The sequence below is a fragment of the Bombyx mandarina genome, chromosome 05 (genome assembly GCF_030267445.1).
Source record: "Bombyx mandarina strain Sakado chromosome 05, ASM3026744v2".
NCBI lineage: Eukaryota > Metazoa > Arthropoda > Insecta > Lepidoptera > Bombycidae > Bombyx > Bombyx mandarina.
In genome coordinates this window covers 14,103,910-14,392,267 of record NC_143212.1, presented here as the reverse complement: position 1 = coordinate 14,392,267, position 288,358 = coordinate 14,103,910, and the positions used below count along the sequence as shown (strand labels likewise).

Below are 288,358 nucleotides of genomic sequence, written 5' to 3'. Positions count from 1 at the left end.
TTTTCAATGTACATATTTAGTTTTATTAAAAATTTATTAATTTATTCGTAGGCGTACAAAATCACGTACGAGTCACAAAAATATAAATATATTATATTAGTACGTGAAGTAAAAACTTTGTATCCCTTCTTAGAAAAATTGCGCGGACGGAGGAGTATGAAATTTTCCACACTTATAGAGAATATAGAGAAGAAGTGCACAATGCTAATATTTTTTTCAAATAATCCGTAAAGGATACATTAAATCAATAAAGAAAACATTACACACACTACCATGTATTTGACACACACACACATGTATATATACTCTTTGTTTATTGTCAAACTTGTGTAGTCTTGGCGAAATCTGTAACAATAGGACCATAATAAGGTTGAAACTTATAATTTCAATTAATTATAGTCGAATTTCGACTACTGCGGGACCACTAGTAAATATTATTACATAATCAATAAAACAAAAAGAGGTTTTAATTTACACAAATATAGTTTTCCAATGAAACCTAGAGCAGTATGTGTGTAGCTCAGTTATAGACCCCACTCTTGTTGTATCGATCGCGGTCGTTATATAACCTCGCCCCGCGCGCCGTCGCCTTCCGCCGCCCGCCCAACACCAGCAAACTACCAGCCACCGACCATTCATATATAAGGTTCTGTAGCCAACAGGTTCTCGGGACGATCTTTCTGTACCTTTAAACTTAGGATAGGAGACGTCGCGCACCATCCCCTGCGCAGTTTACCCCCAGTCTAGGCAGCACAGTTGTTATTCAAGAACCGGTGGGTGCAGACGCTTCATATTCAGTCTCTGGTGTTTGTTGTGGAAATGTATTGAGGTGAGTCATACAAACATATAGATACAAATTATATTTTAAAAAAAATTGTGTTATTCAATTACATCGACTCTGATACTAAATTACAATACACAAAATGTTAATAATTGTTGTTAGTGAGCGTAAACTTACTGTGGATTGGCTGATTCTGGCCAGACCTGTGCTTATGAACAACAATAAGTAATGATTACCCGTAACATCTGCATACAGAATACCGCTCATTCTAGCTGACACAGATGCGTTCTTTCTTCGAGTTCAAGTAATTCTTTATTCATAGAGTAAATAAAATAATTGTTTTGAAACATTATCGCGTATAACTTGAAAAACGCGTGACTCGCATAGACTTTGCCAACAATAACCTCAAACAATCAGGAGTGCTGGAGATTTTTCTGCCTGTATTCGAGATATAACATTTAGACACGTTTTCGGAAATTCAAATTCATATTATTAAATAGACATATACACGGAGGTATTTCTAAAACGGATTTCTCATGCATATTTATTATTAATGTTAAATATGTGTAAAATAGTCATCCTTTATATAGTTCTAATACAGAGCCAAGTATTCTTCAAAATTATTCTAAAAGAATTTGCAAGTTGTACACAATATGTGCCGTTGATGGCTTCATTAAACTTTTAGAATTGCCTCCCACGCTTTCAATTATCAGTACATTTGAGTTAATTTTCAACATCAAATACATACATCAATACACCAGTAAAACATGGTATGGTGGAAGCAGACAGTTCATTATTGAATTGGCTTACACTATAATGATTATTTGTTTTTACTGATTCGCTGTATTTAAGGTATACTTTTGAGGCCATGCAAAACAAAGCATAATTTTAAATTTACTTTAGTCCAAGTACTTCACTGAGCTAGTTAGCCTAGATGTTTAAATGGACAAATTTGATGATGCGGAAAGTGAAGCTACCATTATGGGATTCTGAAAGCATTCACTACTCATTTGTCATCTCAATCCGCTATTCTTGCCCTTAATGCCTCTTTTGACCTTAATTTTACTGATTGTGGGAAAAATTCAGGTCCATACTGGTTTTCCAAACCCCTTCCGTATAACTTTTCTGCGATCCTGCCTAAAGTACAACATTATAAGCAGTATTATAATCGTTGTAAATGAGTGTATAATCTATGATTGGCCCGCAATTTATTATGTTCTCAGTTATATGGGTCATGATGGCGTGATGGGCAATGATGCCATCATCACACGTAAAGAAGTCGCATCGGCTGCGGAAGGGTGTGCAGCATTAAATAAAAAGTTATCTTGTTCTCTATTACTCCCGTTAAACCTATCCGTGGCTTCAATGACTAGACTAGGATTTATTTGTGGAAAAGTTACAAACTAACATTTTGAATTCGTAAAAAACGAACCTTGTCAATAAGTATGCAATAGTGACATCGTCAATGAAGTAATCATTGTATATTAATACTTGCAACATTCGCCCGCTTGGCTGGGCATTTAAAATTAACATTATTATTTATTTTCATTATTATTAGGGAGTCCAACACTCATATAAATATTAGCCTATCCATTAAGTACATGTAGTTTCTACATGGATACCAAGTTTCAAATCAATCGGATGCATGGTTCAGTAGTTATAACGGAACATCCGTAAAAACCACTGTAGATTTATATATTAGTATAGATACACAATCGTAGAAGTTTTCATTTTATAGTTTTCTATCAGTTTCAGCTTACGTTATTGTAGTGAGAATTTTTGACATTTACAAATACTGTTCCTCCAATCCTGTCAAGGTTTTGCCTGTCTTTTGTCTGTCAATTTACAAGGCACGTTATAACCAGACAGGCACCCTTTAATTAACGAGCCGAGGGCAAAAGTCAACATATTACTTTTTTTAATTTTGATTTTAAGTCTTTAAGAGAAAAAAAAGATCGGTAAAATGAAGAACACGGTCTTTACTAAAGTTCGATTTTAGTTTCGTCAGTTTTATTGAAACACTAGCTGTACCCGTCCGCTTCGCTGGGCATTTAAAATTAACATTATTATTTCTCACCCCCGCAACTGGTGTAGGGAGTCCAACACTCATATATTAGCCTATCCATTAAGTACATGTAGTTTCTACATGGATACCAAGTTTCAAATCAATCGGATGCATGGTTCAGTAGTTATAACGGAACATCCGTAAAAACCACTGTAGATTTATATATTAGTATAGATACACAATCGTAGAAGTTTTCATTTTATAGTTTTCTATCAGTTTCAGCTTACGTTATTGTAGTGAGAATTTTTGACATTTACAAATACTGTTCCTCCAATCCTGTCAAGGTTTTGCCTGTCTTTTGTCTGTCAATTTACAAGGCACGTTATAACCAGACAGGCACCCTTTAATTAACGAGCCGAGGGCAAAAGTCAACATATTACTTTTTTTAATTTTGATTTTAAGTCTTTAAGAGAAAAAAAAGATCGGTAAAATGAAGAACACGGTCTTTACTAAAGTTCGATTTTAGTTTCGTCAGTTTTATTGAAACACTAGCTGTACCCGTCCGCTTCGCTGGGCATTTAAAATTAACATTATTATTTCTCACCCCCGCAACTGGTGTAGGGAGTCCAACACTCATATATTAGCCTATCCATTAAGTACATGTAGTTTCTACATGGATACCAAGTTTCAAATGAATCGGATGCATGGTTCAGTAGTTATAACGGAACATCCGTAAAAACCACTGTAGATTTATATATTAGTATAGATACACAATCGTAGAAGTTTACATTTTATAGCTTTCTATCAGTTACCAATACACAATAAACAATTTATGAATAAAACGTTTCTAAAATTTCAACAACAGTTCGAAAATAAATTTCATTAATTTAGACCAACGAAAGCCGCTACTCTCGTGGGTGTCATAAGCTGCGTTATCGTTTAATGAAATCTGTTTTAATTCGAAACAGGCAGGCTTCAATAATCTCAATGAAAAACTAGGGGTATCTGAGCCTTGGGGTATTCACCTAAAAAAGCACCACACCCTATTTTTCCTACGGGGATCGCAGAGGCAGCAAAGGCAACAAGAATGGGTAGTAGAATTATCCACTTCGACCAGCGTTTACTGTTAAAGGGTGTATTTTAAACCGGCTATCCTGTCCGCTGCAGAAATATCTGCCGGCTAGTGTCATTCACTTTTTGTGTCAATGAGCCCTTAGCCGCTAAGCACGAAGTGGTTGTGAGCTCGAATAGCTGTCTTAAAACAATGTAAGTAACAATGTATTTTGAATGTGAATTGAGAATAAAACATCCGGTGCATATGTAGGTAGCGATGCATCGGTGTTCGAATCCCGCCGGCAGTTACAAAATTTTCTAATGAAATACGTAATTAACAAATGTTCACGATTGACTTCCACGGTGAAGGAAGAACATCGTGTAATAAAAATCAAACGCGCAAAAATTATAATTTGCGTAATTACTGGTGGTAGGACGTTTTGAGAGTCCGCACGGGGTAGGTAGCACAACCCTGCCTATTTCTGCCGTGAAGCAGTAATGCGTTTCGGTTTGAAGGGCGGGGCAGCCGTTGTACTGTTAAAAGTGAGACCTTAAAACTCATGTCCAAGGTGGGTAGTGACATTTACGCTATAAATGTCCATGGGCTTCGATAACCACTTAAGATCAGGTGGGCCGTGAGCTCGTCAACCGATACAAATAATAAAAATAAAAAAGTAAAAACCTACAATCCATCACTAACCAGTAATCTCAAATCCTAACAGCGAATTCACAAATAAAGAGGCTTCAACATTAAATAAGGTTTATGGTTCGATAACATAATACCTCAAGGGAAAAACATAAAATGGAAGGCGCATTACAACCTTTATGCGTAGAAAAGGGCTTTGTGTCTCCTGCCGACCGCGACCTGTACGAAATATGGGACGTCATACTACGGCTTTCCCGAAACGACATTGATTAAATTTTCTGAGGCTTCTAAGCCTGATTACACCTATCTGTTGACTGATTTTAAATGTTAATTGTCATCATCATTCTTTCCTATTACCCTCTGCTGGGGTGTAGGGCTCGAATAATTTTTTTCCATTTATATCGGTCTTGGGCAGGCTGTTCTAGCTCCTCCCAGGTCATGCCTAAGACCCCTAGCTCCTGCTCCACCGAGCGACGCCAATTTGTTCTGGGGCGGCCTCTCTTCCTTTTGCCAGACACTTTTCAGGTCAGTGCTCTCTTTGATAGGTGGGTATCGGGCTTTCTCAAAGTGTGACCAATCCAATGCCACTTCCGCGTAAGGATCTCCTTCTCCATTGGTGTCTGCTTAGTGATCCTCCACAGCTCTTTGTTAGTGATCTTCTCAGGCCAAAAGATTTCAAAATCTGACGTAGGCACCTATTCACAAACACTTGAAGTTTTTTGATCAAGTCCCTGCGAACAAACTAAGTTAATTGTGTTTCAAATATTATTTTTTTTATTCAGCATAAATGAAAGTACACATATTTGTTGAACGTCAAATAGAACTACCGCCAATTCACAAAAACTAGCCTCCGTCCTGAGAAGAACTGGCAAGAAACTCAGCGGGCATGTCTTTTTTTTTAAATATTAGATTTTTTTTCTTAGATTTAGATTATATTAGATTAGATTTAGATTTCGGTGTGAAATAAAGTATTATTCTCTTTTCTCTCTCTCATCGAAGAGCTCAGATTGAAATATGAATTTGAGTTATGCTGATTTTTTTGTTTTCGTTTTTGTCTTCTTTTCCGTATTTATCCTATGGTATGAGGACGGCAATAACATGCCAGACATAATAGATATAATCGAATAGAAAAACTCAATAACCACATTTATTTTACAAAGAGACTAACTTTGATTGAGTATCGAACGTAGACTCCCATATTAGAGTATGTTTTGTAATCTTGTATAAATTTGAGTTGCTGTGGGTCAAAATCCAACCATAAAACTTGAATGAGCTTTTTTTTTAAGTCCAGTTTACGTTGGAGGGTATTTCACGGTAAGCTGCAGTATTGGTATACTTTTAATAATCCCACGTAATCAGTGGGTAGTAGTGATCGCTGCCAATCTGGCCACCCACACTCTTACCCACCTCCACCAGAAAGCATACTTTAAGAAATTCTTGAAGCATAAAAAGAACTGTGGTTTATTTTATAAATTTACGTAACTAATCAAAGCGTTTCAACTTGGTTATAACTTGGACGTTGAAGAAAAAGAAAACTTGCTCAAAAGAAAACGCGCTCAAACAACTTTTAGGAAAAACGAAATTCGGAAGGGAAGTAAGGATACATTAAAACGTTCCCAAGATGGCTCAAGTTTAATAATTCGAAAGTCATTAATAAATAAAAAATTGTCATATGAATTCGTGATCATTGTTCACGTAATGGAATATATGTACATATACTTGATTGACGCTAATTTGTAAATTTTAAATGTGAATAACTTGTCACTGCCTATAGACAGTATACAACGCAAATAGATGCTCGCACCATTTACTCGTAGAATCCACCGAAGATTTCGACATGATCCTATTAATCGATCTCACGACCCTCGGCCCAGCAATCAGGGGCGCTATCTAACTATTACTACCGAATCCGTCGAATTTCTACCGCAGATTGTGGTGATTGTACCTTTTATACCGGACGGGATGTTGAACATTTTTTTTTTTTTTATTGCTTAGAAGGGTGGACGAGCTCACAGGCCACCTTATACTAAGTGGTTACTGGAGCCCATAGACATCTACAACGTAAATGCGCCACCCACCTTGAGATATAAGTTCTAAGGTCTCAGTATAGTTACAACGGCTGCCCCACCCTTCAAACCGAAACGCATTACTGCTTCACGGCAGAAATAGGCGGGGCGGTGGTACCTACCCGTTGGGACTCACAAGAGGTCCTACCACCAGTAAATTTTCTTTTAACTATTTTCTTTTAATTTATATGAATTACTTGTAAATGCTATGAAACCAAAGCTTGTGAAAAAGAAGAAGTACCTATAGCAGCATTTAAAAATACAGTAAAAATACTACCATAAAAGTTCAGTAATACGTTTGCTATCTGACCACCTGATTCCTAATCCTCCAAACCGATCTTAAATACTATCACTAGTAAGCACGCGCTCTTCTAATGAGAGGTTTTTAGTAACAAGTTTTTACAGGAATTAGAAGAATGAATTTAACGTGGATAATCGCTTTGGTCGCGTGCACTGTGGCGTGTGCCAACAGTGAGCGCGGCGGTTCTTCACTCCGGGGAGCCCTTGAAGCCCTACAACGTCGTCAGCGAGGCCGCACACGTGGCCCCATCATACCGGAACCAGACTACGATGCCCTGTATGAGTTTATACCGCCTCAAGCATACCCAGGTCGGTAATAGATTAAGTACTGGTGGTAGGACCTCTTGTGAGTCCGCACGGGTAGGTACCACCGCCCTGCCTATTAGTGCCGTGAAGCAGTAATGCGTTTCGGTTTGAAGGGTGGGGCAGCCGTTGTAACTATACTTGAGACCTTAAAACTTATATCTCAAGGTGGGTGGCGCATTTACGTCGTGGATGTCTATGGGCTCCAGTAACCACTTAACACCAGGTGGGCTGTGAGCTCGTCCACCCATCAAAGCAATAAAAAAAAGACAGTAATAAATTGAAAAATGTTTATCGTAACATTAGTATTAGGTACTTGGAAAATATTTCTTTAATTACCAGTCAAATGGAAGCTGAGTTTTTATGTTAGTGATTATATATTACTAGATCCATACGCTGATGATAATACTTTGATTAATTAATGAATACCTGCAAAGTTCGTAAATGGCTCGCCCAACGCTACACTCCGTTAATAATCATGTGATTTTTATCATAGAATATTATAACAGAATATAAATGTAGTCCCTTATTTTACAATTTGTTCAAATGAAAAATATTAGAACAGTAGGTAATATAACAGTCAGGTCATAAGTATTGTCACACAGTAAAAACTTTTCTTTTAGAATGCTGGCCACAAAAAAGTTTATTGAATTCGAATCTCGAATTGTTCATGAAAATAAAAATGTATACTTTTAGAATTTTACTCATTTTTAAATATGGAGTGGACGCTTAAAGAAGACCGTGTTGCAGTTATTGCGTTGCATCGTTGTGGTTACGCGCCAATTCAAATTTTTAACATACTGAAAAATTTGAATATAACCAAAAGATTCGTTTATTGTACCATCAAACGATACAATGAAGACTCTAGTGTAGATGACAGGTCAAGAAGTGGTCGCCCTCGGTCTGTTAGGACTCCAACAGTGATAAAAGCTGTGAAGGCGCGAATTCAAAGAAATCCCAAACGTAAGCAGAAACTGTTGGCCCTTCAGATGGGGTTAAGCAGAACCACGGTGAAAAGGGTGTTAAATGAAGACTTAGGGCTTTGGGCATATCGAAGAAAAACAGGAAATCGTTTGAATGCTCGTCTAATGGACCTGAGACTGAAGAGATGCCGCGCTTTGTTGAAGCGGTACGCGGGAAAAAAATATCGGGAAATTCTTTTTTCGGATGAAAAAATTTTTACCGTAGAAGAGAGCTACATCAAACAAAATGATAAGGTGTACGCACACAGTAGTGAAGAAGCAAGCAACCGTATTCCGCGTGTCCAACGAGGTCATTTTCCATCCTCGTTCATGGTATGGTTGGGAGTTTCTTATTGGGGCTTAATAGAGGTACATTTTTGTGAGAAAGGTGTAAAAACGAATGCAGTTGTGTATCAAAATACAGTCCTGACGAACCTTGTGGAACCTGTTTTTCATACCATGTTCAATAACAGGCACTGGGTATTCCAACAAGATTCGGCGCCAGCTCATAGAGCGAAGAGCACACAAGACTGGCTGGCGGCGCGTGAAATCGACTTCATCCGGCACGAAGACTGGCCCTCCTCCAGTCCAGATTTGAATCCGTTAGATTACAAGATATGGCAACACTTGGAGAAAAAGGCGTGCTCAAAGCCTCATCCCAATTTGGAGTCACTCAAGACATCCTTGATTAAGGCAGCCGCCGATATTGACATGGACCTCGTTCGTGCTGCGATAGACGACTGGCCGCGCAGAATGAAGGCCTGTATTCAAAATCACGGAGGTCATTTTGAATAAACTTTAGTGTCATAAGAATCTATGTTTTGTTAAGTTCATTTTGGTATATGAATGGTTACATAATGAATAAACTTGTTTCAATTATTTTACATTAAACATGTGACAGAATTTATGACCTGACTAGGTAAATAATATAATAAAAACTAATTAATCGGCAGTTAAGCAATAAAATTTTTTTGGACCCAACCATACATGTCTGGATTTCGTTAAATCTGTTTATATAAAAAAAACAAATATTTGGTCTTTTTAGAAATAAGCATTTGTAGTTAGATCTGCTCAAATCCGATATATAAACAGATCAGATGTATAAACAGATTTATATCTAAGCAGATATACTTATTTACGTCTATTTCTTATTATTCTACTATACGATCAGAGTATACAATCTGAACAGATATAACTATCAAGGAAAATCAAATATTTGGATGCGTTTGGATATAAACGGATATGACGAGATCAAAACACACATATTATATTATAAGGTTGGATCGAAATGCTTTTTATCAGGTCTAACAAATACATACGAATGATACTTATTAAAAATCAGAAAACAGCTTATTAATTAGGTAAAGCAAAACGATACTGTCTTGATTCTGATCACCACAGAAAAATATATTTTAAAAATTAGTGAACATCACTAGTGTGTAAAATATAAGCCTTATTGTAGAAGTTTTAGATTTATAATGACATTTTGTTTGTTCAAAAAAACCTTTATTTTTAGATCAAGATTACCCCATGGATATAGAAGACCTTGATGAAGAACCCAATTCCAAATATATGGTTAAATTACTCGATGAAAACGACAGACCTCCGGGCGCTTACGAATATAAAGTGATTAGAAAGAAGAACTTTCCTGAGTCATCCTCAAAAAAGGAATCGGCATTCCGCGAAAGAGCTCAAAGTCCAAGCAATGAAAAACTACGTGATCTATTCATGGAGAAAGGAGAAGCTGAAAACAAAAACGATCCTACAGATATCAACAAGAATGATGCTGAATACGCATTATTGCTCGGAGAGCTGTGGTCAAAATACAAATACAACAAAAATCAACCTAAGAATACGGAAGCTATGCCGCAAGGTGTCGTAAAGCTATACAAGGATAAAGTTGTCAAAAAACGATACCCTGATAATTGGGGACCCATTGCCTTTAAAAAGAAGCGCAGTTCGAATTCAGAAACAAATCAGAGGATTTTAACCGAATACGATGAGGGAAAACAGAGACCAGTCACTGTGGACCCCATTTATAATGGCTATAATATTGATGATGACGATAAGGACGACTTACTTGAGGAATACGCAATTGCTTTTCAACCGTTAGATGACGACAATTTGTCTGATTTAGCTGATGATGATCAGTATCCCTATGATAACGTAGAGAAACGATTCCCGGTCTCGAAACGAAGCAGCGGTCCGTATGATTACGGAAATCAAAACAAAAAATTCACCCAAAATCAAAATAAGCGAGAAACGTCAAAGACATTCCGAAATACCGGCACTGATCCTAGGGTCATAAAAGATTTATCAAAAATTTTTGGAGAGCAGGACATAATTAAAAACCCAGTTAAACGTAGCAGTGACAACATAGAATTACATGAAACCAAACCACCTATATTACCTATACCACACAACAATACTCTACTGGATAATTCGTCGAAACAAGATGACGACAGTCACGAACATCAAGGACATAACATGCACCATCCTGGAACATCCGGTAAAGAAGCAGAACCCGACAACTCTACTGATGACCATAGCGATGGAGAAAGTGAAAAGCCAATTACAGTTAGAAAGAAGTCTATCGATTGGTCCGACTACTTCGGTATCGATAAGCGTAACAAAAAGACAAAAAAATTCGTTAACGATTTAACTCAAGATCGTTTAAGAAAACAATACTTTAACACGTTCAATAAGGAAGTCATTTATCCATTAACAACGTTTCGCAAACACGACAAAGTGAAGAGAAACTTTATTCAGCCTAATTCTAACGAAGAAACAGAAATACAGATCGATCGCACACATTCTATTGCGCTTAAGAATGATAATAAAAGAATTGCAAAGGACAACGACTCCAAATTAGATAACATTGACAAGAAACTAAGGAACATGGAAGGTTTGATTGTTGATGAAGCCTTACACTATTCCAATGGCGGGGAAGAACTGGATTCTAAGGAAGAACAAGAAATGAAAGAGAAGCTGCTATCCCGTTTGGCTGCAGCCTATAGCTTGGAAAAAATGAGAAAAGCCTTAAAAGAATTTAAGCAAAGCCTACAGACACAGAAGTTAACAGCATCCGCCATTCCTGTTGAGGAAGGTAAATCTAAAAGGGTTGCTGTAAAAAAAGAGCTTTTGGACAATGAAATATCGGCATCAAAGCAGCTAAACGATGACTTTGAAGAAGAACAAGGCGCTGGACATTATTTAAATGGAAAAATCGACGAACAATTTTCAGAGGGATACATGGGCGGTAGCGGCAGGCATCGGGTCCCGGTAATCTCAACAGGTAATTAATTATTTTGCAGCTTTATGTCTAAACAAAAGTAAGGAGAATGAACTAAAAATATTTTTTTAAATCTTGTATTCAGTTTTTAAATAATAAGTTACATTACACAGGTGGACCATCTGGATCATGTCCTGTGTTAGCAAAAATTATACAACGATGCCGTGGAGTAGACTTGCTGGCTGGTGACAGAGGCCAGTTGTTCCTCCCCCTTTGCAGTCTACATCAAATCTGTTATTTATGCGTAAGTATACTTCAACACAAGTCTCAATGATTAAGCTTCCACGTATTGAAGATTTCACCTCAATTCGTAAATTATGTTTAGGGCGAAGCACCACCTACAACCTGCGACTTGGTATTTATATCTGAAGCTGACACTGCATGTGATGGAGATTCGAGCTGCCAACGAGCAGCCAGATCTGCGCTCATGGCTCTTCGAGAACTACATGACAATTTGGCCGACGAAATGGATGGAGAATGCGAGGCAAGCCCCTGTCTCCCGGCAACCCTTAAATTAAACCTCGGCTGGCAGAGAGCCCTTCGACGATAGACTATTCAATAATGGTTTTGAGAAGATCTAATAATCACAACAGCTTAGGCCATTGCGTTCACGTGGAATATTAGAAAAGCATTTTCGTCTTAATGACTTATGCGCCATCTTAAAATGAAAATTTTGCAAGAAGATAGAAAACAGTATTTTCTAGATCTAATATTTCGCCATTAACTCATAATAATAGAGTATAATATTTATCGTAAGAGTTCAAACGTCATTTGTTATGTTCGTACGAGTCTAACCAGCCATAGGCCCGTACGGATACATAATTAAGTCACAATATTGTTCTCTATATTAAAGTCAGCTAGTGTGTATTTATGCGGTACTCCCACGCTTTGATTGTTATATGTAATTTTTAAATGAAATCAATAGTTTAGGAGTCATATATATGAATTGTTGTAAGACAATTTTATTAGACAAGTTTTATGCTATTGTGTTTCAGATAGGAATTCGATTTTATAATATGCGGTTGGGCGGGAACTTAAGACATTATAAGTGTTTGTGGAATGTATTGAGATAGTAAATTTATCGTTGTTAACATTGTATTTTATTCGACACGATTCAAATATGTCGAAACAAATATTAAACTTATTCTTATTGTCTAAATGTCGTATTAAAATATGGTGTACTGTCGAAACAGTGTTTTATGAAAATTACGAGAACTACAATAAACTCGATGGGTGCATTTGAAATTATTCACGCAGGCTTCTATATATTTTATATTTACTTAAACTTATATTAAACAATTTACTCGTCTGGATATGGACTGGATCACCTCAACATTATGTTTTAACTGTAATCACGTATAAAATCGCATAGCGCATTTAATTCTATGTCGGCACTTTTAACTATACTGTATACTAGGACAATAAAAGTTGGGTTCACACTAATGACTAATTTACATTAGTCATGTTCATAAAGTGTATCTTTATGAGAGTGAACTGTTTTACTCTTTCCTCTAAGTCTTCCGAACAAAATTTTTGGCTAAAAACGTGTCCTTTACCGAGAATAATCGACCGAAAATTTTACAATAATCAACGAAGGAATATTCGAAATGTTTGAATTAATATTTATAAAATTGTTATTGAAATACATTTAAATGAAGTTGAAGTAGTTAGTGTAAACATAAGAAAATGAATGTAACTCAATAATTCATGAAAAAATAAATAAATTACTATCATAAATTTTATCGATCTTTTAAAAAACGTAATATTTCCAATGAATACACGCGAATATAAATGGTTTCTAATAAATTTTGTTTCAATCTGATGCTCTTTTAATACCTAATATGGCAAACATATCTACTATATATTGTCTATAGAAAACAAAGTACACTAAATGTGAACGATAATGAAGCGATGTTAATGATTACGTTTGTGCACTCAACGCTACACAGTATCGACGTGCGGCTATAGATAGTGCTGAATTATCTTTTTATTGATAATTCGATAAGTGAACAAGTGCAAAACGTGGATGTTGTAGTGGTAAAACATATTCATAACAAACAACATCTTTGTGAAAATTTTACAAACAATTGACAAGAATTCGCATCTGCTGCTATAGATGGATCTGAAAGTGTTTGATCGTGAAACTGGAGTGGGCGATCGAGGAATCGATAATCCAGCTGCCACGGACGGTATTAAACCTTTTTGTAATCAAACAGATTAACTCAGTCAATTAATTTAGTACTAAAGATTGTTAAGGTTGTACCGTGTAAAATTTATTTCCCTTATTTAGGATATACCAAATATATTTATTTAAATAGCGATAGATTTCTTACTAGTTTCGTTACACAATAGAAAAAGTGTTTTGTAAAATCTTTTTAGGAGTTACATACATTTGTATTGAAAGCTGTAGGTGTTGTGTTTACCGCCACTCAGTGACTCGAGCAATTCCAGAGGCACAACCAAACTGCTGCACACCACGGAAGCTGATTTAAAAGAGTTCTAGATTCGATCACATTTATAATGAAAATCGTAACTCATTGCCGCTTACTAAAATAGATGAGAACGTTCTAGACATATATAATCAAGGGCCCATCGACGGAATTGGTCTATGCGTAATACCAGGACGTGAGTGTCGCCGTCTTCGTCGTCTACATAAAAAATGACAACAATAATATGGAAAGATAATTTCAGATTATGGATCCCACGTAAGACCTGATTTGGTAATTAGCGTTCAGCCGCAATCACATGGTGAGTTTTCAAATACTGTTTGACATTTAAAATTACGTTTTAAATTTATTGTGGAGAGCCATTATTTTCTAGAAGAAGCCACATATATTCAAATGCAAGAACTGTTTTAAAAAAAAAACAGAAAGCTAGTTAATACTCTTTCTAACATTGTCGATCCCAAAGACTACTGCGACACAGAAGCTGGTGATTATCAAACCTCCACGCATTAACGTTATAGTTTATTTTATACTAATAAACTTAAATTGAATTCAAACCTAAGTTGTATTCAGTTTAAAATTTTACATTACGAAACATAACAATTACCAACAAACTTAAAGGAACTCGTGCAGAATTACCAGTGACCACAGTCAACTGGCGCTCCAACCCTCGAGGTCAGTTCATCCCGGTACATGGATTGGACTTTCTAATTGGAGTTTCCAGTCTTCTAATACAACAGACCGTTGAGCTTGATGATCGTAAGTGTATACATTTTTATGACACATTGAAAAGAGTGCTGGATGTGAGAGGCTCAGTGGTGTGGAATTGGAAGAACCTATGTCCAACAGTGGACTGCTGATAATGATGATGATGGTGATTGAAAATATGTAGTATTTTTGAGAAAGATTTTGTTTAGCCCATATTATTGAACGTAATTGTAATCATGACGGAATTCTATTACAAATACGTGAATTCTGTAGTGCCGCTAATGTTAAAAACCTTTAGTTCACTACTTTGGTAATATCGTTCCGGAATAGTCTTAGATTTGATTTTTCCAAGTTGTCATAAAATAGAATTTAATTAGAGTAACCTAATAATCATTTGGCTTCGAAATAAAAGTTGACGCTTTTTCAGTGACTTCAAAAATAGAATCGGAGAATCGTTACATAGTGAGGGTACCGAATGGAGAAGCTTTGTACATCGGCAATGAAGTGTCGTGTCCAACCCAGAGATGTATCTGTGGGAATGGTCGAGCCTTCATGATGCATCTTCATGACAACACGAGGCAAGAGGCCATGGTGCTGAAGCGAAGATTGGCGGGGGCATCTTGTTTGTTGCCTTGTCGACTGCAAGTGAGTTGAAGCTAATTCTTTAGTGGAAGACGTTAACAACTTTCGGCCTATAAATAGAGAAAGTCTAGACGTCTGACAAAAATTTAAAAAATATATAAATGTACAAAAATTTTTTAAATGTAACCAAATATGAACAAAGCATACTTTATCTGAAGCTACCGTTGGAAGTCAGAAATTCCATTAATATTCGCACTACGATTTAACTTGATGAAATGTTATCAAATTTAATCAGTCAGATCAGTCAATCAGAGTCAATCTTCAAAAAACTGTCTTTCAGGAAATGAAAGTGATAACGCCTCCAGGCGACTACGTGGGACGTATCCAACAAAGCTGTACATGGATGATACCAGAATACCGGGTTAGGGACGCCAACGACCAGACCCTGTTCATTATTGAAGGTCCAACCGTATTGAAGAGAAGCGCTTTGATGTTATCCGAGTTTAAGGTATGGTAAATTATTTAATTGAATTGTCCCACATACCATACAAAAAATTTATTCTTGTCCTTATCCCACATTATGTGGGTGGGGCGCAGCATGTCTTCTTAATATGCTGCACAGGAATTTATCATATTTTTCAAAACCGAGCGTCTGCCTGACGTCAGCCTTCCTGGAGTTATATCTCCAGTAGTACAACCATTATATTGCTGATAATTGCTTTTTACTGCCTTCATAATAAAAAATATATCTAAGCGGGCCTAGGTAACTTTGTTGGCGCACCCTTATTAGATTAGAGAATAGTCCATTTTCCATTTACATTTGTATCCATTTACTTTAAATTCATCTTTATTTAATATTCTAGACAACCGAATTGACGGCCCACCTGGTTTTAAATGATGTCCAATAAATATTACAAAGCCAATTCGACCAAATTATTTTTTATTTATCTATATTATTAATACGTGAAGCAAAAACTTTGTATCCCTTTTTATGAAAATTGTGCGGACGGAAGAGTATGAAATTTTCCACACTTATAGAGAATATAGAGAAGAAGTGCACAATGCTAATTTTTTTTTTTAAATAATGCATAAATGATACATTAAATCAATAAAGAAAACATTACACACACTACCATGTATTTGTCGCACACACGCATGCATATTATTTATTTATTGTCAAACTTTTGTTCTTGACGTCTGTGGTCAAATTCAGAATAGATTAAATATTGTTTGTCTTTATTAATATTTTTCTATAGTGTAGTCTTGGCGAAATTTGTGATTATAGAAGTATAATAGTCTTTGAAAATAGAATCATAAAAGTGTACAAACTTATAATTTCAATTAATTATAGTCGAATTTCGACTATTGGGCGACCACTAGTTTATTTAGTTGCACTAACAAGGTGATCATCAATACAAAACATTGACAAGTTGACAGTACGTACTTAACATGGCAGATGTTTACCTCAATTATTGGTGCAATCGACAGTACAATAGTTGACAACAACATGAAATTAGAAAAGTAAAATAAAAATACAATGAGTAATTTCAAGAAATATGAAACACAGAATAATACTTAGTCACTCAGCATCACAATATTTAATATCTACACTTATAAGAAACTAAAACTTGATTAAATTTGTTAAATTATGGTGGTTATGGTTTAATTATGGATTAGGTTATATTTCGTTGGGAAATAGTCCGCGCCAGATTTATAGTATACTAATTAATATTAGTATTAATACGATACATATTATTATACAGAAAGCCGCAAATCTACGCATTGAGCATGGAGCATCTCTCAACTACTCAACCTACCCGAAAATCACGGCTTCTAACAAAAATTTAAATAACACTCAATTCAATAAAACGCATTATTTATTTTCAAAGTTTCTGGTTAATATTTAATTAAAAGATTCAGTACATAAGTCTGTTAATTTCTGTGTGATAAAATATAATCGTATCAAGAAATTCACAACATTTCTCACATGAAATATAGGTTACATGCGTTTCTAACAAACGTAATCTTTAACATCATCTTTCACATTCCACAATTTTATCTACGATACGATAAAGGTTACAATCCATTGTATTACATATGTACATATATTTTCTATAAGCTTTACATATTAACTGATGAGTCATTATTTTAACTTCTCCAGAAATAGATCGTATTATCTTACAAAATACTAACTATATGTACATTGTACATTGCCGTAGACTTATGGATAAGAAGCCCGCTATACTCGTATCAAGCGATGTGACTATAACCGTTATGAAGCGTTATTACTGGTAACCAAACATTGCTGATCCTGCGAACCGAATGGTAAACAGTCGATGTCGCCCAAAACCCGTAATTTCGGATATTCCCGATCCACTAGCATTTTTCTAGATACCTCAAGCACCGATCATCGTTCTCGTCGAACCCGTCGCTTGCGACAAAGGGCTCAGCGAGTAAATTAACTCTCACACAGACACAGCCACTGAGTTTCTCGAAGGATCTTCCCAGTGAGTCGCGTTTCGGAACCGGTGGTAGATTCTGCGAAGCACTGCTCTTTCTAGGGTTAGTGTTAGCAACGTCGTCAGGTTTGAGCCCCGTGAGCTCATCTTCTTGTTAGGGCTACGCTGAAATGACCTCTCAATGCCTTCAGCTGAGATAGGAAAAAAAAAAAAGTAACTGAAACAGAGGGGTTCACGCTAATCTAAATTAAAAATAAATCAATTAACAACAAAGTAGTTAAATAAAAATAATAGAATAATAATAATTTATAAATGATAAAAAAGGTGTGAAATAAAAGCTTTTTGATTGTTATTTAATTTTTTTACTGGTAAGTTCTTGTGGTAAATACTTTTTGTAGCTCGTGTGGGTAGACAGTGTCAGCATGCTTTTTTTTTCGGTCAGGCGCCCCTTGCACTCTCTCACCCGACGTCCGATTTCCGGCCGGGGTCAGAAACTAAGCAGAGTAAGGGGTTCCGCGGGTCAACACTCTAACCATACTCGCGGCCCCACTCCTGGTACGCCCAACTGACGGGTCATCGAGGTGTTAGTCGATGAATTTACGGCGGCCATCTCAGTACGGCTGCCCGTCAGGCCGCCCTGGGCGTTGCCATTTGTGTTCCGCAATACTCCGCTGGAGATATCCTGCCTATTTATGCCACGAAGCAGTCATGCGGCAGTATCTACGTTGATATCTCTATAGACTTCGATAACTACTTAAAGATGAGCCGTCTGCTCGGCTACCTATCCAGTAAAAAAAAAAAGATAATTTTACAATACCGTGTTTTACAATATTGTTTAAAAAAATCATTTCTATTACAGATTCTGACTGCCGATTCCTCGAGAATCGTGGGACGGATAGCCCACGGCTGGGATCGTAATCTCGTCAGCTTCGCGACAACTCTCCAAATCCCTGATACAGCTGTACAACCTAAACATAAAGCATTGCTACTGGCCGCTACGTTTTTATTGGTTAGCTTAAATTTCGATCCTGATGATAGGTTTAGATCCACGTTTTTTTCCTCCCTATACTGGTAATCTCGAGAGGTTATGCCAGCTTAACTAAACGAGTACGTGAACTCACGGAGCTCTAACCTGGTGAAAGGCCTAACTTGAAATTTAGCGGTTACTGAAGACCACAGACAAACCAACATATATACTAAATAATTTTACGTCAGTTCTTTTTAGCTAATAAGCTTTGTAAGATTTCACCCACAGCTTAATATGTACTATCCTAGCAATAATAACATCCTATCAAAAAATATTGAATATCATTTAGCATTTCAGCTATCCAAAAGTCTGGTCCATTCCATTTTGATTCTTCAATTTTTTACAGGAGTACACATATTTTGAAAGAACAAAATCGAGTTGTACGAGATGCCTTTTTTGCTGAACAAAATGTCCAACACACGCTGCATTATTTTTTTATATATTTTTAATAAAAAAAAAACACATTAAGCACATTGTTTCGTTGTTATTTGTTTGTTATAATAATAGCTTTAGATGATCAGGCTCGGTGAAGTGATGATCTGTGCAGGAGCTGGATGAGAGAAGCCGAGGTTCGTGCTCAGTGGCGAGCAATTGGAGAGGCCTATGTCCAGCAGTGGATTACTGCTATAGGTATATATGATGAAGGTGTATATGATGATGAAATGCTTATAGAGCATTTAATTATAGAACAATGCATATATATCGTCGTGTTGTTACAAAAACTACCTTCATTTAGTGAAAAAAACGCGTCTATTTATGCAGAAACCTAGATTAAATCCTCGTCATAGCCGGTAATATATTGTCTTTGCAATTCTATAAATACGATAGTTTGTGAAAAGCAATGTCAATGTCAAAATTCAATTTCGTTTCACCAGTTATCCTTGAAATCCTTCAATCGGAAATTTACTATTATTTTAATTTTTATTAATTATGGGGTCATTCAATAAATTGACTGCACTTATTGATGTATTTACGACTAAAGATAAGTGCTGGCCATATGTTCAATATTATATTGGAGATAAAGACAAGCATCAAAGGAGCGGATTTGGAGAGAATCATTGGAGTGGTGCAATAGTAGAGTATTAAATATATTTAACAATACTCATAATGATTAAAACGTTTTAAAGAAACGAAATTAGCAATATATAATACAATTACTTTATCTTACTTTATTCTCCTTGCAGATAAGTTTATTTTAAGAACATTTGAAATAATAGATCAATATCTTTAAAACTCAATCTCAATTGGTTAATGTACTATATGAAGTTCACAGTCACATTCTTGTAGCACTGATTTATCAAAGTATCTATACACATCATACTTATACACTTGATACTTCTTCAAGGTATCTTCAAACAAAGGCTTTTAAGCTTGAACATTATATTCAGATTGATTTCCAATCAAAATGTTATCTTAGTGCCAAGGATTTTATTATCTACTTTTTGAGTAGCTGCGTCAGAGAGATCGTAGGGTACGACAGCTGGTGGATCGATATAATTGAGAATCTAGTCCAATGTCTCATAAGTGCGTTGCGGCGTTCATGTTATCATTTATTCCACTGCCCATCTTAGATGAATCTATGTTCGTCTACACTCTATGGAAAATTCTAATATTTACTTTATTACTTCGTTCTTCGTCTTCCTAGTAAGATATTAAAAAAAAAATTAATCTAAAATTACTTTCTAGTCTCTTGAATGCTATATAGGCCGATTTGTAAAAAATACTATGCACGGAATGGGCGAATATAAATGGCAGCATCAAGGTCCGAATGATATATTTGTTAGCTACGAAGGATATTTTTACGCCAATACAATGCATGGATACGGCACTATGTCATATGCAGACGGACGAGTTTTTAGTGTTAGTGGTTTTATTATTTATATTACGACGGCTTCTATTAAGTTCTATCATACGTTTTTCTCGAAATTAAGTTTTGACTTTGCAAAGTTTAATGCATGTGAATGATCGTTCAATTTAGATTCCATATGGTAATGCTACCCTAATATTGCCTTTTCGAATTTCAAATTAACGAAACAAATAAAGGAACAAAATAAAAAATATGAATAATCCAACTACTTGTTTAAATAAAGCCGCTACTTGCTTAAGTTCGTTGGTCACAACTATCGGAACGGAACGCGATGTCTGAATTGGTCGGATTGCTATTTTTTGTTTGTTGTACGCGTCTGCAGTGTACTAATGTTGAATTGTACACTTGCGGTCGTTCCGATGCCAAAAATGTTCTTCATGATTTAAATTGCGCGCCAATTCATAATAAAAATCAAACCCGCAAAATGATAATTTGCGTAATCACTGGTCCACCACCACCACCTATTTCTGCCGTGAAGGAGTAATGTGTTTCGGTCTGAAGGGTAGGGCAGCCGTTGTAACTATACTGAGATCTTAGAACTTATATCTCAAGGTGGGTGGCGCATTTACGTTGTAGATGTCTATGGGCTCCAGTAACCACTTAACACCAGGTGGGCTGTGAGCTCGTCCAACCCTCTAAGCAATAAAAAAAAAAATGTATATATTGTAATATAGCGGTAAATGATACAACTTTTATGCAAATTTATTTTTTGTTCTAAGTATTCGATTTTACAGGGATTATATTATAACAATATGCGTTGGGGGCCAGGTATTGAATCCCATATTAATTTACAAGAAAACGTGGGATTGTGGCGGGGGAGTCAGTTGATTCGTTTGGCCTGGCGACCACCAACACCAAGCATAACCCTGGACCTGACCTCGGCCGCTAATGGAAAAGATTTCGTTGAATGCTCCTACCAAAACCAAGTACAGTTAAGTCTGGTTTTTAAAACTTTCTACAATTCACAATGTATTGGTGTTATGAAATATTTCCTCCTTAAATTTTCACACGGGACTGACGCTTTGAAAAGATGTCTTAATAACTCGTACATTAAAATATGAGTATAACGCATGATTACTTATTGATGGATATTATTATACTTAAGTCATAATATCTGTTAATTTTCCGTTTTGTCGGATTCTTTGTCCGTTATATATTGTTTTGGCCTTATTAGTGTTTTTTTTTTTTAATTAATAGTATTTGAAAGGCAACAAAATCGTTAGCATAATTCTTTACTTTTTTTAAAGGAAGCATTTTTTTTTTAAATAATTAAGACTAATCGTTTTGTGAAGGTTGATGAAATAAATAGTGCTGTAGACTTATTGAAGGATTCCGGGTGTGACCCGTTGCTAGCGTCAAAAATATGGCATAAATTATATCCTAAAAATTGCACCAACGTGAAAAGTGCTGCTTGTAATATTCAACTGTTTGAACGTAATTACTATACTGAAGGCTGTTATTCTTTAGAAGAATTACACGAATGGAATGGTGAGGTAATATTGATTGACTCCGCTTTGATGAGGTAATATTGATTGTTTGAGTTTAATGCTAAACTAGAGACGGGGGGTGAGCTTGTTGCCCTTAAATAGCATCACGGGGCTTTGATGATTTCAACTTGAAGCTTAGAATTACATTGAAGGAACCTCTCGAACACAATCATAATATCGTTAATTTAAATAGAATGAACAGATTGCCAATGGAATTTCTGAGAGTAACGAATGTGCAGTGTAGATATGATTATATATTTTTCAAGGGAAAGGCGTATCGGTGTGATGGCTCAAGGAAAAACAAAAAACCTTTCAATAAACTCATGCCGGGTGTCATAATTATTATCAGTCACATTTCTATTCGAATGATGACTGACAAATTGCGCTCCGATACCAACAGCCTAATACTTATATTGTACAATACATTTTTTAATTTATGTAATTTATTTGACAACATTTTCGTATGACATATAATTTATAAACCTCATCCTAACCTATATTTTGATGTACAGTTATCAGACGCAGAAACAAATCTAGAAATCTATTACGCTTGGAATAATAGTAAAACAATTTTGCACATTATGAAGCATTGCTATAGACATGAAAATCAAAGATCGACTTATAACATAAATATAGCGAGCATACTAAGTGGACAAAGATTATTGTTTAAATCTCCCGGAATACACGAATTAAATTGCAGGTAGAGTATTATTAGCGTCATAAGTTTCACAAGCTGACTAAAAATTGTCAACTGCGTCGTAATCTTATGCCGTGCCATGGACACTGATTTACCAAATGGACTCGTTTACCACGTGCTACAATTTAAATATTTTCAATGTTTCGAATGATTCCTTAAGTTCAAGGTATAATAATAGTAATAAATTATTACTGCGGCCTCTGGTTGCGTAATAACCCCATAGACACAGCCCACTGAGTTTCTCGCCGGATCTTCTCGGTGGGTCTCGTTTTCGATCCGGTGGTAGATTCCGCGAAGCACTGCTCTTGCTAGAAATAGCCTCTCAAGGCTATCAGCATAGGTAGGAAAAAAAAGCGTAATAAGGTTAACGCTGATATAGCCTCTCAAGGCTATCAACATAGGTAGAAAAAAGTTAAATAAGGTTAGGTAAATAATAAAATATTCGTACAAAGTTACCAGAGTATTCTTAAAATTTTAAATTAAATTTACGACCTGACTGTCAGGGATTTAGTTTTAAAAAGTAGTAAAAGTGTCCCACGTTGGAAGTATAAGTAAAGTTTAAATAGCTTCGGTAATTTAAGGACGCTTCTGATGGCCTCTTATCTCGGATACCTTTCCAAAGTAGCTCAACTTGTAATAGAGAGCAACGTGCATCCAGATGTAGCAGATTGTCAAGGGAATTCAACCATTATGTACGCAACTGTAAGTATGAAAATGTCATTAATGAAAAATAAAAACAAATACCTACGATAATCATAAGCGAGGTTTTTTTTTTTTTTAAGGGATTTTATGACCTGGTAACTAAGACCTTTAAGTCATGTCTTATTTTACTTTATTTTCTTAATTTTATGAAAAATGATAATAATATGGAGTGAAATGAAATGAAGATGATTAATTTGAGACATTAATCAACTGGGATGAAATTTAATGAAATGAAATGATATGGGATGAAATATAATCGCAGTAAAATGGTGGTCATTTACTGAGATTTTTTCAGTGGACTTTTTGGAGGAACCTGAGAAGTTACGTCCAGCAGCTTTGTTTCATTTTCCCACATTTGTGCACTTTCACAGATATTAAGCAGTTAATAAACCACCATTATTACACATTTAAACCTGAAGAAACACTAAATAGACAAAATAAAACAAATCACACAACTTCACTCCTCGCGTTCCCGCCAAAAAGTCCATAGCGAGGTATTTATTGAAGTGTTGCCATGTTACACAACGTTTGGAATACTTTCTCGTATTTTTGGTATCCTTCACGGGAGAAGTTCCTTACTTGAGAAAAATGAATTTGGAACTTCAATATTTGTGTAATTTTTAAAATAGCTATAATGCTTTTTTGCCAAAGTTCACAAGTTTGGGTTACGTACGTTTTAGGTGATGAATGATTGTAAAATATATTATTAAGAGTTGTATGAAGATTTCCTTACCCACTTATAACATAAAGTGCTTAAATGTTTGCCTTTTATAAAAATTAAATATTTTTAGGCCGGTGAACAAGTCGAGATAATCCAATTTTTGGTGGAGGCTGGCGCTGACATAAATTGTTATAATGACTCATGTTGTACGCCGCTTGGTTTAGCTTTGATGAAGTTGCTATGTATCCAAAATGATATACCCATATCGACAATAGTTCAGTCTTTATTACCACCAACTTCTACTCAACAGTCATGTTAGTTTTCGTCATTGTACTTTTTTTAAATCTCGCAATAGAATTAACGTTGAAATTGATATCGCACTAAATTTAGGTACAGATAAAATAGAAAATGTGTCGGAATGGAATATTGTGAGAGAGACACCTGCTCTCAGCCCTGGTCGACCTTTTACAAGATCTCCAAGTAAAGTTAAAGCATCAAACACGAAAAAGCTTAAGTCTTCTATTTCACTAAAGGACGCACCGAAAAGGAAACAAGAATTATTGTTTGAAAAAGAAATGAACTCCGACACTAACTCTTTTGAGTCATTTTCTGATATCGAAAGGCTTTATACCAGTATAAACAGTGAATTTATACTAAAGATCGATGATTTATTCCAACAAACAGCCAACAATATTCCATCCTATCTTTTCGAAGTGCGTGATATGGTCAAAGAAGCAATTGAAAACGATGAAGATCATAAAAAAGCGACCGAGAAAAATCCAAAGAAAGCATTGTCTAAGGAATATAAAGTCAAAACGAAATTAAGTAAAGAATTGTTTCCGCAAATAGTTGAAGATTCTTCATCTATCACTAGCGCGGATAAAGTTAAAAAGGCGACGTAATTATGGATTAAATTATGTTATTTTTTTGAGCAGAGAATTATATTCAAGTTCCTTAAACCTTTTTATTAACTTTAAATAACATCTTCGGTTGTTTTCAGTTTAGATAGAATTAAGCTTACGATACTCCAGTTATGTGATAATGGCGCCGATCCTTGCTTAGTGAACTGTCCACAGCCATCCCTGGTAATGGCGATACTCGCTAGTTGTCCGGAAATAATTTCTGAGCTTGTAAGCCGAGGAGCTGATATAAATATAAACTATTCCAATGTAAATAACACATATTTATGTAGAGATTCTGATTTGTTATAAAATACAAAGTTAATACGCACGCTCAATAAAATTTTCAGTTTAGAAATTACACCGCTTTAGACTTGGCAATTTCACTTCCGTTTACATTTGTGAATTTAGAAATGATTCGTACCATTTTGAAAGCCGGCGGAAAGGCAAACCATTTACTGCAAAGTATGGAGTATCCAGAATACGATAATAATGGACCGACATTGTTACACGTTGTTCTTTCAAAGACGACAGAAAGTGATACTGAGGAAGAGGTTTGACAAAAGAGTTAAGCCAAAAACACATGAAAATAATTTTAGTAAAATCAAGATGTTTAATGAAGTTATTTTACAGATACGTGGTCATATTATAGCGCTCCTTCTAGAGCATGACTGTGATCCAACCATTCAGTTCAAAGGGAGGTCACCTGTGGACATTGCCCTTTCAAAGAGTTTGGATATTTTTGATATATTTGTAAAATCACCGAAGACCAACCTTAATACTATTATTAATAATAGCAATCAAAATGTTCTAGTGAAGTTGTTTGTCGCAAATTTTTGTAATACTTTATCATTGACGGATAGATTACAGATCGTAAGTGTTGTAATTATTATCGATCATCTTAAAATCGTGGTGACCGTTGTAACATTGCAAATTACAAATAGGTACCTTATTTTTACGTTATTAGGCCATTAACAAAACTGAAAAGGTATGTTTTAACTTTCTTTATAAAAATATTCGGGCGTCAACTCTTTCTTATAAAATTAAAAATAATCATGCATCTGTTGAATCTATTTCATATAAGCACTGCTTTCAGTTAACGAATTTAATGCAACGCGGCGCGAACCCATTGCTGGAATGTTACAATGGCTCTGAAAAATATCAGAATTTATTTGTTTTTGCAAATAAAATTATGGAAAATTTTGAATCGCAGCCGAAACAGCACGGTGTGTACTAACTGTACTTTAGAACCCTAATAAACTATATAACGTTGACATCTATGAATGTCTCATTAATTATTATTTTTAAATAGATACAAAAACGAAGAAAGCTGATAAACTCAAGAAAGAGGACAAGCTAGCTAGTAAATCTTTAGGAAAATTAACCTCTGACGAAGTTGAAGATTACAAACAAGCACTACAGTTGGTTAAGGAATACGCCAGATATTTACATATCACGTGGATACAGATAAAACTGGTTAAGGAATTGTCAGACATAGTCCAAAGGTATATATAACATTCGTGACCCAAACAAAGACGGTGTTTGGTTAATTATTTTTCATTTCGAGGAACAAAAATTTTTGCAGTTACGCTGTAGCCTAGACATTTCGACTTCTGCGAGTGCACCATCTCGCAGACGGAGGCGGCGTGGCGCGTGAGAGACGCACAAGCCCGACGCCGTCGAACGGGGGCAGGGAGGTGGATCTCGTCCAACGGTGGTTCTAATCCAGTGGGGTATTCCGTAGGATAACCCACTCTAACCAGCGCTATCTAGGCGGGCTTCGGATAACCTGCCAACCAAGAGGACTGGTGGTCACGGCGCCGATGACTGCCGGTCCGGCGTCCCGAGGGGAAGAGTGATGGGAAAGATATACTCCGTACTAAAGACTTCACTTTCCCCCCTTTGCCTTTTCATGAATTCTGACTCATGCGAGGTTCAGACGTGGGTTGTTGAGCGACAGGAGGTTTTATTCAGTTCGACTCCGACATGCCCCGCCCCCATCCCCAGTGGAGGGCGGAAGTCCGGCGACTTCCTCCTGACAAAAAAAAAGATATTTGTTTTCTATAACAAAAACTGCTCATGCTTTTCTTTTTTTCATGCTCATGCTAAAGCATGGGCAAACGTAGTACCCGCTTAGAGTAAAATACAATTGCTGATTATTGTACAACAATTTAATCTTCCCCTTTAGATATAAACACCGACACTGGAGCATGATCATTAAGGAACATAAAAATTGGAAACAAATGAAATTATGGGTAGCAACACGAAGATGTTTGGAGATATGGAACGTTTTAAGAAGTAGTCAGAAATTTATAAATGGGAAGAATATTTTAAAAAAACTTTTGTGCATTGTTGAATTTTATAATGTTACGCCATTTGGAAAATCATTAACAAAAATAACGGCGGAATTAAAAGACAGCGTAGAAAAACAAGTTAAAGGAATTCTACATGAACAAAAACTTAGTAAAGTGATGTCAGATTCCACGTTGTCTTATGTTGCATTTGAGCTGAAGGAAGATGCAGTTAGTTTTTTTTTTAGCTAGGTTTCTTCTCTATTTCACGGGGGCCTTGAGGAGCTGTCAAGGGTGACACGAACATCTTCTTTAAGCAGATGGACGTAATTTCGTAGATGATGAAAAAATCCTTTGATGAACACTCAACAGCTATTTTAAGTATATTAAAGTAAAGTATATTAAGTAATTCTAGGCGTAAGGGCAGATGTTAGCAGTCTCCCAGGCCCCGTGAGCTTCGTGAAGCAATTTTTTATTTATTTATTGCTTAGTTGGGTGGACGAGCTCACACCTGGTGTTAAGTAATTACTGGAGGCCATAGACATCTACGACGTAAATGCGCCACCCACCTTGAGATATAACTTCTAAAGTCTCAAGTATAGTTACAACGGCTACGCCACCCTTCAAACCGAAACACATTACTGCTTCACGGCAGAAATAGGCAGGGTGGTGGTACCTACCCACGCGGACTCAAAAGATTGATTTTTATTACACGATGTTATTCCTTCACCGTGGAAGTCAATCGTGAACATTTGTTAAGTACGTATTTCATTAGAAAAATTGGTACCCGCCTGGGATTCGAACACCGGTGTATCGCTCAACACGAATGCACCAGACGTCTTATCCCTTAGGCCACGACGACTTCAAGCCCATTGAGGTTATCAGCAGTTGGTAGACAAAAATGCCTTAGGCATGCTATTCTCCAGATTGAGGTAATTTTACAATAATGTTTTAGGATCAATGTTTCAAGGTCTGTTTTGAATGTGCAATGCCATTTCAAGTTGAAAGAATCGAATGTTCATGTTGTAAACTTGTTTCGTTCTGTTGCGAAAATTGTGTCAAAGTAAACAAAGAATGCATTAATTATCATCCTTGTATTGCTATTGTGAAGAAGTAAATGGATGAAATAAAACATTTCTACGGTATTTTCTTTAATCAATTCAAAATCACGTGCAAAAAAGTATGTAAATTTAGGCAAATAGTAATATTGTTGTAGAACAAAATAATATTTCATCACTATTTATGAGGTAGGTACCTAATATATTATAATGGTAGCTTACTACCCCTCTATGATCGGTAAAATTCTGTAGGTATAAGGTGAGAAAGTCGCATGATGTAGCTTAACGGATTCAAAATTTTTGATGTACTTTGTAAATTCTTACCATTTTATTGAAACATTATTTCTTTTTATTTCATCTTTTGTCGTTTAATCAACTTAATTAATCTGTTCCATTTTAATTTTTTAATAAAACAGGCATGGTGGTCGTTTAGAACAATAGATTAGTCTGTACAATAACATGGACTCTCCTGTTTAAAAAAAATCACTACCATTGTTGGGAATTTCTGTACATTGGTGTTCAACAAATATAGCTATGTATAATATCTATGCTCAACATTCAATATTTAAATCAAATAATACCCATAATACGATTTGACTTTTTGACGAAAACGAGAGGAGCGAAGCTGTGTGAATTGTTTTATTTTGTTAATTTCGGTTATGTTACTTAGTTTATGAGGAGGCAGTCTCCTCCCGGTGATGGTCACGGGGCGACCTAAGGGGGTTGAGGCTGCGCCGCACGCTACCGTCACTCTAGCGCGCTGGCACCAAGAGGACGGGACGGCGCGTCGGCGGCTGCGGACTGCAATGCGGTCCGCATTTTCGTCATCGCTGTCGTCGCCGAACATACTGTGGAAGAGCAACCCGGTCGGCGGTGTATCGCGTTCCGACCCGGCAGGCTGGTTCTGGCCCAGCGGGATATCCCGGAACACCAGCGGCATCGCCTGGGCGGCCTGGTAGGGCCGCCGTACCGCGGAGACCGACGTCGTTGGTCGTCGACTATCGCCTCGACGACCCGTCGGTCGGGCGTTCTCGGGGTGGCGCCGCGTGTCTGGTTGTAGTGTTGACCACGGGAATCCCCCTACTCTGACCGGGTTCTGACCCCGGACGGAGATCGGACGTCGGGTGTAAGAGTGCAGGGGAGTCGTTTAGTGGGTGGGCCCTAAAATCCTTGGGCCCGCGATCTGCTCTCAACACCTGCAGATCGTTGAGTCTCACAAACCCCGCGCGCCACCTAGGCGCGGGGACCTCGTAGGAGGATCGGCCCCAGGCCCAAAAAAAAAGGTTATTCAGTTTTAAATGTGTACAAACAGTGGTTATTAAACCATTCAGTATCTGTAAAAGTGCACAGATGTGGGAAAATTAAACAATTGATATTCTCAAAATAATCAATTCTATCTTATTTCGCTTCATATCATTGTTCATAAAACCCTGACTTAAATGTCTTGTTAAAAATCTATTAAATCTTAGAAGAAAAACCACTTCAATTTGATGTTTCATTTCAACTTTCAGATTCTGCATTTTTTTTTACCTATGCTGATAGCCTCGAGAGGCTATTTCAGCGTAACCTTAATTAATAGGTGAGCTCACAGGGCTCAAACCTGACGACGTTGCTAACACGAACCCTAGCAAGAGCCGTGCTTCGCAGAATCTACCCCCGGATCGGAAACGCGACCCACAGATGAGATCCGGCGAGAAACTCAGTGGGCTGTGTCTGTGGGTTAATTTACTCGTCGAGCCCTTTGTCGCAAGCGACGCGGCGGGTTCGACGAGAACGATGACCGGTGCTTGAGGTACCTAAAAGCACCGTTAGTGGATCGGAAGGATCCGAAATGACGTGTTTTGGGCGACGTCGACTGCTTTCCATTCTATCCACAGGATCGAGAATGCTGCATTTTTTTTCCTACGTTTGCTGATGCCCTTGAGAGGCTATTTCAGCTTCGCCCTAACATGTAGGGGAGCTCACGAGGCTCAAACCGAAGTGTTGCTAACACTGGCCTTAGCAAGAGCAGTGCTTCGCAGAATCTACCACCGGATCGGAAAGGCGACCTACTTAGAAGATCCGGCTAGAAGCTCAGTGGGCTGTGTCTGTGGGTTAATTCGCTCGTCGAGCCTTTCGTCGCAAGCGACGGGTTCGACGAGGACGGTAACCGGTGCTTGTGGTACCTAAAAGCACCGTTAATGGATCGGGAGGAGCCGTAATGACGTATTTGGGCGACGTCGACCATTTACCATTCGGTCTACAGGATCGGGTATATAATTTCCAGCGACCACAAGAGGGTTCTCATCTCGTGCCGCCTTCTCAAAGCGGCGCAGCTATTATTTTTTTTTTTTATGATTGAGAGATTACTGGTGGCCCGAAGGCCTTTCCAGTTTCACCAGGACAGGTGGGCGAGCAAAGGCTCAGCCAGGAGGGGTGGGATTTGCTAACAGCTGCCCGAGCGCCTCCGAAGGAGACCTAACAACTCAAAAGCAATTGCTTCGCGAATGAATCTACTACCGGATCGGAATCGCGACCCGCTGAGAAGATTCGGCGAGAAACTCAGCGGGCTGATGCATGGGCTAGGTTGCACGTAGACCTCTTTGTAGAGTTCGACGAGTACGGTTACTGGGGTCCCTAAGCCTGCTCCTAGTATTAGAGCTGAAGGCATCTAATGCAAAGGTTATTGGATCTGATGGATCCGTAAGGACGTGTCTAGGGCGTCGACGGTGACTGGCTCCTGCATGATCAGGATTCGGTGAGTAGTCAGCGGCGGCAACAATAAGGCGATTATCGTGACGCATAGCCTTATCGAAGTACCGTTCCGACGCTGACTTCATGTATTTCTGGATTGATTCAAGGCCTTGGTCGTCGTGTAGGTCAAGCGCAGCTACATTTAGCTTGTATCTATATAAATTATATTACTTTTTATTTTTTAAGGGATTTTATGACCTGGTAACTGAGACCTTTAAGTCTTGTCTTATTTTAATTTATATTCATATTTTTATGAAAAATGATATTATGGAGTGAAACGAAAATTAAATGAAGTTGATTATTTGAAACATTAATCAACTGGGATGAAATTAAATGAAATGAATTGAGATGATATGGGATGAAATATAATCTCAGTAAAATAGTGGTCATTTACTAAAAAATTTTTAGTGGACTTTTTGGAGGATCCCGAGAAGTTACGTCCAGCGGCTTTGTTTCATTTTCCCACATTTGTGCACTCTCACAGATATTAAACAATTAATAAACCGCCATTATTACGCATTTAAACCCGAAGAAACACTAAATAGGTAGACAAAATAAAACAAATCACACAACTTCACTCCTCGCGTTCCCGCCAAAAAGTCTCCCTTAAGGGTATTATCTATGAGATTCACCATAGATTACACTTAATATTTATGAAGCAATTTACTTTCAACATGTACCTACATAATAACTAATCTATGATTGTTGTAAATTGTATTGTAAGTTTGAAATTAAATGCTTCTTAATCCACTTGTAAATCAATTTAATACGGTTTTAAAACGCTATTCTGTATTCGAAATGGCATCGGCTTCAAAGAAACGCAAAACTTCCATTCCTATGGCATTAGGTAAAAGCAATGAAAGTACAAGCACCATTGAAGAGTTTCTGAAAAAACTACAAAAAAAGCGCGAAGAAACGGCTGAGTCTATTTTGAACTTCGATTTCAACAAAAAACGCATTCGAATAATATCTCAAGAACAAATTATACCTGACGATTGCGATGGTGTTGTATACTGGATGTCTAGAGACAGCCGTGTTCAGGATAATTGGGCTTTCCTTTTTGCACAAAAACTGGCCTTGAAAAACGAAGTACCGCTTCATGTATGTTTTTGTTTGATTTCGAAGTATCTGGATGCGTCCTTGCGACAATTTCATTTCCTTGTAAAAGGTAAATCTATATTATTTTATTAACAAAATATTCTTATCAATATTTATCTATAGTAATTAAATATTACAAGTTATATATATAGTTTAATGTAGTGTAAATAATTATATTAATTTCCAGGACTAGAAAAAGTAGCTGCAGAGTGTAAGAAACTAAACATACAATTCCATTTATTAGAAGGTAGTGGTGCCGAAGTGTTACCTCAATGGGTAGTAGATCATAATATTGGTGCGGTTGTGTGTGATTTCAATCCACTTAGGGTCCCTATGGGCTGGTTGGATGGAGTAAAGGGAAAACTTAGGAAAGATGTGCCTTTAATTCAGGTGACAAATCTTCAAGCATGCTTTTTATTAAAATTGCCTACATAAATTACTACACTTATATCTATATTGCATGTAACAAAAATGTATTACTTATTAAAAAGATTGATAGATTAATTTATTATTGGTTGGACCCAAGAATATGATGAGGTGAGCTGTTTTATTATTTATTGACATAGACTTCTTTATGCAGAAAATGAGATAAAAAAAGCTATGAAAGAAAGAGAAATGGAGGAGGTACAAAAGACTGCTTATATCTAAAAGCCACCTCTATCAGATAAATGGTGATAATCTAGCTGCGTACCAATCTAAAGCTATGAAAACAGTTCAAATGGAACACCTACTTAATAACAAAATTAAGAACATTTTGGTGCTTTTTTATAATAGAATAAATAAATGTTATTATAATGCTATAAAAAAAATTACAGAAAAGTAAATTATTGTTAGTTATTTGTAACCACAATTATACTTTTTTTGAAACAGGTAGACACTCACAATGTAGTTCCATGTTGGGTGGCATCAGACAAACAGGAGTATTCTGCAAGGACTATCAGGAATAAAATTAATTCAAAACTTGATGAGTTTCTCACAGAATTCCCCCCAGTTATAAAACATCCATATTCCAGCAAATTTGAAGCAGAGGTAAAATGTATATCCAATATGTTAATTCTTTATTGAAAATATATTCAATTACGTACTTAATTTATTAAAAACTTAAATTATTTTGCTAAAAAAGTTAACTGTGTTAATTAAAATGGTTTTATTGCAATCCCAACATAGTGTTTGTCTAAAACTATCTGTAATTGAAACCAACTTACTAAGTGAGATTTTGTGAGTATGAAAAACATCTAACAGTACAAATTGCAAGCAATATGTTAAATCTGTTTATAGTTTTTTCCTGAATTGACAGCCCATTGACTGGCATGAAGCCATTGAGACGAGAGAAGCAGATAAATCAGTTGGTCCTGTTGATTGGGCTAAGCCTGGTTATGATGAAGCTGTGAAAATGATGAAAAGTTTTCTTGACAAGAGATTAAACATATATGCTAGTAAAAGGAATGACCCAACTCAGGATGCCTTGAGCAATCTCTCACCTTGGTTCCACTTTGGTATGTAACACAATAAATATTATTTTATTTAAATTTTCAATTATTTGTATATATTATGTTGACTTCCTATTTCTCCTAATATGGCTATTCTTTTTTTTGGACAAAATTAATATTTGGTATATGTCTGTCAGAAGTGAAGTGGAGACAACTTGTGAGAGCTCTATGTACCAGCTGAGTAGCCGAGGACTACAACAACAACAATGTCTGTATTATATGCATCCACAATTGATGTAAATGGTTGATAAAAAAACTTTGTACAGTGTTTTTGGCACACCAGAGAGGTTTTTGTCAAAGTACCTACTATTATTGATCACAGTAAAGATGCTAGCATTTTTACCAAGTCAATTTATTTATGCATCACATACCACTCATCCGCACCAAACTTGATTCCGTTCTCTACAATGGTGTCAAATTAGCTAAAGACAAGATGAGAAGGCACAACGTTATGCAGACTACGGTCGTGGATGGAGGTGGTCACGACCCTCAGACGTGAGAAGCACAACTACAGGAGGAAAATGCCATCACGACAGAGGCTAGATTGTAGTGGCTAGTTATAGTTACTAGGATTGTGATAAATATACATTTTTTCTCTTTCCAGGTCAAATATCAGTACAAAGGGTAGCCTTATGTGTACAAGGATACAAATCAAAATTTACTGAAAGTGTGAATGCATTTCTGGAAGAAGCTATAGTCAGGCGAGAACTAGCTGACAACTTTTGTTTCTATTGTGAACATTACGACAGTGTAAAGGGTGCTAGTGCGTGGGCCCAAAAAACTTTGGATGATCACAGGTTTGTTATACTTCTTCTTCAACCCGTGTTAGCCCAATGTTGAGTGTAGGTCTCTTCAAATGTACCCCATTATTTTCGATCTCTAGCCTTTCGCATACCAATCCGCTAGACTTATATAATGAATATAGAAAAAAAAAACATTTTATTTGAGTCCGAGCCTGACAGTGTTAACTCCAGCTGGACTGAAAACTGTATAGAATTGTATACTACTGCTACTGCGCTGACGCTATGACCTTGAAGTGGGTCTTGGGCCAAGACTTGGCCTCCGACAATAAACTCCGCCATTCGTCCCGGCTCCGGTAACCACTTAACTCTGAGTTCGTCCACCCACCTATGCCATAAAAAAAAAAGCGTCAGACCTTTTTTTTTTCTCCACCTTATCCCACTAGGTGGGGTCGGCATAGCTAATTTTTCTCTTCCATTCTCTTCTATCAGCCGTCATCTCAACACTCACTCCTCTCTCTCTCATATCGTCATTCACACACTCCATCCATGTCTTCTTCGGTCGACCTCTTCCCCCTCTACCTTGTACTACCATTTCCATACATCTCCTAGTCACATGCATATTCTCTCTACGCATTACATGTCCATACCACGCTAACTAAAAAAACGTCAGACCAATGGTATAAAATTGTATGAATAAAAGTATTTTCTGCTGACAATAATCCTTACACTTTTACTTTGTTAATGACAGAAAAGACAAGAGAACTCACATTTATACTCTAGAAAAACTTTCTAAAGGTGAAACTCATGATGATTTATGGAATTCGGCTCAGCTACAACTTGTTAAAGAGGGCAAAATGCATGGCTTTTTAAGAATGTATTGGTGTAAGAAAATATTGGAATGGACTCCTACTCCGGAGGATGCTCTTAAATATGGAATATATTTAAATGATCACTATAGTATCGATGGGAGAGATCCAAGTGGATTTGTAGGTATGTCAATTCAAGTCAATCGCTTTTTCAGCATACTCTAGTAATACTCTAGTAAAGTTGATTTGAGGCAACATTACTATATTATGTTAAGTTCCTGAGGACTGTGAATATTTTTATCCAATTATATTGTTCCTGCTTTTTATTTTTTTAAAGGGGTTCCTTTATATGAAATTGCCTGTTACGCAAATCAAGATTTTGCTACATAACTATGTGGTGGTCCGTGTAGCGGGAGATACGGGGTTGTCCCGGCGTGTTCCAGAGTATATCCCAAATTAAACACTCCACCAACAGTTAATAGTTTGTATTTGGTAAGGAGCACAAGCACAGGAAAGCAGAAAGAAGAAGTGGATAATTAATTATAAGTTCAAAATGAAAAATATTTATTGGCGGTAGAACGATTGTTTACAATATTAAAGCAGTGTCACATGCGTCGCAAGCGAAAGCGTGGTGCGGACTGACGGGCGGGAGGTGACGTGACCGGCCGTCGTACGAGTCGAGCTTTTTACGTTTTGTTTATGCACATTACACCGTACGATTTTTTTGCATGTCTGCCACTGTGTGAAGGACGCCACAACTATTATAATTTCGTAAATAATTAAAAACATTTACGTACTTAACACGTTGACTGCCGTATATGTCACCGGTGCCCTACGCGCCGCACCGAAGTAATTATGATTTCCGTTACTAAAGCGCCTGAATGTCTGTAGACTCTAAGAAAGGTGTATGAGAAGTTACCGATAATTAATCTATTTCGAAGAAACCTAACAGACTAAAACATACATACAAGTTTAAAGTCGCTCAGCGAGCTACGGAGAGGGCTACGCTTGGAGTTTCTCTGAAAGATCGAATCCGGAACGAGGTGATCTGACAGAGAACCAAAGCTATAGACATAGCACAGCGAATTAGTAAGCTGAAGTGGCATTGCGCTGGCCCGATAACCGTTGGGGTAAACGCGTTCTTGAGTGAAGACCGCGAATTGAAAAACGCAGGGCAGAACGCCCTCAGGCTCGGTGGAGTGATGATCTGTGCAGGGTGACTGGCAGGAGCTGGATGAGAGAAGCCGAGGATCGTGCTCAGTGGCGAACAATTGGAGAGGCCTATGTCCAGCAGTGGACTGCTATAGGCTGATGATGATGATGGTGATGAAGGCAATGTTAGGCAATCCAGGCGCTTAACAACAAAAACCGACATAATAACTTCAGTGCGTCACGTAGGGTGGTGGTGATGGTACCGTGAGGGTCACCGGTGACCCTCACGGTAGTCAAAGAGTTAAATTCAACAGTGATGGCACATCTTGTGTCCAAGACTACTCTGACCCATAGACATGAAGGATAACATAAATGCTACTGCCCATATTCAGACTTCAGATTGTGGTATAGCAGCTTCGATAATGTTATGATAGCGAAATGAGGATAATCTATAATTTAGTTTGAGTTTTTTTGTGTTTGTTCTCAGGCTGCATGTGGTCGATATGCGGCATCCACGACCAAGGCTGGGCAGAGCGCGCCGTCTTCGGTAAAATAAGATATATGAATTACGACGGGTGTAAACGTAAGTTCGACATCAAAGCCTTCATTGCCAGGCACGGAGGGAAGGTACACAAATATGTACCTAAAAAGTAGGGTATTTGGACACGTTTTCATTTAAACGCTTTCTTATCTGTTCAGTACAAATTTTTGAATCTATTATAATATAATATTCAATTAATGTGATTTTTAACTTAAAAGCTGCTCAGAATTGAGCAATGCTATATTAAGGAATTTTAATAATTTTATTCAGGCAAGAATTAAAAAAAACCACAATTTTAAAAACTCGAAAAAAAAAAAAAAAAGATATTGTTTGTTTGTAAGAGCGCGCGTTACTCGTTATTTATTTATGTATCAATGATCTAAAGAAATTCCATTAAATAGATAGTTTCATGTAATCATAGCCACGAAAATAGTTGTAAAAAAGAACAAGTAATATTTTAAAGATGGCTCAAGAAGAGTGCGTTCGGCTCGGATGATTGACCGTGTCTTTCGCTGTCTTAAATGGTTCCTAATTCTGCAAATAATTTAGGAAGAAAGCAACAACAAATAGAAACAAATCTTATGTTAAAAAATATTTGCTCTATTGTCATTAACTGAAGGTCAATAGCCAATTGACAGTATATATAATAAGTATGTACATGGATGGAAAAGGTTTATCCCGCGTCTCTGTTTAAAATGAAACATTACATTTTGTATAAATTTTTTTTTAGTTTTCGCTAACATGTTCCTCAATCATCTCTTAGATTTTTGTTGCATATCTGATTTTCACAGGAAACTGTATTTCAGGGAAATTTAACTTTTATTTATTTTCACGGTCTAAACTGATTATTTAATTATTTAAAATGTTTGTTACAGATAATTAATTTTGTATACATATTTATTGCATAAGGTTTAAGCTTAATCGAAAAATATTATTATGTTTAAACTTCGTACTTTGATCCGGAAACAACTTAATCCTTTGATTGCCACGTGACGCAAACCTCACGTTAATGCGTTCATACTCGCTGGCGTCCATCTGGCCTTAATGAGATTCTTCACCTGAGAGCAGAGCATTATTCAATTCCTTGTTCATGTGCTAATTGAAGTTTTGCTTTTATATAATATGGCGGCAGTTTGGAAACGATCTGGGAACTGGTCCGAAGACGTATAGATTACTTTGTTATCATTATTTCACGGCAGGCCGCGGCTTGGCATTTCTAAAATCCATGGGCGACGGTAACCACTCACCATCAGGTGGAACGTACGCTCGTCTGCTTACAAGGGCAATAAAAAAAAACTTCCCATTCTTACTTCATAAGGCTGGTTACGATTGTCGGCAAGGAGTACTAAAGCTATTTCTTATAACGGTAATGATAAATCGGTTATGCCCAACTAAAGTCCACCCAAGACCCAAATTGGCCTTGACCAGTCCCTCGTGTGTAGGAATCGGTTTCTCTAAAGTCATGGTGGCTCCAAAGAGTTCGAGCGACCCCATCTATGGCCCCACTTTGACTATCGGCATTATTATATAACGCTAATTTTAAAACCCAAAAATTAAAAGAGTATGCATTAAATTTATAAAAAAAAATACCTACTATACAATACACAATTTACAAATATATAATACTAGCGAACCCGGCGAACTTTGTTCCGCCACACAGTTTGTTTTAAACACGTCAACTTCAAAATTCTACTATAATTAACAATAGAGTATATTACGTTTAACTGTCAGTTGCGTTTTGTTATACCACGTTTTATGTCACGTCCCACGAGAACGTGATAAAAAGTATCCTATGTCCTTCTCCTGGTTCTAAGCTACCTCCTCACCAATTTTCAGCCAAATCAGTTCAGCCATTCTTGAGTTATAAATAGTGTAACTAACACGACTTTCTTTTATATATATAGATAATAGTAAAAAAATAGGAGCACCTGAGATGCGAGGTTAATGTTGCCACTAACTGTATTTGTATTTATGAGTCTCATACAGAATGTACCTGTTACAAAATTTGTCTACCTCATTTTCTTAAATAAACTTTCTTACACATTCGTGGTTTTGTTTCTCCCAATCATTTGAAATGAGCAGATCAGCTAACTCCCTACCCGGTACTATCACAGTACCGGAGTTTGAAGCTGCATGTTCGATGCTGTCTACCTTACAGCCCGTTCACACATGGTCTCCGTTTTGTCGGATACGTTTTTTTTCATCGATGGAGCATGGAGTTGTATGAGCGACTTCATATGTAGTACAGTATTCAGTATACAGTAAAAAAAAAACGATTCGGTAAATTATGACATTCCGTTTTGTGATCGAATGCTGGATGAACGGAATACGTATCCGTCTATGTTACCGTACAATTTTACCGGATAGAAACTTTGCGGGGGTGATGGGGCCGGCGGGCGGTGCAGCTGGACAAACAAGTTTCATCCTGGCAGAATAGCGGCGGTATACTACGAATTTGCTTGTGAACATCGTATCTTGTGAACGTAGCCTTAGTAAACCATAAGGACGGAGTCTCAATTCAAGTCGAAGAACAACTATTTTATTACTTTCAAACCGAACCAAAATAACAAGCAGCGATGATGCTAACCTATACCAGGCTCACAAATTATATAATAAATTTAAATTTCCTATTTATCCTGTTATTCTATCCTGAATATCCTATTATTTTTCACATTTTGTGAAAAAATTTAAAATCCAAGAAAACAATCAGTTGACAGTACCATAACCCATGACATACCAACCCACGGCATTAAACTAGTACGATAAAAATAATAATTATGTTATTGTTCGATGAATAACCACTACTAAACAAATCAATGTCAAGGTTATGGGAAGTGTTAATACGGAAGTGTAAATGAGTTCTGCCTATACCATAAGTAAGTTGTCTTAACATAATATACGTACAAAAACTTTTATTTTTTCTGGTTTAGACGTGATTTTTCTGCTATGCCGAGTATATATGAAAGGTCTACTATACCTCTTAGGAGATATGAATAAGACTTGTGAAAACTGTGAAGTGTTTATGGTTTCCTTATCGTCCAGAATACATAACTATATAGATCTCTTCTCGCCTGAGTGTCGTAAAATGTGCAAGGGTTATTCACCGGAGAACACAACGAGCAGCATTGATTTGTGACCGTTATGTCGTATAATTGTGTTTGAATTTCAAATTCGCGAACAATACCCTAGCTAGCTACGAACTAATCACTTATTTTAAAGGCTTTAATAATCACAAAATCAGAAGTTGGAGAGAACCTAACGCTTTGGAAGCCGCTTGTACAAATATTACAAATATTTATTTTTGCTAGGTTTAAATCTAGTTTGTAACGAATGCAATATTGTTGAAAGCGTTTATAAATGTTTAATAGATAGGCATTTTCTATATTTTTATTTTTAAAAGTGGGCAATAGGTGCCACTTACTATGTTGATGGACTCTGCTAGCTACGTCAGTTGGTCTGCCGAACTAAGCTGGATGTTAAAACGGATTGAAAATTGGCTTTAATTTTGGTTTAAAAGTCGTCGTTGCCTAAAGGATAAGACGTCCAGTGCATTCGTATGTAGCGATGCACCGGTGTTCGGATCCCGCAGGCGGGTACCAATTTTTCTAATGAAATACGTACTTAACAAATGTTCACGATTGACTTCCACGGTTAAGGAATAACATCGTGTAATAAAAATCAAACCCGCAAAATTATAATTTGCGTAATTACTGGTGGTAGGACCTCTTGTGAGTCCGGACGGGTAGGTACCACCGCCTTGCCTATTTCTGCCGTGAAGCAGTAATGCCTTTTGGTTTGAAGGGTGGGGTAGCCGTTGTAACTATACTTGAGACCTTAGAACTTGTATCTCAAGGTAGGTGGCGCATTTACGTTGTAGATTTCTATGAGCTCCAGTGACCACTTAACACCAGGTGGGCTGTGAGCTCGTCCACCCAACTAAGCAATAAAAAAAAATCCTTTCGACTAACTACTTTTTTGTTTAATTGTGATCATTAACTGATTGTGTTTTAACGCAAATCCAGTTTATAGTTCTCATTGCTCGCACTGTCACGAACTTTCAAAGTTCTTGGCTAGAGGCACAAATAAAACATTAATATTGCTTATAAATATTTTTATTCATGAATGTGACTGTTCCGTAATTACAAGATCATTATTATATACTTTGACAATCATCATAAAATGAGAAATAGAAAAATAATATCAAAAAGCTATTTTACTTTATTAATTGGAACTTTTCATTGAGTCAAATGTACGTAAACATACTGGTTAACATTCTCTAAATTGATTAGAATTCACATTAGTTATATAAAGTCAAGAGCCGCGTTCTTTAAAGCGATTCGGTCGCTATTAATAATGCAAAACTCATAACAACCGTTACATTCGTGAAATTAAAACAAGCACAATTGATTACAATAACGAAACTCGTCAACTATATAATTCGCATTATGAAACACAACGGGTCCATTATGTCTCAAAATTATTACAATATTAAATCATTTTAATAGTAGTACACAAAAAGAGGACAGTACAGAGAAAAGATCATAATTTCACCACACTCCGGAAAAATAAAAATAAAACAATCTACAAATTAACTGACTGTGTATTTTATTATGGATATATTGTATTTTTTTCTTTCTTTCTTTATTATGATTAAAGTTATACATACCCGATAAACTGTTTCAACTATGAACACAAATCGTGGCTCGCTTCTATTAAATGTTCCACTGATACACAGTACTACTACACAAGGGTAATATGTCATTAAAATACAAAAGTCAGTTCAGAGGAGGATTCGGTTTTAAAATTTTTACAAACATTTGATGAACTGAGTACAGTAATTAAAGTCACGTTCGGATGGAGCAAACTTAACGGGAATGTGTAAATAACGAAGTTTCGAGTCGACGGAATACAATTACAACCTTCCAGAATATAATATTATTGATAAACTTAATAAAAAATATGATCGTCAAAAAGTAGCGACATACTAGGAATAATAAAAATTGATTTCTTGTCTATGCTCCCATGCTAGGAATAATAAAAATTGATTTGTTGTCTATGCTCCCCTGTGTTAGTGTGTGTGTGAAAGCAGAGCTACATTCGCTGTCTGGGCGCCGGCGGCACTACTGCACGCAGCAGTTGTTCTTGTGCCCATTCTTCTTGAGACGTGACTTCGGTCGGTACTTCTCCAAGTACGAGAGCTGCTTAGCGTTGATTGCGCCTCGACGTTGACTGGAACATTACATGTAGGGAGTTAAAGGCTGTTCACACATGAATACCGTACGCGCTTATGTCTTACTTCACAAATTTGGTATTTAACGTGTTACTGTAATTTATACGATACCAGCTGACCTCGCAAACGTTATTTGGCCGTATATGATTTGTAGGGAATTCCTAGTGTAGAAAAAAAGTAACTTATTGTGAGTATGTAAGGATGTGGTAAATGAGTGAAAGAGGCAGGGAATATAAAAATAACAAAACCTCATTCAACCACATAATGCCTCATTATAACAGACAAAAAAAATTGTCCAAAAAATAAAAAATAAATGCTAGGGGTGGACAACCCTTATCACGTAAATGATATGAAAAGTAGATAGTAGTCGATTCTCAGACCTACAGAACATGGATATAAAATTTCATAAAAATCGGTCAAACCATTTCAGAGGAGTATGGTAACTAACATTGTGACACGAGAATTTTATATAAAAGATAAATAAAAATATTATTCGTTATTAAACACTTATCAATTGAGAATGTATTAATAGGTTTATGTAGGAAATTTGTATGGACAATTGAAAAATTCTTAAATACCCCAATTTTTTTTATTTGGTCTTGTAGGCAGATAAGCACCTGATGGTGAATGGTTACCGTCGCTTATGGACATCAGCAATCCCAGGGGTAGAACTGAGCCGCTGCGACAACGACAACAACTTCACATTTTGCAAACAAATTGATTGAAATTTATTATGGAGCGTCTATCGGATCGACTACTATCGATTTTACGAGATTTTATTTTATAAATATATTTTCCACTTATTTCTTGCTTTATAGTAATTTGGAGAATAATTAAATTTTGCAAGTAAATCAAACGTTTTGAATTTGATTTAAGTAAATTACGTTGATAGATTCCTTTACCTACATAAGTCTAAAGAGAGACATTTAAGCAAATAAAATTCTCATAAAATGAGTAAACATTTCCATCGAAAAGGCATAATGAAGAGACATAATTAATTTTCGAACTTTAACATTTGTTTACGCTGACGCGGAATATTCTCTTGCACTCCATGTATCACTCAAGTGGAGTGCGAGCTAACATCTGATTCATTAAAACTGTTGCCCAACGATTTCATGAGGCAGTCTGACTCATTTAAAGATAACCCGACGACGCAAGTAAAAATAAAATGTTATTAATTTACGTATCGGGAGTCATAATCACAAACATTCCCTTTCTGTATTCTCTTACGTCTCAAAACTCGTTAAGATTGTTCCAGAACAATATAATACTACTAGAGGTCCCGCAGTAGTCGAAATTCGACTATAATTAATTGGAATTGTAAGTTTGTACGCTATTATGATTGTATTTTATAATCACAAATTTCGCCAAGACTACACTATAAAAAATATTTAAAAATATTAACAAAGACAAAAGATATTTAACCTATTCTCAATTTGACAACAGACGTCAAGAACAAAAGTTTGACAATAAATAGTATGCATGTGTGTGTGCGTTAAATACATGGTATGTAGTATGTGTAATGTTTTCTTTATTGATTTAATGTATCTTTTATGCATTATTTAAAAAAAAAATTAGCATTGTGCACTTCTTCTCTATATTCTCTATAAGTGTGGAAAATTTCATACTCCTCCGTCCGCGCAATTTTCGTAAAAAGGGATACAAAGTTTTTGCTTCACGTATTAATATATAGATGAGTGCGTCTAAGTTTTATTTGTGTCTGGTCGTCCACGCGTCAGTGATATAAACCAGTGAAGGTTAGTAGTGCACGCATGCGCGAACAAGGTTGCGATCTTAATACGATATCGTCCTTGTACTTATTTACGTTTCACAAACTGTATTATCTGCACATATCAGGGAAGATTTATTTATAGAAAACACTAATAGAAACATCCATGTTGCCGGCAAAATTTACTAAAAATTTCTTAAGATTAAATCGCTGTTTTGGTCGATTAAAACAGTTACCTTATGTATTATATATTTGTAATAAATAAATAAATAAATGTAATTTGGATGTAATTGTATGTCGACATGCTCCTCGTGATACTTAGTAAGCCAATAAGTCATCGGAGCCTAAAGAATAAGACGTCCGGTTCATTCGTATCTAGCGATGCAACGATGTTCGAATCCCGCAGGCGGGTACCAATTTTTCTAATGAAATACGTACTCAACAAATGTTCACGATTGATTTCCACGGTGAAGGAATAACATCGTGTAATAAAAATCAAACTCGCAAAATTATAATTTGCGTAATTAGTGGTAGATTGCGTGGTAGGACCTCTTATGATTCCGCACGGGTAGGTACCACCATCCCGCCTATTTCGGCCGTGAAGCAGTAATGCGTTTCGGTTTGAAGGGTGGGGCAGCCGTTGTAACTATACTGAGACCTTAGAACTTATATCTCAAGGTGGGTGGCGCATTTACGTTGTAAATGTCCATGGGCTCCAGTAACCACTAAACACCAGGTGGGCTGCGAGCTAGTCCACTCATCTAAGCAATAAAAAAAATAAAAACTCACTCCCTGATGGTCTCGACGGCCTCCTCGTACTTCATGCCGAGCTCGATGAGCGCGATGGCGACCATGACGGGCGCGCGGCCCAGCCCCGCCACGCAGTGCACCGCCACCGCCGACTCCGGCTTGTTCTCCGCCCTGAACAACAAACAACAGACACCATAACTCCATACTATTACGAATAAATAGGTGATTTAGGAATAATTTTAATATGGACAATAACTCCATGTTCGTGCTGAAGTAATTAGTATTCATACCTGTTATTGACTGTTAAAATATTTTATTTATTTATTTACTAGCCGTACTCGCCCGCTTCGCTGGGCATTTAAAATTAACATTATTATTAGGGAGTCCAACACTCATATATCTATCCATTAAGTACATGTATTTTCTAAATGGATACCAAGTTACAAGTCAATCGGATGCATGGTTCAGTAGTTATAACGGAACATCCGTAAAAATCACTGTAGATTTATATACATACATATTAGTATAGATTTATTCAACTTCATGCACAAAGGTACAATGGCGGACTTAATGGCCGAGTCATTCTCTACCAGTCAACCTAAGGGCGGTGTTAGAGTCCTGTGGTAGGTGCATTACTTACTGCGAAAATAACAAAATTGATAATAATATTACATACATATGTACACACATACATGGTATACATATATGTCATCACACACAACAACATACGCAATATTATATCATGATTATAATATAACAATCACTATCATATACTCATATATTCACATATATACATAATCATATATTATGAACAACATAAAAATATAATAAATTTATCAGAGAAAAAGAAGAATATAGTATAAGTTTAAGAAAATAGTATATTGCACAGAACAACACACTAGATTGCGAGTAAAATTTTTAAGTTTCCTCCAATTTAGTAGGAAATAAAAGGTTTTCTCATTTCTAATCAGTGCTCCTGATAGCGGTTTTGGGGTTCGATTCTCATATTCATGCAAACGATCTAGGGATGATCAGGTTTGTTTGCCCTTTGTCATGAGTGTTGAATATATATACATCTATATTTAAACGTATATAAGTATATCAATCAGTCTCTGGTTCCTAGTACAGGAGATCCTAGTTTGAGGTCAGATTACCGCGTGTAAATGATCCGCCTGCGTTAGTTGATATCTATTATAGACGTATCTATAATCCATTGGAGCCACATGTACATAACTTACATGACCTTTAGAATTATAAAGACCCAAGCCAAAAAAGTCTGTTTTGGAAAACATCAAACAAAGTTTTCAAACCGAAAGGAAGTAGATAGAGGAAGGGGGCGGAGTGAAAGAGACCGATGGATAAGTTTGTCCTTTTATAAGCTAATTTGAAATTGAACAGCCTTTTATAAGCAAAAAGGTTGTTTTTACTGGTGGTAGGACGTCTTGTGAGTCCGCGCGAGTAGATAGCACCATCCCGCCTATTTCTTCCGTGAAGCAATAGTGCGTTTCGGTTTGAAGGGCGGGACAGCCGTTGTAAATATACCTTAGACCTTAGAACTTATATCTCAAGGTGGGTGGCGGCATTTACATTGTAGATGTCTATATCGGTTACCACTTATCACGAGGTGGGCTGTAAACTTGTCCACCCATCGAAGCTATAATAAAAAGTCAATTTTTAAATTAAAGTCGAAATCCTAAATTTTCGAAGTGGGTTTGTATAATTCTAAAGGTACGATGTATCAACACATACGGAAATAAAGTTGATGCTCAATCGCGGGGTCTAGATTGAGAAGGCGCTTGATTAGTATTACGCAGATATTTATACGCACTTATCTCTGAGGATCTCGAACCAGTCGTCTACGACGTTGGCTGGCGGGAAGGTCCCGTCGTCGTAGGCGAGGTCGCGCACCTCGATGTTCTCGGCCTTCAGCGGCGCCGTGTCGTAGCTCGGCTCGCACACGCGCACCACCGTGCACACGTTGTGCTTCCTCAACTCCTATAATAATAACAACAACTCATATAATAATAATAATAACAACTCCTATAATAATAATAACAACTCCTATAATAACAATAATAACTCCTATAACAATAATAACAACTCTTACTGGTGGTAGGACGTCTTAAGAGACCGCACGGGTAGGTACCACCACCCTGCCTATTTCTGCCGTGAAGCAGTAAAGCGTTTCGGTTTTAAGGGCGGGGCAGTTGTTGTTTTGTTAAAAGTGAGACCTTAGAACTCGTGTCTCAAGGTGGGTGGCGGCATTTACGTTTTAGATGTCTACGGGCTCCGGTAGCCACTTAGCATCAGGTGGGCCGCCCATCTAAGCAATAAATAAAATATATACATTAGTTAAAAAAAATTCTTTGTTCGTTTTCTATATTACTGCCAGTTGAAGAAATCCTATAATTTCGATTTTACTAATGTTCTTATTGTAAAATTTATAACTGTTTGTCTGCGTATATAATCAAATAAATAATACCATGAGGATGTCATCGCTCAATTCAGCATATCAGTGTAGAAAACATGAGTTCCGATAAAGAGGGTAAGGTATACAATTTAATACGATAGATAATTATATCAATGGATTCTAACAAACGTTTGGTACCAGACAAACCAGACAAACTCATCGGTCGATCTACGTCAGTAAGCACTAACAGTGAAGCGTGAATTGGATTAAGTAGTGCCTATCAATATTTTTCAACGAAGATGAATGAGTTTACGATAGTACTTTACGCTGACATAGTCTCTCTCAAGGCTATAAGATTAGGTAAGAAAAAAAAAGTTCAATTGAATTACTGTTGCACGTCACTAGTTGCAGCGACAGTACCTAATCATTCATGACTTTTTGATTTTTCGGTTTTTTTAAATGTCGATAAATTGACAGATCCTATTTAGATACACGGCACTATATATGTAAAGAAAAACTTTTAGATTTTAAATAAAACCTTTAAAACTCTTTAGTTAAAAAAAAAAGGTTTTTCTTACACAGATTCACTGACCTGTCTGTCATTCAGTGAAGAGAATAGTTCAGTTTTTCATAATTTAATAATACTATTTACAATATTAATTTAAAAAGGTGATTAAAGATTAAATTAATCTTGTCATTCTAGAATATTCGATATCATTATAATATATCGCACATACGGTGCTATAAAGTCACTTGTTTAACGGTGAACTCAGTATGAGAAAATACATTTTTTAGTTATTGGTTATAGTGAGACGAGAGAGATGTTTACTTTTACTGATGAAGTTTGCAGTTTAAATATTATCATTTTATTTCTATAGTCTAGCAGAATTATATAATAAGATAAATTTTCCAACTTCTCTCATGAAAAATTATATAATTTGCATAAGTGACGTTATCGCACCGTATTTGCGATATGTAGGCACATTTGGGTTTGAAATGTTATTTTGACACAATAGAATTCATATTGTGGGTTACAAGTTACAAAAAATCTAACTTTTTTTTGTTCCTACCTATGCTGATAGCCTTGAGAGGCTATATTAACTTCGCCCTAACGTGTAGGTGAGCTCACGGGGCTCAAACCGGAGTGGTGCTAACACTGGCCCTAGCAAGAGCAGTGCTTCGCAGAATCTACCACCGGATTGGAAACGCGAACCACAGAGAAGATCCGGCGAAAAACTCAGTGGGTTGTGTCTATGGGTTAATTCGCTCGTCGAGCCCTTCGTCACAAGCGACGGGTTCGACGAGGACGGTAACCGAAAAATCTAACAAGTGCAACAAAATGGTATGCAATAAACAATAGTTATCTCTATACACGGGGTCAGAAAAATCAAAACGTAGGTAAAAACCGAGTCGGTCACCTGCAGATACGCCTGAATGGACACGTCCGATGGGCGGTCGGTGATGAGGAAGCGCATCCCCTTGTACTCGATGAGGGAAGGCGCCGGTCTAATGTCCTTCTGCTTCATGGTCACCGCTGCTTCTCTTCTGTTGGGCGAGATCGAAGCCGGCTCGGGCAGTCACTTCCGCACTCGGCTGGTATAACTTCACTTCACAACCCCCTAACGGTCCCGTCACAATCGAACAGACAAACTGTCACTCTATTTCCACACAACACACGACAGTCTCGTAGCTTTTGTTTTGAAAGGGTCCAATTATATAATGGGAACTGCCCGCATTGATGTCGTTTTCAACCACTCGAACGCATCCGAAAGCGATCAAACAAAAGTTCAGAATGTGGAAACAAATTAAATTAAATCACTCGGAAACATAGGCCCTTTAAAAACTTCAGCAACTGAATTCTTGGCTGTGCTCAACAGCAGCGGGGCTCCGAATTTAAGGTAACTGAAACAAACAAAAAAACAAGTCACGCGTTAGAACATTTGAGGCGAACCCAATATTTTGTTGATTTATTTCGCATTTCATTTTCCCAACGACCGTGCGTCAAAGCCAGACCTGGCGACTGAAGTGGAATAAAAAAATAACTTCTAAAAATAAAAAACGGGATAAAACGAAGTTTAGGTCATGCGAATGTCTGAAGTACCACCGAACGTCTTGTGCGCCATCGGCAACGGTATTTATGATCTGATCCGCGGCCAACTGAACGTCACGATCTGCACTCTCCGCTCAACTGCGTGATAACACAAAACGTAAACACGAAGCAGTCTGCACCCCGCCCTGATAATATAATAATACCTGCGGCCCGAGTTAACATAGTGATGTAACTTTTTAAATAAAGTTATCACGACGTTGCGGAGAACCAGAAAATACGTGTCTTATTGTGCCGGCGCGTTTGATTTAATTTTATTACGTGATAAGGAAAAAAAGTGCATTTTTGTTGTATTAATTCGAAATGGAGAAAAGATTGCAAATACAATTCAAAAAACACTTTGTCATAACAGATCGTCTTTTCGCATTAAAAGTGTGTAATTTCCAAAAATATTCGAAATTTTAGTTAATATGCGGAGAATCATTTGGGAGCACCAGTATTTTTCTCATAAATACTGTCAAAAGAGCGTAGTTTAGTTGTAGTTTTTTTTTTTTAAGGTTACCTATATTTTGACTACTATTAACAAAATTAATACATAGTTTTATCTTACTTTAAAAGACAGATAATGTAAATGGTAAAAAATAAAAAATAAATGTTGCAAAGATGATTAATATAGAAAATATCACATGTTAAGCCTTTCATGTTAAGCACTCTCCTGTAAAATTAGTAAGTTTTGAGATTATACAATTTTAATGCGAGAAGACGGGATCACAGAAAAAATGAGGCATTAGCTGGTAATCTAGTTTGAACCATAAGCGATAAGTATTTATGTGACAAAAAGACATGTACCTGATGATGGGTAGGTATGTGGAACAGTGCGCGAGGTGCGTCTAGTCACCGCCGCTACCGGCAGCATGGGTCCAGCGGATGGCGCTCTCCTGCTCTCGCCTTCACGGAAACACTTCCTGTTTATTTGTGTTGAGCCTGGCAGTACTCCGCGCTGTCCAAGCGGAACTCCATCAATGTCACCACAGAAGGGATCTCCAGCTGCGATCAAAAACAAAACAATTGTAAATACATTAATCGATGACTCCACTTCACCGATAGTTAGTTTATATTTAGTTTCTCGGAATTCGGTCCCGTGTATATTTAAATAATTAAGATAAATCAACTATTTACATTTGCGATACGAACGATAGCGTTGTCCACTAAGAACCTCTAACATCACAGTAAACATTTATTTATACGTTTTTTTTATTATCATAATGAAACAAACACATCGCTTTCATTCGTTGGCTATGATATTTTACCGCGAGCATGTTTGATCATACACAGATAACATGTGTTCACTTACGTAGGTTATTGATTAAACACTTATCAAAACGTTCCTAAAGCATCGTCGTTGATAAGTCAAATTTATTATTAATGCCGACAACACGCACACCACTTCAATTAGCAACTGTACGAAATCATTAAAACAAAGAATAAATATTAGCATGATAAGATCGAGATAACTCATTTAGCGAACAGAGTGAAATGAAGTCGGATGAGACGCGAATTCTAAAATGCGGCGCAAGATATTTTGGCAACAAAAACATTGGCGTGGGATAGAAATACGTCAATATATTTATACCAACGTCGTGTTTACATCTAAATAATGTTTTAAAGCAAAATCATTGTCACATACCGATTACACGGTGGGCAACTGTGGTTTAACTTATCGTTATCTGTACTCGTTGTCTCTACATTCCGATGCGAAATGGGAGTTGGGATCGCGCCAAAATTTATACAATTTAGGATGAAGGCGAACGTATTTATAAGATTTTCAGCTATTAAACTCTCCTCGAGAGAGCCATATTAATCGTGTGCTGAATATTTCCAACAAATCCCATTTTAAGGAAGCCATTCGCGTTATGTTATGATATCAACAATGTTCGCTCGCAGCGTGGTACGAATTGGCAATCTAATTGGCTGTCGACGATATGTGCCAATTTATTGAAATTTATTTTTAGACGAAATCGTTTATCCACCATTTAATGTTTATTTATAATGATTCGGGGAAACTTATTCAAAAACATCTCAGTTCTATATGTGTTCATTATTATGAAACTTTTTGCAAATAGAGGGTGGGAAGTTGTTCAAAGAGCCTCACATGCGACAGTCGCAAGCACATGTCGTCTTTTCGCATTAAAACTGTACAATTTTCACAAATACTCGAAATTGAGTTAATATGCGGAATCATTTGATATCACCGTATTTTTCTTATAAATACTGTCAAAAGAGCGTAGTTTATTTTTATTTTTATGTTTACCTATATTTTGACTACTTTAACAAAATTAATACATAATTTTATCTTACTTTAAAAGACAGATAATGTAACTGGTAAAAAATAAAAAATAAATGTTGCAAAGATGCTTAATATTAAAAATATTACATGTTAAACCTTTAAAACACTCTCCTGCAAAATTAATAAGTTTTGAGCTTATAGTTTTAATGCGAGAAGACGATGTGTGTAACAATGCAAACTGTTTCTCTTCTCGAATTGACACTATTTTGACCTCCACAAAGAACGGCTCCGAGCGACTACGATAATATTCTGCCGGTCCAAAACAAGTAAAGTCTACATTGCGGTACAGAATATAATAAAATAAAATGCTCTTTTTGTAAATTATATTTAACTCTGCATTAAATTTTACAAAATACTTATCCTTTAATTAACAAATTAAAGTACACATCAATGAGTCTCATTAGAATTGTTTCAGCCATTTGGGAGATGAATGCGACCATAGATAGATAAATAGAACAATAAATTTAAAATTAAAGCAGTTAAATAATAACTTCTCTACATAAGCAACATAAAAAGATTTTTTAGCATAAAACGCCCATTTTCAAATTTACACGATAACTTAAATATACAACGTGCGGCTTAATGTTCCAAGTTTGTATTTTTTATTTTCCTCTTATATAAGTAATTTACAGTCTACAAAACATGACAATTTATTCTGATAATGCATATTATTTATTGGAAGAATGGTAATGATTATATCTGTGAAGGTATTATTAAATTACCGATAATGTTACTCATTATCTGGTGAGTGATTAAAAAACAATTTAATTGTAATAAACCTTTCTGGAATATTCTATGACAATTATCAGTTTTAATGATTTTATAATTGTACGGAGATCGAGTTCTAGCTAATCTGACTTTTAGGATAAGATTTCCTTAAATAATTCACCAGTAGCTAGCTAGTCTAGAGGTCGCGGTTCCAAGAGAGATAAAAAAGAAAGACCAAAAATTTTGAATTAGAAAAATAAATCCGACCTCGTATTTAGGATGTCGATAAATCTGAATTATAATTACCGAGTTTTATTCATATAAATTTGTGTGAAATGGTTAAATCGGTCGTCGATATTAATAATGAAGTTTTGTATTATTCTAAAGAATGTAAGTCTTGTATCTAGAACCGAAAAATGAATTGATACAGAATCAATTAGGTAAATCATTTTATGCCTTCTACGATTTGAGTTGCAATATATTTTTAATTAAAACATTCACCTTAAGAAATATGACAAATTCAGTTGAATTTCTTAACTAATCTGTTTAAATTTAAAATTCGTATGAACATAAGGACTTTTTGGCGGGAACGTGAGGAGTGAAGTTGTGTGATTTGTTTTATTTTTGTCTATTTAGTGTTTCTTCAGGTTTAAATGTGTAATAACGGTAGTTTATTAAGTGTTTAATATCTGTAAAAGTGCACAAATGTGGGGAAATGAAACAAAGCCGCTGGACGTAACTCGGGATCCTCCAAAAAGTCCATTGAAAAAATCTCAGCAAATGACCACCATTTTACTGAGATTATATTTCATCCCATATCATCTCATCTCATTTCATTTAATTTCATCCCAGTTGATTAACGTCTCAAATTAATCATCTTCATTTCATTTCATATTATCATTTTTCATAAAAATAAGAATATAAATTAAAATAAGACATGACTTAAAGGTCTTAGCTACCAGGTCATAAAATCCTTTAAAAAAAGTATGAACATAATGAAATTAAATATAAGGCAGAAAACTTTTAAGCGGGATTAGTAACATATTTTTAAGCCCCTATTACGAGTGAGTTCTGTCTGTTTTTTTTTAATATACTTGTTTAAATGTTTATAGTACAAGCTGTTACGGTAAATGTTGATACAATCTCATCAGGATGTTTTGCAAAGGCAACAATGTCTGCTGGCTATTGTTTAAGATCGCGTAGCTATAAATGCCACAAGCATGCATCTCAAAATAATTTACCTTATATGAAAACAATACAAACAATACGTTCTAACAAAGCTCTTCTATTTTATTATAATTTGAATGCCACCGTGTGGAACAACATTATTCATATTCATACATTAGAGAGGGAAATGAAATAAAAGACCCATAATGCTTACAAATGAATCCACAAAGAACGATCTACTACGCGTTTTTATGGGCAGCGAAGAAAAATTATTGAATTCACATTAATACGGAAGCTGCTTTTTTTTTAATCTCAAATTCTGAATGTAGCAGAAAATTACTAAAAATGTTAGGAACAAGCAATTCGTTTGATAGCTATTCGACCGTGAAACTAGTGACATCGGTCCTGACGTAATGAGGCACCACAGATGAAGCTTTTTACATTCTTCAAACAGCACGCACTACTATAGTCCGAATTTTTGCAACACATCCTTTTAGTTTTAAATAAATTTTCAACAACCATAATTAAGACCACACCCGTTCACGTTCCAAAAATAAAGCACATACAATATTTTAAAAGTTTAGGTAAGAATTAGCTTAAAACGTGACTATTAACAATTACCCGATATTTCTGTACTGTATAACCGACATATCTGTACTGTAATGATAAACCTACCTGTAACTGCTTCGGCATGCGTGATAAATGTAATGACTTGGTATTAAAATAAGAAAATGAAATTTAACTAGCATTTATGACGTACAATTCCCAATATAAAAAATAATAATAATAAATAGTGCAGAAACGCTTGGACAGGAAACATTTATTTGTAATGTTGCTGTGGAAAAATTTAGCGTGAACGTCTAGAACGTGGACTAATGTGGACCTGTTGATCTCATATATTTTAAGCGATGATACAATTAATTTTTCTACTAAATAAGAATGAAATAATGCGTTACGCTTATATGCTTCTTTCAGGCAGGAATTTTATTAATGGCAGGGCGGTTTCAACAATGGAACACCGTAATAAAATAGTGACACGAAAACGTACTTACATACTTCCGCTAGGCAGAATAAAGATAATAACACAAAACTAAAGTTATTCAACCGATGAAAGAACTGAAACTATTTGCACGCGCAACAGAAACTGTCGTTATAGACAGAATTGAAGGTTAGAAGTTTACATTGCAGCGGTTCGACACTGTCCGTGCCGTGGTCGTGCATAGACTGACTCGCTCTCCCCGCCCGCTCGTCGCTCGACGCACCGGGCACCAGTGACGACGACGTCACGGCGCGAGGCCGGCGCGGCGGGGGCGTCGGCGTCACCCGCCAGACACACTGTACCAGAACGCCGCCCACGTTCACAATATACGCGCTTAAACTATAAGAACTTGGCCAATGTTTTCAAACTTTTCTCGAATAGCCTATTTCAAACGACATCGAACAACATTAATCAACGCAAACATCGCGTTATGATTTTCTTTTTTATAAATACACTCTATGTGACATTTTAGACTAAACAAGATCTCGTATTGTGGAGGCGTCGTCACTTGATATTGTTTCCAAAACAAATATGAGAAGTTTAAGAAACCTTGCGGTAGGTACATAGGCTTCCCCAACAAAACACTTTCTCAGAACACCACAACGGTAACCATGGTCCGAGTTTAAAATAGAGAGATACATAAAATAGAGAGATACATCATTTAATCCAGAAGAAAGGTGATACGAGACTTAAATATTAAAACGAATGTACATCACGGTTATAATACAAGCCGACATTTATACCACACACCGCAGTCAACATCAATCGGGCACGTTCTAAACATAGAAAGAAACGAGAGAGGCAAGCTTATGCCACGCGTTAATAATATATCTAGCAATCAACACATAATTTCAGGAATCAAAAAGAAAAACTACTTAAAACCTAAATAATTTTACTAAAATCTAGGAACATTATCGTATTTGAAAATATTATGCACATGTGTACACGCCCAATCCATACCCACCCCACGGTTACCGGCTAAGGATAAATTTAGATCCACCCACAACGAGAGCAAATTATCTAGTTCATTAATTTTTAAGAAGTAAAGCAAAAAACAATTTATCTCATCTGTTTCAGGGGTTCAGATACTTTATGCCCACTAATATTTTATACATGCACTTGTTTTATTTTTTATTACGATTTTATTGAAAGAAAAGTATTTTTGCAATAATGTTTAAGTTACAAGGTACTTAATTCATATCATTTTCATACTCATTACTCAATAAAAGAATATTTTCAAAAAACTACATCGACTTGGAGGTTTTTTTGAATGATTTTTGAACAACGAACTCCATTTTTCCTACCTATGCTGATAGCCTTGAGAGGCTATTTCAGCTTCGCCCTAACATGTAGGTGACCTCACGGGGCTCAAACCGAAGTGTTGCTAACACGGCCCCAGCAAGAGCAGTGCTTCGCAGAATCTACCACCGGATCGGAAACGCGACCCACCTAGAAGATCCGGCGAGAAACTCAGTGGGCTGTCTCTATGGGTTCATTCGCTCGTCGAGCCCTTCGCCGCAAGCGACGGGTTCGACCAGGACGGTGATGACCTGTAAGTCTGTAACCTGTAACTCCTATTAATTAAGTCGACAATCGTAAAAAGTAAACAAAATGAGTAATTTTGTGACAATTCTAGTCTGTTGCGGCAGGTTCAGGACACGTGACTTTGAACGGAACGTGGATTTCTCTGCAACGTGCCTTGTTAACGCAACAATTATTAAATGCTGTTTATTCAAATACTCCCACGAAACACGTGTTGTACAAGTTTTCCTTCGAATATTTTTCAAAACAATTGAAACTTGAACAATTCCATTATTGTACCTAGCAAGCGTTGGCGGTAATTATTATGGTGATCTCAAAATAAGGGCTTTATCATAGCTCATTTCGTTAACTGTCCCTAGTATTAAAGTAAAACGCGACTCTTTGTCATTTAGCTAGACAATAATTGTGGCCATAAACTAGAAAGAAAGATGATCAGTTGTCTACTTTAAGTCGGAAGGTTTAATTGATTAGCACACCTAAAACTGTCTCTACCCTTTATCTGGTACTTAGTGCCGGTTTTGTCTACAATAAAACCATTAGAAAAAGAAGGAATTTAAACCATCTTACTTAAATTATTACGATCATTCAATCATTATTTTTGTGAAAATTCAAAATTTGAATCACTAAGTAAAAATCTAATATTATTAAGATAAAAATGTAATTATATCAAGAGAAGTTAAACACCGATCATAACGCATGATGTTACGTGTGGCTGCTAATCGTGTCGTGTATTATGTTACAGTGTATTTATGGTTGGCTCGAAGTTTATTTTGACCCCCCACGATGTCACACGTTATGAAGTTAGTGTTCAGTTTACGCGACATTTCAAAGATTAAGAGCTTTTCTATCTACCTGTCTATTCGGTAATAAAAGCATTTTAGTAATAATTGTTCTAGTAAGTAGTTACCGTAAATTTGTAGAAATATTAAAATCAGCAGTTTAAAAATCTCAATAAAATCGATTCCACAGCCGAAGGCCAGTCACTTGCGCCGTATAGCAACATCATATCATTATATTAGACAGAAAATATTTCATCCATGATATTGATTCGTCTTAAGATTACATTTCACGAATAAACGAATGGCCTGATAATGTAATAGTATATTCGATAAACCTGCCGATAACGAATGATTTATTTTATATCTAGAAACTTCCTTCTGATAAATAAAATGAAAATCATGAAACGAAAAATTATTTGTGAAGATTTATGAATTAGCTAATATTATAAAATAAATAAATTAATAAAACAAATTCAGAAGGTGCGCTATGTATAGTTTCAAGAAGTGAACGCCTGACGTAGAGAACGTGGGTGGGAGAAACTGCATGCAATTCAACTTTCACAATAGTATAGCGGTGCATAATTTGAAACGCGTTACCGACGAACCAGAGGGCCTTGTTGCATTTATGTTTAATGCTTCAAATGTTTAATCACATTCACTGGGAGCAGTGTCAAATCGATCCATCCGCATCTGGTTATGAATTATTCACAATTCCACCTCAAGCCGTCCGCCCCCGTTACTCTTCTAGGTAAAAATCTTTTATGCATTAACTTTTCACCATCGGCTGTTGAATCTTGACTGATATAAATTAAAACGTCGTTTTATTATTAAAGCTACGTCGGTACCGGTACGAGGTAGTCGCTGATTTTCCGTGTCTGACTTTTATTGAGCATAACACTAAAACGATCGAAGGCCAGGGAGCTACATAGAAAATTAAGTTAACAAACAACAGTCACGTATATTCAAATCGATAGAATATTCCAGAAGAACAAATGATTCCTCATTGTAACAGACAATAAATTCTAGGGGGCCAGTTTTAAAAAATCTTATTGTTTAACCAAAGACTAGTTACATAAATTTCACAAACATGACGATATGGAGTATTGGATTATCAATGCAACAAACACCTCTTGGGTCTGATGCAACGGAAAACAGGTCGCGCCCTATTTCGTCAGGATCAATACTAGGTCATCGCATCTATCCAGAAATTAGATGAGGCAAACTTCGAAAAACACTTTCCAAATGAAGAGTATAAAAGTGTTTATTTATTACGTACATTATGAACTCTAAAACATTTTACAAAATCAACTTCTATAGGCTTTGTGCGTTCTAATAAGATTTACTCACATTGAGTAGATTGAAACATCTCATAATCGGAACACCATCAATCACAAAAGACATCAATATTTTTTTTGGATTACGTCACAAGAATGCCGAAAAATGGGAAAGTTCAATCGACCAACTTCAGTGATTAATTGTTGGGTACGTTTTTGCTTAGTGTAAGATTGAAATATAGATCGACAAATATTATTGATTTCTTATTAAAAGAATTATTTCAACATGCTCAAAATGTTACATAAATAACATATTCGGTCGACTTCTTTTCAAGGTCAATAATTACGCAACGTTTATCCGTAACAATTCATATCAATTCGATAATGATGGTCACATTCCAAAAGATATGTAACCGTTGTAACTACATATATTATCATTCTAATATCAAATTTTAAAACGCATCTTGTGAAATAGTTTCGCAGATAAAAATATAAATCACATCGATATGTTGACATTCAGTAATCTTGATAGTGACATTCAAATATAACCTTCCGCGTAAGTCGGTCAATGGATCTCATTGGGAAAATTCGTAGGATGGGGTTGGAAATTAGAGCTCAGTGAGGGAGAGTGACGTCATTGCTATGACGTGAACTGCGCATGACGTCAAGACACCAGACACTAAATTAAAATAATGGCATTTACATTGCGTACATTACTAATAGGATTGTATCTGAAGTCACTTTTGCATTTGTGAAGGTCGTCAGTAAGTTTTTACGTACCTAAGGATAATATTCTTAGGTATTCTTAGGTACGTAAAAACTTTATTATGTAATGTACACACGTTTTATGGAGTTTATTCCTTAAGAATCGATTTAATTTAAGGCACCTGACAAGAAAATTTTATGCGTTGAAAAACCATTACGTACTTTGTTAAGATAGAAGTAGTCGTCTCTCCGTCCGTCCGACCGTCTATCGCATAAACTTTATACATCAAAGTGTATTATTTAATATAATTGATGATATTTTAACCTTGATCCGCCTAGTCCCTAAGCAAACACCGCAGCCCATACACACCGCAACTGCATTACCTCGATCCTCCTTGAGACACGAGCTCTAAATCACAATTGTATTCAATTCAATACAACACCTTTCAAACTGGAATACATCACTCATACGGATTTACAATACGCCTAAAACCAAATTTACTTCCCAACAAATTTTCTAACCCCAACCATTTTCAATAGCAGTTCTTTGCCACTATTCAAGCTTTAGGGCCTCCATACTGGGTTCAAAATTTTTTAATGTGGCTAACAGCGACTAAAAATAACAGGACTTAAAGATCATTTCTATTCAGAGGATAGTAACGGGCTGTGTCGAGTTCGACCGTGATGGCAATCGACGTGACCTGACTCACTGACCCGGATTCTAAAGCAAAATGCTTCGCTCGTTTTGACCTGCTTTACCTGTACTTCCACCAATTTAGGGCTACGGTGGATTATTTTGTGCATTTGCAAATACTCTTGGAACTGTTTTATAGTTAAGATTTGTTTGAATATTTTTTTTGGCATTTCGATATTACTTGTTAGGTGTTCATTGGTTGCCAGAGCCCAGACATGATAACGGGAATAATACTACCTACCCACGTTAAATCAAAAAATTATTTTGTAAATTATATTTCTCTTTGTTTTTAATTTTACTTTTAGAATTAATTTATACGAGTAATTTCTAATTCTTTGTCTGAAATAAAATTCAAGATATTCAGTTTAACAGTTCACTTAGAAGATAAATTTTTGAATAAATCAAAGCTGTCAATGCTCTGTCGTGCGTAGAGCCAACGAACTATGTACATTTAAGGGACGGAGTGCGTCGCCCTCGTTCGAAAGTCCGTCTTCTAGGAGAACGGTTCAATGACCTCCGCCCTTACTGAATAACATATTATTATCGGGTTTTTGTACGGAGCAATAGCCCTTCCCTCGGAACGTGAAATGCCACATTCCTTGTGTCTCGCCAGATGTGGTCCTTTTTTTTTATAGTGCAGTTTGTAATTTCAAGTGCCACGGCAGCTATTCACTTTTTGTACGTCGAACAGCCCAGAGAATGCGCATGGTGACAAACTCATTGTAGTAAAAAATTAATAAGAGCTCGTACTATTATTATCTGCCAGTGATGCTATCAAACTTTATTCATATTTTATTCCAACTTTTGTATGTATGGTAGGTATGGATTTCTCTCGAACGATTGTTTTTATTAATCTAGATGATTGCCTATTAATCTTTATGATTGCCAATATTTACTTTTTTAATTTGCTGATTCTCCATTGCCAGTTCTCCGATTGGACAAACCCGATTTCTCAAAATTGCCGCATCAACTTCACAAAGCAAGACTGAACGCCTCATCTAATTTCATAATATGTGCATTCATTTGGCGCTAAAATAAAAGGCTAACCATGGATCATAAGTTTTATTAAGACTTGGCTACACCATCTTTAGTTTTTATTCAATAAAATTCACGCCACCCCTTTTGCCGATGCCGACATCTACGGATGTGATGCAAGGACTGCTATTAATAATACTATAGTAAACAATTTTTATTTTTCATTTAAAAAAATGTATTTACCTACCTTACCCTAATTTGCATTTCAAATAATTTTAATTTTTTAACAGAATCAAAATTCTACTTTAAAAAACGCCTTTTCGTAAAATTACCATGCAAGATTACGAATCATTTATTTGGAATGCACAACTCAAATTACTCTTTCATATACTCTCAATTTCAGAGATTCATAATATTATGATGAATCGACGAAACACCATTGCACTGTTTTGTTAATAAGAGATCGTGCGTAATCATCCGTATAACGGAGCAAACGCCTGCACAGGTTCAATGAACCTTGATCAGGGACAGGGTCGACGACCTATCCAGGTGAGTCCTGCCTAGTTATTTTTAAATTAACACTTGCAACCTGAAGTCATTTTTGCGATCCACATGAAGCCAGAGAGATTTAAGTCTAGACTCGACAAGTCACGTAGACAAAGACACGCTAGTGAACTCTGAACGGCGTAAACAATCATTGGCAGTATGAAAGAGCATTAAACTCTTTTGTAAATAATGGTTTGCTTTTAGAAGCTAATTATTATTTTATTTTATTCACTTACATCCTTTTCAAATGAAGCACTGTGACCGAAATTAAAATTTAATTGAAAATAAAAAAAAACGAACTAAGCTTTTCAAACACGTGTAAATAAATTTGCAAACGTGTTTTAAAACATTTTTATGTCAAATGCAGTTCTGGTTTCGCAATCTCATGACAAAGTGCATTATGTAATTTTGACGTACTTTGTTAACGTTTGCTTTCAATCGACACCATTATTAAACACGTGTAAGACTGTATTGACGTGATGTATGACGCCATGCGTCACGCTACGAAGGAAAAATAATTTGATAACATACGTATAAATATCTTTATGTGCATAATAATTACTATGATTAAAAAAGCCAACAAATATCTTAAAATTTAAATGAAAGTACTTTGAAGTAAATTACTTTGAAATGAAAATCTTTAACTCTTTGGAAATTAAACTCAAATTGTACAATATTTACTTTAAGTTAGTAAAATTATAAGTCTAATGCTGCAGTAGACAATATTCAAGAATTAATTCTGGCTTATTGAAATAACATCAAAACCACTTTATTTCCTGTCCGAGTTTGTTTTTGTTGTACATACTTCAATACAATAATAGTAACAGTAATAATGAAAATTACAATAAAAACATATTAAGTTGTATTTTTGACAATGTTATTATTGTATGACAGTTTTTTATTTTATTTATTTTCATGCCAGGCCTGGTATGTTTAGTGTTACCTTTTATTTAATGCTAAGTTCTCCATGTAATGTATGTAAAGACAAGAAGGGCTGATATGTTATATATATATTATATCCTAATTAATAATGCAAAGGGCTTCCTAGAAAATCAAAACTTTATTAGGGTGTGATAGGTACAGAAAGAATCTCATAGATACTTAATATTAGAGGTTGGGCTACTTGATCTACTCAATTTTTCTTTGGTAAAGCATAGTATTTTTTATTCTAATATGCAGTATGGTTTTGGACCTAGAATAAACAGGGCAGAGTTTATCCATTCAAACTAAAAACTGAGTTATAATTTACATAATATTTCATCGCCTATTTCCACTAAGTATATTTAATATTGTGCAATAAGACAATTTTAAACAAATGTGAAAATTTTAAAAATAGTTTTATTGATGGTTTCCAATAATAAAATTACATAGTCATTACATGTGTAAATATTATAAAGACAAAGGCCATTAAACAAAACTTAATGAAACAAGAGAAACTATAGTGACACAACTTTTAATTTTTGAAGGGAGAGGAAGACTGATCTATATCAAATCTCATGCTCTCATGTAGTGTCTACTATATGTACGTAATGTTTACAAATAACAAAACAAAGCAGACTCAATTCATATTCTGAAAAATCACAGACTATGTATTGGTTATCCTTACCACAAGTGTCCATTGGTTATTCTAACCACAAATGTCCACTGTTTAGTATTGAAGGCCAAAAGTTGGTTATTTATAATTATTCTTTAATTTATTTCTTTATTCAATTCTTTACTAAAACATTTTACTAATCTTTACGAAATTGGTATATGGAAGTATTACAAAGAAGTCATAACATGGTATTTTTGCAAAATTTAATGGAGTCTTTGTTGTTGGAATAAACTTTACTATGTCGAAATCAAACTTCTAAATGCTGCTTAGAAATTAACAGGTATAAAAGTATATGTTTGTTTTTCATTTCAATAGCAACTAAATATAGGTTAAGTCTTTTGTGGAATATTGTGATACTAGATAATATGACACACCAGCTGTGTATTTTTGATGATAATTAACATACTGATAATGCTTTTATACATTACAGGCGGATTAAAGTTTTATTTCAATCTTCAAAGGCTTTTAATTCAAATATATTTTAAGATAAGGTCCAAGATAACCTACCTACCCACATAGATACAATATACAATATTAGAGTCACGAAAGCAGTACATCATACTGACTCATCCTGCCGCACGTACGTCTGTAGCCATAAATGTGTAAAGTTTCACCAGAACCATCGCGAACAATAACATGTATGAAGCTCGATACGTGAGCAAAAACGTGTTTAACATTAATTAGTTTACTTTACCAGTTGAACAGTACTAACTAATTAAGCGGACGATATATAACAGATGTAAATGGATTAAAGAATGGTTTTTCATTTAGATCCATGACGCTTGCTGACGTTCGTACGTTCGTGGCTAATAGGGGACACGACCTTCGCGGCCATGGTTGACGCAATCTTTGTGCAAATTTTGAAAGATATGAAATACAATTTAACTTACCTTCACAGCCATACACATTGAATAGAAATTGAACGGTGGCAGCCGTGAGCAGCCGAAGAAATTCACCACACACGCAAAAACGTGTGCACCGCACAGAAAACTTGATGTACTAAAATTTTATGTTGCCAGCTTGGAATTATTGGATTTTATAAATTGCCACAGCTAAATTTTGCAATTATACCAAATTTAATTCACCAATTAGGTATACATAATCAGGCAGTTCTGTATGTTTTCCCATGGGTTTTTCAATCCTTTTTCATTTTTTAAGTCGCTATTAACGAGCTTGTGTTTAAACAATCGCTTACGTAAATCGCAACCCAATTAAATTATTCATTACCTAAACATTCACAAAATTTATTAATTGATATATAATTTTATTTTGAATACATATATACTTCATATTTAACTATATGTCGTGGATAACGACTTTTAGTAATATTAAGACGGTGGTTTTGATTATTATTTTAAATGATGAAATGTTGTTTTGATAAATATCACAAAATGAAGGGTAGACTCCGTAACGCCACAGTATAAAATGGCGGTACGTGGACAGAGTCGTGGCATTCCGTGTCAGAAAGTCATTCCGTCCGTCTCAGTCAGTGAGTCTCTGGCAGTCAGTCAGTCAGTCGGTCTGTCGGTATGTGCAACGAAACTGTCGGTTTATCCTGTCATTGTGAAAGTTGTGTGTTTTGAGTTTCAATAATTATTATTCAAAAGGTTTTATTGACTTTTTATAAACTGAGTTTAACCAAATACGAGTGATGACGGAAATTACCGCTTAGCCATCCCTGGCGCCGCCGCCGACATATATTTATAATTAATATAGCCTTATAACACAATCTCAATGTAACACATAATTTCTTTCATTGAGATATGATTGATGATTTATGTGTTACATCGGATCTGTTTTTCTAAATACGACAAAAGTATGAAATAAGTATAGGTAGTGTAAATAATGGGAGTTTTACGCTTTATGTAAAATTTTGTAAATCGTATATCTCTGCTTCCATATTCAGAGTAAATTAGGCGTCAAGGTCTAACGCTAGTATAGGAAGCGTAAATGAGATTATAGTAGATTTATGCAGAGTGAAGTATGCTGGATTAAAGTGAAGTGTGGTAATTTATGGCGCTGTTATTTTAAATCCTTCCACTTGCTATTAAGCCCCACCTTAATTCGCTCCCTTTTATCGGACCATTTTTAATAAACCTTTTTTATTCTACATAGGTATTCTAGTAACTTCGAGATGTTATAGGTACTAGATTCACCAGGCGAGTAGGTGCGCTCACGAGGCTCTAACCTGTGCACGTCGCTAACACTAGTCCTAGCAAGAGCAGTGCTTCGCAGAGTCTACCATCGGATCGGAAATGCAATCCACTGAAAAGATCCGGCGAGGAACTCAGTGGACTGTTAGCTAAATCAGTAGTTTAGTTTACTCGCCGAACCCTTCGTCGCTTGGGACAGGTTCGACGAGAACGGTGACCGGTGCTTGAGATACCTAAAACACCGTTAGTCGATCGGGAGGATCCGAAATGACGTGTATTATACACTGAGACAGCACTTCTACCCTTCATCATAACAAATTAAACTACCAGCATTAAACAATTGTGCTACTGCTTTCGTTCACGTAGTGGACGACGCCGTTTTGTGTTGTTAATGGCTTCCTGAAATATATAAATAAAAATAATTTGTGTTTAATTTAATTTGTATAACATTTTTATTACATAGATAAGTGTTTGTGTAATAGTATATATTACATTATCGCATATTCTCCAGAACACAGATTACATGAACATATTCTCATTAAAGCCTCCTGGAGGTGGAAGGTGATCAGCGTCAGGAGGTGGCCTTCTTCCCGGGATGGGTTCACCAACACCGGGGGGCGCAAACGGATCGAAACGTGCCCCGGGGGGAACCGCAGCTCTGTGAATTAATGTAATTTTTGCGTAAACAAACATACAAGTATACAGTATACATTATTCTTACATGCTTACGACGTGGGCCTGTCTATTGTGAGGTCCATTGTTGTTATGATTTTGTTTCGACAATGAATGATTTTATTCTTGACCATAACAGCATTTTGTAGTTCTAACAGCTATTTATTGTTATTTTTGTTTTGTTACATATATACTTAGTCTGGCCATAAATACTGTTACAATTAAAAATAAACAAAATATTACGTTTGAATTTGGAATCTATCATTTTTATATGATTGCTCATTGAGTTTTCTCATTTTGGCGCCAATACATTGTACAATATTTTGCGATATTAAAATGGAGTGGGGTGATAAAGAGAACCGAATCACTGTGATTGCATTACACAAAGTAGGTATGGAGCCAAATGCAATTTTTAAAACTCTCCATACGCTTGGTATTAGTAAAATGTTTGTGTACCGGGCTATTAATAGGTGCGATGAGACCTCGTTTGTTTGTGACAGAAAAAGATCTGGCCGTCCACGTAGTGTTCGTACGAAAAAGGTGGTCAAAGCAGTAAGGGAAAGAATTCGAAGAAATCCTGTCCGAAAGCAAAAGATTTTACCTCGGGAGATGAAGATAGCACCTAGAACCATGTCGCGTATTTTAAAAGATGACTTAAGACTTACAGCCTATAAGAGACGTACTGGCCATTTCTCAACTGATAATTTAAAAGAGAATAGGGTGGTAAAATCGAAACAACTACTGAAGCGGTACGCAAAGGGAGGTCATAGAAAAATTTTGTTTACGGATGACAATTTTTTTACAATTGAACAACATTTTAACAAACAAAATGACCGTATTTATGCTCAACGCTCTAAGGAAGCTTCCCAATTAGTCGACAGAGTGCAACGTGGGCACTATCCGACTTCAGTGATGGTTTGGTGGGCTATTAGCTATGAAGGAGTGACTGAGCCATACTTTTGTGAAAAAGGTAGCAAAACATCGGCACAAGTGTATCAAGATACCTTTCTTGAAAAGGTAGTGAAGCCCCTTAACAACACCATGTTCAATAATCAAGAATGGTCCTTCCAGCAAGACTCGGCGCCAGGTCATAAAGCTCGGTCTACGCAGTTTTGGAACCGAACGTTTCGGACTTCATCAGAGCTGAAGACTGGCCGTCGTCTAGTCCCGATCTTAATCCGCTGGATTATGATTTACGGTCAGTTTTAGAGAGTACGGGTTGCTCTAAACGCCATGATTATTTGGAGTCCCTAAAACAATCCGTACGATTGGCAGTGAAACATTTTCCCATGGAAAGAGTGCGTGCTTCTATTGATAACTGGCCTCAACGTTTAATGGACTGTACTGCAGGCAATGGAGATCACTTCGAATAAGCTTTTTATACTTTAAATTGTTTTATATTTATGTATTAAACTAACACACTGTAAAAGTAATAAATGTTATTTGCAATAGATTTTTTATTTATTTTTAAATGTAACTGTATTTATGGCAAGACTAGGTATAAATATTTAAACACCAATATATAAATAGAACAGGGAATCCTAGTTTAACGGTAAATTATCATGTGTAAAAAAAACCGATAAATCTATTAATTAAATAACTAATTTTCTTCTATGTTTGTCAAAAGTTATTCTTTTTTTTTGTTGGATTATTAAAAGAATTGAAGAGCTATTGTGATTCCAAAAATAGTTGCTATTGTTTGAAATATTTTCATTATAAAACGAAACAATCGCAATAAAGATAAGATAAGAACTAAATTCATATTTTTTGTACTTAAGTTTTTTTTTTCCTTTATGAGACTGACGATCCATCTTATGTTATGTGGTTGTGGAGCCCATAGATGACAACAATGTAAAAGCCGCCACCCCTACTTGGAGACGTGAGTAAGTCTCAGTTTTACAATACAACGGCTGCCCCACCCTTCGAACCGAAACTCATCACTGCTTCACGACAGAGAGTGGTGGTGCCTACGCGCGCAGGCTCAAAAGAGTAGTAGCAACTATTACATTGTACGAAATTTAAAATAATTATTTCGTTGTTGACTAATGCTAGAGGTACTGGTAGTATTGGCGACCGTCGCCTGATCTATTTCTATTTAAAAAAAAAACAACAAATTTTGAGTCATTGCTTGATTCTTTTTTGCTTAGATGGATGGACGAGCTCACAGCCAACCTGGTGTTAAGTAGTTACTGGAGCCCATAGACATCTACAACGTAAATGCGCCACTCACCTCGAGATATAAGTTCTAAGGTCTCAGTATAGTTACAACGGGTACCCCACCCTTCGTACCGAAACGCATCACTGCTTCACGGCGGAAATAGGCGGGGTGGTGGTACCTACCCGTGCGGACCCCCAAGAGGTCCTACCACCAGTGATTACTTAAATAATAATTTTGCGGGTTTGATTTTTATTACACGATGTCATTCCTTCACCGTGGAAGTCAATCGTGAACATTTGTTGAGTACGTATTTCATTAGAAAAATTGGTAACCGCCTGCGGTATTCGAACACCGGTCCTTCGCTACATACGAATGCACCGGACGTCTTATCCTTTAGGCCACGACGACTTAATACGATTTGCATAAGAGGTGCTCACTAAAAGTAGGTGTAGTTATTGTAAGCCCGCTTTGGTGGCTTACACAATCCTGTCTATTTCTGTCTCCAAGTATTCATATCTCAGAATAATGAAGGTGATCGTTCTTAGAATACAAACGAATACGGTCTGAGGGAACGGACACCAGTAACACATACGATCTGGTCTCTATGGGCTCATGGTTGGTTAACTTTTGTAAAAGGTATCTGTGTCAACCAGAAGCGTATGAAATAAATCAAAGAAGGTCTTCAAGAGTACTTATTGTTTACAGCCTTTTGATGGTAAACTGACATAGTCATGTGAGCGGATTTAGATGCTCATCTGCTCATCTTGTTGTCAATGAAAAATCTCAGATATGTAAGATTTTTACACAAACCTTGGCAATCCACCTGGAATACCCAGGCCTGGGTTCTCAATGTCTCGACGTGGAGCAAACGGGTTAAATATCATTCCACCCCCGAAAGGAGAGAACGGATCGAGATCTGAATGGCCAACGTTACGGCCAGGAGGAACTGCCCTGTATGAAAAATAAATTAATAATTGTCACTCATTTAACTAATATTTACTACTGGCAAACTCGTTTGTACACATCCCGGGGGCTGCATACCAAAAACAGACTAGATTAAAGCAGAGAAACCATAGTATTCTAAGTTTTTTTTTTAAATACACAAGCAAACAAATTCTGAAAATTCGTGATAGATGAACTTTTCCCCGATAATCGAAATGAAGCATTAAAGCTAAGACCCAATTTTGAAAATTCTTCCACGTTTCTTTACTAAAAAGTTGCGATGATAAATATCATAATAAAATTTTATAAAAAAATATTGCTTCAGAAGTTATTTTTTTGTTCCTACCTAAGCTGATAGCCTTGAGAGGCTATGTTAGCGTAACCCTAACTTTAGTAGGTGAGCTCACGGGGCTCAACCTGACGATGTTGCTAACACGAACCCTAGCAAGAGCCGTGCTTCGCAGAATCTACCACCGGATCGGAAACGCGACCCACTGAGAAGATCCGGCGAGAAACTCAGTGGGCTGTGTCTGAGAGTTAACTTACTCGTCGAGCCCTTCGTCGCAAGCGACGGGTTCGACAAGAACGGTGACCGGTGCTTGAAGTATCTAGAAGCACCGTTAGTGGATCGGGAGGATCCGAGATGACGTGTTTTGGGCGACGTCGACTGCTTTCCATTCTGTCCGCAGGATCGGGAATGTAGTTACCGGCGGCCACGATGAGAAGGTTCTCGTGTCGTGCCGCTTTATCGAAGTGGCGCATCGACGCCGACTGCATATACTTACTGGTGGACTCTAAGTCCAGGTCGTCATGGAGGTCGACGTTCCTGACGAACCACGGGGCTCCGACGGCTATCCTGCAAAAACGGGATTGAATGATTTGGAATGATTTTAAGTGTATGCGGGCCGCGTGAGCGAACACTACACTTGCATAGGTCATGACGGGGCGTATGCAAGTTTTGTAGAGTGTCACCTTATTTCTAAGGGACATTTTACTTCGCCTACATATCATCGGGTAGAGACGTCCTAGAATGAAGGCGGCACGGTCGCGTACCGTCTTGATGTGGGGGCGGAATGTCATCCTACTGTCGAGGGTGACGCCTAAATATTTGACCTTCGGGGCCCACGGTATGGGCTGGTCGAACATCGTGATTGGGCGAACGGCGGGGGCGGAGGTGTTGACGCGCCTAGTCGGGAGGGGGATGCTCAGCGTGGTGTTCGGAGGGCGACCCCTTTTGAAGAGCACCGCTGTGCTTTTCGTGGGGTTGATGTCGATGCGCCACTTCCGGAACCACTGTCCCATGGTGGTAGCTGCGGTCTGAAGTCGTCGATGAAGCAACGCCTTCTTCCTACACGAGTAGTAGATGGCGGTGTCATCGGCGAAGAGCGCCAGATGGGTCTCCGGAGACCGGGGTATATCATTGATATACAAACTAAATAGTAACGGGGAGAGGGCGGAGCCTTGCGGGACTCCGGCTGTGACGTGACGGGGCCGGGAACGCGTTCCCTAGAGAAGTTATAAAGTAAAAGCCGTAATTATATTACAATTAGGTCTTATTGTAATAGCACCCTATGTCTGTATTAACGAGTTTAAATTAATTTTTATCTGTAATGATGAAAACGTGGAAGTTTCAAAACAGAGGTTGTATTACGACCCGATTAAAAACATTGGCAGCTGAATCTACGCAAGCATAGAGCAGAATATCCAATACAGCAAACTATTAAGACGAGCACAGAAGGTTCACGAACGAATGAGGGTCATGGCTTGAGGAGAAATTGGCCCTTATGCTCCACCTGATGCGAAAATATTGTTCTAACAATATAAATCTTCAACCGCTGCCAAATGCAAGCTCGTGTATAAACCTATTTTACACCCATATTATATCAAACAACTGTAATAGAAATATATTATTTCGAACTCATACTATCAACCTTAGATTGATTATGGGTATAAAAGATGAGCCACTAGCCCCCGAAACCGAGCATTCTTTACCATAGATCTTGTGAATCGGGATTAACTCCGGGTCTGGGTCTGGGAGGAATTCTCAGTGGATCATCTGAAGGCCTTCTAGTGTTTGAATGATCTGAAATTTTTAAACATTTGACCTTGAGATAAAAATACGGTCACGTAAATCAGCACATTGAATTTCAGGTGGACCATAAGCTGACTACAGTCAAACTTAAAAAAAACTAAATGAAATGGAGTCGAAATATTTGAATGTATACTGTACCAGTTTATTGAATATTTAATAATCAAATAGCACATTTAATTTTATGTGCTCCCTTATTTTATTCAGCAATTTTAATCACTTATTTCCTTACGTTATTTACATAATTAAAATGGAAGATTGAGTTTAATTGATGTCGTCATGAGCTTATGGAACAGACGCACAGTGTACTCTCGATTTGTATGAATAACATTGTGTAGGTTTCATCCAGCCTATTTCTGTCGCAAAACAATCACGTATTTTGATTTAAAGAGTAGGATAGCTTTTGTATTAAAACTACAGACCGTTAACTAGAAAATCGTGTGTCACAGTGAGTGGTAGTACTCAAATTTATATATCTATAGGCACCGGTAGTCCTTTATCATCAACTGGGCCATAAGCACGTTCAAGCGTCTGTACAAGAAATTTTATAATCTTGAAACAGCAGTGACTGAATATCTTTTGCATGGCAAATAGGATATTCACATTTTTTTATTTTTACTCAACACAAATACATAATACTAAATTTGCTTGTGATGATTGTTAAATTTTTGTATGACAATATGAGAGGGGCGAGTATTATCTTTCTGCCTATTTCTGATACGCAGTAGTCTCTGAATTAAAGGGTCAGTGGTTTTGCAACTTAAACCTTATGTTTTCATAGGAGTGGCAATGCGTTGTGATGTTTATAAGATGTGCCATGCAATCTAAAATAATCATGAATGTGTTTTCTACTTGACACAAAAGGTCTATTATGAAAGAAGAGTAAATTGAAAACAAAAACTTAAAACATTAATTTAATTTTTCCTCTAAGTTCTACATTTAATATGTACTAACCGATTTTTTAATATTATCTAATAATCAAGTGTGTAGAATAGTGAAAGAGCTGTGATAAAATCAGCCAAATTGCACACTTTTTATATTCTAAAATCTACTTAAAGCATGAGCAGTTAGTTATAAGACTGAAAACTTGTATTACAAAATTTTTGTTTAAAAATTACCTGATGCAGTCTGTGTTTCCGAAGTAGCTGTTGGCTTGTCTGTGATGCTATCAATTAGATCTCGCTTTATAACAAAAATGAAATCTTTGTAATTCGGCATCATGACGTCTATGGTTCCATTTGATTCTTTCAGTATTTCGTCTATCTTTACACCTATGTTCGTAACAGCAAGGTCTTCAGATCTCTGTACAGAGTTGAGTATTTTGTTAATCGTATGTGGAACTTCATAAGAGACAACATCAATTCATGAAATTTTACCAACTCTTACAACATTCATTTACATACAATACTAGACTTGAAGACTAATAATGACAGAAGAATGTTATTATTATGTTTTATTATGAACTTAGGCATGTTGGGTAACAAGTGAGTTCACTGTCTGTCTGTATTTTTATACAAACTGAACTTAGCAATCCTTTTAATAAAAAAACAACAGGTACCTAATACATTACAGTTATTTATTGTTACTTGTAAACTATTAACCTTTGGTATTGGAGAATGGATCACTAATTTACACCAGTTATCTGCAGTAGCATGGTGTGATTTTTTAACGCGCTAGATAGAGAATAGATTGAAAAGAAGTTTAAGGACACATATCTACTAATCTATTAGATAATTGGTTATCATATGTTAAGTTACATTTTCTAACTAAAACATTTGTTGTGTTTTAAAAGAGCATTGATAGCATCATAGAAACTTTCTATATCATTTCAATATTTTTTCCTAGTTCGATTTTAATTTTTAATACCTACTAAAATTTGTCGTCAGCATTGAGAAAACGGTTTTTTTTTAGGTATGTGACAGAGCCCATAAATATCAAAATTTGTAAATACAGCCACCCACCCGCCATCAAATCAAAATGTATTACTGCTTCACTGCAGAAATAGACAGGTTGATGGTCCCTATTCTTATAGGCTCAAAATTTTACTTCATGCGTGTTTGATTTTTATTGTTTCATGTTATTCCTTTAAGCCTTTAGATTTTTGAATGTTATTTGTATTATTAAACATAAAGTTTATTCATAAATGCTCAGAAGCGTGTAATTTATTTTAGAACTCAGAAGAGTGTAACATAAAACTGGTTACTAGTGTCATAATTACCATTAAATTTACAATTAAATTTCCATCAGTGTTTAAGCCATGCAGAATATAGAGTTTAGATTCGAGAACATATCTTATTCTATAGTTCTCAGTCTCGTTCCATCCTTCAGGAAGTAGCTCACTTTTAGGTTCATCGCCAGTGATTGTTCTCTGAAATGAAATATTTTATGGCTTTAAACGACAGTAAATTCTTGTTCATTTTTTAAATATAAAAGCATTATTTATTAAACTGTTTATAATTCTATAAAAATTTTAGATTACTGTTTATTTACAAAAATAATAGTGCATGTCTTGGTCTTAGCATTGTATTGTTATGGTATTTCACAAATTACATGCTATCTGCCTTTTAGGATTCAAATCATTATAGTTGGTGACTACTTAGATAACATTAACTGTTTTGCATCAGACCTCATAAAAAAATTGCATGGATATTTTATACTGATATTTATAGAAACAGATTTTTGGCACATCTATATTATTAAAAACTAAAGATACAGGATGAACTTTTTCCTAAATTTTTAGTCATTTGTTTTATTTATTTGGCCCTTGCATTTATACTTCGTTTTATACATTGATTGTGTATGATTACTTTAGTATAAAGTTATACATATAAGTATTTGATTGTATTTTGTTAAGTATAAGCACATTAAGCACTGTTTAAGTTTAGTTAAACGCACAACCTAACTTACTGTCAGAAAACTATTCAATTATTCTTGACTTTTAGATTATTGTTAACCTCCACACACGAAAAAAAGTCATTACTTTCAAGTATTTTTGAATGTCTGTAATGTCATATATGTAATATATAGCACAGCTAAGGATAGGCAGAGCTAGCACAGGATATTCCAGAAGAGAGTAATTAAGGAAGACCACAACCCTCAATATTGAGGATTATCAATGCAATGAGGATAATGTTGTAGTTCGCAAAGTATAGTTTGAGATACTCTCATTATATTCCGCCATGACATTGTCGGCCGTCTTCTTCTGAATTCTTTTGCTTTTCTCCACTGCTTGTAAAGCACACATTTGCTACATATTATTTGTGCTTGGTCATACCAGTTTAGAAAAGTAATTAGCAGAGCTTAGTTTATTTTAGTGCCTTAGTAGGCGCCACCAGCATATGGGCCACGGTAACCACCAACATATGGTAAGTGGTTACCCTCGCTCATGGATGTCAGCAATGCCAGGATCATGGCCAAGTTGCTGTTTACTTAGTAGCCGCCACCAACATATGGGCCACGGTAACCACCAACATATGGTAAGTGGTTACCCTCGCTCATGGATGTCAGCAATGCCAGGAGCATGGCCAAGTTGCTGTTTACTTAGTAGCCGCCACCAACATATGGGCCACGGTAACCACCAACATATGGTAAGTGGTTACCCTCACTCATGGATGTCAGCAACACCAGGGGCATGACCAAATTGCTGTTTACTACTGTTTAAGCACTGGCATTCGCCTATTCAAGGATAATGGACACTACTCACGATCAGGTGGAACATAGGTATTACCTTCGAGAGATACATTCTAATTTGAAGAGACGAAAAAAGAAATTTATCAGTACTTAACTTAATGTAGTAGGGCTCAAAAATCAATACAAATGAAATCTATTTTAAATTTTGTGTTTATAAACAAAATGAAAGGACGTTGAATCTGCTGATTAATTAATTCCACTATAATTTCAGTAGATATACTGTTTACGTGTTTTGTTGTGTTTTAAACGACGCATTTTATATCGTATATAACTAAAAATTAGTAATGTGAATTGTAAGAATTCCTTGTTTGATTTTATTATTACCTCATCACTTAAACCGATGCTTCGAAAACCCCTCCTTGTTAAATTCCAGTGAATAAAAGCAATTATTATGTCAGACTGTTTTTTTATATCCCTCTCAATTGTTTTGAATGTTAAATCCCAGCCAAACAGCGGGTCTGATGCCATTTTGACTATAATAAATGTCCACTATGGTAGCTATATTTGATAGAAACACTTGTTAAATCCGTTCAAAGTATTTCAAGACAGCTGAGTTGTTGTGATAACTTCAAAAAAATGGTTCCCCTTTGTTTTGTATCTTAAGTTCACGCAATAGACATGCAATACAAATAGGGATGGCGATTCGAGATCGATTAATCGAAGAAACGATTTCTCGAACCAAAAGATTTTTTTAAATCGATATGTAGTTCTGAATCGATTCAGTGAATCACCCTTGAAAATCGACATTCGATTTTTTTCAGTTTTGGTAAAAACCATAAAATTATTCCCAATTAAGAATTTGAATTAATTTTTCAACCAATAAATAATCAGTGACCATATTTTTGCGATAATTCGATGCTCAGTTAACTTTACACTTTTTTGATTCCATCTCTTTTAATACTTATTAATATAATAATATTATATAATTATAATATAGAGGATAGAGGATTGGTTGAATGTACCCGTAATATTACGGTGTTGTCGGTGACAAATACACTTAGAAAATAAATGTCTTCTTTTAAACCTGAACTGATACTTTGATAATTAAAAAAAGAAAATTCTATATGTCAGTGGCGGATTAAAGGTCCAGAGCGCCCTAGGCAATCACTTTACCGGCGCCCCTGTACCGGCCATAAAGGGCCCTCATAATACTATAAATTTTAACTAGTTGTTTTTGCAATTACGATGACGTTGTATCATCAAACACTAGACTTTAGTAGACCAGGACCCTTGTACTTACGCTAATGTGCGAATGAAATACAAACAAACCCGCAATATTGGAGTATATCGATGCTTGTGCAATATCATCTATTATAGATTTAGATTATAGATCAGCATTTAGTTCTTAATCGTCGATATCTTATTTTCTTTATTCATTTAAAAATTCTGAGCTCGCGCCTCCCTTGTAACTACACGCCCTTAAGCACGTGCCTAGTTTGCCTTATGGATAATCCACCTCTGATTATTGTCATTATCGAATTCCCTGAGCTAAATAATTCCGTGATTTTACTGATAAGAGATCATTTATTATGTCATATCATATATTACATTGTAAATGCAAACTTATAAAAAATCCATTTTTAAGGAATCGATATTTTGGACCTCGAGTTTTTTGTGAATCGATTTATTAGGTTACGATTTGAATAAATTTAAAAATCGATCTTTTTCGTCAAGAATCGCCATCCCTAAATACAAATACAACGCAGAATCTATGAGTAGAGAATCTTGTTTATATGTGTATTAATATCTATGGTAGAGAAATCGCTAACTCACGCCTGAACCATAGATCTTTCTTGATTTGTCTATTTGCTAAGGCAAAGGGATCGGTAATTCAAATGAAAAAACAGTGAAGAATTTGAAAACTGAAACGGAACAAGAAAAATGAGATGCATTAATAAGAAATTGATTATGAAACTAAGCGATATGAAATGAAATTGAAGACAACACCGAGTATCAATGAAATAGTTTAAATTTAGTAATTCAGTGGACTCTTTGAGTTTACCCGAGAAACAATGCCTAGTGACTAGTGACTATTTTATTAGTGTTCACACTTGTGCATGTGCAAACATGATAAACAAGTTAAAAACCACAATTCTAACAGTTTAATTATATGTTTATTATTGCGTCTAAGCTCTAGCTCATCACACACAACATGGAAATATATTAAACTAAATTAGCCAATTATGAAACGTAGTTTGCTAAAAGCTTGTAAATGTAGACAGTGGCTCTTACTTAATTCTTGTTATTTGTCTTTATGGTATAGCAATAAACCTTCCAAGACAGTCCCAGATTACAACATAAAGATAGAAAGAGCATTCATGTTAAAGATAAAACGTTTTTCGTCATTTTTCACTCGAGATGTCTACCATAACTTTATACATACATATTTATGTACGAAGTATTTTATAAATGCTTAATATGAGAATATAAGTCTCAAACAACCAAATTTCTGGTTCTTGAAATCTTTATGTCAGCTCTATTTTAAAATATGTTTCAAAAGCCCGCCAAAAAACTGTCAATCAAATGGCCAATTGCGAAAACCGATTTTAAACGGAAAATGATTTTGTAACTATTTTTGTTGAGAAAATCAAACTGGTAACTTTATAAATTTATTTTAAGATCTAGCCTTGAAATTTTCACAAAATTACGGTTTTGACAACGGTTTTTCGGTACCGGTTAGTAACTGAACATGCAAGCATTTATTCGTAAAAACAATATGGCCGACAGTGTCATTTCGGGGACGTCGTGATCGTAACGTGAAATAATGAATTTTGTAATTCTAGAATATGGGTGAATATGTGCAGTAAACTTCTTTACTATCGTGAAAAAAGTGTTGTGTTTTGATTCTATTTGTGTAATTTGTGTGCAAAATGGCGTCGGATAAGATAAAAGTCGCGGTTCGTGTTCGTCCTTTTAACAGGCGAGGTAAGTTAGTTTCATATTGCATATAAATAAAGAAATCGCTATCGCACAGGTGACAGTATATGCTTTTATCTCTCTATATAATGGCCTCTATAAGCACGATAAATATTATTATAGAATGTAATAAGTTAAATATTTATGTAGCACTAGTTAGGAAAAGTAGTATTTTTTCTTGTTTACTAATCTAGATCAATTGTTACAAATATAAAAACTAGTTACGTAGACAATAGACACATTTATTTTATTTCATTTAAAACTTTCGGTTTTTAGAATATGAACTTTCATATATCTTTAACAATTTTAATATATCTTCAACCACTAATAAACTATTAAACCCATCCTGATCATATTTATATAGAAAAAAATCTCAACATAAAATTATATTATTAATATTTTTTGAAAGTTTTTACAGTAAAATGCATCAGCATGTATGTGCAAGCTTTTAATTTACAGAATCAATAGGTAACAATAAAAAGAAGTAAGTTCACATACAGTAGTATAAATATTAGATTTTTGCAAAAAAAAAAACAGTAAATTTTACAATGAACCACTTCAAGTCAAATGCTAAACATGTTTCAATAACAAAAAAACATTCTTTCTATCTTGTTTTATCACAGTAAATGCTACAAATACTAATAAGTATTTTATTCATAACTTAAACAGCAAGTTGAATTCTACAGTTTTAAGAGGGCCTTCAATAACATTATTCTTATCATCTTTAACAGTTTATGGGAAGACACTTTGTTAATGTAGGCTTTAGAAGCACAAAATTTATCACTTACACACATCATAAAACTTACACTTAATAAAAAAATGCTTAGATTTTTTAAGCCTTTCTTCAGTATCTTCATTCAACATTTAAAGTGATAGGACATTGACAATTTACAAAATGTATATATTTTTATGTAGATTGTAGCAAATAAATTTTAAGTACTTCTGTAAATAGAATGGCAGTTTGCAAATTCAAATCTATTTTTTACATGTAATCTATTCTATATCTATATAGTACAGTTATTGCTAGGTAGCATGAATTCACAAATAAATAGGAAAAAACCTAGTAATTAATATTATTTGTGGTAGAGCATCTTGAGAGTCTGCCTGGATTATACCACTGAATACTGACTATTTATTTTTGTTGCCAAACAGCTATGTGGTTTGCTTTTGAATGCCAGTTAAACTGTTAATTCAATGCAGTTACATGAGACTTACACTTTGTGTCTCGGGGTAGGTGGGGTCATTTTTATTTTTTATTTTTTATAAATTTATTTACTTATTAGAATCTTGTTGGCTTTTCTTCAATTAACGCGCTTGATGAAAATAAGGACTAATAACCTTTTATTTATTTAAAAAAGTACTGTCACATCACAAACATTTAACATTGAAAATAACTTCAACTATTTAATTTATGGCCTGATGCATGTGACAATAATGGCGTACATAACATACCTTTAACTAATACTAATTAACAACTAATATCCTAAAAATCAACCATATTTAAAATTTGTAAGTAATTATTTTTTTTTGCCAAACAAAATTCAGAGTCAGTAAAACAGTTTGATTTGAGGTGACATTCCAAAACGGGATTGGAAGCAGCGTGTCGTGGACGCGCCGGTCGACCTCGCCTTAAGTCATTATTATGGTGGTCTATATGTTTTCGCGCAGACGATAAAACAGTATTAAGCACCGCCTGACCGTTTGAAACCACGCTCCTTGTGAATGAACTTGACTTAGATGATAAAGCTAAATTCAGTAAGACAAAAACATACAAGTAAAGTGGCGACAGGAGATCGCGCTAAGTCCGCGTAGGATATGTTATATCCAGGTGTGAACTCGTTATGTTTCTACACCAAGCTTTAGGATGCCAATTCAGTAGGCGTAATATTAAGGTCCAAGCCCATGGTTTTATCAATTTTCGTCATCACAGAAACCAATGTTTTCAGAATATTAAAATTTAAAATAAAAAACTGTCGTAACAATACTAAGCCCATGGTTTTATAAGTTTTCGTCATGACACACGAACACATTTCGAAGCCAATGTTTTCAGAATATTAGAATAAAAAAAAGTTGTCGTAATAATACTGTTTTTTTTTTAAATACACTGAATGAACTCAAGACTACAAATTTATCTGAATTTAGGTATACACTGAATGCTAAGAACGATGTTCGACTTAACTGAAATCAATGTTACAAACGAAAAATTAAATTAAGAGTTTGTTAGAATTAACACATCAATTAATCTTCCGTAAACCGCTGATTTGACGAAAAGAAATTAATTTGGATCAATAAAAAATATAGCCTTCTAATGCACATAGTTTTTATGTGTTCAGATTGTCCAATGTTCATAAGCGACTCACAAACGAGATTTCTTATTTAACTAATTCGTATCTCGTAATTTCATTACATTAAAATTTTGTTACAGAACTCGAACTCGGCACACTATGCGTGGTGGAAATGGAAAATCAGCAGACCGTCTTACAATATCCAGTCTCGTCACACGAAAAAGAAAGGTAAACGAATCGACACATTCAATTTTGTTCCTAGTCGTCCAGAATTATGATTCGAAATGTCTTAGAAAAATGTTGAATTATAATACATTTTTCGTAAATGTACTTTGAATAAATCTGGATATTTTCTGATATTAAAGTCATTATTTTATTGTTTTAATTACATTCAAGACTTTTAAGCTATTGCCTAGATTTTATCGCGGCCCTTGAGCGCGGCTTGAGAGCGGAATCATGAAATTCCGTAACAAAAAAAACCTTCCACCCCTCACTACGCCTACTATGTAGCTCGCGTTCAACACATTCACACGTTGCGCTTGTGTAGTGTTTAAAGTAAGAAGTCTAAACACCGATTTATGTACTATCAAAGTATGTGATATACTTTGGTGGGTAACACAACGATAGCGCGATTCAGCTTTTCCTCAAGCGCCATCTATCGGCGACAAACGGAATTGTAAAATAGAAAATTATATCACATTACAATGCGTTGGGTGTGCCATTTTCTATCGCTTAGTCGAAGAATTTTATTACTACTCCTACTACTCATTCAGTGATTGGAGTGGCATTAAAAATAAACTAGCTAAAACGTTGATTCTGGGCGAATGATGAGAGTTAGAACTAGCATCCAAAGGCGTGTCTCTATCCCATGTAGCGCCCTCTAGTGAGTGCGCGGTCAAAATGGAATACTCGGAATGTAGCAGATTCATTGAAAGTTAGCCCACTGAGTTTCTCGCCGGATCTTATTTTATTGTTGTTTTAATATTAAATTATTATTGTCGATTTATAATTGCATAAGTTGATAAAAAATGTTATGCAATAGCTTTACCGCGGCAGTCTCCGAGTGCCACACGTCTTTTTGTTAAAAGCAAGTTCCTCTGGATTTCCTGTCCGGCATAGTTGGATTAGCCGTTTAGGCTACCAATGATTGGGTAGGGGAAAAAACTGAATTAATTATTTTCCTTCAGTTATGTACATCTGTCCTCTATCATTTCCAGTTGTCCGCTACGTATAATTGTCTATTAATTTTGACATGCCATGATATCAATATATTCCGTAGGGACGTTAATATGTTTGCGGTTTTATCTATCCTTGCCCTAGTTAAGATACGCGAGTAATTTACTTTTGGTACGTTCCGCTCGTGAAGTTTTCGCTTTGTTTTGTAAATAATACGATTCGACTATTTCCGTATTTTAAACACGAACATTGCAAGTCTTCGTTTGCAATAGAAATAATAAATTGTTTGCTTCAATTTTACTGTAACATGATTTCACTGCAGTATCATGTCACTCACTGTTTCTAAAAAAATCAATAGTCTTTGTTTTTCAATTCTGCATCTATTATATTCAAAAATATATTATTTAACTTAAGTGTACCCTTTTGTACCTAAGTGTATTAAAAAAAACCGTTAGTTTTCGAGCCTGTGTTATTTGAGATGCTCTAATAATCATGTTGCTTGAAAATCTTGCGCAAGTGATGCTAACTTGCAACGAACATACTATACCGAAAAAATGGAAACCGACCTATGGTAAATCAAAACATTTAAGTTGATATTTTGGGTTATAAATATAATACGTGCATACATTTCGGTTCATTTAAGAGCTCGAGGGAGAAGTATCAAGGTTTGTCGTCGTCTGGTTGTTGTTTTTTCGTTTGGACCTTAATCAGAAATAACTCTGTCTAAGAAAAATTTAAGAATCTCATTTGTTAAATTCCTGTTGTTTGGTTGCATACCGCATATTATACAAATAATGCCGTTTTGTGTTGCGATAAAACATGTTTATCTTGCGGAATAGTATTGAAAAATATATTGTATCTAAAAAACGGGTAGAATTGTATTACTGAGTTTACGTAAATCTTGAAAATGATAGTCGCTTTTTCTTATCGAGCCCACAAATGTGCTAGTGTTGTTGCTATCCCTAGTTGAGTCAGTGGGCTGTGTCTATGGGTTAATGCGTTAATTAATGGGAATTATTAAAAGAGCAAACCAGCGGACCACTTAGCGCTGCACTACACCAGGCAACTGACCGGAACCGATGGAGGCTGGCAGTCGACAAGCTGAAACAGAGTCACGATCCTCAGTAATGAGGGAGCGATAGAGAAGAAGAAGAAAAGAATGAGAATTAACCCATAGACACAGCCCACTGAGTTTCTCGCCGGATCTTCTCAGTGGGTCGCGTTTCCGATCCGGTGGTAGATTCTGCGAACCATTGCTCTTACCAGGGCCAGTGTTGGCAACACTTCAGTCTGAGCCCCGTGAGCTCACCTACATAAAATGAACCTAAATGAAATAGCCTCTCAAGACTATCAGCATAGGTAGGAAAAAAAATTGAGTTAACGCTATCAATAAGAGTTCAATAGAAACGCAACAGTGTACGAGTATAATAATATGCTTTAATAATAAAATAAGATAAAAATAACATTACTGATATTGCGAATAAATAAAGTAGCATAGCAAAGTGATACTCCGCAGTTCAATGATCTAATTACAAACTCGATCGTATTTGTTTCGAAAGAGTTCTGTTAAAACCAGTTTCTTTAATCTAAAGTATAAACATATTGAATAATTATTTACTGGTTACATTTGGTCTTATTTTTATTGTTGCTAGGATATCTTGTGAGTCCGCACGGGTAGGTACGACCACCCAATTTCTGCCGTGAAGCAGTAATGCGTTTCGGTTTGAAGGGCAGGGCAACTGTTGTACTGTAAAAACTGAGACGTAAGAACTCATGACTCGAAGTGGGTGGCGCCATTTACGTCGTAGGTGTCTATGGGCCCCGGTAACCACATAACGAGGTGGGCCGTGAAATCCTCCACCCATCTAAGCAATAAAAAGTGCAAAATGTGCATAAATATTTAGTTCTACTTAGTTCTTGGACCGTATCTATCGCACGGACTGAATTATAGAGAAAACACTGGAAAGGATTTTTACCTTTTAAAATTTTACCACTCTCATTTGTTTTACAAGAAACAAAATACATCAATTATAAAATTAACTACAACAGTAAGCAAAAACAGGTCTTATCGTCACGTGTACATTTTACAGGGCCTTGACCTTTGTTATAAGTTTTGGTCCTTTACTATGGCCGTTATAAGAACGCCAAAGGCCATACAGCTAGTTACAGAGGAGGCTATCATACATAGAGCGACGACGAAGACGTTAGTGCTTACCTCTAAAATGGACTGCCTCCTGTAGGTCCCATATCCTATGGGAAAAGCCAGTTTCCAAATGACATAAAAACATATACTCAGTAACAGGGAGCGGTTTGAATGTGTCTATGGGATTGTTAATGTCTAGGGGGCGTCCATTAATAACGTGAGGTGTTCTAGGGTGGGAGGTGATCAAACTAATTTTTTCCAAATCTCACTTAGGGAGGAGGGGGGTCTTGGCAAATATCACTTAATTATATTTCTCGCAGAAAATGGTGTAAAATTGCGTGAATAATTATTTCTGGAATAAAATATGGACAAATCTGGAAAAATAGTATTGTTCGTATTCGTCCAAACTTCGCAGAGCAAGTTTTTTTTTTCTCAATAATCCTACACGTTTACCGTACAAATAGAAGTTTTGAAGAATCTCGCGTGAGATGAGAGGGAAGTTGAGAAAAATCTTACGATATCTCAACAAGGGGGGAGAGGGGATCAAAAAATTCTCAAAAACGCCTCACGTAATTAATGGACGCCCCCCTATGGGGAAGTAGGTATATACTTCTACATATACTTCTATACTTCTACTAGGTATATACTACATATAATACTAGCGACCCGCCCTCGCTTCGCTTCGGAAACATGAAATTGTATTATTGATTATTTACGACATCACATTAGAAACCTCAAAAATAACATTATTTCTCCCCTATTTAATGGATGTTATTATACATATAAACATTCCTCTTCAATCACGCTATCTATTAAAAAAACTGCAACAAAATCCGTTGCGTAGTTTTAAAGATTTAAGCATACATATAGGGACAGAGAAAGCAATTTTTTTTTATACTATGTATTGATGCATTTTCAGTAATTCCCTTTGGACGATTAATAATAGTACCTACATATTACTTCCGGTGGTGTAGCGATTCAGTGATTCACGTAATGAATAGTTAAAACGAGGAGGTGCGTGTTGAACGATCAGGCATGCGATTCGATTGTCGTGTCGTATCGATTGACCTAAATGCTTGCCACACGAAAAAAATATTTAGTTAATAAACAGCCAAGTATAATTTCATGCAATAAAATTATCACCAACTAGCTGACCTGACAGACTTCGTAGTGCCTCAATCGATAAATAAAAGACCTAAACTTTTGTATAAAATAAACTTAGAACAAACAAAAGGAATCCGTCCGACGGAGGACACATCAAAGGAAAAACAAAATTGTTATTTTTATTTAATTCCGAGCATTTTCACATTTATTTACGTTCTAAACCTTCTCTAGACTCTCACAAATGATTCAAGACCAAAATTAGCCAAATCGGTCCAGCCATTCTCGAGTTTTAGCGAGACTAACGAACAGCAATTCATTTTTACAATTTACTATTAAAAAAAAAATCTTTATTCCAACTGTGTGGAAGTTGTTACCTTTAATTCCTGTCTACGTTTGTGCGTTGTAAATAATCGAATGAATAAGATTAGTATGATCGACTTTGAAATATGCCTTTAATGGGACCACGACGCACTTTCATAAATAGTATTGTTTGTCAAACACCATCTCGATTGTTGCCGGTTAGGTAATCTGTTCGGCTACATGCTGTGAGAGCTCTCCGTGCTCCCGTCGAGTTCGCCTCTGGTGGTAAAATTTAACATCAATAAAATTGTATGATTAGTGTTGCTGTCATAACTGACTAATCTGCATTTTATTAGCGCATTGTGCCAATAAAAATGATAGCTGTACATTGATTGATTAACTCTGACATTGCCGTGCTAGTGCCATTGACAATGTTAATGAATCGCTGGCCGGTTATCTAGCTTAAGCACTCGTCAACATGTTCACATTACGCATCCGACAATCAGTATAACATTGCAAAAATTCTTTTATTTATTTATTGCATAGATGTGTGGACGAGCTCACAGCCCACCTGGTGTTAAGTGGTTACTGGAGCCCATAGACATGCACAACGTAAATATGCGCCACCCACCTTGAGATATAAGTTCTAAGGTCTCAAGTAAGTTACAACGGCTGCCCCACCCTTCAAACCGAAACGCATTATTGCTTCACGGCAGAAATAGGAAGGGTGGTGGTACCCACCCGCGCGGACTCACAAGAGGTCCTGCCACCAGTAATTACGCAAATTATAATTTTGCGGGTTTCATTTTTACTACACGATGTTATTCCTTCACCGTGGAAATCAGTCGTGAACATTTTTTAAGTACGTATTTCATTAGAAAAATTGGTACCCGCCTGAGATTCGAACACCGCTGCATCGCTCAACACGAATGCACCGGACGTCTTATCTGTTAAGCCACGACGAATTTACTGTAATATGTCATATGTTTGTATACAACCAGTATGGGTCGCGTGATAACATCACGACGGCGCTTCGCCATGACGTGTACAATTCTTGTGTGATATCTGATTCTGAAACCGTTGATAGCTTATTCACTTCTAAACTTCGTATCGGACTTTTACGCAAAAAAGTGACACCGTGGCTATATGGTCTAGGTAGGTATATGGATATATGTATATCAAATCTCTCGTACATGCAATGCAATGCAAGCATGATCTTTTTACTACTGCCAATTTTATTTTATTTCTCTTATATCAAACATGTCTATTTTGAAAGAAAGAAAGAAATGAAATAGAAGTGTGTTTCTAAAGTTGTGTTATAAATCTTTTCGTTACAGAATAAAATGTATTCGATTATGAATCCACTGTAGTTAAACGATATATATGGACATTGTATTTTGATAAGTAATCAACTGCTTTTCCTCTTTTCGTATCAGTAACGCACTAATTATATCAATTATACACGTACGTACGATTCTGTCTGTATCTTTATGAAATATTCGTGTTTATGCATCAGAAGTCGAATACAAATCAGGAAAAAAAGGATGGTTTGTGAAACTTGAAATTCGTGTTCGTCTTGGCTGTGTGGTGTCTGTCAGCCTTGTACAGCTCCGCCCCTTATACTCCCCATGGGTGTCGTAAAAGGCGACTAAGGGATTCCACGGAGAATGGTCACCAGCGTTCTGTTAGTAATTTTTTTATTGCTTAAATTGGTGAATGAGCTGATGTCCCTGGACTTACCACGTAAACCACGTCACCTTGTGACGTGAGTTGTAAGTTTCAGTTTTCTAATCCAACGGCGGAAGGGTGACTTCAGACCGAAAAGTATTAATGCTTCGCCGTAGAAATAGGCAGGGTGGCTATTGCGTATGATGGCTCACAAGACGACTTGCCTATAGCTAGCTAGCTAATACTGTTGCAGAGCGTATTGTAAACTTCCGCTGGTAAGTACCTACCGACATCGTGCCTATCCCTATCAAACCAATTATACGATCCTGTTTGAAAGATAGAACAACAGGAACAATAGGAATAGAATTGATAAAAAGTGATTTTACTGCCGTTACTACCCAATGATTTCGAATATTGAATTCTGTATAATACGAAAGCATCAAACTATGAAAATATACGATTTCACTATGAAAATTGATACTCTAAATGAAAACTGATGTTTGAAATAACCTGTGGTCATTGGATAAATTTACCATGTTAATTTCTAACATTTTGTTTTTAACGACGGCTTACGTTGACACATAATATAATATACCTAAAGATCTTACGTTAACTTTCTAATAATATGAACTAAAACTTATAAATAGATGGGGAAGTTTACTGGTGGTAGGACCTCTTGTGAGTCCGCGCGGGTAGGTACCACCGCCCTGCCTATTTCTGCCGTGAAGCAGTGGTGCGTTTCGGTTTGAAGGGTGGAGCAGCAGTTGTAATTATACTGAGATCTTAGAACTTATATCTCAAGGTGGGTGGCGCATTTGCGTTGTAGATGTCCATGGGCTACAGTAACCACTTGGCACCAGGTGGGCTGTGAGCTCGTCCATCCACCTGAGCAATAAAAAAAAAGAAAAAAACAAAGGTATTTTAAAATCAATACTAAAAATAGGCATAATATGACAAAGACAAATGATATAGACAAATGTCAATGTAAACAAACATGTCATATTTCAGTGGCGCACTCATTTCTACCAGTTTTCGTACATATATTTTTTTATCTTACGTAGGTCGTCTCGTTCCTGATTTCCCGAGGACCCCGACAATCTCTTTGTGTACGACCTCATTCCGCTTTGAATGCTCGCCTTTAATAGAGAGATGGCTTGTCGCTGACGGATCAACATCTGCAGATGTTCCTCGCTTGCTTAGAATTTTATGATGATGTGTGAGAATGTTAATTTACTCGCTATACTAGTCAATGGTACAGTTTCTTTGTTTTTTCGGTAATCAGCCAATTATTTGTTGCAAGGAACCTCTTATTCTGTTCATTCGTTATGATTGTTTTTTTTATTGCTTAGATGGGTTAACGAGCTCACATCCCGCCTGGTGCTAAGTGATTACTGGAGCCCATAGACATCTACAACGTAAATGTGCCACCCACCTGGAAATATAAGTTCTAAGGTTTCAAGTATAGTTACAACGGCTGCCCCACCCTTCATACCGAAACGCATTGCTGCTTCGCGGCAGAAATAGGCAGGGTGGTGGCACCTACCCGTGCGGACTCACAAGAGATCTTACCACCAGTCATTACGCAAATTATAATTTTGCGGGTTTGATTTTTATTACACGATGTTATTCCTTCACCGTGGAAGTCAATCTCGTGAACATTTGTTGAGTACGTATTTCATTAGAAAAATTGGTATCCGCCTGGGATACGAACCCCGGTGCGTCGCTCAACACGAATGCACGGGACGTCTTATCTTTTAGACCACGACGACTTTTGTGCACAAGTAGCGGTTTTTCTTTTCATGGATTGACCACCTGGAGTCGATAACCGTGGTTTGCTAATGTAATCTCCAAGGCGCGATTACTATAATGATAAAAGGACGATGGGACTTATCCGGGGATTTATCTATATCCTTCCACGACTATTGGGATACTTGAAGTCGATATTTCGAGCGATGTCCATTAAAGGAGTCATTTGGAGGGACAAGGCCAAGCTGGCGTCCAAAATGATGGGAGTCCTCAACAGAGCGAAACGGTACTTCAGGCCTGGACAAAAACTTTTGCTTTATAAAGTGCATGCCTGACTACGGGTGGAGTACTGCTCTGGGCCGGGACCTCCAAATATCAGCTACTTCCTTTTGACTCCATACAGAAGAGGGTCGTTCGGATGGCCGATAATCCCATTCTTACGGATCGTTTGGAACCTCTGGGACTGCAGAGGAACTTCGGTTCTCGCTTTACAAAATTCATTTGTACCGTATGTTCCATGGGGAGTGTATTGCGGTGATCCTGTCATCTCGTTTTTACTATCGCACCCCCCGCCACGGGAGTAAAGTTTATCCATTTTACCTAAAACCACTGCGTTCATCCACAGTGCGTTTCCAGAGATCTTTTTTGCCACGTACCATTCGACTTTGGAATTGAGCTCCTCTCTACCGTGTTTCCCGAGCGCTATGACATGTCCTTCTTCAAACGAGGCTTGTGGAGAGTACTTATACGTAGTGTTCATGAGAGAGGGTAACCATTAGGCCGTATCCTCGTCGGCCTACAGGGATAAAAAAGTAAAAAATTCAAAAAATAATGTCTTTTAATTTCGCTTAGTTTTTGTTAACGGACGTTGTCGTTTCTATTTGAGCTTTAACCCTTGCGGCTTTTAACACGTATCTGTTAGGTAGGTCAAACCGCCACTCCCTGAGGTTCATAAGCCATGACGGCGGTTATCGATTTTCCAAACAACTTTTCTAATAATGACGTAATGAAATTTTGTTTGCGAATTATTTTCGAATAATATTCTTATTGCTGCATTCCGTTATAAAAGTTATTTTATTATTAATTGAACCCTTGAAATACAGGAAGTATATGGCGGAAGCTTATATACAGTGGACGCTCTGCGACATAATATGATGACGATGTACATAAGATTCTTAACAATTAATAAAGAATATCATAACAGCTGTGTATGTTCATAGTAACATGTGTAACAATTCTGTTACGACTATTATCTTTCACATAAATTATAATATTTTATAAAGTATGTAGTTTTAAAATAAATAAACTGGTTCAAAATATAAATATCGTTATATTTTGAACAAGTATAATTATTTTAAAACTAGTATGTTTCTTGATTCATCATTTTAAACGACAGCTTCCTCAATCGCGTCGGTTATTAAGAAGCAATGTCGATAATACTATGATTTCTTGTGTAAGGGCGAGATTGTTTTTACCTCAAGACTTATGGAACAATTATCCATTACTCATTGTTGATGTATTGTTTTGTTCATTTTAATCGATCTGATTACTTTAATTATTGCAGCATGGAATAATTACGATTTCGATTACAGATGAAAAAACTGCTTTTATAATAAATCTCATATAGTATTTATTTCATACATTTCTAATGGTCTGTTAAAAATTAGGGCTCGTCAGTATACTTCGCGTTTCGTTATTAAGGTTACTAATAAAATCAACTGTTTTTGGATCTCGAACCTCCGACCGCGGTAAAGAGTTAATTAAAGTGCTAAATGGAAACCTGTAGTTATACATTTCATTGATTTCTATAGTCATAGTCCATAATCAAGAACCTACTCGGATATCCGAAACGTTATCCGTTATCCGGATATTGCAAAATAAAATGCAGTAATGCGAGATAGAATGTTAAAAATATTTTAGAAATATTATAATTGAAATATCGTCTCTTATTTCTTTTTTTATGGACAGTAAGTACAATCAGAAAGTTAATAGGCCGTATAATACAATTTTGTAATAAATGCTAGTGTGTTAGGCAATAAATTATAGAGATATAGAATAGAGAACGATTAAACCGGCGAAACCTTTTAGGATCGTTGGTGTTTTGTAAAACAGGATCTTCCAATGTTTCCGTCGTTTATCTCGATTTACGAATAATAAATTGGTTTTAACCTCTATTTAGGATTGCGAAGAAACGTTAGGAAAATCTATGAAGGGAATTTACGTTTAAGTAAATTTGTAGTTAGTATTTTAAGTGGATTTTTCGAGTAGAATCGGTTTCCTCCGAATTCATTAACCTCTAATACTGTTTTCTGCCTTTATTTCCACGTAAACTTTATTAATTAATTTAATAACTTGGTTGTTGTGCAAATATTAAATATCTAATCTATATAATCTATCTTTAAATTCTATGAGTACAAAAATTTGTGTATCAAGGTAAAAATGACTACTACTATAGGATTCCTTTTTTTCATTGTCCGTTTTTAACTTCACTTTTTTGCTTTTAAAGCATTAATTTTAATCGGCTTACGTCCGGAGATAAAATAGAAACGCTATCTCGTACTGAATTATTTTTACGCCGACGAGACCTTGCTTTAAATCGTTCCTCCTTTGTGCATTCAACGACGCCATTGTTGTCGTAGTTACGCCAAGGTTTTTGTCTTCGCTCCCTTTTAGTGACGTAAATAAACGTAATTACGCAAGGGAAACGATCCCCGGAAAAGGGTCGTCCCGTGCGCTTAGGAGTACGATGTCGTCTTCGATAGGCGGGCTTCCGACTCGAAATTGATGGTCATACAGACAGCTCTCGACAGTTGTGAAGTTAGATGATCCGTTAAGTTCCTTCATGCATTGAGTTTCAGACGGATATGTTCATTGTTAAAAAACTTATTCAGGATATTTATCATGTTTGAAAATTTTATATGTTTTCCGGAGACAGTGCCAAAATCTATCATACTATCTACCATAGTCGTCTTATACTGCTTTTTTTTCTTCATGCAATTGAGTTATATAGGATTTTTTAAATGCAATCGTGCCTAACTTACGTCCTGAAATCCTGTCAGTTCTTATGTCTGGAGAGCCTTCGATAATCGCTCAACGTGAGATTTCCAGGAAAAATGTACAAGAGCTCTGAAAACGTTTCTCCATTTTAATGTTCTCTATTTACGATACAATTATAGAACAGAAATCGTTTGACTTAAAGAAAAATACGCTTGACGTTCTCCTATGAAGCGATGCGCCTGTGCCTTTGCCTTTGCTCAAATTCTGCAGATAGGTAGGTATTGATTTGTCTAAGGAAAAATGTGTGTTACGTGTTCTCGAACGAATTCTAGTAAGAAGGAAGAAGCGTATAGCTATAGTAAATCCGTTCACATAGTTGCCACCAGTTCACCTGTTTCTGCGTGTCAAAATCAGTCATTGTTCGGGCTTGAAGCGTAGGACCGACAATAAACAATACGAACTCAGCTCTCAAGGTAGATGGCGGCAAATCGTATTGTTTCGATGGGTTCCAGTAGCCTGTCAACACCAGGTGGGTCGTGAGCTCGTTCAGAAATAATAAAGCAACAGTGGCGTAATGTGTTTTAAATAAAATTGTTATTAAATGTGTGGAAAAAACGACGAAAGGATGATCTTCCACTAAGCGGGTGTAATTGTTCGGTAGACCGACGGTCCCAATGTTATTGTTCGGAACTTGTATTGCAATGTATTCAATATATCTTGAAAATGTCGAATATCTTGTGTTCTGTGATGGTTATCTGCCGCCACAAACGAGATTAATTGTACGTAGAGATATTTAAAGACTAATGTCATGGTATCCTAAGATATTTTCATTAAATAATATTTGTAGATTATAAAATTTAAAAAAAGACGCTTATATAGGAAACCGAACTAACAATTAATTTCACCCTCTTTTTATCCGTTTTATCTTTTATCCATTACTTTTGATGTCAGGCAGGATATTAGAGCGAAATTATAAAATTATTGTAGTGTCATCGGTAGTTGATTTATTGAACGGTTCGAAGCCTGCGAAAATGACGTTAAAAAATTTCGTTACATACAAACACACATACATACCAAGGCAACAAAAAGCGTGTGAACAGAGTAAAATTTTCGGACGGCGAAAACAAAACCCCAAATCCAATAAAGACGAAGTACCTGAATATAGGACCTACTTTAGGGACCGCATACAAATGCTACTAATACAGATAGAGCACGATTTTAACTATTCATTAAGTCGTCTGGGTCCGACGTTCTTTCGCATTATTTATAAGGAAGGAAGGGGGTTGCCATAACTCTCGCAGGAGCACTAGGGGAGTTTCGCTTTGTGAATTTCCTTTTTTTCTTCTCCTTTATTTACACACCTCTGTCGTAAAAGGTTATTCACAAACCTCTACTTTGGGTTCTCATAAGCATCGCTATGACGTCTGAATTTTGTTCCATCTAAACGAATCTGCTCTTAGTTTAGTACGTGCAATAAAACAGCGAACATCAAAGGCTCGAAAACACATCAATCTCACTTTGATGTGTGTATGTGGCAAATGTTAGGAATGTATAGCAGTCATCAAGTTGAGTGCTTGCAGCTTATGTTGTCATTTACGATCAACGGTGGACCCATACTTGGACATTGAATTCAATACAACATCAATTTGGAAATGATTTGATTCGATCTCCTGTCGTCATGATGTGAATCACCTATTACTATTTACGAGGAGCTTGCAAATGTAAGGTGAATGGATGGATTTTAGGCTAAAGTGAAATATTCAGCTTACGACGGTCGCGCTCGTGAAATGATTACGGCGGACACTCATGGGAATCAGTAAAAATGGAGCGAAAATATCTTACACTTTGCCATGACTGTATATTCTTTTAGTCTAAATTTTTTTTTTTGATGGTTGGAAGAGCTCACAGCCCTCCTGGTGTTAAGTGGTTACTGGAGCCCATAGACATCCACAACGTAAATGCGCCACCCACCTATGAGATATAAGTTCTAAGGTCTCAAGTATAGTTACAACGGCTGCCCCACCCTTCAAACCGAAACGCATTACTGCTTCACGGCAGAAATAGGCAGGGCGGTGGTACCCACCCGCGCGGACTCGCAAGAAGTCCTACCACCAGTAAATTTTTTACCAGTTTTTATTAGCTTTCACGTATAGTTTAGTTTAATTCAAGAATGTGTGTAAATAAAAATAGTCTTGGGACTTAAACGAATGCAAACAGAACGGTTATAATCGCAGTGGCGTTCAACTTAGACTGTATGAAACTATGGTAATTAAATTTGAATTAAAAGAGCAGGGTGCTGAAAAAAAAAAACAGTCGGTTCCATGATTTTGTGTATTGTCAAGGCGAGCCATTGAATTCCTGTGGTAACCCAAAAAACGGATTTGTCTGTTCCTAACATTCAACTCGTAGTCTTCGATTAAGCCGTGATCGTGGCGCTTCCAATGTCCCCAATATTGAGAACCTATTATTTTTTCTAATGAAATACGCGCTTAACAAATGTCCACGAATGACGTCCTCGGTGAAGGAATAATATCGTTGCATAAAGATCAAAGCAGAAAAACATAAAAATTGCGTAATTACCTCCACCCTGCTTATTTCTGACGTAAACCAGTTATGCGTTTCGGTTTGAAGATTGGGGAAAAATGTTGTACTGTAAAACTGAGATTTAGAACTCACGTCTCAAAGTAGGTGGCGCCATTTACTGATGTCTAGTGGCTTCGGTAATCATCAATAAAGAAAACTATGAAAACTTAAAGTCGTAGTGAGAACCCGTTAAGTAGTAATATTTTATAATGGCAATTAGATTGAATACTGCTCGCGTTACGTTCCGTTGCACCCACGCAGACGTCGCCGTAGACTGAGTTTAACGACACGTCTACACACTTCGGTGAGTGCGATGAAGGGGTTATTAAAACGGAGCACCGATTCGACATATTTTTTTTATATAGCAATAGTATTTTGCTTAGCAATAGAATGAACGTGCCTACGGCCGACCTGGATTGAAGTAGTCACCTGAGCCCACAGATACAAGAAAGCGAATGCCACCGCCTACCTTTGGGCACGAGGTCTAAGTATTATACATAAATATAATATAACGCTTCCCTCTTTTTACTGGTGGTAGGACCTCTTGTGAGTCCGCGCGGGTAGGTACCACCGCCCTGCCTATTTCTGCCGTGAAGCAGTAATGCGTTTCGGTCTGAAGGGTGGGGCAGCCGTTGTAACTATACTGAGATCTTAGAACTTATATCTCAAGGTGGGTGGCGCATTTACGTTGTAGATGTCCATGGGCTCCAGTAACCACTTAACACCAGGTGGGCTATGAGCTCGTCCACCAATCTAAGCAATAAAAAAAAAAATCTTCCTTTAAAATAATTTTGATCACTATTTTGACAACCTTGAGGCAGTTCGGACGTTCACAAACATAAGAACTCGGTATTACTGGAAATGTAATGTGCTTTCATTGATAGTCTTATAACACAGGACCACGATTCGTGTTCATCACACAACGTAAATGACACTGCCACCTTATAATATAAGTCCGAAGTATCTATTGTATCCAGATCATGAGAGTATTAACTTCAAATATGATTTCTTCGTGACAAAAAAAAAAGACTCATATTACGGAGTTCAATTGATTAGATTATTTCAGATATTTATAAAGTCGTGGCCTAAATGGTATGGGACTAAATTCACACGTTGTGATATCAATGGGCTCCGCTAATCACTTAACCCCCGCCGAGAGCTCGTTCGCAAATCAATGCAAAATAAATTCATAGTAATACGATATTTACAACTGGAACGTGACTACTAGCTGCGTTTAACTACAAATATGATCGAATACAAAAAAGAATCTAATACAAAATCAACTTGGTTTGTTAAATTATTGTCAGTTTATTTACCTGCACGCTATGACCCAGTGACCCATATAAAAACGATACAGCTCAAAATGAATTATCCAACTCGATCGGGACTCGTTGATGTGTTAAATATTCAACTGTATCCGACCAAAATGAATAAATATCACGTTAACCGTTTTTTAATGCCTCAGTAATTAAAACGTTGATTACAGTTGAGGTCGTAGTAAAAATATATTCAAAAGACAATTTAAAGATAGTGTGATTGTTAGAAATTATAATTTAAAACTAATTATTATTTGTACTTTGTTCTACTTTCTCGACCAAAGTACTAAATTAAAGGAGAAGTAGGTAAATGTATTGGTTTTATTAAAACGTAAAACATGAAAAGTGAAGTATTTTTGCTAAAGTATTTTTTTTTATTGCCCTTGTAGGCAGACGAGCATACGGCCCACCTGATGGTGAGTGGTTACCGTCGCTCATGGACTTCAGCAATGCCCGGGGCAGAGCCAAGCCGCTGCCTACCGCTTAATACTCTCCACAAGCCTCGTTTGAAGAAGGACATGTCTTTATGTTTTTATTAAAGAATGGTAATAATTAATCGAATCACTTTTACTGTTTAATGGCACGTTTTTATTGTCATTATATTAGTTCCGAAGCTACGAATACTTTACAGTTTTCATGACCGTCGTTCGTGAGTTTATAATGGCAATTAAAAAGGCGAGATTAAAAACTATGCGAATATAATAGTTTTAATTGTGTCTACGTCGAGAAAATCGAAAGAAAATACTAGAAACAATGGTAATTTTAGGGATAGCTATATTAAATGTATAATAGAAGACATCCGTCAAAAACCTGACTCGCGCTGTACTGTATTTTCAAGGTAATAATGCACATTATGGTTATAATGAGCATCTTCCGAATGGACTGTCAATTTATCGAGCAACTTTCGCTCTCACTCACTCTCTCGGTGCGCTATCTTTTTGTTTTGTATAGGAACAGAAATGAAGCAGTTCACAGAGACACATACACAAAGATACTGTTTTAACTCAAAATAATGTTATTTTTTTGGGATTTTTTTTATTTTAATACCTCTGTCCTACGTATAACTGGCGGGAAGCAGTTCAGCAAGCAGGCGTTCCGGTTCGAAGCATAAGATAGCCGTTACATTTGATGCCATTGAAACTTAGACATCGTATTTCAAGGTAGGCAGAGGCGTGGACGTTGCGTTGTTTTTTTTTTTTGCTTATATGGGTGGACGAGCTCACAGCCCACCGGTGTTAAGTGGTTACTGGAGCCCATAGACATCTACGACGTAAATGCGCCACCCACCTTGAAATACAAGTTCTAAGGTCTCAAGTATAGTTACAATGGCTGCCCCGCCCTTCAAACCGAAACGCATTACTGCTTCACGGTAGAAATAGGCGGGGTGGTAGTACCTACCCGTGTGGACTCACAAGAGGTCCTACGAACAGTGATTACGCAAATTAAAATTTGTTGGTTTGATTTTTATTACACGATGCTATTCTTTTACCGTGGAAGTCAACCGTGAACATTTGTTGAGTACGTATTTCATTACAAAAATTGGTACCCGCCTGGGATTCGAACACCCCGTGCATCGCTCAACACAAATGCACCGGACGTTTTATCCTTTATGAACTCCGATAACCGCTTAATATCAGGCGTGCCATCAAGTCGTCAGGTCATCAAAGTATTTTTTTTTCTCTAGTTTGAAGCAACACAAATTCAATCTGTAAACAAATTTAATGTGTGTAAACCATATCTCGTCAGACGTAAACATGTAAACGTGTCTTCTGAGAAATTCTCGCTCATCTGTTGTTGTTTTGATTATAAAATCAAACGGTGTTCGGGCGATCATCCATCTGCACGACTTGCCTTTCGTAAAACATCTGCACTGTTTAGTTCTTACTAAACAGTGCAGAGAGTACAGGCTAAACAGTACAGGCTTATAGTTTCTTAACTATAAGCCTCGTTTATATGAAAGACCACGCAACAAAAGGGTTCAAACGATAATCACGAGAGAGTACTAAGCCTGCGATACAAAATTATTTACCTAACCTTTTTCTACCTATGCTACTGTGTTAATTGTACGTACACGGTAACCACAAGAAGTAAACAAGTTTGCGAGTCGATTTTATGATACGTGATGATATTCTTTCTTCGTGGAAGGAGTTTATGAATAGGCGATGATAAGCTGCGTGTTTCACGATAATAACGAAAAAAACCATCGATACACAAATTGGACACCAGTAGAAAAATGAAATGGGTAATAGAAAATATTAAGAAATTTTAAACAAGTTGCTTTAAATTTCGTTAATTTTACTTCTGTGCTAATTCTGTGTTAGTTTGTCTGTGTTAATTAATCTGTGTTAATTTGTTAGAAAGGAACTTTATACATATCTATACAAATAAATAAAATTGGAGCGTCTGTTTGTAATATTAAATAACCGCTTATTACTAAATGCATATGTATGTATACACGGTACATACACCAAATACGTATTTTTAAAAAAATCGTCTTTCTTTGCCTGTCTGTCGGTCGATCTGTTTGTCTGTTTGTTCCGGCTTATCTCTGGAACGGCTTGACCAATTTTGTCGGGACTTTCACTGATAGGATAATAAAAGGAGTAACTTAAGAGTATTTTTTTAGATTAACTTTGCCTCGCAGCGTTATCCGCGGTACGACAATAACCGCGGGTAACACCGCGGGGTTTAGATAGTAGTAAATATATATGTAGAAGGTTATAGAAGTTTTCTTTAAACGAAATGTATAATAAATTTTACAGAAGTGTGTTCCGGTGTGGACGTCGCTGAAATCATAGTTGAGTAAACAATTTGCTTGCATTCACGTGTACAAACAATCGTTTTCCGATATCCTGTGTGTCTCGTGAATCGACAAACATTTACTTGTTGGACATAGATTTTAGAACTCACTAACGCATTTATTTAGTCTTAGTCAGTTTCATCAATTCTTAGATTCAGAACAAAGTTTAAAAGTATATTTTATATATGAAGAATAATATTTTTGTCGGGTACACCTCCTTCCCATACGATGGACCGACCACATTTTAAATGTAGCAGGAATCCCCTAAATGCCCATATTGCAGACGAAACCTATTGGTGGTCTTTCGAGTGATGCTGTTGAAAGTATCACAGTCTATTTTCTGCGCTCGTTGCGTATTTACAACCTAATTTAGTGTTGAATAGTATGGATGTTTATCACGTCGATATCATCGCATTTTATATTTGTTGCTGTGAGCCTGAGATTGTATTGATGTAAAACGGTTTTTCCTGATCTAATCGAATACCTACTAGAAATAAATTAAAAATATTGAATTTTTCGATGTAACTCCAAGAAAAAGTAATATTATCCCTTCGAAGTAATTTGACGCTGCAGTGCAATGCTTAAATGTGCGATTAATGTAATACTTTTCTAATAAATTTGTATTGCATTTGTGGAACTCCACTTCCAACAGTCAGGAAAAAATACACATAGTGCAGTAGTTTACTTAATTCTGTATTGCTTTATTTGTAACTCCACTTTTACAATCTTTAGACATCTGCTCACTACCGAATACACTGATTTCTGTCCCGTTTTTTCAGACTACCGCCTTTTTTATTATGTCACGTCCCCACTACTGTAATTGCTCCCACCAACGGTGTTGCTATTTGACAATCCGAAAATTGTCTTAGTATTAACAAATTTAAGGAGGCCAAAAAGTTTATTGCCGCAATTGGCCACCGCCTCAGAGGGCAGGGCCACGATCCTCGGTCTGGTTCGTACCGGGTTCAGAGATTATCCATTGCCATACAGCGTGGCAATGCTGCTAGCGTAATGGGTACTTTCGGGCCGGGTGCGATCCAGAGTAGCTTGTTTGACTAGCCGATGCCTACGCGCGCATTGCTGTTAGCGTGGACCTTTATGTTACTTATGACGACGCTTGCAGCTGAAAGTAAGTATTGTACTTTTTGACGAAGCATGTTGCTGATAACTTTATTTCTGTAATCTGACGAAGCATGTTGCGGATAATAACATGTACTTTTAGGTTAGGAATATTGTTCTTTTTTTTAAAATAATAAATAAAATTAATTTTAACAAATTTAATTATTTTACAACAAACCTTAAACATTTTGTTTAATTGATGTGGACTACATTTTTATCTATCTACGAGTTACTGTACTAATTTTGTTCTCGCTTTTTAATCACAAAAATGTTGCGAGACAAAGAAGTAAACACTAGAAATGCTAACGCACTAGTCATATTGTGACTAAGATAAAAATTGTTTGTTGGTTCCATACAGAAATGCACAGTTATAAAATCACAAGACAAATAGCATTTGGAATATAAACGATGCTAGATGGAGCTCAGACTATGACGTGCTGCATCATATCAGATTTCTATCTTGTTGTGAGTAGCGTTGGCAAAAACGACGAGGTCAGCCACCTTCGTTGTGTGAGCAGGAAAATTAACCACAACGAAATTTAATCAAATTGTTTGAAAAATTATGCAGAAGCGATGTAATGTTTGTTGTGTAAGTATTAATAACCGCCTTGTATATTCATATAAATAACCTCGTTATCTTTATTTATTTTGCAATCTGTTATTTCTTATCGCGCCTGCTGTGATGATGCGCGTGCGATAAAACTTAACAAGTAACATTTTGTCTCGTATGACAGATTTCATTTACCCACTATTGTACGTTTTTTAAAGTTTGCACTTATTAAAACTTATAGGTTTTGTATTAATTTAGAACTCTAGTATATGTAAGCTTATAAAGAAATTTCCAGCTACTTCTAATTTTTGAATTACCAAGAAACTTGACATGCTTATGTTCTTCTGATGACAAAAGAAAAGTATGTCTATAAACGAATGAGCAGATTCAAAAAGTAAATAATGGGTAAACGAAACCTTTCAAATCTATACGTGTTGGTATGTAGTATGTGTATATGTATGCAGTGTGTAGTATGTATGATAATATCTATACGTAGCTTTGTGATTGTATTTGGGTTTATTAAATTTGTGTATACTATTTTATAAAACTAATAGCACTTTTTAGTACCCACTTTTTAGTATCAAGCCAAAAATATTATGTAATGATGGAAAATGAAAAAAAAAACAATATACAATACATATTATGTATGTTTGCTGTATATGTTTGTTTGACTTTGCTCCAATCGTCATTAAACAGAAGATTTAATCGAAATATGTCCAACCATTTCAGTCTCTATAAAAGATACACATAAATACATAAACTTTTTATATAAGCATATAGAATCCATCGGTTCCATCATTAAAAAATCTTTGATCCTTTGAACCTTTTTGGCTAATCTTCATTAGCAATCTTTTAAATTTGTTATTGTATACCAGAACAGATGAAATTTGAATTAATTAATAATTGAAAAGTATTTTGCCATCGAGTAATATAAAAGTAAGTTTATACAATAAAAAATACCTGATAATGTTTACTGTACATTTGATTTGTTGAGGTTTTGAAAAGATAAAAAAGATTTTAAAAACAATCTCACAAACGAAACGAAAAATCAAACATGCTTCAGAATTTTTTCTTGCGACATGTCAGCAAATGATAGGGCTATTGAATTTATTCATGAAAAAGATAGCTTAGTGAAATTTCTGTTCGTTTTCTGAATACAAAATCTGATGATTGATGCCTTTTGGTCAGAATTTTGTTGACGAATAATAATAAATTTTGAAAAGTAAATTTACTCAACGGAAAATTACGAAAGTCAAAACTTGTAGGTTCGAAAACGAATAAGTCACATCAAGACTAGAATGTTTAAAAAATTGTACTTTCGATCTTAGTATGTATATTATGAAGTATCTTCTTGCTTACTAAAACAAAAGTTTTGAGTACGGTAAGAGTACACTTCTAAGATAGAAAATACTTCCATGGTTGATTCGATTTAATGTTTTTTAACCGACTTCAAAAAAGGAGGAGATTCTCAATTCGACTATGTTTTTTTATGTTTGTTACCTCATAACATTTGACTGGGTGAATCGATTTTGATGATTCTTTTTTTATTAGAAAGCTAACGTTTCCCGTGTGGTCCCATTTCAATTTAGTCCAGTTTTGATAATGTTATCCATTACAAAACCTTAAATTTGCATTAACTACGTGCGCGACAAATAGATGAATAACTCAATATCACGCCAACCGATTTCGATGATTATTATTTTTAGTGTATATTAATTTGTTTTGGAATATCTTTTTTTTTCTATTTGAAGTCGGTTTTTGTTAAAGCATGTATATTTACAATTATTATTAATTTTATATAATAGTTGGCATGCTTTTTTTTATTGCTATATGTGCGGACGAGCTCACAGCTCACCTGGTCTTAAGTGGTTACTAGAGCCCATAGACATCTACAACGTAAATGCGCCACTCACTTTGAGATATTCTCAAGTATAGTTACAACGGCTGCCCCACCCTTCAAAGCGAAACGCTTCACGGCAGAAATAGGCAGGGTGGTGGTACCGATCCGCGCGGACTCACAAGAGGTCCTACCACCAGTAAAATGCACTGTAAAATATTAATATTTAACTATAACGACACTTATTGTACGAATGTACGTTCAAAAAACTCACTTATAATCATAGACCGTTTTATGTCATAAGTCAATCTTCAAAGGAAACCTCAATTGTCAATAATCCCATGGATTAGAGGGAAAGTGTGATATAAATTCAAATGAACGCTTGCCCATTTTCCTTCGGGGTTTCAGAGTTCGCGTGGCGTAGATTTCATACTCTTGTTTATTACAAGTACATATTTGTATACAAGCAGCACTAGTACAAGTAATGTGGTTTTTTATTGTGACTATACTTGAGACCTTAGAACTTATATCTCAAGGTGGGTGGTGCATTTACGTCGTAGATGTATGGGCTCCAGTAACCACTTAACACCAGGTGGGTTATGAGTTCGTCCACTCATCTAAGCAATAAAAAAAATTATCAATATAAAAGTTAAGACTGGTAGTAGAACCTTTGACGTGCTCAAAATACACTATTGGGTACTAATGTTCTGTCTGTTTCATGACATTTTTTACTGATGGTAGGACCTCTTGTGAGCCCGCGCGGGTGGGTACCACCGCCCTGCCTATTTCTGCCGTGAAGCAGTAATGCGTTTCGGTTTGAAGGGTGGGACAGCCGTTGTAACTATACTGAGATCTTAGAACTTATATCTCAAGATAGGCGGCGCATTTACGTTGTAGATGTCTATGGGCTCCAGTAACCACTTAACACCAGGTGGGCTGTGAGCTCGTCCACTCATCTAAGTAATAAAAAATAAATAAATAAAACATATGCTTACAGTATTGTATCTCTTATTGTTATTATTGAATAAAATATGTTATTATTTCTTTGTCGTTGATGTGAATAATACAATTTATGTGCGGTATTTTTAATGTCAAGGTGTTTCGTTGCAGATCGGATGAGTCATTTCAATGTACGGAATTCTCAAACAAGTGTTGCAAATGATGTGACAATAAAAACCAGCAGCGTAACGACAAGTTCTTTTATTTGTGCAAGAATGCAGAAAAGCAGGTAGAAATGGCTGGCACGGCTTGTTTTATTAACACTATCCCCCCTTCGTTGGCTTTGGCTGGCGGCGGTGGCGTTGGCTGTGGCGGAAGGGGGCGTGTTAATATGGCTTGGCGGCTTGGCTGGCGGCAGGGCATGACAGCTGACGTCACGTCCGTTACATTCGGCCATCCTGCAACAATTGCTCCCGCAATGGGGAACACACAAAAACATTTAGTTCTCAAATAAATCAATAAGGTCTTCAGTTTCGACCTGCTCATCGGAACTACTAGCGCTATCAGACACATGGGTTATACTTTTATAGGGCCTTAATGAATCTGTTGATACCAGGCCAGTGAAGTTTTTATAACTTCGTAAACCTTTTAGATATACTTCTAATTCGATACCAATTGTTACCTACTACTTTAGTTACTACATACGGACCTGAGTACAAATCGTCTAATTTGGTATTAATCCTAGCGGCGCTACTAACCAGTTGGCGCCTGTCTCTACGATACAAATATGCCTTTTCTTATAAACATGAGCTTTTTTTATATTAATGTTGTGTGTCATTATTGTACTCGCTTGTTTTATCCTAGCTGCAGCTATCTTACGCCGTGCGTCAACAGTTTCTGGTTCGCGACCAAGAAAACATCACATATTGACCTACCAGAGCGCGTAAAGATTAAATCACAAGGCTTGTAGCCGCTGTTACTTTTAATTGTGTTATTTGTGCCTCAAATGACGGAGTTTAAATTATTTGAAGTTTCACTAGGATCAGTTGCCCGCAACACATAAAATTATATGTTTAGTTTGTTCAACCTGGCCAATTAGCGCGCGGACAAGCAATACCGTTTAACGTATGCCTAAACTGTTTATCTTCTGATATATTTTTTTTAAAGTACCTACTCGTAAAAGCTTTCCCGTAGTCTGTCACCACGTAATTCGGGTATCTGGACAAACCCTATTAATATATTTTTCAATGCACGAATGGTCCCGATTGAATTTACAGTACGCGTTAGTTCAGCTATCACAAATTTAGACAACGCATCTTTCATTACGATCATGTACTGGTTGGTGCCCTTTAGATGTCCTACAGAAGGGCATCATGTTATCTTTTTGTACCATGCGCATAGTATCAGATGGTTTAGAGATCGGATATAGACAGTCTTCTTTTTTTTAACATAGTTATCCTTCTCATGTGTACAATAAAGACATGCTGCCACGTATTTCCTAATAAAGCGTGTCATTTTAAGAAACCAATATTGGCTTTTAATCAAAGCTAAACGATGATTTAGATCCACGTGACAAATGTCGTCATAGTGCATTTGTACAATTTTCCATTTAGCCGAAGGGACTGCGAGTCTATTTCCCTTAAAAAAATTTCGAACTAGTTCATAATTATCTTTAACATCAGCGCGACTTCGTCCGCGTGGAATATAGTTCACAAATAATGCTTTATTTTAGAACAAATTTGGTTAGCATAAAAAAACGTTATAGTGAGCCAACCTTAACATATAGATATATGCTATCGCGGACATTTTTTTTTAAAGGGGAACAATTCTGTCACATTATTTTAGCGAAACTTTAACCGCTTCTGCAGCGCAGGCACCGGAAGCTCTTAAAAGGGAAAATAACCCGATTTTGAAACATTTACTGGTACTTCGCTTGTATTGGCCTTAGCGTGACACAATGATGGTCTTAGCGGTCTTAGCGTTATATAGCCTATAACCTTTTATATAGCCTATAACCTTTCAATAAATGGGTTATTTAACACTGAAAGAATTTTTCAAATCGGACCAGCAGTTCTTGAGATTAGCGCGTTCAAACAAACTCTTCAGCTTTATAATGCTAGTATAGATTGCTTTATAATCGAACTAAGCTTTTCGTCCTGACATTGCACAGTACAGAATCAATTAGTAACTTTAAGATAATTTACGTTCATCATGTCAACAGGATGCCTATTAAGCGCGTCTACAAATGTTCCATACGTTCACCAGGTCTATACTCAACACTAATGTCATAATCTTCTTTCAAAACTCACCATCGCGCCATGCGTGGTATAATGCCGCGTTTGGTAAGCGTAGCACAAACCACAGTACAATCAGTTTCTACTATATCATGCTTACCTACTTCATAAACACGGAACCTACGTAGCGATTGTACGACCGCCAGGTTTTGAGCTCTTAACTATGATACACACTCTTCCTTCCTAGTAACCCGGCTAAAATACATAACAGGCCGCAGTGAGTTGTCAGTTTGTTTTTGTAATAGTATACAAGAAATTCCTAAGTTACACGCATCGGTTTGTATTTCTGTAAGAAGCATAGGATTATACAGAGCTAGCATAGGTTTGGAACATAAACTGTTTTTCAGTTGTTCGAAATTCGCGTTATGTTCACGGCCCCACACCCATGATTTATCTTTTTTTTTTTTTCTTAACACAGTTAATGGACGCGCAAGTAACATATAACCAATAAACTGTCGCACACTATGAGCATTATTTGGCACAGGAAACTGCGAAACGGCCGTCAATTTTTGTTGCACCCGGCTGTATACCGTCTGAAGATATTTTATGACCTAAACAAGTGACTTGTTTCTCCAAGAATGAGCATTTACTCATATTTAATTTGAAGTCTCCACCATAAAATTTCCCAAGTACTTTCTCAATAACTATTGAACCTGATTTTATATCAACCGAGGGTAGAGGTAAATCGTTTAAAATTGCTAGTATCTCGATTTGACCTACATTTATTTTTACTCAATTTCTTTTCTACCCACAGACTCAATTATTTTATTAATTAAACGCATTTAACCACCCCATCTTGAAGAATAATGTGGACAAAAAGAAGAAACGCATGAATACAGATGGCACATATGCTAAACCAAAAGGAGTTCTACTGTACTCGAAATAATGACCTTGCGGCGTAATGAAAGCAGTTGTGTGTCTGGCACAATGCTTAATTTATGGTAGCCCTGGTCTAAATCTAAACTCGTGAAGTACTGTTCGGTGGATACTTTTATATTTTACCATAGCGTTTAACGCACGATAATCAACGCATAGCCTACTGTCGCCGTTCTGTTTCTTAATAAGACCACTGGTGAAGCATGACTAGCTTGAGATTATTTTATAATGCCGGCATCTAAAAGTTAATTAGCTTTAGATTTAACTATCGTTTGTTCATTATGAGAAAGTAAAGGTGGCGATACACGGGCTGATCACTAGTAAGCTTAATTTGCATTTGGACTAAATTGGCAATACCTAAATCATGTGTATTCGTAGCAAAGCAATGCTTATACTGTATTTTTTAAATCTGAATGACCCTTGTTATTCAATGGCTCCTTTTAATTTTTTTTTATTTCTACCCTCAAATCTCGAAATATTTGTAATGGCATGGCTAGGGCAAGTAGAAATGCAACACACCTGGCTGTTTGGCTGTGGCTCCTCGCAGCTGTTGGCCCTCGGCAGGACCTCGCCCGGCGGCCACATGATGGTCTCCGAGCTCATGTTGATGACTTTGACGTAGCTGTCTTCGCCGCGCAGCAGCGTCGCAGGCAGGGAGAAGGAAGCTCGTAGCCGTGAATCTCGTAGTGCCGCAGTGGAGTAACCACGTTGCTGCTCTTTTAGTTTCCCTCCACGTGAACCAGAATTATGGAAGGACAGGGCGGCAGGCGCTCTTGGTCCGACGACGTCGAAGTCCCTTTGATTTGATTGTTCCAGGTTCTTCATCCTGTAGCTCAAGTATCGCCTTGTGGACCTCCTTCTGAAGCAATTTTTCAACACCTTCCTCGCCAGTGGAATAGGAGCTTCATCTTCTTCAAACTTGTCAGAAGACCGAGAGATCTGAGCGTGTATATGACGTTGTTTCATTTCTTTATGCCACTTCTGATTGTTGCAAATGATGTGACAATAAAAACCAGCAGCGTAACGACAAGTTCTTTTATTTGTGCAAGAATGCAGAAAAGCAGGTAGAAATGGCTGGCACGGCTTGTTTTATTAACACTATCCCCCCTTCGTTGGCTTTGGCTGGCGGCGGTGGCGTTGGCTGTGGCGGAAGGGGGCGTGTTAATATGGCTTGGCGGCTTGGCTGGCGGCAGGGCATGACAGCTGACGTCACGTCCGTTACACAAGTCTTTGTTTAACTAATTAATGTTTAGTAAGCGTCTATATTTGTACTTCGATTTATTGGAAATTTAATAAGGAACTGTTTCAAAAAAAAAGTTCTTAAGTTAATTAAAAAAATTGTTTAAATAATTTTTTTATTCAAGCAAGTTTCTTTCTTATTATTAAATGCTTCGGCAAATGAAGAAAGTTTTGTTTCTTTTTCTTTCTTGTTACGTTCTGTTACTGGTGACGTTGATTAGGTAAGTTTATCCTGTAAATAGTTTAGTAGCAGAGTAAAATTGCGACCTGAATAATTGAACTTAATTATTTTTTTGTATAAATGTAGTGAATTTAAAGTACTCCATGATGATGAAATCTTATAATAGTTAAAGTGATACATGTGATGATTACGTAATTCAAACTTGAGCATATAACGCTAAGTTTAAGAATGTGACTGAAAATTATTCTGTACAAGTTTTTGGTTCATTCACTACAATACATTATCACATAAAAAAATATATTTTTAAATATTATTTATGTAGTTAACCATTTATGTGGACGGTTTGATTAGAATTTATCTGAATGGAAAGGACTGTCTATTATAATTCGGGGTCATTAACTAAACATAGAGCAGTTAGGAAGCTTGTGTATGTTGAAAATAAATTCAATACCAGGAACCCTTCTCAGTGTTAATGACACGTGCCTTTTTACAACAGAATGTAAATATTTATCAGGGCGATCCCAACGTTATCAGAGCGGAACACTCGCGACCTTGTACATCGTGGAAATTTCATTGTTGTAGTTAATAGTGAATCTCGTGTGTTTATAACAATAATTAACGTTGTTTGAGTCATCTTTATTTCAATTTTGTTGTTACACCGTGCAGGCGATGCAGGAAAACATTTAACTTCGCAGTAAACTAAAGGATTTTCTTTAAATACATTTTTAAAATAAATCTCGTGAAAACAATATCAAAATTAGCAGTAAAATGACGTAGCAGTTTTCAAGTTCAGAATGTGTATAAGGAAGAGCGGTGAACGTTGTCTCTGCCACATAGTTACGTCACGAATTAGCATAAATTGCTATTTATGGCGGATTGTTATTTTCGGTTTTGACGTAATAGGAATTAGGACGGATTTTCAAAAACTACTCGACGACGCTTTAAGCACTTAATTTACTTAATAACTTTTTTATTTGTGCAAAAATAAACGCTTTAAAGAAAAACAAAAAAAAAGTTAATATCACAATGTTTAGCGCCAAAATGCCACTATAGTAAATACTATGTGACATCATGCTCTCGTAAACTTAACAGTCTGCATGTACGTGATACATTATCTATACTAATATTATAAAGAGGAAAGATTTGTTTGTTTGTTTGTTTCGAATAGGCTCCGAAACTACTGGACCGATTTGAAAAATTCTTTTTCCATTAGAAGCCGACATTGTCCCTGATGAACATAGGCTACTTTTTTTAATTTATTTTTTATTTATTTTTTTTGGTTTCATGTGTGTTTTAATGTTTCCGAAGCGAAGCGAGGGCGGGTCGCTAGTTATATATATCGATAAGCATGAATTCGTCTGCATATCGATGGTGTACGGTTTCTCAGTGTAATAATAATAATGCATAAATAAAAATTCCTAATACGTGTATTATTAACGTCACAATGAAGAAAACCATTAGAGATACGTGGTTAATCCATCCGATGGTAGATTCTGCGAAGTACTGCTCTTGCTAGGACTAGTATTGTTGCGTATTGCACTTCTAGGCAGACAAGCGTACAGATCAACCGATGGTCAGCGGTTACCGTCGCCCATGGATTTCAGCAATGCCAAGAGCAGAGCTAAACCGCTGCCTACCGTTAATGTTAGCAAATTCTCTCAAGTTGAGCCCGTGACCTCACCTACCCGTCCGCGCGTAGCTGGATAGGCTATAGGCCAATAGGTAAGGAAGGTAATCATGAATAATTTTTGCAAGGTGAGATGTAAGGGCCTTCGTTTTCAATTCAAGTGCTTATTTTATTTACTATCCCTACAAGGTTTGACGTGGCCATTGCATTTTATTGAAATGTAAAATCGATTTTTTTCCAATTTTTTTTAACAGATAGTAGTGGACTTAAAACCTTCATCTAAAGCTTACATTAGAATTCGAAAAAAATAATTGTAAACTAGTAACCGACTCGTAAATGTCTATGTCGCAATCATTTCAAATTGTAACCTTCGTGAACGTGATTCGAGTTAAGTGGGCACAGTCTGCTTGTTATCGGGTGTTATCGATGTGTAAATAACTGATGTAGTGTACTTGATTTACAGTTGATAATGTTTATGTCGATTTTGCAATCATACTTTTTTCTGGTCTGTTATTTAAAATACGGTAGAAAGATATTCGAAATATCGTAAAACGAAAGTATTTTCCATGTAACAAATCAACTTTTTGACGTGTCTAATTTTTTTTAATTGTTTTATCAGTATAATGGCAAAGAGCTAGCTAGTGTTGAGATCAATCATAATAATTTTACATGCATATGTATGTATTTGCGTTCTAGGTGCAACTGTAATAATGTTTTACAATCTATAATAATCGAAAATTTAAATAGATAGTGATAGATTTCAGGAATGTGTGACGTGAACAATGTAAGGTAAAAGCACTAATGCTGGACATTGAACTAAAAGATGACACTTTAAAAAAAAAAAAATTCTAATAAGGAAACTAGACACTTAAATAACATTGCTATTGATGTTAAAGACACCTAGTACCATGTATGATACATTCTCAAAAGCTTGCGTACAGTGTTAGAAGCAAATTTCAAAATGGCATCAGTTGACAACAAACAATGTGAGCAGATTGACGTTTTGCGCGTAATTCTTAGCATTTTCCTTAAGCCATCTGACTTTTAACAGGTATGATTTTGTCTTATATTTATAATTATTGGCTACTGTTGGTTTCGATATTATAAATGTATGAAATTATTGACTTATTAGGACCATTTCCTTGTTATTTTGGTTTGTTTTTGTACAAATTTTAAGTGGTGTTTACTATTAGTACCAAAAATGAATCAAAACCTAAAAGATGACACGTGTGTCTTCTACTAGGGTTACATCGAACTGAATTTGTTAGCTTAATTTTCTTCAAATTCAGCCTTTATGTTGTAAAACAAAAGTTTCAATCTGAGTTTCGTTCATTTTACACTAGTCTAACTAAACGAAGACAGTGTCAACTATTAGGGTATACTAGATGTCAACTATTAGTATCAATTAATTTCAGCTTAAGTTTCGAGCACGATGCCGCCAGTAAAGGGTCAGATGTTTCAATACTCTGAAGCCAATATTGAAGAAGCCATAAAAGAATATATATGTTTGAGGGTTTACTGGTGGCCCTGAGGCCTTTCCAGTTTCACAAGGACAGAAGGGGCGGGATTTGCTAACAGCTACCCGAGCGCCTCCAAGGGAGACCTAACAACTCAAGAGTAGCTGCTTCGCGAATGAATCTACTACCGGATCGGGATCGCGACCCGCTGAGAAGATCCGGCGAGAAACTCAACGGGCTGACGCTTAGGTTAGGTTGCACGTCGAACTCTTTGCAGAGTTCGACGAGTACGATTACCGGGATCTCTACTCCTAGTGTTAAAGCGGAAGGCGTCTAATGTAAGGGTTATTGGATTTGATGGATCCGTAAGGAGGTGTCTAGGGCGACGACGGTGACTGGCTCCTGCGTGGTCAGGATTCGGGGAGTAGTCAGCGGCGGCAACGATAAGGCGATTACCATGACGCATTGCCTTATCGAAGTAACGTTCCGACGCGGACTTCATGTATTTTCTGATCGGTTCGAGATCCAAGTCGTCGTGTAAGTCGACGTTCCTCACGAACCACGGGGCTCCGACTGCTAACCTGCAAAAACGAGATTGTAGGGATTGGAGGGTGTCTATGTGTGTGCGGGCCGCGTGAGCAAACACCACACTCGCGTAAGTCATGACCGGCCTTATGTAAGCTTTATAAAGTGTCACCTTGTTCCGAAGGGACACTTTACTCCGCTTACAGATCATGGGGTAGTCTGCCGAGAATAAAAGCGGCACGGTCGCGGACTGATTTTATATGTGGGTGGAATGTCATGGATGCATCCAGGGTGACTCCCAAGTACTTGACCTTCCTGGTCCAGGGTATGAGGCGGGGCGTTCCGACAGCTACTGCGGCAAAGAAATTTGGAGTTCCACGAGTAATTTTATTAAATAAAGTCAAGGGAAAGAACGAGAAAAAATACTCGTAACATGGGTAAAAGCTATGGTCAAACAAGGGTTTCCAATATGAAAAGATAATTTACAAGATAGCGTTAAGTAAATAGTTGATGATCTTAAGATTGATTATAATTGTTTATAATAAAACTAACGTTAAAGTCGTGTCTATTATTAGTGCCAACTGATGTCAACTTTTGGTGGATTTGATTTTCGATGCTGTCATCTTTTAGTGTCTATGGCAGAACTAACAAGTTTGTAATTTTTTGTAGAAACTACAACAGTATTGAAATATTTTATATGAAAAAATTGATCTCTAAATGTAGCTCTAACAGTAAAAAAAAAGATTTAATAGAATTTTTGATAAATACATTTGATAACTGAGAATGAAGTTTGATTTGTCCTTAAAGTGTCTAGCATTAGTGCTTTTACCTTATGTGTAATTAATACTTGTCCTGTATGTGTTTTAGTAGCTTTTTTTTATTGCTTAGATTGGTGGACGAGCTCACAGCCTATCTGGTGTTAAGTGGTTACTAGAGCCTATAGACATCTACAACGTCAATGCGCCACCCACATTGAGATATAAGTTTTAAGATCTCAAGTATAGTTACAACGGCTGCCCCACCTTTCAAACCGAATCGCATTATTGCTTCACGGCAGAAATAGGCAGGGTGGTGGTACCTACCCACGCGGACTCTCAAGAGGTTCCACCACCAGTAAAAAAGGATTAGAGAGATATACCATTATACAATTTCCTTCTTTTCGCTCTTATTTCACGTTATGTGGAGTCGGCGCAGCATGTCATGTTTTTCAATGATTTTATCATGCTGCATAGAGATTTGGCATGAGTTTTACGACCGGTCGTCTGCTTAACGTCAACCCTCTTTGGGTTATATCTCAAGTAGTAAGTATATCCTTTGCAACGTGCAAAAAGAGGTATTAGAGGGATATGCATTACATACTAAATAGCAAAAATATCTATAGCTAAAAAAATAAGATTATAACGTGCACATCCCTATTTATTCTCTTCGTGGGTCTTGGAGGGGCATGCATGCAGGTGTAGCGGCAGAGACGGTTCGAGAACCTTCGAGAAAGGAGTCAGTCCTACAGACGATATAGCACCATCGAACTATACCTTACATCGACATCATTAAAACCTATACACCTTTAACTGGGATAGTTTTAATTCGTTATAAGATCCTTTTTAAATGATACTCGTTAAGAAAAATCGGATTATCGCAAACTCAGTAGGATTTACTCGTTATTTAAGTTCTGTTTCTTCCGTCTTCAATATTAGATTAGTTTGATGGTACCATACTATTTTCCTCAGAAGTATATTAAACAGAAGTCAATTATAAAGTTATTTGATGATATACTGGTGGTATGGCGTCTTGAAATTCCGCACGGGGGGTAGGTACCATCGGCCTGTCTATTTCTGCCGTGAAGCAGCATTGCGTTTCGGTTTGAAAGGTAAGTCAGCTGTTGTACTATAAAAACTGAGACCTTAGAACTCATGTCTCGAAGTGGGTGGCGGCATTTAAATTCAACATTGACATATGTTCTACGTAAGCTACAAGCAAGGCAAGTTAACAGAAAGCGTGTAAAATTATTCAGCTTGTTTGCCAATTCACTTCATTTTTGCGAATGTGCTAAACGAACGGCCTTGTTTGACATTACCTCAAGTTATGTAAACTCCGATGTCGTGGTACTTGAAACATTATATTAGGTCCTTACATATGTTATAGTTACATATACATAAAAAGTAACCTTAGAACTTATTTCTCAAGGTGGGTGGCGTATTTACGTCGTAGATGTGTATGGGCTCCAGTAACCACTTAAACACCATGTGGGCTGTGAGCTCGTCCACCCATCTACCTAAGCAATAAAAAAAATATGAAATTGGCGTTTTGTACGGGAGGAATACAAAGTCAGTTTTTTTTGTAAAATATTTTTACTTAATCAAAGTATGCACCGTTGTTACCTATGCACTTTTGCCATCTCATAGGTAGTTCATTGATCCCTTTACTAAAGAACCATGGTGGCGAGAATCAATTTGTCTGTTTTGTCTGCCGCATCGGAGATGATTCCTTGTAAAAAGTTGTCCAAATTCCGGAAAAAATGGTAATCTGTTGGAGCAAGGTTCGGGGAATGTCGCAGACATTCCAGTTGTAGCTCATCTAACTTAGTAATTGTTTGTTGTACAGTGTGTGGTCTTGCGTTGTCGTGAAGCAGCAGTGGCCTAGAGCGATTGCCCAATCTCGGTTGTTTAGTAGCTAGTTCTTCCTTCATGGTTTGCACTTGCTAACAATAGATATCTGCCGTAATCGTTTGGCCAGATTTTAGAAAGCTGTAGTGAACGACACCGGCGCTCACAATTAACTTTTTCTGAGTCAATTTTCGTTTAGGGTAGGTTTTCGCTGGGTCTCCAGGGTTCAAACCGAAACGCATTACTGCTTCACGGCAGAAATAGGCAGGGTTGTGGTATCTACCCATGTGGACTCACAAGAGATCCTACCACCAGTAATTACGCAAATGATAATTTTGCGGGTTTGATTTTTATTACACGATGTTATTCCTTCACCGTGGAAGTCACATTTGTCAAGTCCATATTTCATTAGAAAAATTAGTACCAGCCTGCGGGATTCGAACACCGTTGCATCGCTAGATACGAATGTACTCGACGTCTTATCCTTTAGGCCACGACTATTTCAAAACCACACCACCATTCATTGGTAAATCCTAATTAGAGCTCATTTATATAATAATATTACGCGCTGGGGTTCTGGATAAATAAATGTTCCACCAAAGTACAACTTAAAACTGTATTCAACACTCAGAACACTTAAAACACTAACAAACACTTAAAAAATCTCAGTTCGCTTCCTCCGCTTCGCTTCAGGTGATCCGTTCGCTGATTCGCTTCGAGTAGTTCCGATTACCAACTGACTGCGTGCCAGCTCTGCAGCGTTTTTACTGCCCACCCTAGATACCACATCTCTAGAATTATCGAGAATATTCCACACAAGCCGAGTATTGTTTCCGCTACCTGACAATAGATGGCGTTATACTTCCCGAGAGTTCTAGATGCTACTAGATCCTTCGATATCCGTTCGACTATTCGACGATAGATGGCGTTACTCTTACCGGCGTAACAATAAGATGAATTCTGCTGGCGAAATCTCAATTGTATTGTTATAACGATGGTCCTACCACTGCAATCCTTCAATGAAACGAAACAACCGGTTCTCGTTCATACGAATCGAAGGAGCATTGTAAATAAACAAATCGCAGAGTAACGCATAACGAATTTCAAATCAAACAGAGCGTAAGGTTAAGTCGGCACACAAGCGCAAGCCCATTAAAGCTCTCGCGCCAGGGAATTACGTCTTTCGCATGATGAAATTTTTGATAGGCTACTCTTTTCATATACCAGAGGCCAAATGTAGGAAAACATTGCGGGCTTAGAAAAAAAGAAAAACTTTTGAAGTGCATATATATGGTTTTAATATTGATTAGGACGATTTCGAAATAAGTTTTTTTTTTGTTATTGAAACCTATGAGAATTAAGAGCAATTTGTCAGGATCACTTAGTCGGAACCAATTCAATGATTTGCATCACATTACGTTGCTTTTATTTTATACCAGAAGTATGTCTTTCGACAATAAATAAGAATCCGGGGGAATATCGGATAATAATTTTCGACACAGCTACACAAGTCCTTCGGCACATTAAAAGTTACCAAGGTTTTCGCTTAATACGAAAAACGGACGAGGAAAAAATTTCAGCTTGACGAGGTCATTTTAAGTCAGTGCCAATGAAAACATGTATCACGAACGCCATTCAGTCTACTCATATGGAAACTTGAAGTGTAGGATGCGAGTTAATTAAACGAAGAACATATTGGGCGATGCGCAAAAACCATTTACTGGGTCATATTAATACTAGGAATTATGCGCCTAGTTTTCCACCGTTGTATTAATGGGAATTGTAATGGTAAATAATCAGGTCATTTCAGTTCGTGTACAAATTACACTACACTACATACGTGAGTTTTTTGTTATCACGTTTTACATTAAATGCATAATAAATATGCGTTTTATTTACATGTCATAGATTCTCAATTTGTTTATTTTGAAACTAGTGAGTCGGGAAATGTATCTCACGTGAAAAGGAAACCAAAATTTTGTAATAACACCTCTCTAAATGATGTTTCCAGCAAGTTTTTATATTCCAACACCTAAACAAACATCGTCAATTTTAATTCATGAATTATTAAATTGAACACATTAAAAATAGTGAAAGTGAAGCCCATTATGTAAATCAAGCCACGTGACGTCTTAGCATCTGTCAAGCTATTGACCCGTTTACCTAGTTACCAGAAATGATGAAGTCTGGTTTCCCTTTCGATTTGTATCATCATTATTATTATTAAAAGCATATGACAGTGAAGAGTAATCAAGTTTTCATTTTTATTGTACGTTATTATGTTCTACAACAGAGGATAGATCCGGCGGCCTTTGCATATTTTCCCCCTACCTATACGCTGGTACCCTAGGGGGCTATTCCAGCTACGCCCGGACGGGTAGGTGAGCTCACGAGCTCAACCTAAGGGAATTTGCTAACACTAGCCCTAGCAAGAGCAGTGCTTCGCGGAATAGATTAGATAGAATAGGTAGACCACCGGATCGGAAGCGCGACCCTCTGAGAAGATCCCTCTGTAAGGGAAAAAGATTAACAGAAAATTAATATAATGTGTGTTATTTACAGTGGAATGCTTTAAATCATCCAGATTTCGACAAATAAAAATGACAATGATCTGCATCGTATAATCGTACTAATAAAGGTTATAAAAATATTCACTCACAGTTTGAAATAACGGACACAGTACAAAAATCATTACTGGAATTCCACAAAGTAATCATACTGGCGATGATCTGACTCAAAACCAGACAGATTTATGCAAAAAAACGTGTACAACGGCTTCTGAGAATTTCTGTGTGCGGGTCTTAAATCCTGCCACTGCAAGTTTGTACCGACTCTTAATATAGGCAAACGGTTAATCATGCAGACAGACTGTCTCGGAGCACGTGGGTGGCGCTGCGCAATCGATAGGCGGGAGGTATGTGGCATTACCCCTCCGACACGTGACGAGCTCTTCAGAAACAGCCGATGTTTATAAACATGCCGAACGTCATCTGTTTCAAGAGCACAGTACACAAATATACACAAATCGATACACGCTCTGATTGGATTTTGGATGTAGATTATTTCGATTACTTTTTGCTTCGTTGATACACTGAATCGTCGCGTAATGTTGACATAAGCAGTTTGCAATCTTATGTTTGGAGTTGTTTAATTGTTATTTTGAACAAGAAGGAAAATAATTTTATATGAAAAATAATGTCGTGAAACTACGCTTCGCGTTTTAGCCTTTCATAAAACGTCAGGTGTACTTGTATTTATCTAGCGATGCGACCATTCTCGTGTTTAAGGTACGTACCAATTTCTATACGCAAATACGTACCTAACACGTGTTTGCGATGAAGTATTAACATCGTGTAATGAAGCTCAAACCTGCAAAAACCTTAGATTTGTTTAATGACTGGTCTTATAAGCCCACAAGCATCTTCAACTAATTTTTACCGCGAAACAGACATGCGTTCCAGTTAAAAAGAGTGGAACAAACCAACAGAATTTATACTGTTCAACTGATACTTCGCCACACGTCTCATGGTGGGAACCGACATTCATGCTCAGTGGCGGATTTGCAGTCTCGGCCGCCCTAGGCCCCAAGCCTTCAGCCGCCTCTTTCTCAGCATCCACCATATAGACTACATAATGAAATTACTTTATTGCAAACTTTTATCTAAATAGACCTAGAAATTTAGGAAAAAAATAGGTTTATGCGGTATAGATTGCACCATGCAATGCAGTCCGCCCGCCATACGTTATAAGTTTTTTGACACGATTGGGGCCGCCCCTAAATCTGGCCGCTCTAGGCCCGGGCCTACCGGGCCTTAGGGTAAATCCGCCACTGTTCATGCTTAAGATGTATATAGGCTTCGGTAACTATTTAGCATGAGAAGCATTTCCGTGAGCTCGTTCACCCATCTATCCAATAAAAAAGATAGATTTGTGATGTTAAAATATTATATTTCTAAAAAGTTTCGTATGACCCTCGTGATGTTTGATTACGTAAGCAATATTTTTTTTTAGTTTATCGTATTTAGAGATTTTAAATGTTTTTTTTTGGTGAAGTTTAATAATTTAGAGTAGATATTTCCAAATTAAATCTCTTACAATTTTTGTGTCGAAACACGCTCTGTAATAAGTAATTTAGCCATTATTCTAATGCGACTTCGATCATTGCTCAACATCGTAATCAATAAAGATGTCTAAAAATGTAGATAGCTTATTTAATAGTTTACCTAAAAGTTATATACACTAGTTAGTAGCTATGTACATAATACAGCATTCGTACGGGGCCGCTCACGTTAGCGAGCGTAAATGTATTTGCGTGGTTCTGATTTCGCTCCCGCGTTTCCTACCGCAATGAAGCTTAACAAGAATTATTTATTCTTGTGTTAGATGTACTGTTACAATGAATAATAGTAATATTAACACTAAGCCTACCGACAATTCTTGTGTTCCTATTGCTACAGCGCTCGGTCAAATTTATCAGTAAAAAAATATAATATGCACACAAGTATTTGTATTTTGAAATTATTTAAATTTTTATATTTATGTTTGAATTTGTTATTAAATTCAGTTAATAATGGTCATTTTGACCAGGGCGGACTTAGTATTAACTACATTATCTGAAAAACGATGAACTTTTTTTTTTTATTTGCTGCTTTTATGGTAGGTGTCATTTATAATTTTAGTGTTTGATAATCCGCCCTCCAAATACTTATAGAGTGTAAACAAATGCAATATGATTTGTTATTCTTATTACAATTTCAGAACACGTAGAAACACTAACAGGCCTACCCACGCTAATGCAGCTGAGTCATTGAACCTACTCATGGATTATGCAGACACTTTCATTGCGACACTATAATGTATTTTCTTTTACGCAATTGTTACCCGTTGTTTTGTCGTTAGGGTTTAGTGTATTTTTATTTCAATGACCCATTAATTCATGATAAGGTCTGACTATGAAGTCAGGTAATGAATTCGAATTTTACGCAATATACGTCTTGGGGTCATTCATTGTCGTCTAATAAATAGAAGACAATAAACTCTTAGAGAACGTTATTGTATATTTACGAAATCTGAGCTTACGTTGATGACAGCAAAAAATGACAATCGAGAGTCGTTTTCATTTAAATTTTCTCTTTACTGTCTTTTAATACCACCTGCTCACAAAATATACCTCTGCGATATTCTGTTTTGGGCACGGACCGATCGAAAATGTTCACATTTTAATTCAAATTAACAAAGTTCACTACGAACTAAAACTTTGCAAACGCAATCTAGTGTCACGATGTCCTATGTTAACCATATTTTCATCACCTTACGCTCGGAGACATTATTTCGAGTTATTAGATGGCTCCAGCTTAGCATACATTCTGCTAAAAATAAAAAGTCTTACAACTTGAAATACAAGTTATGTGTTATCGATTCTGCCACAGCAAAACTCCTATTATTTATTATACTTTATTTTATGAATAACACGTAAAACTATTTAATAAGCGTAAACATACACAGTTCAAAATTTTTTTTTTGTAGTTAGTTTTATTATAGTACTAGCTGTACCCGTCCGCTTCGCTGGGCATTTAAAATTAACATTATTTTCTCACCCCCACAAAGATTCTCATCATTAACGCCCCCGCAGCTGGTCTAGGAAGTACGACACTCATATAAATATTAGCCTATCCATTAAGTACATGTATTTTCTACATAGATAACAAGTTTCAAGTCAATCAGATGCATGGTTCAGTAGTTATAACGGGACATCCGTAAAAACCACTGTTGATTTATATATCAGTATAGATATAGATAGTTTTCATTACGTTAAAATTATTTGACGTACGTTTATGCCACAGAGGTTAGCCCACTGAGTTTCTCGCTGAGTCTTCTCAGTGGATCGCGAATCCTACCCGTCCGCGAGTAGATAGAATAGCCCCTTACTAGCGAATACATAGGGAAACAAAACCGAGGTCTCAATCCCTAGTAAACCTAGTTAAGATAAGTAAAACCCTCAAATGTGATTTGTTAAGTTGTCGCTTAGTTCAGATGAATATGCAATTTCGAAAAGGGAACATGTCGCATATTTTGTCAAATACGTTCTTTCATATACATGTAGTTTTGAGGCTTTTACCTACACCCATTTTATAATTTTCAATTGCTAATTAACACTAAAATATATCTCAAAAGTTAATATTTTAAATTTTACAGTGCTTTAGAAAATAATCAGTTTTTTTTCATTTCCTGAACATTTTACATTTTCAGAGATGTGCCCTTTTCGAAATTGCATATTCATAAAATATACAAAGGCGTGAGCGAGTGGCACGTGATCACTAATTTGCACGCTACGTGCTACAACAATTGCGGCGGAGTTATTGTTCTTACGGCGCGGCTTCGCATCGTCATCTCGGTCACTTTCGTTGAAGGTCACTCCATTGTAGTAGCCGTGTGCCATTTGATATATTTTCTCCTCGCCCTTCCGCCTGACGATAACCGCATTGTATTAAGGACAGTATGTTTCCCTCCGATAAAAGTTGTATTGTTGTTCTTGACTATAATAACGTGATTGAATTTCATAACATTCATGATTATTGATGATGATTCTTACTGGTGGTAGGACCTCTCGTGAGTCCGCGCAGATACCATCACCCTGCCTATTTCTGCAGTGAAGCAGTAATGCGTTTTTGAAGGGTGGGGCAGCCGTTGTAACTAAACTGAGACTTTAGAACTTATATCTCAAGGTGGATGGCGCATTTACGTTGTAGATGTCTATGGGCTACAGTAACCACTTAACACTAGGTGGGCTGTGAGCTCGTCCACCCATCTAAGCAATAAAAAAAAATTAATAAAGTAAGTTATTAAATGAAACAGCTTAGATTGAATAGTTTAAGAACTCGATAGATTGTAACGCTGCATTGGCAAAAGCCTCCAGAGAAAATGACTATACGAAATTTATAAGATTACCCTTAAGTTATTACAAGTGTTGATGGTTTAAACTCTTTCAGTAAAGATTAAACTAAAATGATACAAAAAAAAACGCGACTGCTTTAAAAATTAACAAACGCTAAAAGGCGAAAATAATAACAAATACATTTACGTGGCTTTTAAATTACACAGAAACATTTTTTATTTCTTTGCTTATCGTCCCCGGCTGAAATATCTTTACTAGGATTAAAGTTATATTTATATTGTAATGTATATTGTTTTTCGCTTTATATTGTAGTATTCTATATACGGAGTTTTTTGTTTCATTGAATATTAAATTTTATCGCATACTTTTAGTTATTTGAAAATATTTTTTTTTTTCGACAACTCTTGTTAAAAAAATAATAATATTCTCTATGCGTGTTCCACAACTAGAAGAATCTAAATGACAACTTGCGTAATTATGTCCGTCAAAAAGTTTGTGAGCGCACCACGGCACGTTTTTAAGTCGGGTGCATACTTTACGTCATCATCCGGCTCACCATCAAGCGGATCTAATGAAGCGTGAATTGACGTAACAGTAAGAAGCCTATTATACTCGTATTGGCTGATAAGATTATGTCGTTATTTGAATCCTACGGCAACAGCTTTCCTGTCCCAATGCCCAGTTCGAAGCATTCTACTTTAAAGGCTACCAGCCGTTATAACAGTACAATTAAGATTGACCATGTCTGAATAATTGTTGCTGATTATAAATTGGGCTATGAGCTCATCTGCCCATGTACGGTACGCAATCTATATATGTATAACATTGCCAAAAGCCAATCTCGATTCAATGATATTAATCTCACTGGACTGTTCTAGAAAATTCGTCCAAATAACTTTTACGTAGTCGCCTTCGGTAAATGGTGTGCCGTTTGAAAGAACAACATTACTACGCGGTATCACGTACAGTTTCCAAATGAAATTCCCAAGTGCTAGGAGAACAGGACTGAGCGGAACGGGTCCTCTTGGGATCGTTCAAACGGGTCATGAATGGTCAGTACAATTCGTTTTTGCATTTTCTACGATCCGCCCTAACAATGGTTCGTAAGGAAAGTCGATCCATTCTAATGGAAAACGGGTTTCCTTTCGTAACGATTTTCACAAAAGTCACTCTTGCTTTCAACGAAACATTTGAATGTCAGCTTTGCTAACGAAACGAATCCAAACGTGAATTAGATTTTCTTCAAATTATAACCCGAATCATACGTTAGTAATCCTCGGTTACGTTAGGGAAACGGCAGACGTAACTTTAAGCTTTAATTTTACCTTGGAGTCGTAAAACGCAATACGTATGAATCATAAGAATATCCGTTTAATTATTCCGGAATTCTAAGGAAGCTTATGTAAAATATACCGAGCAGAGCTTTGCCCGGAGGATTATTTTTAGAACGACCGCAGATGGCGAAGGTCGTACAGAATTCTACTTATTTATTTAAAACGGCCCACGCAGAACGTCTGTTTCACTACCCTTTGCGACTAGGAACGTGAGTTATAGGGGTCTGTTAGGGGGATATGGTATATTCATTTCAGTTTCAGAACAATAAAGCTGTTTCGTTTAAATTTTATTAGGCATTATATTTTTGGTATAATTAAAAATTGTTTTTTTTTATTGCTTTGATGGGTGGACGAGCTCACAGCCCACCAGGTGTTAAGTGGATACTGGAGCCCAAAGACATCTACAATGTAAATGCGCCACCTAACTTGAGATATAAGCTCTAAGGTCTCAAGTATAGTTACAACAGCTGCCCCACCCTTCAAACCGAAACGCATTACTGCTTCACGGCAGAAATAGGCAGGGTGGTGGTACCTACCCGCGCGGACTCACAAGAGGTCCTACCACGAGTGAAAAAAACAGTTTGTTTGTATCTTGTATTTATATGAAGATATGTAGTTAAATAACACATTAAATATACAGTATATGTGCTTTCACGACGTGAGATTATGTTTACGATCTAGTTCTCCGCTCGGAGGAACATTTTATATTCACGATAAACCAAATACTGCTGAGATGGTAATGTTTTCAAGATATTAGGGTCAGACAATTATAAAATCTACCTATTGTAAAATACAGTTTATTAGAAAATTTAAGGTATGATCATTATCGAAGAACGAAGGTTTGCACAATTTATTATTTTAAATTGCTGGTTTATTGTAAGCGGCGCGGTCTTCGGCTATTTAGATAGGTATGTGAATTAATTACTGTAAAATGAAAATTATCGATGAATTATTTACGATCGAAGATTAATTAATCTGAATTACACATTCGAATGTGTCACATATTGTCATCCATAACAAACGAATTATACCTACCTGATGTACTCATATCAAGCGATGCTTTTTTTTTCAATTTTTTTTTATTGCTTACGTAGGTGAACGAGCTCACAACCCAACTGGTGCTAAGTGGTTACTGGAGCCCATAGACATCCACAACGTAAATGCGCCACCCACCTTGAGATATAGGTCTCAAGTATAGTTACAACCCCTGCCCCACTCTTCAAACCGAAACGCATTACTGCTTCACGGCAGAAATAGGCAGGGGGTCACAAGAGGTCCTACCACCAGTAAAAAAAATATTCATTAATCACCATCAAATGTACTAAAATGAATTTGCAACCGTTCAACTATATAACTACGGCCTAGACGTCATGTCTCAAGGTGGAAGGCGGGATTCCCATTGTGTGGTGCGTAATATGTGAGCTTCGGTAACCCCTTAAGGTGAGCCAATCTCCATCTTAGCAAAAAAGAATACCATCTTGTCAAGCTTTATTATTTTTTTATTTCTATGAAGTAGCAGACCAGATCAGGGCCCCTAACACATGTTTCAAAGTTCCCTTACAACAAACTATGTTTTGTTTCCCTACCTATTCGCTGGTAGCCTAAGAGGCTATTCAAGCTACGCGCGGATAGGTAGGTAAGCTCACGGCTTCAACCTGAGAATTTGCTACCTGAGAAAATCTAACATTGGATCGGAATCGCGACTCACTGAGTAGATCTGGCGAGAAACTCAGTAGGTTTCATTGTAATTCATTTGTAATTGAGCTTTCCTTGTGACTACTCTTTGTGATCACGGCATAAGGCAATATTGTGTTATCTATCCAACGGTCAAGAAATAAAAATGTGAATTTAGTCTTAAATGATCACAGTACTTTCTGCCCCGGTATTAATAATGTTATTAACTCAACCTAAGCATTTAATAACGTCGTTAATACAATACACCCAGTATATTAGAAGCAATAAGTTTCTCCCTAACAGAAGTCACGGCTATATACCTCGTGATGTTATTGTAATTAATAATATTCCGGCTCGTACTAGTAAGGCGGGGGTTCGCGTGTTTGTCTTTCATTAGTTCCCGGGACACACCCAGAAAATATTTCTGTTTAACTAAGCGAAGTTTTTTACTATATTTGTTTTGTTGTTTTTGTTCTATTTGATCATAAAAGGGAATTTTTAATCGTTTTAGATTTCATTTAATTTTTATATTGATTGTAAATAATCTCGATTATCGATAAAACTAAATGACACAAGTTTCCCTGTGCAGTCAATTTAGAAAGGAGATTACGATATTATGGTGCTTACCTATCGTAGTGCCTATGATTTTATTTTCAAAATCGGCGTTTATTTCGAAAAAACTTCGCGGACGAAAACATTTTTATGCCCTGAGTAAGAATGCTTCTACTATGAAAAATTGTTTTTATCTCCCAATGATCTCTTAAAATATTTTTTTTCATACCCAGACGCATCCAATATATTACGGCCATTATTAGTACATATACCCGATCCAGACGATTGTCGTCAGGTTTGAGCCCCGTGAGCTCACCTACTAGTTACGGTTACGCTGGAATAGCCGCTCCAGGCTACCAGCTTAGGTAGGAACAAAAAAAAAACCGGGAGACACACAGCAGCCGTCACCCTAAACATGGAATTTTCTATCCACTCTCGACGCTTTTAGACGTTCTAAGCACAAGCGAACTCGCCGAATGCGACGTGCAACTTAATCTGCAGACACAACCCACTGAGTTTCTCGTTAGCGGGTTGCGATGTTTGTAAATTCAGCGAAGCCCTGCTCTTGATAGGGCCGATGTTAGTAAAGCCTCTCGGGCTGAGCCCCGCGAGCTCGCCTATCCACCCGGTGAAACAGGAGTAACCCCTCCGAGGCTACTGGTAGAAAAAAATTACATATCGACACTTGAAAGGCAAACGTGACTAAGCGACAATGCGTGAACTTTACAGTAGACTAATTTAAAGTTGCAATACCTGAAAAAAAAATCTATTTTAACGAATCTAGCTGTAGGATGGAAAATTTTTTAATAGACCTAGAAATATATATTTTTTGCGCATCGAATATGGTTAGTGCCTATCATTTATGTATAAAGCAGTTATTGTCGCTTAGTCACGTTTGCCTTTCAAGCGTCGATATAATCAAATGATATTTAAAAACTTACGCGTGATTCACCTAGTTAGTAATACAAATCAATAGTCAAAACAGACACTAAGTACTGTTTTCCTCTTAAAAAAAAGTAATAATCTAACATTTGAAAAGTTGAACGGTGATGCCTTTCAACAAAATTGCAGTCCCTTTTTTCGTTTCTGACACGAAGTCAATGTTATATATGTGGCACGCCCTGCTGCTCCCTCCCCCATTTACAGTATTATGAAATTATACGCCTATTCCCTTCTATTCCCACAAGTCATTGACCGAGGGGAAAATATCGAAAATGCATGTTATTATTATTATTATGCGTACTATCGTACCTGAAGAATAATAAGGCGTTGTATTTAAAAATAGATTAATGCGTTTCCGAAATGATATTTGGATTGTGAAACGTTTTGTTTAGGGTTTGGTTGTGGATTCCTAATTTAAGAAATTATATACTTTTCGAAACGAGGTTACGAAATATTAAGCTAATATCCAGAATAATATTGAAATTGATTGACAAATATATTAATCTCGATCAAGCAACAAAATTGTCGTAGTAAACACATGAATTTTTCATGCACCCGTTGCGAAGTTTTCGGCTCAAAACTCCGTAATAACACGTCTCTCGGAGACTTTAAATGATGTCAGTCTTCATCAGACTTCGTACAATAAATGGGACTTTCGAAGCAAATTAACATCGATCAGTTTGGTTACTGTCTGAACGCTTCCCTTACATTGGCTCGATCGATTCGCAATAGGATTAAACCCGGAATTAGTTTAGGGGTCTCGCCGTTTCGTGGTTTGGTCACGTACGAACGTTTGAACTAGGTACATCATCAAAGTTTACGTTTGTTATCGACAAAAATACTATTATAATAATGTAGATTTATTTGTGGTTAACTTCGTTGTGTTTCCCACGGGTTGGTAGCACCTTTAAAGCAGTCCTTTGTTTGCACTGTTATACGTGTGAATATAGAATAGAATAAATCTGAAAGGAAACCCTGATAATTGTACGTATATATGCAAGTTTCGAACAACAACATTCGGAGCGTCTGTCTGCCGAGCAATGACACAGTCGGTACGAGTTCTTTAGCTGTTACCTTACACAATACAATTGAGAGTTTTATCTCAAATCTCAAGTCGCAGTATCCGTTTATACTACTGTAGGTTCTGGTAAACCCTTGCCAGTGACCAGAATTAATGAACGGATTTTCACAATTTAGACATTTGTCTATGTTTAGTTTATTCTTCTTCCACACAGCAATACAGCAACGCATTGTTATGACTTCTTGCAAATAGACAATTAAAAAATCCCATCAGTCAGGAAAAAATTACTCATGATCTTTTTAGGAATTAAAATTGAACGTAAGTGAAGAAATAACAGGGCATATTGAGTTGACTACTTTGAAACCTAATTTCGTGTCGTGGGATTTTTTATTTCGACTTGAAAAAATTAAAAATAATCCAACGATTTACAAATAAATCTTATTGTTAGTTGTGATAGTTACTTAAATTTACCATCTCTATCGGAAAGTAATGTAATAAATAGTTAACCCGTTAACCGATCATAACAAAACCCCATCGGTCAAAACAAGATATAAAAACAAAATCACTTCAATGCCGGCGGAGTATGTAAAAGCAAACGCTATGAATCGATAACTTTTTCCTTATTATGATCGAAAGCCGGTTAAAAAGTAAAATAGGCATAATTTTCACAGAAAAAAAAACTGAATTGCAGAGACCAAAAATACATAAAATTACACCAATGTTTTCAAATTATGTTTAAAATTTATCTACATAAATATATTCAAATTTTACTAGAACAATGTCGTAAAAACAATAAAAAAATACGTAGTTGAAAATTAACATAGAAACATTATAAATCACGATTTAAAACGTCTAATCTTGGCGAACATACGCATTCAACCTCGTCATGGCCTTTCATGGAGTAATTTCGTTCATGTTGTACATTAGGATGGCCTCCGTTTTAATTTGACCAATTTAATACATTAAGTACTAATTGTCTTACAATTCACAAACTAACCCATTGTACTCTTAAGATCACAACAGTGCCCTTATTGTAAGCAGCATGACGTAATGGCCTTCCCCGCAATCGGTAATTGCATTAAAAAAGGTATTGACGCCATTTCTAAAAGTTTTCTTTTATCAATCTTCATTGAAATTTTGTGTATCGATATAGAGAATAGCGCGATTAGATACGGTATCAATAATTCTGATATCTATATATTAATACTTGAAGCAAATACTTTGTGTACCCCTTTTTACAAAAATTGCGCGAACGAAGGAGTATGAAATTTCTCACACTTATAGAGAATATAGAGAAGGATGCGGATTGCTATTTTTTTTAAATTATGCATAAAAATACACTAAACCAATAAAAAAAACTTTACATACACACACACAAACACACGCATATATACTCTTTTGTTTATTGACAAAATTTTGTTATTGTTTAAAGTCTGCGGTCAAATTGAGAATGAATTAAAATTGTTTGTCTATAGCGTAGCCTTGGCGAAATCTGTGATTATAAAAGTATAGTCTTCGCCAATAGAATCATAATAATGTAAAATCATATCATTTCTATTAATTAAAGTCGAATTTCGACTATCAGGAGACCACTATATAGTTTACTTAAATACGGTGACGTTCCGCGAGGTCGGTGCACCAGAATCGATAAACGATGGGATTTAAAGCTACGTCATGGATGTTTACGTTCCGTCTCTACGGCAACCGGTTCGATACCTTCATGATGACTCCTACTATTTTTCTGAACTGTCGAGTTTGCATCGACTTCCGTTTTTGTGACGATTGAAGTTGTTTTCTTTTTAACTTGATTGAGATTGTTGTACGAAATTGCGGAGTAGCACTGCTTTTGTATATGTTTTTATTCAGGCGTAGTTGAAATGATGTAGGATTGTTATACAAGAACGGTAGATTTAGTAAATTTTGTGCTAAAAATGAATAGTCAGATATTATCGTATTAAGAAATGTTCTTCTAAAACATTTAGTACATTCAATTTGATCTGCATATCTAATTATTTACGGCTCGATATTGCAGCTCGGGTACTTCCGTTTTCAACTGGAAATGTGGCATGAATCGTTGGACTCACGAATGCCCTTTGTTCTTACGTTCTATGTGCGCGTTTTACATAGAAACTGTTTTGATGTGTTAAAGGTTCTTAAATTTCCTAATGCTTTAATTTTAAAGACTTTTTATACCGCTTAAAATTGGTAGTATAAAAAATTGGTTTCACTAAATGATTATTGAATTAACTTTCTTGTTTTGTTCTATTGCGTTAATGGGTAACCGGACTGATCGCCTACGTTTTTTTTTTTTTTTTTTTTTTTTTTTTTTATTGCCTTTGTAGGCAGACGGGCATACGGCCCACCTGATGGTGAGTGGTTACCGTCGCCCATGGACTTCAGCAATGCAAGGGGCAGAGCCAAGCCGCTGCCTACCGCTTAATACTCTCCACAAGCCTCGTTTGAAGAAGGACATGTCATAGCGCTCGGGAAACACCGTGGAGGGGAGCTCATTCCATAGCCGGATGGTACGTGGCAAAAAAGATCTCTGGAAACGCACTGTGGATGACCGCAGCGGCTCCAGGTAGTATGGATGAACTCTACTCCGGTGGCGGGCGGTGCGATGGTAAAAACGAGATGCTGGTATCATCTCGAACAATTCCTCAGAGCACTCCCCATGGAACATATGGTATAAAATACAGAGGGAACCGAAGTCCCTCCGCAGACCCAGTACTACGTAGTGTAAAGTGGTTACTGGAGCCATAGACCAACTTGAATGCCATGACCCACCCTAAGCTATCAGGTCAAAATCTCAGCTGTATTGTATACCGCCTGTTCTACCCTTTAAACTGGAACGCATGATTACTTTGCCACAGAAATTGACAAGCTGGGGATAGTACCTACCTGTGTGGGGTATAATACGCGCCCTCACCAGTAACTGCCTCTCATCTTCCATTATATCTATTTCTGCCACGAAGTAAACATGCGTTCCGATTTGCTAGGTTCAGCCGTTATTACAAAACAATTGTGATTCGATATTCTGTTTGTTAATGAAGAACTGGAAAATAAAAAGTCAATTAACAATATGTTTACTTTTGTTTCAGGTATGTACTCCACAGAAGATTAATATAAGTCTAAATAGCTTCTCTCTCATCCCAAACCAATTACAACTTAATTTCAACAATGACAAACTCTTCATTTTGTATCCAATTACAAAATTCACCACACAGTCACACTACTGAAGCAAAATATGTTAACGAAATTCTAAAGTATAAATGTAGTATATTCGGGAACACAAAAAACAGATTATAATTTATATAGCAGAATCTACGTATCAAACGTATCCGGTATCCGGAAATTAATAACAATCAAAAGTTGCGACAAAAGAACGAAGTAAGTGAAGCTACCAAAAATACTAACAAGGTCAACCTAAACATCAATTACAATGTCGTTTCTTTTGGCTCTAAACGACGTCACTCGTAGTAAAGTTGAGTATTGTGAGATTAACTTTTTTAAATATTCGAGATAGTCAGTTCCCCTACAGCAATATCTCGGCGTTACGCGAGAGGTTGAACCGTTCAAGTCGAATTCGCATAAGTCGAAATCCAACTTTGCATATAAACACATAAAAAGTGTGTTTAATCTGGACCAAAGTCTAAAGTAAACAACAATTTGGAAGAAACGTGTTAAAAACAATGTGAACCAAAGTTATTCACCAATGAAGCCTGACAAGGTTTTCTTCTTCCCACGAAAAATCTCCTCGCAGTATGTCAGGAACTTTTTATCTTCTGTTTTTTTATTAGAAATGCGCTCTTTATTGGAATCTATTATTTTTAAAATATTTGTTACCATTTTTAAATTGAACTGAGGCCTTTCGTTAAGTTTTCAATTGTCATTTAATTTTCTGATTCAACTGGGTCTAACGAATCATTTTGTTCAATGTCTTGCTCATAAATTTCTATTATATAAGCTCGTCAATTGCTAGCTATTCAACAATGAATAGCTAGCAATTGACGAATTCACACAAGTGAATTCACCAATTCTTGAAGGTCATCATCATCTACTTCTAAAAATAATTGTTTGGCAACATCGACCGATTTTTTTTTTTATCAAGAGGAAATCGCCGGGTTTCCGGCGGGGCATGTCGGAGTCGAACTGAATAAAACCTCCTGTCGCTTAACAAACAACCCACGTCCGAACCTCGCATAAGACAGAACTCATGAAAAGGCAAAGGGGGGAAAGTGAAGGGTTTAGTGCCGAACCGGCAGTCGTCGGCTCCACGACCACCAGTCTTCTTGGTTGGCAGGCTATCCGAAGCCCGCCTAGATGGCGCTGGTTAGAGTGGGTTATTCTACGGAATACCCCACTGGATTAAAACCAGCGTGGGTCGAGAATAGCCGACCTTCCATCACCCGGATGCTCACGCGTAAAATGCGTGCAGAGAAGCTTGCTCGTCATTTCTTCGGGCCCACCTCGCCGGTCCCCAGACCGAAATGTGAGGGGGACCCGAAACATTTAGAGGGCCAGGGCTTCGGCAAGATCCGCCTCCCTGGCCCTCCCGCTCGACGGCGGCGGGCTTGTGTGTCTCTCGCGCGCCCCACCGCCTCCTTCTGCGAGATGGTGCACTCGCAGAAGTCGAGCATCGATACCCACACTCGGCAACGACAAGTCGTTTCCTATTTTTGCGACGAGGTCACGGCGCCACCCCTCCCATGCGGGGCAGACGACGAGCGTATGCTCCGCCGTGTCCAAGTCACAACCACAATGGTGGCACTCTGCCGTCGTCTCGGCTCCGATCCGGTGCAGGAACTCATCGAAGCAACCGTGCCCAGTGAGCATCTGCGTGAGCCGGAAAGTGTGGCGTTCTCTGTCACGATTCACCCAATCCACGAGGGCCCGGCGAATCGCTTCGATGGTCCTACGACCAGCCGATGGATCTGAAGCCACCGTACGTCACGTTCGAACATATTGTAAAAAGAACAAAAACAGGGCGGAGCGGGAGAGCTGATGCGCGTGGTCCTCAAAAAGAATAAACACGAATATCTGAATTCGCGTAAAACGGGATAACGTGATTCGGGGTATTACCGTATTCGTACTACACTTCAGTGTGCCGTGCGTACACTTTTGTGTAGCTTTCGTTGCAGTTCGTGGAATATCGTAGATAGAACGAAATATTTGAATTAAGCTACAATGGCTTCAGTGCACTTAATTTGTAAAGAATTAAAAGTTGCCCGCCATTTTGACTATTCGATGTGTCTGTCCGTATCGACCATGCTGATCGCCATGGGGCCCACCGGTGGACCTAGCGTACCATACCATTCAGGCCAAGCCAAAATCAGGGAATCAGTAATTTTTATCTTGAGAGAGATCTTTTAACTTGAGGTTTTCATTTTAAAATTTATAAAATGCGAATAATTTGCGCGGAAGAGGTTGAGGTTTTTACCGTCTACTTTTTCATAATCGGTTTTATTTATATTTAAAATATAATCAAGCTTAGACATAGTGTTATGTTTGCTTTTCTTTGAAATATAATACTACTTACTATAGTTTATAATACAATGCTTAAGGTATTTTTTTTAATTTTACTAAGTTATTATACAATGTATATTCCCTTTAACTAAATATAAACTACAGTCGTGCACACAGATTTTCTTTTTCATTACTATAATATTTGTGGGTAAAATAAATGCATTACACATTGGCAATCTTCATACTCATTTTATGGTTATAACTGTGTTCGAGCACGAACCATTTTACGATTTTAACATTTTGATAGTAATCTGCCAATCCCCTCATGGCTTTTAAAAATCTTAATCTCTAAAGAAACCCATATTATGCTGCGCTATTTATATACATTTGATTATATACGTGATATAAACAAAGTCACAATTTGTTTCGGGTATCTTTTATGTAGGAATGATAATAGAGTTTTTCGGCAATTTCCAGAAAATGTCTTACGCACAGTCCTGTTCGCGTTTATTACACGTACAGAATAAACATTCGGTATTACCTTGTGTAATCTCGTCTGGAAATACTTTCATTCGGGGCAATGATAAGTTTGTTAGTTTATACACTGTCCGTGTCAGGGACGAGGCGTCTTGTTCCAATCGAAATTGTTTTGTGAAAGTGATAACTGTTTTTTTTTAGGTTGACATGTGGATTATTAGACTACGTCTTATCTTCTTGAGTTTCTCAGTTAGTTAGTTGGTTTTTATTTGGGACAGTTTATTATTTTAAAATTGAAGCAGAGATTCAATCTCAATTGCTTTAATAAAAATTTTCATCCAGCTCAAAAATCTTTTGCTTATTTTTTAAACTACAAATATGTATGTCAAGTAATACATCCACATAATTTTGTTTTATGTTAAAAATATGGAAGTAACGTATAGTAAAATACTATAAAAGTAATTATAATATAAAACTGAATATGAATTACGTAGTAATTACTGAAATTTATAATAAAAACATTAAAATTTTGGAAACGTAATAACCGTTAATTTTAAGTTGAAGACGCTAAGGCACAATTAGTACGTGTATATATCATGTTTATCCTCATTGCTTTCAGGCAAATAGGCTCTTGAACGTAATTTATAAGGACAGTTTGACGGCTACGAAAAGAAATTAAGAGATAATTGAAAAAATAAAACCCATAAGCTTTAGGTGTGTTTTAAAATGGATTGTGGCCACTACATTTGTTTGTAGTAGGGTAGTAGGTTTGTTTTGTCTCATTCAAAAGAACAAAATATGCGTAACACAAGAAGCTTTCTCAAACCTTTCTCTCACAGAGAGACAGTCAATTCAAGTGTCCTGACACGAGACATGAATTAGAAATTTCATCATTATTATTCAATATTATTATTGTATATTAAAATATTCCATTTATATCCTAGCCCACCCCGCCCAATGTGTAGTAGTACTTCAAAGTGTATAAATACTAATAATTTCTACGCAAGAAGACAATGACCGAGATTTTCTTTAAAATTCGTTTCGTTCTTGAAACAATTATCATTATATTATTCATTTAAGTTCTCTAAATTCTCTCTAGTTCTCTATTCAAATTGTTGTCTCAAACATTTAGATTTTTCGTTTAGATAAGGATTTTTCTCTTTGATTTTGTATAAATTTTTAGTGTTTCAATTTATAAACATAAACTATCATACAAATAAACCTTTTTGTGAAAGCACCGTTGATACTGTGAAAATAAAAACGTTGCATTTCATATTTAAATATATAAATAATTAGTTATAACCAAGAGTGTGTGTTTGTGTGTGTGCTTAAAACTTACCGTCTCATTTGTATCGCACGCCGGTATTGTATTAACGACGACGTTATGAAATATTTCATATTTTTTATGATAATATCCCACTCAAGTAGTCAAATTCGATCGCTACTTAATTTCACAGAATCTGTCGCTCGGTCAAAATTCGAACTGTTTAGAGTCCATTAATACATACACACGTCGACTTTTAGAACTATAGATGAGCATAATTATCAGGTTTTACAGACTTTTTAACTTAATAATCTCTGAACTTTGGATTGTTAATTTTGAATGAAGTAACTTTTTAAAACAAGTGTCATTATCTCGTCCAGATAATATCTGTCTGTGCTACTTGAAAGTCAATGGCCCATGCGAAAAATTTTATATTTTTCAGAGAAACCAGTCCAACATTGACTATTCTCGTGTACTCCACGGACTTAATTAGGAAGTGAATGACATGAACTCGAAGTTGCACACATGTTGTTGTGAAATTACCTACGATTCTTAACAGATGCTGTCCACATGGGAGACATAATAGTATTTACAAAAAAAGAAACGGAAGTTTAATATTCTTAATGCTCACTGTGTTTTGAAATAATCTTTTCGTATTAGTTTAAATCTACATACGTTCGTGTGAAAGTGACTTTTAATTGGGGTATAGAACGTTATACAATTTCGGTACATTAGCATTTTCTCTTAAACATTCTGGCTGAAAAACAGCCACAGTATAAATCGCAATACCTCAAAGAATTTAATAAAATTGAATACGATGACTTGGGTTATTTTAATTTTTCATATAAAGTAGACTAATTAATGTATGCGGCAAGTCTGGCACCCGTTTACAATCCGAAAGAATGTCTTACACCTTTTAATTAAATAAAGTTACGGTAATATTGAAATACATTTTCCAGTTACCATCAAAGAGAAATTACCTCTCGAGACTACTTTGTAATTTGCGTATGCTCCAGAAATGAAAATTACACTAACAAAAATAATGTTGCTGAATGACAATTAGCTGTGTGAAATCAGCTAACCTTTGCAATACTGGCGAAAATTCTAGATACGAGCCGGTTCAAATACGGTTCGCAGACGGTATTCCGGCGGAATTGTTTAATTTAATTTAGCACGTCACAAAAACGTAATTTTGACGTTAATTTTCCTCATTTCTACATCTGCTCTTTTTAACTGATTATCATTTTTAAAAAAATGTACGGTAATGAAGAGTAGTTTGATAATCGCCTTTACGATCTAGCGTCTATTCTATTAATATTTATTTAATTATTACTTCTCGTCTAAAGGCCTCAAAAAAATGACGTCGTCCAAGTAAAATTAGATCAAGTCATTTAAGATTTTTAATTTATTTATTGTGGACATAAGTTAACCAGCTTACGGCCCGGCCCACCAAAAGTTAAGGAGATTAAAAGAGCCCATAGACATCGCAATGTGAATGCTACCTTATATACTTTGTACCCATGTTAAATTCGTATACGCAAAAGTAAAAATTCTCGCAATCAAAGTTGATCGCTGAGTGCTGACAAAAAACATGAGTGATGATATTACGACAATTACTTCACTAATTGAAATGCGATATTTGAACCAGATTGCTATATTGTGAAGAATCTTAGGTTTTCTTAATATTTAACATGTCTTAATACGTAAAATACTGAGGGATGAGACTGGGAAGAATATCATAAACATCTAAAATTGAAATTGTCAAGACTTAGAGTTCCCCATTTTCCTAAACACGCGAGAATCATAACTGGTTATATAGGAATGTACGGCGAAGTTTGTGGAACGTTTTATTTTTAATGGCCCTTTTAGGCAGACGACCATACGGCCCACCTGATGGTGAGTTGTTACCGTCGCCCATGGATTTCGGCAATGCCAGGGGGAGAGCCAAGCCGTTGCCTACCGTTAAGTACTCTCCACAAGCCTCGTTTGAAGAAGGATGTATCATAGCGCTCGGGAAACGGAATTACTGGTGGTAGGACCTCTTGTTAGTCCGCGCGGGTAGGTACCACCACCCTGCTTATTTCTGCCGTGAAGCAGTAATGCGTTTCGGTTTGAAGAGAGGAGCAGCCGTTGTAACTATACTGAGATCTTAGAACTTATATCTCAAGGTGGGTGGCGCATTTACGTTGTAGATGTCTATGGGCTCCAGTAACCACTTAACATCAGGTGGGCTGTGAGCTCGTCCACCCATCTAAGCAATAAATAAAAAAAAGAAACATCGTTGAGGGCTCATTCCAAAGTCGGATGGTACGTGGCAAAAAAGATCTGTAGTATGGATGAACTCTACTCCGGTGGCGGGCGGTGCGATGATACAAACGAGATGGTGGTATCATTTCAAACAATTCCTCAGAGCATTCCCCATGGAACATACGGTACGAAATACAGAGGGAACCGAATTCCCTCCGCAGACCCAGAGGCTCCAAACGATCCGTGAGAATGCGATTATCGACAATCCGAACGGCCCTGTTCTGTATAGAGTCAAATGGAAGAAGCTGGTATTTGGGAGCCCCAGCCCAGAAATGGGAACAGTACTCCACGCGAAGCTGGACTTGCGCTTTATAAAGCAAAAGTCTTTGTCCAGGCGTGAAGTACCGCTTTGCTCTGTTAAGGATTCCCAGCATTTTGGACGCCAACTTGGCTTTGCCTTCCAAATGACTCTGAAATTGTATTCGTAACAATCGCAACAATTATATGCATATATGTATACAGCGATTTTCCAAGAGAAGACATTTTCCTTGAGAAAATTAACAATGTATAACAAAAAAAAACATTTGAATTACATTTCACATAGGTAGCAAAGTTCTTATCCAATCAGCCGGTAGAAATATTTTGTATTTTAGCCAACACGCCTCACGGCAACTTGTTCCTCGTCTACAAAACAAGTTATCGAATGATGTCATCTTGTTGAATATGGTTATCAGTCACCGTATTGATATCGATTGCCTTTTTCGTGTTTTCGGAGCAAAGCCGACGTATGTAGGTGTCTCATAAAATTTGTATTATTCATTATTAATGTATTATCTTGGTTACAGTTTGTATTTGTAACGTTGTTTTTAACTACGTGTATTTTAAATATTCTTATTGAGTTTTTTATTGTCAAGTAGCTGACCCTGCTAGCTGACTTCGTAGTGCCTCAATCGATAAATAAAAGACCTAAACTTTTGTATAAAATAAATTTCCAAAAAAACAAAAGAATCCGTCCGATGGAGACATCAAAGGAAAAACAAAATTGTTTTTTTTATATAATTCCGAGCATTTTTATTTTTTTGTTCACCTTTTAAACCTTCTCTGGACTTCCACGAATAATTCAAGACCAAAATTAGCCAAATTGGTCCAGCCGTTCTCGAGTTTTAGCGAGACTAACGAACAGCAATTCATTTTTACATATATAGATAGATAATAAAGAAGGTAATGAAAATATTAAAATTATTCACAAACAATCGTCAAATCGGCAGCGTTACCATATTTGAGTATTATTGTAGCGCTCCGAGTCGCTGCGGCGCCGGACCTTGACGTCATCCGCTCACCCGTCTACCACAGTTCCTAATAAAAGGGTGAACCCGACCCGCGTGTCGTGTTCACCTCGAACAAGCTCGGAAGCTTTCAATATTCGACGCCTACCGTTGCGTTGGTTCGATATTGGAGTTCGTCGGGTTGTTATTACTTTTTTTATAACATATTGCTTGTGACCGGTGAGGTGATGACTTGGTCCGTTTGTCCGTGGGTATGACGTACAGCAAACCTCTGATGACGAGCGAGAGGAAGCCGAGCTTCGAGTATGCTTGGTTTTGCGATTGCTCGTCGACATTTAATAGGTTTTTTTTCTAAAGAAAAAACTATGTTCTGTGTATGTACTAGCAGCCGCAGTAAAGTAATTTTATATGTTCAATGTGCACAGGTTTAATATGTAGTTTTATTATGTAACTGTTTTTATTTCTTTACCGTTATATGCAGACGAGCATACGACGAATCCGATTGCGTGTGGTTACTGTCGCGTATGTACATCAGCTATGTTAGGGGCATAAACAAGCCGCATTGAATTCGGTTTTTTTTAATGTATTATCGACACCTAGACTCTATTCTTAAAAGAGATTATTGGTTAAAAGGATGTCTTTTCCAAAAGTAGCCGTACCGATGTCGCTTGTACTTAAGGCGTATTCGAGTCGTCTATTATCAAAGGCGGCAATCTGTACATTTGGACAAAAATTTTTTATTGATATGTCAATACAGATTTATTTGAATATAATCGTCTCCTTCAAAGAATACGGTTCAAAACCTGCATTAAATAAAGGTTAATAGTTAACCTGTTATTTATCTAAGATGTCGTTCCGAAGAGTTTTGTGACTGCCAATGGAATACAAAGTCAATAATTCGTTTTTCTGATTTACCAATCATTGTCCAAAAGTCAGATTGCCGGCTTTGATAATAGTCGACTCATTTGTAACAAATATCAGTTAGAAAAGAGTTGTGATCGTCGTTATCCAAACTTCTTAAACCTTTTTAAACCTCTTATTCCTATGATAATGCCTAAAACATTTTTTTGGCGCTGTTGTAAATACTATTACACATTTTTTTAAATAAATAAACTTATTATTTTCATAGTAAACCCTTTTAACGGGCTTCCTGTGACCTTTAGACAGGGTGATGCTTTAAACATTTTTTTTTGACAGGGTGATGCTTTAAGCATTTTTTTGGAACAACAGCAAGAAAATTGATAAAAATATAAAAAAAAATTTTTGCAGAGTAAAAATCAATCCTTAACGTTTATTTTTAAAAGATTTCGTGTAAATGTTTTGTGCCACGACTACATGGACTACTTCAGGGTGGGTGGCGCATTTGCGTTGCGGATGTCTATGGGCTCCAGTAACCACTTAACACCAGGTGGGCTGTGAGCTCGTCCACCCATCAAAGCAATAAATAAAAAAAATTTTAGACAATTCATACGAGGAATCCAATTTTTAGGTATCTTTTCAAGCGTATCGGCCTGTATATCACCGGTAGCACTTGTGATGTTGTCTTCTTGTGCTTCAATCGATGCTGATATTTCGGACAGATTTCAAGCAATTGTTTGGTCCAAAATTAGAGATGAATTGCTCACCAAATTCGTTGCGCAATAGGTCCATCGTTTCTTGTGCTGTATGATATTTGGCGTGTTGTTAATACCAAAACGTTGGAAATTATTGAACGATGGGGATCACCATCGACAATAACGTTGTTCTCATCATCATCTTTGATGAAGTAGGGGTCAATGATTCCTTCATAACATAAACCGCTTCAAACAGCGCTTTTTTCGGGATGATTCCCGATGATGGGATGATTTTCCGGGATGAAGATGATTCAGGAAAATTCAATGATTTGTAAGCGTTGTTCATTTGTAAATCTTTTCATAATGAAATGGCAATACTCATACAAACCAAACAGAAAATCACCCGTTATTACTTTAAAAGAGAGAAGAGGACAAAAGATAACTAATTTCCTTTTTATTTTCAATATTAAATTAATAAAATTAAAATTAAATTAATGTAAATCAGTCTAATGTCAATTGGTAGCAACTTAAAATTACCTGTATATTTAACTGCTTATAAATTAGAAGAGACTGGATGTTGGATTATTAGTTTTATCTTTCAACACTTGATAATCGTTATCTAAAAGTATATCGTGTACATATCCCAATGTACTTGGTTCGGATATGTTTTGTATTATTCGGTTATGTGGCTGGCAAACACTTTTAACAACTCGTATACATCTGATTATCATAACAATAACGTTCGGCTTCTAAGTAGAACACCTCTAAACTGGGTTGAGCAGCGAAAGTACTCCAGAGGCGAAGAAATGTAAATTACCTTGCCATAGTCCAAACAAAATGAAAGTAAAGCATAATAATATAATATTACGGATTGTTACGTCCCTACTAGTTTTACGTTTAATGATAGTTCAGTCTGTTATTACTTCAAAGAATCCTCGAATTATGTAAAGCAATGTATTTTGTTAGAAACCTTAAATGTGCTGACAGCATACGAAATTCAAGCTATACGTCGACAAGGCGCCACGAACGTGATCTGTCAACATTCAAGTTGGAATGGTTAGATTTGTCGTTTTGTCACAACAGAGCGGATAACATCTGCCCACGTCTTCGTCCCCGAATCGGACGTATAATCATTAGAAAGCTGAAGTTTATTTAATCGTTGTTTTGTGTCGTGCTTTATGTTGCTTTACAGTGTTTGCACTTCATTCGGTTTTGGTTTTATGAGACGTAAGATAAGGATGCATTTATTACTATATAATACGTACTTAAGAAATCTCCACGATTGATTTCCACGGTGAAGGAATAACATCGTGTAATAGAAATTAAACCCGTAAAATTATAATTTGCGTAATTACTTGTGGTAGGACCTCTTGTGAGTCCGCACGGGTAGGTACCACCGCCCTGCCTATTTCTGCCGTGAAGCGGTAATGCATTTCGGTTTGAAGGGCGGGGCAGCCGTTGTAACTATACTGAGACTTTAGAACTTATATCTCAAGGTGGGTGGCGGTATTTCCGTTGTAGATGTCTATGGGTTCCAGTAACCACTTAACACCAGGTGGGCTGTGAGCTCGTCCACACATCTAAGCAATAAAAATATATATGCGAAAATGGATCTTGAGCTAGAAGGAAATGTAAATAAGCAATTATATACACAGAACGAATATTGTGAGCCGTGAATTTTGTGCCGGGAAGTAGTCATGCGTGGGTTTGAAGGATAGGATATAGGCGTTATTTCAATGTAGTTGAGATTTCGACTTAACGTTCTAATGTGAGGGGCATGGACGTTAGGATGAGCATAAACTGAGAAATCGCTTAACATCGGGTTGATCCTAGGCGCGCTTCTTAAAAGGCCCGTAGATAACGTAAGAGAATAAATATTAAGAAAAATAGATGTGTGGTGTCGTGGGACACCGGATAGGAACGAAGTTCCTTATTATAAAAATATTAATTTTAAGTTCTATTCGAGATATAAAGAAAATAATTATTCAGGTATATATTTTTTATTATGATTTTTTTATTGATAAACTAGCTGACCCGGCAAACTTCGTACTGCTTCAATCGATACATAAAAGACCTAAGCTCTTGTATAAAATAAACTTAAAACAAACAAAAGGAATCCGTCCGACGGGGGACACATCAAAGGAAAAACAAAATTGTTATTTTTATTTAATTCCGAGCATTTTCATATTTATTTACCTTTTAAACCTTCTCTGAACTTCCACAAATAATTCAAGACCAAAATTAGCCAAATCGGTTCAGCCGTTCTCGAGTTTTAGCGAGACTAACGAACGGCAATTCATTTATATATATATATATATATAGAGATATAAAATAAAAAAAACTACTTTACAAAGTTATCAACTTTATTTAATTCCCAATGATTTATAAAAAAACATAATAAAAAATTAAAAAAAATTGTATGTTAGTACAAAGTTAAGTCGTACACTGTGTGCATTACTAATAAAAATCTTACGTTACGGACGTTTTTTCCCGGTTAGGGTACCCCTCTGCATCGTCCCATAAGGAACTTCGTTCCAAAAATCTGTTAAAACTATTCACATATTTCAAAGTCTGTAATTAAATAATGGTTTTTGTTCAGTGAAATGAAAATAATGTGGATTAGTAGGTATAGTGATTTGAAGGTGGATTTGAGTAATACCTGAAATAGTGGTTTATCTTGAAATATACATTTTTTTTAAATAAAAACGTAAAGTTTGTTAGTCAAAACAGAAAATACTTTAACGTTCAAGAGGCTAGAGATACGATCAACTTGAAGGGGCGTAATATCGCAGGGTATAAATACGATAGGAGCATCTCCCCAAATGACAGCTTAATACTAGTACAGGGAGAAAGGGTTAAGGTTCATCCTTCCTTCGGCTTCATAAAGCAAGGTGTATTCAAATCTTTTGAATACAGAGAAGAAGATGAAAATTTTTATAGGAAGTTTTTCTTGGCTCTTGAAAAATGTTGACTTTTCGTTGAGTTATTGAAGCAAGCATTTTTATTTGGATTTCAATGCTTACTTTGAGAGGAGCGACGACTGATCGCTCGATCGAAAGAATCTTGGAAGGGATAAAAAAATGGTTTCTTGAAAAATCCATGATCCGGAGCAAAATTGAATTACTCGAAATGAGATCGTCTCTAGGCACACGTTCAGTTTGTATTTAAAATTAAAAGTAATTTGTTTCGTTTACTGCCGTCTTTCCCTAGATTCGGATATAACCTAAAATTAATATATATGTTACGTGTTCTTCGACGATGTTTGTAGTAATAAGATAAGCTTAAAACTGGAGGTCCACTTATAAACTTAAAAGGGAGCTTAAACAAAACATGACGAACAAAAAATTGTTTCTAATTTATTTTGGTTGGTATCATGAGTTATTTCTATTTAATTTAAAATATCAATGAATATCAATACCTCATGGTTCACGGTCCTGGAGCCTATAGGACATAACGGCGTGAAACACTCTCCTCGAAATATGAGGTTGGACTCAACTGTATTGTGTGATGGCTATCGCACCCTTTGAACTGTAACGCACAAATGTTTCGTCGTACAAAACATTGTAGGTAGAGTACCTGGGGGAGGGTGATGGGAGAGATGTGCTCCGTACTAAACGCTTCACTCTCCCCCCTTTGCCTTTTCATGAGTTCTGTCTCATGCGAGGCTCGGACGTGGGTTGTTGAGCGACAGGAGGTTTTAGTCGGTTCGACTCCGACATAGCCCTCCCCAGCGGAGGGTGGGGGTTCGGCGATTTCTTCCTGACCAAAAAAAAAGGTAGGGTCCCTACCCGTGCACATTCCTAATATGCCCTAGCACCAGTAGCTATATGTTTATAAAGAGACTGATGGTTTACGTCATTAGAGTGTGTAAGAGATCGTCAATCAAAAATGAATTTTAAATATGTTGACCACTTTTTCCGGTTTAACTAGGTTATATCGGCAATGCGTTCACCGCAGAAACGTAACAATCGCCGTGATGATACCGGGGATCCTGTTATCAAATCAATGGCGTCTTTAATTAAAAGGCCGATAATTTCCCACTTGAATATTGTCGTGTACAATTGTGGGGTTGGGGTATTTGGCGTTGAATTATGGAGAACAACTGTCAAGACTATGTATAATAAACAAGGATTCCACATGGCCACGACTGCTCTGCCAAAAGTAACCAACTATGATGATGATGATGATTTGGCGTCCATTGTTTTTATTAATTGTTAATATTTACCCCATAGTAATTTAACTATACAGATTCTACGAGCTCTCTGATAGATTTAGGCAGCGTGTAAAAGTATTTTCATTACAAATATGTAATACAAAAACTGTAAAAAGTCCTTTGGGTAACGATAGATAGCAAGATGAAAACTTCTTCGTACCCATTCTAATAATAACCAATATGGCAAATTAAAATATCCCGAAAATAGAGCTGTTCAGAAAATAACAGAATTAACGTTAAAATGATATATCATTTTAGAAAAAAATGTAAAGTAGAAAATTACTGACCGATGGATAATATATGATCAGGTAAGTTTTTTTTTGCACGAAAACACAAATGCTTTTTTTTTTTTCCTACCTAAGTTGGTAGCCTGGAGCGGCTATTCCAGCGTAACCGTAACTAGTAGGTGAGCTCACGGGGCTCAAACCTGACGACGATGCTAACACGAACCTTAGCAAGAGTCGTGCTTCGCAGAATCTACCACCAGATCGGAATCGCGACCCACTGAGAAGATCCGGCGAGAAACTCAGTGGGCTGTGTCTGAGGGTTAATTTACTCGTCGAGCCCTTCGTCGCAAGCGACGGGTCCGACGAGGACGGTGACCGGTGCTTGAAGTACCTAGAAGCACCGTTAGTGGATCGGGAGGATCCGAGATGACGTGTTTTGGGCGAACACAAATGCACCGTACGTCTTATCCCTTAGGCCACGACGACTTTATACAGTAAGTAGTACATTTTGGAGATTTTAGATGTTACGTAAATAGTAAATAATTACAAGGTCAAAAAATCTTGATGACAAAAATTTTAGCCCGCATGAAATATGATATAAAACTTATTTGTATTACGTAGGTACGTATTTTAACGTAGGTATAATAAACCGTGTCATTCTAGTGTCGTCGACAAATAAATGCGTGACGCGTGAAATTGCTTTTCCCTAGACGACGGTACATTTACAGGTTATATCTAAGAATTCGTTTTTCGGATACATACAATTTTTCCCTTTGTCGTGTTAATGTAATTATTCCCCGGCGTATTAACAGTTTCTTTGCCTTAAGGACATGTTGTTTACTCAGATAAAATATTACAAAGACTTAGAACAGATAGATATTTTGTCTACGCTGATACTAATCACATCTTAGTGAAGTGTTTGAAATTTTCATGACCTCTAAAATCTAAATTATGAATACTGTTGTTTAAAGGGCTCCTAGCACGATGTATAGCTTTGATGATTTCTCGAGGACACGTGGTAAGAACCCGTTAAATAATAATGTTATAATATAAAGATCTTAGTCAGTTTTGTGTCTTCGTAAAGGGATGGTTTTCTTGGCTATAACGTCGTTGCAAGATTTATTTTATTATGGATTGTTGAATACGGCTATTTTTTTCACATGATCGTGCCTTCCTTTTTAAAGAGTATGAGGGACGTTATTCAAAGGTGCTCGGTGGTTTTTCAATAGGTAGTATGCGAGATTTTGTTTTAATATTTGAAGGTAACGTGCGTTGTTCATGGGTAATGACTGGCAGACCAGGTATATAGATAAGTCGTGAGCTCATGTGCCCTTTTTTTATAGCTTAGATGGGTGGACGAGCTCACAGCCCACCTGGTGTTAAATAGTTACTGGAACCCATAGACATCTACAACGTAAATGTGCCACCCACCTTGAGATATAAGTTCTAAGGTCTCAGTATAGTTACGACGGCTGCCCCACCCTTCAAACCGAAACGCATTACTGCTTCACGGCAGAAATAGTCAGGGCGGTGGTACCTACCCGTGCGGACTCACAAGAGGTCCTACCACCAGTATCACCAGTATATCTAAAAGCAAGCAGAGTGCCTACGCTACCTTAAACTTTAGTACCTATTTCGTAACCTGCAAACGTGCAACAGCTTAATTGGATACATCAGCTTTATATATTGCGCTCTATATTATAACAACATCGCCAACATTACCGCAGCACAGCGTCGGGTTTTGTGAAGTTTATGTCGTAAAACCACTAGAAATTCTGCTTTTGTGAAATTCGTTTCGGACCGTTGACGTGCGGTTTCTGACGGTTGCGAGATTGTCTATCTTTGACCCCGTGTTTTGTTTGGACGTTGGCCAATATCTATTTTATGGATAAAATCGCATACCCTTCCGGAATTCTTTCGCTAAAAGATTACATTTTCTCCATGCTTTACGTCCGCTATTTAGCTACTGTCTTAATAACTCTTTTGCGGAACTTTTAGTATATTTTTGATTCTATAAGAGTGCTAAACATTTTGTGATCAGACTATTGTATATTTAAAACAAAATTAAAATTCTTGGTGACCAGGCATCATATTGTGATTGTTGATTGTGACCTGTAAAAGTCCTGAAGTCTTATTTGTTGTTGAATGATACATTGATATTGTTACTAACAATAATATCATAATACCAATCTGTGCAGGCTTTCGCAATGTGCTACCAGTTATTATGTAAAAAACGTCAGTAATTACGTTTAGGCTTATTGGAATTGTGATACAGTTTCGTGTATTCGACTAGTATTTTATGGGATCGGCAGACGGTGAAGGCACGGCTTCGACCTTAGTGGCTTTAATGGTGTCCATAAGTTGATAACGAAAATAACACGCAAGCGTGTAGTATTTACGTATTATGGGGAAATACCCCTTAAATGAATGAATATCATTTAGTTGATATTAGACAACGATATATATGAGCGATTCCGATCCGGTGGTAGATTCATTCACGAAGCAGCTGCCCTTGAGTTGTTAGGTCTCCTTTGGAGGCGCCCAGGCAGCTGTTAGCAACTTTCACTCCTCCTGGCTGAGGCTTTGCTCGGCCACCTGCCCTGGTGAAACTGGAGAGGTCTCCGGGCCACCATCTCTCAAACATAAAAAAGGCAATGATATAAAATAATTAATTTTCTTCTATAAATTTCATGTTTTATTTAAAAAGACACTGAGGATTTGATTAAGTAATATACTTAGTCAGGTCATAAATTCTGTCACATGTTTAATGTAAAATAAATGAAACAAGTTTATTCATTATGTAACCATTCATATACCAAAATGAACTTAACAAAACATAGATTCTTATGACACTAAAGTTTATTCAAAATGACCTCTGTGATTTTGAATACAGGCCTTCAATCTGCGCGGCCAGTCGTCTATCGCAGCAAGAACGAGGTCCGTGTCAATATCGGCGGCTGCCTTAATCAAGGATGTCTTGAGTGACTCCAAATTGGGATGAGGCTTTGAGCACGCCTTTTCCTCCAAGTGTTGCCATATCTTGTAATCTAACGGATTCAAATCTGGACTGGACGAGGGCCAGTCTTCGTGCCGGATGAAGTCGATTTCACGCGCCGCCAGCCAGTCTTGTGTGCTCTTCGCTCTATGAGCTGGCGCCGAATCTTGTTGGTATACCCAGTGCCTGTTATTGAACATGGTATGAGAAACAGGTTCCACAAGGTTCGTCAGGACTGTATTTTGATACACAACTGCATTCGTTTTTACACCTTTCTCACAAAAATGTACCTCTGTTAAGCCCCAATAAGAAACTCCCAACCATACCATGAGCGAGGATGGAAAATGACCTCGTTGGACACGCGGAATACGGTTGCTCGCTTCTTCACTACTGTGTGCGTACACCTTATCGTTTTGTTTGTTGTAGCTCTCTTCTACGGTAAAAATTTTTTCATCCGAAAAAAGAATTTCCCGATATTTTTTTCCCGCATACCGCTTCAACAAAGCGCGGCATCTCTTCAGTCTCAGGTCCATTAGACGAGCATTCAAACGATGTCCTGTTTATCTTCGATATGCCCGAAGCCCTAAGTCTTCATTTAACACCCTTTTCACCGTGGTTCTGCTTAACCCCATCTGAAGGGCTAACAGTTTCTGCTTACGTTTGGGATTTCTTTGAATTCGCGCCTTCACAGCTTTTATCACTCCTGGAATACTAACAGACCGAGGGCGACCACTTTTTGACCTGTCATCTACACTAGAGTCTTCATTGTATCGTTTGATGGTACGATAAACGAATCTTTTGGTTATATTCAAATTTTTCAGTATGTTAAAAATTTGAATTGGCGCGTAACCGCAACGATGCAACACAATAACTGCAACACGGTCTTCTTTAAGCGTCCACTCCATATTTAAAAATGAGTAAAATTCTAAAAGTATGTATACATTTTTATTTTCATGAACAATTCGAAATTCGAATTCAATAAACTTTTTTGTGGCCAGCATTCTAAAAGAAAAGTTTTTACTGTGTGACAACAATACTTATGACCTGACTAGTTAATATCACATATAAATTTATTTCAGAACACAAGGAAGTCAACAAACTTACTGAACACACGCAAACACAAATATTATATACTCGTACTAAATTATATCAACTGGTAAAAATTTTGCTTTTATAATTAGCAGTAAATTTACACGTAGATCCATTTAACGGATCCATATGGGAGAATCATATTTAAGGTTAGGATAAGATCCTGGCTTCAATAAAATAGTTTATACTATCACAGAAAGCAAGGTATGCAACATTATTGCACTTATTAATTATTTTAAAGAGTTTATTAAGTTACTCGTCACCTTGGTAAATTTATTTCTCCTGTCATGTGGACTTTCTATTTGCAATCTTAAAACAGTCGATGTAAAATAGCAAGATATAAAACTATTTGGAACTAATAGAAATAATTTATAACTTCAGATTCAATGATATCAGTGTTTCGACCGAAATAATAAAATTTAAAACTTCCACTTGAACTTCAGTGAAGTTTGATGAAATTTTGAGTTAAAAAACTAATGTCTTTCTTTTTGTCATTTACATATTGTGAAATACAGTGATATATTTGGTTAAACAAAATATAACAAACGAATCTAAAAGGTGATCAACAAATTGTGTTTTTGGCGAAGAATGGCAGTCCGTATTATGGCTGAGGGCGATTTTATCAGAGCTCAAAGGCATCACAACGTAAATTATGCCCACAAGACGTTGAAATCTCAATTCTATGGGACTAATTCCATAGCTATGACCATTCCTACACTTTCTACCATATGGTCGTTGCATTGAAATACGCGAATTCGTTTGAACGCTAAAACATACAGTTTTAAATAAAAAAAGTGCTAATTTGGAAAAATAATGAGATAGTGCCGTTATCAAGTTAAGGCGCTATGTGATAATCTTTTCCGTTTAGTGGTAATCATGTTCTGTTTTTTTTTCTTTCGCGAAAAAAAAGTGAAGCCTTACGAATCAATTGTAGTCGATGACGTCAGCGAGCTCGGTTCATTGCTACTTGAAAACATGCCAAAAGCAGGGACTCGGTCCTGAGGAATACAAGAGAAGGGTGGTTTATAGTAAAGATAAAAGTCAACGACCTATTTAATGTAACCATGGACGATAAGTTTAACTTGTAGGGGACGCGAAACTTGATGCCTTTATGATCATACTTTTTAACACGCTTTTAGTAACTTGGCCTGTATGTGCCCATATACGTAAACGGTAGTATTAAACGGTAGGCAGTGGCTTGGCTCCGCCCCTGACATTGCTGAAGTCCATGGGCGACGGTAACCACTGACCATCAGGCGGGCCGCATGCTCGTCTGCTTACAAGAGTAATAAAAAAAAAGAAGGAACTATGTGGTGTCGGCGATTTCACAGATGCAGTGAAGTGAATTTCATAATGGTTCTGAAACATTTTTTTAAATGTTTATTAATGGCAATCTGCAAGAAAATTCATACACGTCTCTCTGCAAGACAAGTAACTCAGTTTTTAAATTGTATAAAATGTGTATGATATTGTTAATTTCTAAGAATATATGGTATATTCTTGAAAATTTAGTATTATGTTTTGAACTAAAGTTATTATTTCTATTTGTTTGTTTCTCGACATTATTTCAATGAAGTCACGTATAGAAGAGGCACGTGCCAAATGTCTGAGATCCGTACATAGTTATAGGTAGTGAAGTTTTGTTTTTAATTTGTCGAGTTTTCTTCATGTAATGGCGTCTTGCCTTGAGTACAGAGGGTATGGTTGGATGGAGTCGCTGGACTCGGAAAGCCTCGTCAGTAATGTTATAATAAATAAATATAAATATTTACTAACAATCACGCCATGTTAACTGGTCCCGTGATAAGTTCGTAAAGAACTTGTGTTACAGGTACCAGATAACGGAAATAAATGTAAGATTTTTATTATACACATACATATATTTAATATACATCCATAACCCTGGAAAAGACATTTATATTTACCATACAAATATCTTCCCTTGGCGGGATTCGAACCCGCGACCCACTTGTGTAGTGACCATGTCACTTACCACTACACCAGACGGCCGTTGTTGTTATAGGCATGTTTTCGGGTAGTACGCATTATAAAATACCGACGTCTTTAAAACAAAAGCTACTATGCAACTTATTTTATCCACGATTACACCCCGACACTGGTAATGAGTGTTGATGTTAGTGTGTAGTGATGTTAGTGTAGTAGCTTCAGAAACGATGCTGTCCCCTTGCCAGATTAATTAAAAGTTATACGACGAGTTTAAACTAACGAACGTGTAACGGAATCGAAATTGCCTCTAAAATCCTTGAGCTTTATCGTAGCTCCGTGGATAAACTTGCACAAATTATTTCAAATATAATCAGAAACATTTAACAACGTCATATCCGAAGAATGTTTATATTATAGATATAGTGAGAAAAGATTTTCCTTCGTAATTTTTCGGAAAAGTTCGTAATTATCGTGCTCTCTCAAATAGCTTCAGTACAATGACATTATTAATTTTGACATTTGACACTAAACAATAAAGTTCTATAATAAAAAAATGACACTCATTTAATCATTGATTGACAGTTCGGGTGTCATCGTATTCCGATAAAGATCCGAGTTTTCCCGAAGGAAAATAATTTCTCGCTACATCTAGGTAGGTGGTAGGACCTCTTGTGAGTCCGCGCGGGTAGGTACCACCGCCCTACCTATTTCTGCCGTGAAGCAAGTAATGCGTTTCGGTATGAAGGGTGGGGCAGCCGTTGTAACTATACTGAGATCTTAGAACTTATATCTCAAGGTGGGTGGCGCATTTACGTTGTAGATGTCCATGGGCTCCAGTAACCACTTAACACCAGGTGGGCTGTGAGCTCGTCCACTCATCTAAGCAATAAAAAAAAAATCTATACTAAATTTGTTTGTTAATATTAAAAATGAAACCCGTGCAAATTAAAATGAAATTTTATCAGTTACTAGTGAAATGAGTCCACGCTTCGCTATGGCTACGCGATACTTTATTATAAAAATACACGCATTCCTTGAAACTACTTAGCTCTTCTCCTATTTAACATTAATTGTACTATGAAAAAATTCTTCACTTTAACAAAAACTATTTTCTTTTGTTTTCACAGTAGAGACGAGCGTACGGCCCACCTAATGGTAAATACTGGCTCATGAAGGTTCGAAATGCTTGGGACATAGCCAAGCGGCTGCTTAACGCATCCCAAAATTATCAGATTAAAGATACAAACAACCCTCTAATGCTAATTTTTTTTGTTTCAGAAAACAACCAAAAACCTTCGCGTTTGATCACTGTTTCTACTCGTTGGACCCGGCGTTACCGCACTTTGCTTCACAGAAAACAGTTTTCGAATGTCTTGGAAGAGACATTTTGGACAATGCATTCGATGGATACAATGCCTGTATCTTTGCTTATGGACAAACAGGTAAGTGATTGTATATTTTTCAATTTACTAGTGGAATGATTTTTGTCACACAGTCTTTAATCATTTTGTTGCGGTTGAACTCATGAAGTCTTCTAAACGAATTCGTTTTGAAATACCAGATAATAATATTCAGAACCAAGTTTAACGAAAAACAAATTTAACTTCGAAATCGACGAAAGTTTTCTATTATTATTGTTCGTTTTGCGAATAGAAAACCGAAACTTTGTAAGACGTGTATACGCTACGTGGATAAATAGTTTTTAAGAATGGTAATCTTACAGATAGATACCTCTCAAAAACAAAGAATTTATTCCCGTGTAAAACTTTACTGTTACTGTTCATTGTAGTAAAAAATATATAATACATTAATATCTATATATATAAAAATGAAACCCGTTTTCCGTTGTCACGACATAACATGAAAACGGCTTGACCGATTTGGCTAATTTTGGTCTTGAATTATTTGTGGAAGTCCAGAGAAGGTTTAAAAGGTATAAAAATATGAAAATTCTCGGAATTAAATAAAAATAACAATTTTGTTTTCCCTTTGACGTGTCCCCCGTCGGACGGATTCCTTTTGTTTGTTCTAAGTTTATTCTATATAAAAGTTTAGGTCTTTTATTTATCGATTGAGGCACTACGAAGTCTGCCGGGTCAGCTAGTTAAACATAAATAAATTAGAAAAATATATATGCGAAGGTGAAACAAATAATTTTTAAATATAATGTATTTTTGTGGGAATTTTAATTGAAAACGTTGAAATATCATGATGGTGAAAAAAATCATTTCACTTACTGAATTATTTTGGCGTAAGAACCTCTGGATGCTCGTTGCGTATAACCTATACGCTACACTATAAATTACGGAAGTGTGATGTATCCTCCCGATCCAATAGTTTTCTTGTTAGAGAACTTTTCACGAATTCACGAAGAGAAAGCAGCCGTGTAATGCTTTTTGCATTATTCAGTCTTCGCATTGAATATTGAATGAGCTCCTAACTCACGAGTTAGTACATTCAGTCGATCCCTCAACTTTCGCAGTCGTAAATTTTATTTATTTCTAACTGAATAAATGCCCTCTATTCTGCTGAATGTTTTTGTCTGTAGTTTTTTTTTTTTCGTTTGTTTTTTTTTATTAGTTTGTACCGAACATGATTTGTATTTAATTTAAAATTTCAGTATTTTTTTCTGAATAGTAAAGGAATCTTCTTAACGGCCATTTGTTTATAGGTAATTTAAGGGAATGAACTGCTGTTGTATTTTAAACTAGCGACCCGCCCTCGCTTCGCTTCGGAAACATTAAAACACACATGAAACCAAAAAAAATAAATAAAAAAGAGTAGCCTATGTTCATCAGGGACAATGTCGGCTTCTAATGGAAAAATAATTTTTCAAATCGGTCCAGTAGTTTCGGAGCCTATTCGAAACAAACAAACAAACAAATCTTTCCTCTTTATAATATTAGTATAGATGTACAATATGTGAGCAACAGTATCCATATTGATGGCAATACGGTAACCGTTATATGTGAATGCTAATTCATTTGTCCACCCATGCCCAAAAAGCAGGAAATGGAAAAATGTTTCGTAATATCTTCTCGGCTAATGGTCCATAGATGTTAAAACGTAAATATCACCGCTCACTTGGAAAAATGAGGTTTTCAAACTTACATTAGTCTTTTCCGAAATTTCATTTTTAACAATCACATTTGACTAGTATCAGCCAACTACGGTATCGATTTTTATTAGAATCTATAGTGATTATTTGTTCAATTTTAAATAAGGATAGTGCTGAAAGATTAAGCAAAAGGTTGATTCATAGCAGAAGACGTGCAACTGCTTTTCACCGCTGCGTTTTCATCGACAGCGCGTTCATGTCATCATTTTTGCCGCGTCCAATATTTGGGTTCGGTATGATATGAGTGTGGCCCAGCGCTACGACTTGTCCTCCTTCGAACGAGCTTTCAAAGGATTTTAGGCGGTAGGCGGTGCTGTGCCCCTGACGTTGTTTGAGTCCATAAGCGACGCTAATGACTTGTATTTAGGTGGTCCGTTCGCTTGTGTGACTTTTGTGGCACTAGAATTGCAAGACGGTGCTAACGATCACAATGCATGCTCGCATCATGTTCTAACACCACCACCATGCCACATATCACGAATAACACAATTAGTTTTTCCGCGATTAACTTATGACATGCTGTCCTTTCAACGCGGAATTCGTCTGTGAATACCTACACATAAAAATAATAGGCCTTACATATCAGGGCGCGGCCCGACCGTTTTCAAACATTTCTTTCCCGAAATGTTATTAAAAATTCTATCACGTGTACAGTGAGTGCTGAAGGGACATGTCGGACGAGTTCTACGTGTTGGCTCTGGGAGCAAGAATATGTTTTACGTGCATATTGAAAGTGTTCTTCTCAGATTGGAATACGAAACCTTTCTTTATGTATTATAATTTATTTTGACGTCAAGTTATGATAGTTTTTAAAACGTTATCTATCCATCTACGAAAGATCATTCGAACATCAACTGTTGACTACAGCTATTACGAAATAAATTCAGTGTGTTTAATTTTTTTTATCATTCTATCCTGATAAACATACAGAAATTGCAAGAAAATGACACACTGCTCAAAATATTATTTAGTTGCTATGTTTGATTTCGTAAAAACTTTAGCTACGTGAAGTTTATTTAATTTCTAAACTATGGTCGTTCTCACGATTTCATATTACGAACTTTGTTAAAACACTTTTAAAGTTAAATTGTTTAAGTATCATCGAGGATGCCTTGATTATTCTGAACACAGTACTTTAGTCTTTCAACGAATTTTTGTAGGCTCTCGTTCAGAAACAAAAATTCAATCATACAGTTCTAATCTACGCATAAGATATGCGTAATATGATTGTTCTATCTTGTAATATGATAGAAATGTGAATTCTTGTGTCTGATGTTTTGATTAGTTTATTTGTATTGAATATATCGCCGATTGTTCTTATAAGACAAACTCTCCTTTATTCTTTATCGATTACTTTAAAATTTTTGTTTTTTCACTATTAAGGCGGGATTTATTCTAAAGTACCAAAAATATATATTTTAAAATTAGATAAATTGCAATACACTACAAGCGATTGGTAAAATACATTTTTTTGGTCAGGAGGAAATGATTAGAATTCCGCCGGAAGGCGTTAGGGACTCTAAGAGGGACATGTATATCTCAGTTGAAACAATAAAACGCCCTATCACTCAACAAATCGTGTTCGAACCTCGGATGAGGCAGAACTTATCCGAAGCAGGTAACACTTAGGGTGTCAAGATTCGAACGAAATCCCTATCCTAGTCTCCGGATTAACGGTGAGAGATTGTTGCGAAGTAAAGGTTATTCTCTTTGAAACCACGCCAACTTCTGAAAGATGAAAACACTTGAAAAAATCAAATATCGCCGGCAACGAATAGTCGCTACACAGCGACAGGTCGATGCTGATTTGTGCGACGAGGGCTCAGTGCCTTCCCATCCCATGCGGTGTACACCTCGAGTGTGACCTCCACCGTGTCCCTGTCTGGTCTTATTTAGTAGAGTAATAAAGTAGACCCGAATAAAATAATTCAATAGATTGACTTTTTGAATTAGGACGATTATAAATAACTTGATGAACGATGTACGGTTTGCAAGTTATCTAGCCTGCTCTTTATAAATAAAACAAGTTAGTTCCGATTTTATTCCGTACTCACAAGTGTCTGACGTGTCGTGCGGGTTATGTACGATTGACTACAATAAGCGATGGACAACCGCATGCGCTACTCAAACTGTGTCTCTACAAACAAACTAATTATTGAAAAAATAATCCCCATAAAAAGTATTAACTAAAATGATTCTCATTCCTGAAATTTCGACGTGATATACTTTTACCTATACTGATACTAGAATAAATAAATAAAAAGAGTGCGTGTACTTATGTACGTGGAAGTTATACTTTATTTTTATTAAATTTATTTCTTTTTTTTTAAATATTAAATAATAAATATTTAACGTTAATAATTTAATAATATTTAGTATGAATTAGTTAAATAATAATTTTGTCATTTATATTCCTATAAAAAGAATGATAATAACTTTTTTTTACGAGTGTACATGCGCGAAAGTTCACCTGCGGCTATATTCAGACTCGCCAAGTTACGTCGGTCGTATTGTAATGAGCGATTTAGTGGGCAACTTCATTCTGTCAATTATGTGTCACGGTGCGCGCGCATCGTAAAATTTCACTCTCATAAATTTTTCATAACGCGCCTAAAGAAGTATAACTTAAAAAAATCGATTGCCATATGTGTGACGGAGCATCATTAGAGTACGGGTCAATTGTTTTAGTTGATTAATTTTCAATTATCAGGGCAACGATAGTGTGAAAGAGATAGTTTGGAATCTACGGTAAATTGTTAATATAATTAGCGATAGTCGCAGCGGAGCGTGACCGGTTTTCACCAGTTTCAAATATATTACCAACACTCGAAAATCTTTAATACTTTATTTATACGTTACAATGAAAATTGAGAAAATGAGTTCATCAAGTCATCAACATATTATGACTAAATTGCTTTAATTAGTCTTTTGTTCATAACCATCACTTATGTGACCCAGAAATTTTGGCGTAACAAACGGTGTCTTCATTACACGCTGTAGGTTCCATTAATTGTTTTATTACAAAGGCAAACAGGTTTAATGGAGAGACCGTATACAAAATTTAATATAAAATCGTAATTCAATTCGTATATAGTGCGAAGAGCGAATTCACGGTCTAGTGGATATGAAGTATTTACTGAATACTGAATAGATGTCACAAAGTAAATAAAATTACCATGAAATATCAGCGTGCGACATGATATTTTTAAATCCTCATATTGAACATGTTAATTATCTAAGATTGAGCTATAATAACGTGAAGTAGTTCACCGGAAGGCCATATTTAGGTATAAATTTTAAAGAATTAGGAATTTACTATACCGCTTTTGTACTTCCATTCTTCGTTGCCCCCATAAAAATTCATATTAATCTAAACTGACGAAGGCAAAATGAATCGTATAAATGTGTTAGATAGGTTTATTTCGTCTGAAACAAAACCCCCATAAGTCAATTTTGATTTTCGGAGGGTCATTGATTAATTTTATTTACCCAATTTGACCACAATCGCCGTCACACGAATATTTCCCTTTTCACGGTTCATCGGGTAAGACCCCGAATCAGACCCGAACTGTCCCGAATGTTATTTGATCGATCCTGTGGTTTTGGTCCGGTCCCTCAATGTGATTACTTACTTGTCTCTCACGATTTCCAGCTTTGAATGTTTTTTCCTTAGTCACTTGTATTGATTGATCGAATTAATATTCTGGGGACCTATCTTAATTAACGTTTCGATCTCATTTCTTTTTACTAACGATTGACACAGTATTAGTGTAGTGACTGCCAGTATTTACGTAAATATAAAAAAGATCTGGTCGGATTATACAATATTATTTACGCGAAGCTATTCTTCTATCGTGAAAGTTGATCGTGATTGTTTGTTAGGTAAATTATGATTTAGTAAAATATGCTCTGTTTGACTTCGAATGCAATGGACGTTCGATATTTAGATTTGGATGCTTCATAGGTCTTTGTTGCTATGGAAAAATTATCATATTTATGGTCATTCAACTGCAATACTACTACGTCAAATAATTGTAGACATTAGAAGCATGGGGGTCAGATGTCCATAATTAATATAAACTTTTTAAATTGTACATTCCTTATTGTAATATGTTCTAATGTATTGTAAAAATGCTATCAATTTCAGGATAACATAAAATAATAATTTAAATTAAAGCTACAGACGAGATGGTTAGAGAAAAAGAAAACTATGAATAAATTTATTTAAGGTTGTATGTACACATAAAATTTTATTGTTCTAATGTCGAGATTTGGTGAGCTGTGTTTTTATATGCCATTGTTGCAACACAATAGTAGTATACTCCAGTCTATGTATTCTCTGCATTCATCTTTGTGCAACATAAATTTTATAAACTTCATACATTTTAAAATTTCCATAACAAATAACATTGGTTTGCCCATACAGAACTCGCCACTGAATCAATAGCAATGGAAAACATAGTCATTATGAAGAACCAATAAATTATTTTGAGGAAAGGCAAATGTTCTTACGACCAACTTAACAACCGTGTCGCGCTGCTGAAGCTTAGGCTATTGCCATGGATATAATATTATATTAGTCGAAGTCACGAGTTCGTTCTAATACCACTTCGATAAAGCGGCACGACACGAGAACCCTCTCATCGTGGTCGCCGGTAACTATATTCCCGATCCTGCGGACAGAATGGAAAGCAGTCGACGTCGCCCCAAACACGTCATTTCGGATCCTCCCGATCCACTAACGGTGCTTCTAGGTATCTCAAGCACCGGTCATCGTTCTCGCCGAACCCGTCGCTTGCTACGAAGGGCTCGTTGGGTAAATTAACCCTCAGACACAGCCCACTGAGTTTCTCGCCGGATCTTCTCAGGGGGTCGCGTTTCCGATCCGGTAGTAGATTCTGCGAAGCACGACTCTTGTTAGGGTTCGTGTTAGCAACGTCATCAGGTTTGTGCCCCGTGAGCTCAACTACTAGTTAAGGCGACGCTGATATAGCCTCTCAAGGCTATCAGCTTAGGTAGGGAAAGAAAGGTTCTAATATCATCTTCTTTAGATATTGATAACGATTAAAATGCTTGTGACTGAATATTTAAATGAAATAGTATACTCATTAGTTTTATCAATGCCTGTGTGTATGTTTAAAATCTCACTCAAGAGGGATCCTGGGAAGCAACACATTATAGCAGAACTCTCTTTATAGGTATTATGAGTTCTGGTAATCATTTGAAACCTTAAGTAAAAATAATTGGCTAACTGTCTTAATGTTCTATATTAACGTTGATGTCACGTAAAAAAATGATAGTAGTATCGAATAATGACATCAACGAGTTAGCCATTTTGTCTCTCCGTAGCTAGTAAATTACGAACGCAACACGAGGCACTCTCTTAATGAACCTATCGCTTGGTTAATTTATGTCGTAATTTAATTAAGTAATTGCTTACATGAGCGTTTACTGAAAACTCAAAGTACTAACATTATTGCTTACTTCGAAATATGTATTTTAACGAGAAATAAATTTGAGCAATTTACTATTTGGATAAAATGTATTGCGTATATTATTATGTTATGTGATTCGATTCGGAAATATCTTAAATGCGGGCATAGACCGTTGTTTAATTGGTCTGAAATTCATAGTACATAATTTGCGTGAAGTGTGGACACTGAGTGAGAAATCAATGCTAACAATGTATTTTCATTGTTAATGTCAAGGACAGTTGTGTTGTAATCCTTAGCTCGTCGTCTGCCTGAGTACAACATAAATGCGCATGAAAACAATATCAAAATGAGGTCAACAAAAACAAATAAATAAAAATTGAACTTCATTAATAATTGAATAAATTTTCATCAATATGCCAGAGAAGTTCGTAACGCTTCGATTCCAGGGCTTAATTACAAGAAAAGGGAAAACTGGCTTTTATCTACAAAATAATGGATTTTGAAAACGAATTACAAGTGTTTTCTTGGTAATTCTTGGTAGGCTCGGGAGCGGTGTCTGCCGGGAAATTGATTTTAAACGTTGACGTCGAGGTCTGTGGCTTTAAAAGCGTGACGTCGTTCAAGTTAGAAACTCAGAGCGTTTTTTTATTTCTAGGATACTCTTCTAGTACTTATCACCGTCCTGACCATTTCTGATGTGACACAATCATGCTCATCAATTATTACTGGTGGTAGGACCTCTTTCCGCGCGGGTAGGTACCACCACCCTGCCTATTTCTGCCGTGAAGCAGTAATGTGTTTCGGTTTGAAGGGTGGGGCAGCCGTTGTAACTATACTTGAGACCTTAGAACTTATATCTCAAGGTGGGAGGCGCATTTACGTTGTAGATGTCCAGTAACCACTTAACACCAGGCGTGAGGCTGTGAGCTCGTCCACGCATAAAAGCAGTAAAAAAAAAATTCGGTGTAAAGGATACGGCTTAGAAAAAGATTAGCAGACAGTAGCTTAGTTGTCAAACTCATTCAACAGAAATTTACAGTAAATTCGTAAGTCGTAAGATTGGCGAAGGTATATACGTTGCTGTTTTTATGGGCCTTGTTAACCTTCTAACATCAGGTGAACCACTGAGCTTGTTTACTCCTAAGTTGAAGAAGAAATATAAACCTATAGACATAAAACAGAAGTTGCCGTTGCTAAAATATGGCAGCCTAATAGGAACTAACTAATTAAATAATGTATTCGGTAGATCACATCTGGTTCATATTGCTGATGTCCATGAGTATCGGTAACTACTTATACACCATCGAAATAAGGAAGCCTGACCCATGCTTCCACCTTATTAGGAATAATATGGCCTGGTAAGCATGGGGAATTATTGTTTAAATTAGAAATGCCCTTACTTTGGAAAAAAAAATGTAAAATGAAAAAAATAAGCAAACAATAAATAAATATGAAAAATAATTAAAACAAAAATCTTTTATAAGAGCTCTGACAACGTCAGGGGAAAAAGGGACAATTATAAAAAAAATATATATATACACCATCAGATGGACCAGATATGCCTGTGATTTTTAAGACAAAACGAAGCCCAAGCTTAGAGCAATAGCATTAGCTAGAGTTCTTGATTTGAACCCCTTTTACCTAGCCGAATTAAACGCTTGGGAATTAATGCCATCATTTTCCTTTTAAATTGCATTTCGTTCCGGAATAAAGCCGTATTACGTTGAAGTTTCCTGAATTTATTATCTTATCAAATAGTAATTTCAGCAGCGTCAATTCCTAATTACATATCTATCTTCTCCAAGTGTTCACAGTACTATTTTTTTTGTTGGAAATGTCGCATTTAAATCGGATTCAAGCATTTCGTTGGCAATGCATTAAAAGATATGTACTTCTTGTACATATATTTTATATTTATTTTTTTATATATTGCCTAGGTGGGCGGACGAGCTCGCAGCCTACCTGGTGTTAAGTAGTTACCGGACCCATAGACATCTAGAACGTAAATGCCGCCACCCTCCTTGAGATATAAGTTCTAAGATCTCAGTATAGTTACAACGACTGCCCCACCCTTCAAACCGAATTTTTATGTTTACCATTAAATGTTTTGTGTGATTAATTGCATGCGCGTCTCATCCTATATACCTAAATTTTAATTAAAATTATTGATTATCTTACATAATTATTATATGTACATGATAATTTAGATCGACTATTATCTTTTGTTTGATAGATATGTATAGGAACTTACTGCAAACAACAACCATTTCATTTTAATACAACACAGCTAGATGTGCAAGTTTAATATGTGTGAGAAATAGTGCAGGCGCTTCCTGACACTCTCAAGCCTCCATTTGTGAACATTTTACGCTCCACTGATACTGTCGTGATACTGAAGTATTACACATACAAATTGTATTTCTGTTCTACACTATATTTACGTTCAATTCAAAAGGATAATAATTAAAACTGCTTTTAAGGTTAATTCTCGCGGTTTCATTATATCATTCACTTGTTTTGAATTACAGTTTTCATGCGGTGTTATTCTACGTAACACTACAAAACAAATAGTAAATGGGTTCAAAAAACCCGATGAGAATATGGTATTTAAACTGTTTTGTCTTGGCCTCTTTATGTATAGATGATAGGAAAACAACATCCTTTTGAACATTTAAGATTCGTATCGTAATTACAATCTCTTGTTACGTCAATTATAAATGTCACACACTCGTCAAAAATCGGAAAACGATGCCTTTTTTAAATACGCTCTTATTAGCTTCAGACGTATGTATGTTAGTATGTAACGAAATCTTTGAACATGATTTTGACCCCCTTCAAAACGTCGGATTAACTCAAAATTTCGTATACTTTTTAAGGACAATTCAATATTAAAAACGCAATATCACGCTGCGTTAAAATAAAATCATTTTAACTTGCACTATTCTTAATTCAAATTTATTAAAATTTATTTTCTATTTTTTAGTTAGATTTTCTATAAAAGCTATTTTTTTTGTTTTTTTAAGTTATTATTTTTTTTATACATAAATTCGCAGTCAGTGTATTATACTCGTGCAGCACGGTCTTAAACCAGTAAACTAGTTTTTTTTTTTTTTTTTTTCCTACCTATGCTGATAGCCTTGAGAGGCTATTTCAGCGTACCCTAGCTTGTGTAGGTGAGCTCGCGGGGCTCAAACCGGAGAATTGCTAACACCGCCCTAGCAAGAGCAGTGCTTCGCAGAATCTACCACCGGATCGGAAGCGCGACCCACTGAGAAGATCCGGCGAGAAACTCAGTGGGCTGTGTCTGTGGGTTAATTCGCTCGTCGAGCCTTTCGTCGCAAGCGACGGGTTCGGCGAGGACGGTGACCGGTGCTTGTATTGCCTAAAAGCACCGTTAATGGATCAGGAGGATCCGTGATGACGTGCTTTGGGCGACGTCGACGGTTTACCAAACGGTCTACAGGATCGGGTATGTAGTTTCCGGCGGCCACGACAAGAGGGTTCTCATGTCGTGCCGCCTTCTCAAAGTGGCGCAGCGATGCCGACTGTAGATACTTACTGACGGGGTCGAGCTCCAGGTCATCGTGGAGGTCCACGTTCCTCTGGAACCATGGTGCTCCGACGGCTATCCTGCAGAATCGGGATTGTATAACCTGAAAGGGTTTCAAGTTGGTGCGGGCCGCGTGAGCGAACACTACGCTTGCATACGTCATGACGGGGCGTATGCAAGTTTTGTAGAGGGTTACCTTGTTACGGAGGGACAGTTTGCTTCGTCTACAAAGCATTGGGTAGAGTCATCCTAGTATAAACGCGGCGCGATCGCGTACCGTTTTTACGTGGGGACGGAATGTCATCCCTCTGTCGAGGGTGACGCCTAGGTATTTGACCTTCGAGGCCCACGGTATGGGCTGGTCAAAGAGAGTGATGGGGCTAACGGCGGAGGTGTTTACGCGCCTATTGGGGAGTGGGGTGCTCGAAGTGGTATTCGGAGGGCGACCCCTTTTGAATAGCACCGCTGTGCTTTTCGTGGGGTTGATGTCTATTCGCCACTTCCGGAACCACTGTCCCATGGTGGTTACTGCGATCTGGAGTCGCCGATGAAGCAACGACATCTTCCTACACGAGTAGTAGATAGCCGTGTCATCGGCGAAGAGCGCTAGATGGGTCTCCGGAGACCGGGGTATATCGTTGATATACAAGCTAAATAGTAACGGGGAGAGTGCGGAGCCTTGCGGGACTCCGGCTGTCAGATGACGGGGACGAGAACGAGTTCCCTCTACTCGATATCGAAACGAACGGTTCGACAAGAAGTCTCGTATGATGAGCACGAGTCTGTCTGGCACTCCCATGTTGTACAGTTTGTAGATCAAACCGTTGTGCCAGACTTTGTCGAACGCCTTCGCTACATCGAAGAAGAGGGCGCCGGTCGGGATTTGTTTACGCCTATTTAGCCCTATTAAGATGTGCTCCGTGAGGCGGTGCACTTGTTGTACGCACGAGTGTTTGGCGCGGAATCCAAACTGCTCGTCTATTAGAATTTTATTCGCGGTAACGAAGTCCCAGAGGCGTTTCCGAAGGAGCCGTTCGTAAATTTTGCCTATCGCTGGGAGGAGACTAATCGGACGGTAACTAGCGGTTTCATTATTCGGTTTGCCCGGCTTGTGTATACCGATAACGTCCGCTTCTTTCCATACCGCCGGAAAGATGCAGTGCGTCATAGCGGCATTTAAGATGGTAGCCAACATTGTTATCAGTTGGACTGGTAAGATTTTAACGCACGGTTGCGGATGCCGTCGGAGCCGGGTGCCTTCTTAGGTTGAAGGTTATCTATTACTTCTCTAACTTCGTCAGAGGTAATGGGGGGTAACGCGTCCGAGGGCGGCAGGGAAGCTCTGCGCTCGACCTCCCTGTCGACTGCCTCGGAGTGTTCGGGGTCCGCGTATTGAGTGCTGGTGGTGCACTGCTCTTGCAGTGCATCGGCCAGCAACTCTGCCTTGTCATCGTCATCGAAAGCCGGTGGTTGGCCTGAAGGGCGTACGAGAGGAGGCATAGTAGCGGTAGTTTCGGACTTGAGAGTCCTTGCTAGTCGCCAGTATGCTTGATGAGAGGGCGCGAGTCCTTCTAAGTAACTATCCCAATTCTCATTTCGGGCGTCGCTTAGGCGAGATTTTACATCCCGCTGTAGACGACGCATCCGAATCCGGTTTGAGTGCGTGGGAAGTTGATCGTAGGCCCGGATTGCCGCGTTTCTAACTCTTAGGAGGTTCCTAAGTTCGGGGGACAGTCTGATGCGGTGAAAGCTATCCTCCACATCGACTTCTTTTGAGGATCTTATGATCGCGGAAGAGATGTGATCCGTGATGATGTTTATGGATTCGACTGTGTCCTCGGGGGATGGAGTTGAATCCGGGCCGCAGGGGAGGATTGGTGGAGCGGCATCGGCTAAGCATTTGCCCAGCTTCTTCCAGTCCACCATGGTCCTCGTAGCTGTGACTGGGTTGTGGGGGCGACCGAGCTGCATAACGACAGGTCGGTGGTCTGAGTCGAGCTCTGACATTGCTTCGATGGAACGCAAGCGCAGAGTTACGTTCCTCAGCAGTGCCAGGTCTATAGTGCTCGGACGGAGCGCGATGTTATACGGATAACATGTTGGAGTTGGGGGACCGACCACTTCGAAGGTAAGGTCGTCTATAAACGCGTCGAGACGCCTACCGTTTATGTTTGAACTGTGGCAGTTCCACCTAGTGTGGTGGCAATTTAAATCGCCTGCCAGGATGACGGAGTCTCCCATGCCGAACAGTGACTCGATGTCACTGCTCAGAAGGGGTTTGTCCGGGGGGAGATAAACGGATGCGATGACGATCGGCTGGTGTCCCGTCAGCGAGATGCGGCACACTGACGCCTCGATATGTGAGAGCGAGGGAGTATCGAGAGGGACAACGTGCAGGGCCCGCCTATAGTAAATGGCAGTCCCGCCTTTGGAGGCGGTGAGTCTGTCATTCCTAACCATGACGTAATTCGCGACTTTCGGGTCACGACGCGAGGGCTTCAGGCAGGTCTCCTGCACTAGCAGAATATCTACAAGATTGTCGCGGAGGAATTCGTAAATTTGATCGCGTTGCCGCGCGAGTCCGTTAGCATTGTAGAATGCTAACGTAAGGGAATATGGTTTCTCTCTAGCGTTTTGCGCCATTGATTACCAGTGATTTTAGAAAGTACGGGCCACGGACTCGTAAACGTCCATGTATTCGAACGCGGCCGCGAGCCGTTGTTCGGGGTTTACCGCCCTTCGCATCGCGTCTGCGAACGATTGCAGACGGTCGAAGTTGACCGCGGTGACGAAGTCGCGCACGAGCGTGAAGTCGTTGACGGCTGAGGGTTGCGGGGGACGGTACGCGGGCGCGGGGGGAGGTGCGAGCAGAGGCTGCGGCGCGGGACGTGTCGCGAGCGGAGGCTGGGGTGCGGTTTGTGTTCCCGACTTCGTATACGGCAGCGGTTTATTCCACGCCGAGACGGTGGGAACCGCAGCCGGTACGAAGGCGGGTTTCGGTGCTGAAGGCACCGAAGTCTTTGGGCTGACGGTACGGGGGGCTGGGTGGGTCGGACGTTTACGCGGAGCCCTAGGACATCCACGGTAATTCGCGGGGTGCCCTTGCTTAAGGCATAGGACACAGCTTGGAGGTTCGGTCGCGGTTTCCCTAACTCGCGAGCAATCTAACGTGGCGTGATCGCCGAGGCACTTCACGCAGCGGGGGCGCGCGTGGCAATTCCGAGCCGAGTGGCCATAGAGTTGGCATCTGTGGCACTGTCCGGGAGTGCCACGTCTATGGAGTAAACTAGTCGGGCTCGGTGTCGCATATCAAAACTATGAATAATTAATATTCAAAACTATTCGCTAACCGGACCGGACCACAGTCGATGCGAGACTTGGAAAATGCGGGTAGTATTTGCTTAATGAAATTTCAACTAGTATTATTATAGAATTTATAGGTTTGTATTATTTGGGGAATTGGTCCCTGTTTGATCCAAGGAAATTGAAGTTCAGCTCGCAGTTTGCAGCAGCTGAGACTGATTTTGATTTTTGTTTTCATAACTGAATATAGTTACAAAATATATTAAATGTCTAAATATGAAGAAAATAAATTGTAGTAATATTTTATTTATCTCGCATTGTATCATCGTTTTTATTATGCATATTTATTAGTAAATGTCAATCCTGATTAAGTTAAAATATGTTTGAGACTAGACTTGTTTTTTTATATAATACAGTCATCAAAACAGCATGAAATATAATATAAATTTAAGACGTTTGTTCATTAAACATTTTTACAAAGGAGGATGAAAAGCTGTTTATTTTAATTAAACTTTAATTTTAAAAGCGACTTCTTCTAGCGGAACTCGTATATATAAACTGCGACGATGCCTCTGGGCGACATTGGCAAAGATGGAGATGAACACGATAATGCACTTCGGTAAAGTCTCGGCCAAGCCTCAAAAGACGCGTTAAGACTACATTTAAATAAAAATATTCATGAATTCGTGACCTTAGCTGATAGAATCCGCGACCACCAATGTTTTAATGATATACTTTACGTATCATTTTCAGTGAAAATGTAGAAGACGGCTTAGAAATTTTGTAATCGAAATGTGAAAGTTACTTAAATCAATATGTACCATATAATAAATAGATTGCCATTTACCCAGGATGCAGTAGATGCTGGAGGTCTACCGAAACAAGTAATAGTAAATGAGATCCAAAAAATATATTCTATTACAGGTAATATTAGTAATAAGATTCTAGTGTTTATTTAACAATGAAATACGAGGGTCTTATAAACGTGAAATATTTGTGGGGACAGTGAGGGTCTCAGCAATTGGCGCTCAGTGTCTATGTGGACCCGAATAAGTCCGATTACTGTAGAAATCGCTAGGTTCTACATCCTAAGGTGAATAAATATTCTCACAGATACTTATTCGATAACTATTTAAGATTTTATGACATGAAAAATCATACGTTACTTATTTTTATGTTCAAAGATACATCGGAACAGAAACAGATTTGAAATTTGATTTTGCTTTAGAATTCTCATTCAAACTTCACTTCATTTGAGAACGTTATCTTATACCTTTAAACGAGCAATTCTTGTTTATTAATATATATGTATATAATCTGAATCTCGGAAACGGCTCCAACGATTTTCATAAAATTTAGTATACAGGGGATTTCGGGGTCGATAAATCGATCTAGCTACGATTTATTTTCAGAAAATGTTGTTTTATTCGTGTTTTCAATAATCAACTCTTCCCGACATCTATTGGCGAATAATAATACTATTTTTCTTAATTGAGGGCAACTAACCAAGAAGGCGTTATCAAAAAAAAAAACGAGCAAAGCTCGGTCATCGTCTAGTATCTATTTAAGCAAAATGTTGTTGTGTTAGTACAATTAATGACTACACAATTTTTGAAATATAATTGAAAGGAATTAAGAATCGGATGCTTTCGAACCTTGTGTGCCGTGTTTTATTTACAATGTCAAAGCACTACGCTCTGCCCGCAGGCCGCTAACCCAGAAACGTCACTTCGCTCTTTGTGAAAGGCCCCATCTGTTTTCCGAGCACACTTTTGTGTATAAAAAATAGGTATAGATACATATAATTCATTGTGCTGTAATCAATATCATGACACTGTAGATCATTTGTTGCGATTTCCTTTGAATGCTCACTGGACCTCACGTTCTTTGTGTTTTATTGTTATTAATTTCGACTTTGGTTTTTGGTTTATTGTTATTAACGTTCGTATCAGAGTCGGTTCTTGAAAATTATAATATTTTGCTTCAACCGTTATATTTAAAAAGTAGACCAAAACCTGAATCTTTTTTGTCTATTATGCAATAAAAGAAACTGTTTTTGGAAAGCCGAGAAATTCATTCTTTTTTTTTTGTTATAGCTTAGATGTGTGGACGAGCTCACAGCCCACCTGGTGTTAAGTGGTTACTGGAGCCCATAGACATCTACAACGTAAATGCGCCACACACCTTGAGATATAGTTCTAAGGTCTCAGTATAGTCACAACGGCTGCCCCACCCTTCAAACCGAAACGCATTACTGCTTCACGGCAGAAATAGGCGGGGCGGTGGTACCTACCCATGCGGACTCACAAGAGGTCCTACCACCAGTAATTACGCAAATTATAATTTTGCGGGTTTGATTTTTATTGCACGATTCACCGTGGAAGTCAATCGTGAACATTTGTTGAGTACGTATTCTTAGAAAAATTTTTACCCACCAGCGAGATTCGAACACCAGTGCATCGCTCGATACGAATGCACCGGACGTCTTATCCTTTAGGCCACGACGACTTCATTCGTTTATAGCTGAGCAGAGAGCAGTAGGGCAAGTTGGACCAAAGAAGAACTGCTACAGTCACGACAATCTAGTGTTTCGGAAATTATCATTATTAACTCCTCAAAGCACAGCGGCAAAGCAGTGCTCGCCTTAGACGGAAGTCCGAGGGAAATCGAGTGCTTATCATATTATGTACCATTGATGTTCCAAAACCATACATTTGTTCCCTTGTAGGCAGCAGCAGAGCATGCGCCCTACCTGATGGTGAATGATTACCGTCGTTCATAAACGTCATAAAAGCTGGGAGCACCTCCAAGCCGCTCTCTATCGCTAAGATACTACCTGCCTACTCTCAGAAGTGAATGATTTATTACGGAATGCTGCCTCCCATGCCTGCCATCCACCTATTTGTATTTATTGAGATACGATTTCAAAGTCTCCATGGCATTGTATGACGTCTTGTCTGCCCTTCAAACGTTAGTTTCCTGGCAGAAATAAGCCAAACATTCGTGCTTTTTGGCGTGAATTCACAACATATATGGTCTACGATCAGTAAAATAATATTTTTTAAGTTCAACACATGTCCAACGCGGAGAATTTGGATGTGTGTGAATTTATACACAAAAGAAACTTTTATTGTTACTGGAACTTTAACTGGAAACATATTGTGGAAAACCCTACTCGTTGAATTTTTCTGGAATAGCCGTCATTTTATTTTATAACCTCATTATTGGGAGTATTTCTTTCATAAAATGCTGTTATAAAAGTTTGATATAAAATATTCGTGTATCTTCGGGCTAAATTTTCCCGTTATTGGGTGATTCACATAAGTATCGACTTGAATCGAATTGAGGAGTTGCCGACTAGTGAAATGCGATTGTGGGATACAAAAAGTAATGTATAGTCGCCGAACTAGGAAATAAAAATAATTTCTTTTCTTATAGATTATTGATATGGTTGAGTAGTTTTAAGCAACTGCTGATATGTACAACTTGGATTCGTGCCATGTGTAATATTATGTAATAAGGTAGAATTAATAATTAATTAACGTGGTTGCAATTAAATTGTTTTATCAAAAACATATGTTTTTCTTGGATATATTCTACAGCTATTTTTAAAGGTTTCGTGAAGTATCAGTCTCGGTTCTCACAAAAAATAAAGACCTGATTCCGTAAGATCATACCAAAACTTGACTACTTTGAAGAAATCAGACCATTACTTATTGGGGGTTTACTTATTACTCCTATCGAGTACCAAGCGGGAAGCAAATTGTCGCGGGTTGACTTTTTAATGGCAAAAGGATTCTCTGATTGCCCACTATCGAGATATAGATTCACGAGTTCGCCTAACTTTTATGGAGCCATTATGCAAATGTTTTTCCTGTTGACATTTGGATGCAGAGTTGCTTTGTAGATAATAAACACTGCTTTACGATAACTCCGATATTTATGAGCAATGGCTTTACAGTTAAAATGCTGTTCTCATTTGTTACTATAAACTCAAAGTAGTCCAGTTCATTGATTGTTCAAAGTCTAATGAAGGCAAGTAAAATTTCAAATTTTAATTATTTTAAAATTCTTCTTTGTACGTAACTTTTCAAACACATTTTCATTAGATATGTTCTTTTTTTAAATTGTCTTTGACTTTGAGTGCTGTATAGAATAGATTAAATTTTCAGTTGAGATCTACGGCGTAGCAATGCCTCGAGCATTGCATGGTTCAAAGAGCCAGAAATATTTTTCTGCAGTTGTGTACATAGTAGTACCCTTGAATTTTACTGTTTCTCAAAGAAATATTTTTACATTTTTCATTCTTGAAACAATCTGCTTGTAAATTTTCTTCTTCTAATAAACATTGCTGGCTTTGGCCGTGGGCGAAAAAATTCGAGGAAGCAATTTCTCCTAATGAGAGCCTACGTAGCAGCAAAGCTAACAAAGTACGTAGTGCGGCCTGGAACAAAGAAACCTAGTGCACACCGCGTCCGGGTGACCTAAAACTGCAGGTGCCAGCTTTGTGCCAGTTACTGGAACGCAAAGCTTACGTAGAGCCGTAGCAATGAATTACGTAAATCTGTTATTTTACACCGATTTTGTAAAAGTCAAGAACCAACTACAAACTAGGCTTCAAATTCCACAATAGTATCTAAGGAACTAAGAAACGTGACCGTGATTGTATATTGGCCGACAATTAGGGAGATTTAAACAATTTACGTAACATAGTTTGAAGTGAAGAAACACAATAAAATATGTATGAAAGAAAAACACTGCCAACGTCCTTTTCCTCACTTATTAAACTCATCAGTAGTAGGTATATAAAAACAGTACTGAATTGAAACAGTGATTCTTTTGTTTCATTGAAATTCTCAAAGAAAATTCAATACAAAGAGATAAAAGTATCTTGGAATGTATGAAAAAAAGCTTTGATTTCGGTCGACCAAAGATAAAGTAATATTTGCATAAATTGAAAGATATTTGTTCGTAGTGAGAATTTTTGACATTTACAAATACTGTTCCTCCAAGCCTGTCAAGGTTTTGCCTGTCTTTTGTCTGTCAATTTACAAGGCACGTTATAACCAGACACCCTTTAATTAACGAGCCGAAGGCAAAAGTCAACAAATACTTTTTTAATTTTGATTTTAAGTTTTTAAATGATAAAAAAATGTTTACTAAAGTTTGATTTTAGTTTCGTCAGTTTTATTAAAACACTAGCAGTACCCGTCCGCTTCGCTGGGCATTTAAAATTAACATTATTATTTCTCACCCCCACAAAGATTCTCATCATTAACGCCCCCGCAACTGGTGTAGGGAGTCCAACACTCATATAAATATTAGCCTATCCATTAAGTACATGTATTTTCTACATGGATACCAAGTTTCAAGTCAATCGGAAGCATGGTTCAGTAGTTATAACGGAACATCCGTAAAAACCGCTGTAGATTTATATATTAAGTATAGATAATAACAAACGAGCACTCAGGTCGTTAAGTGATGTTCGCTCGGTACTATGTAGTTTGCGTTAATTGCTGAAGACGCTCGTTAAATTAATTTGATCGAAGCTTGCGAACGCCACGTATCCTGGAAATATTCTGAATACTCGAGTGCCATCAACTCGAAGGATGCTTGTTTCTAACGTTTCGCGATATTTCGCTTCACATAATTTCATGTTCATTAATTAATAGTTAGAATAAAGTTTAGCTAAGATTGTACAGTTCGTTGCCTAATGCGTAAAGCCACCCGATCTGTTCGAGTGAAATGATTTCGGGATTAAAAATCTGAGGCAGATGTCTTTTTTCCATGAAGGAATTTTCCGACGTTGTCTAAAAGAAAATCGGCAAAATTTATAAAGCATAACTTATGGAAAACGAAACAAAACGAATACTGGTATACAAACACAAATAATTCACAAATATTGCCCACGTTAAATTGATTGAATTGCATTTGATACATTTTGTAGCCGTTGTCATTTATCAGAAACCGTTCTCCCTCTGCCAATTCGCAGAGTGCCTCTCCAACTGATGACTGTCTTGACTATGAAGCCTACGCGCCATGAGCGAAATTGGATAGCTGCCAACAACCCCAGATCATCTTTCATTAACGCAATAAATAGTCACGTTTTCAGTATTATAAAATATAAAAAACGAAAAAAAATTCAAAACAACAGCGCAGTTGACTAATTATTATTGTATGTAACTACAAAAAGTAAGTAGTAATACTTGCCAAAATCTATAAGAATATTACGAACCCATCTATGTTTCACATTCCAAGGCCCCAAAGATGAATTACGATTTCTTTATATTTTGTGGATTCTGGAAATACTCATAGAGTCGTAACTCATAGATCTCAATGGAGATAGTTACAGAACAAATTACACCTACATTAAATCATATCAAAAACACTGAAATTTATCAGGAACTGACTTCTTTAGTGCTGTGGTACCTGAATCTTCTATGTTAAGCTTCATGGATCCAGATCCAGCAAAACAGTTTTCAAATAAATAGTTTTAAAGAACTTCTAATGGTGCTAAATTTAAATGCAACTTCGTAACTCTTGCGTCGTATCGTTGAAAATTGTTTGGTATATTTTTTTCTGGCTACAAAATAGAATAGAATAGATACGTAAGATAGATAGATTATTTTAAACATTCTATACGAGTCAGCGTCTGGTGGTTTCGTTTTGACATCAGTCTATTTGACTATAAATTGTTCTGTTTCTACTCTTGTTGCTTCAATATATTTTTCTACATTGGATATTGAATTTTCCGATTCGGAAAGTACGCCCGCTTTGGTGATTTGTTACAACGTACGAACAAAAGGCACTTTACCGACGCGAAAAATTGTGCGGGATCTTACTATTGTATTTCCTTGCTCCAATCATAATTTCGTAGTCATATTTTTTTCCCCGAGAATTTTACACGTTTCAGTGCTTGTACTCGTCTTGCGTGTCAGTTGTTTGCTTTTTTTGTTTTATTTTGTTTTATAATGATAACAATTACTGTTGTTTCCTTTCTCTAGGAAACTAGTTTCGTTTTCAGAAAAAAAAAATGTAAAACAAATAAGATATCCTTAGCTATCCTTGACTAGTATATGGTTCTTTAGAAATTTAATGTTAGCGATATGCTATAAGAAACTTTGTTTAACCTAGAAGCAATGACTTTTAGTATAAAGCTACACTGTCAAAAAGTACACAAGCCATAAATTATGAGCGTAAATCGTTTTTCTTCTGTAATGTTATTTTAATATAGAAAAAAAAAAGTCTTCATTGATTTTATTTTATAAACCATTATAATACAATCAGACGTTTTACCGCGGTACTCCGTCCTATTTATTGTTTACAGGTATTTGTTATCAAAAGATATTCGCAACTCATATATGTATATATACGGGCGGTCTTAGGCTTTATAAAGTTTTGGTTTCTTATAGTTAATTTGTGGTTTCGCCTTATAATTATAAGGAGGTGCTTTATAACGCAAATTCGCAAACGCTACATCCAAATCAGAATTGTGGACATTGATGAAAAAATAAGTAAATTCCATTTATTGTTCTATCAGTTCGTTTATACGAATGTTCGATATCTTTGATGCTTTAAATGATCTGTTAAATCGTTTTATTTAATGTAGGTATGAAGCTATAAATGTCATTTTATAGAAATTCAAATATCGTTTTTGTTTTAGGTTCAGGAAAATCTTACACTATGATGGGCTCCCCGGGGGCTGACGAAGGCGGCATTATTCCTCGGCTTTGCGACGCCCTCTTTGAGAGGATAGCTGTACAACAGACACCGCCCACTCTCACGTACAAGGTAAAAACAAAAAGTTTCACACGTATGTAAACAAAGTCCCTGGTAGTCCTATAGAAAATCAATACGTTATACACAGGCGGAAAACCGTGTTCCGCCTAATTTGGTCGTGTGAAAACATCTATTCAAACGCAGGGAAACAAAAGACAAATTATTTCTTTTTCATCATACCATTATATTTTGGTAGTAATTTGCCACATCTTGGAATCTAGATCACGAACAAATTTTCCAACAATTAGGTTAGGAGGGCGGAGAAAGCCCGGGCTCCTGAGGCTTTTAAGAGCTTATCCTTTCTCATTGGTGGGCGAGAAACTAAATTATAAATGATTATAGAGGAATGACCTTTCGCAGTTAGATCACGTGTAGTTTTAGCAGAACAAAAAGATCTTTGTATTTTCTTCAATATTTTCTATTGTTAGTTGAAATTATTAGTAAGAAAAATAATATAGAGATAATTTTTTAAGTGATTTGAATATTTGTAAATTTCTAAAATGATGTAAACGCTTGTGATGTAACGCAGTAATCAATCCTTTGGTTTTTGCAATAAAGTTACTTTTCCCTTAACAGGTGGAAGTATCATACATGGAGATATACAACGAGCGGGTACACGATCTCCTGGATCCGGAGACCACGCGGAGGTCGCTACGAGTACGAGAGCATGCTGTCCTCGGTCCATACGTTGACGGGCTCTCGTTGTTGGCCGTTTCCTCGTTTAAGGTATGCGGTTTAATAACTTCAATCTATATATTAATACGTGAAGCAAAAACTTTGTATCCCTTTTTACGAAAATTGCGCAGACGGAGGAGTATGAAATTTTCCACACTTATAGAGAATATAGAGAAGTGCATAATACTACCATGTATTTGACACACACACATTTATACTCTTTGTTAATTGTCAAAATTTTGTTATTGCTTAAAGTCTAGTCAAATTGAGAATAGGTTAGTATTGTTTATCTTTAATATTACGAGCATTTGTCTATAGTGTAGTCTTGGCAAAATCTGTAACAATAGGACCATAATAATGTTGAAACTTATAAATTCAATTAATTATAGTCGAATTTCGACAACTGCCGGACCACTAGTAAAAATAATTTGACAATCATTTCAAAATAAATACGTCGTGGTTCACCATACAGGAGCATTGTAATACTAAGCGTATCCGTAGCTTTTAATATTTATTCTCGTTTCTACAATTGTCAAAAGTATACAAGAAATTTAAAATATTGACATAAAGAGGAATTAATTAAAATGATATGCGATAGTTTGAAACAAACGGGAAAAAAACACACAACAATTATAACTATCATGTTAAGTTAATACTAAAGTCATCGACGAGGTTATTATCTTGACTAAAGTAATAGTGTGCTAAATCTACTCAATCTGAAGTAGACGTAAAAGGTAGGAACTTAAACCTCATTTTGCTATAAAGTGTCCCATTGCGATATAATGTTACGACACTACTTTTCACTTTGAAGTGTACAAGATGGGTCGTTCGCGGGCTTACCTGCCTTAAGTCTTCAGTAATAGCATATGAGAAGTCTAGCAGTGTTTCATAAAGGAACCTTTTATGTATGCCCGTTGAATATTCAGAACTTGCATCTTTATCAAAATAGTAGAGTTTGCTTGATGATCGAATACATATGATATAACATTTTTGTTTATCTTTTTGAATAACAGAAAAATCTTGCTCGCCGACCATTGGAATTCAAAATTAGTGGAGAAATTATTTAAACTTCTAGGTGAATACTCTTATGAACTAAGGAATAATTAATACTATAATATTCTAAATGAATATTTTCGGCATGATTTTGGAACCGTCTTCCAGACCATGCTAACAGAGCTTTTATGTCCTCATAAAAAATCTAATCGTAAATACGGACAGCCTATCAACCGAAACAAAATTAAGAAAGAATTAGGGAAATTATAAACTTTTTAATTTTATGCTAGGCATTGTGCCCATGCTGTTGAATATTGACATACAGGTACCTGGACTGGTACACATGCGTCATAATTTTTCCGATTTAAATGATTTTTTGACACTTATTATAAGTAAATTATATTATCTATTAAATCTTTTGATTTTAATAAACAATATTAGTCAACTAACTAACTAAAGAATATTCATGGCTAATTACTAAATATAAGGTTTTTCGATTTCTTGCAGGCCGTTAAGTGTTAGAATTTCCTTATTTAGTTCTCGTACAATTCTGTTCCTTGTCCTTTTTGTTTCAATTCTTTTTTTTCTAGATTTCCTGAATGAAATTGGGGTCGGATTTTATTTGCCTTAATTACAATCTGTCACTAATGACTTGATTTTTTTCAAGTCTAAAATTTGGTCTCTAGTCTCGGAAGGTTCTGTTCTTATGAGAAATAGCTGGGTTTTTTTAATTATTTTTATGGGTGGCCAAGCTCACGACCCACCTCGTGTGAAATGGTCACTGAAGTCCACCTACCCATTTTGAAATGGGTCTAAGTCGCAGTGTAGAGCGGCTGCCCCGCCCCTCAGATCGAAACGTATTGTTGCTTCACGGTAGATAATAGGCAGAGTTGTCGTACTTACCCGTGTGGGCTCACAAGACGCCCCACTACCTGCTTCTGTTATTTGTCACCAAATTACTTCTGTTACCAACGAAAAAAATCAAATACTATAACGAGCCATATTTATTATTACACGATATCACATGCGTTGTAATTGGAGTTTTCCTTGACATAAAAAATGTTACAATTATTAAATAGTTGATTCAAAATTTAATTTAATTCATTATTACTACATCCTTACTTCATGCATTGTTTTATCATTGGGTGCTTCGTTTCGTGTTTCGAAGTTCACGAAGTTGACGTTAAGAGTCTTAAGTTCTCTTAAGTTTTTGGAACACGTTTATAAAAATAGCATTGTAAATGTTTAGAAGTTTAGAAACATAATCACAGACTTGGAGTGGGTTGTTTTGTTTCAACAGCTTCATTAGCGACTTAGGAGCGCTTTCGGAGCTTAACGGTCGCTCGTTACTTTTGTCGATATTCGCTCCGTGTGCTCGTTCAGTTCGACAATTTGCATTACGTAATATTTACAGTAAAAATGGCTGTTTTTAAATTCATAATAGAGTTCTTTTGAAAAAAGTTTGTAATTAGAATGTATGAAAGGAACTTTGTTTTTTTTTTACGCAGGCAATTTACGTATTTTAGGATATACCTTATCTTGTGTGTGTTTTTAAGTTCGAAGTGTTTAACAGAAAAAAAAAACAATATCAAGCATATTTTTCAGTGAACTGGTACATTTTCGTCGTATGTCATTAACGTTATTTGCCTGGTTTTCGGCTGTTGAAGCTTTGTGAAGTCAAGGGAGGCAACCAATCAATCATTCCGCTCAATAAACTACATTTGTCGAAGTCCAATGTACTGTGATATTCATTATTGATATATCACAATATTTTCTGAGTAAATTTATTGGTTATTTATTTATTGAACACTAATTAAACACTTTTTTGCTGTTTCGGTGTGTTTTGATTATTGCTTCAAAAAATATTAGTTTTTATAGCAAAGAAATACCTGTATGTTCACGTATAACTACCATAGTAAAGAATAATGTCGTCTAATAAAAATATCACGCCAATAAAATGTACCATCATTATGCCTATCTACAACTCAAAACAATCCTATGTTCTGGTTTGTCGAACTGCGGTCGCCATGCTGATTATACCATATATATAGAGCACTGGAGAAAGCTGCTACGCATTCCTTGGACAGCTATGAGAACCAATGTCTCCATCCTCGAAGAGCTGAAGGTCACCAAGCGCCTGTTGACTACGTGTCAGGAAAGGATCCGGAGTTTCTTTGGGCACATAATGCGATCCCCATTGCACAGCCTGGAGAAACTCATCATTCTCGGACAAATGGAGGGGAAGCGCGCTAGAGGAAGAGCGCCAGCTAGATGGGTGGACCAACTCAATGAGGTGACTGGAGGCCAGATACAGGGAGCGGTACATATGGCGCAGAACCGGACCGAGTGGAGAAGATTGACATACAGTTTCGATCCTCAGCATTGAGGGAATGACCAGAAGAAGATAGAGCAGTAGTAAAAATAATGGACAATGGTTCTGAGAGACTTTAGTTTTATTGTATTATAGGTATATTTAGGAACTTATCAGCGCGTCAAACAAAGAATATCGCTCCAGTCGTTTAGGAATTCAATGACAATATTGGTATAAAAATGAGTTTCACGATCAATCTATCTAACCAATAAATATATATATTGCGGTGAAGGTCGGTGTGGAATATCCAGAAGTATCGGATTAGCTATCATTATTTATATTGATTTCTTAAAATAATTGAAAACTGATATTCAATTGGGTTTTGTCATTGTTCAGATAAATTCAATTTTCCTGACGGCCCTTCGATATCCGAAGCTACTTCGTTTGAAGAACAATAAAACAAATACAAGGGATTATTTAATTCGATACCATTGTGATCTGATTCGTGCGTAACGTTTGTTTTTCATTTTTGAATAAAAGCGAAAATGGGCGACTTAAATTAATATTAATATATTGCCTTTTCATTTCATGTTCTTTTTTAATTTGTTTCAATTTAAATACTTTCTTTTGGTTGACTTTGTGCGTATTTGTTGATGGTATGATATACTATGATGCAGAACTGGTAGGTACCACTATTCTGGCTAGTGCTGCACCTAAGTAGTGGTAGGTTCAGGGTTGATAGGTTGAACCAGTCGTAATGCAATACAATTGTGATTACGGCCTTATGATTCAAAGTTTATGGCCGCGATTTACGATTAATATGGATTTGTACCGCTTGTATCCATATCTTTTTCTTATAGCATATGGCCTAAGCTGCCTATCTATCTGTGTTTCTGTTTGTCACTCACCAAATAGTTTCGTTTCTGTCAAGAAAAGCGATAAAGTTCTGTCGTTTTTTTTGCGTTCTGATAGCTACATAAACATATTATATATTAGGTACATAGTATAAGTATATTAGGTACATAATAATTCCGAATAATATTACAGCAAATAAAAGAGCCATAGGTACTATTTACTACAGTGAGTGAGTTGCCTTATTATAAACAGTCTTTTGTCAACAACTGATCATAAAAAATCCACAAAGGAAAAACGTGGTGACGTATAACAAAGTATTGCTTTTCTGCTACATGCAAATGAGAACTAACTCTTAGTCATTTTTGACCACGAAAACTAAAGTATTGGAAACGTCGGAAATAATATAATCTATATATTAATACGTGAAGCAAAAATTTTGTATCCCTTTTTAAGAAAATTGCACGGACGGAGGAGTATGAAATTTTCCACACTTATAGAGAATATAGAGAAGAAGTGCACAATGCTAATATTTTTTTTAAATAATGCATAAAAGATACATTAAATCAATAAAGAAAACATTACACACACTACATACCATGTATTTGACGCACACACGCATGCATACTATTTATTGTCAAACTTTTGTTCTTGACGTCTGTTGTCAAATTGAGAATAGATAAATATTGTTTGTCTTTGTTAATATTTTTTATAGTGTAGTCTTGGCGAAATTTGTGATTATAGAAGTATAAAATACAATCATAATAGTGTACAAACTTACAATTCCAATTAATTATAGTCGAATTTCGACTACTGCGGGACCTCTAGTAACAATTAAAACGCGAGCTTAGACCGTAAAAGTAGTTTTAATCATTGAATGATATTAGAAAATGATTCTTTACAATTTCAAAACCATTTTTCTTTGTACTTTCGACTTCGATTTACTCAAAACGGGGAATATTTGTTTCTTTCATTATATTCTTCAATTCTGAATTGTATCATAAGCGCTTTACTCCACCTTAATAGAATTTGAATAAAATTGAGTATTCAGAGTACAATGTACCTTTTGCCTTTTGAGCACCTTTTCATACGTACCGAAATGGGTACTCTCTTAGATTCAATATTGATATATGAAAATATGAATGCTCTGTTTGAATTCGTTTATGGAAATATTTGGCAGATTCGTTTGCATTGTATTTTTTATTATTGATTCGTTTTTCCCGAAAAAGATATGGTTGAATTGTATAATATACATATATCTGATTATTTAAGTTTTTTTTTATGAAAATGGGCGGAATGCTCCCATTGTCCATTATAATAGGAATATAGAGTTGAAGTACAATAACACTTGATGTGGTGGCCCTATATTGTTAAAATTATATCCTATATTGTTAAAAGTGAAAGATAAATATGTACTATGAAGCGGTATGTAATTACGTTTATTCTTTATTTATTAGAATTATCGCATTGAATTATGATCGGATTTTTTTATGTTTTAGCCATTTCGGACTGGAGATTTACTTCATTTAATCTTAATTATTTAATTACTTTCGATTCCTAATTTCAAGTCTTGCTTTGAAAACATCAAATCGAACGAACCTGTATGTAATTTTGAAAAGTTGTATCGCGTTAATTTTTCATTTTAACGCTCATCATTCCGTATTGTTATTTGTAAAGTAAAACTAAGAAAAGCCGCCTGTGACCAGAATTTTCGGACAATACGCGTTGGGCGGACAACTTTATTTATTTATTGCTTAGATGAGTGTACGAGCTCACAGCCCACCTGGTGTTAAGTGGTTACTGGAACCCATAGACATCTATGACGTAAATACGCCACCCACTGAGATATAAGTTCTAAGGTCTCAGTATAGTTAAACGGCTGCCCCACCCTTCAAACTGAAACGCATAATGCCCAATAAGCAGGGTGATGGTACCTACCCGTGCAGACTCACAAGAGGTCCTACCACCAGTAATTACGCAAATTATAATTTTGCGGGTTTCATTTTTATTACACGATGTTATTCCTTCACCGCTGAAGTCAATCGTGAACATTGGTTAAGTACGTATTAACTGAGTTTCAGACTCTCTAATAAATCTTGGTTTTTAAATTACTAAAAGGTTTATGCATCATCACCTTGACTAACATGCCTGGCTTCAGGGAGAGCTTGCCTACGTCACAGCCTGAACCTTTGACCTTGCCGTTTGAAACGTATATACGTGATCCTTTAATTCTATTCGGGCATTCGAAATTTGTAGAAACGTTAAGTTGGGTTAGTTGCCATTAAATTGTGAGTGTACCGAAATTAGCCAAGCAAAAGGAAAGGGTCCTAGAAATAAATTAGAGGGTATTTGTATTGTATATTATATTCGTTTTGGGCTAATTGTATAACAAAATGGTAGTCGTTTGTATAACCATTTCAATTGAAGAACCCGTTCTATTTTAATCGGTCGTAAATATAACGTGTTAACGTTATTTGTAAAAGCTTGAACTAAATTTAATTTTGTAGGAATGTCGTATCGTATAGCAGTAGAATCATAATAGTATATTAATTAATGCTCTGCTACATCAATTTGGTAAGAAAGCCAACTATTTTTATTTAAAAAAAAATCTGTAAATTTTTCCGATTAATGAAGTGTTAACGTCGACACTTAAAATATGTAGCTAACTACCGTCTCGTACGCAGACTAAAATTACCGCTAAGTTCTGGCTGTTTGTTTGACTTGGAGTTTCACCTTTACGATAAGAGGATCCAACCTGATAGATGAGTGGTGCCAATATTCCCCTTTTTATTTCAATAGCCTCGTATATAATAATTTGAATCGACTTGTAATTTTTTCAACGACTATGAGGATTGTATTAAATCTTAACAACAGCAGACTCAACCCGTACTCTTGACATCCGCAATGTGTGCTATGATTGTTGCCTGTAGGTTTATAGTGGTTAATGGATTGTTAGTATTTCTCATATCACTAGGATCGCATTGATATAAATTTATTAGTCAAACCGGCGGTGCCTGGGTAATAGGACTGTCTCTTGGTTTATGCATCGCTCACGTTCTAAGGTCAACTCATAGCCACTTGGCCATTGGAAAAGTATCAAAGATATGCATGTTCTACATATCATATTCAGCAAAGCATCAAAACTGCATAAGTAAGTATGTTTACGACCAGCGAAGATCGAAGAAAATAGCACAAAGTTAGCTCTCATCTGCGATGTTAATATTGGAGTTTGCATAGCTAACACTTACCCCCAGCGCAATTGATCCTTCACTACACAGAGCATCGTCGGTTGAGATGAATAAATTCAACGCTTCGAGAAATTGAAAACGGTTGCTTCTCATTGAATTCCTCAACTGAAGTAGGCTAGTATTTTCTACTAGTATAGTGAGAAATTATTTAAAATGTTGAACGAAAATAATAAACTATTTGAAACTTTGGTTTTGTAAAAAAAATGCTATAGGCGGGCGGATGATAGACGGGTCATCCGCTGTTAATTGGATCGGAGTACGGATAACGTGATGCCAACAGATAAACACTAGACGGGATGGTCGGTAATCAATACGATTGAGACTTCCATCTTATGTCTTAAGGTGGAAGACAGCACCAAACCTATGTCCTTTAGCAGTGGGATGTTAAGATGTTTCCGAGCTCCGGTATTCATTTAACACCTCGGAGTGAAGCACGATCACTCATCTAAGCAAAAAAGAGTCCCTGGACACGTATAGTGTATTATACATTTTTGCCAACTTAACTGCCTTTAGACTCGAGAGGCTATTTTGTCTTCACCACGGCTAATGGGCGAGAGCATACGGAGCTCAGCCTGAGAAGGTTTTGTAACATCTGCCTTAGTAAGAGCCGAGGTTCTATAAATCTACCACCGAACGGAATCACGACCCACTGAGAAGATCCGGCGAGAAACTGAGTAGGTCAATATAATGGCTGAGCGACAGTTCCTTCGTATACCGTGGAACTGAGTTTGTTACAGTAAAACTGAATAAAATCTTTTCAAAAATAATTATTGAAACTCCCAACAAATCATTTTTACAATGACAGGGTAAACCGACAGTTTCGTTCTGACCGACCTGACTCTTAACTACTAACCTTAACTAGTAGGTGAGCTTACGGGGCTCAAACCTGACGATGTTGCTAACACGAACCCTAGCAAGAGCAGTGCTTCGCAGAATCTACCGCCGGATCGGAAACGCGACCCACTGAGAAGATCCAGCGAGAAACTCAGTGGGCTCCCGACTCTATCCAAGTACCGGCCTTTTTATACTCTGGCGTTGTGGCGTCTACTCTATTTTTTTATATTTATCAAAACAACATTTTATCATTTAAAACAATAATCAAAACAATGTTTTAATATTAGTTAAGTCGTTTTCCACGACCAGTATTTTGGTCAGGTTTTCATTATAATTCATACTAGCGACCCGCCCTCACTTCGCTTAGGGAACTGTAATTTATTATTGATAACAGTATTTCTCCACTATTTAATGGATGTTATTATACATATAAACCTTTCTCTTCAATCACTATCTATTAAAAAAAACCGCATCAAAATCCGTTGCGTAGTTTTAAAGATTTAAGCATACATAGGGATATAGGGGCAGAGAAAGCGACTACCGCCCGATTAGCCTCCTCATGTCTCTAGGCAAACTGTATGAGCGTCTGCTCTACAAACGCCTCAGAGACTTCGTCTCATCCAAGGGCATTCTCATCGATGAACAATTCGGATTCCGTACAAATCACTCATGCGTTCAACAGGTGCACCGCCTCACGGAGCACATTCTTGTGGGGCTTAATCGACCAAAACCGTTATACACGGGAGCTCTCTTCTTCGACGTCGCAAAAGCGTTCGACAAAGTCTGGCACAATGGTTTGATTTTCAAACTATTCAACATGGGCGTGCCGGATAGTCTCGTGCTCATCATACGGGACTTCTTGTCGAACCGCTCTTTTCGATATCGAGTCGAGGGAACCCGCTCCTCCCCACGACCTCTCACAGCTGGAGTCCCGCAAGGCTCTGTCCTCTCACCCCTCCTATTTAGCTTATTCGTCAACGATATTCCCCGGTCGCCGCCGACCCATTTAGCTTTATTCGCCGACGACACGACTGTTTACTATTCTAGTAGAAATAAGTCCCTAATCGCGAAGAAGCTTCAGAGCGCAGCCCTAGCCCTAGGACAGTGGTTCCGAAAATGGCGCATAGACATCAACCCAGCGAAAAGTACTGCGGTGCTATTTCAGAGGGGAAGCTCCACACGGATTTCCTCCCGTATTAGGAGGAGGAATCTCACACCCCCGATTACTCTCTTTAGTCAATCCATACCCTGGGCCAGGAAGGTCAAGTACCTGGGCGTTACCCTGGATGCATCGATGACATTCCGCCCGCATATAAAATCAGTCCGTGACCGTGCCGCGTTTATTCTCGGTAGACTCTACCCCATGATCTGTAAGCGGAGTAAAATGTCCCTTCGGAACAAGGTGACACTTTACAAAACTTGCATAAGGCCCGTCATGACTTACGCGAGTGTGGTGTTCGCTCACGCGGCCCGCACACACATAGACACCCTCCAATCCCTACAATCCCGCTTTTGTAGGTTAGCTGTCGGGGCTCCGTGGTTCGTGAGGAACGTTGACCTACACGACGACCTGGGCCTCGAATCAATTCGGAAATACATGAAGTCAGCGTCGGAACGATACTTCGATAAGGCTATGCGTCATGATAATCGCCTTATCGTTGCCGCCGCTGACTACTCCCCGAATCCTGATCATGCAGGAGCCAGTCACCGTCGACGCCCTAGACACGTCCTTACGGATCCATCAGATCCAATAACCGTTGCATTAGATGCCTTCAGCTCTAATACTAGGGGCAGGCTTAGGGACCCCGGTAACCGTACTCGTCGAACTCGACAAAGAGGTCGACGTGCAACCTAACCCATGCATCAGCCCGCTGAGTTTCTCGCCGGATCTTCTCAGCGGGTCGCGATTCCGATCCGGTAGTAGATTCATTCGCGAAACAATTGCTCTTGAGTTGTTAGGTCTCCTTCGGAGGCGCTCGGGCAGTTGTTAGCAAATCCCGCCCCTCTTGGCTGAGCCTTTGCTCGCCCACCTGTCCTGGTGAAACTGGAAAGGCCTTCGGGCCACCAGTAAACTTTCAATCATAAAAAAAAAAAAAAAAAGTTTGTTTAATACTATGCAGTGATAAAAAATAAGTTTTCCAAAAAGTTCGATAGTAGAAATAAATCGGAAGTCTGATTGATATGTATTACGTATTTACGAACAAATCAAACTAGATACGGTGAAATAAGTAAAAAAAATCTCATAAATTGAGTTGTTCGTATCAATTTCCCTTTTTTATCGAGAGATTATTGTTTTCCTTCATATTTCTTATTCCTTCAGTATTATTTATACTACGAGTATAACGTGAAAAAAGGTGCAGGAAAAGCGGGCAATTTTATTTTTTTGTTCTTGAAAAATCTTGTTAAGGAATTAGATATGGTTTTGATTCGTAGACATATAGACTAGTCAACAAGTGCCATTTGGACCAACTTTTTTCAGCAGTCTCCGAAAATTATAAATGAGGTGTCATTCGATTCGGAATGGCATCTAGATGATTTGAAAAAAATGAAGTTCCGCTTGCAAAAATTGTAAAAGTTATTAACAATTAACTAAAAAAAGGGGGTTTAGTTTTTTGCAAATATCTCAAAAAGTAATAAATTTACGATTCGTGAATATTAAAATGGCGAATTAGGTTTTTATAAACAAACGGTCTTAAATGTAGCTAATAGCGAGCGACATCGGTCTCCAATTAATTCGCCTATAGCAGTGATTATTATTATTCAGACTGTTGTCTAATTCCAATAGTAAGCTATGCTGTTCTCCCCCCCTATTCCTGTTTGTTTGAAGTTTGAATGTTAGTAGTAGTTATTCCAAGGTAAGGAAAAGGTTGGTTGCGTTGTTCATACTCTCTAATCTAGGGCAGGCGAGCTGTTTTTCTTTTTACTATCGTTACGCGGGATATTTGTAACATAATTACGAATTACATATTCTCATGATTCTCTTTCATTTTAATACTGTGTTATTTCTCGATTGTCAAGTTTAAAAACGATGAAAGAAAGTTAAGAACTCATTACCGTCAAACAGCGAACTCGATAAAAGCAAAAGCTGTTTATAATTACTGTGTATAAACGTCGCTTTTGCATTGGTTAAGTCTATTTCGCGAAACGTGACACGGAGTCCTTGGCCGCGGCTTAACTTGGCAACACTGAATGAATTTAATTTTGGCTCCGAGAAGTTTCGGCAGTCTCTTGAGGTATTCGGTGAAGCCCTTCAAAACAAAATAACCGACGTAAAGGAACGAATTCAGAGTTGAATAAAACATTCGAATTGTTTTTATTTATATAATATTTGATCATATCTTATCTAGATAGATTGAATGACCATGTAGATTCGTTTGTTTTCATAATACCCAACCCGAAGCGAGCTATTTTCATTTAAGTTGTTATATTTAATATGAAAAAAATATATTATTATTATAATGGTAATTATTATAATAATAATATTTAATGTTTTTAATATTTAAATCAAATAAAAATAATTCATTAGAAACAACTCTAGAGACATAAATGAATAGTACTAATAATCCTCCTAAAAAAATTAGTAATAAAATATAACCCGAATTTACAGTGTTAGGGGATATTTTTATCCGGCGGCATTATTAACCTTTCATAAAGTTTCGTGAATACTTATCGGGTGTAGATAACATGATTCTGTAGATTTATAAATTCCAATAAGTTTGAATGGAGGAAATGCGAAATCGTTTGTGGAAACGTTAATGTCGGAAGCTCCTTAGGCTGGACTAATAGAAATAGAAATAGTGTTGGTTAAATATCTATTTATTGCCTGTGTGTAAGACATCATCTATATATTAATACGTGAAGCAAAAACTTTGTCTCCCTTTTTACAAAAATTGCGCGGACGGAGGAGTATGAAATTTTCCTCACTTATAGACAATATAGAGAAGAAGTGCACAATGCTAATATTTTTTTTAAATAATGCATAAAAGATACATTAAATCAATAAAGAAAACATTACACACACTACATACCATGTATTTGACGCACACACGCATGCATACTATTTATTGTCAAACTTTTGTTCTTGACGTCTGTTGTCAAATTGAGAATAGATTAATTATTGTTTGTCTTTATTAATATTTTTTTATAGTGTAGCCTTGGTGAAATTTGTGATTATATAAGTATAAAATACAATCATAATAGTGTACAACAAACTTACAATTCCAATTGATTATAGTCGAATTTCGACTACTGCGGGACCTCTATTTAAATTAAATTCGTCAAGAGTTATGTCCACCCGATTCGGCCCTGCGATAAATTCACGTCTAAGTTAATAATATTGGGAGGTAGGAAGTTTAGTTTATGTTTAACTCTCTCTAGACGTTTAAAATAAACGTTGGTAAACATGAGCTCCCCAGGCGTACAAGGCTGGTTGTTCCTCAACAATACAAAACTGACGCCGTTACGATTTTTACTACTTTCGAAATAGATCAAGTCAGTGAGGCCAGTTAATGTTTGGATCAATTCAAAATAAACAGCCGTAATTCTTTAGAACCGTAACATTGTAAGAAGCTAAAGCATATGCTGTTTGTTTTACTGATGCATAAAATCATTAGACTCGGAACTGTTTTGATTATGTTACCTAGTACTTTACTGGTAGTAGTTTACTTACTGGTGGTAGGACCTCTTGTGAGTCCGCACGGGTAGGTACCACCGCCCCGCCTATTTCTGCCGTGAAGCAGTAATGCGTTTCGGCTTGAAGGGTGGGGCAGCCGTTGTAACTATACTGAGACCTTAGAACTCATATCTCAAGGTGGGTGGCGCATTTACGTTGTAAATGTCCATGGGCTCCAGTAACCACTTAATACCAGGTGGGCTGTGAGCTCGTCCACACATCTAAACAATAAAAAAAAAGTAATTAAAAGACTATAGACGAATACTCGATGATTGTATCACAATTTTTGTTGCAGGATATCGACAATTTAATGACGGAAGGTAATAAGTCTCGAACAGTGGCAGCTACGAACATGAACAGTGAGTCTTCACGATCCCACGCCGTGTTCAGCGTTGTTCTAACTCAGACTCTATGTGATGCTGCTACCGGTGTCACCGGGGAGAAGGTTGCCAGATTATCCCTAGTGGATCTAGCCGGATCAGAGCGGGCTGTGAAGACTGGTGCTGTTGGAGACAGGCTCAAGGAAGGATCTAATATCAACAAGTAGGTTTAAGGTTATTTTTACTGTTATTGTGACTCTTATTAATTTGCCTTTTTCATTTTTTGGACGATTTTCTTTAATATTCTACTAGATGAGCATACTATTCTACCGAATGTTAAGTGGTTACTGGAACCCACAGATGACACCTAATGAGTGTCGTCACCCATTGTAAGATTCCAAGTCGAAGTCTCAGCCGCAATATATAACGCCTATCATTTTACGCTACGGGTTCTTGAAAGCGGAACGTGCGATTGTTTCGCGGGATTAGTAGCTTGGTAATATATTGTCTATTGGCTTTATATTGTCCTTTATTCCTATTTACCTATTGAATCTTATTCCTATAGTCCTATTTACCTATTTAGATAACGCAGGTACACACATCAATAATACTTACATCAACGGTAGGCAGCGGCATGGCTCTGTCCTTGGCATTGCTGAAGTCCACGGGCGACGTTAACCACTAATCATCAGCTGATCCGTATGGTCGTCTGCAAACAAGGTCTATAAAAAATAAAAAAACGTTTGCCACAAGTTATTCTTTTCTGTTTGTAAAGCCAATAAGCTGTTATTAGAGTATAATAGGGACTTTAATTTAATCTCTCAATGTGCGGTCGCGGCAATAAGGTGAGCTCCTCCAAGAGTCTAGTACACTACATGAATAAACGAGCACTGTTCGATGTATATAGGGTGTAAGGTTTAATTGGTTGTTGTTTTAACAGATCTCTAACTACTCTGGGTCTCGTCATTTCAAAGTTGGCTGATCAATCGTCGGGCAAAACGAATAAGGACAAATTCGTACCGTACAGAGACTCCGTACTGACTTGGTTGCTGAAAGACAACCTCGGCGGCAACAGTAAAACTGTTATGGTGAGATTTGGATTTGTTAAGGTTTAATACTTCAAATTTGGGATAAAAGAAAACAATTTAATTACATGGCTGCTGTGTCAGGTCAGGTTTAAAATATCAAAAACTTATTAGTGGATTACGATTCCGATCCGGTAGTAGATTCAAGGTAGCAATGCTCTTGTTAGAGCGAATTGCACTTGTTAGCAATTCTCTTAGGTCGAGCCCGTGAGCTCACCTACCGGTGCGCGCGAATTTAAAATGGCCCCTTAGGCTACCAACGATTAGATATTTATTTATTTATTGCTTAGATGGGTGGACGAGCTCACAGCCCACCTGGTGTTAAGTGGTTACTGGAGCCCATAGACATCTACAACGTCAATGCGCCACCCACCTTGAGATATAAGTTCTAAGGTCTCAAGTATAGTTACAACGGCTGCGCTACCCTTCAAACCGAAACGCATTACTGCTTCACGGCAGATATGTAAAAAAATGAGTCTTAGTAAACTGTCAGTAATGCTCTAAATGATAAGAGCATTCGCTGCGATTCTGTATGCCGATTCAATATCATTTCCTTTTCATGTGTAATCGATCGAAGTTCCGAATTCTATCGCGGAACGCTTTATTCGATTTGAAATGAAAGAGAAACGATGGTATGACTAACGTACGTCGAAGCGCCGTAAGGGCCGTGTAACTAGTAAAGTTATTCTCAACACGACGAGGGATGTTGCATCCGTTGAGTCACCAGACGCCGGCGACAAATTCTCGTATCCTAAGTACACGCATCAATACACGCATTGAATGCTTATCGGCTTAATGGAGAAATCTATTCACGATCATAGCGTTGTGTTTACATTGAACAGAACTTGATTTAAATACACTTCGGATGTTATGATTTAGCATTTTTGAGAATATGGTCATTAAATTAATCGTTAATTAAATTAATTTAATTCAATAATTAAAAAACACTTCCGAGGCTATCATTTAGCATTTTTGAGAATATGTTCATTAAATGATTTGATTGTAAAAAGCGTAAATACGTTATTTATTTGTGTGTATATAATGAAACTACAATCGAATGGTTGCCGAAAAATGAACGTGAAAACGTGTGAATCTCTATTTTTTTTATAACTAGCTGACCCGGTATATTTTGTAGTGCCTCAATCGATAAATAAAAGAGCTAAACTTTTGTATAAAATAAACTTAAAACAAACAAAAGGCATCCATCCGACGGGGACACATCAAAGGAAAAACAAAATTGTTATTTTTATTTAATTTCGAGCATTTTCATATTTATCTACCTTTTAAACCTTCTCTGGACTTCCACAAATAATTCAAGATCAAAATTATCCAAATCGGTCCAGCCGTTCTCGAGTTTTAGCGAGACTAACGAACAAAAATTCTTTTTAATTTATATAGATTTCATGTTTGTTTTTTTTTGCAAGAAAATATCTCCTCTTTTAGTCGATCGTTCATTGCTGAGCATCGTGATGCGCCAGAATGTGCTGTTTTTTGTAATTTCTGGCCACTTATGTCGGTCAGTGGCACAGTGAAGTGCGTGGCTCAGTCTCGTGTCCAGATACTCTGACAGTTGGTCACTCCATCTTTTTTGACTCAGTCGTCGTGACCTAAAGGATAAGACGTCCGGTGCATTCGTATGTAGCGATGAACCGGTGTTCGAATCCCGCAGGCGGGTACCAATTTTTCTAATAAAATACGTACTCAACAAATATTCACGATTGACTTCCACGGTGCAGGAATAACATCATGTAATAAAAATCAAACCCGCAAAATTATAATTTGCGTAATCACTGGTGGTAGGACCTCTAGTGAGTCCGCGCGGGTGGGTACCACCGCCCTGCCTTTTTCTGCCGTGAAGCAGTAATGCGTTTCGGTTTGAAGGGTGGAGCAGCCGTTGTAACTATAGTGAGACTTTAGAACTTATATCTCAAGGTGGGTGGCGCATTTACGTTGTGGATGTCTATGGGCTCCAGTAACCACTTAACACCAGGTGGGCTGTGAGCTCGTCCACCCAACTAAGCAATAAAAAAAAAACTTCTGGATCGTCTTCTGTTGAACTCTCTGTAAAAAATTTCATCGTAGTTTGTAAGATTAGCTTGATTTCAGTTTTTGTCACTTCAACATTTGACTCTAACGTCTTTGAAGTGGATTGCAGTCATAACTCTGCGCATTTATTAGAATTTCTCGAACATTACGGTCATGCCTACAAAAATAATATCCATGCGCGGGAAAAGAAGCACAGGCCTCATTATAAAAGTAATATTGTTTTCTTAAGGTTATCGGTTATTGACGACTCTCTCGCGCGCAAGGACGATTCTCAAAACGTAATCCTTTTCAATAAAGAATGCTTATCCTATATGCATGATTAAATGTAAACCGATCGTGTTTTTCATTATTCACGATTAACCTATATATTAACTTCCAACATCTTCCATCTAACATATATAATACGTACGTTATAATGTGGCAGGTGGCAACGATATCTCCAGCGGCCGATAATTACGAAGAAACGCTGTCGACCCTGAGGTACGCGGACCGAGCCAAGCGCATCGTGAACCACGCTGTGGTCAACGAGGATCCCAACGCTCGCATTATCAGGGAGCTCCGACAGGAGGTCGAAGCACTCAAGGAGATGCTCAAATACGCAACTGTGAGTAATGTCCTTATTATCAATATTTACAATCTATACATGTAAATAAAATTGGAGTGTTTTTTTGTAATATATATGCGATATGTACATACACCAAAATAACATTTTTTACAATTTTTGTCTGTCTGTCTGTCCGTTTGTTTGTTCCGGCTAATCTCTGGAACGGCTAGACCGATTTTAACGAGACCTTCACAGCTGATGATATAAGGAGTAACTTAGACTTACTTTTATTAGACTAGCTTCGTCCCGCGGCGTCGCCAGCGGTACCGCGCGCAGTTACCGCGGGTAACATCGCGGGACTCAGCTATCAATAATAAAATTTAATGTTTCCGAAGCGTTATTACTGGTGGTAATCTGGGCATCTTGTAATACCGCACAGGTGGGTATCATCACCCTGCCTATTTCTGTCCTGAAGCAATAATAGGTTTCGGTTTGAAGGGTGGGGCAGCCGTTGTGCTGTAAAAACGGAGACTTAGAAATCATGTCTGAAAGTGGGTGAGTGGGTTAACATCAAGTGGGCCGTAACTTATATATTTAGTTCAATCGTCTAAGCAAAATAAAACAAAAAAATATATATAAATAAAACATTACGCATTTTAAATAAAGTATCATAATGGAAATTGTGTTATAAGAGTTGCTGGACTAGGTTTTTATAAAAATAATAATTACCTAGTTTGATAAACATATTATCTACGTTTATTTATAATAGACAGATAGCTTTGTAAAAGGGCTTAACATCTTAACAAGTAGCTCAGTAAGACAATATATTATTATGATCATTTCATTTTAATTATATTCGTGCCTCTAATATACGTTAGCTGGATCAAATTGAGCAAATATTTACAAAAGAAGGCCGGCTAAAAGTGTACGCGATAAGCCGTAAGACTCTTGAGTTCAGCTGAGGCTCGTATATAACGATAGTAGGGGTCTTTTTATTGTTTTCGAAGCTAGATGATCTCTTCGTACAGTTAATGGGCTATTGTCCTTCACGTACATCAATAATACAGCCAAGTCTCTGCCCATCGCCTAGAACTGTTATAAAATCTCGTTTGAAGAAGCACATGTTAGTCGTGGTAGGACCTCTTGTGAGTCCTCACGGGTAGGTACCACCACCCTGCCTATTTCTGCCGTGAAGTAGTAATGCGTTTCGGTTTGAAGGGCGGGGCAGCCGTTGTAACTATACTGAGATCTTAGAACTCATATCTCAAGGTGGGTAGTGGCATTTACGTTGTAGATGTCTATGTGCTCCGGTAACCGGTGAGATCGTCCTCTCACCTATGCTATAAAAAAATGTGAAACGGCTCAGGAAACCGAGGAGGCGATTCGAGGATCTGATGGCGTTGTCTTGTCGCTGTTCCAGGGATCGCCCGTCGGAGAAGACGTCCATGAACAGCTCGCGCAAAGCGAACATCTGATGAAAGAGATGTCGCGGACCTGGGAGGAGAAGCTAGTCGAAACTGGTACGTGTGCCAAAATGTTTTGTAGGGTGTTTTAGTTCTCCCCTAAAAATGAATAGCTATTCGGATTTCAATCAGTTCTTTGTACATGTAGCTAAGAAATACCTGGTGATCTTTTACCATTTTTGTGCGGACTATATGTATAATTAAATACTACCATTATTTTAGAGCGCTAATTGACTGTTAGCTTTTGTGAAATTTGAAACATTTAGCTGGTCGGAAATTATAATGTCTGTAGGTTGCTGGTATAATCCAGGTTAAGATCTATTTTTATCGTGATAAACATACATACCCCGATATCATGACCCCTACCTATGACCTAAATCTAGTGTAATACCCCTAAGAGTATTTACAATCATGTTATAAATTTAATTGGAATATTATTATAAGAAACGCCGTTCTCCTGTTTGTTAAAGAAATTGGGATTGAATTTTGTTACTGGTGAAGTCAGGTCATCCGTCTCAAGCCGACTGGAGAGTGACTAAAGCTAAAACTAGTTTATTTCCGGAAGAGATAACGAATTTTATTCTTTTTGTATTATATATTTAATCGTAGTAAAACCACGGGACGGGCCTATACTAAATGAAGCGGTGTAACAAACAACATTGACGTCTAAGTTAGTGTGAAGATAAATTCTTTTGTTCAAAGTTTTCTTGTAACATCCTAGAGGGGATAAGAAACGGAATCGAACGAACGATATCTGTAATTCAGTTTGGAAACTGTCCGGGATATAGAGTAATATGCATTACGAGATGTATAAGGCTGGATATTCATGATTCTCACTTTTCAAATGTGCGAATTGTTTTATGTGTCCAGTATAAATGTTAATATGATCAATATTTTGTGGGTTTTCATCTTTATTCTGCGGATAACCCTAATACTTTCTTTTTTTCAAAATAACGGTAGAGTCTAATTAGTTTTTAACATGTTACAAATGCCGTATTAATTTTATAGTCCAGTAAAAGAAACCAGTTATTAAGACATTAAAAACTGATATTTTACATTTGTTTTACGTTTGTATACATTATTGTAAATTAATAATTACAGTTGGTAATCTTAAAAAAAAATATTATATATCCGACAAATTTTTTTTGCTAATAATAAACACGATTTTTTGCTTCATGATGTAAAACTCCTATTTTTCACAGTCAAAGGACCGAACGAAATTCGATTGTACCATGACAATCACCATCAATCACATGTTTATCATTGACAATAACGTTGTTTGAGATGACCTGAAATTAACGAAAGCTAGTGTGAGGGTTTGCTTTTTTCGAAACACACATCGTATATATGCCATAAAGTTAAGGCTTTTGTTTAAAATTTTGCCCAATTGAGTTATATGGTCACATATTTTATTTTTTGTTTGTAGAACGAATACAAGGCGAACGTCAACACGCTTTGGAGAAGATGGGGATCAGCGTGCAAGCGAGCGGCATTAAAGTGGAGAAGAACAAATATTACCTCGTCAATTTGAACGCAGATCCGTCGCTTAATGAGCTACTGGTCTACTATTTAAAGGTGATTTAATGTTGACAAGATCATTCCCTTGAGAATTTTTTTTCCCATACCTATTCGCTAACCCAGTCGGGTAGGTGAGCTCACGGGATCAATCTGAGAGTATTTGGTAACACTAGCCCTAGCAAGAGCAGTGCATCGCAGAGTTTACCACCGGATCGGAATCGCGACTCACTGAGAAGATCCTGTTAGAAATTCAGTGGAATTTTTATTATTATTAAATATTGGTGATGTCCTATTTTGTGAGAGGACAGGCGGGTACTGTATTTTTGATGCGAAACTGTCATTCTGTCCGGTTCGAAGGCTGGGTCAGGCGTAAATGTAATGTAATTGAAATAACAACCTTATTATAATGAACTAAGTGGCGGCATTCACGTTGTGATGTCTATGAGCTATTAACTATGTCTGTTTATAAAACCTTTTTGTCGAAACTGCATTGTAATTAATTTTAAAACGACGTCAGAATTAGTATGGATTCTTAAGGCCATAGTAATTGATACATAAGGTAGAGCGTTACATTTAATTATCTTTTTCATACGATCGCATCTGTTGTAGTGTCATAAGACGTACGTGTGCTGCATAATGCGTTTATACTTTACGGCTTACAAAAGTTACAAGTCTAGTTTAGGGGAGGAAAACAAATCACACAACCTCACTCCTCGTGTTCCCGCCAAAAAGTCAAAAATGTCTTTCGTAACTGTTTTAGATTTTTATTTTTATTTTTTTTATTGCTTAGATGGCTTTAGGTACCACCAACCCGCCTATTTCCGCCGTGAAACAGTAACGCGTTTCGGTTCGAAGGGCGGGGTAGCCGTTGTAACTATACTGAGACCTTAGAACTTATATCTCAATGTGGGTGGCGCATTTCCGTTGCATATGTCTATGGGCTCCAGTAATCACTTAACACCAAGTGGGCTGTGAGCTCGTTCATCCATCTGAGCAATAAAAAAAATATCCGGTGTTCCACGACACACCTCACATCTTTTATTAATGTTAACCTCTCGATGATTTCCAGGAGAGGACCCTCGTGGGCGCGGACAGCTCGGCCGACATCCAGCTGTCCGGGCTGGGCATACAGCCGCAGCACTGCCTGCTGCTGGTGGAGGGCGGCGGGCTGCACATGGAGCCGGTGGGCGCGGCGCGCTGCTTCGTCAACGGCACGCCCGTCGTGTCGCGCGTGCGCCTCGGACACGCCGACCGGATCCTGTGGGGGAACCACCACTTTTTCAGGGCTAACTGCCCGAAGAAAGCGACCGGGGCCTCAGGTGAGCTCCTACCCAACTAGTAGCTGAGATGTTTATCACTTACTAGCTGACCCGGCAGACTTCGTAGTGCCTCAATCGATAAATAAAAGACCTAAGCTTTTGTATAAAATAAACTTAAAACAAACAAAAGGAATCCGTCCGACGGGGGACACGTCTAAGGAAAAACAAAATTGTTATTTTTATTTAATCCCGAGTATTTTCATATTTATCTACCTTTTAAATCTTCTCTGGACTTCCACAAATAATTTAAGATCAAAATTAGCCAAATCTGTCCAGCCGTTCTCGAGTTTTAGCGAGACTAACGAACAGCAATTCATTTTTATATATATTACTTATATTCTTAAAAAGCTTTATAATGCTGCTTTAGTTTATATAAATAGAAACTCTTCCACGATCCAGGTAGACTATGTTTGCCTATAACTCGGTTCAATTCACGAAGGTCGCTTGATTTGAAATTTTTATTAAGCTTTGGTAACGAGACCTTTAAGTCAAATCTTATATTCTGTTAGAATATGAAAAATGAAAGGTGGAAGTGAAATGAGATGAAGTTGATTAATTTGAGTCTTTAGTCAATTAAGATGAAATTAGACGAGATGAAATGCAATCTCAATGAAATGGCGGTTATTTACTGAGACCAATGTTAAAACACATTTATACTTTAAGAAACATTGAATTTACAAAATAAAATAATTCGCACAATTTCGCACCTCGCGTTCCCACAATAATGTTCTGCTTGAACTAAAATGATCAAAGCAAAAATAAATGGTTTGTCGTGTCCCGTGCAGCCGGCGCGTCCGAGCCGCAGACGCCGGCGCAGCAGATCGACTACAACTTCGCTCGGGACGAGATCATGCTCAACGAGCTCAGCAACGACCCCATCCAGACGGCCATCTCGCGCCTCGAGCGACAGCACGAGGAGGACAAGCAAGGTGACGTCATTGACTTTTATCTGTACCTACCCTTCTAATGGTTTTTTTTTATTGCCCTTGTAGGCAGACGGGCTTACGGCCCACCTGATGGTGAGTGGTTACCGCCGCGATGCCAGGGGCAGAGCCAAAACGCTGCCTACCGCTTAATACGCTCTCCACAAGCCTCGTTTGAAGAAGGACATGTCATAGCACTCGGGAAACATCGTGGAGGGGAGCTCATTCCATAGTCGAATGGTACGTGGCAAAAAAGACCTCTGGAAAACGCACTGTGGATGACCGCAGTGGCTCCAGGTAGTATGGATGAACTCTACTCCGCTGGCGGGCGGTGCGATGGTAAAAGCGAGATGACGGTATCATCTCGAACAATTGCTCAGAGCACTCCCCAAATGGTACGAATGTGAGATCACTGCTCAATATGATAATCGATTGTTTAATATAATTTTAGTGGCCTTAGAGAAGCAACGGCAGGAATACGAAAGGCAATTTCAACAGCTCAGGAATATACTGTCTCCGTCGACCCCGTACCCGCCCTACTCCTACGATCCGCTCAAGTTAGGTGAGCTACAATGAAAACTATATTTACTTTAAACTGTTTTCAGACTACGCTATAATATAATAGCATATAGTATATAGCTCATAGTACAACAATATCGCACACCATACATGGTTATGGACACGTTCACACTGTACTGTACTATATATTACTGGCTAAGTACAGGCTGCTTTACTATATGGCACTATAGTATAGCGTAGTCTGAAAGCAGCTTTACTCACTGTTACGTTCACCGCGCTATATCGAGGGGCGAAAGGCTGTTTGGTATTAAGCGACATTTCGCTTAATACACGATTTATCTTTGTAATAATTAAAAGTGCATTTTATTTGGTATTAACATCAACATTTTCGATCTTTTTAATTGAACTTCAATTAAGTTAACTGCATTGAAATAGTTGAAGATGTTTTTTGTTCCTATGATATTTTTTCCCAAATTTTAAACTATAAATGGCTCTCCGGTAAAGTAGAAAAATGTCGCTTAAACCAAATAGCCTTTCACATATATTTAAGATTTAATAAATTTTGACGATTTTTAATATAAAAAAAACATAAAAACAAAAAAAAAACATTAAATACAAAAGTAAAATGGGCTGTCTTATCGTTAAGAGCGATCTCTTTTAGAACACGATCAGCTGGACAAGAATTATAGAAGGAAAAAAAATTGCCGCGGTGTATTATTTATACATTGAAAAATAATAAATCATAATGTAATGGAAATGTAATTATTTGTACATAAAATATACATAAACATTATATTAGAACAAGAATATAATAATCAGACATTTTATCCAAACACGAACCGATAAAGTGATAACAAATCGGTTAAATAATCCTCCAAAATCAGTTCATTGAAGGAGTTTAAGGTTTTACAGAAAATTTGGCAATTATGAGTCTACGAAATGTATTTGATACAAAGTGATTGATAGATTAAAGGTACGCGTCCATTGGCCCTCGCCGGACGCACCGCACGCAACGGATTATATTTTGCTTTGTATTTCTTGCTCATAAATGCCGGCGTTCGATGCGGGCGGCGCTGATAGTGGACGCAGCACTATGTGAAATCAACCCACTGAGTTTCTCGCCGGATCTTCTCAGTGGGTCGCGTTTCCGACCCGGTGGTAGATTCTGCGAAGCACGGCTCTTGTTAGGGTCAGTGTTAGCATCACTCCGGTTTGAGCCCCGTAAGGCTCACCTACTAGTTAAAGTTACGCTGAAATAGCCTCTCAAGGCTATCAGCATAGGTAGGAAAGAAAAAGTGAAATCATACAAAGCAAAATAAAATTCGTTGCGGTGCGTACGGCGCGGGCCAATGAACGCGTACCTTTAGGACAGGGATTCCCAAACTTATTTTGTCTACTGCCCACTTTGGGATAAATTATTTTGTAACGTCCTTATTTTTTCACTTACTTAAAAACCACTATAGTGAGAGCTCAGTCGGTGTCTAAGAGTCCTCCTAGATGAAATTACAAATTGCCTCCCAAACCTCTACCCAACGTCCCCGTTTTTTTTTCTGGGTCTGTTACCGCCCCCCTTTAGGCCTGTAGCACCCACAAGGAGGCGTTATCGCCCACTTTGGGAAAGGCTGCTTTAGGATCTCCATAATGAATGCAAACGAAGTGTAGCTAATGAACCATTGTGGTGAGTGCTGTGTCGTGTGGCAGGCAAGCTGACGGCGTGCACGCCCACCACGGCGGCGCGCGTGGAGCGCTGGGCGGCCGAGAGGGACGACACCTTCAAGCGCTCGCTGGGGCGCCTCAAGGCGGACATCCTGCGAGCCAACGCGCTAGTGCAGGAGGCCAACTTCCTGGCCGAGGAGATGCGCAGGAACACCCGCTTCAGCGTCACCCTGCAGATACCGCCGCAGAACCTCAGCCCCAACCGCAAGGTTCGTCGCCAGTGACACTAACAATGCTACTCTCACCGCCTGGGACAAGTACATACATGACGACGAACAGAGATCGCGAGGGGTTTCATTTTGTGGACCACTGCCTAACCTTATGTGTGTTTTTCTTTTGTGATACTTGAATTAAACAAATTTTCTGAGATAATTTCGTAAAAATCGTATATTTTTTTACTTACTGGCTTTCACGTCGACGTCATGGGTTTAATTAACATTAAAACAATTAAGTTTCGTAATTCCCTGCACTAAGCGACGCGTATCCCGCTCCAACACACGTGGCTAGCCGGATCTCGTCGCTCGCAAGATGTGAACATTATATTCTTTTCAGATGGACGAAGACGGCCGACTGTGTCGGGGCGGGGTAAGGCCGGTCGCGGACTCTGGTATACGTTGCCTCGTGTCCGTCTTGTCTAACTCGCATCCGCATCGGCGCTCTAACACTCGCTTAGTTCTATCTGCAGACGGAACTGCGGACGTCATGCTATCTCTGTCTGTCTTACAGCTTGTGCCTGTCGATTGTTTTGGTTTCAAACTTTTCAAGGATTGCCATATTATTACGCGAACCGCAAAAACGTTTCGATCATCATCTTCTAGTCAAACTTCAATTTCTATCGGAATGTTTCTTGGTTTCTGTAGTTTTTTTAAATCTGTTATTGGATACGTTTGTAATACGTCGATAGAAATATCGATAATCATTAAATCGATAGAACTTGTTTGTTTGACACGCCAAAATCGATTTGATAATTAACTTATTGTGTTTTGTATTGACAGCGCGGGGCTTTCGTGTCTGAGCCTGCTATAATGGTGAAGCGGCCAGGTCGGGGCGGACAAGTGTGGTCAATGGAGAAACTCGATAACAAATTGGTCGACATGAGAGAAATGTATGACGAATGGCGACGTCGACAACAACGAGGCGAAGAAGAATTGGAGGAGGTGAACACAGCTGAGACGTTTTATATATTCTAACGTTTACCTTGCGAATGTTGTGATGGATGTGTGGAGTAACGAGAATGGATAGAATGCGGAATGAATATATTAAAGGAAGTCTGAAAGTGCTGTGATACAGAAGTTGAGAAGAGCGCGTTTGGGATGGTATGGACATGTGATGAGACGAAATGAAAATGAGGTTGGTAAGAGAGTGTTAACTATGAATGTGGAAGGGTATAGAGGAAGAGGTAGTCCTAAGAAGAATCGGATCGATTGCGTGAAAGACGTGTAAGAGGGGAGTGAGCGAAGAAATGGTATATGATAGAGGAGTATGGAAGGAGAAAACATGTTGCGCCGACCCCAAGTGACTGGGAGAAGGACAGGGGAATGGTGATGATGTTTACCTTTGTATTAGAAACAATCGAGTTTTCGTGGTATAAGATATTAGTGAGCGACTAATAATAACATATTTTGAAAAAATCGAATGTTTTAACTTGAATTTATTGGTACTTGAGAATGTTGCAAAGAGAAAATCTAATTTCAGATTCAAACTGAGAAGACTGTGGATCCCTTCTACGAGTCTCAAGAGAACCATAATTTGATCGGCGTTGCCAACGTGTTCCTCGAGGCGTTATTCCATGACGTCACTCTCGACTATCACACCCCCATCATCAGCCAACAGGGAGAAGTGGCTGGAAGGTTACAAGTGAGTCACTCTGAAATATTTTGGCTGATGAGTCATTGTAATGATTGTTACGTGACTGAAATAGCTAACGTGGTTATGGACATTCCAAATATCAGAACTGCTTTAAATAACCGCTTAATCATTTTTTTCTCACGTCCAGGTGGAGATAAGTCGCGTGGCAGGTCAATTTCCCCAAGATCGCATCTGTGAAGCTGCATCAGATAGTTCCGGTGACATGAGAGATGATGATGAACCCGTTGATCCTGCGTCACAACAGGTATTCTATTAATTTGATAATTTATTTTATTTTCCTGCTAAATAAATGAAGACTAGTAAGTAGTAACCGGCAGTCGATTTCAGGCGCTTTGGCATTGTAGGCAGTGAGCAATCGAAGCTAATAGATTAATGTCTTAATTACTGGTGGTAGGACCTTTTGTGAGTCTGCACGAGTAGATATCACCACCCTGCCTATTTCTGCCGTGAAGCAGTAATGCATTTCGGTTTGAAGGGTGGGGCAGCTGTTGTAACTGTACTGAGACCTTAGAACTTAAATCTCAAGGTGGGTGGCGGCATTTACGTTGTAGATGTCTATGGGCTCCAGTAGCCACTTAACACCAGGTGAGCTGTGAGCTCGTCCACCCATTTAAGCAATAAAAAAAAAATCTGTTCTTCAGGTGACGATCCGCGTCGTAATAAAACAGGCGAGCGGGCTGCCGCCGTCCCTGTCGCACTTCGTGTTCTGTCAGTACTCGGTGTGGGGGGGAGGGGAGGCCGTGGTGGTGCCGCCCGCAGTGTGCGCCGAGCCGCGCCCCGCGCCGCACGTCACGCATCGCTTCGATCACGCCAGGGACTTCACTGTGCCGCTTACCGAGGAATTCATCGAGCATTGTGCAGGTCAGTGCACTGTTTTTGGTAAAGGATTCGAGCTCATTCCTCCCCTCCACTGTGTTTCCCGAGTTATGACATGCCCTTCTTCAAAAGATGGCTCATAACTTTTAATCAATGCGTAAATTTACTTTCTGTTCTGTGGGAACAAAATAGAGACATAATACAACTGACTAGGTAGTTATGGTATTTAGGTCGCACAGTATTCTAACTGTCTGTGATGACTTGATTAACCTAGGTGGCACAAATAAATGTGCATGCTTTTATTGTTCATTTAATGATTATTAGACAGTGTCCCATAGACACGGCCCACTCCCATAGACACAGCCCACTGAGTTTCTCGCCGGATCTTCTCAGTGGGTCGCGTTTCCGATCCGGTGGTAGATTCTGCGAAGCACTATTCTTGCTAGGGTCAGTGATAGCATCACTCCGGCTTGAGCCCCGTGAGCTCACCTACTAGTTAAGGTTACGCTGAAATAGCCTCTCAAGGCTATCAGCTTAGGTAGGAAAAAAATACAGTGGTGTAATTGTCTGTCCGCAGAGGGCGCTCTGTCGATCGAAGTGTGGGGCCACCGGTCGGCCGGGTTCAGTCGCGCGCGCGGCAACTGGGAGGTGGAGCAGCAGCAGCTGGCGCAGGCGCGCTCGCTGGCCGACCGCTGGGCCGAGCTCTCCAGGAAGATCCAGCTCTGGGTGCAGATACACGAGCTCAACGAGCAGGGAGAATACGCGCCGGTCGAGGTACACCCTTCATCTCCTCTCTCTTTCTGATTCAGAACAATCGTTACTAAGGAATGAGATTTCAACGGCATATCTCAAATTAAACGATATTTCGGTAAAAATTTCTTGAAGCTTGCTGGGCTATGTTTACCTCTCGACACTTCATACAATATACATAACGTTTATAACAAACGTTAGTAATCATCCGTGCTGTAATGACATAATAAGGTTCGAGTGCAAGGCGGCGTGTGTGTTGCAGGTGGTGGCGCGCGGCGACATGCTGACGGGCGGCGTGTACCAGCTGCGTCAGGGTCAGCAGCGGCGGATCGCAGTGCGCGTGAAGCCCGCACAGAACTCGGGGACGCTGCCCATCATATGTCAGCACATTGTGAGCGTCGAGGTGGGCTCGGTCACGGTCAGGTACGTGAAGCTCTCGTCTGAATCGAAGGATGTCCATTTTTTTTCATTACCAATTGTAGCGGGCTTAGCTTAGAGAGTCTGTGTCGAGTCAACGCAAAATAAACAGGTTGCAAACTGTCATGTCTTATTAATAATTATCACCCTGCATAATATCACACACGCTCTATATAAGCACAGACTCAACACCAATCATAAACTTGCAATGTTTCAATTTTTCGAATTTCGATGTGGGTCGTTGTACTAATATTCTTATACATTATCAACTTCTACTTTTCACCTCATTTAAGTGTTGGTAAGGGTCATAGTGGGTTGGTATCACCACCTTGAAATTTAAAATTTTGAGGAGAGCAGGTGTCCTCCTATGATCAGTCTCAAAAATACCAAACTAGTTAAAAAAAAAATTGTAATAATTTCAAAGCCAAACCGTAATTTTTACAATCTTATAACCTCACAATTTTATAATGAGCATTTAATATAAATATAAATATAAATAAATATAAATATTTTACTAACAATCACGCCACGTTAACTGGTCCCGTAATAAGTTCGTAAAGAACTTGTGTTACAGGTACCAGATATCGGAAATAAATGTAAGATTTTTATTATACACATACATATATTTAATATACATCCATAACCCTGGAAAAGATATTTATATTTATCATACAAATATCTTCCCTTGGCGGGATTCGAACCCGCGACCTAGTGTAGTGACCATGTCACTTACCACTACACCAGACGGACGTTAATATTGCACGCTACTATTGTACATGGCGGTTATATGTCTATACGAGTTTTTTTGAAACTGTCCACAGGTCCCGCTTACAAAAACCTTTGGATTCATATCAGGAAGAGGACCTGGCCACGCTGCGGGAACGTTGGAGCGACGCTCTGGCCCGGCGCAGACAACACTTGCACGCACAGCTACAGGTGACCTGGAATACTATACTGTGTTGATGAATGGCTTTAGTTTATTTTTGACTAACGTACGTGAGTCACGGAGCTCACCTGTTGATGAACAGGTATTCAAGTCTACATAAGCAAGTGCCGATTTCGTCTTGAGATATTTTAATTAAATCGGAACCACTGCTAGTTGTGTTGTTTAAACCAAGACCCACGGCTCCTCTTCGGGGTGGAACATGCAGGACGCGGTATTCCAGTGGGGACCCTCACAGGGCACCTTTTTTGACCGTGACGGGGCAACACAAAGTCACCGTCGCCCGAAACACGTCTTGTCAGATCACCCGGATTCACTTTCGGTGCTTTTAGGCCTCTCAAACATCGGTCACCGTCCTCGTCAAACTCGACGATTAGAGTTCGGCCCAGTTCGTTCGTAGTTGGAATAGCCTCTTAAACTACCAGCGTATACGTCGGGGAAAAAAAACACCACCCGGGACAAATTCGTTCAGTAGAGGTTGTAATGTAAATTGTGATCTTGTTTAATTCTCTAATTTTCTGCTACAGAAATTGGTAAACATGTCGCCTTCGATGAAGAGTGAACGCGACATGGAACGCGAACAGTCTCTAGTCGAGCAGTGGGTGTCGCTCACCGAAGAGCGAAATGCAGTAAGTGGATTGTTTTATTATAATCCCGACTTGAGATTAAAGAATGTTTGCCAAAACTATTATATCAACGACTTTAAGATGAATAGTAGTCCTAAGTAAGGGAGGAGCTCACCGCATGGTGTTTAACTCCTTGACTGCCATGGCGGTCACCGGTGCCCTACGCGGCGCACTGAAGTAATTATATCGATTTCTGTTACTAAGCGCTTGCATTGCCTAACTTTACCTTCGTTTGTTTTTAATGTATGTTTTAGAAATAGATTCATTCTCAGTATCTTCGGATTCGCCTTTCTCAGAGCCTACTAGATATTCCGGCGTCTCAGTAACGTAAATCGACATAATTCAGTGCGCCACGTAGGGCACCGGTGACCTATACGGCAGTAAAAGGGTTGAGCGTTACCGTTCCCAGACACAACTCGCACGCTGACCTCTAGAGACTACATTCAGTGGAAGGTATGATTGCTTTACGATATAAAGTGGTGCAGCCGACCCATCCCATATCTATTTTTTATCAGGGTTCTGTATATACACCACACTGGTCTTAACTCATCTATATATTAATACTTGAAGCAAAAACTTTGTAGCCTCTTTTTACGAAAATTGCGCGGAAGGAGGAGTATGAAATTTCCCACATTTATAGAGAATATAGAGAGTGCAGAATGCAATTTTTTTTTTTAAATTATGCATATAAATATATTAAATCAATAAAAAAAAAACACTACACACACTACCATGTATTTGACACACACACGCATGCATACTATTTGTTTTATTTTATGACCTAGTACCAAATACCTTTAGGTCATATCTTATTTGGAGCTTATAGTCTGTGTTCAAATTGAGAATACATTAAATATTGTTTGTCTTTATTAATATTTATCTAAAGTGTAGTCTTGGCGATATCCGTGATTATAGAAGTATAATAGTTTTTGACAATAGAATCATAATAATGTTCAAACTTATATTTTCAATTAATTATAGTCCAATTTTGACTACCGGGGGGCTACTAGTATTCATAATTTCACAAACGGCTCACAAAATGGATTCTCGGTACCAAAAAAAATTTTGTTTTTTTGCTATCAAACATCTTCATTCTCGAATATTTACAAAATATTAATTGATTGTTTTATTCAGGTTCTAGTCCCGAGTCCCGGCAGCCCCATCCCGGGCGCTCCAGCCGCCTGGACGCCTCCTCCCGGCATGGAGCAACACATACCCGTGCTGTTCCTTGATCTCAACGGTATGCTTCACTGCAAATCTGTACACGTTAATTAAAAAAAAAAAAAATTTTTGGAAATTTTTAATTTCATTATGGACACACGAGATTGGCGCCGGAGTAAAACGACAGTATACTACTACTACCACCATAGTGATAATATAACACTAGTAAAATATAACCGCGTTTCGCCGTGGCCGTTCATTTTTAGGTTTTTTTGTGCGAAAAACTTCCTGGAAGTGCTAAGACCAACTACTCCAAGTTTAGAGCCAGTCAGCAAAGAAATAACTAGAAAATATTTTTTATAAGCTAAGTACGAAAGTTCGTGCAAAACAAACGCGGGAGTGGCTTGAATTGATAAATTCTATATTAGGCGTCGGTTTGAACTAAATGTCGAAATGTACAGTTCGCGCGCGAGCTCCGAGGAATTTTAAGGAATTTTGACGTAATGAGCTAGTGTTGTAATTAGTCGATGTTGCGCTATCGATACTAACACATCTAAAGCCTCCGTGCGAGTGTAAATTATAAAATAGTTTTATGAGTGTATCATGTACTTCAAATAAAAAAAACCAATTGATCACGTATGAATTTAATTTAATGAACTGATACTTATTGAACAAAATGAACGTGAAATCTTATTAATTACTCTCGCAATTAGATTAATCAGTAGTTGAAGAATTTGATCTACTATTGTCACTCGCCTCACGTACTTCAATAATGATGATGATTTATCCGACCGATTTCGGCCATGGCGACCACTTTGACTCCTATCCTACCTGCTGCCATAACCTATAATTATGAGAACGGCGTGCTTACGTGCCCTCAATGCGCAAGGAGTTTTACCCCGAAGATAGGCTATATAAGCCATCTTCGAGCGCACGAGCGCCAAATCGACTTCAATAATAAATGATTCGACAACATCCTCCATTACGCCATCCTTTTGCCAGTACTGTTCCTCTAATGCTAAGACATATTTATTATGCTAGTGCTCGCCATTCCTTTTTCATCAAATTAAATAGCTATTTGTGCAAACAAAAAGACTTATAAGAGTAAGACTATTTATATTAGAAAACACACGTAATTAACACTGCTATCGAACAATTAAAAACAACGAGTCGGTAAGCGTACTCTCACGTTCAGGTCGACACTCTCAGATCGACACCAGTACTGGGAGAGTGCGGGGTATGAAGCGACGGTCGGACGCGATGCATGCCCGCCCGCTTCCTCAGCCCCCGAATCCTCGGAGCTCGCGCGCGGACTGTACCTAGTATCTAATATTGAGCCCACACAACCGGCAGCCGACGACCTGACGACGCACCCGAGCGGCGAGGAGGTGAGCATGGCGGGGCTGAACTCCATCCTCCCCAAGGAGCTCGGCCACAAGTTCTACGAGCTGCAGATCCTGCACCACCACGACAAGGACGTCTCCGCCATCGCGTCCTGGGACTCCTCCATACACGACTCGCAGTACCTCAACAGGGTCACTGAAGGTTAGGGCACGCGTGTCGCTTTACTAAATTATACCTTATTTGTGATGTTTCTAGTATTCCTAATATAAGCAGAATGTAATATGAAATAAAAAGGAAATATTTAAAATATAGCCTTTTCAGCTCGTCATGCTTCATACAATTCATTTTCGGTAGGCAGCTGCTTGGTTCTGTCCCTGGCATTGCTGAAGTCCATGGGCGGCGGTAACCACTCACCATTAGGTGGGCCGTATGTTCATCTGCCTACAAGGGCAATAAAAAAAAAGTTTGTAAGAAATTGTACTTGAAATTTATTCAAAGAGCCTTTTTTTAACGTATATTTTTATAGGCATGTGTTTCAATAATGTTTACCCGTCTCTTACAAGTAAAGATAATATGTAATATTCCGTGCTCGGACTAAATACTTCAATTAGCTCAATTATACGCCTTCCACTAGAAGACAACAAAAATACGAAAATAAAAACGTAAAAACTTGTATTTTGGCATTCTAAAACTGTTCTCAAAATTTTCATGTAATGGGATGGTCGCAAGTTTTAACGTCATCTATTAAAGTCATTACGTATTTTTTTTACATTTTTTGGAAATATCTTGTTTTCTATGCGTTTTACGCTATTTGTATCTATTATCAATATTGTAGAGAAATAAATACTCTACAATTTTTCTATTTTTTTTATACCTTGAACTGTTTCGAGATAGAGGGCCTAGAGCGCGCGGTCAGACAATTATCTGAAGTCAACTGGTAGTCCAGATCAAAAATTCGTAATATTAAGATTATAATTTATTGCTAAATATATAATTATCATTTTTTACTAACTTTCCGACCATCCAAGTATATGTGAATTTCGAGAATAGTTTTAGGATGCCAAAATGCAAGTTTATACGTGGTTAACATACTGGGTAGGTCAATTTTCCTAGGTCAACCCCCTATAATGACTGGATTGGCATTTACCCAACTGAATTATCGTTTACAGCCAACGAACGCGTGTACCTGATACTAAAGACGACGGTGCGGCTCTCCCACCCGGCCCCCATGGATCTCATACTCAGGAAACGATTAGGTCTAAACATTTACAAACGACAGAGCCTCACCGACAGGATACGGAAGAAAATTGTCAGGTTTGTAAGAACAAATATACACAATAATTCAATAGTGCTATAGAAATGTAACAAGATGATATATTGGGGCGCGTAAAACTGCTCAGATTGAATACAAGTTTTATAAAAAAAAAAAAAAAACATTTTTTTGTACCTTACATAAAAATAAAAATATCTAGGGGTGAAAGGCTATTTGGTTTAAGCGACATTTTTGCAACTTTACAAGGAGGTTGTAGTTTAAAAATTGGAAAAAATATGATATTTATCAATACAAAAAAAAACTTCTCCAGCTATTCAAATGTAGTAAACTTAATTAAAGTTCAATTAAAAACACCGAACTGTGTCGATGTGATGTTAAAACCAAACAGAACGCACCTTTAATTATAAAGATAGATGTCGTGTGTTAATGGAAATATCGGTTAAACCAAATTGCCTTTCACTCCTCGATATAATCAATTTCAAATATATTTTCGCAAACGTCCTGCAATACAACAATATATTACAAATGTTTCAGAACCGATCAGCTAACCCAGACCGGTGTTATGTACGAGGTGGTGTCGAACATACCGAAGGCCTCCGAAGAGTTGGAAGAGCGCGAGAGTCTGGCGCAGATCGCGGCTACCGGCGAGGAGGCCAGCGCCGCCGACGGAGAAACCTACATCGGTTAGTTTCGGCGTTATAAGCCTATCATTTCGTTCTCACACCAAATACTAAAAGTTTATAAAAGCATGCGAGGCAAATGTATACGGACTTTTTTTTTATTGCTTAAATGGATGGACGAGCTCACAGTTGTTACTGGAGCCCATAGACATCTACAACGTAAATGCGCCACCCACCTTGAGATATAAGTTCTAAGATCTCAACTATAGTTACAACGGCTGCCCCACCCTTCAAACCGAAACGCATTACTGCTTCACGGCAGAAATAAGTGGTACCTACCCGCGCGGACTCACAAGAGGTCCTACCACCAGGAATTACGCAAATTATAATTTTGCGGGTTTGATTTTTACACGATGTTATTCCTTCACCGTGGAAGTCACTTGGGAACATTTGTTGAGTGCGTATTTCATTTAAAAAATTGTTATCCGCCTAGGATTCGAATACCAGTGCTTCGCTCAAGACGAATGCACCGGACGTCTTATCCCTTAGGCCATGACGACTTCAAGTGTGACTTTCAGTGTTCTTTTAGGAATCTACAAATCTAGTTGACGGATAAAAAAATGTATCTATTCTCTTTGACAAACTGATCGTATCGAACATTCTAGACAATCCAGCTGGCCCTTCAACTGTACGATAGATTCTCCTACGCTATTGAAATGGGTGAATTATCGATACTGCTATCTTAATATATATATATGTTTATATGCAATAGAGAAGTACACCCGAGGAGTGAGTGCCGTGGAGAGCATCCTGACGCTGGACCGGCTCCGCCAGAGCGTGGCCGTCAAGGAGCTCGAGCAGGCGCGAGGACAGCCCATCATCATGAGGAAGACGGCTTCCGTGCCCAACTTCTCACAGGTTGTTAAATATGTAATACTGTACCATCCACTTTTTTTCTTTTTTTTTATGGCTTAGATGGGTGGACGAGCTCACAGCCCACCTGGTGTCAAGTGGTTACTGGAGCCCATAGACATCTACAACGTAAATGCGCCACCCACCTTGAGATATAAGTTCTAAGATCTCAGTATAGTTACAACGGCTGCCCCGCCCTTCAAACCGAGACGCATTACTGCTTCACGGTAGAAACAGGCAGGGTGGTGGTGCCTACCCGCGCGGACTCACAAAAGGTCCTACCACCAGTATAACTATACTTAAGACGATTCCGTTCCGGTATGCGATCCATAATTCCTCAAGCTACTACAAATTTTTCGCCTATGTGTGTATAGTAACGCTCCCTATAACTCCTATTTCTCCTACTAAGTTCACATCAGGCTGGTATATACTCCTAAATCAAGCTAATAAGGACCAGAATGCAAGAACAAGTTACAATTAAATATATAAATATTATTACCAACAAACTCGAATCGATTTTATGCAATTTGTATTGTGCCTGTGGCGTTACTCAAGTTTTTCGTACGTCTCTCGTATGTTACTGATATCAAATGGATTTTATCTTTATTGTTGTCTAATAAAGATTCATATAAAATATGAGACATACTAACGATTTTTTTTTAAATAAGCATCTACGTCGCTTCGCGTTTGTTGAAAAGAGAAACTAGAATGATATCTATAGTGAATTAATCTGTACAAATGTACAAATAATAAGTCGAGCACTACACGGTTGATAGCTACAACAACTACACGCTTACTAATTATAGATATAATAAAACTTATGATGCATTTTAGAGAAACTAATAAACCTAATAATAAAACTTCTAGTTAATTGCAACTGAATACTATGGTAATGTTTACAATCGAATTCTCTTAAATATTAGAAGATGATGGCTAAACATTCAATTTTGTAAAAGAAGAAAATTAAAATCAGTCCAGATTAAGAAAGTTATTGGTATTTTAATTTAAGTTCAGGCGTTCTATTTAGTATAATGAGGTCAAAGTTTAGAAAAGCTCTTTAATTAAAATTTGATCACGGGCAAAAGGCTCCCATTTATATATATACCCAGAAACCAAAAACCAAAAAAAAGTCTGTACTTTCAATCAATTCGATTTATTTATTTCTTCGATAATTGTATTGATTAATTTCTCCTTAAGCTTTTATGGTTTTTAATAAACACGACATTAGTCAAATATTCACTCTTGATTATAATACGCCTGATTTTCTAAAAAAATATTTAAATAAACGTTATATACACATTCAAAGATAAATAAAGTGTTTAGCTCAAGTATAAAACTGACACAATATTGAGTTGGCTTTTTGAGAGTCTAAACAGACACAGGCGGAGAATATAAACTCGTTTTCGATTTCGACGCTCTGTAAATATAGTTATGCGCGAGTATTCGTTCGCCAACTGTCTGTTTAATCTCTCATAAGATGTGTTGTCGGTCGCACGCGGCGCAGCTGTCGCAGGCTCTCGAGACCGCCGCCAAGAACGGAACCAATGTGAGTCGATAGCATGGCAACACTGACACCGTATACTGGCAACTATTTTTTTCTCTTTAATTCGCCTTAGATTTATATTCGAAATACTTTATTTTTTAATTGTTTAAAAATAATTTGTTTCACTTTTGCATGTCTCCATTCCATTCCATCTTACGGGTTCATCATACTTTTGTATAGTTGATTTTTTTTTTGTATCATGAAAATTATTAATGTTATTTTTGCTTTTACGAAGTATCCATTTATTTACCTTAAGTTGTGTAGTTCTATTTTAGTTTAATGTACACGTTAGATTAAATTTGCTTTGACTAAAAATGCTTTGTTCGCAAATATGAATAAGTCTAGTGTTAGTTGGTAAGCGGCGGCTTGGCTCTGCCCTGGTATTACTGAAGTCACTCACCATCAGGTTGGCCGTATGCCCGTTTGCCTACAATAAAAAAAAATGGCTATTGATTTTGATCGATGCATGTGTGTGCCGTTTCAGATAATGCGCTTGGATTCGTCGTTCGAGTCGCTGACGGGGCTCGGGTCGGCGCGGTCGGGCAGCGTGGCGGACCTGGCGGACGAGAGCCCGCGGCGGGCGGCGCACCGGCACGCCGACCCCGACGCGCCGACGCCCACCAAGCCGTTCGGGCTCGGTAAGGCCATCGACCACCTCATTAACACTACATCACCACTCAACCACACCCCGATCCCCCAATACATATCGACGCTTGAAAGGCAAACGTGACTAAGCGACAAGGCGTGAACTTTACACTAGACAAATTTTTTTTTACTGGTGCTAGGACCTCTTGTGAGTCCACACGGGTAGGTACCATCGCCCCACCTATTTCTGCCGTGAAGCAGTAATGCGTTTCGGTTTGAAGGACGGGGCAGCCGCTGTAACTATACTGAGACCTTAGAACTTATATCACAAAGTGTGTGGCGTATTTACGTTGTAGATGTCTATGGGTTCCAGTAACCACTTAACACCAGATGGGCTGTGAGCTCGTCCACCATCTAAGCAATAAATAAAAATTAATGTTGAAATACCTGAGAAAAATTCTATTTTAACGAATCTAGTTGTAGGATTGAAATGATTTTAATAGACCTAGAAATATATTTTTTTTTGCGCATCGAATATGGTTATTGCCTATCATTTATGTACAAAGCAGTTATTGTCGCTTAGTCACGTTTGCCTTTCAAGCGTCGAATTATCATGCGCTCCACATCACACAATACGGATATATCGAGTCCGCTATTATTTCGAATTCATGAGATATTTGCACATTTTACGTAACGTTGAAATGTTTTGTATCATACAATAAGTTTTGAGATTGTTGTGCGCGCGGAACTAGTTGGCCGCGCCTTAGGTATGTGAGCGGGGGGACGGAGGGGCGGGGGCGCTTGCTGTCATTACTGATATGAGATTTGATACTATGATGGACGAAATCATTATAAACTTATAAGATGATTCTAAATCAAATTCAGATAGTTCAGAATCAAGTGATTCAGAGGACATGTCAGAGTAATTTCATAAAAGTATAATATTATAATTAAATAATTTCATATATCATTAGAATATGATTATCAATTTCATATTATACTTAATTTGTTTTTGGTTTATTTTACTATTAATTACAATATAATTAGATAGGTACAATATAAACTTCTAAAAGTTCTTATATTTTATTTATTTATTATTTCATTTATTTATTTTATTTAGTCATCACTGTCTAATCTCATGTGCGTTACGAGCAGTAGGCGACCCGCCCCCTCACCCCTGTCGCCCCCTAAGGCGTGGCCAACTAGTTCCACGCGTACTATAACTATGGCATTTTGAAAGTGCTGTTATATTTATCTAGACAGTGAGTTTAGTGCACTTTGTAGATTGAGGGTGAATATTATAAGACAATATTAGATATACGAACAGCTGCACGATTTTATTTATATTTAGAGTTAGATTATTTATGTAATGATAAATTATGAAAAAAAAAGGAAAAGTATTTAAAGTTACATAACATAATTATTTTGATAAAAACATTTCGCAACGGACTGCAGCCTCTTCATGGTTCCACAATTACATATTATTTTCAAACGTGCTTCGTGGCAATGCTATGGCGCAACATTATCCCCTTCTGTCAGTAAAATACTCCCTACACGAACTTCTATTACTTCTTTCTCTTCAAAAATTTATTCCTTACTTTTTTAAATATGCTATTCTTTTCTTTCACACTTTTCAAAGTATGCGTGATAACTCGTCGCGACGAGTCCAAATTGAATATTCATTCGATACGTCTCCGATACATTAAAACTTACTGGAACTCAATTTGAATTCAAATTATGAACTAACGTTTTATTTTTCTGTATCTCGATCCGTCGCAACCATCAGGCTCGTTCCTATCAGGTAAACAGTGACACCAATATGGTCTTGATTCGGAATGGCAACTGTATGGCGAAAACTATTAGTCGAATGCAGTAAAACTAAATTGTTGACCTAGATGTGTTGTGATCGTTTGTAATAATAATCGAAATATATTTAAAAAAAAAAAAAGTTTTTATGTTAATTTGATTGGCTGTTAGAAAATGAAACGTTTATAAACGTTAATGTTTCACTGAACAGTATACGAGTTATACTGCGCTAAATTATTCGAAACAGAATTAGACCCTAAATGATTGGCTATTAGTGCGATATTTAACGCTTCCAGCATCAAGCGGCTTCTGTGTTTGTGTTGATCTCTGTTTTCTTTGCGTGTATATTTCATTTGCATGGACCGAGCATGACCTTTTATCTGTCTCCGTATCCCCTCCCCTTTACGTTTAATCAATTGAACCAATTCGAAAAATTAATTTCGAAAATCAGTCTATAATTTTAAATGAAAAACGAATACAGCCAGAGGAATTTCATAAATATTCAAGAAAAAAAAAAAAATATAGTGAAAAATTTAAATGACTTATATTATCTGTGTATGAGTAGCGTAAAGTAGTATAGATAAAAAGATCGAACATACGTATGCGCGTGTGGTAGGAGAAATTGTGCATGTGATGTAGTTAAAATGAATAAAATACAATGAAAACTTTATAAAGAATTTGTATGTGAGAAATTGGCATGTGTTAGACAAAACGATAGCAAAATGAGTTGATTGTATTTACTTGTGGTAAATAGTTCTTAATAATAATGCTGTAAGCTACCTTGCGATTTAGTTGTATAGGAAGGTAGGAAAAGAAATATTAATAATAAAATCAACATACATTTTCGGAACTCAAAGAATTCATGCAAAGTATTCTTAAACCTTACTTTATGTCAGAAGTCAATTACAGTGGCGTTGATTATTTAAAAATATTTTTAATTGCTACGTATGAACGAAAATATACCGTAAAAAACCGAATTTCCGTCGTTTTTCGTCTCTAAACTAGATTCAAAATAATTTGCAAAAAGAGTATGTAAGTGTTCTCAACTAGTGATATATATGTTGCCGTAGGATATATTTATGAAGATAACGTTTTTATTGCAGCGCGGCCAACATTCCTAAACTTGAATTTGAACCTGAACTCACTGCGACTGCAGACGCCGAACAAGTGTACGTCCTAACGATATTGTAGTGTCACTAGTTTGGCTTCATTATTTTTTCCTTACAATTTTTTTTTGGTTCGAATCATTGTAAATGTCACCGAGACTCGTGATGTTAATAGAAGGTTTTCAAATGAAACGGCAGTTAGGACTTTATTCATCTCGAATTTATAATTAAATTCCTTCATTGTTTCAATTAAATTCATTGAATTGATTCATTCATCATTCAATTGAATTGAATTCATTGTTGACCTAGTTCGTGACAAGAAAAATACTAGACAAAAATTAATGTTTAATACTGTTTTATTTGGAAACTGTTAAAACTGTTTTTTTTTTGTTCGTTGTCCATTGCGGGCTCGCACGCGTTTTGTATACGTACTATTGGCGTCCACGTTTTCAGGTGCAATTTTTAAATGAAAAGTCGAGTGGCGTATATGGTTATTTTTATTTGCAACATTTTATCGTTAAAGCTAGTTGTGTTTTTAGATTGGCATGATATTGAAACATCGAATTCGGAGCAAGTAGTTAGTCTCAAAATAAAAATCTTTCATGTATAGTTTCGTCATAGGTGATTATTGATAAGTTACTGGAGTTCTTGTTAATTTCGAATTAAAAAAGAAAAACAAAAACACAAGCCTGGGATCTAGGACTGAAACATTTAAAATTATTCTGAAGAAAAAAAATACCAGAAAAAGAATGTGCACGCTCACCAAATCTTAGAATACCAAGACTACCCTTTTTATAAAAAGCAAGACAGAGTCCAAAAACCAATGATCCTTTGGCTTACATTTGCTTCTTTACCTTATTGTATGTACAAGTACTAATAATATACATATCTTTATTAATTATATCATATTATAATTAATTCTTTTGAATATACTGTTTATAAGTATCATTTATATTTATGAAAAATAAATAATTCATAAGTAAATTTTATTTATGTCATAATTCTATCTGGGTTCATACTAAATATTTTATCACTAAAAAGAAAATTAAAATCTCTATTAATTTGTTTTTCTATGAAGTCATGGAAATGTTTTTGATGTAATTAAATCAGGATCATCCTTTATTCATTCTCAAACTCGTTGGAATAAAAAGGAGTATAAACCAATAAAGAAATGGAACATAAAAATTGTGTCAAAATGTTGATGCAAAATTAATATTGTAATTTACGCTTATTTTTTAGACACAATAATGCGAAATTCAATTTTCATCGGACACAGTTTCAATCTCAATTTGATTACAAATTTACGTTTCATTATTATTTATTTATTACACTTCATGTAAAATTTACATTGGCGGACTTAATGCCTAAGGCATTCTCTACCAGTCAACCAAAGGTAGTGCAGAGTAAATAGTGGTAGGTGCAATGAAATTTATATTAATTTACCAATACACAAAAAGAGTATATATGATGAGGCCGTCAGCGCAAAAGTGGCCTAAGCTACCATAGTTAGTATGGAGGCAATTAGGTTTGAATTTTCATGAATTTGAATTTGAGTAGGCAAATAACAATACGCGCAAAATTTATGTTTATTAAGCTATTTGTTACCTATGGGTCAAACTATGGATAGTCTGGTTTTGCATCAAAATTTATCATTATTTAAATAAATTCCAATATACGTCATAGTGGCATGAATATAAAAAATTGTCGGTTAGGCCACTTTTGCCCCGACAGCCTCATGTATACAATTATGATTATTAGCCATCGTAGTGAAGTTATTTTACAAATGTAGCGGCGTCACCGGCCAGCGGCAAGCTTGGGTTGCGCATGACGACGCTACACGAGGAGCCGGGGAGGAGGAACGACGAGGACTCTCATTCCGAACCGGAATCCGCTCCCTTGGATGAACTCACCACGCCTCGATCATCGGTAAATTTTGCTTAAAGTATATCTATATAAACCTAACATTGTACCGTTATCCCGTATTTAGTTTGACGGTAACATTTAGGTTTGGTCATTTACTGAGTTACAATATTATAATATATGAGTGACCTGATATAACCTTAGTGAATATTGATCTGTCTGAATAAATTTTCTCTGCTTTCGAATTGTTTTTAATGGTTCAGTGATCTGTAAATTTTAAGAACAACAAGGAATTTCCATTCACGTTACATTTGGGAAATGACAAACAATAGAAACAAAGCATTTAGATCGGGTGAATAATATCACGACCCATCTCATGTTATTGGACCCCTCAAACATCACAACGTGTATGCCGCCATCCAAATTGACCCTTATGACAATCAAATAGTAATTCGAAGAAATCGACTGACTCGGTGGTGTAGTAGTTAGTGCCCCTAACTGTTGCGCCGAGGGTCGTGGGTTCGATTCCCGCATCGAGTAAATATTCGTGTGATGAACAAGTTTGTTTGCTTTTTGTCTGGGCGTTTATTATCTATATATGTATATACCTAGAGCTATATAAAATATGTATGTATGTCAGTCTCTGGTACCTTATAATACAGGAAATCCTAATTTGGGGCCGGATGACCGTGCGTGATTTGTTTCCAATTATTATAGTTATTCAAATTATCTTCGGTAACGCTGTCTAGTCAGGATTCGCGTAAGTAGTACTGATAGGTAATGTAACTCCCAAGCCGCACCGTTAGTAGGTCCAAAGTGGTATTTTGCTATACTTGTTGCTTGTTACAGCGCACGCGGTCTCGCGCGTCGTCCCGCGGCTTCCTGCCGATGTCGAAGACCCTCGACTCTCTGCACGAGCTGGCCTGCGAGCGAGCGCCCAACAAGAACTCTCCGTCCATATCGTCCAGTGGCTACGGTACGTTCCCTTACAGATTGCAACACTCATGACCCAATGAATTACTCGTTGGACTTTTTACTGGTGGTAGGACCTCTTGTGAGTCCACGCGGGCAGGTACCACCACCACCCTGCCTATTTCTGCCGTGAAGCAGTAATGCGTTTCGGTTTGCAGGGTGGGGCCGTTGTAACTATATTTGAGACCTTAGAACTTATATCTCAAGGTGGGTGGCGGCAGTTACGTTGTAGATGTCTATGGGCTCCAGTAACCACTTAAAACCAGGTGGGCTGTGAGCCAGTCCACTCATCTAAGCAAAAAATATGATAATTGTACACTGAACTAGTAAGTCCTTCCAGCTGTCGAAATTCGACCATCATCACCATCATCATCATCTTAGGTCTTACAGCCCAGGGTGGGCCTTAGCCTGGTCCAGTATGTCTCTCCATTATATAATTCTTTAGAAATTCGACCGCAATCCCTAAAAATGTATATTCATTTTGTGTATTAATATTTTTTGTTGTAAATATGGGAACTGTTTCCGTTTCTCATTGGTAACCCTAAATCTCCCTACAAAATATAAAAAAATAAAATACATTCGGTCGACAAAAACCTACTGAACTGGAGCAAAAGACACTGAACTGTTTTGTCTTTCACTATTTATATTACGTAGTCATTAATATGTAATTAATTTTTTTGCTTAGATGGGTGGACGATCTCTCAGTTCACCTGGTGTAAAGTGGTTACTGGAGCCCATATACATCCATAACGTAAATGCGCCACACACCTTGAGATATAAGTTCTAAGGTCTCAGTGGTTACCGTCGCCCATGGACTTCAGCAATGCCAGGGGCAGAGCCAAGCCGCTGCCTATCGCTTAATACTCTCCACAAGCCTCTTTTAAAGAAGGACATGTCATAGCGCTCGGGAAACACCGTGGAGGGGAGCTCATTCCATAGCCGGATGGTACGTGGCAGAAAAGACCTCTGGAAACGCACTGTCGATGACCGCAGTGGCTCCAGGTAGTATGGATGAACTCTACTCCGGTGGCGGGCGGTGCGATGGTAAAAACGAGATGCCGGTATCATCTCGAACAATTCCTCAGAGCACTCCCCATGGAACATTCGGTACAAAATACAGAGGGAACCGAAGTCCCTCCGCAGACCCAAAGGTTCCAAACGATCCGCGAGAATGGGATTATCGACGACTCGAACGGCCCTCCTCTGTATGGAGTCAAATGGAAGAAGCTGGTATTTGGGAGCCCCGGCCCAGAGATGGGAACAGTACTCCACGCGAGGCCGGACTTGTGCTTTATAAAGCAAAAGTCTTTGTCCAGGCGTGAAATACCGCTTCGCTCTGTTGAGGACTCCCAGCATTTTGGACGCCAACTTGGCTTTGCCTTCCAAATGACTCCGAAATTGGACATCACTCGAAATGTCGACCCCAAGTATCCCAATGCTCGCGGAAGGTTGCAGGGATACTCCTTGGAATTGCGGCGCCATGACAAAGGGGTCCTTCTTCGCAGTGAACGCGCAAACTTGTGTCTTCAACGGGTTGAATTGAACTAAGTTCGATTCACCCCACTCGGAGACTCGCCCCAGAGAGTTCTCCACTTCAGACACAAGTTTTGATCGTCTCTCTTGCACCACGCTCCGAGAAAGACTCTGATGGCCGATATATCGCGCATCCCCCGTGCTGTCATCCGCATAGCAATGCATGCCATCAATAGACAGCATGTCATTGATATACAGGATGAAAAGCGTGGGGGAGAGCACCGAACCTTGTGGAACGCCAGCATTAATGGTCATGGTATCAGAACAATCACCGTCTACAACGACCGTGATGCTCCGCCCATCCAGAAAGCTAGCGATCCACTTGCAGAGACCCTCGGGGATTCCGTAAGATGGTAGCTTCGACAGAAGCGCCTTATGCCAGACCCTGTCGAAGGCCTTCGCGATATCAAGGCTCACAGCAAGAGCCTCGCCCTTGCTCTCCAAGGCTTCAGCCCACCTGTGAGTAAGGTATACAAGAAGATCGCCAGCTGAACGACCGTGACGGAAACCGTACTGTCGGTCACTTATCAGCTGGCGATCTTCAAGATACTTCAGGAGTTGTGTGTTTATTATTCGCTCCATCACCTTGGAAAGCAAGGAAGTTATCGCGATAGGCCTATAGCTCGATGGGTCCGACCGGTCACCCTTCTTGGGGATAGGGTGGACGTGGGCGGTCTTCCATGAAGACGGAACCCTGTTAGTGCAATAAGAGAGGCGATACAAACGATAGTATAGTATAGTTACAACGGCTGCCCCACCCTCTAAACCGAAACGCATTACTTAATTACGCAAATTATAATTTTGCGGGTTTCATTTTTATTACACGATGTTATTCCTGCACCGTGGAAGTCAATCGTGAACATTTGTTGAGTACGTATTTCATTAGAAAAATTGGTACCCGCCTGAGATTCGAACACCGGTGCATCGCTCAACATGAATGCACCGGACGTCTTATCCGTTAGGTCACGACGACTTCAAATTTTCTAATAATGTTAACAGGTTCACAAGCGGTGTCATCGACCAATCTAACAAACGACGACACTCTGTCCATCCGCAGCATGTCCGTCGACGAGACTCCAGACTTTGACAAATCCATGGATTACACAAACTTGAGCCGAACGAAGAACTCTATGGTCGGACTTCGCAACGAGATCACCGAGCTCAGGAACGACATAAATGATCTAAAAAACGACATAGTCGAGTCCAAGAATGAACTCGAAGATGCGACTTTTGCCAAGACTCCAGTGCTGACTCCCGGCTCGAGGAACCGGATCAATCCGTTCCTGAGGGATTGCGAGGATGCTGTTAAAGAAGAGAGTAAGGACCAGCTTGTGGATCCATTGGGATCCATACCAGTTGAGAACGCAGTGCTGTCTAGTCAAACGAAGAGCCCAGAACCGGTACAAGTCAACGGTGAAGTGTCTCAGGATAATTCTTTCGGTAGGTTGTTTTGTCAATTGTATATGTGAAATAATTTTAACTTTTTTATAGATGATCAGACTTAGTATTAATAGGTTGCTGGAGCCCATAGAAATCACACGGTGAATGCCATCATCCTCCATTAAGACATCAGCTGTTTGTGGGGGTTGTATATGTGCGGGATGCAGTGGGGTGAAGTCATGAGATTTTTTTTGTGTCTTTTTGGGTTCAAATATGTAAAAATGATGGTTTATTAACCGTTTAGCATTTGTGAAAATGCAAACTATGGAGAAAATAAAATAAAGAAGATGGGTGTAACTGTTTTGTGTTAATTAAAGTCTCCGTAATTTTCCACCATTTTACTGAGAGATCATTAGTTCGGATTATCAGGACAGTTGGTTACGTTCCTTTTAATTTTATAAAATTTTATCCCTTTATCAATTTCTAAAATGCCTTTCGCTGTTTAGGCGATGTAGAAACAGAGTCTGTGAGCTCGGAGCCGTCGAGTCACGAAGCGGAGCGGAGCCGCGAGGCGTCGTCGGTGGGGGAGAGCGACTCGGCCTCGCTGGGCGCGGACGGTCCCGTGGTGAAGCCGCAGCTGCCCGCCGGCAAGCTGGTGCGGCGCCGCACGGGGGGCGGGCGGGCGGCGCGCGGGCCCGCCCTGCGCCCGCGCTCCATGCACGAGACCTCGTCCGCCTCCATGCTGTCTAGCTCGCCGGCTTCCTCTACGGAAAGAATTGGAGAGGGTATGTTCATTAATGACTATGTTAAGGCTTATACTTCTTTTAAGGAATTAATCTTAGTAAATTTTTTAGAATTCCAACTATAATTTAAGACCTTTCTTTTTGTATTACCCTTGTCCAGTGACCGACGACTATGAGGGGAAGTTCTTCCACGACAACTCGAAATACCCAGTAGACCGATGGTTTTAATGTGCATATTAGGAATATATATTATTAGTTTATTGCTTAGATGGTTGGACGAGCTCACAGCCCACCTGATGTTAAGTGGTTACTGGAGCCCATGGACATCTACAACGTAAATGCGCCACCCACCTTGAGATATAAGTTCTAAGATCTCAGGTATAGTTACAACGACGACTTAAAATAAAATATCTGTATAAAATGGGATTTTACATCTATATTTTTGGTTAAAATAGATAATCTGTGCCTAAAATAAAATAAAATAATTGACTGGTCTTTTTGGCGGGAACGCGAATAGTGAAGTTGTGTGATTTGTTTTTTTGTCTATTTAGTTTTTCTTCAGGTTTAAATGTGTAATAACCGTGATTTATTAATTCTTTAATATCTGTGAAAGTGCACAAATGTGGGAAAATTAAACAACCCGCTGAACGTAACTTCTCGGGCTCCTCCAAAAAGTCCACTGAAAAAAATCTCAGTAAATGACAAACATTTTATAGAGATTATATTTCACATCATATCATTTCATCTTATTCCATTTAATTTCATCCCAATTGATTAATGTGTCAAATTAATCATCTTCATTTAATTTTCATTTCATTTCACTCCATATTGTCATTTTTCATATAAATAAGAATATCAATTAAAATAAGAAATGACCTAAGGGTCCTAGTTACCAGGTCGTAAAATCCCTTAAAAAACATAATTGTCTCTAAGTTCTCAAGTATTCATGATACATTTGTGTACAGACGACACGTCGGAAGGTATGATCCAGCCGTGGATGACGGTGGGTGAGAGCGTCCAGCTCCGCCTGAGCACAAGCACCGGCCTCATCGCGTACACCGGGCCCACGCACTTCGCGCCCGGCACCTGGGTCGGGGTGCAACTCGACGCTCCAACGGGTTGGTACATTCATTACTTTTATTTTAATATTGAAATAAATAGTTCATCTTGTAAGTTTACCTTTTATGTAGTGTCTATTTGTATATTACTATCAATGGTAGTACTGGAGATAGTAGGAAAAGTCGCGAGTCCGCGCAAGCGGGTGCAGCTAAACTACCTAATACTACACTGATATGATAGTTTTTCCGGTTATTATGATTCGGGCCGACAACTAGTAATGACCACCGAGGACAGGATAAAATAATTTGTCAGTGTTTTAAAAATGATATAACAGATTTTAAATATCGTGTTAAATTTGTTAAATACCTAAATAATCGAATTCAAATTACACACGGTAAATTTTGATCCATTTTTAAAATAGGGATTCTTTAGTCACGTATACACTCATAGACATTTTATCATCACTTTAAGTTCACAAAAATAAATTTGATAACAGGCAAAAACGACGGTTCGGTGGGCGGCACCCGGTACTTCGAGTGTCGGCCGCGGCATGGCATCTTCGTGCGCCCCGACAAGCTGGTGCAGGACCGCCGCGGCCGCTCCGCGCGCCAGTACGCGCACCTCGCCCGCGCCTCCAGCAAGGGTGACACACATTCTGCAACTCTTCCCCGCACTCACCTACACACTCATTTCCACACTCATCTCCGCACTGCCTCCACACTCACCTCCGCACTCACCTCCACACTCACCTCCGCACTCACTTCCACACTTACCTCCGCATTCACCTCCACACTCACCTCTGCACTCACTTCCACACTTACCTTCGCATTCACCTCCACACTCACCTCCGCACTCACCTCCGCACCCACCTCCACACTCACCTCCGCACTCACCTCCACACTCACCTCCACACTCACCTCCACACTCACCTCCGCACTCACTTCCACACCCACCTCCGCACTCACCTCCGCACTCACTTCCACACTTACCTCCGCATTCACCTCCACACTCAGCTCCGCACTCACCTCCGCACTCACCTCCGCACTTACCTCCACACTTACCTCCACACTCATCTCCGCATTCACCTCCGCACTCACCTCCACACTCACCTCCACGCATTACTAGCTCTACTCTACTACTAAAACCCTAACTGGGTGTGCCGTTGTTACGTATAATAAATATAATAGGAAAGCGATGTTTCTGTAGCACAAACTGTACTCCTATACGAACATGCTTTATTTGGTAAGTGATTGAAATTAAAATCACTAAGATTTTTAAAATAAATACACACGTTTTTAATCTCTGGACCGCAAATCGCGTTGTCCGATGACTTATGAAAACGTGCTCTTCATATTTTTTACGTATTCCATTAACGATTTTTTTTCGGTTTCATTTTTATATTAAATTAACTTTTCACGAATAAAAGAGAACATCTCGTCTCAATACTCATCAAAAATGTAACTGAAACTACAACTTGAATTATTGTCAAAGCCCTTACGATACAGTCGCGGTGTGGCGTTGCTTCGCTTTGAATCGGCTATGTAGAACGCCGCGTTAGAACTCACCTGCTTCACTGTTTGTCTTCGTTTTCGAGAACGCTACCGATACATCCAGCATATCGAATACTTTCTCTACACTCAGCCTAATATAATAAATACAATATTAACTAACTGCTCCATTAACTTAGACTCGTGAATTTTAATTATGTTTTTTTTTCTTCAGGGGAAGGCCTACATAACCTGCACAGGTCAAGGAGTCGCGGCGACAGTATAAACACAATCGGTAAAACCAGAAGCAAATAGACAAACGCATGTACATTCCGACGGCACGTACGTACACGTGTACGTACGTGATTGCGTACATTCCCCGTTCTACGTACATACAATCACGCAGCTCCCGTTAGCGACGACGCAATGGAAATTGGACCGAATTTAATTGGTAGTAACGTCCAAAATCGCACAGTAAACGATACATGAGCGTTCTGTACTATAATGTATTAACGTCAACCAATCCGAACTTGCTGCAGTGTTCTGCGTCATCTGAGAGCGCTTTCTCGTTGGTTGATGTGAGTCTGCAGAAATAAACATTCATGTGTCGATGTTATTGTAAGTTTTGTATAATATTAGACATTTGTGTTGCTGTTTCGTAATGCGTATGGTGCTTTTATGTATTGTAGACGTTTCCATTAACTTCTGTTATTATTTAAGCTTTCTTAAACAGTTGATACAGTTTGAACTTAGTACTTTAAATTATTTTGTTGAGTACTTGTTAACTTAGTTAAATTACTTGACTTAGTTAAATTATTAAGTTCACATTTAATTTATTATCGATATTGTTTATCTATATATTGTGATGTTTTATTATTAAGAAGCCAGTAGTTTTTCGTTTACCGCTTTATGCGTGTTTTTATCATGATAGAAGAAACGAGAAGATCTCACTTTTATTGACTTGTTCAATAAATCGTTCGAGATTCGTCTGTCATGCTTCCGGAATGTTCGCGAATGTCGGACTAAAAATATATATTTGACATATTCTTTGTATAATTTGCGATGTATTTTTTTGTAAATAAATATGGAATAAATAAACATTAAATCGATTATCGTAATTTTTTTTTTTTTATCGGTCGCAGTGTAAATATATGGAATTATTTGTGTGTGCGTATATTAATTATTTATTTTATTGATAATTTAGAATTTATTTGAATTAATGTGATCAATCATTTTTAATAGTATATAATTTTGGTGACATTGTATAAAACATTATGAATTGTATAGATTTTTTTATGTAATTCGTTTATGTATTTTTAGCTCATTGACCATACGTATTTAATTATCTAAACAAAAATTATATTTGCATAATAATTATGCATTAATATTAAACGCTAAGTAGGTTTTTGAATATGCGAAATTTTGCTATAAATCTATTTAGAGGCCTAAATTACGAGGCGATAATTGATTTGATTGGTATGTAAGTCACGGAGAAGCTTGAACTTGCTCGTTTTACAGTATAAAGTTTCACATTAAGACATCGTGCAATTTGTAATTTCGCAGCCGATAAGATTATTCGGAGATCTAAACACAATTAGTACACCGAAATGATGTTCGTACGTGTTTATAATGTAAACTAGTATCCACTCGAATTATCTGAAAACGCGCAACAGTCAAATCAACGTATCAGCCTTGGTCTTTAAAAAAAAAACTGCTCAGTACCATTCTGTATAGGATAATTAACCGCAATTGCCGATCTTGGATTGTGATAGTCTCTTGCCACGCAAAAGTAGAAAGTTTCTAAAAGTTTTTTTTTGTTTTTTAATTATTAAATAATAATTTTGACGCCCGCTTTACGCCCGATCTTTTGTGAATGTAGTCGAAATCGTCCAATGACAAATCTTCGTCCTAATAAAAGACTTTAGTACTTAGTACAGAGAGTGTCGTGATGAAACTGACAGCCGTAGCGTCTCCATCTGCGGTGCAAGCGATAAGCGAAGTACCTTGATGTACTTAAATCGTTCGTCATCTGAATGACGTCTCTGATTAATGTGGTGTGCTCTACTCTAAATAGAAGCGTTTAAAACAACGAATATGGTATATTTAAATTGATAATTGTGTTTCGTTTTATCGCTTGCACCACACACTAATATCGATTAGGTTGTGTAGTTATATTCGGAATCGTGTAAATGTTTTTAGTCGTTCTGTAAATTGTATTTAAACGAAATTGTCCTCGATTCATTATCTCCATCCATGTTCGAACAATAAATGAGAATTTCTAACTGTAATGTAGTGAATGTACGACCTTTTTGTTTTGTCTTAATGTACGGAAGGGTCCGAGTGAACGTGCCCTTCCGACGCTTCTGTGTTAAGGAGTGTTCGCATCTCTCTCTACAAAAGCGACTTTAGACTTTAGCTCACCTAACGTATATTCCCTCCTTTATTAGTCGGGTTAAGTACACAAAACGTATAGTTTAAAACGCCTCGTTGTTTCTAGCATAAGTGACACTTAATGGATATTTAGCCATTCACTTGCCTCCTTTCATTCAATGTATATTAACATTTAAGTTATTAGTAATAGAATAAACATGAGATATCATGTTGTTTCGGATTGTTCGCTCCAAGATTTTTGGTCAATGTCTTGGTGTTGTCCAGGCTACTTACTGACCAACCGCGTTCGTCTTAAAACCGCGTTCAACTTAAAATGTTTCTTTGATTGAAGTCATAAATAACAGTAGGAAAATCAAGTTTGAAGAAATCAATAAAAATTAAAATTTTTAGACTTTCATAAAACTAAAAACATTTAAAATATTCTGCGACTTTTATTCTGAGTGTTGACTGCCGTTACAAACGTCACACATTTCCTAAGTAACAATTTTAAAATAAATTTTTAAATAAATATATCGTCGTATGCTTTTATTAGACTGTTGTACTTAAAACATTCCATTTTAATAATTGTTTTAATTTATTTTAACAATTAATTAGTAAAAAGCAGTACGTTTTAGTGAACTTTCGATTAATTTAGAAGAAAATAATGTTATAATGACTTAATTTTGCATTTTATAAAGCTTTTTTTAAATAGCAAATTTATAGACCGGTGTTGTATTAAAACATTTTTGGCCCTAACTAGGAAAGCTCAATGTGTAGTCGAATTTTAAAATCAATTAAAAACGTATATTATAGATTGTGTCTTTGAAACTATCGGTGTGCTTATGTCCCGTAGAGATAGATAAGAAACGAAGAGAAACTTTGAATGCGATAAACTCAATCGAATGGACATATCCAATTATTCGTGGTTTTAAAGTACTTTGGTGATGTCTACAGCACAAGTAGAGTTTAGTACTATCGCATTCGATATTACAAAGGGCAGGTGATCAGGTCGGCGGAGTACGCACTAGGGCTCCTAGATTTAGGCTGAATAGTGACTTTAAAAGCAGCCTCCCGTAGGTCGATATTTAATTTAATAGAAATTAAGCTGACCATGTGCTGTGCTTTTGTTTTAAACAAATAGTTTTTAGGTAAATGAAATTATTTGTTTTTTTTTTTTTTAAATTAATATTAATTTTTAATGAAACGTTTTGATTTATTTAATTGTCGTATTTATTGCAGTCGATTCATTATACGGAGCTTGTGACGACGTTTATGTTTCAATAAAATTGCGTCGTGTTACTTGTGTAGTCAATAAGTTTGCCGGAATGTAAATTACAGTGGATCATAAATCGATTCCAATATATTTTGTTTGTGATAACGCATATGTAGGTAGCTACTTGGATACATAGATAGATAGATGGTTGCATTATATTCATTGTACACATTAATGCATAATAAAGAGATTTATTAAAATAATACATAGTTCACTTCCTTTAGTGGAAATATTTTTTGCCAAGTAGCAATATTTCAAGTCAACCATCGCTGTCATTATCAATAAATGTATTATAAAAGTATGTTTTAGTTTCATTTATAGGTTGTCCTTCCTTTACTTAGTTTTACTAGAATAGTATTGTAGTTTATTGGGATAGATTTTTATTTGATTAAAAGTAATGAAATTGAAGAAACCAGATAAACGACATTTAACAATCAAAAACGTTATTCTACGAGATGTTTTTGTGAGTGGATTGGACATCTGGTGGTAAATTTTGATCTTATTTATGGTTTGATAAGTAAACTTTCTTGTAAATCGGAAGTAATTTAACTAAAATCCGAATTATCCGTATTCTAATAAGACCTAACGATCTCACCTGACGTGGATCTATGTGCTTAGTGGGAGCTTTTTAACTACTCCGCTTCAGTTTCCTTTGTGTGCCGCTAGGGGCGCTGTTCCAACTCCATACTAATTTGAGTTAACTTTTCCGCGATCGAGAAGTTAAAAACTCGTACTAAGCACACTGAAATGCCTTTGCTATTAAAAACTGATGTAATTACAAACTTTCATGGCGGTGTAAATCCGAAAATACGTGAAGGAATCTACATTTGTCCAGATATGCTGATGCTGGTGCCAATAAATCAAATCTATAGTGATCTGATCAAACAAGACTTGCCGCTCGAAGCTTTTATTAAAATAAAAAATGATTTAACATTGATTTCATTACCTTACATACCTACATTAAATATTAATAGTCTTTGAGACCTTCTTGTCGGAAGAACTCGCTCTCCCGTAGCTTGTAATACAATTATACAGTTAAATATAGATAACGTAGACATTACATTTTAATATTTATTACATATTATATTCGTTTTTCGCGGATCGTAAAAATAATTAAAACCACATTAATCAATTAGGAAATCTCGCATTTTTTTTTAAATTGTCCGTAAATTATTTCCATCGTTTCGAATACTTTGCAGCTTTCGTTGTATTTTTAATTTTTATCCATTCCCGATCCTGCGAACAGAATGGAAAGCAGTCGACGTCGCCCTAAAAACGTCATTTCGGATCCTCTCGATCCGGTGGTAGATTCTGCGAAGCACGGCTCTTGCTAGGGTTCGTGTTAGCAACGTCATCAGGTTTGAGCCTCGTGAGCTCACCTACTAGTTAAGGCCACGCTGATATAGCCTCTCAAGGCTATCAGATTAGGTAGGAAAAAAAAAAAAAAATCCGCACTCGGGAATAAACTGTTGTAATTATTATTAATATAGCAGATGTACTTAGTCTGGCCCTAAATACTGTTACAATAAAAAATAAAAAAAAATCTATTGCAAATAACATTTATTACTTTTACAGTGTGTTAGTTTAATGCATAAATATAAAACAATTTAAAGTATAAAAAGCTTATTCGAAGTGGTCTCCATTGGCTGCAATACAGTCCTTTAAACGTTGAGATCAGTTATCAATAGAAGCACGCACTTTTTCCATGGGAAAATTTTTCATTGCCAATCGTACGGAATGTTTTAGGGACTCCAAATTATCATGGCGTTTAGATCAAGCCGTACTCTCGAAAACTGACCATAAATCATAATCCAGCGGATTAAGATCGGGACTAGACGACGGCCAGTCTTCAGCTCTGATGAAGTCCGAAACGTTCGATTCCAGTCAAGACTGCGTAGACCGAGCTTAATGACCTGGCGCCGAGTCTTGCTGGAAGGACCATTCTTGATTATTGAACATGGTGTTGTTAAGGGGCTTCACTACCTTCTCAAGAATGGTATCTTGATACACTTGTGCCGATTTTTTGATACCTTTTTCACAAAAGTATGGCTCAGTCACTCCTTCATAGCTAATACCCCACCAAATCATCACTGAAGTCGGTTGGTGCCCACGTTGCACTTTGTCGACTAATTGGGAAGCTTCCTTAGAGCTTTGAGCATAAATACGGTCATTTTGTTTGTTAAAATGTTGCTCAATTGAAAAAGTTTTCTCATCCGTAAACAAAACTTTTCTATGACCTCCCTTTGCGTACCGCTTCAGTAATTGTTTCGATTTTACCACCCTATTCTCTTTTAAATTATCAGTTAAGAAGTGACCAGTACGTCTCTTACAGGATGCAAGTCCTAAGTCATCTTTTAAAATAACATGGTTCTAGGTGCTATCTTCATCTCCCGAGATAAAATCTTTTGCTTTCGGACAGGATTTCTTCGAATTCTTTCCCTTACTGCTTTGACCACCTTTTTCGTACGAACACTACGTGGACGGCCAGATATTTTTCTGTCACAAACAGAGGAGGTCTCATTGCACCTATTAACAGACCGGTACACAAACATTTTACTAATACCAAGCGTATGGAGTTTTAAAAATTGCATTGAGCAATCATATAAAAATGACAGATTCCAAATTCAAATGTAATATTTTGTTTATTTTTAATTCTAACAGTATTTATGGCCAGAGTAAGTATACGGCGGTGTCGGGTCATTCCATTTACCATATATGTTTAATCCCCCACAGACATATTCGGTGGTAGCTCGTCTATGGCAATTAAATAAAATCATAATATGTATTAGTTAAAAGCATAAAATGGATCCGATACAAAGGTGTCTCACACTAACACTTCAAAACTTAGGTATACACTGTGTTATATTCTTAATTACGAAATTTAAATACTTATCGAAGGCTATTATTAATAATTATTGAAGATATTAGGTATATTAAAGTCGAATAAAGGAACCGAGAGCCGTTAGTTTTTATTTAGATTTATAACTCGCGTGATGTCGTAAGTACGAAATTTGCATGCCGCGATTTATACGGTAAGGTTTGAGCAAACGTAAATTTGTTTCATAAAATGATACGATCACGAACTTTTGTCTTTACGTAATCAAATGTTAAGGGTTTGAAAGTTAAAAGAATTAACACGTGTAAAATTTCAGTTGACGTTTTGTTAGTTAGGTTGTAGTGGAAAATTAAAAAATATTTTTTTTAATTGTATTTTAATGTAGGTTAATATGTTATTATTGTTTGCACATCGTAGGAAATGTAGGTCGTAAACGTAGATATAATTGTCAGTTTTTGGAGCACTTTCTAGTAAAGATTAAGCCTTACAAAGGTTAATTTGGTTTGGTCGGGTTCAGTTATGGATATACCAGTATAGGTTAGGGTAAATTAGTGATGTTTTAACCCACAGACACAGCCCACTGAGTGGTGGTAGATTCTGCGAAGCACTGTTCTTACTAGGGCCAGTGCAACAACACCTCCGGCTTGAGCCCCGAGAGCTCACCTACACTCCAGTGCAGAGGTTCCCAAACTTATTTTGTCTCCTGCCCACTTCGAAAATAGATTATTTTCTAGCGCCCCCATTTTTCCACCTACTTAAAAACCACTATAGCGAGAGCTCAGTCGGTGTCTAAGAGTCCATTTAGATGAAATTACAAATTGCCTCCCAATACTCTACATAACGCCCCAATTTTTTTTTGGGTCTCTTACCGCCTCCGTTTAGGCCTGCAGTGCCCACAAGGGGGCGTTATCCCCACTTTGGGAAAGGCTGCTCTAGGGTAATCCAGATATAGCCTCTCAAGGCTATCAGCATAGGTAAAAAAAAGGTGTTGAAGAAAATCCGCTAAAACTTACGTTTTGGGGCATTGTTCAACAGCCTGAAAGGTAACGACAGCTGACCTTATTCTTGGGCGACGTCGCGCGAGTGTCATCTCGCCGTCGGGCGGCGGGGCGGTGCTGCGGCCGCCTGGTACGCGCTTTGCTCACTTATGTTCCAGTACGGTCTGAAGAAAAAATGTTTACTGAAAAATGTTGCTTTACTCAAGTTAAAAGCTGTACAAGTTATTTAATATGCGATGTTATTATCAGAGTCAACAGTCAAGCTCCTTCTTCGTGTTAAAGTTTACTAATTCCATTCAAAAGGTTAGTCTCAACTTTGTGGGTTCATCATTAGTTTTTTATTTATTTAATGCTTAGATGTGTGGACGAGTTTACGGTCAATCTGATGTTAAGTGATAACCGGAACCCATAGAAATATACAACGTAAATGCCACCATTTACCTTGAGATATAAGTTCTAAGGTCTCCGTTTTAACAGTACAAAGGTTGCCCCACCCTTCAAACCGAAACGCATTACTGCTTCTCGGCAGAAATAGGCACGATGGTGGTACCTGCCGCGGACTCACAAGAGGTCAACTAGTAATTAGGTAAATTATAATTGTGCGGGTTTGATTTTTACCACACTATGTTATTCCTTTAACGTGGAAGTCAATCGTGAACGTTTATTAAGTACGTATTTAATTAGAAAGCTTGGTATCCGCCTGCGGGATTCGAACACCCGTACATACAACCGGCACATACCGGTACAATATACGAATGCAACGGACGTTTTATCCTTTAGGCAACGACGACCACAAAACCTTGAAATGCAAATTATTCTACTGTCAAGAATAACACGTAGGTACATACGCCCAGTTTTAAGCTACAAAAGAAGTATGTAAACATTGTATTGAAGTTCTTAAAGTATAGATACGTTCATACAAACATAGTTTGCAAAAATCAAATTAATATAAAACGTAATACGCCGATTTAATGCTCCGAATACCTTGAACATTCATGAGAACTAATGAGTCTATTTTATATAGCTAAACGTCTAAGTAGAAAAGTTTTTTCTGCCATCTGCCAAGAACGTCCATGGGCAGAACACCAGCTGGATGGTCAAATTTAATAAAGAAGGCGGTTGGTATTAGCCTCTACGATCCATGCCACCCATGTCTGAACACTGGAGGTAAATCACACGTGGCCGCGATCCTCAGCAGTAAGGTAATGATAATGAAGAATATTTCGACTTATTAATTTCTTTTATAATTGAGTAGTTAAGATGATTAACAAGGATTAAAACTTGTGAAAGTAAACGGTAAAGATTTTTTCTGCGAACCGTAGTGTCGTTATTATCTATTTTCGTATAGCGATGCCGATTGCTCGTTACAAAGGAGACATCGTTCCATAATGGCATGCCGTTTGGAGTCGCGTGACTTGCCAATAACCAGCCTTCGACTTGCCTGAACATCAAAAAGAGTTCAGTCGTCGAGAGCACCACAAGTCTCCTGAAAATGTCTTAAAGACAATATTCCAACATGGACCAAGCTGGTCCTTCGTCTTCTAATCAAGACCCACGTTACGATTTCATCGGTTCTTATGTGGTTAAGTCTTTGAAATTGAAGCCAGAGAAATGGATGCGTGTGCTTACTATAGAAGAGCACAGGTCCACTTTAAGAGACTTCGTGGACAAGCCATTTCCTCTTCTCCTGGTTGTAGTTTTAACTCACGCAGCACAGCTGGTACCCGTCATTTCGTTTCCATGCTACCTGAAAAACAAAGCCGTCTATTTCGTCAAAAAGAAGGCAGATGCCATTCCTAAAGAGAATTGCGCTGAAATGGTAGTTTTTGGTGAGTTACATAAAACACCGTCTTTCATTATTTATTTTTTAATTTATTTTACTGATGTGGTTTAAAACACGGTGGCATATCTTTTTATAATTCATTATTCTACAATAATTTCCAATTAGAGAAAAAATATTGAGTGAAGCACGAGTTAGTGTTGTGTCTCGATTTATCAGTGCCTTATAAGAAATAAGGGTGTTAGCTGTTTGTTCAATGAATGCCTTTTCTATTTCTTTATATAGCCAGACGGACTCCGATCCTACTGGTGATAGTTGGTTACTGGAGACGCGTAGACACGAACCTCAAAATATAACGTCAAATTTCCAATTGAATTTGTTCTAACACTAGAGTTCAAACGGATATCTGTGACGCGGTAGAAATAGACTGGGTGGTAGGTACCTAATTGAGTGGGTTCACAATATTTTTTACGATTATTTTTAAGCAGATTCAAAAATTGTTTAGGCTAGATTTTTATATCCTCTATCACGGAACTCGTTGGTGAAATTGGAGATTTATGATATTTTTAACCTATAGGCGACTTAGCTCCGAGGCTCATAGATGAACTGGCAGCATTAGTAGATGAAGTATTCGTACCTTTACTCTCTAATCCGCTGAATCACGAAGGATGGCCGCTAGTCGTGTCTCAAGATATCCTCAAGCAAATACACAATTTAAAAAGTACCGTGTATGAGGTGAGATTATATTCATAGATATTGGGACACAAGTCGAGGATTAGGTATGAAAATGTTTAAGCTATACATGTAAAATCACTTGCAATAATAAGTGTGAGTTTCTTTACGATCTAAATACATTAAATGTATAAAGGATAGTGTACTTACTTGTGCCCATGGACGCCAGTAAAGTCTACATCTAGTCTACAGTAAAATACTATATCTAAACCCCTTTTCAAGAACCATAGTGAAGGTGCAATCGTCGCAGGATTATATGCCGATCTTTCCTGATCAATAGCCGTGCAAGATATTTTGCTTTTAATAAAAAAATCTTGTTACCATGACACTTAAAATCTTATTCTGTTAGGTAAAAGGTAAAGTAAATGGTCAAACGGTCTTACCTATGCCCGTTGGAGTGGAATTGGTTCACGAAGCGGAAAAGGAAATTCTGAAAGGTAAAGAAGTAGATCTTTACTTGAAGAGTGCAATTGAAGGTGTAGTTATCAAGTGGGCACAACAAATCAATGACGTAATGATGGAAGATTCGGGGTCTGCCTTCGAGAATGGACAGAATCCGTTGCCTTCTGTAGGTCAGTGAATATCGTAAGAATGGGACTAAGTTTTCGGAGAAATCTTTTGGAAATGATTTTCTGTAATAAATATCTCTAAACAGATTTTTTTTTTGAATATATTTCTGCTAGTAAAATTTAAAACAATATAAAAAAATCGCTTCACCTAAACAGAAGGACGTTTGTTATTTAGTTGAAAATTTTAAAAATCGGCAGTGCTTACGAAGTGCTTCGGATGCTTACGAAGTAAGAAACCTTAACTACCAAATTTGTTGATGATTATGATGATTATTTGTATATTTATGAATTCGTGACATTGTTGAGGGTTTTTATTTTTTCTTTATTTTAACTAGCATCATTCACGGATCTCCCAGCGTAATCATTTTAAAATCATTAAAAAATATTATTAAAGAAGAAACTAGTGAGTTTTTTCCTTTTAACAAGACATGTTTTTCTTTTTACACAGAGCTTGCGTTCTGGAGATCACGATTAAACAATTTGAACTACATTTATGATCAGTTACGCACTGAGAGGGTGAGATGTATGGCGGTGATACTTGAGAAGACCACTTCAGCCTATTACCCTTGCTTCAGTAGATTGTTCAAGAATATCGTGTCAGGTTTGAATTATTTTAACTTTGTTACTCAATCGACGAGCACCCTTTTAAGCTCGTTGCAAAAAAGTACCACGAATTGCTAAATATTCATTCATAAGGTACAAATTAACACAATTTGTTATCTTTATATATAAAAATGAATTGCTGTTCGTTAGTCTCGCTAAAACTCGAGAACGGCTAGACCGATTTGGCTAATTTTGGTCTTGAATTATTTGTGGAAGTCCAGAGAAGGTTTAAAAGGTATACAAATATGAAAATGCTCGGGATTAAATAAAAATAACAAATTTGTTTTTCCTTTTATGTCTCTCCCGTTGGACGGATTCGTTTTGTTTGTTTTAAGTTTATTTTATACAGAAGTTTAGGTCTTTTATTTATCGATTGAGACACTACGAAGTCTGCCGGGTCAGCAAGTTTGTAATAAAATTTGTTGCCAACAGCTTTAGCGGAAGCTAGGGAAATTGATTTGTACCTCAGAACATTGGAAAAGCATTTCCAAGCACTGGAAGATACAGACTTTATGGAGAGTCAACCTTTGTTTCGTCCGTTGTTCCATGTTATCTGCATGGTGTGGAGAGATTCGAAATATTACTGCAGCTCCTCGAAGCTCATGGTCTTATTGAAGCAGATATGCAATCTACTGATTTATCAGGTAATCGAGATCAGCTATTATCATAGTATGTGACAAAGTCCAAGCGACCATCTGAAACAGTAATAATTATTAATAACTTATTGTGCAGAATTAGTGATGGTCATTGATTTAGTTAAATATTAGTCTGTTATAAAATTTGATATTTTCAGGCTAAGAAATGTCTAGACCCGACAACACTATTTCATAGCGATATAGACGAAGCTACGCAGCGCATCCAATTAACAATAAACATTTTAAAGAAATTCAAAGGAACTTTTGAATATTTTAAAGACAATATCCAAAAGTATTTCGTAGACCGTCGGGTGATCCCCTGGACCTTCCACCCTAATTTTGTGTTCGAAAGATTGAACAAGTTTCTCGAGAGGCTCAACACCATACAATGGTTTTTCAAAACTGTATTAGAGTTTCAAAAGTTAGAGAAAATTGAAATCGGTGGTATGAAAGGCCGAGTATTGGGTGGACAAATCAGGGAAATTTCAGCGGAATTCGAAGCTTATTTCCATGGTTTTGCGTCTAAATCTTATGACGTTCTCGATCCAGACGATGAGACATTTAATGAAGATTTTAAAGAGTTTCAAGAAAATATTATTGATTTAGATCTGAAACTATCAACTGTTTTGGTGGAGTCGTTTGATAATTGCTCTACGCTTGAGGCTATTTTCAAGGTAACGCTACTTATTGATGGAATTCGATGACTTAATACAAGAAATTTTATTTAATTCCGTTTTATTAATTTTATTTCAGTTAATTGACATAGTTGGGTCTGTATTAGAACGTCCACTCATAAGAAGTGAGTTTACGGCCAAATACGTTGAAATAATTGTTATGTTGGAGAAAGAAATATTGACATGTGAAGTGAGTACTCGTAAATTACATATGTGAATTTACATTAAAGAAAAAAATTGTTGCTTTCATCCTTATTTTCGAATAAAATACGATAGTTGAGTTGCAGTGTTTCACCAAAAAGTCATTGTGCATAATTTGGGTTTTTGCAGGATCTATTTGACGAGCAAACACATCGATTCGAGAAATATGGTGTGATGGAAATAGATGCGTTCTTCCCGCCCATAGCAGGAGGACTTCTCTTTATGAATACGCTAGCTACAAGGATAACGAAGCCTATAGCTAGCTTTCGCAATTTGCCGCACCCGTATGTCATCTGGGTGGGGCAAATTGCGAAAGCTGATTATCTGGCTTTAATTCTTCCATAATTTTAGACCAATAAAAATGTACTGTGAGAATTTATTACTGATTCCGTCTATTGGGATTTTTAAAAAAGTAGTTAAATACTTTCGCAATTTACACCACCCCGTATAGAAAAATAGATTTTTGTAATATCTCATATTTTTTATTTGTACACATTAAAAGATTTAGGAAAGTTGCCTCTTTTTTTGTTTAGGATCAAGGGTGCGGACGAAGCGAAGAAAATTTTCATAAGACACGAAGAACTTATCCAGAGGATAAACGATTTCAAAAAGAAATATTTTAATGATTGGGCTAAAAAAATACCGAAAGTGATCGAAGAGAAGACCAACAAAATGATTTTGGCGCGACAAGGATCGGATCTGATATTAAACTTTAACCCATCGGTAGGTTTACAACCAAAAAATTAAGCTAAATAGTTTAGTGTTCTAGTAGAATTATGCGGATGCCATCTTTTATGCCGGTTAAAGATAACCGCTATATCTAGGCAATAGAAACTTCATTGGTCGCTTAAAAATCAAATGGACCAATAGAACTCAATAGAGAAACTTTGCGCTTGTCATAAAATAAACAAAAAATCATTTACGTTTACAGCTCTTAGACATATTAAAAGAAGTCGATCATCTGCGAAGCAACCCGGACTTCTCTGATATGCTACCAAAAGAAAGCTTAGAGTTATTTGACAAAAGGGAAACGTATCGAAAATATCGCATTAACCTCGGCATAACAATAGACTGGTATAATCAGATACGAAAGAATAGTCAGAAAGTTGAATTTGATTTGGTCGAAGATGAAATTAAGGCGATTGATCAAAGGATCGAAATGGCTCAAAACGAGCTCAATTGGAACTCAAAAGGTAAGATATTTAACTGATATTCAATTATCGGATGTTCCTGATACCAAACAAAAATATCGGTTATAATTTTAATTTCAGATTTGTGGAACTATTTACAAGATCTGCATACGTTGGTAGGAAGCCTCTTTCAGAGAATGTCGAAGATACAAGATAATTTGAAAGAGATGAAGTCAATTATGACCGAGTGGTCGACGCAACCGCTGTTTGAACGGAAAGAAGGGAAAAAGGTTTGTTTGAAAATTATGTGCTACGTTCAAAATCTTTGTTTTTGTTCAGTGTTTTCTGGTGGATTTGCGGCTTATTAGAGGACATAGAACTGATTTCAATTTGTAAAAAAAAGAAATGACTACCGCTATGTTTTTTTTTTAAAATTAATGTTAAATCTTTGAATGAATTTTTTAATCATCTCCATACTAATTTATTTTATTTTTCAATTATTATTATTATTATTATTTACTCTTAGCCATTCTTAACTATAATACTAAATTGTGTATTTTCATGTGTATTTATATATTACTACTTTACATGTAATTATGTATGTATTTTATTATTTTATACACAGTTATATTAAATTGTGGTATGTTTATTTATGCATACAAAGTCATATGTAATCTATATAAGTACCTATATTTAACTTTATATTGTGTATTCTATAATACTGAGATGTTACTTTAAGGAAGATTTTTGTTTTTATTTTGTTCTTTTTTTGTTTTTTGTTGTTGTTTGTTATTCTTTTGTTAATGGACCTACCATGCATTATCTCTGCACCACCCTATGGTCGACTGGAAGAGAATGCCCGTGGAATTAAGTCCACCTGTGTATAACTTTTGTTTTGTGCATTTATAAAGTATAAATAATAAAATGGTAATGTTCTTAAGGATACGTTGTTGAATTTGGAAGATCGTTTCGACAAGAGAAAGAAACGATACAGCGACATACAGAATACGGCGCGGCGTATGAACGAGCTGCTAAATGAGAACATGGAGCTGTTCAACATGCGAAGTTGTCAGGAAAGCGAAATGTGGTTGAACTATGTCGCCTTTGTGGACGCTCTCATGGAAGAAGCATTGTTTAAATGTGTCGCTTGCAGGTTTGTAGTGCGTCTATTACGTTAATAATTAAGCCAACAAAATGGATAAAAAAAAAAAAATATTAGGTAGGGATGCCACTAATTGAAACAGTTTATTCGAAGTTAAATCGAAGACCAAAATTGCGTTTGAATGTGATTCCGGAAACACCCTTGTCGTCGTCATGATGCATCTCTGAAACGAACTTCATGGTGTTTCTTAAGCCTTATACTACGTTCTTCTTTATACGAGATATTCTTGTGCTGGTGTGTTAGGTCTCTGGGTCACTGTAGATGTTTATGACCAATTAGCACCAAATGGGCTATTGTTTACGCTTAAATAAAAGCCGTTCAGGAAGCCATTAAGTGATGAGCACTACAACAAGTATTTTAATCTATTATAACAAAATCAACCATTCCTAAATTCGAAAAGGGGATAAAATTTTGTAATTTACACTAACCATTTTATCTGTGCCAAGTTTGGATTTAGTATATCAGAGGACTTTTTGGCGGGAACGCGAAGAGTGAAGTTGTGTGATTTGTTTTATTTTGTCTATTTAGTGTTTCTTCAGGTTTAAATGTGTAATAATGGTGGTTTATTAACTGTTTAATATCTGTGAAAGTGCACAAATGTGGGAAAATGAAACAAAGCTGCTGGACGTAACTTCTCGGGCTCCTCCAAAAAGTCCACTGAAAAAATCTCAGTAAATGACCACCATTTTACTGCGATTATATTTCATCCCATATCATCTCATTTCATTAAATTTCATCCCAGTTGATTAATGTCTCAAATTAATCATCTTCATTTCATTTCACTCCATATTATCATTTTTCATAAAATTAAGAAAATAAAGTAAAATAAGACATGACTTAAAGGTCTTAGTTACCAGGTCATAAAATCTCTTAAAAAAAAAAGTATATCAGAATTGCTGTACTATGGCGGCAGTCACACTGTTGCGCTGGTCTCGTTTGCGTCGCATTAAGTTGATTGATTTTGAGGCAGGTTGTTGGCCCAGAAATATATTATTGTGAATTATGCAAATGAATATTGTTTTAATTTTAGTTTAAGTTAGTAATGTACTTAACATTATCCTCTTTTCGGCTTCGTCAAATGTTTCAAATAAACCCTGTATAACTTTCAGTTTGGGATATATCACGGAGCATATGAATCCTAATAATAAATTAGCTCCTCTGTTTGAAGCACAACTCGAACTATTAGATCCAGACATGGTTTTCGCGCCCAGCTTAGATCCAAATGATGAGAAAGGATTCATGGCCTTAATTAAAAGCATAATCGACGATATCATAAATATGTCAGCGTTGATTGAAAGAATAGATCCCAAGCGAAAGGAATCGTACGAGCAACAAATTCTGAACAATGACGATATTAATGATATGAAAGAGGAGATTTTGAATGGGATAGAAAAGGTAATCGCTGAAAATAAAATTTTAAACCAATTATTACAGGGTTTTCATTCGTTCATTCATTAATTCACTCACAATAACGACAAAAGGCTTGTTATCTTAGAATTGATCAACACATTATCATGATACATGCAGCAGGTAAAGTGGTGTCCAACAATAGGTTCTACATATTAGAAAATAAACAAATATTAATTCATAATTTACGGTGGTATAATTGTTACCTTCTCAGGTAATTGAAGACGCAAACGACTTTTGCAAAACCTTTGAGAATTATTCGTATCTTTGGTTAGAAGAACGAGATGCGATCATGGAAATATTTCTAACGTACGGTAGAATACTCTCTGTTGATGAAGTTGATAAGATTGGATCTGAAGACAAAGACGTAGTTGGACCTACTCCGTGTGTGCCCAAAATGGAAGCGTTCAGAGAACAAATTGATCATTACGAGAATTTGTTTATGGACATTGAAGAAATGGAGTCTTACAAAGTGTTTAATAGTTGGTTTCAGGTTGGTTTCAGAAACTGGCTCGCATTAATTTTGATTGCTAGGTGGCTTGGGTTCATAAATTAATCTATAAAAAAATTTGTTTTAGGTGGACATTAGACCTTTTCGTCAAGCTCTTCTGAATACGGTTAGGAAATGGGGTAACATGTATAAGGAGCATCTTGTTAATAATGTGATTTCCAGTCTAAGCGATCTCGGGAATTTTATCAGACAGGCTGATGAAGGTACGCACGTTCATTGAAAATATTCTCGGTAATTTTGTTGTAAAATAGTATGATTTTAATATTTCTTGCCTGGCACTAGTGATGAAAGATAATCGTTATAATCATCGACAACATCAAAATGTATTCATATGAGTGTTTATATTTTAAGTTTCAGAATAAGTAAAAAGAATAGGAAATCATTTTTTAATCTTCTATCTGCATCCTCTAGATTAGTAGGAATGCCACATTAAATTTCCATTTTGTGTCTTCCTCAAAAGGATTGCTGCAACCCGTGTCCGAAGGTGATTACGAAGCTCTTGTAAACGTGATGGGATATCTAATGAATGTCAAAGACCGTGCCGTTACAACTGATGATATGTTTCAACCGCTAACGGAAACTATCGAACTCCTCAAGTTCTATGACATGGACATACCTGAGGAAGTCAATGTACTATTACAGGTACTTTGAAAAATATCTCGTAAATCTATCTTTGGAGACGAACTCTGAGGATATACGAACCGTACTATCTGTGTGTATTATGTTTGTTGTACTATTTTCTTGGACATATCCAAAGGAATTACCAGAGCAATGGCAGGCAACGAAGAAGTTGGCTTTAACAGTGAAGCAACAAGTTGCTCCTCTACAAGCCGCTGAAGTATCTGGTATAAGAAAGAAGATAGCAACATTCGACTCGCACATCACTTACTATCGTGAAGTATTTAAACGATACGAGGTAAGAACAAAGTAAGCCATCTGTGTTTTAGTGGCGTCTCTGGAGTCTTCCAATCATGTCTGGACAGGCGTCTATAAGATCCTTGCTATTGAAGACTACTAGGCTATCTATGTGTAAGGCAATGAATTAAAATTATTTTTTGTTGGATTACGTATAGTTAAGATTTTCGTTTCCACTATTTACGATTATAAATTTTAAAAAAATGCTTGAAATATTTTTTTAGTTTTTCAAATATGAATGCGAAAATCCTTACGAAGTAATGGCAAGAGTGGATTACGAGATTTTGAATTTGGAAGAAGAAATGAGAAGCATCCAGGAATCTGGGTCTCTGTTCGAAGTGAACGTTCCCGAATTTAAGTTGTTGAAGCAATGCAGAAAGGAATTGAGGATGCTTAAGGTGATATAGATGTATATATTAATGAATGGGAGCTTTTTAACTAGAATTTTGAAGCTAATAGAAATTTGTCTAAACAGCAACTCTGGGATTATGTGTACATCGTGAGAACGAGTATCGAAGATTGGAAAACAACGCCCTGGAGGAAGATAGACGTTGAGAATATGGATATTGAATGCAAGAAATTTGCAAAGGAAATACGTTTGCTTGATAAAGAAATGAGAAGGTAAGTTTTGGACAGCGAATTTATTTTTGGAACGAAGTTCCTTATGGGACGATGCGGAGGGGTACCCTAACCAGGAAAAAACGTCCGTAACGTAAGATTTTTATTAGTAATGCACACAGTGTATGACTTGACTTTGTAATAACGTACAAATTAGTAATGCACACAGTGTACGACTTAACTTTGTAATAACGTACAAAAAATAACATTTTTTTTATCATTCATCGACCACAATCTCAGAGCGTTCGTTTGCACAATACACTAACTCTTATGCAAACAACCGTGAATGAAGTGTACCACAATAAGTTCGCACGTTACCAAATGACCGTGGGTTGTTACGAAACCTCCAATTTTATTTTCTTTATACCTCGAATAGAACTTAAAATTAATATTTTTATAATAAGGAACTTCGCTCCTATCCGGTGTCCCACGACACCACATGTCTTTTTTATTTTTACTTCATTCAATTGTTTTAATTACACATTAACGTCGTTCTTAGTTGGGACACATACGTGAATTTGGAAGCCACAGTAAAGAACATGTTGACATCTCTGAGGGCAGTAGGTGAACTACAAAATCCAGCGATCAGAGAAAGGCATTGGGATCAGTTGATGAGTACAACGAAGGTGAAATTAGAAGTGTTGCATAAAATTAGCTTTATAAATTGAAATGTAAATAAATAAACAAAATTTGTAAATATAATCCTTAAATTGCACTTTCGAATTTGAATGGATCCGGGAATGGGTTTGAATTTTTATTTAAATAATTTGCATGTTTTATTTGGTCTATTATATGTGCATTTTACATGCTTGAGTGTTTATACACTATGTATTTATTTACAATTATTATACAGCCTGAGAATTGTATTATACAATCGATGTTGTCTTGCTGTTAAATGAATGAAAACGAATGTTTTTTTGTTGTTGAATGTGTGTTATGCGAATGTAAATATGTTTGATCCACAGAGCTTAGCAGCATTGCCACGTGAGCTCACCGTAAGTATAATGTATTATGATAAAAGTGAAATGTATATAATATAAATAAAGTATTCAAGTAATTAAATAGAAGATCACGTTATTGGTATAAAATCAATTGTATTTATTTAAAAATATATTTGTATGGTGTTAGGTATTGGCTTATGCGCATGTGTGTTTCGATTGCAAATTCACGATTGATTTTCTGTTCTCTTTGCATAATGCTGAAAATTAAAATACCACATCCAATGATAGATATACAAAATTAATAGTTTTAACTCGTAGTCTGATATGTGTACAAAATGTGAAACGAAAATTTATACCTCTTAATATTTTATATCCTAATGAAAAATAATATTTAGGTCCGTATAATAATGGATATGAACACAACGTTAGCTGATCTACTAGCTCTGAATCTACACGAGTGCGAGGAGGAAGTAAAAAATATAGTAGATAAAGCAGTCAAAGAAATGTCTATGGAGAAAACACTGAAAGATCTAAATAGTACTTGGAAAGCGATGGAGTTTGAACAAGAAGTTCATACCAGGACAGGGTGTATACTGTTAAGGGCAAGCGAAGAATTGATTGAAACTTTAGAGGAGAATCAGGTAAATTGAAGAAAAATGAAATTAAATCTCTCTCATTTTTGTTCCGTTTGGGGTGGAAACTTTGGGCCCCTGGGGACTATCTGCTAAAAGCTTCTTTAAGGACCTTAAAAAGAAACTTTTTGAGGCCTCGGGAGACCAGAAGGACGGTACGTATTTTTCACAAAAAATTAGCATTGCTATCCAGCGTGGAAATGCTGCCAGCCTTCTGGGAATTCTGCCAACCGGCGGTGAGCTAACGCAGATTTTCTATTTATAAGTAGCTCTACCTAAATAATAATTATTTTTATACATTTATTAGATTCCGAAAAATAGTATGAAAATTGAAATGAAAATTTAATGAAAAGAAAAATGAAAATAATTTTATTACAAGTATCTTAAACGAACAAAAAGTTCACTTTTAAGAAATCCAAATGTGATATGAGTAGTAATAGATATATAGCAGTCGCTTTAAATTATTTGATTAATAGATATTATTAGGTGTTGACTAAATTTCTAGGTTCAACTACAAAATCTGATAACATCAAAATTTATCGCGCATTTTTTGGAAGAAGTATCGAGCTGGCAACAAAAGTTGTCCATAGCTGACCAAGTGATTTCGGTGTGGTTCGAAGTTCAAAGAACATGGACTCATTTGGAGAGTATTTTTATGAGTTCTGAGGACATAAGGAAACAGCTCCCTGATGATTCTGCGAGATTTGATAGAATTGATGCCGAATTTAAAGTAAGTTTTGTATTGGTCGAAGTAATTACAATAGTTTATTAACATCAAGTTTTAGTTAATGGCAACTTATAATTGTTTCGTTAATTTGTTCCGCAGATTTTGTCGCAAGAAATGTCAAAGACACCGAACGTAGTAAAAGGAACGAACAAAGAAGGACTTGTGGAAATTTTGGATTTGTTACAAAAGGATCTGGTAATTTGCGAAAAGGCTTTGGCCGAATATTTGGAGACTAAACGACTCGCGTTTCCAAGATTTTATTTCGTATCATCTGCGGATCTATTAGATATTCTGTCTAATGGTAACCAGGCAGATCTTGTTATAAGGCACTTAACTAAATTGTTCGATTCGATTGCTAAATTGAAGTTTAACGAAACTGATCAGCCCAATGAGAAAGTAGCCTTAGGCATGATAGCTAAAGATGGTGAATATGTACCGTTTCATGGTACGTGCGATTGTACCGGACCCGTAAGTACCAAGTAATAATTAATTTAATGAAGTTTTAAATGAAAAAAGAAACTATTAAATTGATACGTTTCAGGTTGAAATATGGCTTAACAGATTACAAGACATAATGAGATCAACAATCCGCCATTACTTCGGTGAAGCGATCGTGACCTACGAAGAGAAACCTCGCGAGCAGTGGCTGTTTGATTTCATGGCTCAGGTGTCTTTGTGCGGTTCACAAATCTGGTGGACCACAGAAGTTAACATGGCTTTCGCTAGATTAGAGGAAGGATATGATAATGCACTGAAAGATTATTACAAGAAACAGTTGTACCAATTGAGTACATTGATTTCGCTATTGATCGGAGAGCTGAGCAAACAGGACCGGCAGAAAATTATGACTATATGCACAATAGACGTGCATTCAAGAGACGTTGTAAGCAAATTGATACAAGGGAAAGTCGAAGCCGGATCAGCGTTTCAATGGCAATCCCAACTGAGACACAGGTTTCACGAAACACAACTAAATCGTCATCTGCACTTAATCATCCAAGGTTATCATAAGCACTTACATTTAGTTTGAACTTTTCATTAATGTAGTTCATTGGTCACTTTTTAAATATTTCGATTGTGTCATTGGTCGAGTAGTGAGCGAGCGGTTTTGACTGTGGTATGGGCTTTTGATTCGATTCCCGGGCGAAGTTTTTTTTGTGTTACTATGTTTAGAATTTTAATACGTACGTTGCTTTAATGGATTAACGCGTTAATGGCCCGCCTAGTGTTAAGTGATTATTGGGGCCTATAGATCTCATACGTTTAAGCTGCCTACCATATGGTCGAAGATTAAATTGTATAGTAAAATCGATGCCCTTCAACCCGGAAATAATGACAGTTTCGGAGCAGAAACAGACTGGATATTTATTTGGATGGGCTTACATGGATGATGTTTTTGTATTATTTGCATAATTTGTATTGAGAACTGATTAGTATTTGGAAATATACTTGTTACTATCTCGTATGTGTGTTAAAATAGGAGAAAATTCTGTTATAAGTCCTGAGATTAAAACAGATAAAATTTGAATTTAGCTTACAGCAAATCATTTGAGAATGAAAAGACTTCGATTTATTTAGGCTTTGTTTTTAGGTGGGACGAAACTGAAGTACACTGCTTCGCGAACATTTGCGACGCTCAATTTCAATACAGCTACGAGTACTTGGGCAACACTCCTCGATTGGTGATCACGCCTCTCACCGACCGCTGCTATATCACTCTGACGCAGGTGATTAAATCACATCATCACATGATCACATCGCAGCATTAAATGGTACTGTTGATGAATTTACTATTCTATAATGTTTTAGTCCTTGCATCTAATAATGGGAGGTGGTCCTGCTGGGCCTGCTGGCACGGGAAAAACAGAGACTACCAAAGATCTGGGAAGGGCTCTGGGAATCATGGTGTACGTCTTCAATTGTTCTGAACAAATGGACTATCAGGTAAGGACATGAAGCCAAAGATATTTTTGAATCTCTTAATTTCTTAAAGATATTTTAAATTGTGTTTTAATTTCCAGTCTTGTGGGAATATCTACAAAGGTCTGGCGCAATCTGGTGCTTGGGGTTGTTTTGATGAATTCAACAGAATTTCCGTAGAAGTATTATCCGTGGTGGCGGTTCAAGTTAAATCTGTACAAGACGCTATAAGGTATGCTTTGATACTTAATTTTACACCACAATCTCTAAAACATAAGTTTTATGCTATGTTCTATTTCCAGAGACAAAAAGGAAAAATTTAATTTCATGGGCGAAATTATTAGTTTGGTGCCAACTGTTGGGATATTTATAACGATGAACCCCGGCTATGCCGGTAGAACAGAGCTTCCGGAGAACCTCAAAGCGCTATTCAGACCATGCGCCATGGTCGTACCAGATTTCGAATTGATTTGTGAGATCATGTTAGTCGCCGAAGGCTTCCAAGAGGCAAAAATTTTGGCCAGAAAATTCATAACACTTTATACTTTGTGCAAAGAACTTCTTTCGAAACAAGATCACTATGATTGGGGCTTGAGAGCTATAAAGTCTGTGTTAGTAGTAGCCGGGTCACTCAAGGTATGGTTTCCTTTTTTTTTTTTATTGCCCTTGTAGGCAGACGAGCGTACGGCCCACCTGATGGTGAGTGGTTACCGTCGCTCATGGACTTCAGCAATGCCAGGGGCAGAGCCAAGCCGCTGTCTACCGCTTAATACTCTCCATAAGCCTCGTTTGAAGGACATGTCATAACGCTCGGGAAACACCGTGGAGGGGAGCTCATTCCATAGCCGGATGGTACGTGGCAAAAAAGATCTCTGGAAGCGCACTGTGGATGACCGCAGTGGCTCCAAGTAGTATGGATGAACTCTACTCCGGTGGCGGGCGGTGCGGTGGTAAAAACGATATGCCGGTATCATCTCGAACAATTCCTCAGAGCATTCCCCATGGAACATACGGTACAAAATACAGAGGGAACCGAAGTCCCTCCGTAGACCCAGAGTTTCCAAACTATCCGAGAGAATGGATCCGAGAGATTCCTACTAAATTAAAACTACATTATTATTTATATCAGTATAATATTATTTTTATATATACCTGGAAAATAACTCTTTACCGACAGAGTACCTTGATAACATTTTGTGCGTTGTTAGATACCATAATATTTGTAATTTGTTTTGGGTGGTGTTCAATAAAAAGTATTCTAATAAGTTTAGTGACTTATGATTTATTAATAGAATATGAATTTTAGCGAGGAGATCCGGGCAGACCAGAGGAAGAAGTGTTGATGAGGACACTTCGCGATTTCAATATACCGAAAATAATAACTGACGACATGCCCGTGTTCATGGGACTGATTGGAGATCTATTTCCCGCCCTTGAAGTGCCTCGTAAACGTGATTTAGAATTCGAAAGAACTGTCAAGCAAGCAGCCATGGATCTCACGTTACAGCCCGAAGATAATTTCATACTGAAGGTTGTACAGTTAGAAGAATTATTAGAGGTCCGCCATTCGGTATTCATAGTTGGAAATGCTGGTACTGGTAAAACACAAGTCTGGAAAACTTTGTTTAAAACTTATCAAAACTTGAAAAAGAAACCATTGTTTAATGACTTGAATCCGAAAGCAGTGACAAACGATGAGTTGTTCGGAATTATAAATCCGGCGACCAGAGAGTGGAAAGATGGCTTATTTTCAGTTATAATGAGAGATCAAGCTAACATTGTCGGCGAGAATCCGAAGTGGATTATTTTAGACGGAGATATAGATCCTATGTGGATTGAATCATTAAATACTGTTATGGATGACAATAAAATCCTCACTCTAGCTAGCAATGAAAGGATTGCTCTAACGCCTACCATGAGATTGATGTTTGAAATATCAAATCTTCGTACAGCTACCCCGGCAACAGTGTCGAGAGCCGGCATCCTGTATATTAATCCACAAGATTTAGGATGGAATCCGTAAGCATAAGTTTTTATTAAATGATTGATTTGATTAAATGATTTTAACAAATTACTTCTCATCACATGATGGTTGGATGATGGATTATTCTATTTTGAACTAAATACAATAGACATCTTAGACCTTCTAAACAGATTTGTAAATTATATTTATTTATTTATGTACATATACATATATCAGATTTGAATTGAGTTTGGCAGTAATTTATTGATTTTTGCGACAGATACGTAACGAGCTGGGTTGAAACTCGAAAGATTCCAGCCGAAAAATCGAATCTAGTAATCCTATTCGACAAGTACATACCTCCGTGCTTGGAGACGGTTCGGAATCGTTTCAAGAAGATAACGCCCATAGCGGACATGGCGCACGTGCAAATGCTTTGTCATTTGCTGAACTGCTTGCTGGTGCACGAGAACACGCCCGCGGAGTGCCCTAAGGAGTGGCACGATATATTTTTCGTTTTCGCTTGTGTTTGGGCATTCGGTTCCGCCATGTTCCAGGATACGAACATCGATTATAGAGTTGGTGAGAGCTTAGTTCGTACACTACTATATGTATAAGCCGCGCCAATAAAGAAACGAATCGAAAATGGCGTCTATGTACCTGCACTGACAGATGGTAGGGTCAACAAATAAAAAGAAAGATAGAAAGAAAAAGTTGTTTATTGTAAGAAAATATAAAAAAACAAATGAGAATGTACTTTACTTTATGCCCTGGCAGGGGGGGGGGGGGGGAGGTGTCTCATCTGGGATGCAACATTGCGTAGACACTTTTGCTGCCAGTCATCAAAGTCGCACAACTCGAAAGTGAAAAAACTCTAACTCAACGACAAAGTCAGAATCGATATTTTTCTTGCACGCAGTACGCGCCTTGTGCGACTAAAGACAGCAATAGTTTAGAGTGAGAGCGCATGATCGTCGCTGCCATTTTAGATTCGTTTCTTTATTGGCGCGGATTACTGAGACCTTAGGACTCATATCTCAAGATGGGTGGCGCATTTACCTTGTATATGGGCTATGGGCTCCAGTAACCACTTAAAACCAGGTGGGCTGTGAGCTCGTCCACCCATTTAAGCAATAAAAAAAAACACGATAACTTTTTAAGCTCTTTCTCATAAAAGGTCTATTCTTATGTAAATGTGTCTGGGTTTTACAATGTTGTCGAAATTAACGATAATCTTAATTATTTTATCATTTACTGTATACTATTATTTATTGTACTGATGGTAGGTCGTTTTGTGAGTCCGCACAGGTAGTTACCACCGCCCTGCCTATTCTTGCCGTGAAGTAGTAATGCGTTTCTGTTTGAAGGGTGGGGCAGCCGTTGTACTGTAAAAACTGAGTCTTAGAACTCATGTCTTAAGGTGGGTGGCGGTATTTACGTTGTAGATGTCTAAGGGCTCCGGTAACCACTTATCACTAGGTGGGCCGTGAGCTCGTCCACGCATCGAAGCAAAAAAAAAAACCACAATAAGCAAATATTTGATCGATACTGATTGAAATATAACACAATTATTTACAACGTGACATTGAGTATATTTTTTTTAGAATTCACAAAATGGTGGGTGAACGAATTCAAGACTGTAAAGTTCCCAGCCGGCGGTACCGTGTTCGATTTCTACATCGATTCAGAAACAAAACAGTTCACGCCCTGGGTGGAGAAGATACCCAAGTTCGAGTTGGATACAGATATGCCCTTACAAGTAATTTCATGCGGCACTTAAATTTATTCTTAATTCAAAATTTCTTTGAATTCGTTTTTTCGTTGTTCGTCGATATTTTAATATTTTAATAGCTACCATGTAATAAATAATAATAAATATTTACTAACAGTCATGCCACGTTAACTGGTCCCGTAATAAGTTCGTAAAGAACTTGTGTTACAGGTACCAGATAACGGAAATAAATGTAAGATTTTTATTATACACATACACATATTTAATATACATCCATGACCCTGGAAAAGACATTTATGTTTATCATACAAATATCTTCCCTTGGCGGGATTCGAACCCGCGACCCCCTTGTGTAGTGACCATGTCACTAACCACTACACCAGACGGCCGTTAAACCATGTATTTTTCTACAAAACATTTTACGTTTTTACGGATAATTTTAATGAAATAACGCCTCAGTCTTCCGTGACCACGAAAACCGTAAAATATTCGAAATGTTGGAAATAATATAACGACAGCAGAAATACGTGAAAAAAGTGGTTTTATTTATATCTCCGACTAGCCAAAGCGGAGGAAAATACTAAATTAACCCTATAACCAATTTGATTATCTTATACTATTTTGAATACATAGCTGTTGCTCCAAAGATGTGTATGTATAGATTTAAAATAATTTGAATCTAGAATTATTTCAGTTGTAACTGTAGCCTATTTCTGATTTCCATAGTACGGGAAAATTTAATTTGGGTCCAGATAACCGCGTGTGATTTGATGCCTATTATTTAGTTAAAGTTATTTGACCAAAAATAATGTTACCTGTTCATGGTCATGGTTTTTTTATTGGTATTGGTATTGATACCGGTCATGGTTTGTTTATTTCAGGCTGTGTTAGTTCCGACTGCAGAAACGATACGGATAAGATACTTTTTGGATCTGCTCATGAAGAACAAGCATCCGGTCATGTTGGTCGGTGGTGCCGGATGCGGAAAGACTGTGTTAGTCAACGAAAAGTTGCAAAGGTAACCGTACATTATATACACCAGTACTACTAAATATATGTATATGTCGGAAAAGCCACAATTATGAACACCCTCGTCAGACATCATAGGGGCGAATAGGGTGGTCGAATTAAGAGAAATATGAGTACACCGATCACGTTTGTAGTCTTAGAACAATTTAGAAATCTTCTCTTGGCGTTAGCAAAAGAAAACGAATGACAGTTCTTAGGATGGAAGCACCGCTCTTCAAGAGGTCTGGTTGGTAAGTGTGTTGGCGTCTACGCGCCTCCATCGGCTAGGCTCTGTCGTAGCACGAAGTTAGCCGAGTTCCGACGATACCGCAATCTTGCTGCCACTTCTCGGGAATCGTGCTGCGTTTCGTTTAGCTACCAAACTAATGACCGTCTCTGACATATATATTTTTCAGATATTTATAATAAGGTTATTGTCCATTTTTTAGCCTCTCAGAAAATTACGCAATCCAATCAGTGCCGTTCAATTTCTACACGAGCTCCGAAATGCTTCAGAAGGTTCTCGAGAAACCATTGGAGAAGAAGGCCGGTCGGAACTACGGCCCCCCGGGGAACAAGACCTTGATATACTTCATCGATGACATGAACATGCCCGAGGTGGACACGTACGGGACCGTGCAGCCGCACACCATCATACGCCAGCACCTAGACTACAACCACTGGTACGACAGGACGAAGCTGACGTTAAAGGACATCCACAACACGCAGTACGTGTCCTGCATGAACCCGACCTCTGGTAGCTTCACTATCAATCCGAGGTTGCAGCGACATTTCTGTGTGTTTGCCATCAGTTTCCCTAACAGCGACGCTCTCAATAATATATATCAATCGATTTTGATTCAGCACCTGACTAACCCGGAATTGAAGATCAGTCCGCTCATTGCTAAATTGTCAGGTGAGTGTTGGAATTGTCCTTCAGCTTTTGTCGACGGGAAATTGATTTTTTTATATGCTGTTTAGACGGGCGGACGAGCTCACGACTTACCTGGTGTTAAGTGATTACCGAAGCCTGTAAATCTTCACAATACACCTGTAGAAATACACAGGATGGTGGTACCTACCCGTGTGGACTAACAAGACTAGTAAATCCTCCTACTGCCACTAAATTAAGTCTTTGTTTTATTTGATAAAGATGAAGTGTTTATTTTTTATTTGAGATTTTTTTCCTCATTTTAGTCTATCTTAGGTATGTTTAAAGAAAATTATAATACTAACTACCGTTTAATCATGAGTAATAATGACATAGCTTAAAAATGATATTGGCGCCCAACGTGGGACTGCGTAATTAGCAATTAGTCTGATTCAGAACGTTTTGTAATAGCATTGTATTTAGTAATCTATTGTTTTTTTCAGCGAACGTAGTCAGAGCTACTGTAGCGTTACACAGTAAGGTGTCTCAAGTATTTCTACCGACAGCAATCAAATTTCATTACATATTCAATCTGAGGGATTTATCCAATGTTTTCCAGGTAGATTTTTTTCTTAGATGATCCCAGTTCACACACTGTTTTCTTTTAGAAGGTTTCCAGAGATCATAGACTGGTGAATTTATCCGTCCGCATTGAGATATAGCTTTGAAATCTCATTAGTATTAACGGATATCGGTCTTTAGATCGGAATGCATGATTGGTTCACATTAAGTAGAATGGTGAAATCAAGTCGTGCGACCTTATAATATGCCCCACCACAAGTGCTTGACTTACCAATTAGAAAAAGTGTAGAGCAAAATAGGTAGGAAAATTTGGTCAAAATACTATCTACGGATGATAGGCGTAGTGGGAGTATCCCGATGAAGCCGCAATATCATAATTCGTATTTATGAGAACCACCGGTCTCTGTCAAGCTACTGTGAATACAAATACAGATAATTTTAAACAAGTTGTATGGTTTGCATCTAAAAATTTAAATATGTGCTTTGTTAACAATACGATGGATAGATGAAAATTAAATGATCCTAAATATTATGGTTTTAGGGTCTTTTGTTTAGTACTAATGAGTGTTTGGTGAACCCGTCTGATTTACTTCGACTCTGGCTGCACGAAACACACAGGGTGTATGGCGATAAACTAACAGAAGAGAAGGACATTGATGCCTTCTTGAAAATGCAGGTTGATATCTGCAAGAAGAATTTTGAGGTATTCTTTGATGACTTCTTTAATTTAAGGGGCATGTCAATCAAACAGTCATTAGTAAATAGTTGCTTGTTCTGGTATACAAGAGTCATTATTATCATCAGCATACACTTTTCCACTGCAGGCCTTTTGCAACTTGTGCCATTAAGCCCATATTTTGCCTTAAACACTCTCTTACTCTATATTATTCCATTTAAAAGCTGTCTTAAGAGCTAAGCATGGATTACTCATTTTTCAAGAGTTTGAAATCTAAGATTAAGGGGACGTCTTCACACTGATGTAAAAGTGTCAGTTGCTTATCAAATGTACACAAAATCATTACGATATGAACTTATTGCTTTTTTTAAAATTAAATTTTGCGTTTCTTCTTAATCTCGATTTTCGTTAGTATCTTGGGTGGCGTTTCCAAAACGCCTATAAAATGATTGGCTTTTTTGTTTTTAAGATACTTAAGGTAATCTATTACATTCTGTTTTTCCAACCATACGTTTTAGGACATCGACGAAGGCGTTGTTTTCGAAAGACCGAATATTTATTGTCATTTTGCCGGTGGTATTGGAGAGCCTAAATATATGCCGATAGCTACTTGGGAGCAACTTAACAAGCTACTGACAGAGGCCATGGCTAGCTACAACGATCTCATTGCTGCTATGAATTTGGTGCTCTTTGAAGACGCCATGATGCATATTTGCAGGTAAGCTTTTACTATCATTATCTAAAATGATTATAGAATTCTTGTGAAGATGAAATCTCTTTAAAATATAACAGCCTTGAATGATAGAGTATATATGTAATAAGTTATACAGGTGACATAAATTGTATTTTTGAATATTGAAACATTAGAAGAAGAAACATTAAAAACATTTTTGAATATTGAAATACGTATATGAAACATAAGAACTGGTGAAGCAATAGTTTTAAATGTTGTTTCTCTTTATAGAGTAACTCAGTTTGTGCTATAGTTTTACTGGACTAAGCTTTCTTTTATGGTGAATAAAATAATAAGTTATATATATAGTAATATATATATAGTATACGAATAGAATAACGCTGATATCAAGATAAGTTTTGCAATATAAAAAGTGTCCACACATTGTAACATATCGTATAAAAACATATATTTTTTTATTACTTAAATAGGTGGACGAGCTCACAGCCCACCTGGTGTTAAGTGGTTTACCGGAGCCCATAGACATCTACAACGTAAATGCCGCCACCCAATTTGAGACATGAGTTGTAAGGTCTCACTTGTAACAGTACAACGGCTGCCCCGCTCTTCAAACCGAAACCCATTACTGCTTCACGGCAGAAATAGGCGGGATGGTGCTACCTACCCGTGCGGACTCACAAAACGTCCTACCACCAGTAAAAAATTTGAAAACGCGTCACAGAATGCAAAAAACAAATATCGATGAGCTAAAAACTGAGTACTACATGTTTTTGTAGAATAAGCCGTATCCTCGAAAGTCCTAGAGGAAGCGCGTTGTTGGTTGGAGTTGGAGGATCCGGTAAACAGTCCTTATCACGACTCGCAGCGTTTATATCCAGCCTGGAGGTTTCACAAATCCAACTGAAGAAAGGCTATGGCGTTAGTGACCTTAAGGTGAAATGAAGATCATAATTTACAATAGTAGCTATAAATTTCTCTGTAATTACCAGTCTAAATAGGTTAGGTATCAGTATTTTCGTGTTTAGTGACCTTATGGTGAAATTAATATCATAATTTACAATAGTACCTATAAATTTATCTGTAATTACCAAAGTCTAAATAGGTTTCGTATGATAGTGTTTTCTTGTTACTACCATAATATGGATAATATGTTTTTAATCATGAATTTTTGTTGAATTTACTCGACACATCGTTGTTTGGGCCAAATTTGCATTTGTCGTATAGACCGATTTAAGCAAAGTGATTTACACTAACGGCATAATTGTATTTCTTCCGAGATTGTTATGCACTTAGGTTTTTCTTTTGCGATATTATGAATACTTGTGTTCATAGGGCTCTCCGAACCAAATGGGATGAACTTTTATGGCAAAGATGAGCTTTTAGTGCTATGGCGTCCAACATGAGAATAGAATAATCATTATATTTGATTGCGTTTTTTGTTTACCTGCAGCACGAACTATCGGGGTTGTACATAAAGACGGGTCTCAAGAACGTTGGCATAATGTTCCTGATGACAGACGCTCAGGTCGCCAACGAGCAATTCTTGGTGCTGATAAACGATCTGTTGGCCTCTGGTGAGATCGCCGACTTATTCCCTGACGATGAAATCGAGAATATTATAGCTGGTGTCAGAAATGAGGTAAGTTTTTGTTTTTTTTATTGACCTTATAGACAGACGTGATAGAGAGTGCTCATTGACGTCATCAAATGACAGGGACAGAGCCAAGTCGCTGCCAACTAATTAGGATTTAAGACGACGATACCAACACATACAATCGAGTTGATAGTTTTTTTTTTCAAAGGTATACAAGGGTACAGGAAAAATCGTAATGTACCTACAATATAGTATAATTAAATTGTAAATATATGTTTGCCTATGAAACTTAAGGAAAATCAAATCATTTTTGGAGCAGAAGACATTTTGGAATAGATATGTGAGATTAGTGAATCGTCAATCAGCAAGTGGCAGCCAAATAATGGGAGTGAAAGTGGATTAGAGGAACGGAAAATCGGGTTTATTAAATTTTATGAATCTCTGTACTGAATAACACCAAATAATTTTGTATCATAACATTTTTAATTGATATTTCATAGCATCTACCATTATTTACTCTGCACTACCTTTGGTTAACTAGTTGAGAATGTCTTAGGCTGCTAATGTAAATGTTACATGAAGTGTACTATATAAATATTAATCGGAAATATATCACACATAGTTAACTGGTCTCTAACTAGGATTCCCTGTACTAAGGGCGCCAAATACTGTTATATATATGTACATATTTATATGCGTTTAAATACATATATGGATATTAAAAACCCAGACAAAGAGCAAACAAACCTGTTATACGGGAATCGAACCTCGGCCCAGCAGTTAAAGTTGCTAAATACTGCACCACCAAGTCAGATAAATGCAACCAGGTCACATGTACTTAAAAATGCATTTAAGGTAAAAGGAGCCGGCTTGCCTGATACCAGAGAAATCTGCTGGAAGTTCTTCATCGACAGAGTTAGGAAGCAGCTCAAAGTGGTGTTATGCTTTTCGCCAGTCGGTTCGACGTTGCGAGTGCGTTCTAGAAAATTCCCAGCCTTGATTAATTGTACCTCGATTAATTGGTTCCACGAGTGGCCTCAAGAGGCGTTGGTGTCAGTGGCTATGAGGTTCTTGGAGGAATTGCATTCTTTGCCGGTAAGACATTCCGTATTATACTGGCGAGTACGTTTTGAATTTGGCTAAAAACTTTCTTTCACAAGTCAGAGGGTTTGTGTACTATTTAGAGAAGTTGTGGGAGCTACCTTACTTCTAGCTATTATATCCTAAATGTATTGTATTCAAAATTCAGCTGATATTATGATATAGAATACAAAGTTAATATTCATAATAGTAATAATAATATTTCGGGGGTGAAAAGCTATTTACTTTAAGCAACATTTTTGCAACTTCATAGGAGAACCAATTAAAGTTTAAAAATTTGGAAATAACGTCAGAGAATGCCTATCGCATTAAGTCCGCCTTTATACTGTCTAGTATATAAAGTTATAAACAAATAAAAAATAAATAAATAAATTATATCATAACAAAAAAAACTTTTTCAGCTATTTGAATGGAGGAAACTTTATTGAAGTTCAATTAAAAACAATGAACAAGTGATGCTAATACTAAATAAAACGCATAGCACCTTTAATTACAAAGATAAATGTTGCGTATTGGAAATGTCGCTTGAGCCCAATAGATTTTCACCCCTCGATTTTTATAGAAAACAGGTTTATTATTGAACTTAAAAAAAATGCTTCCATTGTGTATTCTCATTTTGTAGATTACATTGAGAGATTCAATATCACGATTCATGGCGTACGTTCATACCTCAGTGAATACAGTATCTAAAGCGTATTTGGCAAATGAAAGAAGATATAATTACACGACTCCCAAAAGTTATCTTGAACAGATAAGTCTCTACGCTAAACTGGTTCATCAAAAAACCGATGAACTGCAAGCTAAAATTACTCGGTAAATGAATATTTATTTAGTTAATCTTTTTTATTAGCACCAATCTAGAAAGACGACCCTTCATGCAACATGGCTATGGAAATTTAACAGAATCGGTAATCTTTTAGATACATTCTAACCCCAGTCAACCGTCATTGGTCCTTTCAAATAATTTGAGTCAGTTCAAGTAGTTTATTGGAACTAAAATTTAATTATCCATCTCAATTTAAACAAAAAAAGTGGTAAACATTAAATTACTGATTAATTTTAAGGTTAGAAAACGGTCTAGAAAAACTTCGGAGCACAGCGAGTCAAGTAGACGAGCTGAAAGCTAAACTAGCAATACAAGAAATTGAATTGCAACAGAAAAACGAAGCGGCTGACAAACTCATAGAAATGGTTGGTGTGGAGACCGCGAAGGTACAAAGTGAAAAAGGGCTAGGTAAGGTTCGATTCAATTCGATTCGACTTAAATTTTTGGGACTCGTGTCTTTATTGTTATTCTTACGATAAACAAAGCTAAGTCTGTTACAAAAATTGTTAAAATTGTTAAAAAGTCACATGGATATAACGAAAAAAAAAACTATACACAATCCTAACACTAAAACATATATTATAGCTGACGAAGAAGAAGAAAAAGTAGCAGTAATAGCAGAGGAAGTATTAAAGAAGCAGAAAGATTGCGAAGAAGACTTGATTAAAGCAGAACCAGCGCTGGTGGCAGCTCAAGAAGCTTTGAACACTCTTAACAAAGCTAATCTGACCGAGCTGAAGTCGTTCGGTTCGCCTCCCGGCGCTGTGACCAATGTTACTGCAGCTGTTATGGTATTGTTGGCTCCCGGAGGGAAAATACCTAAGGACAGGAGCTGGAAAGCTGCCAAGGTACATGATAAACCATAAGAAAAATGTAAGGAGGCCAAAAAGATAGTGTGAAGTGATAATAATATTTTTCTTATTTCTCAAAAAGGAATTCACCTATTACAAGACTTGACAAGACACCAGCCTTGGTAGACTGGTAGATAATACCTTAGACATTAAGTCCGCCACTGTACTATTGGGCGTGGAGTTGAATAAATATATAAAAACTAGCTGACCCGGCAGACTTTGTAGTGCCTCAATCGACAAATAAAAGACCTAAACTTTTGTATAAAATAAACTTAAAACAAACAAAAGGAATCCGTCCGACGGGGGACACATCAAACGAAAAACAAAATTGTTTGTTTTTATATGATTCCGGGCAATTTCATATTTTTTCACCTTTTAAACCTTTTCTGGACTTCCACGAATAATTCAAGACGAAAATTAGTCAAATCGGTCCAGCCGTTCTCGAGTTTTAGCGAGACTAACAAACAGCAATTCATTTTTATATATAGATAGATAGATAGATAATAGCCATAGGGTTCACAAAAATGAATTATTGCCTTTTCAAAAAGCATTCCAAACATTTTAAAGTGATATTCAAAATTGAACTTTTGATTATTGATAGTCAACGGCCACTTTAGAATGAAAGAACTGAAGACGTCCGATTTTATAAAACAAAGGTCATTACAATTGAATCCACTGTAATATTCGGCTAATAAGTTGAGTTGTCATATAGATATAGGTCTTTAATTTTAATGGTTCTTTAGTATCTTTTCGCTTATAAGCGCTAGTTTTGGAACTATTGGATCTTTCTTGTGATTAATAGTTCGGTAGAGTTTTAAAAAAACCATAGTCATTAACCTAGTCTCTCTCTTCGTTCTTGAACTTATGAAACTTTCTCATCCACGCAACGACCCTAGTATCATCTGGCCGTATATAAATCATTTTTCACAAAAGCAATTAGTATTTTATTCTGCCAAATGCAATGTGATTCAAGGTTGTGATGGCGAAGGTGGACATGTTTCTGGAATCGTTGATACATTACGACAAAGAAAATATTCACCCTGACGTCATCAAAGCTATTCAGCCGTACCTGAAGGATTCGGAATTTGAACCAGGTAAATTAAAAATAATAGTTTAAAAAACTAACAAAAGACACTTTTATAGAAAATCCAACTAAAAAATAGAAAATAAATTTTAATCAATTTGAATTAAAAATAGTGTAAGAAAAAATGATTTTATTGTAAAAAAGCGTTGTCAATTTGATTGGGGCGGATGACCGTGCGTGATTTTGTTCCTAGTTATTATTAATTAGAAAAATTGGTTTGTGGCATTAAGACACCGGTACAGTCGCATCGCTAATATGAGTAGGAGCTCAACAGTTATATTAGTCTAGTTCTCATATCGTTTTCTCGATTCTCGTAAAGAATTTGTCAGATCGAAATCTGCTGCTGCCGCCGGTCTCTGCGCTTGGGTCATAAACATCATTAAGTTCTACGAGGTCTTCTGCGACGTGGAACCGAAGCGCAAAGCGTTGGCGGCGGCCAACGCGGAACTGGCGGCGGCCACGGAGAAATTGAAGGCCATCAAATCGAAAGTCGCGGTGTGTATTTTACTATTCATCATTATCATTATCCTGTGCGTCTCCCAGTTACCTGGGGTCGGGGCAACATGTTTTCCCCTTCCATACTCTTCTATCATATACTATTTCTTCGCCCACTCCTCTCTTACCCATATCGTCTTTCACGCAATCCATCCATTTCTTCTTAGGTCTACCTCTTCCTCTGTATCCTTCCACATTCATAGTTAACATTTTCTTACAAACCTCATTTTCATTTCGTCTCATCACATCACACACCATTCCAAACGCGCACTTCTCAGCTTCTCTGTCACAGGTGCCACTTTCAGACTTCCTCTAACATATTCATTCCGTATTCTATCCATTCTCGTTACTCGTGTGTATTTTGCTATTATAAATACAAGACCTCACATGTTTACGTAGTCCAAACTAATTTCGTCAATATAACCTAAAATTATTGCTGTGGTAAAACGTGGACACATCGATTGCATTTTCTTATCAGCTTTAAATAAAATGGTTGCTACGGTAGCGCCACCCTTATTTAGCAGATTTTAACGGACACTGTTCACACACAAAGACGGTTCTCCTTACCTCTACCCTCCATGCCGAAAATGAAGACAGACGATAGTACTAATGACACCTTTGGTGATAGGACGGAAAAGTCAAGTCTTATTTTAATTTTAATGACAACTTTTTTATATGAAAAATGATATTATGAAATTAAATGAAGTTGATCAATATGAATCATGGCATGAAATGAGATGATATGGGTTGAAATATAATCTCAGTAAAATGGTGGTCATTTACTGAGATTTTCTCAGTGAACTTTTTGGGTGATCCTTAGAAGTTACGTCCAGTGGCTTTGTTTCATTTTCCCACATTTGTGCACTTTCACAGATACTAAATAGTTAATAAATCACCGTTATTACAAATTTAAACCTGAAGAAACACTAAATAGACAAAATAAAACAAATCACATGACTTCACTCCTCGCGTTCCCGCCAAAAAGTGCCGCATCTGTCTGCCGTCGCGTCCGGTACTACTCTCCTTTCACGTAAAAAATAAAACTATGTGTTCCGCATTCATTCGCCTTCTTTCTTACTCTCTAATACGACATCTTCTTTCCCTCTCACTCAGCCATTCTCCATATCTGTCATTTATCCATACCGTTCCGTTCCGTTCCTACATATAGGTAATCTATGTATCTTTATTTCTCGAAGCCGCTGCCTAATGCTTTTTTTCGCCTATCAATTCTCTGGTAGCCTAAAGAGCTATGTTTGTTAAATAGCAGCAAAATTTATTGTAGTCTCTAGAAGAACAATTGGCGACGCTGACGTCAGAGTTCGAGAAGGCGACATCGGAAAAATTAAAGTGTCAACAAGAAGCGGATGCCACCAACCGAACCATCCAACTGGCGAACCGACTAGTCAATGGGCTCGCTAGTGAGAACGTCAGATGGGCGGAGGCTGTGTCAAGGCGAGATATTTAAAATTGTATACTTTTGATCTAGACGGTTTGATGAGTTTACATTCGAAATGCTAGTAAGCTGTTATTGCATGAATACCACAATCTTCTCTGGGATGCGACGTCGAATTCTCACTTACTTTTTTCACTGTTCCTGACTGCTGGTGACAGCTTCGCGGTGGAAATAATCAACCTGTATGGGTTTTCAGCGTTATCAGTTATTATAAAAGCAGTACCTACAAGAGAACTGGGTTCGAGTCTGTCATAGTCAAATCAGTTTATATGGTTATGGAGGGCTATTTAAACGAAGGACCCTTAAAGTTTATTACTTCTTGTAGATACATATATAAAATGTTAGGTCTTGGCCAGAGGTTCTTATAAAATTAAAATCATCCAATAATTTCTCTGGTCAGATTTCTATTAGAACAGAAGACACTGGTATGCTTGACGCTAGAAGTACATACGATCATGTAACTAAATCAATTATATTTCAGTCTCATGCAGCAGAGTACTACTTTACCTGGCGACGTGTTGCTGGTCTGTGCTTTCATATCATACGTCGGATGCTTCACGAAGCAATACCGCTTGGACTTGCTCCACAAAAACTGGCTTGTCTTTTTGAAAACTTTAGAGGCGAGTCATTCGGTCAATCTCAATTACGGTCTTTGGTTCTAGTCTGGTAATAACATTAAACTTACCTCATTGTAGCCTCCAGTACCAACGACAGAAGGACTGGATCCTCTGACCATGCTGACCGATGACACGACCATTGCGATGTGGCAAAACGAAGGACTGCCTTCAGATAGAATGAGCACTGAAAATGCCACAATATTGTCCAATTCAGATCGTTGGCCGCTAATGATTGATCCTCAGGTATTATTTACATTTTTAATGCTGTCTTATCGACAGCTCACGGTCGCTTTTGATCCACCACTCAAATAACGTCTAAAGAAAAATATGAAATAAAAAGTTCAGGAAACTCACTGTGGAGGATAGCTGAGATTTCAAGTGTAATGGCTCAATTATGCTTAGCTTACAAGCGCTGCAAAGGTAAAAAATGGTCGAAGATAATGGGATGGTTGAATACGAACTTCTTGATATTGTTGATTTCGTAGTTTTGAGCAGGCTGATTAATATAATGTTACCAAATTTGAACCATGGTGCTTGGTTTTTATTACACGGCCCATCTGGTATTAACTGTTATAAGACCTCATAACTACAATAATGTGGATAGGAACCACGATATTTTTAAACCGCTAAGTAGTCAGGGTCTCAATTGAGACAAAAAGAGTCCAAGGTGAACCTTAATCAATACCATCAGCCTGCTTTGTGGCCACAAGGGCAACTGCGATCCTACCATCCAAAGTAAAATAGTAAGATTATAATTTATCGTATACTTAGATGAAATAGTAGCAGTAGACATTGTTTGTATTGCTACCAAGGATCTCACCTAATACCAGTAATTATGTTACTAATCTTGTTTTTTAAATATAATCTCGTGTATAATTCTTGATAGAGTGAGAAAATGTAATGAACTTTTTTTGCGTAGTTGCAAGGCGTGAAGTGGATAAAACAAAAATATGGAGATATACTTCGTGTTATAAGACTCGGGCAGAAAGGTTATCTGGATACAATAGAGAAGGCTATTATTAAAGGAGAGACTGTTCTCTTAGAAAACATCGGCGAAACTGTTGACCCTGTACTAGATCCACTGCTCGGGCGAAACCTAATTAAGAAGGGAAGGTTGGTTAATAGTGTTTATATTGTATTACAGTGTATTACTGGTGGTAGGACCTCTTGTGAGTCCGCGCGGGTAGGCACCACCACCGTGTCTATTTCTGCTGTGAAGCAGTAATGCGTTTCCTTTTCAAGGGTGGGGCAGCCGTTGTAACTATACTGAGACCTTTGAATTTAAATCTGAAGGTAGGTGGCGGCATTTACGTTGTAGATGTCTATGGGCTCCGGTAACCACTTAACACCAGGTGGGCTATGAGCTCGCCCACCCATCTAAGTAATAAAATTTTTTTTTATCCAATTTGTGTTACAATGTGTGGACACTTGTGTGGGCCGTAAGTTCGTCCACCCACCTAAGCAATAAACAAAAATATAAAAAAAACACTCATAGTAATTAAACAGAAAGCTTGGTGCCATAATTCACACTCTGTATAAATGGAGGAATTCAATCATATATACAATTCTGAAAAACGTAAAACAGAAATTGTTTATGGGATCCAGTTACGCTAGATAGCCATGGGTAAAAAGTTTATTCAGTAAAACCATTATATACTTAGGGTTATACTAAAAACTCTTCTTTGACTATTCCAAGTCTATAATTATATTAAAATGGGGCACAAAATTTACTCTTCGCGCATTAAGATATAAAAGTTATAAATTTACTTTTCAGAGCTATAAAGATCGGAGACAAGGAAATTGAATACAGTCCAAACTTTAGATTGATTTTACACACGAAATTAGCTAACCCACATTACAAGCCCGAGATGCAAGCTCAAACAACATTGGTCAATTTCACTGTAACGAGAGATGGGCTTGAGGATCAACTTCTGGCCGAAGTGGTGAAAGCTGAAAGACCAGATCTAGAAGAACTCAAAGCGGAGTTAACAAAACAACAGAATCAGTTCAAGATACAGCTGAAGGAGTTGGAAGATGATTTGCTTTCGCGTCTCTCATCAGCCGGAGAGAATATATTAGGCGATACAGCTTTGGTTGAGAATTTAGAAACAACGAAAAAGACTGCTGCTGATATCGAGAAAAAGGTATTTAAAGATAATTTTGAATTGATTATTGAGCCCAAAATTCAAAAAGATTCAAAGTCAAAGTAAATATTTCAGCTATATGTGTATCGATGACAGGTTGTCGACTAAGCTTAAAAACAGTAGCCATAGCTTATGAAATGATTTTACCTTGTTGCCAATCGAGCTATATGTTCAAGTTGTGGTCGAATATAATTGATTTATTAACAAAAACAACTAAACGCTTCGCATCCAGATTACATAAATTGCGATTCTTATTGGTTCATATTTAGGTCGGATCTAAAGACAAATTAAACGGTTTACTAGGTTCACCTCGAGCGATAATTTGTGAGATCGCTAGTAAAGTGTGTTATGAGCATACACTGGTTGATTTCATTCACATTCAGTGTATTTTTTGTTGTAAAGCAACTATGCCTTTTGGCTTAGAAGGCAAGATATCCGTTATTAGAGATTGTAAGGGGAGTCGTTTGGTGGGTAGGGCCCTAAAAACGTTCCCCGTAGAGACAATCCCCACTGAGTTTCTCGCTGGATCTTCTCAGTGGGTCGCGTTTCCAATCCGGTGGTAAATACTGAGAAACACTGCTCTTACTAGGGCTAATGTTAGCAAATTCTCTCAGGTTGAGCCCGTGAGCTCACATAACCGTCTGGGCGTAGCTGGAATAGCCTCTTAGGCTACCACCAAATAGGTAGGGAATCAAAAAAATATCCACGGTCTACTTTCAACATCTGCAGATGGTCAAGACCAATCCCTTGCACGAAAATTTTGAGGTGACTGTTATTCTGATGAAGTTGATAATTCAAGGTCATTCATGAAGTCCAGTAGGGGCATCTGTGTATCTCTGTAGGTTCTACTAGGTCGTGAGTTTGTCTGTCCTTATAAGTTAGGAAGAAATGTAATATAAGGATTTTAAACTGACAGGTGGCAGAAGCAAAAGTGACGTCACACCAAATAGATCAGGCTCGTGAATTTTATCGACCTGCCTCCGCTAGAGCGTCTCTTTTGTACTTTATATTAAACGACTTGAACACCATCAACCCGATATATCAATTTTCGCTTAAGGTAAGTTTTTGGAAATCGCTTTTAATTGTAAAATTGAATTAAAGACTCGTAGTATAATTTTATGATTTATCTAGAGTCAGTGATGTGGATGGTACGAGCATATAATAAAAAAAAAACTAAAGACATTTTAAGCCGTATCTGTGCGTACTTTAGTTTCGTTAATTTTTTTTCATTTTTCGTTCAATCATTTTGGTTCAATTGTATTTGATAGTTGCTACCTATCCATTCTAGTAAGAGTACATATGGACTAATGTATTTTGTAGGCATTTAGCGTGGTATTCCAAAAAGCAATATCTCGGGCTGAACCGGCCGAAGAGGTCAGCCAAAGGATAAAGAATTTAATTGACTGTATCTCGTATTCCGTTTTTCAATACACGTCGAGGGGCTTGTTTGAGTGTGACAAACTTATATTTGCATCTCAAATGACTTTTCAGGTACCGATTATTAGTGTAGTTTTTTTTTATAAATTTAGATTTTATGCTTGAAATTTCTTAGTAATAATATTTATAGTGATTGTCAAATTATACGCAATAAAAATATTGATTAGAAAAAAGAACAACATTTTTTTGTGTCACAGTTGTCAAAACACAAAACTCCTGAAGAGATTCGGGGTTTTTATAACAAATAATTTTAATTAAAAATCTTACTCACTTTTGATATTTAGACTTAATATTAACACAACAAAATATTTATTAAAAATATTATTTTCAAGGTACTCCTCATGAGCGAAGAAATATCACCAGCAGAACTGGACTTTTTCCTACGTTTTCCAATTAAACCTCATGTCACTAGTCCTGTAGATTTTCTATCTAATCAAAGCTGGGGAGGAATATGTTCTCTGGCTGGTAAAGACGAATTTAGAAACCTGGATCGTGATATTGAAACGTCTCCTAAACGATGGAAGAAGATTGTTGAAATAGAATGTCCTGAAAGAGAAAAATTTCCACAGGTAAATTTTTATGGGCACAACCGTAAAGTTTCCCCTGGGCGAGGACATTCAAATACATAATTAAAAATACCCAAGAAGTGTGTTTTCTATTAAGTTGAGAGAGTTGGTAAATATGAAAAACTCTTAGAAAGGTCTAGTTATTTAGTGAGATTTATAGATTACTGAACTGATAGAGATATACGTATGAAACTCTTTTATTAAAAGCCAAATTAGAGTACCGACTCGTTGGTGAGGATCGGCCTCTGACATCTAGCAAAAGTTTAAGAATATTTGAAAATTTTGCAAAAAAGGAAAAATAGAAGACCTCAAATTTTTTTATCTCTATCCGCATTTCGATCCACTTGCATAATCTTAAAAACAAATACAATACTTCATTTTTAGGCGTAACAGTGATTTTGATAATTGAATCATTCGGATGAATGAAAATGTACACGTTTTGATGTTTTTTTTATTTATTTATTGCTGAGCTGGGTGGACGAGTTCACAGTCCACCTGGTGATAAGTGGTTACTGGAGCCCATAGACATCTACAACGTAAATGCGCCAACTACCTTGAGATATAAGTTCTCAGGTATAGTTACAAGGGCTGCCCCACCCTTCAAACCGAAACGCATTAATGCTTCACGGCAGAAATAGGCAGGGTGGTGGTACCTACCCGTGCGGACTCACAAGAGGTCCTACCACCAGGAATTACGGAAATTATAATTTTGCGGCTTTGATTTTGATGATTTTTTTGTTAATTCAGGAATGGAAGAATAAAACAGCACTCCAGAGACTGTGCATGTTACGGGCACTACGACCCGACCGTATGACTTATGCTGTCGCGTAAGTATTTACATATGGTAACGTCTCTGTCTGGTCCTACTTGCGCGATTGTGGTGAATGCATCAGTATCATACATTAAATATCGGATATTTTAGGGCGTATATCGAAGAGAAAATGGGTTCGAAGTACGTTGAAAACAGGACGGTGGAGTTTAGCAAGTCCTTCGAAGAGACCAGTCCCACTACGCCGATATTCTTTATACTGTCCCCGGGTGTGAATCCCTTGAAGGACGTGGAGGCGCTCGGTAAGGTCATGGGGTTCACGGCTGACGCAGGAAACTTCCACAACGTGTCTTTGGGCCAAGGTCAGGAGATCGTCGCCGAACAGGCAATTGATGAGGCACTGCAAAAGGGCCATTGGGTTGTCTTACAGGTAAAGCTTTTGGCAGAATTAGTTCTGTTTATCTCTAACGAGATCTTGATACCATCTACATATTTTTAATAAATAATAGTTTAGTTGGAAATAGATGCCGCAACTTCTACGTACCAAGTCCAAGATCCCGTGGTAAGCTCAAGAAACGTTGGTTGAATGTGGTAAAGGCGAACATGTAAGAGAATAACCTCACCCAGAAGGATGCCGGAGACCAAGCAAAGTAGAAAAGCGGACCTTGGCACTAGACCGGGCATGCGCTAGGAAGAAGACGAAGAAGAACAGTCATCTCACAAAATATTTAATGTTAAGTGGTAAATGTAAGACCGGAGCCTATAGGCACCACACAACGTGAATGTCACCTCCAATACATAAATTTATTGCTGATGCCTACTTTTAAAACCTAAAAGAGGTTCTCGTATCTATTTTTTCTTAAGTAGTAAAATGCTTCCTTAATAATAAGAAAAAAGTTAATAAAACCTTTAATGTAGTACTTACCACGATATACCATAGGATCTGTCTATTCTAGAACATTCATCTAGTAAAGAACTGGCTCCCGAGTCTAGAAAAAAAGATGGAGACATTCTCGACGGGTTCGAATGACGACTACAGGCTGTTCATGTCGGCCGAGCCGGCTGCCACAGCGGCCGCGCATATCATACCGCAAGGGATCCTGGAGTCCAGTATCAAGATAACAAACGAACCGCCCACGGGCATGCAGGTATACCGCCGTCAGGAATGTACATCATCAGTTTACTTGCAAACGTTGTTCCTATAAATATAATTACTAGCTTTTGCTCGCGACTCCGTCCGCGTGGAATCCATAACGCTAAATTTTACCCCCAATTCTTTTACGTACAAAGTGAAAATATTTTTGAATTATAGAATGTTAAAGAGCTATTTAAACCCCTATTTTGAAACATTCTTTATTGGTGCTCCACTTGTATTGGTCTTACCGTGATGTTATTAACCTATAGCCTTTCTCAATAAATGACTTATCTAACACTGAAATAATTTTTCAAATCGGACCAGTAGTTCCTGAGATTAGCGCGTTCAAACAAATAAACTTTTCAGATTTATAATATTAGTAGAGATTTCAGTTCTCAAGTTAGTAATTGAAAATTTGAAGATGATGTAACAGGTAACATATAAATTGGAATGCGAATGAAATATTTTCAATTAAATTTACGATGTAAAAGTAGTTAAAAAGGAGCTATTTTTGGGGTATTTTTTTGTTTTTTGGAGAGGGCTATAAGGAGGGAAATAAATCGTCAATCGTAAAAGTGTACTTACTGATCGAGTCATTGAAGATTTTCTCTATTTTTCGTTGTTTAAATAGGGGAAGGTGTCAGGCCACATCCGATTAAGAAATGACAACGTACATGCTATCACCGATCTTGAGACATAAATTTAAAGTCTCAATTGTACATCATTCTTCAGCCCTACTCTCAGTTACCTGGGGTCGGCGCAACATGTTTTCTCCTTCCATACTCCTCTATCATATACCATTTCTTTGCTCACTCCCATTTTACACATATCGAATTTCACGCAATCCATCCATTTCTTCTTAGGTCTACCTCTTCCTCTATATGCTTCCACATTCATAGTTAACACTCTCTTACCAACCATATTTTCATTTCGTTTCATCACATGTCCATACCATCCCAAATGCGCACTTCTCAACTTCTCTGTCACAGGTGCCACTTTGAGACTTTCTCTAACATCTTCTCAATTCAATCGTCTCAATTGTACATTGATTATAAATACATAGAACATTAATTGAGAGTCTGGAGCTACTAAAAATTGGGAAGGTTTTTTTAGGCGAATCTTCACAAAGCTCTGGATAATTTTAATCAAGAAACCCTCGAGATGTGCGGCAAGGAAGCCGAATTCAAAGCGATTTTATTCTCGTTGTGCTACTTCCACGCTGTGGTTGCTGAGAGGCGCAAGTTCGGTCCTCAAGGATGGAATAAAATTTATCCATTTAACGTTGGTCAGTTCTCATTAATCTCACTAATCTAGTTCGTTGAACATATTAGAATAAGGTGGGGAATCGTTTTTTAATACCGTAGTTTGGGGGTAATCGGGACGTTTCCTAATTTCAACACAAATTTTCGGCAGTTTCTACCTATAAAATTGAGATTTAAATGGTTCCGGGGAGGTTTAAATTTTCATATATTAGTATATCTATATCATTTATCGCAAAATATGTACAAAAACTTAAAAAAGCTATAATAGCTTGACCCAATTCACCTTGGCTTTGGGGTGAATCAGTGAATCGAACTTGATAGACGTCGGCAGTTAATAGGGTTATATTTTAGATTTCTAGAATTGCTTTAAAGTATTGATCTTGTTTCAAGTTTGGCGGTAAACTATTAGAACGTTAACCCAAATAAAATTAATTCATACTATTTTATTTCACAATAAAATTGTCTTTACTACAATGCGCTTTCCGTGTACAGGTGATCTCACTATTAGCGTATTCGTTCTGTACAACTATTTGGAAGCAAACTCAAGGGTTCCCTGGGAAGATTTGAGATATCTATTCGGAGAGATAATGTATGGAGGTCATATAACTGATGACTGGGACAGAAGGCTCTGTAACGCATACCTGGAAGAATTAATGCAGCCGGATTTGGTATGTTTTTCATCTGCGATGTTTGGTAATGATTAGTTAAAGGTCGGTACCCAGAGATTAATGAACTCTCTGAATATTCTTTAAGAGAAGTCACTACTTTGGTATGATACGACACTAGTATCATGTTTCATAACATTACCTTCTTCAAACGAGGCTTGTGGAGAGTATTAAGCGGTAGGCAGCGGCTTGGCTCTGCCCCTGGCATTGTTGAAGTCCATGCGCGACGGTAATCACTCACCATCAGGTGGGCCATATGGTCGTCTGCCTACAAGTGCAAAATAAAACATTTTGGGTTAATTTCAGAAGTTTGCTTTTCGTTCTTAGGTTGATGGAGAGCTGCAGCTCGCCCCAGGTTTCCCTGCTCCACCAAACACAGATTACAGCGGCTACCATCAGTACATAGAAGACGCCATGCCGGCTGAATCTCCGTACCTTTACGGGCTACATCCAAATGCTGAAATAGGTTTTCTGACGACTACCTCAGAAAATTTGTTTAGAACGATATTCGAGATGCAACCAAGAGATGCTCAAGCTTCTGGTGCCACTACTGTTACCAGAGAGGACAAGGTTGGTTTATGGTGTTTTAACAATGGTTAGACATCTAATTGTTGCCAGTGTATTTTGCGTTTGCTTGAGCCCGTAATAATGAAAATACAATACAATTTTAATTCATATTCGATTCACCACGTTTATTGACTTATTGGTTTGGTAATTAGTAAACATAGTTATTGCGTCCCAGGGTCCACATTCAATTCACATTTGGTGTTAATATCGTAGTTTCCGGTGTTTGGCTTTGGGATTACTCGATCTTGTTCTTGGAAACAGCAGAAATTTCTAGCACAGAGCCGTTAAATTATGCGATAGATGCTATGCTTCAAATACAGGTAAAGCAGATGCTAGACGAGATAATGGAGAAGTTGCCCGAAGAGTTCAATATGGTGGAGATAATGGGAAAAGTAGAAGAACGAACACCGTACGTGATAGTAGCGTTTCAGGAGTGCGAGAGGATGAACCACTTGACGGGCGAAATGAAGAGGTCTTTGAGAGAGTTGGATTTGGGGTTGAAGGTAAATCTTACAAAAGTTCATTCACTAAAGAGCCAATCTCCCTTCTCTCTCTTCGATCGGTTCCTCACTGCTGAGGATCGTGACTCCGTCCGATTCCGTCAACCAGCTGTCTCCATCAATCCCGTTTTGTAGCTTGGTGGAGTGCGTCGTACCCCCAGTTCCTCCACTATTTGTTCCGACCATCGTTTGGGACCTCTTCCCCTAGGCATTTTTCCCAAAGAGTCAAAAGTCTGGTAAAATGTTTTTAAATCGATTATTTGTATATTTTAAATGATATTTTAATATTAAAACTTACTAAGCCTTTTATGGTAACAGGGTGAGCTGACCATAACATCCGACATGGAGGACTTGGAGAACGCATTGTTTTTAGACCAGGTATGATTGGCTTAGACTGATTGTCTGATAGATGTAACTTGATTTGCTTTATTTGGTATTGAAATTGAACAGGTTCCAGCTATATGGGCTAATAGAGCGTATCCTTCGTTGCTGGGGCTGGCCGCTTGGTTTGTGGACTTGTTGTTACGGCTTCGCGAACTTGAAACTTGGGCAACTGATTTTGTGGTAAGCAATATGTTCGTCGTTAATTTAAAAGTAACACTTCCATTTCAAATCTTTTCTTTCTTCTTCAATATGAGTCCACCCAATGCTCAGTGTAAGTTATGAGACTCACACTCAGCATCAGTCAGTCTCATGACTTGTAGGTCATATGCATTTTTTTATAGCTTAGATGGGTGGACGAGCTCACAGACCACCTGGTATTAAGTGGTTACTGGAGCCCATAGACATCTACAACGTAATCTAATACGCTACCCACCTTGAGATATAAGTTTTAAGGTCTCAGTATAGTTACAACTGCTGCCCTACCTTTCAAAACGAAACGAAACGCATTACTGCTTTACGGCAGAAATAGGCAGTGGTACCTACCCGTGCGACTCACAAGAGGTCCTACCACTAGTAATGCATACTTTTCGGTCTCTTGGCTTTCGCATCTTACCGGCTATTTTGACCGAGGTAGTCGGACCGCTTAATTGGTTGTCTGCCCACCTTACGACGTCCAGGATGACATTTCTGCTGCAGCACTTTTGTGGCACACCAAATATCAGTGCGACAATACCTTAGTACTCATACTCTCTGTCAGTATCTCAAATACCTTTAAATTTTTGAATTTATTTGGTACCTGATAGCCGATATACATCGATCATACGTCTCAAGATAATACGATTAGTGTTGTGATGTCTGTGATGGCTTCTGTAAGCTTCTAACATTTTTTGTAATGGCGTTTAGCTTAGAAGTCTTTTTACTGGTGGCAGGACCTTTTGTGAGTCCGCACGGGTAGGTACCACCACCCCGCCTATTTCTGCCGTGAAGCAGTAATGTTTGAAGGCAGGTTTGAAGGGTGGGGCAGCCGTTGTAACTATACTGAGACCTTAGATATCTCAAGGTGGGTGGCGCATTTACTTTGTAGATGTCTATGGGTTCCAGTAACCACTGAACACCAGGTGGGCTGTGAGCTCGTCCACCCATCTAAGCAATAAAAAAAAGTCCGCATTGTTGTATATAGCTACCGACATCAGTGTGGTTGGCTGGATTCTTCAATCCTCAAAGTCTGTTGACGGCCATCATGCAGAGCACGGCGCGTCGCTACGAACTGCCCCTGGACAAAATGTGTCTGCAATGTGACGTTACTAAGAAAATGAAGGAGGACTTCACGTATGTCTTGTTCGGACGTTAATATATATGAATTAGATATATAAACGAAATATATATAGTAAAATGAAATCGGATAATACTAACAAAACAATCTGAACAGTAGTTTTCATGGTTTTTAATTAAAAAGATCGTTCGATTGCAATTTCTGTGAAACACCAATGATTTTATTTAAAAAAACAGGAAATAAAATTCAAGTAATTACAACATTTTTTTACGTTAACCTGAACAGAAAGCTCAACGCATCGTGTTATACGTATGCTGTAACATTGTTCGTTCTGTGATCAGCTTGTCGTTTCGTTTGGCCACAAATGACGTCACACGTCATGAAGTTACGTCCGGATGCGTTTTGTAAAAATCTGCCTCTATACCTTTTTAAAGCCTTAACCTAATGTTTGACTTATAAAACATTAGCTATTGCGTTAATGGAAAAATAAATATATTGAAGTTCAATGCTATTAGATTTCACTTCTTTAAAAATGTGAAGAATCGTTTGTAAATATTTGCAGTGATAGTAATTATTATGTTAATGTTTTCAGTCATCTCGAGATAATTAGTTTTAATATCTCAGTAAAATTTGAGCAATAGTAAAATTATTTAAATTACACCAAATTTTTTAAAGTTTTTATATGTAATCTACAATAAATGGTTAACATTGAATCAAAATTGTGCGCTCAAAATAAATTTTTAACTAAACGTATTTTCCATTTTATGTATGTGCAAGTTTTTTAGCAAAGTGTACGGCTGAATTCTTCGCAAGAGTTGCTTGATCAAAGGAATATGCATGGACGCGATGGATATAATAAACAATATTGCCTGTATCACTATTGAATGGTTTTGCTGAGAATGCTTCAATACATTTCTTCAATTGGTCTTTGTATATAACAGCGTCTTTTAATTCTTATTTCAACTGGGCCTTCGCAGAAACTATATTGTGTATTAGTTGGGCTTTGGATTAATTGTAAAGCTACTTTTGAGCTTATGAGCTGAACGTAAAGTTTTGTATATCGACTGTTTTCAACATCAGTGCTTTTAGCATCAGGTTTGCTTGCTGTTACGTACTACGTAATTGAAAGACATATCGTTTGCGGCCATATATTTGTTCCTTTTTTTCACTACCCTTAAATTGCAAGCGCAATCCGCGTTACAGTCAATATGTCTTTCGGCAGAACTTAAGACATGTGTGCTAAGTCTAAAATTAATACTCATTAGACACGTTTAATATCTATAAGAAATATGGCGGGCGTTTTAAGTATCAAGCGTAAGTACGTACGTATCGAGTGCTTTGTTTTTAGTATCTATGCCTTTGCTGGAATATTCTGACGGCGTTAGCTTAAAAATTCTCCCTTCAATATTACACCAAAACAAAATAACCTCACAGAAATTTGTACAGCATGGGAGTGTTAGTACACCGCCTAATATGTGCACCGCATGCGAGTGTAAGCATAGCCTTCTCCTCCTTCTACAGGATAGCTGATTCCAGGTCTGCGCCCCGTGACGGTGCATATGTCCATGGACTCCTAATGGAAGGAGCGAGGTGGGATGTCCAGGCTGGTATCATAATGGATTCGAGGCTCAAGGAGCTCTTCCCAGCGATGCCGGTTATTAATGTCAGAGTGAGTTACAGAGCATTGTTTTTTATTGTTTAGATGGGTGGACGAGCTCACGACCCACCTGATGTTAAGTAGTTCAAACCGAAACGGACACGGCAGAAATAGGCAGGGTGGTGGTACCTACCCGTGCGGGCTCACAAGATGTCCTAGCGCCAGTAATTATGCAAATTGTAGTTTTGCGGGTTCCATTTTTATTGCACGATGTTATTCCTTCACCGTGGAAGTCAATCGTGAACATTTGTCAAGTACGTATTTCATTAGAAAAATTGATACCCGCCTGCAGGATTCGGACACCGTTGCGTCGCTAGATACGAATCTATCGGACGTCTTATCCTTTCAGCCACGACGGCTTCGTTCAAAATTATTTTCAACTAATTCGTGATTATAATTTAATTCTTCTTCATAGCTTGAACCCAATCTACGGCCGTCTGGTGTAGTGGTAAGTGACATGGTCACTACACAAGGGGGTCGCGGGTTCGAATCCCGCCAAGGGAAGATATTTATATGATAAACATAAATGTCTTTTCCAAGGTTATGGATGTATATTAAATATATGTATGTGTATAATAAAAATCTTACATTTATTTCCGTTATCTGGTACCTGTAACACAAGTTCTTTACGAACTTATCACGGGACCAGTTAACGTGGCGTGATTGTTTAAAAAAAAAAAATAAAAAAAACTTTGCCTAAGTAACTTTTTCAATTTCGCAATTTTACAACTGGCCGTTTGGCCAACGACGATAAAGCATTTCGATACGCGTATCAAAATAGCAAATATTAGGTAATGTAAGCTATAAAAATATCTGAACATGAATGAACTTATATGTATTTATTTTATGTATTTCATTATATATGTACGTGTATGTATATGTATATGTTTACGTTATTTATGTGTGTATGTATATATGTATATATTATGTCCTAGTGTTTTATTTTTATTTTTTTATTATTGTTCTTGTTTAGATTGTAAATTGATTAGATTGTATTCTTCTACCCACTCATTTAAAGCTTTCCTTCGATAAGAACGGTGAGCTGGTAGAAAATTCAATTGTTGAGTTAAGCTCCCCATTTTTTATATCTTACGCAATTACTGTAATATTAACTGTGTGTACAATAAAGAATAAAGAACATCCTAAAAAACGATGCTAAATAAATTTTAGAAAAATTCATCTTTGAAAGACTCGTGCTGTCATTTTAGCACACGTTAAAAAAATTAAGGCATTTCACTGTTTTTGAACATTAATGTTCTCGCCGGATCTTCTTAGCGGGTTGCGATTCCAATCCGGTAGTAGATTCATTCGCGAAGCAGCTGCTCTTGAGTGATTGGATCTCCTTCGGAGTCGCCCTTCCCACCCTTCCATCTCCATCCCACCTCTTCTGGCTACTGAGCCTTTGCTCGCTCAACTATCCTAGTGAAATGGAAAGGCCTACGGGCCATAGTAATCCATCAATCATAAAAAAATATAATTTGCGTAATTACTGGTGGTAGGACCTCTTGTGAGTCCACGTGGGTAGGTACCACCACTCTGCCTATTTCTGCCGTGAAGCAGTAATGCGTTTCGGTTTGAAGGATGGGGCAGTCGTTGTAACTATATTCAGATCTTAGAACTTATATCTCAAGGTGGGTGGCGCATTTACGTTGTAGATGTCTATGGGCTCCACTAACCACTTAACACTAGGTGGGCTCTGAGCTCGTCCACCCATGTAAGCAAAAAACATTAATGTAAGATTTACTGATCATCGAGAAGTGACGTCATTACTGAATATTAACGTCACCACAGGCCATAACCCAGGACAAGCAGGACCTCCGGAACATGTACGAGTGTCCGGTGTACAAGACGAGGACCCGCGGCCCCACGTACGTGTGGACCTTCAACTTGAAGACGAAGGACAAGCCCGCCAAGTGGACCCTAGCTGGCGTCGCCCTGTTATTGCAGATCTAGTGTATCAACAAAAGACCCTGCTTCGCAAACATATTCATGAATAATAGAGCTGTTATTTATTATTATTGAAGTGAAACTTCTAATGCGACTTTCGACAAGGTTGCGTTAAGCGTTTAACGCTAGCATGGAATAGAAAGAGACAGAGCGAGAGTGAATGCGTGGCACTCGAACGCATGCGCGTACAATACCTGTTACAGGCCAGCACGAGCGTTAGCAATGAGTAGCATCCAATATTTTAATAAATCCAATATTTTAATGTATAATTTTTTCAAAATATATATATTTATTTTTCTATCTATAATTTAAAATATATATAATATAAATGTTGAAGATGTCGCATCTCTTATACACAGCATTCCCTATTAGAAGAGCAATCTGATTTAAGGATGAAAATGATGAAGAAAATACTACATATCGAAAAAGAAGTTTCACTTCATTCATGTGCACCTAGTTGCACGCTCACCGTTTTTTTCCGTTATTCAGCTTCGATAGGATTCGGATAAATCATTCCGAGTAAATAATTAGAGTAAATAATCGTAAAAATTAGTAATGTTTCATAGAAATTGAATTTCTGATAATACATAATATCTAGCTGTTTTAGCGTTGACTTCGATCTCTAAAAATGTTAAGAAGGCGAAAAGAGATGCAAAAAAATTGTCCAGATGCTTTTTTAGGCGAGTAGACGACCCCATCTGGTATTAATTGGTAACGGCCACCCACCTTGCTCGGCACTTGACCAGATAAACTAAATATTTAATTTCAGAAGCTGAGTTTGTTGCTTCAAGACATAGTCTGTTTGGTGTTGGTTAGCTGTAATTATATTATTAAAGGAAACTATTGTATCTTTATCTTTAAAATGTGCTTGAATAAATATTATTTAAAAATTTTTTGAAATTTTTATTTGATTTATTGAAATAAAGAAAAAAACTCGATCCTTGATTAATCCGTTGACAAAATAATGTGCTCTGAGCTATTGTTTCCTCATTTAATATACTGATTTAAGCATTAGTCACGAATTCTTAACCAGCCGCTTAAATATTATAAAATATGCATTATTAAAAATCCATAAAAAGAGCGTCTGAATAGTTTCAAAACTTCGTTTACCCATTTTCGTGGTATAGGCAATAATTTATATTTGAATTGTTAAAACACAATAGCATTATAATTCAAAGGTCAAGCGAAGGCATTAGCGAAATATATATTTGCTTATATGCTTAGACATAATGAACGATGACACACGGGTTTTATGTTCCACTGTCGCCGTCAGCGGTTTTAGAGGTGACGCGACCTTTGGGATCCCATCTGGAGGTAGAAATCGACACTCTCCATAGGTTGTTATGAAACCAACAAAAGAATAGCATACTTTCTTCATGACGGTTGGAAAGTATGCATAATTTGTCTATCGAAATAAGAAAGAAAATGACAAGAATAAACAATTGCCTGATCTTTTTGCCTTAATACAGGGCTTCCCAAACTTATTTTGTCCCCATTTTTTCACCTACTTAAAAAACACTATAGCGAGAGCTCAGTCGGTGTCTAAGAGTCCTCCTAGATGAAATTACAAATTGCCTCCCAAGCCTCTACCCAACGACCCCTTTTTTTCTGGGTCTCTTACCGCCCTCCTTTAGGCCTGTTAGCTCCCACAAAGGGGCGTTATCGTCCACTTTGAGAAAGGCTGCCTTAATGGGTGGATGAGGTCCTGACCAAACTATTTGAAGGGGTCTTCGGAGTACATAAGCGTCTCAAGGTGAATGGCATCATCCACCTTGAGACATGAGGTCGAAGTCTCAATTGTCTAACGGCTGTCCGGCTTTTCAAATCGGAACGCATTAGTGCATTACGCGACAGAAATAGGAAGGACGGTGGATCCTATTCTTTGTACTTTCTTGTACCTAATCTTGTTTTTTGTACATCTTATATCTTTAAACGAGCAATTCTTGTATATAAATATATATATATATAATCTGAATCTCGGAAACGGCTCCAACGATTTTCATAAAATTTAGTATACAGGGAATTTCAGGGGCGATAAATCGATCTAGCTACGATTTACTTTCAGAAAATGTTGTTTAATTCGTGTTTTCAATAACTAACTTTATCGATAATTTTGATTTTTTCTTTAAATAACCAGTTCATATGTTGTTATTATTCTGTCGGTAAGATCGAAAAATATTATACATATATGTACCATCATTTTATAAATATGTAATTCATATTTAAATATAATTTCTAAAAAACACAACTTATCAAAAAAAAAAGTCGTCGTGGCCTAAAGGATAAGACGTCCGGTGCATTCGTTGTTGCGATGCACCGGTGTTCGAATCCCGCAGGCGGGTACCAATTTTTCTAATGAAATACGTACTTAACAAATGTTCACGATTGACTTCCACGATGAAGGAATAACATCGTGTAATAAAAGTTCAAAAAAAAACCCGCAAAATTATAATTTGCGTAATCACTGGTGGTAGGACCTCTTGTGAGTCCGCACGGGCAAGTACCACCGCCCTGCCTATTTCTGCCGTGAAGCAGTAATGCGTTTCGGTTTGAAGGGTGGGGTAGCCGCTGTAACTATACTGAGACCTTAGAACTTATATCTCAAGATGGGTGGCGCATTTACGTTGTAGATGTCTATGGGCTCCAGTAACCACTTAACACCAGGTGGGCTGTGAGCTCGTCCAACCATCTAAGCAATAAAATATATATATATATATCTAGTAATAATTGTAAGCTATTTCGGGAGGATTGCATGAAAGTGGTCTAAAGCTTTCACAACGATAAGAAATTTAAGTTATTTTTTTTTGACAGAGACAAAATAATATAGAAATTAGAATGAAGAGCGATTCGGTCTGTCTGTGTATTCTGTTGTGCTATAATTTATCACGAAATTGTGTAAAAATATATACGTGTATTGAACGTTTTAAAGTAACAGTATGCTAAATTATTTTTTTGGGATGAAGTCATAACAGGCTTAGAATAAATAGGCTACAAGCTATGGTAAGCAAAAAAAAATATCAAGTTTTTCACATTAGAATTAATGTCATAAGGCTTAAAAAAACTTAGATGTTAAGATATGTTTAATATTAATCGTGTTATACAACCAATGATCGCATCCGTGTATAAAAGTTGTGATTCTTAAAATAGTTTGTCTGTTTAGCGTGTGACTCACTAATTATTTATCGAGGTGTGGTCTTATTGTGGATTAATCAATATAATAATTGTTCGCTTAAGTTGATCGACCTTATTGGTTATTATCATGATGGGATGTTTGGTTCTAAATTGAAGAATCGTTTGTGATGAAATGTCAAAAACTTTCGTTTTTTTTGATAACGCCATCTTGTTGTGTCTTTAAAGCGGTTAGTTGCCCTCAATTAAGAAAAATAGTATCATTATTCGCCGATAGATGTCGGGAAGAGTTGATTATTGAAAACACGAATAAAACAACATTTTCTGAAAATAAATCGTAGCTAGATCGATTTATCGCCCCCGAAATCCCCTGTATACTAAATTTTATGAAAATCGTTGGAGCCGTTTCCGAGATTTAGATTATATATATATTAATATACAAGAATTGCTCGTTTAAAGGTATAAGATTTAACAGATAAATCTATTTAAACGAAAACAGTTCACAATTAATTTTCAAGCGATACCAGTTTCTTGGTCTTTAGCGTTCGTGTCTATTAGCATATTGTTGCTTGTTTAGTTAGACGAGCACGCTGGTAAGCAATAAGTTCTAATTATCATAAAAAGTTCACAACACTAAGTTTAATTAATGACTTTTGCTGGGATGTTCAACTTTATAGCAATTAGATCTAGCACGATATCTAAGAGAGGTGTTAAAAATACCTTATAATTTTTTTACCTGATATTGCTTCATTAAAAGTACTTTTACTAGGTTTTTCGTGGTCAAAATTCTAAAGTATTCGAAACTTATATAATATAATGACAATTTAAAGCCGCAAAAGTAATTTTAAATATCATAGCGACTCTCTAGAGAAATTATATTGAAAATGATATTGCTTTTTAGTTTAATAATTTTTTCTCATACCTATACTTCGAGGGAACGCGGGAGACGACTTTATTACGTTCTCACGAAATTTATATTTATTAATTAATTTACTATACCAACAATTGTTTTTGTTCAGCGTAAAGAATAAATGTATTGTTTTCATGTAGGCTCTTGTCTTGTGTTATGTACCGCTAACTCAGGAGAAAAAACAACTGGAACTGAATACCAATGAATTTTTACATCGATACTCACTCCAAGCTAATATATGTTATTAATAGTTTGAATTCGTATTTCGGCTAATATAGCTGATGAGACAGACGGTAGCCCTCTCCTAATTTGCAACGAGTGAACCCACACAAACAGACACGCATATGTATGATTGTCAGGAAATGCGTGTCAAGGTCGGAAGTGAAAACGTATTTCAGTTCATCACCAATACATCCATACAGAGAAACGGTGCAAAAATAACAGGTTTTACTTCTCTAGTTTTACGTGTGACCTGTCTGCATTGTACGAATGTTTGTACGGTTATATCAAGAATGTTTTCGTTGTAATTATATGCAAAACTCAGTGTCGTTTGCTTTTTGCTATGATCGATTGAAACGACAAAAAAATCTCGATTTCAGAATTAGAGTAACAAATAAGGCAGATTGTGTGAAGAAGCAGCAATAGAAGTTTGTGATTCGACAGCAAAATTGACGTTACGGAGCATCAGGTACCTGTCAAATACCGGTCAAATAGCTCCGGTCACCGTCCTCGTCGAATCAGTCGCTTGCGACGAAGGGCTCGACAAGCGAATGAACCCATAGACACAGCCCACTGAGTTTCTCGCCGCCCAGCTCACCTATATGTTAGGGCGAAGCTGAAATAGCCTCTCAAGGCTATCAGCACAGGTAGGAATTTTTTTTGTCAAATATCCTATGTTCCATGAAAGCTACCTGCTACGCTAAAATAGTGAAAAACATGTCTGTTTTCTGTTAAGAGTTTAGTTTATGTAACTCTTTGTTTACCAAGAAAAAAAAATTCAAAAAAAATTTTTTTCCATTATTCTATTTCGATATGAAAGAACAGTCTATAGAGGATCTATTAGACAAGGAAAATAACTGAATGGATTCCAAGAAGAGGAATAAAAGGAATCTTTTTCAATTTCATTCCTTTCTAAAGTAATTCTCATTTTTAAACACCCAGCCACCACGTTTTTTTTTTAAACTTATGCAAAGTGTCTCTTCATTAATCAAGTTCTGTAATAGGTAATTTGAGCGGGAGTAGGGGCTTTTTATATTCACCTAGTGTTGTACATTGCGTGCTCTCCGAAAAAAAAAATTAGATTGAATTCCAGAGAGAAAAAACCATTGTATTAATTAAATTCTTCTTTCAAATATTAATTTCTACATCCGTCCATTTTCCTTAAACAATTTAATACTAATTATTACGTATCGTAGGCTTTTGCAAATAAAAAAATCGACCATGACAATAAATAAATTACTGAAGAATGGACTGCTAATTGTTTTATTATTAAATTATTAACCTGTGTTATGTAGTCAATAAATATTTTTTTAAACGATGTTATTATTAAAAAAAAAGGGAAAAAATCTTGGTTGTTTTTGTCGACACCGGCGCGATGTCTAGGTCGTGACATTATGAAGGTCGGATCATTCTAGATTTTTTTATACGATTCGATCCTTAATTCTTTTGTTACGTCTTATCTTCAGGTATAAAACCGTTTTGTATTGGGTGGCAACGGATCCTTTTGCGTTGATTTGTAGTTAAGTGTGATGCGCCTGTGTCATGGTTACTGTAGCATTTATATGCTACAGTAACTTATGCTTATGCACCGTAATTTAAATGCCGCTACACATCATGAGACATGAGACGAAATCGAAATGCGTGCCTGCTTCGCTACGGAGCTGAGCAGGGTGGTGTCCAATATTTGCGAATTCACAAGATATATACTCTAATGCCATCGTTTTAGCATCTACGGAATCATAAAATAAGTATCATCATGGGAGTCGTTGCGCCGTTACGGGGCACAGAACGGCCCTCGGGGCAAGCTAATCTGCCCAGGCATGAGATTTAAGTACTTGAGACACGTCTAGAAGTCATACTTTCCACTAGATACCTCGATTTAAAATCGATCGGTAATATTAAAAATAACTTAATATGACTTAATTCGTTCGCGATTAATTTAGTTTAAAAAAATATTACAATTCAATTTTTTTATATTCAAATTCGATATATAAATTACCTAATAATTCGATAATATTTTTTGTTTCACATATATGTAATTCGTTTCTTCTAATTAATTTCATTCAGGTCTACAATGAAAACTCGGAAGATACCACAAATCTCTGTGTCAACCACGCCCGTATCATTAAGCCTACACAGCACTACACGCGACAGATGCACGTGATAATGTCACAGTATTTACACGTTAGTTCGAGCACATTCGAATTAACATAATACACTAAATTATATACATTATACATTAGTAAGGAGCTTGCAATTACTCCTACAAGTATTCGCGTGAGTCAGGAAGCCCACGTTAATCTACTGTTTTCGTTTCTAATTAAATAAAGGATTAGGAACTTGTTTTACCGATGTTAAGATTGTTTAACTGATAAAAGTATATTTATTGCAAGCTAGTAAAACCCGGCCAGCAAGACTATAGTTTTTTGTTTAAAAATCTACTTATTAAGTTTTATTGAGTTTCTTCGAGTGCTATCTATTGTACTAGGATTGTACTATGTCAGGAACCTTCCCAATAAAAATATATAACAAATCTTCAAAGAGTTCGACGAGCGAACTATCGAATAGACATAGCCCAATGAGTTTCTCGCCGGATCTTCTCAGTGGGCCGCGATTCCGGTCGGCTGGTAGGTTCTGCGAAGCATTGCTCCTGCTAGGGCTAGTATTAGCAAATTCTCTAAGCCCGGGAGCTCACCTACCCGTTCGGGCGTAGCTGGATAAGCCCCTTAGGCTAACAGCCAATAAGTAGGTGAAAAAGGTGGTGACATAAACTTTAAATCGTCGTGCGAACCACACTATCGTAAGAGGTGGGAAACACGCGGCCTGCGAGCTAGTGTTTGGACGACCCTGATTTTACTAATTCAATTGATTATAAATTTCGATCTTTACTTACTTACTATATTTAAAATACTTTTCTAGTCCTTTTTTTTATTGCTTAGATGAGTGGACGAGCTCACAGCCCACCTGGTTTTAAGAGGTTACTGGAGCCCATAGACATCTACAACGTAAATGCACCACCCATCTTGAGACAAGTTCTAAGGTCTCAAGTATAGTTACAACGGCTGCCCCACCATTCAAACCGAAACGCATTACTGCTTCACAACAGAAATAGGCAGGGTGGTGGTACCTACTCGCGCGGAATCACAGGAGCTCCTACCACCAGTAAAATCTACATGTCGTCTACATGATTATCTATTCATGTTCCAATTAAATGTAGGAACAGCGGTAGGGAAGGTCTTTCAGAAATTGCTCGGTATGCGAATGATATACTAATATCATTATTACTGGAGACCCTGAGGCTTTTGCCACCAACACAGATGGGCGAGCGCTGGTTCAGCCAGAAGGGGTTAGGATATTACTGTTCGAAACTTAAATTTATGTACCTTGAAAATGTTAGCGCGATTCGAGCATCTACTCGGGGTCTTCGTGCTCCCTTACGGGGGCACGGAACGGGCCTCGGGGTATACCCCACTGCCTGGAACGAAGCTCCCTGCCACACAGGGCAGGGGTGGAATGGATGCAAGACAGGATTAGGGGGGGGGGGGGCTGTTCGCAGCGTGCTCGGCACACTCACATCGACAAAAAAGAATATATAACTAGTCAGGTCATAAGTATTGTCACACAGTAAAAACTTTTCTTTTAGAATGCTGGCCACAAAAAAGTTTATTGAATTCGAATTTCGAATTGTTCATGAAAATAAAAATGTATACTTTTAGAATTTTACTCATTTTTAAATATGGAGTGGACGCTTAAAGAAGACCGTGTTGCAGTTATTGCGTTGCATCGTTGCGGTTACGCGCCAATTCAAATTTTTAACATACTGAAAAATTTGAATATAACCAAAAGATTCGTTTATCGTACCATCAAACGATACAATGAAGACTCTAGTGTAGATGACAGGTCAAAAAGTGGTCGCCCTCGGTCTGTTAGGATTCCAGGAGTGATAAAAGCTGTGAAGGCGCGAATTCAAAGAAATCCCAAACGTAAGCAGAAACTGTTGGCCCTTCAGATGGGGTTAAGCAGAACCACGGTGAAAAGGGTGTTAAATGAAGACTTAGGGCTTCGGGCATATCGAAGAAAAACAGGAAATCGTTTGAATGCTCGTCTAATGGACCTGAGACTGAAGAGATGCCGCGCTTTGTTGAAGCGGTACGCGGGAAAAAAATATCGGGAAATTCTTTTTTCGGATGAAAAAATTTTTACCGTAGAAGAGAGCTACAGCAAACAAAATGATAAGGTGTACGCACACAGTAGTGAAGAAGCGAGCAACCGTATTCCGCGTGTCCAACGAGGTCATTTTCCATCCTCGCTCATGGTATGGTTGGGAGTTTCTTATTGGGGCTTAACAGAGGTACATTTTTGTGAGAAAGGTGTAAAAACGAATGCAGTTGTGTATCAAAATACAGTCCTGACGAACCTTGTGGAACCTGTTTCTCATACCATGTTCAATAACAGGCACTGGGTATTCCAACAAGATTCGGCGCCAGCTCATAGAGCGAAGAGCACACAAGACTGGCTGGCGGCGCGTGAAATCGATTTCATCCGGCACGAAGACTGGCCCTCCTCTAGTCCAGATTTGAATCCGTTAGATTACAAGATATGGCAACGCTTGGAGGAAAAGGCGTGTTCAAAGCCTCATCCCAATTTGGAGTCACTCAAGACATCCTTGATTAAGGCAGCCGCCGATATTGACATGGACCTCGTTCGTGCTGCGATAGACGACTGGCCGCGCAGATTGAAGGCCTGTATTCAAAATCACGGAGGTCATTTTGAATAAACTTTAGTGTCATAAGAATCTATGTTTTGTTAAGTTCATTTTTGTATATGAATGGTTACATAATGAATAAACTTGTTTCAATTATTTTACATTAAACATGTGACAGAATCTATGACCTGACTAGGTACATATATATCATACGATGGGCTTGATGTTGCAGGAGGAGCGATTCCCGTGGACGACGCACCCCGGCGCCGGCTGCTGTCCTCTGCTTCCTAATGCAATTTTTTTTTTTCTTCTTATACTAACTACAACTAACTAAACTAACTAACCTAACTACAACTACTATGTACAATACAGGGACAACAGTCAGCACCGTGGGGCCCGCCACCGTCCCCATGCCGCGGCCCCACCTCTACAAACCAGAGGGGGGGCCGCGGCACTAGTTAGGCGCTCACCCGCTCGGGTCTCCCCAGAAGGGGAAGGCCGTTGCGGGGAGGGACCGACGTTTTAGCACTCCCCAGACGGGGGAGTGGTCCACCCACGCGGGTGGTGCAATGGGTCCCCATAGGGGGGCACCCCAACAGTGTGGGGGGAAATGGCGAGTGTGGACAGCTCAGTCCCATGGGGGCACTCATTATGAGCACTCCCATATCACTCCGGTTAGGCCGACTATCTTGCCATAGCAGGGGGTTCTAGTAGCTCCCTTGGTAGCGCCCGACCATGAGGTGGTCTAGCGTGCAAGGGAGCTAAATTGCGGAGGTGCTCGTGGGGTCCACCGTCAGCCCGCTCGTAAAGATTACGAGCTAGCCTCCGGATGAACTCCTCGAGCGACTCCACATCTAGATCCCGGGCTATTAAGTCATTTCTGACGTAACGGCCTGCTCCTAGTATCGCGCGAAGAGCCAGATTTTGCTGGGCCTGCAACCTCTCCCGCATACTCTGCGGGATAAGGTGATACCAGGCCGCAGCTGCGTACGTGATACTTCGAGCATCTGCAAACTATCTTTGTGCTTAGTGCGAGTTTTTTAACGTTCTCGATAGCGTAAAAGTTAACTCAATTTAGTATGCAATTAGGACAGCGCCCCTAGCGGCAAACCTAAGCAAGCGATCCCATTCCATACAAATATGAACTAACTTTTACGCTATCGAGATCGTTAAAAAACTCGCACTAAGCACTCTTGTGTTATATGATAGCTACCACTGTATTTAACAGTACTGGCAACAAAAAGAATTTGCTTAAAATGCTATTTAAAAGTTTTAGTTTGATACATACATTTAATTAAATTTATATTTTATATTTACGAATTACACATAATAATATGTGTCTTGTGTCCTCGTGCTTAATACATAGACGACAAGTTTTACTAATTACATAATTAATTTACCAATTCATTCTGAAGGACATTCTGTCGAGCATATAAATTAGGTTACATAAAACGTCCGGTTGAATTCGAGATTTCGATGTGAGATTATTAGCAACGACTTAAAAATTTGGGGTTCCATTATCTGAATCATAGATTAGGATAATAAATGGAAGGAATCATAAATGTTTGATCAGTTAACTTGAAAACTGGTGGTAGGACCTCTTGTGAGTCCGCACGGGTAGGTACCACCGCCCCGCCTATTTCTGCCGTGAAGCAGTAATGCGTTTCGGTTTGAAGGGTGGGGCAGCCGTTGTAACTATACTGAGACCTTAGAACTTATATCTCAAGGTGTGTGGCGCATTTACGTTGTAGATGTCTATGGCCTCCAGTAACCACTTAACACCAGGTGGGCTGTGAGCTCGTCCACCCATCCAAGCAATAAATAAAAAAAATACAATAATTTTATTACTTCTCCTTAAAATCATGGTCAGGACCAAATCGATTTAAAAAAAAATGTTTGAATTTTTAATTCGACTTTTTGATTTAATTCACTTATGATAATTGAGATCAGTAGGTTTTTCAAATAGTTTTAAATACCACGGCGATGAAATGTAATGACTTAATTGAGTGGTTATCGCATTCCGAAGCGAACAGATTAGCCATTAGGTACAAAGCCTAAGTGTTGCGTGATCGCATTGAGCTCAGCGACTCGAAGTGAAAGCGAAATATTATTAATGCTTTTGTATGTACTTCTTCATGATTCAACTTAATTTATTAGTTAGCTGAACTGGTCAATGTCTTTAATGTGTATAATGGTATTAACGTTAGATGTTCTGACTTACAATGGAAGTAGAAATGAGAGGGCTGCGATTGGAATACTATATCTTATCTTATCTTATAATACCTTTAAACGAGCAATTCTTGTATATTAATATATATGTACATAGTCAGGTCATAAATTCTGTCACATGTTTAATGTAAAATAATTGAAACAAGTTTATTCATTATGTAACCATTAATATACCAAAATTAACTTAACAAAACATAGATTCTTATGACACTAAATTTTATTCAAAATGGCCTCCGTGATTTTGAATACAGGCCTTCAATCTGCGCGGCCAGTCGTCTATCGCAGCACGAACGAGGTCCATGTCAATATCGGCGGCTGCCTTAATCAAGGATGTCTTGAGTGACTCCAAATTGGGATGAGGCTTTGAGCACGCCTTTTCCTCCAAGTGTTGCTATATCTTGTAATCTAACGGATTCAAATCTGGACTGGAGGAGGGCCAGTCTTCGTGCCGGATGAAGTCGATTTCACGCGCCGCCAGCCAGTCTTGTGTGCTCTTCGCTCTATGAGCTGGCGCCGAATCTTGTTGGAATACCCAGTGCCTGTTATTGAACATGGTATGAGAAACAGGTACCACAAGGTTCGTCAGGACTGTATTTTGATACACAACTGCATTCGTTTTTACACCTTTCTCACAGAAATGTACCTCTGTTAAACCCCAATAAGAAACTCCCAACCATACCATGAGCGAGGATGGAAAATGACCTCGTTGGACACGCGGAATACGGTTGCTCGCTTCTTCACTACTGTGTGCGTACACCTTATCATTTTGTTTGTTGTAGCTCTCTTCTACGGTAAAAATTTTTTCATCCGAAAAAAGAATTTCCCGATACTTTTTTCCCGCGTACCGCTTCAACAAAGCGCCGCATCTCTTCAGTCTCAGGTCCATTAGACGAGCATTCAAACGATGTCCTGTTTTTCTTCGATATGCCCGAAGCCCTAAGTCTTCATTTAACACCCTTTTCACCGTGGTTCTGCTTAACCCCATCTGAAGGGCCCACAGTTTCTGCTTACGTTTGGGATTTCTTTGAATTCGCGCCTTCACAGCTTTTATCACTGCTGGAGTCCTAACAGACCGAGGGCGACCACTTCTTGACCTGTCATCTAAACTAGAGTCTTCATTGTATCGTTTGATGGTACGATAAACGAATCTTTTGTTTGTATTCAAATTTTTCAGTATGTTAAAAATTTGAATTGGCGCGTAACCCAGGGGGGTGCAACTCCCATACAAAGGAAAATAACATACAACTAGCGTCATCTTACTCCTGTGGCGACGTCATTTTTGTAACTTTTAGGCATTAATGATCTAATAAACTCACTAGATGGCAGATATGAGTTCTGACTCAATAAAAAATGTAGCGTACTTTGAAGCAGTGCTTCCACTTTTAGGGAATTCTCCCTTTTTTAGGGAAAAATAGCTGATATTTTGGATGATAAAGACAATTTAAAAAATACCAGGATTTAGGATATTTCGGGGTAAAAAGCAAAGCCTATACTAGTAACTGTTGTGAATTTTAAAATAAACGATAATTAAAGTAAAACAATGAACATTTTATTTTATGGAGAGAGAATGACATTAAGTCGAGTTGACAAGTAAAAGAATAAAACAGAGTTGTGTATAAAAACTATAAAGGTTTGATTCAACAGTAACCCTCTAGTAAAGTAAATCATAGATTAAGCCACTGCTTTTTCTTAGGGATTCCCCAGAATCCCAATAAGTATAATCCGCCAAATTTTTATTTACCTATTTTCGTTGATGTCACCAGAACTTACTTGTATTGTAATATACAGGTACTTCATGTACCATGAAAGATTATCATGGTAATTTCATTTACGAAAACCTTGTAATTGTCATTTCACTTTTGCTAGCAGTTCCTTCTTCAAAGACTGAGGTGGAAAGATTATTCAGTGTTCTCAAATTTAAAAACTGACAAAAGAAACAGGCTTTCTAATGAAACCCTGAACGGCTTGCTTCATAGAAAGTTCCCAACTTTGCCAGCAAACAATTGCTCAATTTTAGAACCGAACAGTGTTAGGTTGTGCAGCAAAAGAATATAAAAGCAATGCGTCGACTTCCTTGAAAATTCTAATCCTATAGATCTATGATCTTCTGGGGGCGTTTATATTATATATACCTACATTAAATAATATGCTGTGGTTTATTTTCTGTATTTTATTTACGCTTTCTATATGAGTCGTCTATTATCAAAGGTGGCAATCTGTGCATTTGGACAAAAAATTTTATTGATATGTCAATACAGATTTATTTGAATATAATCGTCTCCTTCAAAGAATACGGTTCAAAACCTGCATTAAATAAAGGTTAATAGTTAACCTGTTATTTATCTAAGATGTCGTTCCGAAGAGTTTTGTGACTGCCAATGGAATATAAAGTCAATAATTCGTTTTTCTGATTTACCAATCATTGTCCAAAAGTCAGATTGCCGGCTTTGATAATAGTCGACTCATATAAAGGATTTATGAAAGTTGTCTAGGAAATTTTAGGGTAAATTCAAAAGAAACTAGGGTAAAATGTGTTAAAAAAAACGTAAGTGGAAACACTGCTTTGAAGTTTTCAAAATTCCAGGGCCGTAAAACAATCTCAAAAAAAAAAAAAAAGTTTTCAAAATGTCGTAACGATTTAATTTTTTAAATCGTTTTTTTTCGTCTTGGTGTGAGTTATTTTACGTTGTAGTATTAATTTAGAGCAACTTTTAGCTTTATGAGAATATTAGACGATTAGACATTGAGAAACTCTGTTTTGAATTCTCTTTAGACATAACTTGGCTCCAATACTTTTTCTTCGTTAGCGTTTCGTAAGCCTGTGTAACTATTTTCATTTCTTACAGAATGTTTATTATTAAAAATCAGCATGCCTCGAAGATCGAAAATGAAATGCTATTTCGGATTCCTTGATAACGGTGAGTTTACACTATTTTCCCGGTATATTATTTGCTAACATAATTATTATTCATAATATAATTAAATGAATTAGCACCAACTAATGGTCCTTCCTATTTCTGCTGCCTAGCTATCATATATGTTAAGTTTTGATCAAAACAGTCGGTATTAAGTCTCGTACTATCACACACACACCTCAGATAATAAAATTGTCTCGAGTGGGTGGAAGTATTTATGTTTTGCAACTCAGCGTATTATATGCTTATTGTCAAGTGGGCCCGAACTAGTTTTTTGGAATGATCAATCAGTCATGCTTTCCTGTTTAAATAAAATACAGCACAATTGATCTCACATCCAAAGTTAGATGATGGCATTCACGTTTTGTTTCCTGGTGTTTGATAACTAAGTTACACCAAGTGGCCTGTGACCACGTTCATCCTTCTACCCAATATAAAATAATGTTTTTATTTTTGTAGACAAAGGTTTGATAATGACAAAATTTTATGGAAAAATTATAAGGAGCACTAAAATGTCTGAAACATGAAAATATTGATGCACTATATTTGAACCAGAACGTGTTATGTAATATATTAATTTGTAAGTAAGATTACATTAACACTAAATTTTTCATGGTCGTATTTTTTCAATATTTGTTACATACTTAAGATACTTTGTTTCTCCGTTTCAGAAGAGAAACTGATTCAGCAAGGAACGTGAACTCTCAAGGGATCTTAATTTTTTTTAAATATGTTTATAATTGATAAATTAATAATTGAAATAGTTCATAAGAACTAAATTGATGCCAATTTTGTTTTAAAATAGGTTGTTTAGTTCTTATAGTTATAGTATTACGTTTGAATAGTTGTAATTAGTAAGTTAGTAATATATGAAAATACTGATATAAATTTTTGTAAATAACCTTTTGTAAATTCTACGAGAAGATGATTTTAATTAATGATCAAAAGTCAACGGTCTTTAAAAGCATTATTTGCAATTATTTAGATTTACTGTGGAATATATTTGCTAAGTTGTGTTTTCTGTATGAGCAGATATAAATGAAAATGCCCAAACATGATTATGTTTCTTACATTTTCATTATGTGAAATCAATATGCTTGTGACTGAGTATATTAATAATTTATTAAAACTTAAGACAGCAACCCCTATGGCACTGCTGAAGTTTATAAGCACTGGTGAC

At 37.2% G+C, this 288,358-nt stretch overlaps 9 protein-coding genes and 1 long non-coding RNA gene across 24 annotated transcripts in view; 7 read left to right on the top strand and 3 right to left on the bottom strand.

Annotated features, from left to right (window-relative positions):
- The first annotated feature begins 549 nt into the window (after window positions 1–549).
- On the top strand, window positions 550–13,227 carry LOC114242857 (uncharacterized). The gene is made up of 5 exons (XM_028174153.2): window positions 550–829; window positions 6,957–7,160; window positions 9,633–11,411; window positions 11,522–11,652; window positions 11,734–13,227. Exons 2-5 carry the CDS (start codon window positions 6,968–6,970, stop codon window positions 11,956–11,958), a joined length of 2,328 nt encoding a protein of 775 aa, XP_028029954.2. The 5' UTR covers window positions 550–829; window positions 6,957–6,967; the 3' UTR covers window positions 11,959–13,227.
- Window positions 13,228–13,336: 109 nt separating this feature from the next.
- Window positions 13,337–19,101, top strand: LOC114242865 (phospholipid scramblase 2). Its single transcript, XM_028174164.2, has 7 exons — window positions 13,337–13,597; window positions 14,100–14,156; window positions 14,474–14,611; window positions 14,988–15,205; window positions 15,483–15,650; window positions 18,461–18,610; window positions 18,975–19,101. The coding sequence occupies exons 1-7, from the start codon at window positions 13,525–13,527 to the stop codon at window positions 19,029–19,031; spliced, it is 861 nt and encodes a 286-aa protein (XP_028029965.2). The 5' UTR covers window positions 13,337–13,524; the 3' UTR covers window positions 19,032–19,101.
- An 81-nt stretch (window positions 19,102–19,182) lies between these two features.
- LOC114242776 (ankyrin repeat and MYND domain-containing protein 1) lies at window positions 19,183–28,671 on the top strand. Its single transcript, XM_089727511.1, has 15 exons — window positions 19,183–19,702; window positions 20,315–20,488; window positions 21,230–21,421; window positions 21,788–21,988; window positions 22,495–22,682; window positions 23,261–23,381; window positions 24,173–24,356; window positions 24,433–24,940; window positions 25,043–25,211; window positions 25,292–25,495; window positions 25,575–25,814; window positions 26,038–26,167; window positions 26,254–26,446; window positions 27,130–27,463; window positions 28,188–28,671. The coding sequence occupies exons 1-15, from the start codon at window positions 19,559–19,561 to the stop codon at window positions 28,347–28,349; spliced, it is 3,144 nt and encodes a 1,047-aa protein (XP_089583637.1). The 5' UTR covers window positions 19,183–19,558; the 3' UTR covers window positions 28,350–28,671.
- Window positions 28,672–31,683: 3,012 nt separating this feature from the next.
- On the top strand, window positions 31,684–38,896 carry phr (deoxyribodipyrimidine photo-lyase photorepair). The gene is made up of 7 exons (XM_028174112.2): window positions 31,684–32,191; window positions 32,309–32,511; window positions 32,992–33,150; window positions 33,419–33,617; window positions 34,216–34,408; window positions 35,103–35,344; window positions 36,800–38,896. The coding sequence occupies exons 1-7, from the start codon at window positions 31,759–31,761 to the stop codon at window positions 36,964–36,966; spliced, it is 1,596 nt and encodes a 531-aa protein (XP_028029913.2). The 5' UTR covers window positions 31,684–31,758; the 3' UTR covers window positions 36,967–38,896.
- Window positions 38,897–40,949: 2,053 nt separating this feature from the next.
- PRL-1 (protein-tyrosine phosphatase 4A family member PRL-1) lies at window positions 40,950–50,014 on the bottom strand. The gene is made up of 5 exons (XM_028174184.2): window positions 49,869–50,014; window positions 48,391–48,874; window positions 46,391–46,557; window positions 44,602–44,733; window positions 40,950–42,082 (listed from the first exon to the last, which is right to left on the bottom strand). Exons 2-5 carry the CDS (start codon window positions 48,496–48,498, stop codon window positions 41,974–41,976), a joined length of 516 nt encoding a protein of 171 aa, XP_028029985.1. The 5' UTR covers window positions 48,499–48,874; window positions 49,869–50,014; the 3' UTR covers window positions 40,950–41,973.
- A 14,956-nt stretch (window positions 50,015–64,970) lies between these two features.
- On the bottom strand, window positions 64,971–74,721 carry PI31 (Proteasome inhibitor 31 kDa). The gene is made up of 6 exons (XM_028174165.2): window positions 74,418–74,721; window positions 72,622–72,771; window positions 71,522–71,705; window positions 70,307–70,397; window positions 68,183–68,323; window positions 64,971–65,200 (listed from the first exon to the last, which is right to left on the bottom strand). Exons 1-6 carry the CDS (start codon window positions 74,559–74,561, stop codon window positions 65,062–65,064), a joined length of 849 nt encoding a protein of 282 aa, XP_028029966.2. The 5' UTR covers window positions 74,562–74,721; the 3' UTR covers window positions 64,971–65,061.
- A 2,085-nt stretch (window positions 74,722–76,806) lies between these two features.
- On the top strand, window positions 76,807–224,528 carry Khc-73 (Kinesin heavy chain 73). Of its 15 annotated transcripts, none has more exons than XM_089727443.1 (39): window positions 76,807–77,018; window positions 79,435–79,522; window positions 148,835–148,998; window positions 170,626–170,753; window positions 171,318–171,467; window positions 184,622–184,869; window positions 185,587–185,734; window positions 188,202–188,381; window positions 189,742–189,841; window positions 191,211–191,359; window positions 192,372–192,621; window positions 193,407–193,550; window positions 193,996–194,106; window positions 195,765–195,988; window positions 196,332–196,364; window positions 196,775–196,936; window positions 197,475–197,636; window positions 197,776–197,892; window positions 198,290–198,509; window positions 199,042–199,238; window positions 199,477–199,637; window positions 200,453–200,567; window positions 201,102–201,203; window positions 202,335–202,440; window positions 203,715–203,906; window positions 204,875–205,019; window positions 205,513–205,661; window positions 206,371–206,516; window positions 207,988–208,056; window positions 208,538–208,691; window positions 210,425–210,439; window positions 211,548–211,613; window positions 213,340–213,476; window positions 214,260–214,386; window positions 216,915–217,355; window positions 217,802–218,080; window positions 219,004–219,156; window positions 219,594–219,740; window positions 220,820–224,528. In XM_089727443.1, exons 1-39 carry the CDS (start codon window positions 76,964–76,966, stop codon window positions 220,897–220,899), a joined length of 5,814 nt encoding a protein of 1,937 aa, XP_089583569.1. In that variant the 5' UTR covers window positions 76,807–76,963; the 3' UTR covers window positions 220,900–224,528. The 15 variants fall into 15 exon arrangements, with proteins under 15 accessions (XP_089583569.1, XP_089583567.1, XP_089583564.1 ...); XM_089727441.1 differs by having other exon boundaries at window positions 189,688–189,841; window positions 208,015–208,056; XM_089727438.1 differs by having other exon boundaries at window positions 189,688–189,841.
- On the bottom strand, window positions 101,819–105,963 carry LOC149503015 (uncharacterized). Its single transcript, XM_089727453.1, has 2 exons — window positions 105,262–105,963; window positions 101,819–102,030 (listed from the first exon to the last, which is right to left on the bottom strand). The coding sequence occupies exons 1-2, from the start codon at window positions 105,706–105,708 to the stop codon at window positions 102,016–102,018; spliced, it is 462 nt and encodes a 153-aa protein (XP_089583579.1). The 5' UTR covers window positions 105,709–105,963; the 3' UTR covers window positions 101,819–102,015.
- Window positions 224,529–229,410: 4,882 nt separating the features above from the next.
- On the top strand, window positions 229,411–273,948 carry Dhc93AB (Dynein heavy chain at 93AB). The gene is made up of 65 exons (XM_089727510.1): window positions 229,411–229,890; window positions 230,419–230,576; window positions 230,923–231,145; window positions 231,591–231,743; window positions 232,178–232,389; window positions 232,539–233,054; window positions 233,134–233,244; window positions 233,385–233,539; window positions 233,789–233,978; window positions 234,187–234,448; window positions 234,527–234,675; window positions 235,327–235,538; window positions 236,657–236,942; window positions 237,169–237,447; window positions 237,533–237,668; window positions 237,926–238,107; window positions 238,223–238,381; window positions 238,605–238,778; window positions 238,856–239,001; window positions 239,498–239,624; window positions 239,964–239,993; window positions 240,335–240,580; window positions 241,077–241,301; window positions 241,398–241,766; window positions 241,840–242,252; window positions 242,890–243,025; window positions 243,108–243,242; window positions 243,320–243,450; window positions 243,521–243,854; window positions 244,525–245,237; window positions 245,462–245,763; window positions 246,786–246,940; window positions 247,795–247,931; window positions 248,371–248,837; window positions 249,296–249,411; window positions 249,916–250,077; window positions 250,569–250,768; window positions 251,521–251,677; window positions 252,195–252,383; window positions 253,194–253,433; window positions 254,062–254,252; window positions 254,504–254,673; window positions 254,851–255,113; window positions 256,090–256,210; window positions 256,520–256,695; window positions 257,978–258,147; window positions 258,630–258,768; window positions 258,844–259,008; window positions 259,685–259,878; window positions 260,540–260,909; window positions 261,826–261,966; window positions 262,230–262,400; window positions 262,679–262,915; window positions 263,660–263,739; window positions 263,835–264,111; window positions 264,638–264,829; window positions 265,930–266,101; window positions 266,571–266,746; window positions 267,071–267,313; window positions 267,631–267,813; window positions 268,129–268,188; window positions 268,261–268,374; window positions 269,375–269,523; window positions 271,004–271,136; window positions 272,916–273,948. Exons 1-65 carry the CDS (start codon window positions 229,578–229,580, stop codon window positions 273,075–273,077), a joined length of 13,449 nt encoding a protein of 4,482 aa, XP_089583636.1. The 5' UTR covers window positions 229,411–229,577; the 3' UTR covers window positions 273,078–273,948.
- Window positions 273,949–285,469: 11,521 nt separating this feature from the next.
- The window catches only part of LOC149503014 (uncharacterized), a 3,881-nt gene continuing 992 nt past the window's right edge, over window positions 285,470–288,358 (top strand). Inside the window, exons 1-2 of the long non-coding RNA XR_016323171.1 lie at window positions 285,470–287,758; window positions 287,850–288,358. The exon at window positions 287,850–288,358 is cut by the window's right edge and continues 992 nt beyond it. This is a non-coding gene — a long non-coding RNA (uncharacterized LOC149503014). The remainder of the gene's footprint in view (window positions 287,759–287,849) is intronic.

Coding starts and splice junctions, on each gene's coding strand:
- LOC149503015 (XM_089727453.1), bottom strand. CDS start 105,708: ATGAAACAACGTCATATACACGCTCAGATCTCTCGGTCTTCTGACAAG.
- Dhc93AB (XM_089727510.1), top strand. CDS start 229,578: ATGGACCAAGCTGGTCCTTCGTCTTCTAATCAAGACCCACGTTACGAT. Junction 254,674..254,850: donor ACAAAGTGAAAAAGGGCTAG/GTAAGGTTCGAT, acceptor CATATATTATAG/CTGACGAAGAAGAAGAAAAA. Junction 266,747..267,070: donor AATTAATGCAGCCGGATTTG/GTATGTTTTTCA, acceptor TTTCGTTCTTAG/GTTGATGGAGAGCTGCAGCT.
- PRL-1 (XM_028174184.2), bottom strand. CDS start 48,498: ATGAAGCAGAAGGACATTAGACCGGCGCCTTCCCTCATCGAGTACAAG. Junction 44,734..46,390: donor TTCGAGATCCTCAGAGATAA/GTGCGTATAAAT, acceptor TTTGTTGTTCAG/GGCGGAGAACAAGCCGGAGT. Junction 42,083..44,601: donor GCCGTCGAGACCATCAGGGA/GTGAGTTTTTAT, acceptor GTAATGTTCCAG/TCAACGTCGAGGCGCAATCA.
- LOC114242865 (XM_028174164.2), top strand. CDS start 13,525: ATGGATCTGAAAGTGTTTGATCGTGAAACTGGAGTGGGCGATCGAGGA. Junction 14,612..14,987: donor GACCGTTGAGCTTGATGATC/GTAAGTGTATAC, acceptor ACGCTTTTTCAG/TGACTTCAAAAATAGAATCG. Junction 18,611..18,974: donor TGGCCGCTACGTTTTTATTG/GTTAGCTTAAAT, acceptor AATTTTTTACAG/GAGTACACATATTTTGAAAG.
- Khc-73 (XM_089727438.1), top strand. CDS start 76,964: ATGGCGTCGGATAAGATAAAAGTCGCGGTTCGTGTTCGTCCTTTTAAC. Junction 193,551..193,995: donor GCACGAGGAGGACAAGCAAG/GTGACGTCATTG, acceptor ATATAATTTTAG/TGGCCTTAGAGAAGCAACGG. Junction 196,365..196,774: donor GCCGACTGTGTCGGGGCGGG/GTAAGGCCGGTC, acceptor TTGTATTGACAG/CGCGGGGCTTTCGTGTCTGA.
- LOC114242857 (XM_028174153.2), top strand. CDS start 6,968: ATGAATTTAACGTGGATAATCGCTTTGGTCGCGTGCACTGTGGCGTGT. Junction 11,412..11,521: donor GGTCCCGGTAATCTCAACAG/GTAATTAATTAT, acceptor TACATTACACAG/GTGGACCATCTGGATCATGT. Junction 11,653..11,733: donor ATCAAATCTGTTATTTATGC/GTAAGTATACTT, acceptor AATTATGTTTAG/GGCGAAGCACCACCTACAAC.
- phr (XM_028174112.2), top strand. CDS start 31,759: ATGCTTCTTAATCCACTTGTAAATCAATTTAATACGGTTTTAAAACGC. Junction 32,512..32,991: donor AAGATGTGCCTTTAATTCAG/GTGACAAATCTT, acceptor TTTTTGAAACAG/GTAGACACTCACAATGTAGT. Junction 33,618..34,215: donor CTCACCTTGGTTCCACTTTG/GTATGTAACACA, acceptor TTCTCTTTCCAG/GTCAAATATCAGTACAAAGG.
- LOC114242776 (XM_089727511.1), top strand. CDS start 19,559: ATGGGGTCATTCAATAAATTGACTGCACTTATTGATGTATTTACGACT. Junction 21,422..21,787: donor AATGCTCCTACCAAAACCAA/GTACAGTTAAGT, acceptor CGTTTTGTGAAG/GTTGATGAAATAAATAGTGC. Junction 26,447..27,129: donor TTGTCAGACATAGTCCAAAG/GTATATATAACA, acceptor CTTCCCCTTTAG/ATATAAACACCGACACTGGA.
- PI31 (XM_028174165.2), bottom strand. CDS start 74,561: ATGGCATCAGACCCGCTGTTTGGCTGGGATTTAACATTCAAAACAATT. Junction 71,706..72,621: donor ATTTAATTGTAAATTTAATG/GTAATTATGACA, acceptor AACTCTGTACAG/AGATCTGAAGACCTTGCTGT. Junction 70,398..71,521: donor GGAAACACAGACTGCATCAG/GTAATTTTTAAA, acceptor TAAAAATTTCAG/ATCATTCAAACACTAGAAGG.